The 288,358-nt window shown below is 42.3% G+C and overlaps 3 protein-coding genes, 1 non-coding gene and 1 pseudogene across 5 annotated transcripts; 3 read left to right on the top strand and 2 right to left on the bottom strand.

The window, feature by feature from the left end:
• The first annotated feature begins 86,121 nt into the window (after window positions 1–86,121).
• On the top strand, window positions 86,122–190,549 carry SLC7A14 (solute carrier family 7 member 14). Its single transcript, XM_059687017.1, has 8 exons — window positions 86,122–86,285; window positions 132,593–133,049; window positions 154,233–154,469; window positions 156,561–156,778; window positions 165,799–165,945; window positions 169,262–169,470; window positions 171,358–172,235; window positions 183,343–190,549. Exons 2-8 carry the CDS (start codon window positions 132,746–132,748, stop codon window positions 183,663–183,665), a joined length of 2,316 nt encoding a protein of 771 aa, XP_059543000.1. The 5' UTR covers window positions 86,122–86,285; window positions 132,593–132,745; the 3' UTR covers window positions 183,666–190,549.
• On the top strand, window positions 126,872–126,978 carry LOC132232025 (U6 spliceosomal RNA). Its single transcript, XR_009452189.1, has one exon. It is a non-coding gene; the product is annotated as a U6 spliceosomal RNA (small nuclear RNA).
• Window positions 190,550–208,799: 18,250 nt separating the features above from the next.
• CLDN11 (claudin 11) lies at window positions 208,800–223,601 on the bottom strand. Its single transcript, XM_059687016.1, has 3 exons — window positions 223,145–223,601; window positions 219,631–219,795; window positions 208,800–210,078 (listed from the first exon to the last, which is right to left on the bottom strand). The coding sequence occupies exons 1-3, from the start codon at window positions 223,368–223,370 to the stop codon at window positions 209,846–209,848; spliced, it is 624 nt and encodes a 207-aa protein (XP_059542999.1). The 5' UTR covers window positions 223,371–223,601; the 3' UTR covers window positions 208,800–209,845.
• Window positions 223,602–225,641: 2,040 nt separating this feature from the next.
• LOC132229227 (small ribosomal subunit protein eS4, X isoform-like) lies at window positions 225,642–226,478 on the top strand (annotated as a pseudogene).
• An 11,481-nt stretch (window positions 226,479–237,959) lies between these two features.
• Window positions 237,960–265,618, bottom strand: SKIL (SKI like proto-oncogene). 2 transcript variants are annotated; one of them, XM_059687014.1, is made up of 8 exons: window positions 265,451–265,618; window positions 263,421–263,828; window positions 262,037–263,102; window positions 248,397–248,490; window positions 245,876–246,108; window positions 243,485–243,726; window positions 242,991–243,215; window positions 237,960–242,344 (listed from the first exon to the last, which is right to left on the bottom strand). In XM_059687014.1, exons 3-8 carry the CDS (start codon window positions 263,085–263,087, stop codon window positions 242,189–242,191), a joined length of 2,001 nt encoding a protein of 666 aa, XP_059542997.1. In that variant the 5' UTR covers window positions 263,088–263,102; window positions 263,421–263,828; window positions 265,451–265,618; the 3' UTR covers window positions 237,960–242,188. The 2 variants fall into 2 exon arrangements, with proteins under 2 accessions (XP_059542997.1, XP_059542996.1); XM_059687013.1 differs by having other exon boundaries at window positions 262,037–263,828; window positions 265,451–265,617.
• Window positions 265,619–288,358: the final 22,740 nt, after the last annotated feature.

Genomic DNA, 288,358 nt, shown 5'->3' with positions numbered 1-288,358 from the left:
GAACTCAGGAGGATGGGGAGGAACAAGGAAAGGAGATTGAGAAGGAAAAACCAGTGAGGAGAACTGAGAGTGATGACCTAGAAGCCAAGGGATGAAAATATTTTTAAAAAGGAGGCAGTAATCAACAGTGTAAAATGCTGCCAATAAGTCGAATAAGGTGAAGATTGAAAATTGGCCATTGGATTTGATAATGTGGAGATCACTAAAGATCTTGATAAAAGCAGTTTGGAGGAAACAATTTTAAGAATGAAAGACTGAGGAACTGAAAGTACTGAATTGAGAGGGTTCATTCAAGGAGATTTGCTAACTCAAGGGCAGTTGCTACAGGGGAAAGTGGGAACCAGGGAAGTTACATTTTATAAGACGGGTGGTAATTCAACATATTTGCATGTTGCTGGGAATGACCCAATAGAAAAAGAAAAATTGTTGATCAGAGAAGAGAAGAGATCATTGCTGGAAGTATGTTTGTGATAAATAAGAAGGGAAGGGATCAGTGTGCAGTGGAAGAGTTTGGCTTTAGGTAGGAACCCAACTAGATCACCCAGAGCAACAAGAGGGAAAGCAGGACACTTACGTACAGATGCAGTTAGTTAGGAGAAGTAGGAGTTGGCAGTATAGGGAAGTTCTCTTATGAGAGCTTCTATTTTTTTCTATTTAGTGAAATAGAAAGAGGTAAAAGGATGGAGGAGGTGCTGGAGGTTTGAAGAGAGAAGAGGGCATGTAAAACAATGACCGTTGGAACTGGAGGATTGAATGGGATGGTGACAATGTAGAAAGATTGCCAGCAGCTCTAGGGCCACTGCAGTTGGGAGTCATGAGTTTAAAATGAGACTTGTCAATGTGGTTGTGGACATTCTCTCAAGCTACAGTCAGCTGCTAGGGTGCAGGTGAAGAGCAGGAGGGGAGGGTTTCAGCAGGGCTTTACCAGGGAGATGCGATGAAGGAAAAGGGACTTAAGGGAATGTGAATGGGGCTTAATAATGCAAGTGATTGATTGTCAATGATGGGCCATGGAGTATAAGGTGAGTAGGGGAAGTAAAGACTTTAGAGGGGCCAGGGACAGTGAAAGGGATGGATTGTAGGTCCTGATGAGGTTGAAAAATTGTTGGAGTTGGGGAGTATTGGAGGAAATGACCTGGAAAGATAGGGTCAGGAGGTCTGAGAGTAGGATGCATAAATTGGCCAGGTCTAGGTTATGACTATGAAGTTTGTGACTAAGGTGAGACAAAGGAAAATCAGCATTACCTGGGTCTTCTGCCCACAATAAGAATGTAGAGGAGAGGAGCCATATCTTATAGATCTTTGCCTTTTTTCCCAACCATCTAGCACCGTGCTATAGATTTAGCAAAAGCTTCTTTAATGTTTATGAATGTGTTGAATAAAAAGTTCAACCATTGAGGAATACAGAAAAACCAGGGCAATGAGAGTCAGATTTTCTACCATAAACTATTACTTTCTGCATTCTCCCTCCTCCCCTCCAATTATTGTCAAGCCATTGAGTTCAACTAAAGGGCATCCCTGGCCTTAGAGGGATGAAAGTAATGGTTTCAATTATTAAAAGCCAACCATAGAATTCCATGGCAGGAGGTCATTTGTAATTTCCAAAAGCATAAATTTGGACTTAATAGTTTTGAACCTTAGCTACTAAGTGAGACCAAACGGCTACATAACTCTATATCTCAGTGTGATCATGTTATTTTATAGCTATGCCGACATTCTGTGAGGAAAGAAAACAGATTATGCGTAAAAAATGTCTCAAAATGAAAGCAGTACCACAGAGGTGCCTGCATACAAACCTCAAAGATGAAAAAAACAACAACAAACCACCCACATTTTACACCCACTTTTTAAAAAATGGGCTCACTATTTTAATCTGTATTTCAGCATATTGCTAAATACTCAGGCCAAAAAGCATCAAGCATTGGGGAAAATTATCTTCAGCCAAAATTAGCATTAGTGATAAGCTTAGGGAAACAACAGAATAAACACACAAAACCTGTTGGGATCATAGGCTGGGAGAATAAAAATAAACCAAGATTTTAAAAAGCAGAATAATCTTGTCAGATAAAATACGCTGCCTTACCCAGCAGTGGAGGGATAATTGAGAGGCTGAGGATTATAGTAATCAATCAATCTGATCACATAGCAGATTGGAGACTTAAGTTAATGTTGTTTTGGCAAGAGCCTACTTCCTCTCCACTTGCCCTGCCCAGAGTGACAGGGTATTCCTAGGATCAAGTAGAACAGTACTCCTCACTCTCATGCTCCACCCGCTGTCCGGTCCTCACCCCCTTGTGGTTTTCTGCAATCTACAAATCTCACTGACTGAATTCCCACAACTCCTATGCAGTAAGTATTAGTATCTCACTTTGAGGGTGTGAGTTTGAGACTCAGAGGGTCCAGGTGATCTGCTCAAGGCCATCAGCTATTATATAGCAGAGCCGTGATTTAAGTCAACCTTCTAGGTCCAGGTCAAGCCTTTCCTACATTTCAACCAGTCCTATGTTTATGACAGTCCAACATGAAGGAGTCTTGTCAGTTCACTGGGTATTTGTCCTCGCTTACTGGTGGAACATTTCAATCAGGATTACCATTGGGGAGGAAAGAATATCCTGGAAGTAGGTTTTCAGTCTTGTCTTTAAGAAGATTGTGTCTTTCCTCATTATGTCCCATGTCCGTTTCTTCTTTCAGTTCCAGTTGACCTCCTTGACCTCACACTGATTGTGCATTTGGAAACAAACTGAAAAAAATAACCAAAAAACAAAAAATGCTTTTAATTACTGTAAATATGCCATACATTAAAGGAAATTACCACTTCCCAAAATCCATAAGCAAGGGAATTGGTGCCTATGACAATTTGATGAAAATTAAATGTGATCTGCATAGTGTTTGTGTGGTTATTGTGAATTACAGATATGGAAATGTTTTGATTGGTTTTCTTAGGCATTATTATGATGGGCTATAAGCTTAATCTCTATAGGAGTTTAAAGAATGCATTAAGAACAAAGACCACTGATCAGTTGACAAGAAAAGAGAGTTATAAAGAACCAGCTAAAAAGTATATTTATTTCCTTGCAAAAATCTCATAAGTGTGAGTAACTGAGGAATGCATTACACTAAATCCCAACTTTAGGCTGATTTTGGGTGAATTGGGCTCTTTCAGATGACCTCCATCTCTGCTTCTTTCTCTTCCTGATTTTTTTATTCCTCTGCTGCTTTGTTTTTTGGGCTCTGCTTTTTTTTTGTGTGTGTGTGGTCCTTTTTCGGTCCTGACTTCTACTTTCTAGTGGTTTCTGTTTTCTGTCTTTTACTGTGGATGCTCTGGCTTTCTCTCGCTCTACTGTTGGCTGAGTCTGCGAGTATCAAATGTCGAAACTCAGGGATCTTGTTGAAGACCCACTGTTACCTGTAGAGCATGTCTGTTGGGCTGAGCTCTAGTGCCAAGTTGGCACCAGCATAGAGACATCTATTCTGGACTCTACTCCAAACAAATGTAGCCAGGGGATGGTGATGTCTACATTGAGAAGCTCCTAAAGTGGTCTGTAAATACAATTGTCACCAGTGTAACTGGCAGAAGAATAGAACCATTCCAGGAGAATGATCTTTGAGGTCACTTCTAAGAGTCCTGTCAATTCTGAATGAGATTCAATTAGCATGTGTTGGACAGTGGATATAAGAATGCTTTTTCATACACACTCTCTCATTTATTTCTTGTAACAAACTAGGGAGTTTTGTGGTGTGTGTTTTTTTAACCCTAGTTCATGAATCTAAGATGCCATTAGTTATACGCTGAACAATTATTTGACATACCATTAAGATTGAAAGGAAATTTTGATACAATATTCTCTTATGACTTGGCTTTATATTGTGTACATATCAAAATAACTCTCCTAGACTTATTTGGGAATAGCTTTTTACTACATATCATTTTTATATGTAATTGAAAGAAAAATATATCAAAATAAATTAATTAACGTATTCGGAAAGCCTCTTCACTTTAGAATCTGAATCTTCTGAATTACTTTTCCATTGGGTTGTCTGAAAATTGTCCTTTAGGCATCAAGCACACTTTTGATTGTGCTTTTCTTTAAAAAGTGCTCCACTATTGTCTCTGATATTTTCTTACATGTGGCTGATACCCATTTTGCTGGTTTTGATGTGAAGACATTGTTTTTACCTTATCAGAATTTGTGTAAAATTTTCCATCCGAAACCAGAACTCACAACACTTCTCAAATTGTTCTCAAATGGAGAGGAGAGCTATAGCTGTCTAGTCAAGCCATCAGAAATAACAATAAATTTACATATTCACAAGCAATAACAGCCACATCACAATTGCCCTCTGGTTATCCAGACTGTAGGATGTTGCCAAGTGGAAGATATTACAATGACAAAAGGTATCTTAGAATCAACAAAATAGGTATTATCATTAATTTATAGGTGAGGCTCAGGGCTATTTTCACCTGGTTCTCTGTGGAAGAGGTGGGAAGAAAATTAAAAGTTACTGAGCATTACTTGTGTGGGTGCTGTAGATACTTCACTTGAATTATGTCATTTAATGCCCAGAAAAAACTTTTTGAAGTGTGCATTGCTTTAAAGATGAGAAAACAAAGATTAGAAGGTTAAATAACTTTCCTATTATCATAGATCATTAGAAGGCAGAGCCAGAATGCAAACCCAGATCTTTCTTGTTCTCAGTTAGGCCAGTCCATAAAGGTTAGAGTGGGATTAGAAGTTTGAGCAAGAAAGGCAACTAAGATTCAGAGAAATCATTCTTTATCAGACTAGCAAAGTAACAGGCCTGGTGGTCAAGGCTGTCTGCTTGGAGTAAGAAAACAGTCCTGCCTTGCTGCCTCTTATACCCTAGGCTTTGAGTGGGGTCTCATCGTCTCTCAGGGGCTATACCTATCACACAGGAAAGTTACAGTATGCCAGTCACATTCTGCACTTATTTCTAAAAAAATGGTGTTTTTTAAAAATATATTTTAGTGAGCTTTTACAGAGAGGAAGGGAGAAGGATAGAGAGTCAGAAACATCGATGAGAGAGATACATTTATCAGCTGCTTCCTGAACACCTCCTACTGGAGATATGCCCGCAACCAAGGTACATGCCCTTGACCGGTATCGAACCTGGGACCCTTCAGTCCACAGGCTGACACTCTATCCACTGAGCCAAACCGGTTAGGACTGCACTTATTTCTTCCATTTAATCCAGCCTGCTGCAGATCTGACCAGGGCCTACCACTGAGTCTAGAGCCCTTACTTTCTTTTTCTGTTTTGATGGTGGTGGTGGAGGTGGTGGTGATGGTTTGTTTATTTGGTCCTAAAGTACTGAAAGGATTTCATTTCATAAGGAGATCCCAAAGACATAAGAGCTTCCTCCCCTCCCCCCCTTTTCATTTCATTCAACAGATAGACAATAATGACAGAATGTTATCCAATATAAAAATAACTTGAAATGGGACCACAGCTGTTTCAGAGTGTTGTACCTGAGATTGATGTTTCCACTATGGGCAGAAGAAAATGGAGGGACATAGATTTCATTGTTACGGATTACAGTGCTGCGCTGAGCTCTGGTGGGCAGCTGGAGGGCAAAATGAAAAGGCAAAGGGCAAGAAGTCAGAACAAAATGGGACTAGAGCTCTCCATGAGATGGGAGTGTTTGAAGAGATTCACTTTGCAATTCCTGTTGTCCAGATGTTCCCCGTGTAGCTGCGGGAAGCAGGGCCATCTGCCACTCCTACTAAGCCATGGCAGACAATCTATTCTCAGCTCCATGAAATGCCCTTGGACAGAAGTACCTGGTGTGGACTCAAGGTGGCTCACAGTCCTGGACTCCCTTTCATACCCAGGAGAAGCAACTTGTGGAGAGGTCTCTGGGGAGCACTGCGAGCTGGGGTAGATTTCAACAACCACAGTAAGTAGCTCTAGCATATAGAGCACATCCCATGTTTCAGATGTTTTACACATTTCTCCTCATTCAAGCCTTACAATCTTCCCATGAATACCTATTATTACTGCCATTTTAAAATGAGGAAATTGAGATTTGGAGTGGGTTAAATGACCTGCCAGAGTTCACACAGCCAGCAAATGACTGAATTAAGGTTTGAATGACGACCCAGACTGTCCTCCTTCTGCTAGGCTGCACTGCCTCACAGTCTCAACATGTGGGCCCTGAACTGGTTGCAACTATAGTGACCAAACAAAGATTCCTACTTAAGAAAAAAGAAAAGAAATGCCCACAGGTTGAGGTAAGCTCTGCTTCGGTTCAAAGAATCATAGATATAAAATAAACAAGTGAATAAACAAAAACAAGAGTTTCGTGTTTTCTCCTGCCTTCAAGGTTGTTTGCTCAAGTTTTATATTGTTTGGGCTTGGTGTCAACCCTTTCCTTTTTCTTCAGCTCTCCCTCTGACCACCAGGTCCTACTCCCATCCAGCTCCAGGCTCTCTGGTGCCCTGAGTCTACCCCTTCTGACCTCCTGGCCTATCCTATCTCTATCCTGGCTCATACCAATTTGAAAACCCACTCCTTTGGCACTTTTCACACAGGCCAAGTTGGCAAAACACCTCTATATAGAGTCTATCTGGGAAGTGGGTAAGAGTTGGGAAGATAATTTCCCAATATAGCCTTGATCTTCACATAAAACCAGTTGGAAAGAACCACTCAGGACAGAAAAAGATCTGCATGGCAAACCAAAATTGGGTAGTCAAGTTCTGATGGAATTCTGGGGTTGGTTGTTGGGTCTCTAATGTTGAGAATTGGCACCAGAGATGTCTATAGACATTCAGGTCTACTCAGTCTTGGTTCAAGGTTTGGTGGTGGGGCTTCTGAGCATAGATGAACAGGAAGAGAGAGAGAGAGAGAGAGAGAGAGAGAGAGAGAGAGAGATTCTGACTGAGAAGATGCAGTGCAGGATGACTGTGTTGCAAGGAACACTAGAAGCTGTGATTCAAGGAGGAAAAAGTAAGTAGATGTTGGGTATTTAAAGTAATTTGAGGTATTTCAAGTATTTTGGAATTTCAAGTAATCTTTCCCTCTCAGTTACCATATCTTACTTTCGTAAACCCTTCTTTTTTTCTTGTTAATCAGTTTATTCACTCAACAGATATTTTACTCTATCTGAGGACTCTGAACTCACTTTATCAGGGAAAAAACTCATTCTCATTCAACTTCCTTATGCAGAAGAACATTATTCAAAATATGCCTCCAGATATCCTCTCTGGAGTGCATTATTGACTCTTTCACAGCATCATCTCATTCAGTAAGACATTTCTCCTTATTAAACCTAGGGAGGCTCAATAGAGGCTCAGCTGCCTCCCATAAAAAAAGTCTGAGGAAAGATTCAGTACCTATACACACATCGCCCTATTTGATCTTCACCCAAGCCTTATGAGCTATTATCTTTATTTTTATAGTCTAGATAATTTATAATTGTATTGGATCAGAAAGATTGGGAAGCCTGTCCCAGGACACATGGCCAGAAGTAGAATAGCCAGAACCAATCACAAGATTTTTGTAGTTTCCACCATGGGATTCAACATTGCAAAGATAGCAAGGGATTCTAAAAGCCTGGACAGAAAAGCAGTCAGCAGACCAGCTTTAGTCTAACACTATGGGAACAGAATTGAAAGTCAAATATGTGCTAAAATATAATGCTTAAACCATGTACCTTAAAAGAACATATATAGCAACCACATCTCAGTAGTGATTGGGCATGGTTTCCATAGCAGTATGATTTAATTTCAGTAAAATTTGTCAGCTTGAAATAGTAGGCTTCCCCTCATTGAAAGGAACAAATAAAACATTCATCAATATTTATTTTTCCATTATACAAAGATTGTAAGGTTTGGTTATGGCAGAGAGACAATAATCCTCACCACAGAGAAAACAGGAAATAAGGTCACCATTGTTTGTCTGGAACAAAATAGATTCCTTTTGGTCTTGAGATGCTACACCGCGTGCCAGATGTGACATGCCAAGGCTGGATGTCTGGATTTGCAGATCTGCACGTCAATGCAATGCGAGCAAGTGGATTATAATGCACAGAAGTTTAAACTGGCCTTCCTTAAGTAGAAAAGAAATTTAAAGAAAAAGAACGATTTTCTCCAAGAAGGAACACTTAGCCTTGAATGGGGCAGGGGAACCAAGAGCAAAAGAAAACAACAGTGATGAAAGCTAATACTTAATGTGTCCTTTCTCTGTCAAACACCATTCTAAAGTCCTCCTATGAGTGATCTCTGTTACTCTTCCCAACAGCCTTGTGAAGCAGGCACTATTACTCTCCCTGATATATGTAAAAACCGATGCACATGCAGTTCTGTGTCTTGCCCAAGGGCACACACAGTTGGGGAATGGCAAAACTTGGATTTGAGTTCTAGAAGCCTGGCCCCAGAACCTGCACTTTTTACTACTCTTCTACACAGGCAATGACATTTTTTTTAAAAGGGAAAGTTTCTTGCCCAAGCTTCCACAGTGTCTAAAGTGACTGAACTTAAGATCTTAGACTGTAGGTTCACTGGGATTCCCATCATGCCAGACTGGCTCTTCATGCACAGGGTAGAGTAGTAGAAGAACTAAGAGACTTGTGAGAAGAATGGTGAAAGCACCAAAGACACCTGATTTTCTCATGCTTTAAATCAGTGGTTTTCAACCTTCTGGCCCTTTAAATACAGTTCCTCATGTTGTGACCCAACCATAAAATTATTTTCATTGCTACTTCATAACTGTAATGTTGCTACTGTTATGAATCGTATGTAAATATCTGATATGCAGGATGGTCTTAGGCAACCCCTGTGAAAGGGTCATTCGACCGCCAAAGGGGTCGCAACCCACAGGTTGAGAACCGCTGCTTTAAATAGACATACTTGTTCCTCTAGTTTCAGACAGCTCTCTCCAAAACTCCCTCGACAACTCAAACCCTGATAAAGCTACTACTTTAAGGGTGTGCCCAAGTTTGATGGAGCTACAATTTGATGAGCTGATAATTATTGAGCCTCAGATTTGAACTTGAAATTCCTCTGCCATACTGTGGGGCTGGATCTGCGTTTCTTTTAGCCAAGGAATGATGATGATGTAGAATGGCTGCATTCCACACACCAGCTATCTTTGCTGATCTTGTGGACAAAAATATCTTAGTTACAAACAGGGACTTTGGCAGCTACTTGATGAGACAGAAAACCAAAAAGTTTGTCTAAGAACTGGAGTATGAAGATAAGCATGAAGGAGGCAGTTGTGTATAGTAATTAGTAATATTACTTCTGGGGGAGAGGTCAAACTTCAGTTCGAACATCTACTAGGTCAGTAACTTTGAGCAAGTTCTATAACCTCTCTGAGTCTCCATTTTCTCACTTGTAAGACGGAGCTGATAGTACCACACTCAGAGTGTTGTAGAGTTTGATGAGATAACCAGAATAAAGCAGTTAGAACACTGTAAGCAGCTGGCACGCTGTAAGCCTTACTCCCTGTTCCTTTGTCCTTTGTACTCCAACTGAACTTCGTAAGTTCCCCAGAATGCCATATGCTTAGGCACTGGTGCCTTCCACTCTGCCTGGAAGGCTCTTCCCCTAACTGTCCTCTTGAAAAACTCCTTTTCATTCTTCAAGTTTAGCTCAAGTGCTCCATGACTCACCCAGACAGTCTGTGTATCTCTTCCATCCTTCCACTGTTTCTAGTAATCCAGCATTATACTACTCATTAAATTGTAATGACTTGTCAGCATGTCATTCTCTTCATCCCATTCTTTGATTTTACAATAATCCTGGTGCCCAGTGCGGACCCTGGTACATGATGGGTATTCAATAAGCACTTGCTGAACAGATTAACAGGCTTCAGTATAAAGTTCAGACTGGTGCTCAATAAAATAAGAGAATCTCAAGAGTTATTAACAATATAATACAATCAATCAGGAAGACTAACCATAAAAACTAAAGTGCGTTCTCATTTTGGTTTTAATAGAACTCCAAGCTTTAGAAATTATAGTTCAAACATAATTAGACCCAGAAGATATTCTAGACCATATTGTGACAGAAGGAGGCTCATGAGGCCAGTGGAAGGAGGCAGAGATCATGACCAAACTAGTACCAGAGACATTCCACAGGATTCACATTCTTATTTTATGTCCCAATCAGCAAAGTAACATTGACTTTTTGCCACCTAGTAAATTATCTGAATAATGAGTCACTAAGAGACATAAAAGCACATCAAGAATACTGATTGTCTTTAACACTAAATGAAGAGTCTATAGAACTAGTTATGTCCCTTTTATTCTTTTAAAGGGACAACCAGTTCTTGGACAGTTTCACTGTAATGGAAACAGAGCTAAGTCTGGAAACCAGCCCATCTTCACAGTTCAAAGCTTCTCTGGCCTAGATTGCTCAAGCAGACAGGATATTCACAGTTAGATAAGGGCAGAATATTTCCACATTTTCTAAGTGAGAACTGAGGGAATATGCACTAAAGAAAAATTTTTTGAACACACACTGCAGAATGCCGCTCCTTATGTAGCCTGCTGACTGCCAGTGTAAAGCTGCATCAGCTACCAACCAATGGAGACTGTGAAAATCAGTGGTATCAGGATCAACATTGGGTCCCAGAGGCTTCTGGGTAAAAACCCCACAGAGAAGAGGGAAAGCAAATCTTGAGGAATATATGGTGGTTGGTGGAATTCTTATACACACACACACACACACACACACACACACACACACACACACCCCTGACCATGACATTACAGATGGTGTCTATCAAAGCAATTGTAGTCTATAAAAGCTATTATGGGGCCTCAGAGTCCTTTTCAAGCCTGAGACATCCTATGTAATCCAGCCATGGGTGAGACATTCTTGTGGGACCTGCCTGATTCTGGGGTCAGTACTAGGAAACTCATTCTTGCTGCCCCTAACCTACATTCATCAACATAGCCTTTACCAGCAAAAAAGCTGGTACCTTAGTTTTCACCTGCCTGATTGTTGTGAGTATCCCAACTGGTTCAAAATTCAATCAGGAAAAACAGGTATACTTACAGCCTCCCTAAATCCCCAATAGGTTTGCAGACATAGTTTATATCACCCACTGTGTCACCACCTTGTCTTTGCCACAACAGGACAGATGGCAGTGTCTGATGAGCGGCCTCTGGTCCTTCAGGGAGACACTCAATAATCAAATGGATCTCCCAGATAAAAGCCCTCATCTTCAGTGTTTGCAATTTCTGGGGTGCAAATACCCACAACCTGGCTGATTCCAAGCACCGTTGGGCCAGAACTGAACAGAGTTGGGAGGAGATGTACACAATCCGCTCTCTCCGGCCATTAAGGAACCAACTCAGACAACTTGCATCATCTCGTCAGAGCCAGAGAAAACATCCTTCCAGAGAGGCTGAGCTTCTTAGCATGTGGCTGGGTGCACACTTCTCAGCTGGAATGCCTGTTTGGTGATTGTTTGCTGCCCTGAGAACTGGCTCAACTATAGGGAAAGGCCAAGCTTTTGTGCCATGTTCTGTGGCATGCCTACTGCCAGTTCAATACATAATTAAAAAAAAACCAAGATGAGAACAAGGTCACCTTGCAGGTGGCCACACCAGGAGCCAGCCCAGGGTGGGTTACAAGGACTTTCTTCCTAAGTTCTTGCCATTACACATTTCCTTAGTCTTATTTTGGAGTTCATTAATCACATCCCCATCACATAAGAAAGGTCATTTTTCTTCTCACCCTCAAAAAGACATGGTAAGTATGTGACCAGATGGAGGTGGTAGCTAGTGCTATAGTGGTAATCATTTTGCAATTTATAAAAATATCAAATCAACACCTTGTACATTTTTAAACTTACATAATACTATATGTCAATTATAACTCAATAAAACTGGGGGAGGGGTGATGGAGGAAGAAAGGTCATTTTTCTGTTCCTAGCTTTGATTTTTTAAGCAACATAAATACTAGAGTTTGAATTCTGCATATCAGTTGAATGGTCATAGGCTGGTTGCTGATACCATCCTGATCCTTATTTTCCATATTTGAAAAAAATGGAGACTGATATATTCCCAGAAGTTTGTTAAAAATATTGTATATAAGGTTCCTAAAACACCTAGGATGGTGTGTGGCATGTATTAAGCATATAATAAATGGTAGACACTGTAATCACTCCTTTGTTGGGGCAGGGGGTGCAGACACAGCCCAAGGAGGTGAAATGGGGAGCAGAGCCCAGCAAATGCAGTTCCTTTCAACTCCTTTTTTGTTTCTTCAATTTGTGATGTTTACATTAGCGTTGACTTTCCCATGTCTAGTTTGCCTCAAAACATAAAATGTCTTCAGTTGTTTTTGCTTAAATTTCACTGGGTGCTGGGAATGCAGAGAAGACTCAGTGCCTATCCTAAGATGATGACGGTCTAGGGAGAAGGGCATGCCAACCTTGGACAGACTGTCTGTCTGACACTCACCTGTTAGATTTAATTCCATGGCTTCCTGTGATGTTATACAACCATCTTCTCACCTGCCTCGCTCCCACTGGCTTTCTTCTCATATAAGTCCTTCACACTCTCAACTGTGGAAGACTAATAACTACGTGGTTAGGCTTTATCGGTTCCTTAAACGGGTTTTCTAAATAAAGGAGAATCTGCTCTTGAAGAGAGAAATATGCTTTAAAATGGAAAATAAAAATAAAAAAGCAGTGGCTCTATATGTAAAGCAAAGAGATCTGCCTACTCGAAATTTAGATTTTAGGAAAGAGGCTCTATTATTCCCTTTCATTTCCACCCACCGAGCCTTTCATTTGGTGAACATGTATAGATGCCTGCCTTGGGCCAGGCACTGTATAGGCATTAGGTTAAGATGAGCTAAACACGGTGCCTGCCCTCCAAGAGTTTATGGCCAAGTGGAGAAGACAACAGTGAATTAGAGGGCAGTGCGGTGAAGGCTGTGGCAAAGTCACGTTCAGGGCTTCAAGAATACAGAGGATGTTGGCATCAATCAATTTGGTAAAATGTGCTCTCTCGTGTGTTCCCCTGGCCAAGTCAATCTCCATTACTGTAAGAGCAGTGTTCCTGGCACAGAGAATCAGAAGGTATTTGTCCTGGCTTCCCAATAAGATACAAGTGGTGTGTCTTAATATTTGCCTCCTTCCTGCTAAAGCCATAAAGCCTGTTGAGAAACTGGTCTCAATCTGACAGTCTCCTAGAATCTGTACTCTGTGTCTTTGAGGACATTTCAGGAAATGACAATAGGGGACTGTCAATGGCTGGAAACATCACCTCGGGTCCTACGGAGGGGTTGTTTATAAATTTAGGGGGGAGTGAGAGCTTCTCAAGATGCTTTTTTTTCTTTTAATTGAAAAAAGGTGTGTGGCTATCCGGTGACCACAGTGCTACTTTTTCTGGTTTTGCTCTGTGGAAGAATGAGAGAAAGTGGCAGTCCTCCAAGGAGGGAGATGTGATGCTTTATTTTTCTCACTCTACTAACAGTTTTTCCTCAGTTTAATGAATGGCAACTAAAATAACAGAGAGCAACTCTGGATGGCTATAAGTACAGCCATGTTACTCCATTGCAGAGGTAAGCTTCATGTAAGCTGAGAGATTTCAATGGCAAATTAAAATGGGAAGAGAAAAAAGCCAGGGTTTTGTCTACATAGATGTATAGGAAATTTAACCAAACATAATTAATAAGACTTAGTTAATACGATGATAAAAATAAGGTGTTTATTTCTTTAAATGTTGCTCATGTTTAAATATTGAGCTTTTTAATGTTCTTATATATCTCTCTCAATGTTATATTTTGTAAAACAATGACTGGGTAGAAAAGCAGGGTTTCTTTCAATTCACCTGTCTGCTGTGCAGACTCTCTGACCAAAACTAAGATACCTCAAGTGATCTTAAATCAGGATATTGGAATTGCAAGAACACTCTATAAGGGAGTTGGGATTATCAGACTCTTATGGGCAAAAGTAGGTTTACATTTGTGAGTACGCAGAACACAATTTATTCTTGCATCATTATTTATTATTTATTGTATTGCTTTCCATATGAAGAACTGTAAACCTATGTTTGCCCCACCCTGAGCCAGCTGAGGCCCTAATCGACAGCATTAATGGCCAGGCATGTTGCGTGCAGACACCTCCAGATGATTCCAGGGCCTAACCATGAGTCTTCAGAAGCCCCAGACATGTGGAGCAGAAATGAGCTGTTCTTGCCAGGCACTGGCTGAATTAATGGACTCACAGAATCTATGAGCTTAATAAAATTGTTCTTTCCGTTAAGATTTTTTGGTTTTTTATTGCCGTTGGGGAGGAGGGGCGGTAATTATGCAGCAATAATAACTGCAATAGTCAGTATCTTTAAGTCCCCCAAGCCAGATAGCCTCTGTTACAGTATCCAGAGAATAAATCTACCATCTTTATCCAGAATGGAAGAGAAGCAAATGCCAGTCATTTGGATTTAGGGAGAGGATCTCAGCATCTAACGGTTTTGTTAATGCAGTTTCGGTCTATCTTGTTATCTTTGATCACACACATATTCCCACTTCTTGTATCACACTATTATGAGCATTATGGTCAAATGACAAATATAAATAATTAGGATTTAATAATATTTTATTAATATGTTTACAAATTTTTAAGTTCAGGCTTGTTACTCCAAAGTAAATGTGATAATTGGCAGGTAAAACATGACAGTTTTCCTTTATTTCTGTCCCAATTTCCATTCCCTTCTTCAGGCAAACACTGTTATTTCATTTGCTAGTTATACATACACACTAGTGGCCTGGTGCATGAAATTCGTGCATGGGGGCAGCAGAAAAGTGGGGGTACCTCAACCCCGCCTGCACCTTCTCCAATCCTGGACCGCTGTCTCCTAACTGCTCACCTTCCTGCCTGCCTGATTGCCTCCAAACCACTTCCCTGCCAGCCTGATTGATGCCTAACTGCTCCCCTGTCAGCCCAATCGCTCCCAACTGCCCTCCCCTGCTGGCCTGATCACCCACAAATGCCTTCTCCTGCTGGCCCAATCCCTCACAATTGCCCTCCTCTCCCATGACCCACTTCCTCCACTGGGCCCTTCCTCCACTGTGCGTGCAGCCATCTTGTGGTGGCCATCTTGTGATGACGTCACATGAGGGCACAAGCACCACCTAGGCTTTTATTAGTATAGATGTCCTTCCAGGCTTTTTCTATACATTTACAGACATCTGAATGTACATACAGTTGTGATAGGCAGAATAAAGATCTCCCAAAGATATCTACTTCCTAATGACTGCAACCTATGGTATATTAGATCATATAGCAAAGAAAAATTAAGGCTGTTAGTCAACTGACTTTAAAATGGGAAGATTATTTTAGATTATTTGGGTGGACTCAATGGTAAGGATTCTGGTCCTTAAATGGGAAGGACAACAGAAGAAGTCAGAGTAATGAGATGTGAGCAAGACTCAACTGGCCAGTGCTGGCTTTGAAGATGGAAGGGGGCCAGGAGCAAGAACCACAGGCAGCCTCAAGAAGCTGGAAACGATAGGAAAACAAATTTTCCCCTAGAGCCTTCAGAAAGGAACACAGCCCTGTCAACGTCTTCATTTTAGTACACTGAGACCTAATTAGGCCTCTAGAAACTTAAGATAATAAATTTGTGTTAACTTAAGCCACTAAATGTGTACTAATTGTTGCAGCATCAATAGAAGACTAATAGACAGACACTGGGAATTCATCAATAAATGGCCCATCCAGTTCACCCAACAGACAGACAAGGACCCCCAGACATCCGATGAAAGCCTCATGATGAAAGATAAGAGAATGAAAGAACCTTTTAAAAAAGTCTTGGTATTGTTAAATCAGTTCATCTTCTCCTGTAGGATTTCTGGATTTTTGTGAATTGAAAAGCAAAACTTACCCTCCTTTCCCATCAAGATGCTAAAATTAGTTTCCTATATTTTCTTGCAATTTGTATGATGTTTTGATTTTTAAGTTTTAACTCTTATATTCTCTCCCTTCTACCTATAATGAGCCTGGGCAATGGTCTCAACCTAGGGCACATACAAATTATCAATGCCATTATACCATGGTCTCCTCGACACATCCCCCACCCCCACCCCACCCCGGAAGATCTAGTAAGATCAAGTGGTTTAATGATTACAAAAGAAATTTTAAAAAATAAATTTATAAAAATATATAAAAAACACTACTCAGATATAAAGTTTTAGGCAAAAACCAATGATGATTATCAATTTCAACAGCCCTTCTCTTTACCAATTATTTCTAGGTGCTTCCTCCCATCCAGAGATGGTGTTCTTGAATTCCCTTTTGTTCCCTCCTCATCTCTCCAGTTCAGCATCCCAGTGAGGAATTCTGCATTGCCTGGGAGACCAATTTTGCATAATCAGAAACAGCCCTGGGCAGCGCAGGAATCTTTGATCTCTATTCTAGCTGAGACTACAGATTTGGAACAACTTTGATAATGGCGGGTGCTTCACACAGACACACGCAGATTCTCCTCTGGCTCCACCCTGCTGGAGTTTATTACTAGGCCAGGATTCCAAACAGAAGCTCCATTCACTTCATCTCTCCTTCAGCTGCAGAGGGTGGCAGAAACACACCCTGGGCAATCCTTGAACCTGGGTAGGCTTGTTAATCAAAGTTTCTCCAGCTTCATCTAACAACAGGGGTGTGTTGAATAAAACTCCCAGAGTCAAGTGTTGGCTCTGCCTCCTTGAAAGGAAAGAAGTGAAACAGGAAAGGCATCCAACTGAGATAAAAGCTAAGCTAACAAATGATAGCATTTCCAAAACAAATCATTGGGCTTGAATGTCCTGGAATGAAATAGAAGAGAAGGGAGTGTCAGAGAAGAGTACAGGCTGAACTCAACCCTCTGGTCAACAGAAGGCAGGGGGCTGACAGAAGACCTTGATATGAAATGTATGTCTTTCTGACAGATTTCCCAAGAGCCCACCCTGCCTGTATCATTCTGTTCTTTCTTTTTTCCTGTCTTCTTCACAAGATGCATGCTGAGAGGACATGTTAGTTAGGCTGTCATTCTGTGTTTGAAATTGTTTCCACTGGTTCAACTAAGTAAACAATGTATTAGAGCAGCGGTTCTCAACCTGTGGGTCGCGACCCCTTTGGAGGTCAAACGACACTTTCACAGGGGTCGCCTAAGACCATCGGAAAACACATATATAATTACATATTGTTTTTGTGATTAATCACTATGCTTTAATTATGTTCAATTTGTAACAATGAAATTGGGGGTCACCATAACATGAGGAACTGTATTAAAGGGTCGCAGCATTAGGAAGGTTAAGAACCACTGTATTTTTAAAGAGAAATACAGAGTGATTGAGAAGAAATAACCTCATCTTTTTAGCACAGACAAGGAGGGGTGAGCAATGTGGACCAAATGAGACAATGGAAAGCTGTTTGATAGTAGAGCCAAAATCAAACCCAGGCCCTGAGGGTCCAACACTGGTTCCTATATCCTGGTCAAGCCTCCACTATAAATCCCTGGTGATAAGACACATGAAGGTGATCTCTGAGTCAGAGTGCTGAAGAAACACAGATTGGCCACTGGGGTGTGCTGCAGGAAATCATCACAATGCATGTTTTTTTGGTACCTTCTCTGTTCCAGGCATTGTGCTAAGTTGGAAAGGGCATGACGATAAGCAAGACACTATGTGTCCCCCAGAGACACATAATCCAGCAGAGAAAATAGAAAAACAAGAACATGTAATCCAGTCATTGAAGAGTTTCAATAGGATGTGGTGACTCTGTTCATTACATTTCTTTGGTTTCAAGGATGACCTTGAACTTCTTCAAAAGAAGATGGATTTTATTAGAGCTATATTATGGAAAAAAAACAAAAATGAGTATTGAAAAAGGCAGTGATATAGTGGAGTGTCAGAGTCAACTGAAACCTGGGATTTAAATGCTGTTAAGAACTATTTTCCATCTCGAGCAATTGCATCCTTCTTTTCCTCTTTCTATGTTGACCATCCTCTGCTTCTCTAGCAGAGTCTTCAGTAGCATTCAGCTGTTGGAGAGAGACTATTTGTATTTTTTCTTGATTTCCAAGCCTGAAAGTGCTGGGAAGGTTGTTATTGATTCATCTTGATTGTGTTCCCACCTCTGACTAATGTACTGAGGTGAGAAAGCAGATACATATAAGAGCACAGAAGCTTCAGTGAAAACCTCATACCTACCCTCTTCACCTTGGTAAATGCCTCCAAGATTCACCTCACACTTTTGGTTGTCTAGCTTTTCTGTGTTCTGTTTTTCCTGCAGTATCCATACTCTCCTTCTCTGCCCAGATTACTCAAAATGATGAGTGATTTGAACGATCTGTATAGTTTGAATTGCCTCATGGATCTCCCACCTCAACTCCGTGAACATTGGCCGTAGGCTCATGAAGTATATCCACTCCAGACTCCCAGATGCCAGGCACCCTTGCCTACATAGCGAAATTCACATGTCCATTGAATGACCACATGGAGCTATTCTATCAAGAAAGCTGGAAGAAATGTGTGTCTAGAGCCCAAAGAAGCATTGGGATTGAAGGTACTGATTATGGAGAATCCTGGCAATGACAGTTGAAGTTCTGGAAGTATATAAGATTACCAAAGAAGAAAATGGTATATGAGAAGTGAAAAGGACCAAAGAGAACCTGGTTTATATATGGGATAAGCAAAGTGTAAGAAGTCTTTAAAGTAACAGAAAGAGAAAAGATGAAGAGAAGGGCGGGAATTTGATTGACTTAGAAGTTGTCAAACTTGTGTTATGCTGTAGGCAACTCTCAACTATCCACTGATCAGCAAGTGGTACACTTTCCAGATCCATGATTTCTCCCTCTTTTTCTATTTATAGCCCTCTATTTTACTTCTTGATAATATTATCTCTTTGGGACTGCAAAAGCAGCATTTTGCTTTCAAGCACGAGGCCTAATAAAAAGGATTGACTGGGTAGGAGAATGGCTAAGGTGCAAAGTAAGGAATTTTATTTTATTATTTATGGATTTTTATTCATCCCTCCAATAATGCATTAAAATTTTTACATCACTCCAAAGTTGCTAGGATTCTAAGCAGCAAAGTGACAGACTTCCAAATTTAGGAACCAAGGCACGTAAAATTTCTTATTATTCTCTAGAAAAATCTTTCAGTCATTCTGTTGTCCTTTTATTTACACTCTTGGCATTTAAATCATATCAGGAAATGGATAACTCTACTGAGAAAAATATGTATGCATTCATAATGGCCTTCATTGCCTAACTGCTTTGGCCAATTTCCAAGTTTCTGAGTATATGTCTAAGATGGTCGTGCCCAGCAGCTGTGGAAGGTTGTAACCATAAATTAACATAGTTGTTGGAGGCCATAAATGATTTAATAAGTAGTTCTTCTCTCATCAATGATGTAAAATCTTCCCTAAGGTTTTAAAAATCAAATCCTGTGGGTCAGATTATGGTTCTTTGCTAGGCAAGGTGCATGTCCATGATGTGTGTTTTTTTTTTAAATAAACAGCTTATACAAATTTTCTGCAAAAGCCATTTGTCATCAACTCCTGAAACTAGAAATAATGGAGATTTCCCAGTGCCCTTCAAAAATTCCTTTCTTTTTATGCTTTGAACTATGAGCCAACTGAATCAATCAGAATTCTTCCAAAGAAACAATAACAGTTACAATAAGTAGAAGTAGCAATCACAGTAGTGGTAGTACCACCTTGGAGTATCAATACCAGAACCACATTCAGAGTAGCAATACCAGAACCATATTCAGAGTAGCAATATCAGAACCATACTCAGATTAGCGATATCAGAACCACACTCAGATTAGTAATACCAGAACCACTCTCATAGTAGCAATACTAGTGTCACACTCAGTTGGGCACTTCAAATATTTAGTGACAGGGATCATGGTAACTCCTATCATGTCTGCACTGTACTAACCTTCACTTATCCTACTTATCTTAGACATTCCTCTTGTGATCCATTTGAGGACCACCTTTTAAACTTGGGATTTAACTAGAACAGAAGGCAGCAGTAGGATTTCTACTTCCTAGCATCTGAATACTGATTTTTTTTCTGCACAAACTTAGCAATCTACTTCTTGTTTATTAGAACACATTTGATAGAATGGTTTATGTAAATCATCACACTGCATTGAGGAAAATCTGAAAGTTGAATGCCAGGAATTTGGGCGGGGGGGGGGGGGGTACAGAGAAATTTAAAGAAACATTTCTTCCTGAGGAGCCATGGACAAAGAGTGGGTAAAATAGCTTACTACTTTTAAGAATTATGGGAAGGCAAAAATGAGTTAAGAAATATTAAGAATGATAGTAGAAGAATTTGAATGCAAGGTAGGATCACAAGTGAGATGTGAGGGAGAATAGCGGAACCAAACGTGAGCCAGAAATAGATGGTGTATCCCAGAGCATCCTCTTTTCACAGTATCCTGTGAATGTTTTGGGAGTAGGAAGCATGGTTTATTAGATTAGACTATACTAGATTTACGTGATTAAATATTTACTACAAAATCAGATAAAGCACTTATAAACTTCATCTTCATTGGTGGTTTCCAAATGCTAAATAAAACATTTGATCCTAAGTGGGCTTCATCATTAGTGCTATTCACAGATTATTTCTAGCTTTCATTTCCTAGACATTGCACTTCCTCTTTGAAGTCTGATGTGGTCATGTGACCACCTTCAGATATGTGATTTGTGAGTGGGAACTTTAGAAGTCAATGTACAGTTTGCCACATTTCCTTCCCACTGCTGAAATGATTAAAGCCTGTGTTGAGATGTGCATCTACTAGTTTGAGTCTCTGAGGGTCTCTAGTGAGCTAAACCTTTCTTCTGACCTACTTGAGACATGTAGCAGAGTTGAGAATTAGGATTACAAACTGGACAATTTTGAGAGTGAAAGAGACAAAAGGACAATTCATAAATGTATGGTCATCCTTGGGAGATCTAAACTTGTGTTAAGCCACTGAGATTTATGGTTGGTTTTTACTGCAGGATAATTTAGCCTATCTTGATTAGTAAATCAAGGCATGATTAAACAGTTTATAATACCCTATTTCAAGAAGGCTAACAGGTGAACCATGCAGTTCTCACTATAACTGTGAAGGGTTAGTAAGAATTTAAGTTCCAATATCTATGTCTAAGGTGAGGTCATCTATTATTGGTTCTGAGAAGTAAGTAAACTTCTGGGATCCAGAGCCCTTGGTTTCCATGTGAAGGCTCTCCTCATTTGGATCTTGCAAGGACATACCTGTAGAGGCAATGCATTAGGCAGAAGGCAGCTGACATCAGAAAAGGGTTAATATTGCCCAGAAAGACAAGTCTCCATTTTGCCTGTATGTTCCTATGTGTCTCTGCTTAAAAGTATAGCACCAAATTTACCCCCAAAGAGAGCCAAGTCAACTAGGGGATGTTTTATTTGGCCAATAGAATATTGTAGAGAAAATAAATAAATAAATGTGCATGCCTTTAGGTTAAGCAAGCACTTTCAGGTTTGCCACTGCATTCTGTTCCTTTTTGTTGTTATACCTTATTTTTTCCACTTCTTCACTTCAATTACATTACATGCATGGCTCCTGAAGGCATTTGAGTTTGAACCTCTACAGAGGGACTTTGTGCCTAAGATGGAAAGAGTACATAGGGCCAATGCTCAGGTGTTCAGTGTGACATAGGGAAAGCAGACATAAATGTTAACAACTTCACTGAGATGATCTCTCAGCACTCCTCAGTACCATCAGCTTGACCTGTCTCTTTGCCATTCCTGGGGCCAACTTGATATCCAACGCCAGAAGCAAGGTAAGCCCAACTAGATGTATATGAATAACTTCTCTCACATGATGTAGGGTAGGAAAAAGAGGGTAATTACACATCTTGGAATAGCCAGTAACATCTGCTCTTGCTAGCACATGCAGGGTAACTTTATTCCTTCTTTTGTGGTTAAATTGGAAAATGAGAAAGGAGATATAGGCTTTAAGTATTACCAGAATCAAAGCAATAGGTTCAAAATATCCTACTTCGCAATTATGCTCCAGTAGCAATGAGCACACCCAGTGTCAAGATCTTGGTTTTCAATACCATTTGTCAATAAAAGGAACCAGGATCCCTTAGAGAAATATCTGATTCTAGGTCTGGGATAGAGAAAATATAAGATAATTCTGGAGCACCTTGCAGTACAAAAAACATCTCCCTCACATCTCACACAAAAAAGGAGCAAGTCAAAGGTGCTTTGGAGCCAACTGAAAGAGCCCTCAATGGCCAAAGCTGGAAAAAAATGAGAAACAAAATAAATAATATAGTATTGGATTATAACCAAAATATAAAATATACATGAGTCATACTGATAGAAATAAATTATTGAACAAAATAAATGAGAAAGAAGAAACCTTCCTTTCAACAAATTTCATGAAAGAAAGAAAGATATAGATAGACAGATAGATAGATAGATAGATAGATAGATAGATAGATAGATAGATAGATTTAGAGAGATGCTCCTCACTTAGGAGCTTAGTATGACATTCTCCTGAGAGTGGGCTGGATTTAGTGACATTTTTCCAAAGGTTAAAGTATGGGAAGAGGAAAATGGTAACTTCACAGTGGGATCTGGTAAATGCTGCCTTAAACAAGTGATGAAAGTAAGCATCAACAGTGGTGCCACGTGGATCTCAAATACTCTCTGAAGTGAGAACACCACACACTTCTCTGTGGTGTTCTTTCCAGAACCCATAACCTCAATCTAATCATGAGAAGACATCATACAAATCCAGATTGGAAGATATTTTACAGTACTCCTCAAGACTGTCAAGGTCATGAAAAGTAAGAAAAAACTGAGAAACTGTCAGAGGACAGAAGAAAGTGGGGAGACACAACAACTAAATGCAATGTAGTACCCTGTGTTAGATTGTGAAACAAAGAGGTCATAAATAAAATAACTGACGAAATCTGGATAACGTCTGAAGTTTAGTTAATAGTTATGTACTGATGATGATGATGATTATGATGATGATGATGATGATGTGCATGTGTGTGTATGTGCACATGTGTGTGCCTGGATTGTTTGTTTGCTTATTTATTTGTGTGTGAGTGCTAACATCTTCTTTTTTCAATGGTGGTTTCTTGGTTGTGACAAATGCACCATGATGATGTAGGATGTTAACAGTGGGAGAAACTGGGTGAGGAATATACAGGAATTCCCTGTTGGTTTTATTTTCAACCATTTCTTACATTTTCAACATTTCTGTAAATGTAATTTTTATTCTAAAATAAAAATTCTACTTAAAAAAAACACCTCTTGGCTGTACTCTGGAATCAGATGTAGACAACCCAGCTGCAGACCTCTTCTAGGCACATCTCTTCTCAGAAGGACAAGAATGAGCTTACACAGAACCCACGTCTTCCCTTCTTTACCATGTCCCAGATACTCCAGACCCTGTAATTCCTTATCTACATGTCCCAAACTTGTGCAGGCCTCTTCTGGGGCTCCAAATTCCAAAGGGTGGACTCTGTGATCTTTTAAACCCACCCAGGCCTTGGTGCTGGCCGTTGGGAGGCTGTTGGCAAGGTAGTGTGGACAGAGCTTTGGCAGGTAAGCTAGTGTGCCTTCATGCAGCAGGCTTCCTGTGTGGTGAGACAGAGTGAAGGGATGGGAAAGGAAGGTGAGTGGGCTGTCAGTGTGGATCACGAACCAGAGACTAGTTGTCTCATGCCATCATATTCTGGAGGAACTCTGAAGAGTCCAAGAATTCTAAGGTTGAGCCTGGCCTCCCAGATCTTTCTAAAGACATATTTGTGAAAGTATACTAATTTACTGGTCTCTTATCTTGATGTAAAACAACTAAGTATTTAGACATATGGCATGGGGTCTCCATTGGTATCTTGCTTGGGCCCTGTGTGTACAGGGTGAGAAAGCACGTGGGATGGTCTCTGTGATGCTTTCCCTGCACCCACTCAAAGTGGTACTAATGGTTTGTTGAACTCTCACCCCTGCTCTACGTAAGTATATCATAGTAAAGGGTGCAGACACCCAATTTAAAGGGCACACACCCTTCTCTTCACTTCTCCCATTTTCCTCCTGCCTACTGAGCCCAGAGCAATGGAAAAATGGAGAGATTTGGAAATGTCATGTTTTCCCTCTAACACCCTGGTGCTCACCCAGGTTCCACCTCCACCTTCCTATCCCTCCACCCAACCTGATTTTAGTCTCTGCCTCTACATGGAGAACAAAGAAAGTTCATCTGAAAGGATTTAAAAAAGGGGTGGAGTGGAGTGGAGTGGTAGACTAGGACAGTGATGGCGAACCTTTTGAGCTCGCTGCGTCAGCATTTTGAAAAACCCTAACTTAACTCTGGTGCCGTGTCACATATAGAAATTTTTTGATATTTGCAACCATAGTAAAACAAAGATTTATATTTTTGATATTTATTCTATATATTTAAATGCCATTAACAAAGAAAAATCAACCAAAAAAATGAGTTCGCGTGTCACCTCTGACACGCGTGTTGCAGGTTTGCCATCACTGGACTAGGAGGAAGAGAAGGAGTCACTGAAACCAGAAGATAAAAACATCCAAAGAACTATTTTTCAGTTTACAGTGGCATTTGCTCTGTGATTAACCTGAGGCTGAGAAACAAGCCATTTTCCACTTCACTGATGATTAAGTCACTATTTTTACTCCTAAGAATGACCATTTTCATCTTTTTCCTTTTACATAAATGAAAGTAATAATCTAGTAGCATTTAACGATGTGAAACATTCAAATAGAGGTCTTAGAAGAACATCTCTCTTTTAGCCCAAATAATATCTTCTCAAGAATGTGTTGATTCACTATGGAAGTCACTGTATGGCAGCTCATCATAATCTCTAATATTCCAATCCCAGGCTTCGTCTCAGACCAGCTCACTCAGAAACTCTAGGGAGAGAATCTAGGCATATGTATTTGGGATTCCCCAAGAAATCCCAATGTGTAGCCAAATTTGAGAACCACTAAAATAATGTGTTAATTCACATACCTAACCCGTTAACCAAGCAATCAACCAACAGCTTCACTTTCCGTTTATTGCTCTGTCTCCTGGCTGCTTTACACCAGCCCATGATTCATGTCAGACTGGACATTCAGTCCAGGCCCCCAGTGGTCCATAGGACATGATTGTGTAAATTAAAGCAGGTATCCCCTCCTCCCAGACACATTGCTTCATTCTGTTAGAAAATTCTCTTAATATTGTAAACTGACTACACAGGAATAAAATCTGTTCATCTCTCATGAAATTGTTGTAACAAATATACAGATCAATGATATCTGCAATGCAAATAAAGAATCTTCGTATGCAGCAGCCTTGTACAGCACACAACCTGTACAACCATATATGATAACCCCCATTTAATCAGGGGAGGTGTGGGATTCCAACTCCCTAAATCCCTAATCTGAGCACAGCCAACTTGCTCTTTGACTCCTTTCCAGTCAGGATAATCCATCAAGCAGGGGCACAAATTTCCAAAGCTTAAATACACACTCTTAGCACTAAGAAAGGCTTTTGTTCTTTTTTTAGTAGATTACCTAAGTGAGAAGTCCTATAAAAGGCATAGAAATTAAATCACATTAAGTTATTTATTTAATGAGCCATCTTTATTAAAAATTATGATGTTGCATGAAATTGGAGCTGTCCTGGAAAGTCTGAGAAGGATGGCTGCCAACCTCTAACTTCCACATTGAAACCCTGCAGCTCTGCTCTCCAGTCCCCCATGAGGGAATGTTGTGCCTCATTTTGCTCTCTACACCCAGCAGGTTCCTTGCAGTGTAGAGGGCACTGGTGACTATGGTGGCTCTGACCGTCCTTGCTGTGCTCTCCCTCCATGGCCTCTCATGCACAGAGATGGCTGCTTGAGAAGAAACAGCTAATCCTTGTATCTCTCTTCTTACTAAGCCTTAGTAAGCACAGCATGATGGCAATGCCATGGGGGAACCTGGGCTCACTGATGACTGAGGAAAGGAGAGACAGAAACTGACAAGGGTGGTGATGTTCCAAGAGACACACGGAGCATTTGTCCCACAAAAGATCAGGAAATGCACCTTCAGAAGAGGAATGCTGGGAAACACCATTTGTGGACTTGAGCAGAGCATCTTCTCCGCCCACCCATGGATGACTCTAACCTTGGCCCCAACTTTGCTGGCCCTCATCAGATAACAAGAAAACCTTTACTCTTCAACAGGGACCCTGTTTTCTCTCTTTGCTTCCAGTGACTGTTAGGCACCTCCAAAATCCTTTCCCAGCAGCTCTTTCCTGAGAACTTGCGCATTCCTTCCTTTTCCCCAAATTTACCATCAATTTCCTCAAGTCTCAAGATGACAGTAACTCCAGTGTCTTTTTGTCATTAATGTTTGCCTGATCATGTAAGTACATCCACACTGATAAGCATAATAGAGAGTTGATTCTAGAAGGATAAGGTACATTTATCATGATGGAGGAGGAAGTAGTTATCACAATGGCAATTCAGGGTGGATATTTACACATTTTTAAAGAATAACTATGCTTCAGGTAATGCTTTATAATAAGGTGTTCAAGTTGCTGTTCACACAAATCTTCTTACTGATAAACTTAAGGCCTGGCTGCTCTTCCGGGACAGAGACATCAGAGAACAAGCTCATGTCAGACACAACAAGTCTTGGATGCCTGAAAAGGAGTGCTCTGAAGTCGAGAACAGAACATAAAAAACATAACTCCATAATTACCACAGGGAACAAGTCAGATGTCAGAAGCAGCTCATAGAGCCATGAAGAGGCCCTAGAATCTGGATATGGGAGCCAGAATTTATATTCCAACTCTATGACTTACTAACTATATTAACGTTTGCCTGATTATGTATGTACATCCACACTGATAAGCATAATAGAAAGTTGAGAGAATTGTACACTATAAAATGGTGAGTTTTGAACAAGTAAGATCTTGTGGGCCTAATTTTTTCATCTGTAAAATATGATATTAACTATATCTACTTTTTAAAGTATATAATAGAGAATTTTTATAAAAAGGTGTTCAAGCAAAAAATTGCACTCAAATCTTCATAGAGACACTATTTACAATAGCCAATTGGTGGGCTTAACCCAAACGTCAACAACTGATGAATGGATAAACAAAATGTAATAGATCCATACAATAAAAAGGGAGAAAGTATTGATACAAATTACCGCATGGATGAACCTTTAACATTATGTTAAGTGAAAGAAGCCGGACACAAAAGGCCACATATTGTATGATTCATTCATAATGAATAATCAAAATAGGTAAATCCATAGAGACAGAAAGCAGATCAGTGGTTGTCAAGACCCAGAAGTAGGGAGGATTGGGAAATTACTTCTTAATAAATACAAGGTTTCCTTTTGGGATGATGAAAATATTCTGGAACTAGATAGTGATAATGGTTGCATACATTGTGAATGTTCTAAATGCCACTAAATTGTACACTATAAAATGGTGAGTTTTGTTACATGTGTTCCAATACAGGTACCCCCCCCCAAAAAATATATGTAAAGCACTTAGTACAGTTTCCAGCACTTGATAGGCATTCAATAAATAGCATTTCTTATTCTTCTTTGATTGACAACATTTTGTTAAGTTTGCTTGCTCTCTCCCGAGGCCCACAGAATGGAGATGAACACAAGGTGCATCTCATTGGCAGAACCAGATTTGCACCTGGAACCAAACTTGCATCTGGCAAGAAAGTCTAGGAAATGTGCTACTAAAGGAAGTATCAGCAAAGGGCTAATAACGAATATGGAGCACAGCAGGGCACCGTGTGCCCCCACAAGAATGACGTTCTCAAGGTGTCTGCAGCCTTCAGTACAGGAGTTTTCCCTACACATCACTATGGCCCCATCTCAGGACACAGTGCTGGGCTGCATCATCAAAGTTCCTTCTCCAGGAGGTCTGGAGTGGTGCTTAGCACATGAACTTTTAAAATCTCTACAAGTAACTGCACGGCCAGGGCTGGGGACCGCGAGCCTAGAAAGTAGGCCAGGACAAGACTATGAGGAGAGAAATGAGAAGATAGAGAGGAAGTGTTATACAAGCTCAAGACAAGCCTGGGGAACTCCCAGCTTCCATCTGGGGGAAGCATGGGAAAGGAGCTCAGGAAGGTTTTGTGGAGGAGGTGGCATCTGTAGCAGGAGAATTGGAATATGAGTTGACGGGACAAAAGCCATTCCAGGTAGACAAAATGGATGGAGCCAAGCCCTGGTGGCAGGAGAACCTAAGCCCTGTTTGGGGATCAGCAGCTTGTGTTATGGACTGAATGTCTGTGTCCCTCTTCAAATCATATTTTGAAACCCTTACCCCAGTGTGGCTGTATTTAGAATAAGGAAGTAATTAGAGTTAAATGAGGTCATAGGGTGGGGCCCTGATCTGATAGGATTCTCTCTCTCTCTTTCCTCACTCCTCCCTCCCCCACCTTCCGTCACATGCACGAACCAAGGAGAGGCCATGTGAGGACACATGGGCACTGAGAGAAGGCAGCCATCTACAAACCAGGAGGGAAGCACACTCACCAGAATCTGACCATGCTGGCATCTTGATCTTGGACTTCTGGTCTCCAGGCTATGAGAAAATACGTTTCTGTTGTTTAAACCACTCAGTCTATGGTATATTGTTATGGCGACCTGAGCTGACTATCACGTTTGCTCACAGCATAGTATGATTCAGTAGATAATGACTGAGTCTGGAAGGTAGGTTAGATCCTGGAAGGCTTTGAAGAAAGTTCTTGGGTAGATGATAGTTCATAAGAATTCCAGTTTTTATAATGATGCCTGAGGTATTGTTTGGACTCCCACCGAAGAAAGACTCAGTATAAAGATAAGCTTGTTATTTCTGGGAAAACCCTTATTTGAAAATGAGCTTCTGCCCTCAAAACACTCTTGAGAAATCTGTCCAGTGAAATTCTAGCTCTGAGATATGTAAGCTTCTGGTGATTTATTCTGAAGTGTAGGCTGAGTCTGCAAGTGAGCAGAGAGTCTAGCTTATTAGGAGAAACTGAGTTAGCACCAGAGTCTCCCAATGCCCCTTTCTCAATATTCATTGTTCCAGAAGGACATAGGAGTCTCATTAAATAACTTTTCCTCATGGGGAACAATGATTGCTGAAGAACAAATATAAAATCAATAACTTTTTCAGAAAGAACTGAGAAGACCAGGTGATGAGGGCTTTTCTTCGTAAGCTCTGGCGAGAGGAACCAGAGTTTACCATCAGAGTGATCATCACCAGAAACCTCTAGGACACTAATGGTTTCTAGGACATATAATAATGACTTTCATGCAGTTCCCTCTACCTTCACATGTGCCAGATACTGTGTTCCATGTTTTATTTATGTTTCTTTTAATCTTGATAACAACTTTATGAGTTAAGTATGCTTATTCCATTTTGTAGATGAGTACACTGAAGTCCAGAGAAGGCCAGATGTGTCCTTTGGAAGGGAGCCAGGCAAGCAAACCCAGATAGAATCTTAAGGCCACCTCTACTCTGACAGGCCATAGGCTCCCTCTCCCTGCCTCCATATCATTAGACTGAAAGGAATCCAGAAGCAGCCTGGAACATGTTATCCCAACTATTCCATCACAAATGGAGAGCCCATTAAGGAGTCAATACCAAAGGAAGGATAGATGTCAGAGATCTTGCTTCATTTACTTTGGGTGTGACTGGGGCATGTGTATTTTGCAAAATCTCCCCTGGTGATTCTTATGTGTTTCCCTAGTTAGAAGCATCCTTAACTAGATCAGGCAGCCTCCCACCAATATTCATTTTGGCCAGGTGCTGGCCCAAAGTCTTCACATAGAGAGTCCTGTTTGTGACCTGAATTCACATACTAGTACAGTGAAGTTCTCTCCACCAAAGACACACAGCTCACAAGACATTCTATTCGGGGACCCTCTCATGAGGATGGATATACTGTTGGTGGTTCAATTAAATGGAGCTACCTATCTCGAGTAGGCTGAATTACAATAAAAAAAAAATCTATCCTTGGCTTTTATCACTGTAAGAAATAGCTGTTAAAAATACTTCTCATTATTTCACAGAATTGTTATTAAATGCTTTGTGTAGTGAGTTGAATAGTGTCCCCCCAAAATGGTATGTCCAAATCCTAACTCCTGAAATCTATGAATGTGATTTACTTGGAAATAGTATCTTTTGCAGATATGATTAAGTTAAAGATCTTGAGATCATCCTGGGTTTAAGCTGGGCCCTAATCCAATGGCTGGTGTCCTTACAAAAGAGAGGAGAAGGAGTTTTGCAATGCAGAGGGGAAGGCCAAGTGAAGGCAGAGGCAGAGATTGGAGGAAAGCCAGGGAACACAAGAATGCCGAGAAGCTAGGAGAGAGGCATAGGTTCTCCATCAAGCCCTCCAGAAGCAACCAACCCTGCCAACATCTTGATTCTGGCCTTCTGGCCTCCAGAACTGTGAGAAAATAAATTTCTGTTGTTTTAAGCCACAAATTTGCAATAATTTGGTATAGCAGCCCTAGGAAACCAATGCACTTGGTATATGATATTATACTAATACCAGGGATTAGACAACAAATTCCCTTTTAGAATTCAGTACAAGGAAGTATGTGTCTCTCCCAGTAAGCATGCATACTTCCCCTTACTGAACAAGGAATTAGGCAGTGGTTCTCAACCTTCTGGCCCTTTAAATACAGCTTCTCATGTTGTGACCCAACCATAAAATTATTTTCGTTGCTACTTCATAACTGTAATGTTGCTACTGCTGTGAATTGTCATGTAAATATCTGATATGCAGGATGGTCTTAGGCTACCCCTGTGAAAGGGTCGTTCGACAGCCAAAGGGGTCGCGACCCACAGGTTGAGAACCGCTGAATCAGAGGGTTGCAACCCAACACATCCTGCACTCTTCTTGTCAGAAAGCTCTGATGGAAGTTAGGGCTTACATTCTGTGATTGCCCATCCTGGATCTTGCTATAAACATCTCCTTGCTTTTCTGTGTTCTTGTGCCCTCTTCCATTGTGAATTTTATTTTTAATTTGCTTACTCTCTGTATATGTAGTTTTATTATAAATCACCTAAAATCTCTTTTGAAAAGAAAAGGTCACAAAATTATAAATAGCAGAGTGACTAAGAGAGGGGGCTCAGGAACCAAATTTCCTAGGTTCAAATCCCAGCCCCATAATTTAGGAGCTGTGGGGTCACTGTGGGGTCACTCCATGCCTCAGTTTTACTCAATTGTGAAGTGGGAATGATACTAGTAGATGCCCTCTAGGGCTGCTCTAAGGATTAAACAAGTTCATACATCCATACAAAGAAAGCACTTAGAACAATGCCTGACATATAAAAGCGTTCAATAAATGTTAGCCATTACTATTATTTATCCATATCACTGCCTTAGTTAAAACCCTCTGCTGGAGGTTCATTGCCTACAGGATGAAGTTCGAGCTCACTATCACAGCACACAAGATTTTCTTCCTGGGGCTGTAGCTTGTCTCTTGACACGGGTGTCCTGTCTGACCCTCCAGCAACGCTGACCACATCTGCGCCCTTGGCTGTCTGCTGTGCTGGGGATGCCCTGGCTGGCTCCTACTCACCTTCCAGACTCGGCTCTGGGTGGCCTTCTCCAGAACCTGGCCAACCCTGTGGCAGTCACCCTCACCTGTTTTCCTCGGCTCCCTGGGCCTGCCTCCATCTCCAGCCTGGCCACTTCCCCAACCTGTTAGAGCAGTGATGGCGAACCTATGACACGCGTGTCAGAGGTGACACGCGAACTCATTTTTTTGGTTGATTTTTCTTTGTTAAATGGCATTTAAATATATAAAATAAATATCAAAAATATAAATCTTTGTTTTACTGTGGTTGCAAATATCAAAAAATTTCTATATGTGACACGGCACCAAAGTTAAGTTAGGGTTTTTCAAAATGCTGACACGCCGAGCTCAAAAGGTTCGCCATCACTGTGTTACAGAGACCTGCGCTGTGTCTCTCTAGTCCAGGTTCATTTCAGGTGTCTCAGTGGGAAGAGAAAGGAAGCACTGAAGTCCTTTGAAGATTGACTGCTAGTCTGTGGTGAGGGCGGAGCCTGCCCCCGCCATCCCCCCAGGATAGCCCCTGAGGAGGTAAAGCTCCAGAGGTTCCACAAACCGCACCCAGCCAGTCAGCGGTGAGATAAAAGCCGGCTTTCCATCAGGGCCTTTGCCTCTCAGGACTGGTGTTGCTCAGTTGGCTAAGTGTCACCCTGCACTGAGCGAGCACCACTGGCCTCTGCTTTTGAGAAGGTTAAAGAGTAACAGCCTCTGAGAGAGAGCTTCCAGGTGGCTTTGTTTAATCAAGTTTGGAAGTGTGACATTAAATCCCCTGAGAAGTTTCCCCTTCTGCCCTCCCCCCTCTCCCCCCCCAGTGTTATTGGGGTATAATTAAGAAATAAAATTGTTATTTATTTATTTATTTATTTATTTATTTATTCATTTATTTATTTATTATAATTTGTTAATCCTCCCCCGAGGATAGTTTCCCATTGATTTTTAGAGAGGGTGGAAGGAATGAAGGGAGGGAGGGGGAGAGAGAAACACCAATGTGAGAGAGACACATTGTCCCTCATGCACCCTGACTGAGCTCGGGATCAAACCTGCAACCCAGGGATCAAACCTGCAACCCAGGTATGGGCCCTTGACCAGGAATCGAACCTGTGACCCTTCGGTGCGAGGGCCAATGCTATAACCACTGCACACACTGGCCAGGGCAATATTGTCAGCTGTTTAAAATATACATTGTGGTGATTTGCTATACATATGTATTGTGAAAGGACTCCCACATCTAGCTAATTAACACATCCATCACCTCATAATTGATCTTCTTTTGTGAGAACATTTAAGTTCTACTCTCTGAATAAATTTGAATGATATAATAGTGTTATCAACTATTGTCACCATTATACTTTATAGACTCAGACCCTATTTGTCTTATAGCTGAAAGATTGTACCCTTTTACCAACATCTCCCTATTTCCCCTCCACCCCCAGCCCCTGGCAACCACTTTTCTACTCTGTTTCTAGGAGTCTGACTTTTTTTTTAGACTCCACATATCAATGATGCCATGCAGTATTTGTCTTTCTCTGTCTGGCTTATTTCACTTAACATAATGCCCTCCAGGTTCACCCATGTTATTGCAAATGGCAGGATTTCCTTCTTTTTCGTAGCTGAATGATATTCCTCATGTTCTTATTGAGGATTTCAGATCTAGAAGGAGAGAGAGAGAAACAGGGACAGAAACACAGAGAGAAAGAATTGGTCAGGCATTGCCCTGTGGTTCTCATCAGAGAATCAAAGAATATCAAACTCAAGGAAAAGACCCGCATGTGGACCTGGGTTTAGCCGGCCTTGGTTCCCACCCCCACCCATAGCCCAGCTCTTCAGGGTCTCCCCACATTTCTACTGAGACCCGTTATTTCTACCAAGAGCAGGAAACATGAGTGTGAAGGCTGCAGACCTAGTGTGTGAGGCCCTGCTCACCTTCTGGGACTGGGGTGTGAGCCCACAGTGTGTGTGTGTGTGTGTGTGTGTGTGTGTGTGTGTGTGTGCACGCGCACGGGGGCGGGGGGGGGCGGGGAGGGGGAAGGGGGGAGCAACCAGGCTGCAGGTTCCCTGACAAGGGACCCCTTCCTTCCCCAGGACCCTCCCAGGGCTGCACCTTTGACACTCTCCACCACTCAGGAAGCCCTTGGGGGGTCTCTGTGCCTGGTATGCAGATGCAGCAAAGTGAGGAGTTATTCCAGCAAGAAGAGGCAGTGTTGGTGGGGAAGTGGGAAGGAAGCACAGGGACTTCTCAGGGCAGCCTGCTGCCATCAGCCAGGGTGGAAACAAATGAGCCTGGAGTCAGGCAGCCCTGGATTAGAGCCCAGTGTGTGAGGAAGAGGGACATGGGAACCTGCTGCATCCAGGTTAGATTGAAAGGCCCGTGGATGGGTCGCCAGCACCAGGCCCTCCTCTCTGCACCCATCCATGAAGGCTGTCACAGCACACACTGTCTGGCAGCCAGAAATCCTGGTACATCATTCTCTACCCACCCCCACCTCCCAGCTGCTCTATCATGCAGCCCAGACTGCCAGGAGCAAAGGTTGATCCTCCTTCAAGGTCACTGGGTCTAGTTTCCTCATTCAGCAGGTGGGGAAATGGAACTCAGTGGTGCTCATAGCAAGATCAGACCTGTTTCAAACTTGAGTTGCAAGTGAATGCATCTCTGACTTTGGAGCAGGGCTCAGATGGTTCACAGAGAGGCCACAAGCCAAAGTCAAGTGCAACCCAGGAGGCAAGGCACGAATCAAAGTCATGGCAAGTGCAGGACGAAAGGCAGTGGAGCAACCCTCAGCCTGAGTTGTGGTCTAGAGCTAAGGTTGGACATCATCAGAGCAAACAGGTCAATAGAGGGTTATTGAGCACCTAGTAAGTGTCAGGCACCCCTGTAAGTGCTGAGGACAGAGCAGGACTCTACATTCCTTACTGAGAAAGAGTGGCTGGTGGGCCAACCCAAGTCTGAAAGGTGCACTGTGGTGTGGTGAGGGGCTCGGGCTCTGTTGGAATTTGACTCCTCTTTATCTCTTATCTGCGTGAACTTAGGCAAACTGCAGAACACTCCGTGCCTCAGTTGCCTGATCCATAAAGCGGGGATATTAAGAGCAACAGCCTCAAAGAGCTGCTGTGAAGATTATATTGGTTAAGCAAAGCACTAAGCCTGGTGAGAATTTAGTGATTATCATCCTGGACACCATTCTTATAATGCTGGGATGCGCACTGCTTGCCCTGCAGAGCATTTTAAAAAGGCCACCTGGGGCTGAACAGCTTGTGTTTCATCAGTGTTGACAAATTGCTGCCTGGCCTCAGACAGGTCACTAATTGTTCTCAGCTTCCATTCCATTCCCCTGCCTTGCAATGGCAGAGGAGGGGAACGCCAGCTTGCTCAAGAGGAGGGATGATGCAGGCTTGCTCAAGAGGCACCAGGAGGCAATATGAGGCCACCTCCAGCAGAGACAGGGTGAGCAGCTCCGTGTTTGCCATGGAAAGAGGTGGCAAGGCAGCCTGATTGCAGGGAGAGTGCCAAGCTGCCGGGGTCCAACCCCAGCAGGTCCAGGGGTCCCCAAAGGCGTGGACGGAGTCGGCGAATAAGAAATGACACGGAGACAGTGTTCAGTTGATCAGCAGCCTAGCCAGGACCTCCAGCCAGGATCTCCAGCCAAGTTCTGGTCTGGATCTCCAGAGAGGTTCTGCTTCAGATCTCCAGCGAGGTTCTGTAGCCATGTTCCCTCGCTAGGTTCTCCAGCCAGGTTCTGTCCAGGCTCTCCAGTCAGGTTCAGTGTCCAGGTTCCAGTCAGGTTCTCCTGCCAATCTCTGTAGTCAGGTTCAGTCCAGGATCCCTTGCCATGTTCTCCCGCTAGGCTCTGTCTCTAGGCTCCGAGGCCAGTCCCTCTCCAGGATCCTCCGGCATGCTCTCTCCAGCGAAGTTCTTCTGTCTCTAGGCTCCGTGTAGGTTCTGTCTTCTTGATTCTGTTCTAAGTTCTGAGTGTTTCTGTCTTGTTACAACTGTATTTATACCAGTTGATTCAATCCTATCATTCTCTATTACAAAGGTTAGGGCGTTTCTTATCTCCATTCCAGGGAGAAAAGATTATGTAGTTTAAGCATGATTGTTCGTAGTTAAAGGGATTAATTACCCGCCTGGCACTTAGTTGAGGGGTTTTATTCCCTCCCTAACTTCAGGGGAAAATCCCTACCTGGGGAAAACAACCTTTCTCAGAGACCTTGGTTAAAACACATAGTGCCAAGAAGGTGAACAAACATATTAAGAACAGTATGCCATATATGCCAGGTCCCTTGAAACAGCAAGGATGGACCGGCTCCCGGCAAATTCCCCCTTTTTTATTTTTTAAAAGCAGGCATTAAAAAGAAAAACCTCAAATGCTCTCTTATATCCATTTTAAGAGTAGGATTGGCGCTTTCCGCTATTACCTGAGTCCTGATCTATCATCCCAGGGAGAGCTTACCAATCCTGCACTTTCCCGGGGTGGAAAGGCTGCAGTGGGGTTAAGGATAAGGCTCCTTGGGCCTACCTTCTCCCATGCCTCTACATTTACCTTTCCGGCACCTTTCCTTCCTCAGAAAAGCATGGACGTATTTCTTGTATAAAATGTTCCGTCTGACTGGGAGTAACCTTAATTCCTCTGCTAACAAGCATATATGTTAAAAGATCAATACGGAGTCTTTTTTCTTTAGACTCAGTATGGCACATCTTCTTAATCTAAAGATCAATACAGAGTCTTCTTTCTTTGGACTCAGTATGGCACATCTTCTCAAACTAAGAATCAATACAGAGTCTTCTTTCTTTGGACTCAGTATGGCACATCTTCTCAATCTAAGTTCTGTACTATCCACCTTCTTACCCTATTTATCCTCTATAGGGGGGGTCTGTAGCACCCTGGTGGAGTCCTATCCGTCCCGAGTGTGGGGGTATTCAAGGGGGGGGCGCTTACCTAAGGGAATCCTGTTCCAGGGATTCCCAAAGGTGTGGACGGAGTTGGCGAAGACTATCCACCCTCTTCCTATGGTGGAGTCTGATCCGTCCCGATTGTGGGGCAAAGACTATCCACCCTCTTCCTATGGTGGAGTCTGATCCGTCCCGATTGTGGGGCAAAGACTATCCACCCTCTTCCTACGGTGGAGTCCTATCCGTCCCGAGTGCGGGGCGCTTACCTAGGGGTCCCTGTTCAGGCGCCAGATGCCGGGGTCCAACCCCAGCAGGTCCAGGGGTCCCCAAAGGTGTGGACGGAGTCGGCGAAGAAGGAATGACACGAAGACTGAGTTCAGTTGATCATCATAGCCAGGTTCTCTGGTCAAGGTCTGGTCAGGATCTCTAGCGAAGTTCTGGTTAGGATCCCAGAGAGGTTCTGCTTCAGATCTCCAGCCAGGTTCAGTCACCAGGTTCTAGTCAGGTTCTCTTGCCATGTTCTATCCAGCCAAGTTCTGGTCTGGATCTCCAGAGAGGTTCTGGTTCGGATCTCCAGCCAGGTTCTGTGGCCAGGTTCTAGTCAGGCTCTCCTGCCAATCTCTGCAGTCAGGTTCAGTCCAGGATCCCCTGCCATGCTCTCTCACCAGGCTCCGCCTCCAGGCTCCGAAGCCAGTCCCTGTCCAGGATCCTCCGGCATGCTCTCTCTAGCGAAGTTCTTCTGTCTCTAGGCTCCGTGTAGGTTCTGTCTTCTTGATTCTGTTCTAAGTTCTGAGTGTTTCTGTCTTGTTACAACTGTATTTATACCAGTTGATTCAATCCTATCAATCTCTATTACAAAGGTTAGGGCGTTTCTTATCTCCATTCCAGGGAGAAAAGATTATGTAGTTTAAGCATGATTGTTCGTAGTTAAAGGGATTAATTACCCGCCTGGCACTTAGTTGAGGGGTTTTATTCCCTCCCTAACTTCAGGGGAAAATCCCTACCTGGGGAAAACAACCTTTCTCAGAGACCTTGGTTAAAACACATAGTGCCAAGAAGGTGAACAAACATATTAAGAACAGTATGCCATATATGCCAGGTCCCTTGAAACAGCAAGGATGGACCGGCTCCCGGCACTGGGTGGGAGCTCAGGGCTTCAAGAGCGTGTGTTCTCGTGAACTGCTGGAAGGGTAGCGTCTGGCGCTGTCAGGCCATGATTTATTGAAAGCTGTGCTCAAGTTAAATCGAGAGTGAAAAAGTTAATTACTGGGCTCTCATAGTAGTTTTAAATACATAATGGCCTCATTTTGATGAAGTTTGGAATAAGAACAAGGAAGGAGAGGATTCAGTGTTTTGCAAATATAACTCAGAAAGACTTGCGCTGTTTATCTGATTTGCTGTCTCCAGGATGCAGTCTAACATAATGTGAGTGTCCAGCCATTAAGAAAAACAAAAACGCCCTTTGTTGTATATCTGTACTGTCCACTATGGTAGCCACAAGCCACAAGCCATGTGTGGCTATGGAGCACTTGAAATATGGCTCATCCAGGTTAGATGTGCTGTAGGTATGTACCCTGGATTTAAACATCCACTGCATGCCCGGCACATGTTAGGCCTGGGAGACAGGGGGATGCAAAGGTCTAAAAGACAGAGGCTCCAGCACTCAAGGATCTGGCCGTCTCCCAGTGAAGCCAGAGTCACAACAAAGAGGCCATCAAATAGCACGGTGAATGATGAATGCTGTGGTGCTCACCTGCTCTGTGCAGAAGTTCCACTTTGTAAAAAGATAGATGGCCAGGCCAGGCCAGACAGACTAATCATTTTCTTGCAATTTTTATTTTAAAAAATTAAAATTTTCAAACAGGAAAGGTAGAATAACAGTGCAATAAAGACTTATTTATACACATATTAAGATAGATAGATAGATGAGAGATGATAGATTGATAGTGAGAGAGAGAGAGAGAGAGAGAGAGAGAGAGAGAGAGAGAGATAATAGATAAAAATACGCACACACTCTTTTTCCTGAATGATTGGGAAATAATATTGAGACAGTATGACCTCAGCTAAAAGCATCAACATGCACAGCACAGACCTACTGATTTAATAGGTCTGCAGCAGGGCCCTGACATCAGTAGTTTTAAAAATTCTCCATTTGGACACACAGCCAAAGTCAAGGGATTATGGGGATCAGGCCCCTCTTGAGAAAGCGAGAGGCTTTTTGGAGGCGACAAAGCCAAAGTTGCGTTTTTAAAATAAATATCCCCAGCTAAATAATAGAGAGAGGGAAGTTCTAAGCAAAGATAATAACGCAGATTCAGAGGCTGGAAATGCCATGCAGTTTAGAACTCTCGGAGCACAAAAGTGCAGGAGGTAAGGCTGGAAAGAGGAGAGAATCATGGGAGCCTGAAATGGCAGTTGGGGGAGTCATGGGGAGCCACTGAGTGTTTCAGGCCGAGGAGGGACATGTCAGTCTGGCTGCCAGCTGGAGAACAGGGTGAGAGAGAAATGATGGAGAAGGGAACACCAGGTAAACTATTGCATTAGTCCTAGGGAGGGCCATGGGAGTCTGAACCGGGGCAGTGGTGGGTCTTCAGAGAGAAGAGGGAAGGATTGGAGGGGAATTTGACTAAGAGATCATCAGAACCCCCTGGCTTCTGGTTCATTTCCCCCCACTCTGGGCTGGAGGGTTCCTATCTGCAAACTTACTTCTCCAAGACAGGGTGATGCAAAGAACTGCTGCCCCAAATCAAATCACTCTCGCCAGGGACCCAGTTCTGAGAGCTGCACTTCTGCCCTGTCCATGGGGTGCCTTGTCCTGGAATCTTGTCCTTGCCTTGTTCCTGCCCTTGTGCCTGCATCCTTCTCACTCTGTCAGAGGTTCCTGAGCCTTTTGCCTGGGTCTCTGAATTCCACCTGCCCCCGTCTTCCCCCCCCAAAAAACAAAAAAAAACTAACAACTCTGTTTTCTATGTACTGCTGGGCCCCTCATGGATGCCAGCTATGCTGCTGGGAAGTGAAGGCCTGTGGTAGAGCCTTTGGGATACCTTTCTCTACCTGCCATAATGGACGTCCCGCTCACTGCCCCACCCACCCATCACCTGCCCTTTCCCTCTCAGTTACCGCGGCCGTGGCGAACTTCCCCATTTCTGGTTTCCATTTCCTCATTTGCACACCAGCTGGAGGCTTGCTCGAGTGATGCCAAGGTGCCTTGCAAGTCACACATTGTCTCATGCTCAGCTCTGATCAAGGATAGCCGTGAGTGTCAGAGCACGCGCAGGACGCTCATCCCTGGGCTGTGGCTATCCTAAGATTTAGCCTCGTGGCCACAAAATTCAATATTCAGTAAAAGCAAAACCACCAGACAGGCTTGTTTTTAGTCACTATCCCAACAAACATGCGTTGGTCAGTTGATTATATTGTTGAATAATATGCTAAATATCTCATTGCTGTCCTCATTCGCCTAGTATCCTGGCTAATGCTTCCCTCCATTTAGCTTAAGTATGTTTAGCTCTTTGCATTTCCCTCAATTTTGTAAATTGAAACAGTGCCTACCACAGCAGCTACCTGTAAGAAGGTCAGGACAGAAGAGAGACATCATTTGAGGACAAACGACGTCAGGCCTGACCCTTGGACTTGTGTTTTCAAGTTCTGCCCTGTTGGCTGTGCCCAGAATGAAATTTGGCTGCCATCTGGCTGTGGTGGCCCGGACCCAGGGACACTGTGTTTGTGGGCAGATCACAAGGGCCAGAGGCATCTCTGTTGCCAAACTCCTCCCAGGAGGGAGGTTCTGAATCCCAGGAACCCCCAAGGTGAAAAGGACGCGCAGGCCACCTACATCAACCCCCCTTTTTATAAATAAGAAAACAAGGACCAGAAATACCAAGTGCCTTCTCCAAGGTCGTCCATCCAATTAGGATGTGCTTGTCTGTGCTGCCTCTGTCTTTCTGTCTGACCCAGAAATCCCACTTCCTGGACCTGAGAGCCCAGACCTGCTCCCACGCAGACACAGTGGTGTGTAAGCCAGGTTATCCATCGCAGCTGAGGCCCAGGAAGCCGGGAAACAGCCTTGGTGTCCACCGGTACCGGCCTGACTGCTCAGCAGAACACTAAGCACCTCTAAGGAAGAGTAGACAGGTCTACGCGCCAACGTGGGAACGTCCTGAAATATATTAAAGGAAGAATGCAAGGTGCTGAGCTGTGTGTGTGGTGTGTCATTATTTGAATGGAATTGGAGGGAAAGAGCCTAAATCTGTGTGTGTATATGAGTGTGTGTGTGTGTGTGTGTGTGTGTGTGTGTGTGTGTGTGTTTATCCTCCTGGAAGGTAATACTTTGACCTTGCTGGGGACGAGAGACAAACATTTTCAATGTAAGCAGTTTAAAGGTTTAGAATTATATTATTATGTAATCAAAACTTGAAATAAACACCTAGGCCACATGGCAGATTGGAGTCCAGTTAACTTGTCCAACCCATACAGCTGGCAAAATGCCAGAGTTGCTCCTGAGACCCCGGCCTCTTTCCTCTTGACCCACACACACCAAAACCTTTTCCAAAACACTTCTGAACGTCTAGAACAAGAAAAGTGGTCAAATAGGGAAAAGGGAAAGCTTGGACACTGGAGGGAAAGGGTATAATGGGACTAGGTGAAGGGAGAAGACAAGAGGAGAGAGAGAAGGAGGCCAGTGTGGATGGAGGATGGGAGTGGAGGATGGGTGAGCAGGAGTCCCCCAGAGCTAGGAGGGGACATGGAGCCTGGGCCCTCATGGACCGGAGGGGCTGGAGTTCAGCTGTCCCTGTCCTTTACTAAGTGGCAACAGCGAGTGTGTCAGGAAAGGACAAGAGGTTTCTGGGGCTCTGCCCTTCTGTGGAAGTGTCATCAAACCCACCAGACCACACCCAGGCCAAGAATCCATCGCCACATACTCCCCTCTATTCCTCAGGTGTGGCTGGGCCTCAACTCAAACCCCCCAGCACAAACCCCCTCAGGGTCACTGCACCCCACCATGTTGTGCACGTTCCAACCACACCCCAGCCTCACCCCAGATGGCTGGGCCTTAACCTTGGAGCCTCCTGAGAGTGACGCCCTCCAGGTGGCACTTGTCTCTCCCTCAGAAGTCTGACAACCTTGTGAAGGCACTGACCGGGGCAGGGGTAATTGCTGATTTGGCCATGCTCTCTTCTCCATTTTCTAAATGTGCCCCTCCGGGTGAGAGAATATCTGTCAGAAGGCTATTTTAAGTGCTCTCCCTCCTCAGCTTTGGCCTCAGAGCAGAAAAGAAAAGGTGTGGGGGTCAAGTCCTGTGCCCCATCCTCACTCTCTCATGATGCAGAATGAAGCTATGGTTCCCTAAAAGCTTAAGTGCAGGCCCCAATGCCTTCCCTCTGCCCCATACCCTTTGGGGTCAGGGCCCCTTCTCTCTTTCTCTCTCTCCCTTCCTTATTCTAAAATCAATTTTTAAAAAATGAGTTGGGAAGTGTTCCCATCTCTTTTTAAAAAAAGTTTGTGCACATCCTACCTTATTTTATGTGTTCCTTCCCCACCCACCCCCACACATCCTACATATAGAGAAGTCATCCTAAAGAACAGCTCTCATCATGTCACTTACCTACCAAAAACCTGCGATGGCTTCCTGTTTGGACTATAAAATGATGACTAAACCTTTAGTGATGGATTTACTTGAAAATATACGTGGTGAGAGCCATTTCCCATTTTCTTATGTCTGTGAAGCTGTGGTCTGCCCTGGGACTGTGGCTGGGAGGTTTCTCCATTCCCGGTGGACCACCGTTCCAGCATGTGTCACTACCAGCTGCTCTTTAAGGCAAGGCCTGGCACCTGTAAGCCAGGGCTTCATCTTGTCTGGCAACTCCCATTGGCTGCTGGGACAGTCATTATCATCAGTTATGAACACCTGATCTGATGTGGGTATGAGAACGGGAATTTATTGATGGCACTGGTTCCTGGTATTTGCCATTCATACTTATAAAGACCACAAAACCGAGTGAGTGTGTGTGTGTGTGTGTGTGTGTGTGTGTGTGCACACATTACCACAATCTGAACAGAGCCCTCTTCACCACTAGGCCCCAAAGAAGATATTAGTTGCCCCCTAATTGCAAACAGGGCCTCTGGACTCAGGGCTAGAAGCTGGAACCAGAAGATATCAGCACACGTGGGGAATACCTGCTGGGAATCCAGGCCCCACAGTTCAAAGGACCAGAGCTCAAGCAGGAGCAGCGAATCAAAGCCAGCCCCTGGTCAGAGGGTGAAGACAGGAAAAGCCAGCAACCAGTGAGGAGGTAAGTGCAAGCTGGGCAATGAAGGGAACGAGGCAGACAGATGGACCTTTGAAACTGAAGAAAGCCCAGACATAAACCTCTCCCAGCCTCCTGCTAGGAGGCTCGGCTTCCCAGGGAGAGCCCTGCCCCAGGCTCTGCAGTGCTGCTGTGCCATCCGCGGCCCCCACACCTGGCCCGCAAGGTCAGCCAGCCTGTTCCCCCAGCAACAGGAACCTGCCTCCCTCCACCATGCCCAGTTCTCTGGTCCAGTCCTTCCCATCCAGCTCAGATGCCTCTGCTTTCTCCCTGCGGAAGAAGCTGCTATGTTCCCCCAATCTCATTTCCACAAGGCTTTTAGTCTTTGCCGCTGAGTTCACCTAAGCCAGAGGCTCTCAACTCTGGCAACACATCAGTGTACCTGGTGAGCTTTTATAGAGTAGTGATGAGTTCACCCACAAAGATCCTGATTTTCATCGGTTCTGGGTGGAACCTGCTTTGCAGAAGTGGCCCCATTCACTTCAATGTGAAGCCAAGAAGACTGAGAATGATTAACCAACTGCTCCTCAGCCAGCAGGATTGCAGCCATAGGAGACACTCCCCTAACCCATGCCTTTTACTAAAAATTTCCCAAAGGTTCCCCTCTCACACTTAGAACAAAATACAGAGCCCTTGCCACCCCCTCTCCCAGCTGTTCTAAGGACATCAAACTCCCCCCTGCCTTAGGGCTTTTGCCTTCTCTGTTCCCTCTGCCTGGAATGCCCTTCCACCACAATTCCATGCCTTATTCCCTCGCTTCAGGGACTGCTGAGATGTCACCTGCTCAGAGCAGCCCGTCCTGATGCTCTTGGCTAAAAAAACCCAGCTCTTATGACTCTCTGTCCCTTACCTTGCTTATTGTTATTCATAGCACTTCTCTCTGCCTGATAATACATTACATTTCTATTTAATTATGTTTTGATTGTTTATCCTTTGGCAGCTTATAAGCTAAATATGGACAGGGATAGTTTGTTCACTGCGGTATCCCAAAAGCCTGCAACAGCTTCTTGAACAAAGTAGAGTTTCACTAGATGTATGTTGAGTGAATGATGAACTGATTTAACAGATGAAGAAACTGAGTCTCAAAAGGAAGGAGTGACCAGCATAGGTGGGGGAAGCTGCTAAACAGCCTGCAACACACAGGCTGGCCCTCCACGGCCAAGCCAGCATGTCGCCGGTGCTGAATGGAGAAGCCCGGGCCTGAGATCGGGTGGGGAGGTTAAAGTGAAGAGGGAGAATTAATGCTGAACCTAGATGATGGCACCATTTGCATGTAGGGAAATAGGCAGGAGCTGGTGTGTGTGTGTGGGGGGGGGGGGGGGGGACATTAAATGCCTGGTTCCATCACTTCTGAGTGTGTGAACTCTGTAAGTCACATGCTCATTTTGAGCCTAGCTCTCCCTACCCCATCTCACCTCCCCCCACCCCACCCCCCACCAGTTGTATTGACCAAAAATTCCAGACATTTCCCTGGTTGAGAACCAATGAAAGCCAACTCTCTGTCTCCTCAGAACTTCAGCCCCGCTTGGCAAGAGCCCTTTTTAAAGGTTCCATCTCAGGGTCAAGAACATGTTTTTCACTGTGGATCTTCTCTCCTGCTGGACATAGGCTCTTCACTCACCACCTTCCTGACTCCCCCGTGCACACCTCTTCCTCTACCCCACCCCGCTTTCTTCACACACAGGAGCAAGGGGTGGCCCAGAGAATCCCTTCCTAAAGTATGCAGCAACCTCTAAAGAACAAATAACCTGAATTAGGGCCAAACAGAAATAAGTCTAAGTCCAGAGAGTCTGATACCACTGGCTGCCCTGGAGTGTAACAATATGAAATCGTTATGCTAGGCTGATTGGTAAATCACTAACAACGCTCTGATATTATAGGGGAGGTTTTTGAAATACAGGTTAACCCTCTATTAATCACCCCAGAACATTTGAAGCTGAGAAAGAAAAGGAGCATGGAGGGCAGAAAAACAAGTGACTTGATTGGCAGTTCAGACAACAGTCCCCGAGGGGCACCCGAGAGGGCTCAGGGCTGCGTGATTTAGCATTGAAAGCGGTGGCTCTATGTTCATTCAAAGGGAAAAACAACCTATGTTTGTTTGCTTTGGTTTTCTTTCTTTCTTTTCTGGTTTAAAATTCAGCACGTCACCAAGGTTGGTGGATTTCACTCCAGTATTTCCTCCTAATGACCTACAGTTTCATTTTCTAAAATGCTGCCACCCACCCACAGCATAGAAGTCAGTGATTAGTATTCTATAATTTTCAGCAACTAGCTGGAGATTTTTTGTGCTCTTCATGAAGTAATACTGCTGCTCGTTACAGGTGGGAATATAGAAAGCGATAATTACGCTGGTGGAACACTCAGTTGCAGCTCAAAGCCAATGCAGAAGAGAATCAGGGATCCGTGGCTGGATTGAGCAAATACAGCTCAGCAATTTCACGTTAAAATTGCTCATTGCAGGGTGAGGCAGGAAGATACTGCAAAGCAAATTCAATTTACCTTGAAAATAATTAGTGAGATGCAAAGGCCTGGAGTTGGAAAATTTTCTTTAAAATTAATTATTGCTGCTCGAATTGAACCGGCCTCTTTCGGCAGCAAGGACAGTCTGCAGCTGGAGATTTCATCTCCTTGAGTGCTGTTGAAAGGATCTGCTGGCTTCTCATCTCAAGTCAGCTTGAGGCTAGCATTACCAGGGAAAGCCCGGCCTGTGCAAGGAGCTGAATAGTCAGAGGATCAGATAAGCTTCAAAACACACAGGGAAGAGAAAAATAGAAAACGGTATCTGAACTGAATGACGCAGTTGGGTTTAGAGGCCCTTAGCCTGGTCTAGTAGCCCAGGTAACTGTCATTCCTTTGTGTGGATGAGGGGAGATGAATGTCTCCTGCCCTCACTATTCCCAGCGCACCCTAGGTCGATAACGAATAAAAATCAATGGGAGGGTGGGCACATCCCATTTCTAACCTGCAAAGCACGGCACCCTTACTTGGGAGCACCCCAGGCGCCGAGGCTGAAGTTGTGAAGTCAATTAAAATCATCAGCAAAGATTGGCAAGGAGACTTGAGCAACAAAGGAGCTGAACGGCTAACCCAGCCCACAGGACTGGGCCTCACATCCCACAGGGGCAGGCGGGAGATAAGGCAGATCATTTGTAGCCTTTGTCTTTTAGAGCTGTTTCCACCATTCACACAAAGATGGGCGTGATAAGAACAGGTTCTGCCAACTGTGCAGTCTGGAATGGATGCCTGACTCACACAGCCTCCCCTGAGTTGGGGGAGGGTGAGTCCGCATGAAAACACCACTGAAGCCCTAGCTGGTCTGGCTCAGTGGATAGAGCATGGGCCTGTGGACTGAAAGGTCCCAGGTTCGATTCCAGTCAAGGCCACATGCCTGGGTTGCAGGCTCAATCCCCAGTGCGGGGCATGCAGAAGGCAGCCAATCAATGATTCTCTCTCATCATTGATGTTTCTATCTCTCCCTCCCTCTCCCTTCCTCTCTGAAGTCAATAAAAATATATTAAAAAACAAAAGCACCACTGAAGGAACAGGTAGTCTTTCTGCTTCTGTGTGAATAGCCAAAGTAGTGAACACTTGGAGAGCCTTGTTACTGCTTTTGCGGCTGCAGCTGTGGCTGGAGGTGACTCACTGGGGCTGCAGGCAAAGCTACAACTCAGAGGATAAGGGGGGAGGGAGGGACCACAGAGAAAATGGATCAATCAGCAGATTGCCTTTTTATAATGAGCAGAAGCTCATATAAAGACATTCAGCCCAAGGTGGCACCCCACTGGCCCACACAGTATGCACATTGGGGAAAGGCACCCCTTCCTCTGGAGCACACAGCATGGCGAGCAGATTGCGGGCTGAACTTGAGGGCGCAGCCCCTGAGCCAACATTCACACACCTCATGACCATCTATATCAGTAGTGTTCCAGCAGGAAATCGAAGGCACATTCAAATTAGGATGCTTACAGGGGAGCTTAATAAAGGGACATTTACTAAGGTGTGGGCAGGGTGAAGGGGAGGGACCACAGGGATAGCACAGAACTCCTAGGCCAGTGGTCGGCAAACTGTGGCTCGGCAAACCGCAGCTTTAGAGCCACATGCGGCTCTTTGGCCCCTTCAGTGCGGCTCTTCCACAAAATACCAGCTCTTTCACAAAATACTGACTTCTGCGCATGGGCCATGAAGTTTCAATCGCACTGTACCTGCGCGCCTGCATGTGGTATTTTGTGGAAGAGCCACACTGAAGGGGCCAAAGAGCCGCATGTGGCTCACGAGCCGCAGTTTGCTGACCACGGTCCTAGGAATGAATGAAGGAATGAGGGTCAAGGTGCCCTTGGAACCTAGAAAGGAAGGGTGGGGTAGAGAGGTTCACTGGACAGGTGCTATGACCTCTGGAAAGCAGCCAACTGCAGGCAACCTCACATGGAGGAAGACGAGGGAATAGGTACTCCAACCTCACTCTCCTCCATCCTCCAAACCGCTTCTGAGACTCCTCTCTGGCTGAACTCCCCTGAGAAGCCCAAGATGCCTGCTGATGTGGCCTCAGTGGGACAGCGTCCCGAGCAGAGAAGCAGGTAGAGGGTGGAGAGTGGTTCTGGGGTACACACAGGAGGTGCCCCCCATCCAAAGCAGGGCTGCCCCAGTCATTTTTCTAAATCTTTCAAATGTGTATTTGGAGCCATCTTCTAGGGGCTGCATTAGATTCTAGGGACACACTGATGGGTCTGGAATGGATCCCTGACATCAAGAAGCTTCCTTTCAGTCGGGAGATGGGTGTTGTTGTTTGGTTGGCTTGCTTATGAATCCAAAATCTTCTCTTCCAAAGAATAGATCGAACGTCCTTGGGAAGTGGGAATTCTTCTCTCTTGATCTCCAGCCATGTGGCTTAAGCTTCCACTTTGACTAGAGGAGGCTGCTGTTATCTGGAAGGCTTCTGACAGCTTGTGTTTTATGAGTTTGTCTGCTTTATAAAATATTAACCAGAAAAACATTACAGTTTGCAAATGCAGCAACAGGCCTAGAGGGACAATGGGATGATACACTTTTTTAATGTTTTTTTTAAAATGTGAAAAGCATATCTGAGAAAGTAAGGGGAGAAAAATCGAGGTGAGTATTTTTTTTCCTTTCGATGCAGTCAGGGTGGTGTATGTTTGTTTTTTATGGACAGCACTGATTCACCAACAGTTTAAGGATTACTAATGAGTGTTTTCACTTCGCATTTACAAATGGAATATATTAAGAAATTACTCAGCCTCTCTGTGTGTCTTTTAATTGAAACCAACCTCTCTGTACAGATGAGAATTTATTTTCACCACATTCAGGGGCTGGTTGACCCTTTCAGCTTCACAGGACCTGAAATGTGATTGACATTTTTCCTCTTTTCACATGAACAACCCATTTAATCTGTTTAAATAGAGTAAGCAAATTGTCTGACTTTTCTCAGAATTCAGAACTCATTGCCTCAGAATTTTCTCTTCTCTCTCTCTCTCTCTCTCTCTCTCTCTCTCTCTCTCTCTCACACACACACACACACACACATACACAGCAGAAAATGACACATTTATTAGCCCAGCTTCTACTCTCTATAAAATATGGAGTGAGCCACAGACTGGAAGGAATTATTAGCCCAAATGTGACAGGAAAAGAGTTAATATCTCATATTCAAACACCAGTAAAAATCAATAAAAATATGACACTGGTAAGTAAGTGAACAAAGGACAATGAATTCAGAACAAACGTGAGGGAAATATTCAACCTCACTTATGCTTCATCCATTCATTTGTTAAATAAATATTTATTGAGTACCCGCTGTGTGCCAAGTATTACACAAGATCGTAGGAACCTATAGATGAATAAAATACAGATCTCATCCTCAAGGGGTTCCTTTTTGTCAAGAGATTCCTACAAACAAGATCCATGGGACAGGCTGCTGTGCTCAGGGAACTATAAGCAATTAAGAATTTTAACGTGCTCAGGGTAGGAAGAGTGAAGATGTCTGGGGAAAGACTCAGCAGCCATAAAGTAAAAGAGAAAAACAAGTGCCATTTTCAATGAGGAAATTAGCAAATATTTTAAAAACACTTAATGCTGTAAAGCAATGGTGAAATGGACTGACCCTGGGACTATGCAAATAGTAAAAAACATGGCTACCTGATTCTATATCTGGATTGCCACATGAAAGAGATAAGCTGAAAGAAAAGCCATATGCCATAAGATGTTTAAACATCATATAATATTGTTATGTATAGTAGCAAAAAATGGAATTATCCTAAATGCCCAACAACCACAGAAACCTTCAGGGAATTGTAGTATATCAATTCGCCTGAATATTCTGCATCAATTGGTAATTCTTATAATATATTAACTGAAAAAGCTAAAAATTATGTATGTACTAAATAACAATTATTTTGATCCATGCACAGAAGAAAACCTCTGGGAAACAATTTGTTAAAGTGCTAACAGTGATCTCATGCATGGTGTTTTTAATCTTTCTTCCCAATCAATTTAAATAGAATAAAGAGCCAAATTTATATACGGTGAATAGTTAACAAAGAAAACAAAATCTTACCCATGTCAAGCAGCTCTCCACTAGCTCGAGTTCCAACAGCAGGAAAAGCAGTGTTGTCTGTCCTGAGGCCTGGACGGTAAGCATCTCTGATCACTGTGTGATTTTGGGAAAGCCCCTTACTTCTCTAGTTTCATTTCCAGAAAGTAAGAGAGAGGCACTGGATTTATCTCTAACCCTCTTGCCGGTCCCCTCCCCTCACCCCCACCTCCCACCCCCCAAAAAATCCATGAATCTTGACATTTCTGAAGGAAGAGTATATGCCTCAATTCGCTGAAATCACAGGCAGGCATTGACACTTACTTCCTCGCGTAAATCACGTGCAAAATGTCAGGCACAGAATCAGAAAATAACGTGTGTTCGTCTCATCAGACATTTCTCAGAGAAGATTAAACAGTGTCTTTTCCCACTGAATTCATTACATCCTTTCATTCGTGCTTTTAAAACCGGTCTTTGTGGAAGAGCAAGCTTCATAGTTTATTTAACACATCAGTCTATTGCTACTCGGCCACGTGGGGAAGATGCCTTTTATGCAGGATTTGGGTTTCCTTAAGCCAGCACAAAACCCATCTCTCTAGTTTATAGGTCCCCCTGCCCCCTTTTTTATAGTCAGGCATAATATAGCGTGCTCAGAGACTCCACAGACTCCGAGTCTCAGTCTGAGGTGATCCTGGGTAACAGAATCTCCCTCATTTCTCCAGGCTGGGGGCAAGTGCAGCATTAGGAGGGTATTTCTTAGTATATCCTTGATTCAGGCCTGGAAATACTATCAATTTCTTTTCTTAATTAGAGAGCTTTGAAACAATACATTGGTCTTCTCTTAGGGGCCACAGTAAATAAGCCTTCTCTCGGATTGAGTGAAGACTGATGGGCTTCCCTCGATCAAAGAAGTTGATCAGTGATTGGTGAAATAAAACTTGACACACCTTTCATTTCATTGGTGGCTGTGGGTGAGCCAATTTCCTCGTTTGTAAAATAAAAGGCTTGGACTTTATACTTTCCAAGGTCCCTTCTGGTTCCTCACTTTATGGTCTTGCTATAGAGCATTATCTATAGCTGTTAAGTACTGACTCTCGGGGTCCTGGAAGATGCAGGGTGAGAGCTTGTGGGATTCTGGCTCCCATGGAAGGCCCACAGTAATTACTTACACCCATTCAAACAGAGAGACAAATGGTAAAATTCTTTGGCAACTGTACAGAGCTTCCAACATATAACTGCTTAAGGTGACAGCCCACAGCACCACTGAGCATGAAAATCCTCCCCTACACTTGCCTTCTCTTCTCCTTATAGGAGGGTTCCTGGAGTTCAGGGGATACCAGAGTTAAGAGAGTCAGGCAAAAAAGAAAATGAAAGATCTAAAGAAAAAAATGTCCCTGGAAATTTCCTTGACTCTTGATGGATCCATTAATGATGAATAGATGATGAGTCCTTAGAGATCTTGAGGTTCCACCAAGTGGGGATTTACTTCTGGCCATGACTGGGCACCCCTAGGAAGGTTACAGTTTCAGACCAGGACCCCTTTTCTTCCCCAATGACACACTCTCCTTCAGAGTCTCTTCCAGTCTTTGAGCTTCAAATACCATCGGGCTGCTGACAACTCCCAGATGGATCTCAGACTCACGAATCTAACTGCCTAGCAGACATCACCACTTGGATGCCTCATAAGACCTCTGCAACTTAAATACCAAAGAGAACACCTGATGTCCTGGCTTCCACTTGTAAATTTGATGTCCCCACAAATCCCAGAGTCGTTATTGACACCTTTCTTTTCCCTCATTCTTCGTAGCCATCTTAGCCGTCAGCTCTCTCTGATTGCAATCCATCTTGTCCATTCGTTTTCATCTCCACTGCCACCAGTGAGGTTCAGTCATTGTCACCACTCATTGGGGAGAAACTAAAAACATCCTAGTTACCCTCTTTACTTCCACTCTTGCCCCATCCAATCTATTTTACACACAGCAGCCAAATTTTTATTTAAACATGATTTGAATTACATCATTCACCTGCTTAAAACTTTTATCTGGCTTCCTATTGTACTTAGAATGAACTCTTTGCTCCCACTACGGAGACCTGGGCCATGCATGACGGGACCCCTGCCCTCCTTTCATCTAACCGAGGTCCATAGTTCCTTTAGCCCAGTATCCTGCAGTCCCACTGGCCATAGTCAACATGCCATGTTTGATCGTGCCTTTGAGCCTTTGCCCCCACTGTTCCCTCTTTCCCTACACTCTGTGTGGCTGTCTCTTTCTTCTCCTTCAAGTTTCAATGCCAATCTGACTTAGAGAGACCTTCTCTGATCACCCACCTAAAGGATGCCCCACTTGCATTTCTATTGGTGATAGTGCCCTATTTATTTCTTCCTTAGCACTTACTAAAACTTGTAATTATCTTATTACTAGAGGCCCAGTGCAGGATTCGTGCACTGGTGGGGTCCCTTGGCCTGGCCTGCAGGGATCGGGCCGAAACTGGCTCTCTGACATCCCCTGGGGTTCCCGGATTGCGAGAGGGCACAGGCCAAGCTGAGGGACCCCACCAGTGCACAATAGGGGCCGGGGAGGGACTGCAGATGGGCTCCAGGGTGTGTCCAGCCCATCTCACCTAGTCCTGATCAGCTGGACCCTAGCAGCAAGCTAACCTACTGGTCAGAGCGTCTGCCCCCTGGTGATCAGTGCGCATCATAGCAACTGGTCAAATGGTGAAACAGTCGGACACTTAGCATATTAGGCTTTTATTATATAGGATAGTCAGGGAAATCAATCTGATTAATCTAATCTGGGTGAGACATAGTATTTTACTCCCTCCACCTCTGTGCAAGTAGAAGTCCAGCTGCAGAAAAAGGAAAAAGGAATTCGCAGCCTCATTTCCTGAAGCCAACCCTTAAAGGAATAGAAAGGACTAGTTCTTTTCCAGGAGGGTATCCGAGCAGTTTCCTTATCTACAGCCTCTCCCCTAGGAAGTTTTGATTTCATAGGATATAGAGAATACTAATTGTAATGTATGTGAGCTGCTCTCCATTTTATAGTCAATTACCTTGCAGCTCAATAACATTTATGTATATCATTAATATGTACCAGAGTGATGTTCTTGTAAGTTTTATTTAGTTTTAGCTTGGGTAATAATTGTCCCTTTTTAAAATTATAGGAAACAATACATCAACTGATAGACTATTATGAAACCATATAAAATTATTATTATGCAAATGTAGTAGCAAACAATGTTTATAATTCAGTTGAAGAGGCAAAAGCAAAATACATAATTGCTCCAAGTTGTAATTAAAACTATCAAAGTATGTATACAAATGAACAAGCACTAATAGGGAACAGGAAAATACACCTTGGTTTTCTAGTGTGGTGGATTTATGTCTGATTCTTTTAAAATGTATTATTATTTCGTGGTACAATATTAGTTGCACAATAAAGTCAGAGGGAATATAGGCTGTAAACATGATTGCTGGTGTGAACCTGCAGTTACTGTACTAGAAACACATGGGTTAGTCGGAGAAACCCTCACTGTTACTATCCCCGCTCCTTTGGACTGCCAGAAAGCTGTGCCCTTCTCTTTGATGGCCTGCGGCTTTAGTGCCTAATTAAATCCTTCACTCAAATATCCCAATCAGGAAACGGCAGCAAGAATGAGCTTCTTTAAAAGTTCTATGTCCTATTAGTGCTCCATGTGGGTGTCTTGTGGAGTGTGCATTGGGGTAGAGGAAGTGGGGAGAAGAATGCATTTGAAATAAATGCAACCACCCTAGCTGGTTTGGATCAGTGGTTAGAATGTTGGCCTGCAGACTGAAGGGTTTTGGGTTGGATTCTGGTCAAGAGCACATACCCCTCGATTGCATCTCAGTCCCCCGTTGGGTGCCTGCAGGAGGCAACCAATCGATGTGTCTCTCTCACATTGATGTTCCCCCTGCCTGTCTCTTCCCCTCCCTTCCACTCTCTCTAAAAATCAATGGGAAAAATATCCTCAGGTAAGGATTAACAAAGCAAAAAAATTAAAATAAATGCAACCAAATAAGTTACAAAGAATAAAATGGATTAGAATGTCATATATGGAGTAATCCCCAAGCTATATTGTTAATTCTCTTTAAAAAGTAGAAACGTGTGCATTATGCTACCATTTGCTAGAAACAAAATAAAACAGAAAAAGAAAATCAGACAGAAGGATGCATAGTTATATATATTTATAGAGAGATTTTCATAAAGCATATATTTGCATAAATATGTTATATATAATATAAATGTGTATGTTATACACATATACACACACATGTTGTTAAGCAAAGATGTATCTGGAAAGATAGACAACACACTTGGTAACATTGGCTGCCTCTAGGGAAGAGAACTGAAGGATTGAGGTGTGAGTGAGGTTTACCTTTCACCATACAATCTTTCATACTGGTAAACATCTTTACCATGGGCATTTATCTTCTAGTCCAATATGTCTTTACATGAAGCTAGAGAGCGGTTCGCCAACAATTCAAAATAACTGCATATGAAGTGAATTATGTTAAATACATTTTATTATTATGTTTTTAAATACATAAAAGATAAAAATAAAATAAATGCGACTGGTGTTATTAAGTGCTGTCTCAATTGTGTGCTAAGCATTTTGTCAAGCACAATGGGGCAGAGATATGCCAGAGAAGTATTCGCTGTCAATATCTGTATTTGTTTCTTAATGCTGCCATAACAAAATACCAGGGACTGGGTAGCTTAAAGACCAGAAATGTGTTTTCTCACAGTTTTGGAATCTGGAAGACCAAGGTGCTGCCAGGTTTGGTTTCTTCCAAGGCCTGGTCTCTTTGGCTTGCAGATGGCACCTTCTTGCTCTGTCCTCACATGGCCTTTTCTTCGTGTGTTCATCCGGGCATCTCTTTGTGTGCCCTAGTCTCCTCTTTTTATAAAGACACAGTCAGATTAGATTACATACCTTAACAGCCTCATTTTAACTTTATTACCTCTTTTAAAGGCCCCCTCTCTAAACAGTCATATTTTGAAGGCTTCAACATATGAATTTTGGGGGACACAATACTATCTGTGAAGAGTTTTCAATTTAGTCAGTGAACTAAGCCAAATAAGCTTGAAAAAAGGGGAAAGAAACAATGTTAAAGGCAACAAACAATTAAATGTCAAAGTGGATAATAACATAGAAGCTAATGAGATAAGGTTTTCTAAGGACTCCCAGGCACAATTTTTAAAAAAAGAAGCCCAGCCAGTGCGGCTCAGTGATTGAGTGTTGACCTATGAACCAGGAGGTCTCGATTCAATTCCTGGTCAAGCACATGTCGGGATTATGGGCTCGATCACCAGTGTGGGGCTTGTAGGAGGCAGCCGATCAATGATTCTGCCTCATCATTGATGTTTCTATCTCCCTCTCCCTCTCCCTTCCTCTCTGAAATCAATAAAAAAAATATATATTTTAAAATATAAATATACATCTACACTAATAAAAGAGAAACATGGTAATTGGCGTATGACCGCTACCCTTTTCATTGGCTAATCAGCGAAATATGCAAATTAACTGACAGCCAAGATGGCGGCCGGCAGCCAGGCAGCTTGAAACTAACATGAGGCTTGCTTGCGGCTGCAGGCCTCTGAGCCTGCAGTTTAAGAAACATTGTAACGAATACTGCCGGACTTCAGCCAGCAGAATCGCAACATTGTATGCAAAGGCCAGAAACCTACTTTCAGCAGCGGAGGCCTAAGAGCTGGAGCCAAGCCTCAAGGTAAAGCTGGCCCAGAATAAAAAAAAAAAAAAAAAAGGAAAAAAGGAGCGGTTGGGAGCTTCAGTCACCCCCAGCCTGAAAACAGCCCTCAGCCCCTCACCCAGACTGGCCAGGCACCCCAGTGGGGACCCCCACCCTGAAGGGTGTGTGACCAGCTGCAAACAGCCATCATCCCCTCACCCAGGCTGGCCAGGCACCCCAGTGGGGACCCCCACCCTGATCCAGGACACCCTTCAGGGCAAACCAGCCGGCACCCATCCGTGCACCAGGCCTCTACCCTATATAGTAAAAGGGTAATATGCCTCCCAGCACCAGGATCAGCAGAGCTGTGAGGCCTCCCAGCACTGGGATCAGCCTGACAGGGGGCAGCACCCAAACCCCCTGATTGGCCCTGCTCTGTGTGTGATAGGGTGCGGCACCCCAACCACCCCCCACCCCCCTGCCATGGGCCCTGCTCTGTGTGTGACGGGCTAGAGCCATAACCTCCCCATCTGCCCTGCCCTGAGTGTGACAGGGGGCGGCGCCCCAACTCCCCTATCGGCCCTACTCTGTGAGTGAAAGGGGGGAGCTCCTCAACCCCCTGATGGGCCCTGCTCTGTGTGTGACAGGGGGGAGCTCCCCAACCCCCTGATGGGCCCTGCTCTGTGTGTGACAGGGGGGAGCTCGCCAACCCCCTGATGGGCCCTGCTGTGTGCGTGACAGGGGGTGGTGCCACAACCTCCCCATCGACCCTGCCTTGAGTGTGACAGGGGGCGGTGCCCCAACCCCCCAATCAGCCCTACCCTGAGCGTGACTGAGGGTGGCATCGCAACCTCCCCATCTGCCCTGCTCTGTGCATGACAGGGGGCGGTGCCCCAACTCCCCAATCGGCCCTGCTCTGAGCCTGACCAGGGGTTGCACCTAGGGATTGGGCCTGCCCTCTGCCACCCGGGTGCAGGCCTTAGCCAGCAGGTCGTTATCTCCTGAGGGGTCCCAGACTGCGAGAGGGCACAGGCCGGGCTGAGGGACCCCCCCCTTCCCCCTGAGTGCACAAATTTTTGTGCACCGGGCCTCTAGTAAATAAATAAAAGAAGATCAGAAACACACGAGGAGGAAAATGGCAGTCATTCCTTGCCAGAGTCGCTGTGCACAGAACAAGGGCTTGTCTGCACTGAGTCTGGGAAAACAATCAGCTCACTAAATTATGGTAGGCACGTAACTAAAGCAACTCACTAATAAAATCAACTTAGTGGAAAAATCTTATCCTTAATGTTATTAGAAATTGTCTAGGCAAGAAGAAATTAGATTGTTGGAATTTTTTATTTATTACCAGTTATTTTATGACAAAAACAGGAGAGTGGAACCCATACACATAAAAATACAAGAATTCCTCCATCCAGGAGGAGGAGTTTCAAACCACCCCCATTAATGCAGGTAGCAAAGGCTGCAGGGAGCACTCGAGGCACCCAGGCCATCTCAGGGCTTTTGGTCAGAGAAGGGAAGCACCATGTCAACCGTGAGCACTCAGTCCAGCCAAGTGGAACTTCCTGTTGGTTACATGCTTTAGCCATTATTGTAATACCCTGCCCATCTTCCCGCCGTGCTTTCTCTCGCCCAGTTCCTCCTCCTCTTCTTTATTTGCTCATGTTTGTTCCATCCTGTGCACTTTTTTTTTTTTTATCAGTAAAAGAGCACATGATCCAGAACCACCCAAAGCAGCTTGGTCCCTGACCTCCCAGATCCACACGCTATGATAGTGAAACTGTTATCTGACCTGCTATAGACAGGGGCTCCAAATAATATTCTGCTCCATCTACTCTGCAGGAATTGTGAAGGCTTGATTAGGCAATGCGGGACAAGCCTTGTAGGAGCAGCAAAGCTCTCTTCGCATGTTGGCTATTACTGCAACGGGGAACTAAACACAGTGGAGATCTAAAACAAAAGCCGGGTCCGCTAGAAAGGGTCAAAGGGCCACGTGTACAATGCCATCAGGTATCTTGAGAGCACTAGAGCTAAGAAGGTGCTTTTGTTCCCTCCTCTGGTGAAGTGAGAGGTCGTGTCTTGAGGGACAGCCTCACTCGTAAACATAGGAGCAAAGCTACAGAACAAAGGGGTTTTCTGTATCTTCTTGCTTTTTGTAAACTATTTATAAATCAGTGTTGACCCTAACGTTTTCTACAGAATGCCTGTTTTGTAGGCATCTCAAAAGGATTCATTGTGAAACAGAACAAAATGGTATTTTGGGCGCTCCGAATGCCAGGAAAACAAAGAGAACCAAGAAACTCAAGTGTCAATCAGCCCCTGACTGTGATCAATCACTTGGGGCAGATTCATAGTGGCTCAAAGATAGTTTAAGAGCAAAAGGAGTGATGGAGCTGGTGCCCTGCAGGCTGACCACACATGGAAGCCGTGCTCACAGTATTAACAGTAACTCGTCTGCACTGCTGTCTGCACCGTGCTCTCTGCTCCCTCCTTGCCTGGTCCCTGTGACAGATGCCAGGGGAGGTGACTCTTTCAGACAATTCTCCAGGCCATTGTCGTCGTCCTGCCTCCCCCCCCCGCCCCCCCCCCCCCCTCGCCGATTTTCCCTGCAACACAGAACCTTAGGCGGGGAGCCAAACAAAGAAAGGGTGTATCAAGTGATTTTCTCAGCTTAAATCCCTGGAGGAAAAATGCTATAGGTGTTTGGGCGGGGAGAGAAGCAGTAAAGTCAGACATCTTTTGGATTAGCTGAACTCCTTGTTTGTTTTGTTTGTTTGTTTCCTCCTTCTGACCTGACTTTACCAGTCAATCTAAGTAGCAAAATTCTCTTTTACCTGAAGACCTAACCTGGTTTCATTAGAAAGCCTATTTGTTTTGAAGGCGGGGCCCTTGGCCCATTCCCCTACAGCAAGGTCGGGAATGTCTGGCCATGGGCCCTGCCAAAACATTGGGGGTGAGTTAATGGACTGTTTGACCAAATACAGCAGGCTGATTTTTAAGTTGATAATTTTGTATGACACGTGAATGATGTTATAAATACCCAAATGGCTGTTGGCAGAAAAAAGGTTCCCCACCCCTGCCTGGCCGGGAAGTGTCCATGTCCAATCTGGGATGAAGGACTTTGCAGTGACCAGGGGTAGGGAACAACTGAGAGTGGAATGCTGGTCCATTGCTCCAGTCTGGGTGCAGATGGTACCAGTTCCCACTAAGCTGAGCCAGAGAGAGCATCTGGGAAGCACTCAGCACCACAGGACTCCTCACTGTCATCACTACTCCCTCCCCTCCTTACCACTTCCAAGAAGGGGGAGGAAACTGGGGAATCAGATCTGCTGTGTGGGTGCATTACATTCACCTCGAGGAGGAGCTGCACTGGGGATGGCCACACTCATGAAACTTTCTCAAGCTTCTAGTCGTCATGTGTAGAAGGAGGTGGATGGAGGGAGGAGGCGATGCCTTATGCTACACTATGGTGGCAGTTAAGCCTCTGAGTGCTGGGAGGAAAGAGCATGGGCTTTGGAGTCAGACAGGCCTGGGCTTCAATTCTGTGTCAGTCACTGAATTAATCAGCTTAGGCTAAATTATGCTGTAGTAACAAACCAACCCAGCACTTTGGTGGCTTGTAATAACAAAGGTTTATTTCTCACTCAGTGTACATATCAACTGTAGGTCAGCTGTGGCTCTGTTTCATGTTGTCTTGGTCTCCAGACCCGGCTAAAGGAGCAGCCTCTACCTGGGAAACTGACCCTGAGGAGAAAGAGGAGACAGTGGACCCATATGCTGGCTGGTCAAGGTCTACTCACATCACTTCCACTTGTATTTTACTGACCAAACTAGTTAGGGCCAAGTCTGTGACCCACAAGGCAGGGATGTTTAACCCGTCCACAAGGAGTGACAGCAAATATACTGAACAACCGTAGAATTTACCACAGCCTCTTACTAACTGTGTGTCCTTCTGCAAATTAGTGTGAGGAGAAAATAATGATGTGAACTTGGGTTTGATGATCGGAAGATTAAATAAAATATGGATTTAAAATAAAGTACAATACACACAAAAACTAGATAAATTAGTTCCCTCCCACATTTCACAAAGAAATTCATATCCCTTCAGAATTAGTTATTCTAATACTCTAATATGCAGATGTGCCCATGTTAATTACTTCTCCTGGGAAATACTTACATTTTAATAATGGCTTTGTACATTATTTTAACCTAAAGTCTTAACTCAAATGATGGGGATTTCAGAACCCACAAGGTGTTGATCTGCTTGACCAATTGCCTCCCTGTACCCATAGCCCTCTGATCTTTCCAGTTTGGATCACTTAGCCTTTACCTATGGTTTCAGCCCTGGGATGGGCTCTGGGACCATGTCTCTCTCACCAGAGGGGATTACATAACCCCAGAACAGACAATCAGTGACTCAAAACCAACACAGCCTTGCAAATAGTTCCATGCAGCCTTTTTCTGCGGTTCCTGCAGGTTCTAATGCCTGAGCCCCCATCAGTTTTCCTACCCTGCACATTTCTTCTAAAGCCTGACTTACCACTGCCCTGGTCTCCACCTTCTGGAAACTAGAGTCTCCCTGCCGACTCCCAGCCTGGGATTTCTTATCTTTCATGAATTCTTCTAAGAAGTTAAACAATGCCTCAGTGCTCCCACCTTCCAGAGCATTCACTTTTGGCCTCCCACAGGCCCTCCTTGCTACCCACTATTTACCCGTCGGACTGCTCCCTGTCGCTAGCCGATCATACCTCTCTTACCCTGACTGGTGACTGGGCCCCAGTTAACCACATTCCAATGGTGCTGGCACCAACCACACTCCAGCTCCGAAGCAGGTGGGGAGGGAGGCATTTCGTGGAGTCCAGTAGTCACTGACACCAAAGCCAGGCCTGGCTGATATTCCATAAATAGCTCCTCCAGCCATCAAACTGTCAGACATTTTCTTCAACCGTCCCCACAGCTGTCCCTCCAGAAACTCAACACTAGCGTGCCAGTGACATGGAGCAGAGGTAACACAAACAAAATCAAGTACTCCATGTCTGTGGTTACCAATCTGGGACTTCTAGCTCCTCAAGGCTTTGTGGGGACAATTATGACTGGTCCATGAACACACTTTCATATTTTCAAAACTTCCTGTCACAAGACGTTGAGTGGAACAGTTTCCATTTCCCTAGAATCAGTGAATAGGCATCTTTATTTTCTGACAGAGCCCTCAATGCTTGGCCCCCCAGCAAACTGAGAGCCAACAAAACATCCCTTCCTGCTCCCAGCCGTCACTCCCCCTTCAGTTTATATAAGACTGGCAGTTGGGGAGGAGAGTGACTTGTTCCACATGAAGAGTTCAGTTTCATGGTGAGAGGCTTCTTTCTCCCATTACCTGGGGAAAAGATCAGTGCTTCCTTGTCCCATATAATAGTTGATGTAACATTAGCTTCCATAACCAATGACCCAAACTCTACAATAGCTCAAACACAGTAGCTTATTTCTCTCATAACAGTTCAAAGCAGATGTTCCTGTTCAACAGAGAGCTTTCATCTGTAAGTCATTCAGGGATCCTGGCTTCTCCCATCCTGTGATTTTGCCCATTTCCTGGGTTCCATCATTGAAAATCAGCTATTGGAATTGAAATAGTGCCCAGATCAGGCACTATTACAGAGACTTCTGCTCACTTTCCATTGATGAGAACCAGTCGTGAGGGCCGACCTAGACACAAAGGGGACTGGGAATTGTAGAACCTGGTTGGGAAGCTCTTTCCCAAAGACATCTTTCCACTGTGGGAGGGGAACACAGATTGTAGAGGACATCTACCCGCAACTACCACATAAGCTAGTGCATATGATATGGACAGATAGCTCCAAAGGAATCCTTTGTAGAGTTTGAAGGTGCTCACAAGAAGTAGAACCTATCATCTCACCCGCTAGATGGTTGCTTGCTGAGCTACAGAATCCAACTCCTGCTTTGATATTGCCTTTCAGACAGGGTCAGAGTGTGAGGACAGAATTCTTAGGGCATCTCGACATACATCCACACATAAGGAGAGGAGATGCTTCTAAATCTAGAGACTGGTGCTTGCTCCTTGCCTGGATATTTCTAAAGGAAGGTTATAGAATGAGAAGGAACTATTATGTGTTATACCATGTCAAAAAATGATAGTTGAAACACCCTCAGCCCAATGCCCCAGGACTCTCAGAGGGTATGGAATATAACTCACTGGTTTTGATGGCAAAGAATCACAGAAACTATAGCAGGAGTGAGAAGTTATAGGGTTGCCAGGGCATCCACCAGGCCAGGTGAAGTGATAACCCATCAGGAGAGGGGGGTGCAGACATGGACCACTGGCCACGCCAAAAGGAGACCCAATTGTCTCTCTCCAAACAATCCTCAGTAGCAAGTGTGCAAATCAGACAAAATTTGACGCCACCCTCGAAGAAATCTTGAATAGTTTCTGTGCAAAACCATCCCACCAGCATCAAGCAGAACCAGATCAAAACATAGGTTGGCCAGGGACATCTCCCTGCCACACACATGTGGCCAGTGGTGGAAGATGACCTCTCCCCTGCCTGCATCATCTCTCCTTCCAGCCCCCTACTACTCCAGAGGATGGAGACCTAGAAGAGGAGAGGGCAGGCTGTGTGCATCTCCGCCCATACCCCTCTGATTCCAACATCCAGAGGTCACTGCTTAGGCCTGTGCTGTGGGGAGGGGGCAGGACGAGCTTTAATAGACTTTGAAATTGAACTGGGCTCTTAATTAGCAAAAGAGACAGGAAGTGATGGAATCAACTGAAGATGCTATTAAGAAACAGGAAATGGAGAACTTATCAGAGTATAGTTTAAAGTGTTAATTGGGAAAAATAAAACTGTTACACTCTACTGAGCTGAATCTCCTCAATAAATTGTTAAACCTGTTTCTGAATCATTATCTGTTTGTATTTGCCTGATTAAGGACTAACTTTCTAAGTGTAGGCATGGAGTTCAAAGCAGGCTCTTTTTTGCCTTTAAATCGTGAGTGTTAATTCAGGGAGCATAGCCCTGTAAGCACAGGTAAAACCCGACCAAGCTTTAATTTAATTCTGCCTTCGCACCTTCCTTGTCCCAAAGGGGTCCCTAAAGGGAGTGGGCTCCCAGCCAAAGAAGCGTAAAGTTTCTTCTCATTCCAAGCGGGATTTCACACCGACAGATGGTAAAGAGTGGATGAAATGGTTTCTATTCTGTGTGGTTTCCTAAGAAAACTAGGTCTGCTTCCCCCAGAAAGGGGAAAGGACAGCACAAGAGACGCACAGTGGAAGCTGGACTGATACATCCCAGGACCCGAGATTACCCTGGAGAGACTGGGTATAGCCCTGAAACTTAACAAGAGTGGCAAGGCCATTTCTTCACTAATTAAGCAGCTAATTCATTCAGCAGATATGTACTGAGTATGTCAGGTCCTCTACTTCTCTGTTGGGATACCTCAGGGAACAAACAGAAAACTCCTTACCCTTGTAGGGCCCAGATTTCAGTGGAGGAGATAATAAACAGTATGTTTTTTTGAATCAAGTGAAGAAAAGGCTGTGTCATTATCTAAGGGAAGAACATTCCAGACAGAAGCTGTGAGGCAGATGCTTGCCTGAGTTTTTTTTACTTTGTTTTGTTTTTGTGCTTTTAAAGAACAGTGAACAGATCAACATGACTAGAGCAGATCTTGAGGGGAGCGGAGTTTAGTAGAAGGTGTGGTCAGAGAGGTAAAGGTGAGGCCCAAAATAAAGACTGGCTTATATTGAGTGAAACTGGGAGCCATTAAAGGGGTTTGAGCAGAGGAGTAGCATGATCTGATCCTTAGAAAGGGATCATTCTGGCTGCCTGAAGGACATGATGATAGACTGATGGGGGAGAGTGGGTGTGAGAAAACCCATTAAGAGTCTATGGCCATAATTCAGTTAGGACCTAATGAGGACTCAGGCTACAATAGTGAGAAATTGCCAGATGTGTGTATTTTTAATGTACAGCTAACATGATTTTCTCAGGGATTGGATATAGGATATGAGAGAAAAACAGAAATCATGGATGACTATAGACTTTTAGCCTGAGCAACTGGAATTTGGAGCTGCCATCAATTGCAATGGAGAAGACCGCCTGCCAGTGGAGCAGGCTTGAGGGAGTATATCAGGAGATCAGTTTTAATAATTTGACATGTCTCTTAGACAGCAAGTAAGAGATGTTGAGTTGACAATTGGATATATGAGTCCAGTATTTAAGAAAAAGGTCCAGACTAGAGATCATAAATTTGAGATTTGTGGGAATATACGTAGTTTTTGAAACCCTGAGACCAGATGAGATCACCAAGGGCAGTCAGTGTAGACAAAGAAGAGAAGAAGACCAAGGACTCTGCAGGGGGACATTGAAATGTTAAGAGTCAAGGTAAAGAGGAGAAATCATTAAAGGAGATAGAAATGGAAAGACCAGTGAAGTATGAGAATAACCAGTGGTGTGCTGGTATATTGGTTTATAGTTGTTCATAATAGTCATTAAGTAGCATGGTGGAGCTGGCTCATACTGGTTCATTTAATACATAATTTTCAAGAACTTCATGAGTGGTTAATGTCACATTGGTAACTGCTCACAACTGGTAACTGGTCATGGTAGAAGTATTTACATTATGAAAATTGGCAAACACTACATACTAAATTCTCTTTTCCTGGTGAACTATAAACAAATATACTTGAAATCCTAGTTAAAATGAGTAACCTTTTCGCAATATATAAAATATGGCAAAACTGACACAAGAAGAAATAGAAACCTTGTATAAACCAATTGCCAGTAAAGAAATTATAATTATGATCAAAGCCTCTTCTTTCCTCCCCAAAAAAGCATCACACAGGGATGATTTTGTGTATGAGTTCTATTTAACTTTGAAGAATAATCACGCTCTAGTATACGTTGTTCAAGAAGAGAAAAAGAAAAGCTATCAAACTATCTTTATTAGTATTGTATACTCTTGATAATAAAATTAGAAAAGGATAATATAAGATTTTAAGTTACAGGGTGATTTTACTTTTGAACATAGACACAAAATGAAAATGGAAATGTTAGCTTTCTTATTTTGGGATATCACAAAAGCACACCATAAAATAAGGACTTATGAGCCATGATTTATTTGGAAGGTGATTCTAGGAAATACCAGCAAGTGAGTGAAATCTATATATATAAAAGCCTAAGCAACCAAACGAATGAACAACCAAACGACTGAATGACCAGTTGCTATGACGTGCACTGACCATGAGGGGGCAGACACTCAATGCAGGAGCTGCCCCCTGGTGGTCAGTGCACTCCCACAGCCAACCTCCCATGCCCCCCTACCCCCGCCCCGGCGAGGGACCCCAATCGGCCCCAATTGCCGGCCAGGCCGAGGAACTCTACCGTGTACAACTTCAAGCACCAGGCCTCTAGTCCTATATAATAAAGAGGTGATATGCAAATTGACTGTCACGCCCTCTCATTAGATGGCCACCCCCATGTGGTCAAAAGGTGGCTGCCACAAGATGGCCAGTAGGGGAGGGAAGTTGGGGGGGAACCAGGCCTGCAGGGGAGGGCAGTTAGGGGTGACCGGGCCTGCCAGGAGGGTAGTTGGGGGGGGAACCAGGCCTGCAAGGGAAGGCAGTTGCGGGCGATCGGGCCAGCAGGCGAGGGCAGTTGGGGGCAATCGGGCCAGCAGGGGAGCAGTTAGGCGCCAATCATGCTGGCAGGGGAGTGGTTAGGGGGTGATCAGGCTGGCAGGCAGAAGTGTCTAGGGCAGCCATGGGCAAACTATGGCCCGCGGGCCGGATCCGGCCCGTTTGAAATGAATAAAACTAAAAAAAAAAGACCATACCCTTTGATGTAATGATGTTTACTTTGAATTTATATTAGTTCACACAAACACTCCATCCATGCTTTTGTTCCGGCCCTCCAGTCCAGTTTAAGAACCCATTGTGGCCCTCGAGTCAAAAAGTTTGCCCACCCCTGGTCTAGGGGCAATCAGGCAGGCAGGCAGGTGAGTGGTTGGGAGCCAGCAGTCCCAGATTGTGAGAGGGATGCCCAACTGCTGGTTTAGGCCCGATCCCACTAAACCAGCAGTTGGACATCCCCCGAGGGGTCCCAGATTGGAGAGGGTGCAGACTGGGCTGAAGGACACCCCCCCCTCCCTCAGTGCACAAATTTCATGCACTGGGCCTCTAGTAAGAGAATAAAAGAAGGAAGCAAGTGCATTTTCAAGAAAATTATCATTTTGAGCAACTTGCATTTCATCTATTATATTAGACTGGGAGCCAGTGTAGAACATATGCCTCAGTTTTATCCCTCACCAAGGACATGGATACTGGATCCTTTATCCTCCCAGTTCTGTCAGTCACTGGTTGAGGGCTGCTTCAGGGATGAAACAAGTGTTAATTCTCTGGTACTTGCAGCCTGACCTGCACACAGAAGGGCCTCCAGTGAAGAGAGAAAACTCTCAGGTCAAGAATCATAGATACTGATAGCCTGCTCAGCATGGGCAGAAATGGTTCATTCACAGTGAATATGAGCAGGGCACAGATAGCATCACCTACAGGAGCTAACTGCATTGCTTCCCGAAGCAGCCAGAGAGGAACTGAAGACTTTACAGCCACATCAGTTGGCCTTTTTGGAAGCACATCTTAGTAAAGCCCTCGGATGACTACTGACCTGCCAACATCTTTGACTGCAATCTTGTGAGCTCCTACATCCAAAACACCCCACTCAGCTGCTCTTGGGTTCCTGACACTCAGAAACGATGTGAGGTAATAGATGTTTATTGCTTTAAATCACTAAGTTTGGGATAATTCATGGTGCAGAAATAACTAAGACAGTTGTTAACTTTGGGGAAGAAAGGGGGTAATAAAGAAAAGGGAGCAAAAGGGAGACCTTCATGATTTATTTCTTGCCTTGTAAGGTGAACATAGGAGTGTTCACTTTGTGATAGCTACTAACCTATACTCTTGTAATCTGTGCAAAAATTTATATCTGTCACATTTCAATTATAACACAATCTGAAAATTTTGCTAAATTCAACCATGCCATGCAAATATTTTTAGTCATTAAAAAAACACTGCAGACAATTAATAGACTATCCAGGAGAAGATGTTTATAATGTCCATGACTGACAACAGATTAATATCTAAATTACACATTGAATTCTGCATTACAGAGAAAGATAAGCAAATAGAAAGATGGTCAAATAAGAATAGCAATTCACCCGAGAGAAGGAAGTGGGAGGAAACTAAAGGCTAAAGGGAACCAAATACATGTTGTGATGGAAGATGTAACTTTGGGTGGTGAGAACACAATGTAATATACAGATCCTGTATCATACAAATGTACACTTAAAACCTATATGATCTTATTATCCAAAGTCACTCCAATAAATTTAATTTTAAAAAAGAATAGCAAATCACAAAAAAAGGAAGTACAATTAGTAACTACATAAAGAAATGATCAGACCTGGCTGAGTAGCTCAGTTGGTTAGAGTGTCATCCTGGTACACCAAAGTTGTGGGTTCAATCCCCGGTCAGGGCACATATAAGAATCAACCAATTAATGCATAAATAAGTGGAATAACAAATCAATCTCTCTTCTCTCTCTCTCTCCCTCCCTCTCTTTCAAATCAATTTTTAAAAATATTTTAAAAAAGAAATTATCAACCTCAGCAGTAATCAGAGAAATTCAAATGAAACAATAGAAAGATACTACTTTACACATATCAGACTGGCAAAATTAGAAAAGCAGGTAATATCAAGTGCTGAGGAGGGTGTGTGAAAATGGAGACCCTCTTGCACTGCTGGTGAAAATGCAAACTTGAGCAGCCATTTTGTGAAGTAATCGAGCCTACAGAGCTTGTACTTGACAACTTTGTAATTCTACTTCTGGGTATATACCCACAGAGACTCTCGTATAGGTGCGCAAGAAAACATGAAAATGAATATTAATTGGAGTGTGCTCTAAAACAATAAGGGATAAAAATCAAGCACCAGAGGATTCTATAAGTAAAATGCAGCAGATACATAAGAAAGACAACCAAGCAGGAATCTGATAGAATGAAATAGAGCTGCATATCACAATGAAAATACAGCTCAAAACATAATTCTGGACTTTAAACTAAGAAACAAAATGAGACTTCTGACAAAAAGCAGTTTCTGTACATTTAAGATACACACAAAACACTATGTATTTTTATTTATATACATGCATAGATATATGATTAGTGAAATAGACATTTATGAAATTAGTCATAATGGGTGTCCTTGAGTGAAAGAGGAGAGAGGGATTGAGTTAGGGTAAGAGGAGAGAAAATATCGAAATAAAATACAAAAAAGGAAGGGTTTTCTATGAATTAATGATGATGGCGATGATGATGATAGCGATGTATGAACTTGGGAGATAGTGAGGCAGGAACTTAGGAGTAGGTATGATGGACTTAGTTCTGTATTTCAGAGGAGAAAACGAAATTTAAGAATAGTGGATGGCCCATTTTGAGATTACCCTGGATAGGAAATTTAGCTTCAAAGCCATTGAGGGCTCATTCCTGATCTCCCTTGCCTCTGCCACATACCTACAGGCAGTTCCTTTCCCAAAATGAATAAAAGAAATAAATGCGCATAGTAGTGTCAACAATAAATAAATAAAATAAGAAAGGTGCTCTGCACCTAATGTGATGAGACTGTACTGGCTGCTATCAAAAGAATATATCTTCCGCTTCTCTGCCCATCGAACCCCCCGCCCCCCCTGCCCAAGAAAATAGTAATATTTAAGTTTAAGTTTAACCTTACTGAAAATAGTAATATTTAAGTTTAATAACTACTGTTTATGGGGTACCTACCCTTGTCAGTAACTGTGCTGGCACTTGACATGTATTTTGTCTGTAAAGCCTCACTATAATTCTGCAAGTTAAGTTTATTAACCTGTTTTATATATTAGCAAACAAATGCATAAAGAATTCATTTCACCCTGGCTGGTTTGGCTCAGTGGATAGAGCATCGGCCTGCAGACCCAAGGGTCCCAGGTTTGAATCCAGTCAAGGGCACAAGCCTGGGTTTCGGGCTCAGTCCAATGTGCCGGAGGCAGCCAATCAATGATTCCCTCTCATCATTGATGTTTCTGTCTCTCTCTTCCCCTCTGAAATAAATAAAAATATATATATTTTTAAAAGAATTAGTTTCCCCAAAGTCATATAGTTGGAAAATAAATAAACTGACTGGCTTTCTACTACTCCATGCTGCCTCCACACTGGTCTTAAGAACATAGATACAAGCCCTTTGAGACAGAAAAATCTAGACATTATATGACTAAGGGATGGAAAGCAGCCCCGTCTTTAATAATTTGTATAAAAAGTATATCCTCAGAATTGGTGCATTTATAAAGACAGTCTCAGCCACAACCCTGACAAGAGCTGCTGCTGGGAAAGGGGGACCAGGAGCAGCTGCCATGTTGTGTGTTTCCAGACAGGAATCACCCCTCCCGCCCCCCACCCCACCCCCGCCATGACTACACATAACCATGGCATCAGCTACATCGGGGCAGAGCACCTCCACTTGCTGTGCGTCCCCCACATGAGTATGGTGAGCCTTCCTTGAAGCCAATGAATCATAAAAGGAATTGGATGATGAAGGACCTGTGCTCTGTCTCACAGTAATGACTGCTCATGAGCACTTCCTTATCTATTAGTCAAAATGAAATCCACCCACCCTCTGGTCAGCCTGCCTTTTAGATAAATATCTTCATCCTTCCGCCTCCCGCCTCTAATTTTAGAAACCAGTACTGTTAATACTATCTGCTTTACCTACACAGAAAAGCCTGTTCTGAGCACCAAGGACAGCAAACATTGGTTTCCCAGGTGCCTGGGTGGGGGACCCCATCATTCTAAGAACTCCACCCTGTTTAAGGAAAATGTCTTCAGCCGGTGAAAGGGGCTTATAAATATTGTCTGAAATATTGTATGATAATTCCTGCCTAACTGACCAACCTTACAATATTTCCAGGCCAGCCTATGAAATGAAAGCCGTAAACGCTAATGATGGTTTGATGCTATCTCTGAGTCTCTTAGAGCTTTTCAGTAGCACCCACCACAGAGAACTGTAATTTTCATGTACTTCTCAGCCTCCTGCATTAGATAGGAAGCTCCTGGAAAGCAGAGATTGTATCTTCTGCCTGCTTATTCTCAATAACTAGCATAGTACATAGAGACTCTACAAATGGTTGCTTAAATAAATGAGATCTAGCCCCTGCTGATGAGTTACTAGTAAATAAAAACTTAGAAGATGCACAAGGTTTTAGAACTAAAATCAAGGGTTAAATTTACCATCACTTCCTCAGTCCTCTGTTGGCTTCCTCTCCTGCCCCACATCTTCCCCACCCCATTCACTCAGGCCACCATCTTAAACTAAAAGAAGAATCATAAGACACGTTTTAGTCATTCAAAAATATGGTCTAGGAACTGAGTATGGCTAGAAAGATGGTGAAAGAGGAACTCAATGGGCCAGGAGCTAAAGGGGAATGATTTCACTCAAGGTAATGTCAACTCCCAAAATCAAAAGAGAAATCAGAGAAGGAAAAAAAAGAAGCATGTGAGAGTGCTCTGTGAAAAATGCCGGGAGAATGCCCAAACCAAAGGAGCCACAGGCAGGTATTGACATAAGAGTACAGACTCAGTTAGTAAGATGGAAGCAAGAGCAAGCATAACAGAATGTCATTATCTTTGATCATGGATGCAGGAAGGAGTAAACAAGTCATTTTCCATTTGTGGGTGATATCGATCTAGATAGTTTAAGAGAAACTGAATACAAATATCTCAATGTAATTTTTTCCAGAAAAAAAAATTTTCACAAATAACTCCTGGCCTGAACACAGACAATTTCTAATCAAAGCACTTGGTCATTTCTGAGTGTCTGCAGAAATACTTTAACAGCAGTTCAAATTTAACATGACAAGATATTTTAAGAACTGCTCACTTCGCTTTACAACAGCACATAAGTGCTCCCCTCCAAAATGATGCACTTTTCCATGAAAAATTGGTGCTGAAGCATTAAATGAATCATGAACTCTGATGCAGATTGTTGCAGAGTAAAGCAATATGGAGAATTCTACTCATTTTTCCCCTGTTAATTCAGTCTCTTATGCATGCTCTTATTATCAACTATTCATCTGTAAGTGAATAAAAAGCATGATAACTTAGTTGTTTTATAATTTTATTTCATTTAAAGTCTCCAATGGAAGAGGAAGATATTTTGCATGGGCATAGGTAAGCTGTGACAGGTCATCCATTCGAGTGGCCATGACTTGTCATAGTATTTCAACTTTACTAACAAATTACTATACCCTGATGATTGGAGATGACCATGTAAGCAATGTGTTCTACTACTAGCAACAAATAAGAGTGGGTTGAAATATTTATAAGTTAGTTTTTCTCTCACAGAAAAGAAGGGTCTAGGTGAGAAGTCCAGGGTTGGACGGGCAAGCCTATAGGGTCTCCATTCTCAAGGTCACCTCCTGGTCCAACATGGCTGCCTGGACTCTAATAATCACCTCTGATTCCAGGTGGGGAGCAAGATAAAGCAGAGAAAGTCACATATCCGCTGTTAGCTCACCTTTTAAGGCAATTTCCCAAAAGCCTGAGAGGCAGACTAGGCTAAGAAGTATAGACTTTAGCTGGCAATGTATTTTTTACTAAAACAAAAAGAAACCATTGTTACTAAGGAAAAAGAAAAATGAATATGAAGTATGTGAGTAGATCTGTTATTTGGATAAGGAAAATAGAGCTCAAAGTGGCTAGCTGGCTTGCCCAATCTCATACAGCTGGTAAGGACAGGGCGCAGACTAGTGTCTAGGCATCCATTCCTCCCATCCTTCTGTTCTCCTGACAGAGCCATGATTTTCTTCAGGTATCCGCTCCTCCCACACACAGTGCCCTTGTATTGCTAGAACCCATCCACACATCTAGCCCAAGAGGTGAGCTTGATTCGTTTAAAAATCGTGGTATATTTACACAATTAAATACTACTCTGCCATAAAAAGAAAGATATTTTACCCTTTGCAGCAGCATGGATGGACCTGGAGAGCAAGCACTACATTAAGTGAGATAAGCCAGTCAGAGAAAGGCAAGTACCACATGATTTCACTCATATGTGGAATCTAATGAGCAAAATAAACTAACAAAATTGAGACATATTCATAGATAGAGACCAGGCAGGCAGCTCTGGTAGGGGAATGGGGTTGGAGTGGAGGGATTGAGCAAGAAAAGGGAAAAAAAAAGGAGAACTCATGGACAACAGTGTGGTGATTGTGGGGGTGAGTAGAGGTGGAAGAGGGCATAGAGAAGATACATGGTGTTGGAGAAAATGAAATAAAATTAAATTAAAAAAATAAAAATCATCCATCTCGCTTGCTACAATTGACTCCTGAGTAGTCACATGATGTCAACTGGGTCAATTAGATGCAAAAATGAATTTTCTCATGGCTTTTGGAAAAGTTATTTCTCGATCCTCTGGAAGGGAGTCCCAGAAGCAATACTTTATCTCCCTTTGTAGTCTCCCAATAGTGGACATGACATCTAATCCTAGGACAACCCCTCAATTTTATTTGGGGGGAGGGGGCGAGAGAAAAGAACCAAGAAGACAAGGATAGAGTAAATGAATTGAATTAGCATACAAAAGGCCATCTATACTAATAAAAGCATAATATGCTAATTAGACTGAACGACCTTCCAGACAAAGCCATGGTGGTGGAGGCTGAGGCAGAGGTGGTTAGGGGAGATCAGGCCAGCAGGGGAGCAGTTAGGGGGCAATCAGGCTGGCAGGAGAGCAGTTAGGGGCGATCAGACTGGCAGGCAGAGGTGGTTAGGGGTAATCAGGCAGGGAGGCAAGCGAGTGGATTGTGAGAGGGATGTCCGACTGTCGGTTTAGGCCCGATCCCAAAGGGATCCCTGCAGGATCAGGCCTAAATCTGCAGTCAGACATTTCCCGAGGGGTCCCGGATTGGAGAGGGTGCAGGCCGGGTTGAGGGACTTCCCCAGCCCCCTGTGCACAAATTTCATACACCAGGCCTCTACTCTCTCTATATATAAAAAAGCCTAAGTGACCTTTAAGACCAGTCGCTATGATGTGCACTGACCACCAGGGGGCAGACGCTCAATGCAGGAGCTGCCCCCTGGTGGTCAGTGTGCTGCCCAGCCAACCTTTCATGGCCAGCCAACCTCCCATAATCCCTCCCCCTGGCCAGCTGGCTCGATCAGCCCCAATTGGGACTAGGTAAGATGGCCTCCTATTGGCCCCCATCACCAGCCAAGCTGAGGGACCCCACCTGTGCACGAATTCTCATGCACTGGGCCTCTAGTATAAATAAAAATAATAAGTGCTTTCTTGAATTTAGGTTAACCCTACTGGCACACCTCTTTTTTATCATGCTTAGCTTTAATGCACTTCATGGATGCTGTGTTTTCTACAAACTGAAGGCAAAATCCTCCACCAGCAAAAACATCACAACTCACTTTATTGAAATATTTGCCTATTGTCATGGTCTGAACCCAAACCTGCACTACCTCTGAGATATGCCTTTATTTCCATATTTAACTATTCACCACAGTAACTAAAACTAGAGTTTCCTGTTATTGTTTTCACAGACCTTTCGCCACTAAACGCTTGGTGTCATAGTAAGGGTCACAGCATGTCTTCTCTACCTCAACAATCATGTCAGCTTTGCTGCTTGACAGCGACGGGGACTCTCTTGACTTCCCATTGCTTGAGTCCGAAATACATTCCCCCCTGCGCCTGCTCTCCAGCTCCTCTAGCATGTCAGCTGTCTCCTTCAATTGTTACTTGCTGGCACATATTTAAGGCATCAACCTAATCAGCTGAAATCGATGCTGCCACATTTACTCCTGGAGGAGTTTCCATCGCAAACACTCTTGCCGTTTGAGTGAGCATGCCATGGCCAAAGTCCAGCAACAGGTTAACAGCTACCAATGACTGCCTTTTTAGAAGTGTACACACACCGCCTTTCCCGATGGCTGTTTACACACCCGACAATGTTTGTTGATCCCAAAGCTTATCCTAATTGGACACTGGAAAGCTTTTATCATTGTGCTAAGTATTTTTATGATTAATAGTTAAATAAGAAGCAGGCCATTAGAGGATGTAGGCAGATGTGTCAATAAATGCATAAACATTGATTAGAGGATTATTAACAGTTGGTGACATTTGCTACAACAGCAAATACATATATAGATAACAGTGTCTATAATTGAAGTTATACATTTATTCAATATTGAAGAAAGCATTTGATATATTTATTAATAAAGGAAGAATACTAGCAAATAGGCTCAAAACAGACTTGTTTGCATTTCAGTTTTCAATGTAGCTTGCGATAGTCATAATTGCCTATAAAAAATAATGTACTTCTATCTTAGAAATAATTATAAATTATACATTTAGAGTTTGCTACCTGAGGTCTGTCCTTACTGAATAGTTTATACAGTGATTGTTTTTGTAAAGGTACACTGACTTAGGATTCAAAATAGTAACATTTGGACAGTAACTGTTAATACATTTGCTACAAGCTATTCTCAGTTTTCCAACTGTAGCCTAATTTGGTTCTTCATTAAAAACACACCACATATTACAAATGAGAATAGAAGTATAAAAATGTTGAAATATTGAACCTCAGATGGAAGGCAGGGCGAGGGTGGGTGGGAAGAGATAAACCAATGAACTTGTACGCATATAGTAGTATGCATAACCTTGAACACAGACAATGGGGTGGTGAGGGCCTGAGGGGAGGAGGAGGATGGGAGCGGGCTGGAAGAGGTTCATGGGGGAGGGAGTGAGGGAGGAGGACCTATGTAATACTTTCAACAATAAAGATTAAAAAAAAAAATAAAGACATCTCAGCAATCATCTCATTCAACTTCCTTATTTTACAGAAAAAGAAGTTGAAGGCAAGGTTAAGTTATTTGCCCAAGGTTGTAAAGATACATAAGGTTTAGAACTAATACCTCCTAATTCTTATCCTCTGATCTTTCTGCTAACCCACAGTATTGGGCTTTTATCATTGCTTATCAATGTTTACAGTCATCCTTAAACATAAACTTTGATTCATTTGCATAATAACTTCAGCTCTTTAAAAAATAATTATAGCTTTTATTAGAGTACAAAATCTACTTGAAATCCCCAATTGGACTGAGATTTCTGTATTATTTCCAGGTGCAGAAACAAAGTACTCAAGTTCAACCTATAAAAATATCTAGTGAAAGATAAAATTTGTGGCACAGATTTCAAAGAATTCAAATAGAACAAAATGCACTTAATACTAAAACTAATTGAATGTTACTCAGCCTATGTTTGATAACTCAGAGGTACTAGCTATGTCTTCAGAATCATCATTACAAGTATTGACCAATACTGAACTATTAATTCATAGTTGTACTCACAGGCAGAAAGTTCCAGTATATAAAGGCAAAAATTGATTTTCCAAATTTCTAAGAAGCATTAAATTTTCTTGAATTTTGAAAATGAAAGATAGTTATATTGCTAAAAATAAAGCCCCCAAAACTTTTTAAAAGGTAAAAACTAGATCTATAAGTTGACATATTGATAACTAAATAAATGGCTATCGGTTAATTTTTATATACAATTCACTCTGGTAATAAAATCAACTTAGACACTGAGCCAAGCATGCTAAAACACTTTAGGAAGTTCAGAAATCACTGTCTGGCTTTAAATATCTTTGTGTCATTTCCAAATCATTTTTCCTGGGATTAAGAATATAAAAATTTTTATTTAAAATGTTTATGGACTTTTGAGGCTTATGGAGGGAAGCTTCTGAGATAAGATCCTCCCATTATTATCCACTTGTAAATTTACTGGCTGCTGGAGGCAGCCAGCGGAGTTACCATTAAGTTAGCAGCTATTATGTTCCAGGCACCATTTGGCACTGTATAGCCACCAACTTATAGCATAATCATTCCCCAAATATTATGAGGTCTGTGCTATTACTCTTTTGTCCTATGAGAAACCTGAGGGTCAAAAAGGTTAATGATTGATTCAAGGGCACATGACAATTTGGTGTCTGTGCTCGAAACCCATGTTTTTTACCTCTGGATAGTCCAAGGGGAATAACTAGGTACAGTACTTTATACTGCAGAGCACAATTTCTCCCCACATGACACTGTCCTAGGATGTGGAACATGTTTCTAAAAATAACTCCTTTCATCATAGAGGCATCCATCTGGTCTTTCTCCAGCTATTCCAAAGTCATTGTTTCCTGTGCTCAGCACCATATATCTAAAAGCCAGTTCTGCGGGGTTGGGGGGGGGTGGGGTGGGGGCGGGGAGGGCGCGCGAGGGAAAGGGTTACAACTGGAGATTTGGGATAGAATGTTTTTCAAAGCAAATCTGCCACTCTGAAATTGGTATTCCCCATTAAGTGATGCCAGCCATGCAAAAATAGTAATAACTTACATTTTCATTGTAAAGTAGAAAATGCTCCTAAAGTCATGATCTTTTCTTGTATCACAACAGGATACAAGAGGATGAAAGGGCACATATTATTCTCATGAACCAATGAGAGAGACTGAATTTCAGATACGAGATATAGGACTTGTCCAAGGTCACAGAGATGGGGTCTGGCATCATCGAATTCCAAATCCAGGGCTCTTTCTGTTATCTCAAACCCCTCCTATGGGTGGCCATTGCCTGCCTGGAATCCTCTGTAGAATGAGAATAAATAGATAAAATATTACTATTTATCTAATTTTATTTATCTAATAAAATATTCAAAGGAGAGACACAGAGAGAATACACTGATACAATTCCACACTAAAGAGCTTAGACGTTGCTGCCCCCATATCTAACTCCCATCCCTTAGTAACCATCCAGTTCCCTCAGCCCACATCTGATTGAGAGGAAACTAACCCCAAGTCTGGCTTCAGTGATAGAATATTAATCAACATAATCCAAACATCTGGTTAGAGGCCTTGATCAGGAAGGGGTATTTGACCTATCAGGCCAACAAGGTTGGAGAGGATGTTTGTTGCTGGGGTCTCATGGGTATGAAAGGCTACTCTTTCCCTCTGGATGGCATATGGTGCAGATGTGAACCCTGGAACCACTGCAGCCATTTTGACGCCATGAAAGCTCTTTTTGATGACTGTGTTAAGCCACTGAATCAAACAAATCTTGAACTCTACCCTACATGTGATTGACTCACTTATGCATCTATCTATCCATTCTTGCCCTAAAAAAGATCTAAGGCAGATATAGGGTAGGAGCCAATAAATTCCTTTTATTTTCAAGTCAGTTTGAGTTGGGCTTTCCTTTATTTCCAACCAAAAGCAGCCTCACTGGAACATGCATACATACATTTATACATTCTTGGGTAAAATAAATTTATTTTTTATTTACCAGTGCGTGGTGTCAGCTCCAACTAAGCCATCCCAATGCCACTGCTCTTGAGCATAAATAGCTTAAGGCCTGGACCATTGCCTTCTGTCACTTTCTGCTGGGGCTGTTAACCTGGTAAGCAGTGATCCTGGAGCCACTGGTGGCTGTTTGCCACCCTCGAAGAGAACTTGGCTGAGCATAACGCTAATTCAGAAACAGATAGAACTGATTGATGACAGCAGGTGCCTAGTGATATTTTTCTCAGCACCTGGACCCAGCTGTGCCTGAAGTCCCTGACTTTTCAGTCACATGAGCCTTTCATTTAGGCTCTCTTCTTTTATCACAAAGGCCCAGCTTGGTCACTGTGCCCATAGGAGGCTCTTAGGGAATACCTATTTAATGTTCATTGATTGTTTTCCTCAGGGTAGCTACTCTGAAATCCTCCTTGAAAACTCATATATTAGATTCTACCTCTAATTTGGTTATTAAGAGTTCATTTTGACTAACTTAGTCAACACATGACTAACATCCATGACCTTCTTGTCAGCACCCAATAAGTGTTAACCATTATAATTTTTATTTTTAAAAGTCTTCTAGCCCTAGCTGGTTTGGTTCAGTGGATAGAGCATTGGCCTGTGGACTGAAAGGTCCTGGGTTCAATTCCAGTCAAGGGCACACACATCTGGGTTGCAGGCTCGATCCCCAGTGAGGAACATGCAGGAGACAGCCAATTGATGATTCTCTCTCATCTTGGATGTTTCTACCTCTGTCTCCCTCTCCCTTCCTCTCTGAACTCAATAAAAAAATTTAAAAAATTAAATAAATAGAAACAATTCATCTTTATTCTCTTTAAAAAAGAAAAAAGTCTTCTAGTCTTCTTAACCAGGCTGAAATAATCCACCTCCCCCCCACACACACACACACCGCCCCTCAAATGATGCTTTTGTCACTTGCATCTTTCCCATTTTGTTCAAATAAACATCTCCTTCAACAACCATCCTACACCAGTCCAAGACTCAGCAGGGGAGGCCTTAGGGCATAGCAATTATTTCAACCTTGCACATCACTGAAGGTTATTCTACCACCCCCCCCCCCCCCCCACACACACACACACACCATAAATACATTATGTACTCTTTGGGATTACTTTATCTTGTAGTTCACTTACCCAATGTGGGAAAAGGACTTAAATCTCAAACCAGTTAATGCAGTTCTCTTGACTGGACACACATCTCTTGCAAAGCCAGAGGTCACTTCACCTTCCTGAACAGGGCAAACATTCTATTGTTGTTCTCTTTCATGCGGACCCTTTTTATCTTGTTTTATGAAGATTCCTAATCAGCAAAAAGCATTGGCTTGTGTGAGATAAACCAAGTTTTATGGAGAGTTCTTTTAATAAAGAATCAGGGATGTTAAAGCTACTTACAGAATTCAAAAGTGATGGGCACTTGCTTGTTAAACCACCCATTATCCACATCTGTATTGGATAAAACAATTACAGGCTTGAAGCAATTGTGAGATGGGGGTTAAGTTTGCCTCATTTCCCATTATAGATTAAAGTGTTTCTCCTGGTGATACATTAATTGGTGCAAATGCTCCCAAGACTAAATGTAGTGAAAAGAGCAGCAGCTAATTCAGTCAGAGTAGGAACTTGAGGCACAGGGAGAGACTGAAAAGGCATAGACATTGTTACTGCATTGTCATCATCATCTTCATCACCACATCATACGTCAGAAGGTAGAGATACCAGTGAATGAGCAGAGACTTTCAAGATTGGATCTCATGGATGAAGCAAAACTTTGCATTTACTTATGGGGCAGGGTAAGGATAAAGGGAGCCATCCTTATTTTTCATAGCAGTGTTGATATAGATTGGATAGGTATCTCCTGTTTGGTACCCATTTAAATAGAGGTCCAAGGCTCAATTGAACATAGATATATTAACATAGATCAGAACAAGAAAAAAATCAGTGCAATAACACAGGGCTTAGCTAGATCACCAAAAGTGAGGGCTGCAGAGTCAGTGCCTAAAGAGCATTGAGCTGGTATCTGGTTCAGGGCTTGATCCAAGAAGTTGAGTCATGTTTCGAGATCTGGAAGTTCACTAGTCGTTATCCCAAGCCACATGGAGAAAGTGTCCCAGACCAAGCTGAACACAGAGCCAAGGGCCAGTGCTACAATGATCCGCCAATCTGAAGACAGATGGCTTCAGGGTGACTGAATCCTCCAAGCAGGACACACGGAGTCTTGCCTTGAATCATCTTAAAGGCACTCCTGGTGCCTGACACAATGAGACCTGGAAACCTTAATTCAAGGATAATTAAACACTCTAACATTTTGTGAAAGAAGGCAGCAGGCTGTGAACTCTCTCTCCCTGGGAATTCTGAAAACATATATCTTCAGTCAGTGATTTAGGTCCTCCCCAGCTGGGACCTGCAGGAGATAAAGACTGGAACTTCATTACTTTTTCTGAATTGTCTCATCACTTTCATCTAATGTGCTGGAATACTTTACAGAGTATTTGGTGTTCTTAAGAGCTTTAAGAAAGGAATAAATGAAATAAACTATTCTCATTTTCTAAAAGTCATTGAATTAGCAGATAACATGATACTGAATATAGAGAACCCTAAAAATTCCATCAAGAAACTACTAGAACTGATAAATGAATTCAGGAAAGCAGCAGGATACAAAATAAATATTCAGCAATCAGTTGCATTTTTTTATATACCCACAATGAACTATCAGAATGGAAACTAAAAAAATAATTCCATTTACAATTGCATCAAAAAATAAAAATAGAAAAATACATAGGAATAAATTTAACCAAGGATGTAAAAACCTGGACTTGGGAAATTATAAAACACCAAAGAAAGAAATTGAAGAAGATACAATAAGTGGAAGCATATGCTGTGTTCATGGATAGTCATCCTTAACTGTGCCTATTGTAATGGGTCATTGGTTGGTGCAATGGCAACAAAATGAAGTTTGCTACTGTTTGGGGCTCAGGAACTTTGCTGGTGAGTCCCCGGACCTCTTCTTTTAGCATGAGCTGTTCCCCTTCCCATTGCTGCACTGGGTGTAGCTGCTCACCAGGACTATTCCCTAGCCTTCCCTGGGAGAACCACATGACTCCTAGCTCACTGACTTGAATCTATGGAAGAGCTCTTAGAAGGAATCTGTTCCTATTCCCTCATTTTTCTGAAGAACAAATGGAGGTTCAGAACAGAAAACTGCCATGGCTGAGCTCACTCAGGTAGGTGGAGGCTGAGCCTCTCCTGTCTCTTTCACACCCACCTTCTTATTACTGACAACACTAAAAATAGCCATTGACATTGAACAACTACATGTGCTAGGCACTTAATGTATATCATTTCCAATCTTCACCACCATTCTGCAGTTAGGCATCATTGTCCCCTTTCACAGGTTGGAATATTAAGTCTGAGAACTTCAGTGATTTGTCAGATACCACATCACTAATACATATTTGAGTTTGGATACAAACCCAGGTTTATCTGACTCAGGAGTCCCTCAGCAGCACATGGAACAATTCCCATCACTCTCTGTCTATAGAGAAAGACTCAACACCCACTCTGGCCTTAACTATTACATCCTCTCCCTCAATGGCTTCAGAAGAAGCTTGGCCTCCCACAAAAAAACTATACAATCTCATAGAGTAGCCACTACGAGATCAGGATGTTTCCACTATTTGTCTACAGCAAAGCCAAGTCTCAGGAATTCCAACATCAGTATGAACAAGCAGTCTATTTGTCAGGACCAATCCTTCTTTGCTTTGCAAGAGTGACTTTCTTAGACTTCCTGGGAGTAACTCTAAGTTTACAGTCTGGCACTGATCCTGACTTTCTCTCATGTTGAGCTTGGCAAGTTATAGAAGCTTTCTGAGTATCTGTTTCCTTGAGTGTAAACCAGGCTACCAACAACCTGATGGGAAAGTTACGCAAACAAAATCATGCAAATGTCCTAATATAGGACCTAACATTTAGTAGGCCCTCAAGAAATGATCGTTTCCTTTCTTTTCCCTTAATTCTCTTGTTCTCTGCCCCTCTCTCTCCTCTAGTCACCATGGCCACTTTCTCTGATTGGCCAATCAATTTTCATGCCCCTGCTATTATCAGAGTTTCCTGACATTCTGTGATCCTTCTGCCATTATACTGCCTTTTCTTTCTGTCTAACACAGAAGGGCCCAGGGCAAAAATGGACCAACTGTGGACTCATTGGCTTGGGACACTTGGATAAGAGAGATCATGAGAAGAGGAAAAATGACTGAGATGACAAAATCAAGTATGTTCATGATAGAAAGACTATAGATTTGGTAGAGACTTTTAATGTTCATGGTATCTGACTCAACTCTCATTCCAGGCACATGGAAGTATTATTCTTCTCCATCTCCCTTGTAATTACAGTTCCGCAGGTCATCCATGTTCTGGTCAGTAGCTTGTGGGCAATGGTGATGTGAATCACTTTGAAGCCAGAGTATTTAGTTGCAGGTGCAAGGTTTTCCAGGCTTGGTCCTTCCTGCCAATGTGAACTCTGAAGTATCATATTGAGATGAGGCATAATAAAATGATATAGAGGGACTACACAGAGCAGAGCCCATAGTAACCTACAGTGGAGACATGATGTGATCCACAGTTTGTTATCTTAAGCTCCTAAGAATTTGGGCATAACATAGAATACAGCAGTTCAAACCTTGGCTTTCATGTCACAGACTCTTGAAAATATTTTGTTACTCTTTTTTGGGCGGCGGGGGGGGGGGGGGGGGGGGGGCGGGAAGTCAGTTGTTTATTTGTTTGGCCCTAGAAGCAAGTCAGGGCCCTTCAGCTTTTTTGGAAAAGAGCACTGAACTGAGGGACAAGAAGCCCCTGAAATGAGTTTTAGCTCTGACTCATCTACCAACTAACGGTAGGACCTCAGGTTATTCACAACCTCCAAATCCTCACTTTTCTCCTCTATAAAATAAGAGTTAGTATATCCCAAAATGGGGGATCCATAGCATCATTGGTACTTCAGATACTTGCTACTCAAAGACTGGTCCAAGAACCAGCAGCACTGAGATTGTGTTAAAAATGTAAGTCTTTGAGTCCCACCCAGGCTTCCTGCAATTCTACATTTTTAACAAGATCCCAGGTGATTTCTACGCACATTAAAGTTAGGAGAAATACGGATTTTGATGGTTTAGGACTCCGCACTAAAAGGCCTATAATTACAGAGTTAGGAAGTTATTCTGTTTCCACTTATCTTTCAATCTGTCTGATTACTCCATGGAGAAGGTCTCAGTTTGATGCCAATGTGTCTTAATACCTCTCTCACAGTGGCTAATTTTCTTTTTTAATAAGGAGAATGCAAGCCTGCAAGTGTATTTAGCTTGACTATAATGGTATTGTTTTATTTTCACTGTGTTTATTTAAATAGTTATCTTATATTTAGGCAACAGATACCAGTTTTCTATTTAAAGTAGTGTTAGAAATCTCTTGAACACAAATTTACTTAAGTAGAAAAGTGAATAGATTTTTAAAAAAACACATAATAAATGTGAAGAAGTGTTTGCTTTAATGTTTCCTTCCATGTCCTGGAACTCCATTGGTCTGACACTACTGACTTCTCTCCACAACTTTATCATTAAGCAATTTTATTCACTTTGCATGGTGTGTGTGTGTGTGTGTGTGTGTGTGTGTGTGTGTGTGTGTGTGTGTGGTGGGGTGGTCGGGGGGGCAGGGGGTTGCTATATCTGTAAATTTGGGAGAAATAAAATAAGCATGCTCAGGTGAGCATCCCCTTTCTTCCTCTTGGAATTTAGATAGTCAAAGAATAATTACTCATAGATAATTTAGCCTATAAATTGGTAGAATCCTAGCAGCAGGTTATTTATTCAATATACCTTTGTTGTGTGCCTATGATATGCTAGGATATGGTTCTGTGTCTTCTCCTACTGCTCAGAATCACCTTTCCCTTTGGAGAGTTCTGGACTAGCCTCTGACCAGGCTGATGCATTGTCATTGGTTTCTTAGTTTTTGAATCTGCTCAGAGGCAAAAGGCGGGTGCATTGATGAGCTAAGAATTCTTGTAGAAGAAATCGGCAAGTACTCATTATCATGAATCATGAGACAAAAACAGGTAATTGTTTCTAAGGCATCTGGCCAATACCCTCATGACTTAACCATAATCCATCCTAGCAAGACATTCATGAAGGATTTTTAGTGATTACCCTGCTAATTACAGACTTTTGGCAAAAGGCCTTAGGAAAGAGGTCACTGCTCCTTCCTTGAAGAGAAACAACTTTTGTGTCTGGGCCCTGCACTTGCTTTTGTCAGTTCTCTGCCACTCAGGTAAAGTGGTGCCCTTTCACCTCTTATTACATCACTCTATTTTGTTTTGATTGTGGTACTTTTCCCTAGTTCTTTGTTTACTTGTCTAGGGTCTGACTCACTCCACTAATCTGTAAGCTCAAGGAGAGCAGGAGCTATTTCTATATTGTTTATGGCTGTTTCTCAAGTGTCTGGAACCTGGTGAATAAATGAATCAAAACTCTATATTCCAATTGCTGGAATAAGAAAACAGGGATGTGTACTTTCAAGATCTAATTAGCGGTTACTCTGTGGTACCATTGCTTAACCCTGAAGCTGAGATATGCATCAGTTGTTGCTCTTGTGTGTGTCCCTAAATGTTCAACTACATTTTATCTACAGCATTTCTATTCATTGGTTCATGAATGCTCTACCAACAGCTGGAAAGTGTCTACAGTGGCTTATAAAGGTAACAGTCAACAGGTAAAAGATAAGAGCTGATAAGTAGCTGTGTAGGATTCAAGGGAAACCTTATCAAGAAACCATTGTTAAGGTGTAACTTTCTATTGTAATCCAGGCAAGAACTGTTCCCCAAGCTTTCTTTCCTGCCCTTTGCTGAGTAAAGTTGACTTGGGCATTCAAAACTAATTTGAAAAAAATTATTCAGAGTCTCAGAGCAATTTCTGATGGGACTGTCCAAAATTTTCTGAAATTTATACTCATTCATTTATGCACCATTTCCTTGGGGCAAAATTAAATTATTTCATTCTTACTTTTCCATTTCTCATGGTTCCTCATGACAGCACGAAGGTGGGTAGGAGTCAGAGGCAGCATCTGGAAAATTTTTTAAATGATATGTATAGAAGCATGGGCTAGTACTTTCTGGTCTTTTGGTCTCCCTATAAATATAAAGTGATCTATGTTGACACATTCTGAAGACCATTAAAATGAAGTAAACAAGAAAACTGGACTGGCATCTGCTTTAGGGTGAGGAAGCAGATGGCACCTGGTTTGTATGCAATTTTTGCTGGGTGTCTTGGCAGTGGACTGGAGACACTTCACCACTCAAGGTACTGGTGGGTAGCCAGGAATTGTTCTTTGATGCTAAATACTTTTCTTAAAATCAAACCCATTTTGAATTTGCAACCCAAATCAATTTTACCTCGCAGAGGCAGAAAAGTCTCAACCCTGCTCTCCTAAAATACAGGCACAAACTTATCTCAGATAATTAAATACTCACAGCCACTGTGGCTGTGCCTGCTGCTGTTCTAAAAACTGAAAGGCCAGGAAAAAATGAGATTTAACCTAGGAATTCATCACAGAAGAGAATGAAAGTACAAAAATACAGCATTCACAACGCTGCACCCCTTGAATTACAGGCACACACATAGACTTACAGAAATACACCAGCATTTCAGTACCTGCCCAATCCACAACAAATCTCATCCCTTCATGTCCAAATGCATCTGGACTAGTCTAAGTTTATGGTTGTCTTTAGTCCGTAATATTAATATCTTACTTTTGTTTATGCTTTACCTCTTAATGTATGAGTGTGATTTCTCTCATATTATTTCACTTGAACATTACAACTGCCTCATGGAGAAGGCAGATAGACATTCTATTCCCATTTTAAAGATGGGACTCTGAGAGTTTGAGCGATTTGCTAAAGATTTTAGAATAAGTAACTGGCAGAGCCGGAATGATGACTCCAAATTTCTGATTCTTTAACTCTCCACCTTTCCTGCACTGTTTCATGGCTTCTTGGATCTGATATATCTTGCTCCTGCAAGACTCTCATGAGTTTAAATTATGGGGATGTGCCAAGACTTCAGGCCTGGATGCTGGTCCAAGGCAGTAATGAGCTTGAACTAAGTGGTCTTACCAAGACTGCCCTGCCCTAGCCAATTTGGCTCAGTAGATAGAGCATGGGCCACAGAAGGATCCCAGGTTTGATTTCGGTCATATACCAAGTGGAAGGCAACCAATCGATGTGTGAGATGTTTTTCTCTCTCTGTATCTCTCGCTTTCCTTTCCACTCTCTCTAAAAATCAAAGGAAAGATATCTTCGGGTGAGGATTAACAACAAAAGACTGTCCAGACACTGATCAGTCATTTTTTCTGGGAAGAACCCAGGGGCTCTGAGCTAGAACCCACAGCCTAAAGGTAGATTTGAACTGCTCCATTCTAGGGAGGGCGTATCAGTCAGCCAGTATTCTCCTCAAACACAAGTCCAGTGAATTTGTTTCTGAGGGCAGGGAGTTACATTTCGTTAACTCCCATATATTTTTAAGGGCTTAGACCAAAGATCCAAGAATTCATGCAGGTACTTTCCATACAAATCAGTCTACCCAATGCATGTTAAATAATTCATTCTCTTTGAGGAGACCAAACATGTCTGGGTTGTTACCATCTAGTCCTCATCTTTTAACGATATAACATAGCTCTGGGATATTCGTCTTAACAGAACCAATGGGAAATAAAGGCCTTGTGTCTTTCCTGTTCCCACTGCAACTGGTTATCTGCCTAACTGACCTCACAGACACCCCCCTTCCAAGTTTACAAAAGATATCTCTGTCCCACAGGCACAAATCACAACCTTCTTATTTTCTGGTGAGAGAAGAACTCTCATTTATTGAGTTCCCAATATGTACCCAGCATTGCATTGCGTTAGGCAATTCAAGATCATTATCATTTCTAATTCTCATAACAGTCCTGTGAGGAGATCATTTTCCAGATTTAAAAAAAAAAAAAAAAAAGAACGGCTAAGGGAAATGAAATAACCCAAGCTCACATAGACTGGAATTCCTGGTGGGTCTTCACATCTCAAATTCACAGTCCTTCCACTTATAAGATGTTGAGAACCCAAAGAAAAACTTGGCCTAGTGGAGCTTTGAAGGAGGAGGACTTGATTTTGTTTTAGGCGAAGAGAAAAATCCAATCTCTCCCACCCTTTCTTTCCAATAATGCTGAGGGGGGAGGGTAGTGGAAGAAATTTAAGAGCAGCAAGAGCTCAGGTGAGGAGGGGGTACGCTTTCAGAGGGCAGGAAGCGGGTCTGAGTGGCCAGCTTTCCTCAGGGCCAAGTCCAGCAGAGGAGGGGCTGCTGACAGGTGCCTTCTCAACACACCAACACTGCAGGCTTGCCTGGTCCTGCTTTCCCAGGGCAGAGAACGGCTCCCATCTCTGGCCCCCTCAGTCTCCGGACAGCCTGAGATACTGAAAGCCATATCGTGGAGGCTCAGTAGACCAGGGAGGTGTTGAGAATGGCAGATAGCTTGTGTGTGTGTGTGTGTGTGTGTGTGTGTGTGTGTGTGTGTGTGTGTGTAAGGGGGGGTAGCTTGGGCTCAGTAATGTGGGGGGGGGGGGGAGGTGGCCCGCTCACGTGACTTCAGGAAGGCGGAGACAGAAGAGCTGGAGAGATGACAGGCAGATCCAGGCAGGAGTGGGGGGGCTCTTTGAATAATTGAGGAGCTGTTCAGCAGCAGCGGCTGCCTCCAGCCTTCCTTTGCCACCAGCGCCCCGCATCACAGTGGGAGAGAGAGCCCGGCTGTAAGTGCGGACTGCCAGCAGCCAGTTCATCGCCGCTAACCCTCAGGTGAGTGAAAGTCCCCCTTCGCCGCAGTCTGTGCCCCTGCGCACCCGCTGCATCCCGGCTGGACTTCCGCAGATGGGATGATGTCTCTGGTTGAATGAATCAGGTAGCCCAAGCCCCCGGGAGGGAGGATGCAGGAACATGGCGAGGAGGTTGAGTGCTGCTCCCTCCACCCCCCGCCCGGGAAGGAGCAAGGAGCTGGGTCGGGGTGTCTCCCAGACTCTGGCCCGGAATGGGGCCCGGACAGCTTCCAGCGTCTGGGGACGCCGGGCTCCGACTCCCGGGAGCTGCCAGGCGGGGCTGGGGCAGATGCAGCCTCACGGCGGCCAGGGAGAGAGGCAAAGGAGGGAGCCACGAGCAGCGTCCGGGCCGCTCGAGGCTCCACAGACGCCGGGCCCCTCTTTTCCTTCCCGTTTTGGCTCACACCCAGCTCCCGCAGCTCGGTTCTCGCGCTCGGAATGAGCCCACGGAAAAAAAGAGACGCTTTTCCGCCGCAGCCCGAGGGGAGGGCGGGACAACATCTGCCCTTTTACCTGCGCGCAAACTCTTCAAAAGGACTCTGGCGGAGCCCGGTGCCCTGACCAGGCCGGTGCGCTCCGGGGACATCTGTCCCCTGGGAGCGGTGACGCGCCGGGAGGCGAGGAGAACGTGATGGGAGAAATGTGGGGCGAGGGGGGGAGAGGGCAGCTCCGGGAAAGGATTCTCACCGCACTTATTACCCCGTCAGAGCCTCCTCTCTTTCCACATCTCAAAGCACATCAGTTTCCTACGAATCCAGAGGGCCAGAGTAGGGCAGTGTGGCCTCACAGGACGCAGTCCCGAACTCCTCCTCCCCCCTGAACCCTCCCACCCCCACGGGTAGGTATTTTATATTGTGATTGAAGAATAAGATAGAAGTCCCAAAAGACTAGAAGCGAAAGGAAGGTCAAGGAAAAATGGGGGGAAACTGGAACAGCGAGCCTGCTCCTGACACTCCTGACCCCACTACCTGTGCAAAGCTTGGTTCGTGGAGATCTGGAACTGAGAGGTGCAAAGGAACTGGCTCTGGGGGAGGGTTTCTCACCGAACTCTGGAGCCAGTCACCGGCCAGATGGAGAAGAACCACAAAATGATAATCCGCCTCTCCCCCTCCTCCAGCCCCTCCTTTGGCAGGATAGCTCCGGGCAGGAGCCTGGGCCATAGAGCCCACTGCCGGTGTGGGCGCTGTCCGCGGTCCTGAAAGTTCTCCGAGGCGGGGAGCTAACGCCTGCAGAGAAGTGGCGGCTCATCGCTTGCCACTATTTCCCTCAAACAGAAACTACGTTAGAACCAAATACAAGGGGTCAGGTGGAGTAAGCGACTTAGAGAGACGGGTAAAGGTGCCTTTGCTTCCCTCGGGTAGAGGAGCAAGGAGCGGGTGTTTCTCCAGGGTCCAGCTTAGCTAACTTCCGATGGGTATAAGATATGTGGTGCCTCTTCTCTTTCCTCCACTGCGCAGTGAATCTTTCTGTTGGCGGCATTGGAGAAGCAGTTAGGAGTGCTTTTCTAATAATCATTTCTGTGGCTTGGAGGAACCAGAAAATTGTGAGGTTACCCAAAGGGAGAGGCTGCATTAACGGAGAGACTAGGCTTTGGGCTATGGCTTTTTCTCTGTTCAGTACCCTTCTCTCCCCAGGGCAGGCTCTTTACACCCTCCAGATAAGATCTCTAAGCATCCCTGCTTGTTTGTTTCTTTGACTAGTGCTTTATATTATGAGTAAGATGGAGAGAGAATTAAGCAAATTTAGAGAGGCAAAATTAAGAGAATATTTACTGAACACGTATTATCTGATGGGTAATTTATCTCATTTAATCTCCATAAACTGCTAACCATAAATATCCCAGAGATTTAAAACAAAACAAAAGCCCTGAAGTTAGGCATATCAAATCCACAGCTTGGATTAAAATTCAGGTCTGCTTAACTCCAAAGTCCAAATTATTTCCCATGCCTTCATTTTGGCATTTGGCTTTGGACGGCTATTGTTGGGAAATATAGCAAGAGAATGGCAAAGGAGAAAGGACTGCTTTCTTTTTCACACACACTACTCTCTTCCAACCTTTTCCTCTTTAATCTGCTCACCCACCCGCTGTCACTCACTCCCACCCTTCCAACTGCTTTTGTGCATGCTGCTCAATAACACTGTTCACACAACTTGAGCTTCAAGATTGCAAAAAACAAGTCAGAGGACTAACACAGCAGGCTTGCCTGAAAAGCAGCAGAGCTTCAGGAAGTCTGGAGGACTAGAGCCCACTGGGTTTTCACAGTCAGAGTTTTAGGGCAGGAATAATTTTAAGGTCATCCAGCACTGTAATTTTCCAAGAAGGGGTATTTGGGGACCAGAAGATGGCCATTAGTCTAAGTCATGTGAATATAAGGATTGGAACCTAGTTGACTTGATTCCAGGGCCAGCACCCTTTCCACTACTCTCCTTGTGCCTCAAATACTCTTCCACGATGACTTCCTTGATTATCTTTGACAAGACATCACCATCAATGAACTATATTCAGTAATATACCACAAATTCAAACATCTAAAATACAAGCAGCCCTCTTAGCTACTTTTTCTTCCTATTCTTTCCCCTCTGGTCTCACTATTCCAGTATTGTCTGACCCAATGTACCTGAGACATCTGACCCACTTTCCTTGTAACAGTTCTACCTATGGCAGCATTTAATAAATGGGGATGGCAATCTGGCATTTCTTGCCTTTATGTTGTCCATGTTTCATCTTTTATGATCTATTCCCAATAAAATAACTTTTCCAAAATTAATTACCTAAAGCATCTTCCTACGTTCTCAGAGGGACTTAAAAGACATCTTTAAAAGATATAGGCAGAAATAAATAATCATTATAAGTGCTAATATCTATCAAATGCTTACTGCATCATAGGCATTATGCTAAGTTCTTTCATAAATCATTTATTGAATCTTCACAATTCTGTCAAGTAGATAATTCCAATGGAGGTGATCCTAGAGTTTTAGTCCACTCTCATATACAGCAGAACCTGATGTCCTATTCATTTATTTTTGCTCCTATTTCAGCCCACAGTAATATCTCACCTTCTTTAATTGAATTTTTGTAGCCCTAGTAATTACATTGGCAAAGAGAAAAATTTTATATTGAATTGGACAGCTCTAGTCTGCTTCAAATATGTAGAGTTTAGAAATTAAAATTCAATTCAAATAACACTATTCTGCTTTTATTCCTTAATAGTTACCACAACATATCCCCCATTTGTTATCTTTTACTTACTAGTAAAGATTCCCATAAGCCTTTTTAATGCACATACCAGCATTCTGCTTCAAAACCCATCGAGAATCAATTAAGGCATAACTCATAATTAAATACATAACTTCTCTTGTACTAGGTTATTTTGCAAGAATGCTGTTGCTGGGATGCTCTGGGCCCTGTGAACCACAATCTTAAATTATCCAGAGCTACTCTGTTCCATATGGTAATCACTAGGCACATGTAACTAAGAATTCAGTTCCTTAATCACACTAGCCATAGTTTAAGTGCTCAATAACCATATATGGCCAATGGTTACTTTATTGGACAGTGCAGATATAGAACATTTCCAGCACTGCAGAAAGTTCTATTGAACAATGTTGCTTTAGAAAGTGTGAAAAACATCCTCACAGCAATTGAGAATTTGGAATTGGGAAACAGACTTGGGACTTTGCTTTGAAACTTCTGCCAAAAAAGTAAAAAAAGATACATGTGCCTAGAACATTCCCAGAAGCCCAAAGGTGCTCAAGACAATAAGGCTAGCAAAAAGAGCACATGTCTCACTGAAGGAGCTGGTGACCTCTGGGGTTTGCTTCATATGGATTTTATTTTTTATTTTTATTTTTAAAAATATATTTTATTGATTTTTTACAGAGAGGAAGGGAGAGGGACAGAGAGTTAGAAACATTGATGAGAGAAAAACATCAATCAGCTGCCTCCTGCATACCCCCTACTAGGGATGAGCCCGCAACCAAGGTACACGCCCTTGACCAGAATCGAACCTGGGACCCTTCAGTCCACAGGCTGACACTCTATCCACTGAGCCAAACCAGTTAGGGCTATATGGATTTTATTTTACCAACAGAGTAAAATGGTCCATCGATGGGTCTTGTTAGTTTCCTGAATTCCACCTTAGAAATAGCTTGAAAGTTATTATACAGAACGCAAGTTTATATATGTAATCACATACATATGTAACAACATATATATATATATATGCATCTTGTCTTAGTAAGTATAGTATGATAAATAGGGAAAGAATACAGAGCTTAAAGTTAATAGTATGTGTGCCATTTACTACTTGGTGACATTATAAGACCCTATAGAGCTCAATTTCTTTATTTGTAAAATGTTGATGAGAATTGCTATACCTATCTCAAAGGCCTACAATGAGACTCAAAGCATAGGTATGTAAAAGTACTTTGTAAGGAGCATGATTGAATCTGTAATGGTTGATAGTTTCATGTAGATGGTATAGTAGAGCATATAACTGTAATAAACAAATAGGGTAGTGTTAACTAAATGCATTTGTGAATGTTTAAATTTCTGGTAGAAGTGTACTTTGCTTTTGTTGTCATTTTTTCAGTGAAAAGTGGAATGCCAAAGAAAATACCATTTGCATTGTTGAGATTTCTGGTTGGTTAGGTTCTATGAATTGAAATATTGTTTATGGTTTAGTTCATTTTCCCCTGAACATTTCCTTTAGGATTAAAAACAAAAACAACAACAACAAAAAAAAAACACTAGGATGTCTCAGTAGGTCTGAAACAGCTTTTTCCTTGTAACAAATAGTTTTAAGTTGATTATCAATAATTATCCTTTTATAGTAATAGGAGTTTAGAGAAAATATAAAAAGTATTATAGATATTCCTCAGTATGAGTGGGTAAGGGAGATTATTTAAAGGAATATTTTTACTAACTACTAATCGAGATGAGCTTCTACCCATCTCATGAGTATGGCCAAGGGCTCTAGATTCTATCTCTAGTTCCATGAGCTCTGGCAGGTTATTTCCTTTCTTAGAGACCTAGTTGGCCTACCTTTAGCAGAGACATACTCTCAGCCCTGATGCTGCTCAAGCATATCATCTCAGGACTGTGTTGCATATGGAATTATATTACTAAAGGAAAAATTAGTGAGATTGTCAACTCTGTCCTCTAGTGGATCATGTTGGCGTTAGTAATAAACACTTTTGTTGGGAGTCATGGTTTATTTATTTTATGGAACTTGTTTAGCTCTTGGAAGGGCCTGGATTTTGGAAAGGGAAAAAATACATCTCAGAGATGAAAATAGTTTAATTTTTACTGTCTTTAGTTTGGGTGATTTCACCGATCTTATATCCAAGGAAATAAAGAGAACTTATAATGTGGCTTTGAAACGATGGCTGTAGCATGCATTCATTTAATCAATAAAATAATTGATTTTATTGGCACAGAAATGTTGTGGTCATGAGGTGTTTAAAACTTCTATAAACTTGGCACATGGGTGCTCAATAAAGATTGCTTGAATTCAGACCATTGTTCCAGGTCAGTTCATGCCATGCAATCATCTAACAAGAAATGAATATTCCCTGGGGCATTTTTCTTTAGCAAACAAAACAGGAGACAAACACAGAAAGTCAAATCTAACCCTGACAAATACTCTTAGCCCCTCTGGGAACATAGGCAGTGATGGTCAAGAACGACTGCATCTGAGAATTATATCTTGCTTCCCTGCTCCAGGAAACAAGGGCTGTGTCAGCCCAAGAGTCTTGCATTTGACTGTAATGAGACAACTTCATAAATACAATGAGTGAGTGGAGTTGTATGCTATTTTTCACTTTTACCTTAAAGAGGTACTTATTTCCTGGAGAAAGTATTTGATTGGCCTTCATGATTGTTGCAGGCAATTACTATTTCTAAATTCAGAAGGAACTTAGCTTAGAATGAAAGCACATGTGTTAATTAGAGAAGAGCTAGTGACATCACAGTCTGGCAGGTCACAGAATATTATCCTTTCCCAGGGATAATTGGGCTTCCCTTTAAGAGTTTTAACTGGTGATTATTGACAAAAATGAAAGAAAAATAGATCATTCTCTTCTAGCAAGTCAATAAGCAAATGCCTGGAATTAACTGATTCTTGTTTGCCAAAGGCAAAATATTCCAACCCAATAAACTGTCCTACAAATGAGCAAGCTGATTTCCATGGCCTGTTCATTTTTTAAATTGCTTTTCTCTTTGTTTTTAATAATCAGCAAGTTAAAACCATTACATCCAGGTGTTTGAACGTTCTAATGACAAAATGGTCTTCATGATTGTAAAGACTTAACTGTTCATTAGGGATTATATTTAAACAATATATTATTGTGCCAATATTTTAACAATCACATAACCCAACTCTCATTTTACAAACAGGAATTGAGACTAAGAGCAATCACTCAAGTTAATATCAGAGGCAGAAGTAAGACTTCAGCCTCCTCTCTTGCAATCCACTGCTCTTTGCATCTACCTTTTAACATCATGCATCTTTTTATTAGGCATAAAAACTTTAGTCAACGAATTTAACCGCTTCCACCAAACTTTTACCAGAGCTGCTAGGAGTAGAAAAGTGGATGTTTTTGGATTTCGGATTATTTCCCTTTGCACTCCCAGGTAAACCAACTACTGGTTAAGGATAGTAAACAGGTAAAAATTTCATGGATATAACTATGAAAAAGATTTAAAACCCCAGAATCCTTGCTGCAAGAATTGGGGCAAGGATTTCACTCCTGTTAGCTTCATCATCTTTACCTCTAAAATAAGAAATTTGGATTAAGTAGTGTTTCAGGTCCTGCAAGCTATAACATTCTATCATTCTATAAATGGGGCCAAGAACTTAAATAATTCATATTCTGCCTCATTCAGCCAAAATAATAAAAAAAATAAATCAAGGTTTTTAGTTTTTATGTTATTACTTATTTATTGGAAATTCTGACATTTCTTTCTAGTATTTCACCCAGTAACAACAATGATGATGATTATTAGCTAATTCTTATTTACATTTACTATGACCCTATATTGTCAGTAATGTTATTATCCCCATTTTACAGACAATAAACCTGGATACGAAAGTAGGTAAATAATCTGCCCAAATCTATAGAGCTAACAAGTTTGTGCTCTTAACCATCATGCTATACTGTCTCTTTGAAAATCATAAGTTTCTCAGATAACTAGTGTGTGCCATTTATAGACTTAACACATGAGCCCCTTCTCTGAGGAATTTCCATTTTACCTACATGTTCTGGCTAGAAGAGCACTCCTCCACTGAAAAATACTGCTTGGAGTAATGTGCTGTTAATTTCCCAATGGATGTGAACAGAGAGAATTTACTTCTGGTCTTCTCCCCTAGTGAAATCTAGCCATACTTATGTGAGGTCTACAGCAGCTCAGAATCGGTACTGGACTTCCAATAATTTTTTTGAGAAGTAAAATATGGGGTCAGAGATCAATGGTTTTCAAACTAGTCCCCAGAAGTTTCTATAAGAAGCCCCCTCCAACTCATTAATCTCTCTGTGCTTTTATTCAGGGTTTCTCAACCACAAACAGGGGCTGTATGACTACCCCTAGGGGAAATTTGTAAATTTGGGGAGCTACTTGTGACTGTCACAGAGACATGGGGTAGGCACTTCTGGCATTTAGTGTAGTGGGCTCAGGTGTCTGCACAAGGAATTGTCCTGCCCAAATCACCATTAGTGCTTCTGATAGATCATCATTATGGTAACTTCTAGATCTGAAGTGATGTAAAAGACTTTCAGATCTTCAGATATTCTATTGTCTTCCATGGGAAGACAGGTAGAGCCAGTTTGATTTTTCTGCTTTTAGGGGGGCTTCAGTGACCTAATAGGGCTACAAGGCAGGAGAAGGTCTGAGGCAGTTGGCTGTGTAAAGCTGGGAAGGTGATATCCAGTGACATCTACTGGATGTCTGTCTGTCAGGAGCATGTGTGACTCCAGGGGTGGTTGGGACTTGATAAGTCAAGGGGTCTGTGGAAATTTTCCCTTGAGGAGCAAGCTACTTTATTTCAAATTAGAGGCTTAGTGCAGAAAATTTGTGCACTCAGTGGGTGGAGGATCCCTCAGCCCAGCCTGCACCCTCTGGCAGTCCTGGAGCCCTCAGGGATGTCTGACTGATGGCTTAGGCTCGCTCCCCATGGGCCTAAGCTGTCAGTAGAACATCCTTAATGGTGCCACGGAGGTGGGAGAGACTCCCGCCACCACCACTGCACTCGCCAGCTGTGAGCCCAGCTTCTGGCTGAGCAGCACCCCCTGTGGGAGTGCACTGACCACCAGGGGGCAGCTCCTGCATTGAGCATCTGCTTCCTGGTGGTCAGTGCGCGTCATAGTGACCTATCATTCAGTAGTTCAGTCAATTTGCATATTAGCTTTTTACTATATAGGATTATTGTATTATTTATTTGTATTATAATTGCAAACCTACTTTTGCCCACCCCTGTATACACTCAATGCCGTCACTCAGCTGGAGACTATCACAGAAAGCGGTGTGCCCATGAAGAAAGACAGTAGTGTCCATGGCTCCCAACATTTGATAATGGAGCAAAGTTCATCCAAAGTTCACTGTAAGTGGCAGATTATTAGATTCATAATCCCAGAGACCCGATAATTGGATGAATTTAAGTAAGATTGGGTAATTTGATGAATCTAAGTAATTGGATGAATTTAAGTAGTAACTAAGAAAATGAAAAATGACAGCTCTCAAACCATTTCTGCTTCGGGGGCAAGGTGGTTTTCCTGAATTGATCAGCATGGTGCATTTAATTAGTATACACAAAATTTACAGTGATAGATATTTTTAGAAAATCAATGAACTCACATTGTCTTCTGAGGAATAATTTTAAGACAAAAACAGGTGGTGTTTCAGTAAAAATTATATTGAAAAGATAAATAAGGGAAAGGGGAGATAAATCCAAGAACTGGCGCCTCAGGCAGGACTTCAGAGGGTTGTGGTTGTCTCACAGTCTGACCAGGCTTATTAGGTACAGAAACTCTATCCTATCAGTTCTATCAAAAAGTCATGTAGAACCCAACCATGCTGCCCCAATCCTGAGAGGCTGCCAATATAGTCACGTGCAACGGGGGATGCTTGTGAGTGTTGCACAGGTGATTCCCTTCCTGGTATTAGGATAGTGAGAAAACCAAATGAGTGATCAAAGATGACCTGTGAGCACCATCAGGATTAATGCAGTTCGGCAGTTTCATGAACTGTGCCATCCAGTCTGCAATAGGGACTAGAGAATTCTCCCAAATTCTACCCAAGAACTCCTGTCAGGTTACTGGGATAGCTGAGCCCTTCAAATAGAGTGTTTTATTTATTTCCCCTTACTCTCGTGTTAGAGAAACTTTGGCAAATTCTTTTGTCAGATTCTGGAAACTTTATTTAATCTATGCAGTTTGTATCTACTGTTAGGATATTATTTTAGACATGTTATTATTTCTTAGCTCATGGCCTATCTCGTGTTTGTTACATGCTAGTCTCCTTTAGGGAGTTCTGGTAGATGCCCCAGTTTAACCACTTATCATGAATAAACCACTCTAGTGGTTGGATTCATTTCTGCAAGGGGCAAATCTCTTGGAATTTGTGCTGATTCTGTTTATTTCATCTTCGAGGGTACCATGATCTGACTTTGTTCTAAGAGACTGGGGTCTAGTTTACCCTTGTCAGAAGTCTCCGAGTGTGGACACTGACATTTGAAACTAACCATTAGTCACTCTCAATACAGAAAACATGCATGGAGTGACTATGACTCATCCACAAAATGTCAAAGGAACCAAAGTCTTCCCATCCACAATTTAAAAGGTTTTTCTAAAAACCGGACAACATCATTGCTCTGAAAGAGGCCAAATAACCATTTGACTATTTTTATTTTTCCCTTGAGCTGACGGTTTATCCTGATTCCAAGCAGGCACAAACTTCACAGACTGCTTGGGATTCATTTTAAGTTCTTTCCTAGTCACACAGACTTTGACACACTTTCTATTCCAGCATCAGAACACAGAGGAAGAAAATATCTGAATGAGTATAGGCTGTCTTGCCAGAAATAAATTCCTAATTCAGACAACTAAAATATGCCACTATAGAACTTAACTGTCAAAATAGAAACAAGACTTCCCTGTGTCAATACTATATCAGTGACTAGCCTGTGTTCTTCCTTCCTGCCCCAACTCCATTACAAACTACAGTTATAAATAAACACTATGGTGCCATCACAGTACATTAAGAATCTGAGAACTGTCAATTGAGCATTATGATGTTGTCTCTTTACATATGTGACTCCAATATGACAAGCTGGTGCGCTTCTTAAATTTTTTTATTAATTGATTTTAGAAAGAGAGAGAGAGGGAGAGGCAAAGAGAAAGAAACATGAATTTGTTGTTCCCCTTATTTAGGCCTTCATTGGTTGCTTCTTTTTTAAAAAAAAAATTTTTATTGATTTCAGAGAGGAAGGGAGAGGGAGAGAGAGATAGAAACATCAATGATGAGAGATAATCATTGATTGGCTGCCTCGTGCATGCCCCACACTGGGGTTTGAGCCCACATCATGCCCTGACAGGGAATCGAACCATGACCTCCTGGTTCATAGGTCGACGCTCAACCACTGAGGAATGCTGGCAGGGCTATTGGTTGCTTCTTGTATGTGCCCACAGCTTGTCATTTCAGGACAAATCTCTAACCAACTGAGCTATCCAGCCAGGGTGTGAGTGTTCTTCTTAAAGTCAAGGATAACTACATCATAATACTTGTGGTAATAGTAACAACAGCTCACATTTACTCATTTAATTCTATGAAGTAGGTATTATAATCTCAATACTACATATAAGGATTTTTTAATTTAAATGATCCAAGATCTCATAGCTAGAGACGGTATGGTCAAGATTCAAATGCTGTGCCAACATCAAAGTCTGCCCATGCACAATTTAAAATTTTTACTGAAAGAGACCAATCCTAATGTGTCTTATATGAGTGCATGAATAAGAATGACTTTGCAGCTTTACCTTCATGGCCTTATTGGAGGACTAGACCCAGAGGTCCAAAGACTGAATGTGGGACGCTGGGCAAGTCATACCTTTTCTAGGCCTCCATCACTCCATCTAAGAAAGAAAAAAAGAGTGGCTCTTTTTTAAAAAATATTTAGTTATTCATTCAACAAATATGCTAAAAACTAAAGTTACAATGGGGAAAAAACATACTAAACATTATTAATAAAAAGAGGAACCACAGTTCAGGATATTGTTGCTAAAATACAAACAATACTACAGTTTGTGGAGGGTTCCATTCAAGGTTGGTTGTTTTGGTTTTCTTTTTTTAAAATATGTTTATTGATTTCTGAGAGGAAGGGGGAGGACGAGAGAGATAGAAACATCAATGATGAGATAATCATTGATCGACTGCATCCTGCACGCCCCACACTGGGGACCAAGCCCTCAACCATGGCATGTACCCTGGCCAGGAATCAAATCGTAATTTGACTTCCTCACTTTATTTTTCCTCCCTTTATTTCTTGTTTGTGGTTTTTTTGCATTACTTTCCTGATGCTATATTTTTCCCCATTTCCGTTCGTAGGTCCACGCTCAACCACGGAGCCAAATCAGCTGGGCTGATTTGCTTTTCTTAATTAGAGAAATGATTTGAATTCTTCTCATATAACTGTCAAATAAACAAAATTACAGGCCCAAGGGGCCAATGTAATACAAATTACTACTTACAAAAACAATGGCCTATATCTTTAAGGTTCCAGTGAAAGGATTGTTAGGCAAATTTGCCCTAAACTGTCACTAATACACACTGTATCTCTAGACTTAAAATAAATTAATATTCTAGAACATTTAGTATTTTCATTTACCTACAGGAACTCATTTCTTTCTGCAAAGGCTGAGATTGTGTGATTAACCCAAAGCCAGAACATAGTTCAGGAAGACTAAAAAGCTATAATGGGAGAACTGATGGCCTGATGGCCGAAGGGATATTTATTAAGCAAAACAGAATGGGGATTTGAAAGTAATTTGAAAGGTCATTTTGTTCCGTTTAAGAGAATTCTAAAGTTTAATTTTGCTGATTAACTAGAGCATATTAAGAAAAATGTTGAATGAGAGTAAAAACAAAAAAATAAGTCAACAAACAAAGGAGGGGGAGGAAATTGCATTATTTTTAATGTACTTCCCCTTAAAGGGGAAAATTGAGGTGGGAGATGCCGCAGAAGCATTTGCTGGGCAGTGAGAAGAAGCGAGATAGACTTCTTTCCTACTAAACAAAGTTTTTACCAGTGACCCTGGGTTGAGAATAAGAGGCATCTCGCACATAAATAAACAATTGGCTCTTTCTCAGCTCTGAATCATTCAATTTGGCCCCAATTTTCAGACATTACTTACAAGAGGCATCATCACGAAGCCATTAATTAATGATCCCAACTTTACCAAGCCTAGAGGTCTAATTTATAGTCAGGAAACTATTTGGAATTTTAAGGTGATTTTGTCCTTTTAAGACAAGGGACATCAAGCCTTTCCTAGCATAAACCAAGACCAAAACAAACAAACAAAAATCCTACGGAAAATCACTGTCATTAGAAAATGAAGTAAATTCTCCAGCCTAATCTCAAAGTCAGCTTGTATGCAGGGCTAATTTCTAATCAAAAAGTAGAAAAATATCCGTTGCCAATGGAATGTTTAAGGTGTAACTTAAGGGTGTGACTGCGTCACATCACTCAGGGTGGTCCATTCTAACTTTGCTTTAATGTTAAAGCAAAGATCTCAGAGTTGGCTTTTTGGTCCCCTTAATGAACTCTATGTTGATCTTTACCTGAATTTGTTTGGGGCTCAGCTGCTTGGAGTTTTTTAGAGAAATGTTTCATTACTAGCTCAATGGCTATAAGATGAGTGAAACTCACCTCTTTTTGAACTTGGGTGCAGAGCTAAGGAAATTAGGCTTTAAGCCATAGGTAGTAGGAGCCACGGAAGGTTTCAGTGCCATGGAGTTGTGACCACAAGAGTTGAGGAAGGTTTGACAACAGTGAGAGGCATAGATGAGGGAGACAGAGGGTTGAAATAAAAAAAGTCAAGATAGGATATTAAACTGGGGAAAATGTACCCTGAAAAAGTGTTTCATTTCTGTAGAATCAGGGGCCCTTTTTACTATTTCTAGGCTGATTTTGAACCATGTCACCCACATTTTGTTTAAGATGAGACAAATCTAAAGACTGGGCTGGGGGGAGAGTAGGGGGAGAGATTGTCCCTCTCTCCTTGGCGGGAGCCACTCTCCACTTGTTGATGAGGACCAAAATGCAGACAGGGGTAAAACCAGGTGAGCTTTGAATGCCTGGAACCAGAACAATGCAAGGAAATGCCCTGGGGAAATGAAGCTGGGATGGTGAACTCAGGTCGGTTCCTCCCCAGCTGTGTCCCTCACCTTTGCTTTTCTGAACCTGAGATGCCTCATCTGTAAGATGATTGCCATGGTTCTTTCCAGCTTGAAAATGTATAACCTCAGCAGCATATTATTAATTTAAAGATGCATTTCATGGATCATGTTCAATTCAATTCAATTTCAGGGACCATTGTACAAAATGCCAGAGCTCCTAAAGGCTTGATTTCCTCACTTTATTTTTCCTCCCTCCTTTTCTTAGTGTGTTTTTTCCATTACTTTTCTGATGCTGTATTTCCCCCCACTTCTGTTTTTTTCTTCATTTCTAGTGGGAAGGGGCTGCTTCAATAGGACAAGAAGTCAAGGTTATCTACCTATCGACAGGACAGGGCCTACCCAGCCAGCTCTTTTCCACACCATTTTGCTGGTGACTCTTAGCCCTGAACCAGGAAGAAGAAGGTGAACTCAGCCTCCCTTCTGATTCCTTGTTTTATCACTGTGGGGTTTTCTTCTGCCAACTGCAGGCTCCCAAATATTCTAAGTAGCTCTTTCCCTTACTGCCTGTAGGCCAAGCAAGGTGACTGTTGTCACCCCCTTTCCTAGGAAAAGTAACAAAGAGGGAGGTGATTTGCATAAGTCTTGCTGTAGTTTAGCTTGACAATAACCACTGTGCACATGACACATACATGCATAGCCCCAGACTCCTATCTGCAACTGCTTCTATTTAACCTTGGCCTTCCCAAGTCCAACAGGTCAGCAGAGTCATGAAGCCTCACCGCCAAGGAAAAGACCAGATCTTGAATTAGTCACTTATCTTCTGGTCCCTTGAGCTATACTGTTGCATTTGAGAACCATCAGCTCCCTCCCTTGCTCATCGAAGCTGATGCTGGGTTTCAAGTAGGGTCTCCCCTACTTTGCTATCCTACCCCACCCCCACCCCAGGCCAAGACTTTCAACACATTTCTTGGCTATTTTAATTCCTATGCCAGTCTGGTTAATAGTTCAAGGTCAACTGTCTCAAAAGAGTGAGAACCAGGCTGGTATAGGAAGTAAGAATCCATTTCTTCTGGTCCCCAGGTCTTAAGGAGACTAGAGGTTTTCTCCTAACAATTCAGAATTCTACAACAAGAACCAGATTATTAGGTGACTAGAAATGCTTAAAAATAATAACACAATTACTAAGAGAGGCCTATGTGGAACATGAACTACATAGAGCCCAAAGCTGGAAACATGACAAAAGACTTAGTTACCAAATAAGGGCTATAGCAAGTGCAAGTTACTCTTAAAATCAGAGGTAGCAGTTGGTCCAACCCACCTCCTAGAGTAATAACAATAATATCTATATTTTAATTTGATATTAACATGAACTAGCACAATAATCCTACAAGGTGGGCATTATTATGCCCACTTTTTTGATAAGAAAACTGAGACTCAGGAAGACTGTAAACTTGTAACAGGTGGGGCAGTGGCTCTAACATGAATATGTCTGACTTCAGAGACTATGGCCTGTTTCTTCTGCAAAAGGATAAACTGTTAAAACTTAAACTTAATAAAATAAAATCAAAGCCAATGAACCCCAGCAGACCTCCTGGGTCCTGGGACTATGGCCTCTAACTAGCAGTGTGACCCTCGGTACATCTTTTGGCTTTCCTTTTCCTTTTGCATGAAATGAGAATGTCGGGTCCAATTATTTCTTCCAGTTTCAGCACCTGGGAGTGTACTTTCTAGTCCCTGCATGTCTCCTTCACAGGGTCCAGGAGCTAAAATCTTAGCACAATAGACCTCTAACAACAGGAAGTGCCACTTCAGAGGCTCTTGAAATGACTCAGAAAATAATTCTGTTCTCCAGAAGAACCTATAATTTATATGACTGCGATTACCCACTAGTCAGGCTGGCTTAGGTAACCTTCGCCACTGTTTATTCCACCAGCATTCCACTCCTTTACGACACTGGAGAGAAGAACTGAACTCAATATTTTGTCACCCACATGTTCAAATGGGTAGTGAAATGGGGAGAAAAGATGAATATTACACACCCACACATACCTCTTATGTGAAAATGTTACAAGGATGTTAATAGGAGACAGAGGTGGAAATACATACTGGCAAGGATTCTTTATTTAATCAAAAAATCACCAGGATTTCTAAATAGTGGGTGTTTACAGTCTATCAGAGATTGAAGTTGATAGAGATAGATACTAAATCCAGTGCTGACTGAATGCAGACCAAAACCAAAGGGGGGGCATGCGTTATTTAATGTGAAAATATGATATTCTTTTGGCGAAAGTTTGCTTTACACACAACCTTTAGGAACAAGTGTTTGTTGAAGTGATGTGAGTTTATCGTTTTGTGTGGCCGGAGGCGCATTGGTATGAATCAATGCAGAGGGCCTGGGTACAGGCGGGTGAGGGAGGAAAAAGGGAAGTGGAGCAAGATGTGAGTGAGCCCCATTGCTGTTTGGAAAGGCATCATGGTGGTAAATATTGTATTTACTTAAAAAAAAAACAACCTGGAAGGATTTTGCTAGAAGAGAGGATGACATTTGATGGACTTTTTTTTAGTTAAACATCTAAAAATGAAGCTTTGTCTAAGCCATCTGGGATATCAATCAGCATGTGAACCATTAAAGGGAATTTGACAAACTAAAACAATATTTCTTGTAGCAAGGTTGGCAACCAGACAATGCCAGAATAAGAAACATCTCCCAGAAGGAATCGGGGAATTTTATTACTGCTTCTGTGGCTTACTGTGTCCTTACTCACTAATAACAACACATTATCAGCAATACGCCACAGATAGCCTTTTAAAATCTATACCACTTTGCCACATGTCATCCATTATTTAATCCTCATCACAACACTGTAGGGTGAGCAGAGCAGATACACTATCCTTGTTTTGTAGACAAACTGAGTTTGAGGAAGGTAGAATGTTTTGTCTAAAGACACGCAATCTTTCTACAACAGATTTGTCTAAAACCCTGGACTTCTGATTCCTAGTCCAGTGATTTCACCACAGTATCACAATAGAATCTGAAGCTTGCAGTCTCCCCAACTATACCGGTTCAAGTGGAAAACAGTTTGTATATTTTGTAGGAAGATACACACATAGCAATTGCCCACACTGGGGAGTTTGTGGATGCAAGAAGCTTGCTAGGTTCTGTATTAACCTCCAAAAGACCAAAACATCGGTTATGTCCCGAAGGAGCTGACCACTGTGTGGCCTAAACTGTGAAAGGACTTAGGGTCACAAGCTGTATTTTCAGAAGTAGCATTAGCACCAATTAAGTCTTGGAGAATTAAGAGCTAAAAGCGACAGAAGGAGCATGTTCTTGCAGGAGAGAGTGAGGGGAAGAAGGGTTATAAGACCCAGGAAAGGGTACTAATTTTAAGGACTTGGATTTGAAGGTCCATGCAGGAGGGACAGTGGATATAGGCCCACGGAAAGAGGGGAGTTGGAACTGAGACCCTCTAGTTAGATCCAGGACCCTCAAAGGACCCCACTCTCAGTGAAATGAGGGACTATAAGAATCCTACCCATTGACCACTGATCATCATGGACAAGAAATCCTTGCATAAGAAAGCAAAACCTCAAGCCTTTCCATGAAAGGGTTTGGAGTCCAGAGTTATACTACTCACATGGTATAAAAATCCCAACCCTGAGGATTTAACATAAAAATTGAGCCATAGATACCTATGAGTCATCTGATTAAAAAAAATGCAAAACAACTCTAAAAGGATACTTCCACAATCCAGGCCAGATGGGATATTCAAAAGAAGACAAATTCCACTGATTAGCTCTCAATCAAAAAATTGTAAAACATATAAGGATATATTCCCCATGATTCAGAATGAGTAAACACAAAGAACTGGAGGTTAGCATCCAAAACCTGAGATAACCAAAAAATCTGAAGGAGACTAGAAATAGGTAAATTTAAAGTAATTAAAGAGCTAAAAGAAAGGGGGGGAGGAAATCACACAAAAACGATAAGATGTCATGAGGGAAAAAAATAAACTGGTTTGAAAAAGAACCAATTGAATATTTAGAAATGAAAAATTATGGTCATTGAAATTTAAAGCTTAAGCAGAAGATTACACATAGCTAGAGAGAGAATCAATGAACTAAAAGATAGATTTAAGGCACTTGTACAGGATGCAGTAGAGAAAGATACAAGAGATATAAATATGAAAACACCATTAAGAGAATAAATGAGAAGGCCACGCATTTTCAAATAGACATATCAGGAAGAGAGATCAGAGAAAATGTGTAGGCAACAAAGCTTGAAATTACAATTTCTGTGAAATTTCAAGAATTTCGTAAGTATATGAATTTTCGGGTGTATGTATAATCACCCGTTCTCAGCGGGATAAATAAAAATAAAATCATATATGGACAAATGTAATAAACTTCAGAATCCCAAAGACAGGAGGAAAAAGTCTTAAATGTACACAGTGAATATAAAAAAAAAAACCTAGAAAGGAATGACAGTTGAATCTCAGCACACTTCCAAAAGCAATAGCAGAGACCAGGAGACAACAGAATAGTATGTTCAAAATGATGAGGGAGCCCTGACTGGTTTGGCTCAGTGGATAGAGCGTCGGCCTGCGGACTAAAGGGTCCCAGGTTCGATTCCGGTCAAGGGCATGTACCTTGGTTCCAGGCAAATCCCCGGTTGGGGATGTGCAGAAGGCAGCTGGTCGATGTTTCTAACTCTCTATCCCTCTCCCTTCCTCTCTGTAAAAAATCAGTGAAATATATTTTAAAAAAATGATGAGGGAAATGAATGTCAATTACTGTACTATACACTCTAAGAGTAAGGCTGAGATAAAGACATTTTTTAACAAATACTGAGTTAATCACTAAGAGGCCTTTAATGAAAGAACAATTAAAGAATATTCTTACAGAAGAAGGATATTGAACCCAGAAGAATCGTGAACAAATAAAGAAATTTGGAAACGTGTGTGCAAACAAGTTTCTACTTGCCAGAAACAAACAAACAAATAATTAGGATAATGATCATGGCAGTCGGGACTTAAAAATGAGGTGGGAATAAAATTGTAGGCAACAATAATGTTGAAGAGTGAGGGAAATTGCTAAGAGCAAAAAAAGTTAAAGGTACTTGTTTCATGCAGAAAGTAGCCAAAGATATTGACTAGCTTTATATTTTAAGTCAAACATGTTAAGGGTAACTAACAAAAAGAATAGATTGTATGACAACCACATGAGTAGAAAGAAAAGTTTATTCAGTACTATAGAAAAATAAGAAGCAAAGAAAAAAACATGGGAAATACACAACACAAAATAATATAATGGAAAGTAGTCTAAATATTCTAGTAATGCAATTTTAATGTATAGGCTAAAATAAAAAATTAATTGAATACAATGTTTCATTGGATATTAAAAACATTGTCTAACTATGTTCAGGATTTTCTCCTGTTATTAAGAAGAAAATCACAGCCCCACAGCCCCACAGCCCCACAGCCCCGCAGCCCCACCTGGCACCCTGCCTTGGCCTGGCGCCACCTGCTCACCTGCTCCACCATCCCGCTGCGGTCCCGCTCTCATCAGGGCCCATTGGGGCCAGCAGCACTTCCACTGCCGCCCGCTATGTTCCACACTGCTCCCTGGTGGTCAGCGTATGTCATAGCGAGCGGTCGAACTCCTGGTCGAACTCCCTAATTTGCATATTAGGCTTTTATTATATAGGATGGGTGACTTAAAGCTTTATCCCATCTAAATTACCTCTTGAAACAAACTTTACATTAGCTGTCAGGGGTGGAGAAAAACAGCACTGGAGGTCTACAATTGCCATATAATTTTAGCATCTTCATTCAGGTTCTTTAAACCAACCTTCATCAGAAAGAAAAATCCCTTTTTAATTGTAGGATTCTGCCAGCAAAGTAAATGAAATAGTTTCAAGTCTCTTTGATGCCATAGCAAAATAAACTTAGAAATTTTTTTAAAAAAAGAAAAGAAAAGAAAACCCACAAACCTGGAGAAGATATATTCAATGCATACAACTAATGAAAGATTAGTATACATCATGTGTATTTTCAAATTTCTACAAATGTATAAGAAAAGAACAAACAACAGTAGAAAATGTGCAGTGATGAGGAACAAGGAATTCACAGAAAAGGAAACCCGTATGGTCAAATAACATATGAAAAGACCTACTCAGCTAAATGAATAATCAGACACAAATTAAACCCAGTGAGGCAAGTTCAAACCGATCATATAAGCAACAGTTTTGAAGTCTGATAACAGTTTTGAAGTCCGTTCGTGAGGATGTGCAGAAACAAGAAGTCTTACGCATGGCTAGTTGAAGTATACACTTCTCCAACCACTTTAGAGAGCAATTTTGGCAACATCAAGTAAAGTTTGGCAATATCTAGTAAAGTTTGGCAATATCTAGAAAAGTTGCTAAGACCCCAGCTGCTGGGAGCCGGTCCATCCTTGCTGTTTCAAGGGACCTGGCATATATGGCATACGGTTCTTAATATGTTTGCTCACCTTCTTGGCGCTGTGTTTTAACCAAAGTCACCTCTCCGAGAAAGGTTGAATCCCCAGGTAGGGATTTTCCCGTGAAGTTAGGGAGGGAATAAAACCCCTCAACTAAGTGCCAGGCGGGTAATTAATCCCTTTAACTACGAACAATCATGCTTAAACTACATAATCTTTTCTCCCTGGAATGGAGATAAGAAACGCCCTAACCTTTGTAATAGAGATTGATAGGATTGAATCAACTGGTATAAATACAGTTGTAACAAGACAGAAAGACTCAGAACTTAGAACAGAGAACCTACAGACAGAACCTACACAGAACCTACAGACAGAAGAACTTCGCTGGAGAGAACATGGCAAGGGATCCTGGACTGAACCTGACTACAGAGATTGGCAGGAGAACCTGACTGGAACCTGGACACTGAACCTGACTGGAGAGCCTGGACAGAACCTGGCTGGAGAACCTAGCGAGGGAACATGGCTACAGAACCTCGCTGGAAATCCGAAGCAGAACCTCTCTGGAGATCCAGACCAGAACTTGGCTGGAGATCCGGGCTAGAGATCCTGGCTAGGTTGCTGATCAACTGAACGCTGTCTCCGTGTCATTCCTTCTTCGCCGACTCCGTCCACACCTTTGGGAACCCCTGGAAAGGATTCCCCTAGGTAAGCCCCCCCCATTGAGAACCCCCACATTCAGGACGGATAGGACTCCACCAGGGTGCTACAGACCCCCCTATAGAGGATAAGTAGGGTAAGAAGGTGGATAGTACAGAACTTAGATTGAGAAGATGTGCCATACTGAGTCCAAAGAAAGAAGACTCTGTATTGATTCTTAGATTGAGAAGATGTGCCATACTGAGTCCAAAGAAAGAAGACTCTGTATTGATCTTTAGATTAAGAAGATGTGCCATACTGAGTCTAAAGAAAAAAGACTCCGTATTGATCTTTTAACATATATGTTTGTTAGCAGAGGAATTAAGGTTACTCCCAGTCAGACAGAACATTTTATACAAGAAATACGTCCATGCTTTTCTGAGGAAGGAAAGGTGCCAGAAAGGTAAATGTAGAGGCATGGGAGAAGGTAGGCCCAAGGAGCCTTATCCTTAACCCCACTGCAGCCTTTCCACCCCGGGAAAGTGCAGGATTGGCAAGCTCTCCCTGGGATGATAGATCAGGACTCAGGTAATAGCGGAAAGCGCCAATCCTACTCTTAAAATGGATATAAGAGAGCATTTCAGGTTTTTCTTTTTAATGCTTGCTTTTAAAAAATAAAAAAGGGGGAATTTGCTGGGAGCCGGTCCATCCTTGCTGTTTCAAGGGACCTGGCATATATGGCATACGGTTCTTAATATGTTTGCTCACCTTCTTGGCGCTGTGTTTTAACCAAAGTCACCTCTCCGAGAAAGGTTGAATCCCCAGGTAGGGATTTTCCCGTGAAGTTAGGGAGGGAATAAAACCCCTCAACTAAGTGCCAGGCGGGTAATTAATCCCTTTAACTACGAACAATCATGCTTAAACTACATAATCTTTTCTCCCTGGAATGGAGATAAGAAACGCCCTAACCTTTGTAATAGAGATTGATAGGATTGAATCAACTGGTATAAATACAGTTGTAACAAGACAGAAAGACTCAGAACTTAGAACAGAGAACCTACAGACAGAACCTACACAGAACCTACAGACAGAAGAACTTCGCTGGAGAGAACATGGCAAGGGATCCTGGACTGAACCTGACTACAGAGATTGGCAGGAGAACCTGACTGGAACCTGGACACTGAACCTGACTGGAGAGCCTGGACAGAACCTGGCTGGAGAACCTAGCGAGGGAACATGGCTACAGAACCTCGCTGGAAATCCGAAGCAGAACCTCTCTGGAGATCCAGACCAGAACTTGGCTGGAGATCCGGGCTAGAGATCCTGGCTAGGTTGCTGATCAACTGAACGCTGTCTCCGTGTCATTCCTTCTTCGCCGACTCCGTCCACACCTTTGGGGACCCCTGGACCCGCTGGGGCAGGACCCCAGCACCCAGCAACTCCAACCGCACACATGTACGGAAACATATAGTATACAGCAAGGATAGTCACTGTGGCATTGTTTGTATTCATTGTGAAAGAGAAACAACCAAACTGCCAGAAATAGGCCAATGGATGAATGAATTAGTATTTTCAGACACTAATATACCAGAGTTAAAATAGAATATCTAGATCTAGAAACAGATAAATCTCAAAAGAAAAATTTGAGTGAAAAGGTTGGTAATACGTTTAAACATTTTAAACACATATCAAACAATAATCTATGTGGCTTCAACATCTGTGATGAAAAAAAGAAATGTTTTAAACATCCATGGGAATGATGCATACCATCTCCAGGACAGTGATTACCTCTATAGCATGTCAAAAATTCCCAACGAGGTGCGGAAAGGAGAAATTTTAATCAGGTGAACAGTTTGCAAACCATGGAGACACAGCCTCTGGTAGAAGACCAAAAGTACCTTCCACTGAGACAAGGGAGAGGCCATCTTTCATAAAGTTTTTCCCAGTTTCCCAAATTTGGTGCATTTTATACAAATGAGGTTTTCAAAACATACATTTCTGATTGGTCTGAATTGTGCAATTCTGATTGTTTGGTATCATGTGCTCTGATTGGTTGGTAAAAAGGCAAATGAGGATGTAATGGTGCCGTTCTGATTGGATGGGCCAGGTCTCAGTCCATTGATCACAAAAGGAAACCAGGAACTTCCATACAATGGTTGACTCAAGCAGAAGGAGCAGTATAGGAGTTTGAAAGCTTAGTTTATGGCTTTTTCCAAAATGCAAAGTGCATGGGATACTTGTCAGCCATAGCTGCTAGACTCTGGTTATGAATTTGGGCCCTTTTAATCACAATGAATCCCTTTAGACACATGTCTCCTCGGGATTCACAAGAGAAAGAAGGAAGAGAGGAGAGTGGAGAGCCTTAGCTATTAACTGGTATCTTTTATTTCTTTTCAGAGAGAATGAAAGCAAACATGTTAAATAGAAGTGGCTATAATATCGCTTTCTATATTTTTGCCTATTCCAAAATCTTTCATAATTTAACTTTTTTAATATTTGCTTTTAGAGAAGTGGCACTGTGCCTGGCCCCATATCAAGGCAGCAAGATGGCCTTGGTAAGGTCAGGGGGATTAAAATGTTCCCAACAATTCTGAAAGAGAGTGGAGTTCTGTGGAGGTTACAGTTTCATGACCAGAGCTAAAGAATGATAACACCATCAGCCCACCCAGGCAGGACTCTCACACAACTTGACCAACCCAATCCTAATCTTGCTTGTTTCTTCAGGATGAGATCCTGGCAGCTCAGCCATCAGTGCTTTGTGATGGAATGAAGTTCTTCCCAGTTACGACTGATCCCAATGAATGACTCAGGACCGAGAGAGGTGGAAAAGCCCCAGCCAGTCCTTCTCACCTCTGAAATGCCAGTGGACTGAAGGGTTTTGGTTTAATCTAATTGTTAATTACATATTGTGTGAGACCAAAGGCCCACTTAATAAAACCAACCTCAGTGTGGTTTCCCAAATGAGAGAGAGAGAGAGAGAGAGAGAGAGAGAGAGAGAGAGAGAGAGAGAGAAACTCTGTATGTTGTTAGTTTAGTCTATTTGCTTGTTTTGTTAATCCAGGTATTAGAATTTGTAATTTTAAAAAAAAGATCTATGGCATTTAATTAGAACATGGATTAATCAATATCCCTTTTTTAAATAGAGCAAGCTAATGAGTGTTCAGGGATTTAAAAAAAGATTTGGCAGAGAAAAATAACTAAAAATTACTCTGGGAATGCTACATGTCCTACATAAAAACAATTTAAAAACTGGTATAACAGTAAGTAATAAATTATAGGTCTTCTTACTTTGTAAATTTTTATAATGATAATTATTTTATAGTAACAAAAATTTTAAGGAACCAATTTGTTCTACTGATTAAGAGGATTATATCTTTTCTGGTACCCAGGAGACAATCTTACAATTGGCTAAGAAATCAGTTTTAATTTAATACCAAGCCACCTCCCTAAAATATAAAATAATCATATTCTATATTTTCCCCCTGAACACAATTAGAAGTTGAAACAACGCTTTGAAACCACTGTTTAAATGGGGCCTCTCATCAGTATCAATACTGGCAATTGGCAAGGACATATTAATAATTTTGTGAGGTACAAGTTTAGAAAGCACTGTTTGTCTTCTATGGGGTTTATGGAGACAGTTTTCATACAGTTAGACTCCTATATAAACCTCCCAAGACAGTCACTGAGTCAGGCAGCTACGAAATCAACAGCTCAGATCCTTCATCAGAGCAGGGCCACACACAGGGAGAACTATTTATACCAGGACTAAGCACTGTTATAACAGGAAGGAATTGCCACTCCTTCTGTTTAAGGTGCAAGAAGAAGCTTAAACAAGCCATTCCCATACTAAAACCTTATATTTATAGCCAGCGAAAAAGCCCCGTCATTGAAATCCAACTTTGTAATTCTCCATTCAGAATGACACCGTAGGCAAAACATCATGTTTATCTCTGTCATTTGACATTTTTCATAGGAAGTGGATGTGAATTTTATTTGATTTCCAGCCACACCGTCTTATTACTGTGCTATTCACATCGACCAGAGGGATCTGAAAATAAAACTGGCTATTTGCCCAGATACCTTGGTGTACAAAACACAGCAAGCTAGAGTAGAATGGGGATTTAGAACTTGAGAATTATAAATCTGAGAGGAAATTTATGTAGCCAATCCCTCCCACACCACCCTATTATTTTTTAAATTTTATATTCTAAACACCAAGGCTTTGGCTTCCCTGCCTGAACTGGACTGCTGCACTTTCCCATGGCTTTAGCCACAGGACAGGGAAGTACTGACATGACCCAGGGAAGCTCCTGTACTCCAGTGAGTAGTACAGCCCAATTTCCCCTGGAGAGTTAGGACAGACCAGCCCAGACAATACAGTATCCTCTCCCTTCCCTTTAAAAAAAATAATTTTATTTAGTGTAGTTGGTATACAATCTTATATTGGTTATATTAGTTTCAGGGGTACAATATAGTGATTCAACATTTTTATGCCTTACAATGTGATCACTCCCACTAATTCTAGTAATCATTTGTCACCATGTAAACTTAAAATATGCTAATTAGACCAAACAGCAGAACTGTTTGTGCATCAGGCCTCTAGTTGACTATATTCCTCTAGTTGACTATATTCCCCTTCACTTTTTCACTCATCTCCCCTCCCTTTCTGGTAACCATCCCTTTGGTTTCTGTGTCTATGAGTCTGTTTTTGTTTTCTTTTGTTTGTTTGTTTTAGATTCTACATATAAATGAAACCATATGGTATTTTCTTTCTCTGCCTGATTTATTTCACTCAGCTTAATACCCCCTAGACTAAGCATGTCAAACTCATAGCCTGCAGGCTGCATGCCTCATTTATTTGGCCCGTGTTAGCCTTTGAGTTTGACATGCTTGCTCTAGCCCCACCCATGTTCTTGCAAATGGCAAGATTTCATTCTTTTTTTATTGCTGTATAATATTTCAGTGTGTGTGTTTGTAAATATGTGTGTGTGTGTATATTACATTTTCTTTATTTATTCATCTATTACTGGACACTTAGGTTGCTCCCATGTGTTGGCTATTGTAAATAATGCTGCAGTGAACATAGGGCTGCAAATATCTTCAAATTAGTGTTTTCATTTTCTTTGGGTAAATACCCAGAATTGGAATTGCTGGTCAAGTTACTAACTAACTATTTTTAGTTTTTTGAGGAATCTCCAGTTTGTTTTCTCCACATCGTTGCCAACACATGTTATTTGTTGACTTTTTAATAATAGACATTCTGACTAGTGTGAGGTGGTAACTCATTGTGGTTTTGATCTGCATTTTTTCTGATGATTAGTGATGTTGAGCATCTTTTCATATTCCTGTTGGTCATCCCTATATCTTCTTTGGAGAAATGTCTTTTCATGTCCTCTGCCCATTTTTCAATTGGATTGTTTATTTTTTTATTGAGATGTAGGAGTTTCTTATATGTTTTGGATATCAAAAGCTATACTTATTAAAACAGTATTGTACCGGCCCCAAAACAGACACATAGATAAATGGAACAGACTACAGAGCCTAGAAATAAACCTTTGCTTATATGGTCAACTAATCCATGACAAAGGAGGTAAAAATATACACTAGATAAACAGCAGTCTCTTTAACAGTGGTATTAGGAAAACTGGACAGATCCATACAAAAAAAAAAATGAAACTAGACCACTCTCTTACACCATACACAAAAATGAACTCAAAATGGGCTTAAAATTTAAATGTAAGGCCTGAAACCATAAAACTCCTAGAAGAAAACATAGGCAGTAAACTATTTAACATCAGGCTGAGTATCTTTTGGATATGTCCCCTCAAACCAGGGAAACAAAAGCAACAATAAACAAAAGGAACTTCATTCAGCTTCTGTATACTGAAGGAAAGCTTTAACAAAACAAAAGACAACCTACTGAATAGGAGGACATATTCACAAGTGATATATTCAATAAGAGTTTGATATCTTTCCTTCCATTTTGATTCAGAGGCATGAGTCTTGCACAAGATTAGAAAACTATTAGTAAGAAAGGGAGGACTAGAATTCAGGGCTCTTGCTTCTCAATAAATAGTAATAAACATTTACTGATACGATCAACTTGCATTTTCTAAACAAGCTCCATGGAGCATCTCATTTAATCCTCACAGTAATACTTTTAGGGAACATGCTAGTATTACCCCATTTTACGGAAGGAAAAAAAAATCAAACAGATGTAGGAGCTCAAGCTACAAGATCACATGGCTGGCCAGTGACAGAACTGGGATTTGAATGGAGGTACTTAGAGGCCGATCTCCACTCTTATCCAACAGGTCATACTTTCTTCTGTTCCACACCCCCATCTAATGACATTTGCACTACACAGACGAGAGCAACTAAACATGAGATGTCTGGGGCCTTATCCCCCTCATCTCCTGCCCCAGCACCCAGGAGAATGCCTGACACAGAATCAGCACTTGTTGGTAAGGTTTTTATAAATGAGATTGAACTTCTGTAGGTAACGAAATTAGGCAACTCCAGATGCACTATTCCTAAAATCAATATGGAATTACATAACTCAGAGACAGTTTCAAATGAAGGCTGATTGAAAACTTTCTGGCTTGAAGCCATAATATTTTTAAATAAGAGAAAGGTTGGTTTGTGGGTTTGTTTGGGTTTATTGCTTTAGCAATTCCAAGGTGCCTGGACTGTGATAAGCATTTACATATATTATTTTATATTATTGCTCGCAACAACCTTGTATGATAGGTGCTGTTATTAGTCCCAATTGACACATGAGAAAACTAAAGCTTGGAGAGCTGGAGTAAGTTTCCCCGAGATCACACAGCCAGTAAGTGGTAGAGTCAGGGATGTCTCTAAGTGTACACTTTATATTTATAACCATAGTCTGTGTTAATCCAGCCATTTGACCTTCCCCCCCCCAAAAAAAATCTCTTTAGTAGTTTGTTAACGTAAAGATTCATGTTGAAGACTCCAGACCCTCAAGCCAGCTGCACAGAATGAGCCTTGGGGCCCAACAGCTGGGAGGGGGATGGCACAAAGGCCGTGCCACCTCAGAAAGGAGGCCAGGCCAAGCTCCCTAGAGGGCAAGGTTCTGCCCTTTCCTCGGAGATACAGGCATAAGGATCTGAGCAATGCACAGGTAGCAAACATTTATGTTCATTATAACCCAGCCCTCCCCAGCCACACTTTCTCCTTTACTGGACCCAGCTCAGTCTCTCTGCCTCTGCTGGTGGGATACCTACATCTCCCCACCCTCTCCCTGTGGACTAAGCTCAGCTGAACAGCAGAACAGCCCATTATTATCTGGGAAAGTGGGCTCCACGTTCCAAAGGATGAACTTACCAGTGAACCCTCATTCCACGTCCCATTAGAAAGTCCTGGACAGCCTATACTCAGGAAAGAGACCAACCAGTTCATCCCCCAAAAAGCAGGGAGTTAGTACAGAAATACCGTGAACAGAGTTGTGCTCCATAAACCACCTGGAACCCACGGGCAAGAGCAGGCAGTGTGCCCAAGAAGCCTGGACCAACTCTGACTGACTAGTACTGAGAGATGGGTGAAAAGAAAATAACTTCTTAAGGGACCAGAAAGGCCCCAAGAGCACTCTGTCTTAAAAGAAGCTCCCATGTATTAATTTATTCCTCTGGACACTTCCAGGGTCCTCTTTTGTTTTTCCGCTTAGTACCTTAGTGTTTTCAATTTTACCTTTGTTACAAAGGTTGTGATGGGAGTGAGGGAGAGCCTGTAGGCTATATTTCAGTAAGTATAATGTCAATCTGGATATAATTTACCTGAAAATTCAAAGAATTGGCTTCCTTTGATGTGTCTGTGTCTGTCTGTGAAGGGGCAAATTCAATAGCTACTTCCTTTAGGTTTTCTGAGGAATGGCCTGTGTCTAGATTCTGCTATTAAAAGTACACATGCAGAAAACAGGCTTATATGGTAATTCACCATTCACTGTGCCAATGCTGAAAAAGAGGATCCATGCCTCCCTCAAAGAATAACCCTAGTATGTCAAACATCCAGAGCACAGGATGCCTAAGTGATTTATTGAAACATGCATTACAATAAGAGCTATGACAATTAAAGACCACTATTACACAGAGCCCTGCACAATTATCCAGTGTAGTCCTCCCATCAACCCTGCAAAGTAGGCATGATTTACAGAAGACCTGAAATCCAGAGAGGTTAATGACCTCTGTGCAAGGTCACACAGAGGAGAAATTGAAGCGAGGATTGAGGGAATGCAAATATCATGGACTTCCCAACTTTCCGTATTGCCCCCAACAGCTAGGCTGCAGGCCATCCTGAGCCCTGTAGGAAATCAGTGACCCAGACAGGAAATGGGCTGTGATAGCAACTATTCATGAATATCACATCCTAGACATGTTATTAGCTAAATTCTGAAGCCACAAAAACCATAGAATGACATGTCTAAGTGATAATATAATTCAATGCCTTATTTTACAAATGAAGGAAACTGCTGAAGGAAATTGAGACACAGGAAGATGAACTGTCTTTTAATTTAACCATCATTTGTAGTGCACCTACTTTCGGCAGAACTTTTTGCCAGTTGGCACAGGATAGGCACATATTTGGTAGGGGAGATAAAATACTCCAGTTATTAAAATAATAGACAGAAGAGTTATGTGGCACCATCTTCTAGGAACCTCTTCTAAGCAAACATCAATAATGTGGTTAAAGATTTATATGCAAGCAAGTTTACTTATGACAGTCAAAATTTGATAGAAACCTAAATGTCTAACAAAACCAACAATAGATGAATGATTACAACTATGTAATGGAAATTGAACAACCATTCAAATTGTATTTTATAAGAATATTTCAATGATCTGAGTAGTGTCCATAACATAATAAGTAAAAACAGCACAATACAATATTGTATGTACAGCTTGAACATAATTTTGGACCATTTTGCACCAACATGTTAGTAAAAGTGGCTAATTTTAGGCAGTGTGATATAGGTAATTATTATTTTCTTCTTTTCACTTGCTGGGCTTTCCAAATTGTCTACAATGAGGCTTATGAAAGTATAACTTTCCTAATTAGCTAAAGAAACAAAATATTTTTCAAAGCGCTTGGCAGCCCCTTCAAAGATTACTTTCACAGGAGCCATGTGAGAGTAACAGAGTATATGACTGGAAAGGTAGGCAAGAAAACTGCTAAGAGTGCGAACTTCATTTGTTTTGCATCAGGGAACTGTTGATGGTTCCTGAGCAAAAAGGTGATGCCCAGGGTTGGGCTTTCAGAGAAGCATCCACCAGGGGGTCAAGCAGAGGCTGATGGGGCTGTCAGCGTGGTCAGGGCAGCTGCGACCCATGAAGGTTGAAGTGGGTGAATGCTGTGGGAAAGAAGGAAGGGAGCCGTGCTGGAGAGGCTGCCCAAGCCTAGCGCAGGCCTTTGTGAAGTTGGAGTAAAAGCCTTCATTCGGGGGAAGGAAATGTTGACCATCAATTAAAGGAGAGGTTTCAACATAGCCCCTTGGACTTCATTCTGAATAAATGAAAAACAGACATAGAAGAAAAAATGTTGAATTAATAAACCTTGACAAAATCCATTTCTCCTTCCCTTAAAAAGCCAGGAGCTGCCATCTGACTCATGGTTAATTTCATTCTGGCCATGCTGAATTACATTACTGACGTCACAGGAGTGCAGGGCAAGATGTAATAGAATCAATACTCTAATCACTCCTAGCCGTGCCCAGCACAGTCCCTGCACAGAGGGGAGCTGGGAAACTCCTCAGCATTCTTCATTTACCCTCTTCTTGCGCTTGCCTTTTTCTAACTCAGTTCCGAAATGTGCAGTTTTCCCCAGTGACTATCAGAGCCACACTGAGGAGGGGTTAAATACTGGAGAGAAACGAAGTGACTGGAAGCGTGTGCCCGCAAACATTCACAGTGCCATCTGTAGGAAGTGGACTTCGTGGTGATGGATGTTGCTTCCTTTTTATTTAGCCAGATGTGAGGTGACATCTCATTGTGGATTTGATTTGCATTTCCCTGACAGTTGCTGATGTTGGGCACCTTTTCATGTACTTGTTGGCCATTTGTATGTCTTTTTTTGGAAAAATGTATTATTCAGATCCTCTGCCCATTTTCCGAATGGGTTATTTGCTGTTGAGTTGTATACTTCTAATACATTTTGGATATGAACTCCTTATTAGAAAAAAAGAAAATAAAATTAATGTATATTAATTTTAGAAAGAAAACAATAATTTTATAATATCAAATCATGCAAAAATACATTTTAACAATAGATTGGGCATCAAAGCTGTAACAGGAGGATTGGTGTCGGGGTTGACTCCAGTGACAATGTTTGCAAACAAGTCACTTAAAAGGCAGCAGTTGCCACTTCAGACAAATGTATTCTCCTGACTGTTCTCTTTTCAGGTGTCCCCGCACTGTGGCTCCTTTTAGGTCCCCAGGGCTGAGCCTCATCTCTCTATAGCCTCTGCTTATCTTCCATCGGACATTTCCCCTGATAATTTCACCTGGGGCACTTGGGTTTTAACTGCCTCTTTCCTTATGGAACAAAAAGGTTTTGCCCTATTAGAGGATTTTTTAGTATTTGGAAGACTTTCTGCTGATGATGATAATGATGATGGTGATGATGATGATGTTTTAAACTGGGAGCTTCCTTCCCTACCCCTGGAACTGCACGGACAGACCCCTATCTTTCTTCTCAAATAGAGGCATGTGTATTATACAAATAAATGGCAATACATCTTCATGAGCTGCAAGGCTAATCAGTGTCTCCAGAGAACTGGAGAATTTCCTCAGGAAGAACTTACACCAATGCATTCTCTCAACCAAAATTCACTGGCCCCCAACAGTGGCCAGGCAGTGCGCTTGGCAGGGAGGTGGAATCTGGGGGTGCCAAGATAAACAAGGCAGGGCACTTAGGGCCAGTGGCAAAAAAAGAGAATCCAGCTCTTGCATTTTGGGATGATAAGGCCAGGATGGAGGTCTCCTGAAGACACTTTGGGAGCTCAAGGCAGGGCCCCACCAGCTGGAGAAGAGACCCACAAGGCTGTCAGCGATGCTGACGGAGCTGGTTCTGAGGGATGGATGTGATTCCCAAAGGGCCGTCGGTATGCCTGATGGAGGGGCAGCACATAGTGGCAAGGCCAGATCCATAGGCCAGGTGGTGTGCAGGACAAGCTGGAGGGTATGGAGCTGATGGGCCATGTTGGAAAGTTTGAACTTCAGTTCACAGGGCATCAGGAGCCATTGAAAGTGTTCAAGGGAGGAACAGCCTGAGAGAGACACGTGTTTTAGTAATGTGGGAGATGGGCTGGCGGAGGCAGAGAAAGGAATAGGTTGAAGGGTACAGAAGGTAACTTTAGAGAAGAGGCTCTCGATGGGAGCATTGCCTCCTGAGGGGTGTTCTAGATATTTATGAGTTGTTTATATTGGGAAGCACACTGGCATTCAGTCGGCAGGGGCTAATAATGCTAGATTTGCTCCAATGAGCAGCAAACCATAGAGGAAGAGCCAGGAGTGCAGAAATAAACCCTTACATTTATGGGAAATAGATTTTGACAAAGGTGCCAAGATAATTACATGGGGGAAGAGTAGTCTTTTCAACAAGTGGTGCAGAGGCAACTGGATATCCACATGCAAAAGAAGGAAGTTGGGCTCATTTTATATATAAAAATTACCTCAGAATGGATCAAATACTTCAATGTAAGAGTTAAAACTATAAAAATCTTAGAAGAAAACATAAGCATAAATCTTTGTGACCTTGGATTAAGCAACAATTTCTTAGATATGACACCAAAAGCATAAGCAACAAAAGAAAAATGAATAGATTAGACTACATTGAATCCAAACACTTTTGCATTGCTATTATACCATCAAGAAAGTGAAAAGACAGCCCATAGAATGAGAGGAAATATGTGCAAATCTTATATCTGATGAGGGTCTAGTATCAGGATATATATTTTAAAAACCCTTACAACTCAACAATAAAAAAACAACTTAATTTTTAAAGTGGGCAAAGAATTTGAACAGACATTTCTCTAAAGGAAATATACAAGTGACCAGTAAGCTCATGAAAATATGCTTATTAATTATTAGGGAAATGCAAATCAAAACCACAATGAGATGCCACTTTACACTCACTAGGATGGTTATAGTAAAAGAGACAAATTGAGGCTGCTAGTTGCTCCAGCCAGGAGACCTCAGCTCTAACTACATTTTGGGATCACCTGGGGATCCCTTTGACATCACTGATGTCAGGCTCCCACCTCAGGCCAATTAAATATAAATTTCTTGATACTGAAACTGGACATTGTCATTTTTAGAAGCTCCCCAGTTGACTCAAATGGTTCTAAATGATTCTAAAGGACTGAGAACCCCTGGGAGTTTAACTTCAAAGACCATGGAAATCTATGCATTGTCCACCGGAATGTGATACTATTCATGGTCCTACAGCCCTTGCCACCAATACTAGTTCAAGTCCTAGTTTAGGACGACCAACTAGTTCAAATACTAGTTTAGGGAGAAAAAAATTGAACTAGAGCCGTGGTCGGCAAACTGCAGCTGTTTGGTCCCTTGAGTGTGGCTCTTCCTAAGCCTTAGGAGTACCCTAATTAAGTTAATAACAATGTACCTACCTATATAGTTTAAGTTTAAAAAATTTGGCTCTCAAAAGAAATTTCAATCGTTGTACTGTTGATATTTGGCTCTGTTGACTAATGAGTTTGCCGACCACTAGAGTGAATGTTGATCCATATCATCTTCTGGAGCCAGCTGTCCATCAGTGTGAGGGGCCTCCCCTACGGTTGCACGCCAGGGAACAGCATGGTTTGACAGTGGGATTGCTCTGGAAGGTGGCTTGGGAGTAGCAAGAACTTCTGTTTAAAAGTACAATGCTAGAAATCATATTTTGAGAAATTAGGAAATGCCTGCTCCTTACTCCTTTCTCCTTCTCTGTTCATACCACCATGTGAACTAATTCCCTCCAAATGAGTCAGTGGAAATAAGAACACTAATTTACATCAAGGTTCGGGATTTTTAAGTACTATCAGGTTGGCCATACCTCATTTAAGATCCAAGACGTCCAGAGTACGTCACAGGGGGATTAGGAGCATCGAGGAGACCTAATCACAAATGCCCTTTCTCCCCATTTTTTCAGCGTCTTAAAAGTGTCCTCTTCCCAAGCTGCTTGCCAGCAGACTCCTGCTTTCCAGGTCACTGGAAATACTGGCACGCTGCTCTCCACCAGGAAACATTAGATTCGGCCTCCTCTGTCTGGGAGCTGGTGAGTCTTCATCTCCAGATAAGACAGCGATAGTATTTGGTGATCAGATGGGCAGGCTGCTATCTGACAAAGTAACAGCATTTCTTCTCTTCTAATGCCAAAAAGGATTGCCTGGGTGCTTTAAGCCTGGTGCACCAGTTTTTAAATTTGGTTTTCCGTTGTTGTTGCACAGAGGTCTGTTTTCTCTGTTCATGCCCGATGATTAAAGTGAGATTTCCTACTCAGATCAGTTCGAAGTCACTAAAGGAAGATAGAAGAAAGGCGAATCAATTAAAATGTGAATAGTTGTTGAGAGGTTACTGGGCACAAGAAACTGTGTTTGGCTCACCAGGGTTTAATATAAGATTGGTTTATTCAAAACCATGCTTAAGAAAAAGTGACAGTCTCCCAAACCATAAATGATTTTGTATTTTTTCTTTAATAATAATATTAGTTAATGTGAACCTAATTGAAAGAAGTTTGGGGTGGGGGTGGAGGGGAAGCTGTGGAAATGTCAAATTAATAAAATGTGAAGTAGATAAAACTTTAGTGCTTTTAACCAAAGGCTGTTTTGATTATGCTGCATATATTTTGTTCCCAAGGATGGAAGGATTGTGGTAGATTGGAGGGAAGAATAACCGAGAGAGACAACAAAAGAACAGTTTGGGATAAGCCCTTAACAATGTTAAGAATGAGTACACCACCTACTACCAAGTTATGCTGTTCCACTTTGGTCAATTAAGCTCTGCTGGGCCATGCCACATCCCCCACACATGTAGCATGACGTTTTGCCACTAAGTGCTGTTCTACTGTTACTGCATTAATAATAGAGGAAGGGAAAAAGAGACTTCGATAGGGTGAAGGAAGAAAGATATGCTTTCTGATCCTGTTTGGAAAGAGATGAAGAGCCAGAAGGATGGATGGGTTGTAGGGAAGAAGGCTGGGATAGGTGCAGCTCTGACGACCAACGCATGTGGCTTTAGAACCTGACATCCCGGCATGTCCACATTCTAGTTTTAGAGCCTTGGCTACATCCCCCAAATTCTCTGACACCCAGTGTCCTGTCCTGTGAAGGATACCACCACCATTCTAAAGTTATTTTGGTAGTTACTATGCACAGACTTGACAGCTGTGTTGTCTGGTATAATAGCCACTAGCCATGCAAGGCTATCTAAATTCAAATTAATTAAAATTAAATAAAATTTAAAATTCAATTCTTCAGTTGCACTAGCCACATTTCAAGTTCTCGATAGCCACATGTGTCTATGGCTACCGTACTGGACAGCACAAGAACATTTCATCATCATAGATGACTCTGCAGTACCGGGCTGCTCTAGATGGTCCACCGCCCTGGAGCTACACTGCCTGGGTTCAAATCCCAGCTCTGCCACTTAGTAGCTGTGTCACTTCGAACAAATGCTTTGACTACTCTGTGCCCTCTATCCCTCATCTTTAATTTGGAAGTAGTTAAAAGTAATATTTCCCTCACAGGGTTGTTGTAAAAATAACATATATAAATCAGTTAAAATCATGCCTGGTACATAGTAAGCATCCTGTAAGTGATGTAACTTTTCAGTAAAGGTTACCCAAGATAAGATATGGGCAGCATCTGGCACATAGGAGAGCATGAGTCAATATTTCTACCTCAGATGTGCAGACATAGAAGACAGAGGAAAACACTCTTTTTTATGCAGTACTAGAGGCCTGGTGCACAAAATTCGTGCATGGGTAGAGTCCCTAGGCCTGGCTGGCGATCAGGGCCAATCAGGGCCTTCCTTCCTCTCCCTTGCCCTCCCCCTTGCTGCCAGCTGCTGGCTGGAGCCTTCCTTTATTCTGCGCCACTCCCTGGTGGTCAGCACATGTCATAGCAAGTGGTCAAACTCCCAGACAGTCAAACTCCTGAGGGGACAATTTTATTATATAGGATGATTTGCATTTTAGACATATAACCATTTAACATATCAGCTTTTAACCTCATAATAAAAGATCCCCTCTTAGTCTATTTTACCCTTTATCTACTTACAACAGAATGAAACCAAGAGTTCAAACTAATAGGGTACTGTTTCAGTCCTGCGATGTGCCTCAAGGAGAGTTCACTCCTTTTTATTTGGGGATTTCTCACTAACAAAACAGAAGGGGGTCCTGGCCAGACTCAGACCATAAGCAGGAGGATTTATACTGTCAGCACTTGCCTACGGCAGATGGACCCAATTAAGCATCCTCAAGCCCAGACTCTGAACACAGAGGGTTATTTGCTGGGATAGCCTTCAGTAGTCAAAATATAATACGCAATTTGGCCCATCCCCTTTACCATTGCACTTGGTTCTAGAGAGATTGTGTGCACTAAGAATAGAGGTCCATGAACTCATGGATCTCAGTGATACAGAACATAGTAAAGTAAGCTCTCCTTGGGCTGATTCTAAACATTGGGCATCATGGCCATCTCTTCCAGAGGAGGCATAAAAAAATAGGTGAGATCTGGGCTGATGTCTTCTGAGGAAAAGGAGGAGGTCAATGGCAGCAGCCTCAGACAGGCCACTCCCAGCATGGGTCAAAGTATAGAGATGACCAAAGAGTTTAGATGAACCTGAAAGTTTATAAACCATTTGACCCTTTGCCTTAAGGCATATTTATATTCTTGTTCATATTTGTCAAGCTGATTCTCCTTTTTTTCATGTTGAACTAAATAGCATTTAGTCTCTTTTTCCCCTTTAGACCACCTTTTCAGCAAAGACATCCTAGGATCAGCATAGTGGAGACTTATACTGTCTAACACATGGTCACATCTAAATACCATTGTGATTCCACTTAATAGTAGACACCATATTAAGAACTAAAACTGTACCAGCAGTGAGAATCTTACGGAGGATGTGTTATTCCTTTTAAAATTCCATTATACTGAAAAAGAAAAAAAAATCACAGTAGCTTATTCCTAAAAGAATGATACGAGAGTTCCATGTAACTTGTATATGACATAGACACACAAACCATGGTCCTCACTGCTATAAAAGGAAATGAGAGTGAGGAGGACTTGGACAACTGTGTTGAATGCCTCTGACAGGTGAAGTGAGAGAGATGAGGGTTTTAGCACTTTAGTGCATTCATTGAATTTAGCAACAAGGAAACCATTGACCTCAGCAAAAGAAGGCACATGCTCATTATTCTGGGATCTTTTGTTTTGTTTTGAAAAAAAAAAAATTTTCTGATTTTAAAGGAATACATGCTGACCACAAAAAAGATGAATATAGAAATCACTCCTAATTCCACCATACATAGATCCATACTTTTAATATTTTAGCACATGAATGAAATTGGATCATATTTCATGCACAATTCTATATTCTTTATTGTTGTAGTAGCTTTAATTTATTATATCTTGAGTAGTTTTCACGTCCACAAATATTATTTTAGAACAATATTTTAATGTTTGCTTACTATTCTATTCTTTGAATGCCTTATAATTTATTAAACTCTGTTCCTATTTTTGAACACAGGCTGTTTCCAATTTTTACCACTATACATAAAACTGTAGAGGATACCCTTGAGAGAAAACTTTTTTGTGCCTCATTATTTCCACATGATAGGTTTACTTTCCAAAAACATGTATGTCAGTTCACACTCCCTCCACCATCAGTGTATGGAAGGAAGCATCACTTCTTTGACCCCCTCCTCAGAAATGAGTATTTTTATTTTTTTGACCTTTGCTGTATTAATAAGAGAAAATGTCCCCTTTTATTTGGCATTTCTTTGACTACTTGTGATAATGGACATACTGTGACATTCTGTTAACAATTTATATTTGCATTGACAGAGGCACCTTAGTGTGCTCTGTGAGGAATACATTTGAACTTAAGAACTTGCAATCTGGGAAATTTTTAACTCAGCAGCTTGGAAGCAAGCACTTTTCCGTTGAATAGCTTATAGGTTGGAAATTCCTTTAGAAGTCCCCAAGTGAAATCTGGCATTCCTCTGTGACTTAGGGCTATTGGCATTGAAATATGCTCTCCCAGCTTTCAGATTTCCTGATGAAATGGCTTGATAGTCGAAGAAACCTGCCTCTGGAGAGGAATTCTCTGGGCTGTGAATTCAGAGTGTACCCCTGGGGCCTGCAGCTCACAGATCCTGTGTAGGTGCCTTCCTCAAAGTAGACTCTGAAGCTAGAAATGAAGAGGGCAAAGCAGAGCTCCATTTTTCAAAAACGTATTATATTCTTAGGCTGTCAAAGTCTGTGATTTAGGAGATTTTTATTACTCTAATTGGGTAAAAGACTATTTGAGGTCTCCAAGGAGCTACATGGAATATCTACATCAAAAAGTACTACATGGGATGTCTACACCAAAAAATACAACTCTAACCTTAACTAAATTTTAATAATTTCAGATTAAAGATTTTAATACTATAATATTGTGGATTTTTAATGGTCTTCCCTTGAGTTAATGAATATAAAAGGATCAAAAATATATAGAGATGATTTATTTATAGTTAGAGAAAATGTTTAATTTCCCAAAGGGAAATTAAATGCATAACAGCATTCAATGAAAATAAAGAGTTTTCTCATTTGTAAAATCTGAGACTTGAATCAAATGATTTCTAAGGTTCTGTCTTCTTTGATTTTATACACAAAGAGTAATTAACAAAGGAAGTCATTTACATTGCAATATATGTCTCAAGATAACAGGGATTATTACAAACTGTGATTGTAAATGGTATCTTTTATAAAGAAATATTTTATGCCTAGTACACTGTTTTAGTTCTATGGAGAAATTATTTTTTTCTACAAATATTTGTTGATTACCTACAGTGTACCAGTCCCTGCTGTGATCACTGGGGAGTCAGCAAAAACCGACACAGACAAAATCCCTACCTTCAAGGAGTTTACAGTCTAGAGGGAGGATACAGATAATGAAAATATAAATAAATGGCAAATGGTGGTCAATTACTCAAAATATAGAAGATGATAGATGATGATGATGATGATAGATAGATAGATAGATAGATAGATAGATAGATAGATAGATAGATAGATAGATGATAGGACATGAGGGAAGGAGAATGAAAGACAAGGACTACTTTTAGCTCAGCTGGTACAGGAAGGTCTCCCTCCACAGAAGTGACATTTCTTCTGAGAACAGAATCATGAGAAGGAGAGAGTCATGCGAAGACCTGGGACAAGAGATTCCAGGTAGAGGAAACAAGTGCAAAGTTCCTGAAATAAGGAAGAGCTCTCTGTGTTTCAAGAACCAAAAGGAGGTCACCATGCTGAACCAAGAGGAATGGTGCTGGGAGATGAACTTGGAGATGAAGTAGACACCATAACGTGTATTGCCCTGTAGGCTAGAGTAAGGAATCGGGATTTCATTTTCTTTGTGGTATAAAACCATTTGGAGGGTTTGAATGAGATCCTAGCCTGTGAGAGTGAAACAGTCTGTGCAAGGCAATTTAATATATACTGAGTTGGGGGTTCCATAGGAAATCAGAGGAGAGGAGGCCCAAGTAGTTAACATGCATGATACCATGCAGAGCCCTGCAATCTTGGACCTGGGGTCAGTGGGAGAAAAGAGTGGGGGGGGGGGTCAGGCCTTGAGTTCCTCCCTGACTTGGGTGCTAGAGGAGAAACGTGGTACTTCAGTGCTGAATAACCAGATCTCTGGACAAGCTTCTCTCACTTCTCTCGCTGAGTAGACATTCTCTCTGGTACACGTTCTCTTGAAAGTGTTTTCACAACAGTTTCTGCCAAATAAATAAACAGATTATATTCTCAACCCCTGGAGTGTTGACAAACAGGGAAGCAGAATGGGAAATGTTTTTTAAGCAGAAATATTGTCCCAGACTAGGTAAAAATCAATCCTCCTAAGGTGTGTTTTTTTAATTATTTATTTCAAGCAAATAAATTTAAGATGACTTCTTACTGTACTGTTTTGTTCTGCTTGATGTCAGAATCAGGTGAATTTTGGATTTATTCTGGTTGTTAAAGAAAATCAATATTTATATCTTTACAGAATTAGGTGTGGAAATACAGGAACGAACACAACAGAGTCTCTAAGTTTATACCTCAGATGCATAGACTTCTACTTGTCCCAGGAAAAAAAAAAGGCCTCAAAAACAAAATACAATTGCTTTGCCTAGTATATAGCATGGAGTCAATGAGATGAGTTATATAATGGTCACAGCTCTTCACATCCTCCTTTATGAGAAAAGAATATAACCTGGCCCTTTGCCATGTGACTAAAATGCCTTCTATGGGAGGGGTATTCAACCCAGCCCATTAACTATGGGCTTGGTCATTTGACTTACTTTAGCCAATAGAAAGTCTGTGAAAATGCCACTTCCACCAGAAGCAGAAGAGGCGTTGCTCATTCCCACCAGTCCTTGTTCTTGGCCTGAGCCAGGAGAGAACCGCACGTGTCAGGTAGGGCCTGCCCTCCAGAATCCAGAATGAGCAGACATGTGGAGTCTCGCAGTCCAGACTGACAAAAAGACCTGAAGCCACTCTACAGCCTGGAGCAGAGTCACAGCAAGAGATAAATGTCATTGTTGTGACTTAGGAAATTTGAGATTGTTTGTTACTACAAAAGCTGATTAAGGCACTCAATAACTTATTAGAAACAAAGAAACAACAAGCTTTGAAAAGGGAAGATGAATTGGTGTGATCTCTTTTGCATAGCTACTCAGTTGTCATAGATTCAAACTCACCTTTAAAGACATTCCAAGCAAACCAAAGCCAGCTGTATCTGAGATTCCACACGCAATATAAATGGACTAGCAGTTATTACATTGTTAAGTAATATGGTGGGTGATCAAAAAATACCTGAGTGTTCGCTCCGGCAGCACATATATTAAAATTGGAATGATACAGAGAAGATTAGCATGGCCCCTGTGCAAGGATGATACACAAATTCGTGAAGTGTTACATATTTAAAAAAAGAATAATAACACTTGAGATGGGTTTGATCTATCAAACACTTAGCAAAGATATAACTGGGGAGATCAGTAATCTGGAAAATCAGAAACCCTGGCTTTTAAGCCAATTATATATCGGAATGAATTTGTCAGGCACCAACATTGTATGACTTAGGAGAATGCACGTGCACACACACACGCGCGCGCACACACACACACACACACACAGCAAGGCATCTTCCCAACCACTCTGTCATGGTCCAGAAATGCCAAGCATAATAAACTGCGAGCTGCCCATGTACAAATCAGAATGTGATTGGACTAGAATCTGAAACATGTAAAATACTGCTGGTCATTAAAGAACTGAAGATGTTTAGTCTGGGAAAGATAAGACTCCAAGAGATATGTCAGTTGTCTGCAAAAACTTAAAGGCTTTTCCTGTAAGCAGATTAGCCCTCATTTGTACAGATACAAAGAGCAAAACAGGGCACAACAATAGAGAGTTCCCAGGCCACAGATCTCAATTCAATTTACTAGGGTGCTTTGTTAGGGCTGGGCAGACGCTGAGATTCAGACACATCTGACCTGTATCTGACCACCAGTGTAAGGGCAGTGTGACTGACAGGCCAGTACACCCACAGTGAGGGGCACAGGCAAACACAGAGCCTTATCTGGCAAGCTCAGAAGAACTAGAAGAGCAAAGGAAGCAAGGACCTCAGCAGAGCCTCTGCCATCAAAGACTCTGGCTGAGTGAGCCACAGGCATGAAGGTCAGAAGGGGGTCATGCTTTAAGGGATACAGTCATGACTATAGGTGAACCCACCATGTCCCAGCCACCCGATGGTGTGTGTGCATCTTGGGCAGAAAAGCCAAGAGTATAGAAGAATGAGAGGAGGTATAACCCCCAAGGGCCCAAGAAAATCTGCTGAGATGCCTCTTTGGATAAAACACAGGGAGGGAGAAAGCCACTCTCTGCAAACATGGGGAGGGTGAGCATGAGTCCCAGGCAGTGAAAATACCAGGGCGCTCAGAAGAAACTCAGGAGAGTTTCAGCAAAGAAAAGCCCTGGATAAGGACTGGGCAGCAGGCCAGGGGTCCTCTGAGAGCTGCCTTTGGAGGCAGAGGTGGTGGGAGAGGGTGTCAGCAGCAGCGGACCAAGAGACCTGGCCAGGTGCCAGAGCAGAGCAGTTTGAGCTAACGCTCCCATAGCACTCACACACGCTGTGCCAGGCCCTGGGCTGACGGCTTCACACGGATTTCCTCCTTCGCTCCTTACACCATCTGTGAGCTAGGTGCCCTTACTATCCCATCTCATAGATGGCAAAACTGGAACATATAGAGGCTTTGCCCAGGGTCACTTAGCTAGTAAGGGCAGAGCTAGAATTTGAACCCAGAGAACCTGGGTGCTGAATTCTGTCCTTAAGGAACCAGGAGCTCAGCCCAGAGGAGGAAAAGCAGTGAGGCTGGAGGAGAGAAAGGTTAGTGCAGGAGCCCCAGAAGGCTCCTTCTGACCCTGCAGTCACTAGGTGGGCCTCATCAAACCAGGCACCTTGCACTCTAACTGTAGCCAGGCCTCTCCAGAGGACATTGATTAGAAGAATTCTGTAGCCATCCTAACTGTCCATCCAAGGTTCCCTACTGCTCCAGATGTTTCAGCAAAGGCTGGACAATTACTCATGGGAGTGGCATAAAGGGATTTCTGTAATCCCTCAGTGTATTTGCAAAATTAGGCAGGAATGATTCAGGACTGTTTACCGTTTTGTTATCCTCCGTTTCCTTCCTCTCTCCTCTCCTCTCCTCTCCTCTCCTCTCCTCTCCTCTCCTCTCCTCTCCTCTCCTCTCCTCTCCTCTCCTCTCCTCTCCTCCCCTCTCCTCTCCTTTCCTTTCCTCTTCAGCCAACTCCAACCTAATTCGATAATCCTACCTCAGTGAACTTCTAAGCTGTAATTATTTTCATCCTGACCCAAACCTGCTCTTACTGTCATTATCCTTGGAGCCCGCTGAACCCTCAAGCACCCAGCAAACACCACAATGATGACTCTCTTCTCCCAGAGGCCTTGTAAGCCTTCCTTAGGTAAAGCTGTGAAGTATTTTGAGAAACTGGAATTAAAGTGCTGGAGAAAGCACAATGCACATTCATTGCTCATCCTGGAAACACTACAGCAATGAGCTTCCAAAACTGTCTTTGATGAACATAATCTGGGGGTAATGAATATGGATATTGCCAATAGTCACTGAGAAGCATGTTTTCTCTTGTACATTTTGTTCTCTCCGGTTAAATTTCCAACCAAGACAGGAAATGTCCCGAGCCCCTGCTTGCATCAGTAAAGCAAGCGCTCAGAAGAAAAGACAGAGTTGGGGAGGAATCCTCGCCATCTCTACTGTTGCTCTACTTGAGCTTTTTTCACCATGGTTTTTAATTGTCTACTCAATAGAAACCATCGCCTCTCCACCAAGCCTGGTTCATTTCTCAGTGTCCTTCTGAAAGTGTGTGATGAAGGCTGGTCAGGACAAGTATCTCAGAGGATGTCTCTAGGCAGCACAGCCTCTGTCATCACTGTCAGCAGACATCAGCTGCCTAGAAGCTCAGCTGCCTGCCCAGGGAGAGAAACAGGAAGGACCTATCCGATTTGTGGCCCCATGAGGAAAATGGCAATGTATTAGGGTTCTCCAGAGAAACAGAATCAATAGGATGTGTACAGATACAGATGAGGTGATTCGCTAGAGGCATTGGCTCTTATGTTACAGAGGCCAAGAAGTCCCACCATTAGCTGTCTGCAAGCCGGAGAACCAGGAAAGTCGGCGTTGTGATTCAGGCTGAGTCTGAAGGCCTGAGAATCAGGAGGGACCAGTGTTGTAAGTTCCAGCCTGACTCCAAAAGAAACCAGGAGCACCAATGTCCAAGGAGAGGAGACGATAGATGTCTACACTCAAACAGAACCAGGAATTCACCCTTCCTCTGCCTTTTTGTTCTCAATGGATTAAATGATAACCACCCATACTGATGAGGGCAATCTTCTTAGTCTACCAACTCAAACATTAATCTCTTCCAGAGACACCCTCACACACACCCCAAAATAATACTTTACTCACTGGTATTCCTAATCCCAGTCAGGCGGAAACATAAAATCAACCATCACAGGCAATATCTGGTTTTCCAAACCCAGTATTTCAGTCACAACTGGTGGTGGAGGGCAGTAGACCGCAACTCTGCCTTGCTAGAATCACCTGGGGGGCTTCAACAAGTCCCTATATCTAGATCAGTTAAGTTGGGGTTTCAGAGGTTGGGGTGGGCACCAGTGTTTGTGAAAGATCCCTGGGTAATTCCACTGTGCGGCCAGGATGGAGAACCACGGCCTCCCTCAGCAGCAGGTGCACACCTCACTCACCTTTGTACATCGTCCTGGGCCTAACTTCCCATCACGCATGACTCCTCAGTTAACTTCGCACAGCAGCTACAATGAGCAGCTACAATGAGCTTTTAAGAATATAAATCATATTGTCTTGGACAGTTTGCTCAGTAGTTAGAGCGTCGACCTGCGAACCAAAGGGTTTTGGGTTCGATTCCCAACTTCTGTGGGAGGCGACCAACCAACTCTCTTCCCACCCCCTATCCTTTCCTTCCACTCTCTAAATCAATGGAAAAAAATATCCTTGGATGAGGAATGACAAACAAAGAATAAAGAATATACATCACATCATGTCACTTGCCTGAATAAAACCCCCCAATGGCTTTGCACTGAATCTAGAGTAAATTCAAGCCCCTCATCTTGGTTTGTGAGACACTCAACAGTCTGACCCTGCACACCTCAGGCAGGAGAGCCAAGAGTGAGGACAGGAGCTCTGCAAGTGGACACTCCAGAGCCAAGTGCTTGCTCTGCTTTTATGGGCTGGGTGACTTCCGAGAAGTTACTAGACCTCTCGCTGCCTCCACTGCCTCATCTATAAGGCAGATTTGTTGTGAGGATTGAATTAGTCAACACACATAAAGCTCTACATAGCACTTAGATCCTCCCCGTCACCCTGTCCAAGTCTCAGTTCCAGAACAGCCACTCTGGCTCTTCCCTGTGGACCCCCCTGCAAAAAGAGTGACATCTGGTATGACTGGCTCCTTTTCATCACTCAGGAGCCAATGTGATGACCGCAGAGACTCCTTCACCCCTTCATCACCCTGTTTGATTTCCTTTGTAGCCTGTATGCATTTGCTAAGGCCACTGTAAAAAAGTACGACAAGCTTCAACAACAGAATTTGTTGTCTCGCATTCTGGAGGCTGGAAGTCTGAGATCCAGGTGTCGGCAGGGTTGGTTTCTTCCCTGGGCTGTGAGGAGGGATCTGTTCCATGGCTCTCTCCTAACTTCTGGTGGTTTCCCAGAAACCCTTGGTGTTCCTTGGCTTATAGATGTGTCACCCTGACCTTTGCTTTCATCTTCACATCTTGTTCTCTGTGTGTGTGTGTGTGTGTGTGTGTGTGTGTGTGTGTGTGTGGCGTTATGTCCAAATCTCTTTTTATAAGGACACCAGTCAAATTGGATTAGGTGCCCATCTTATTCCAGTATGACCTCATCTTAACTAATTACATCTGCAATGACTCTATTTCCAAATAAGGTCACATTCTGAGGTACTGGGGATTAGAGTCTCAACATATTCATTTGAGGGTATCACAATTCAACCCATACCCTTATTCTTCTCTTGAACCATCTGGTTCTATTTGTCTACCTGAGTATTGTATTGCCTTGTCTCTCCTCACTCAATGTCATTGTTTATATTGTGTGATTTTTCTTCAGAAAAAAAAAAAAGTAGCCATGCTATGCTATGTAATGGGGGGGAAAAAGACCTTCCAGAAAAACAAATAACCGCCTTTGCATTGTGATTTGGCTCTCCATCACCTCCCATTCTAGATGGGAAGCTCCATGACAACCGGTACCACATCTTCACGCCCCTAAACCTAACACCATGCCTGACACATAATAGATGTTCAATATATGCTGGCTGAGTTGAAATTAGAACAGATAATATTGAATTTCCCCACAAGAGTGCAAGCAAAGCATTTGTTCTTGCAGCTTCCCTGATATACATGTGACACATTTTCTCACAAATCTAGAAATGTGAAAAAATAAATAAATAAAGGAATACTGATATTCTAGGGCAGGGGTCCTCAAACTACCGCCCGTGGGCCACATGCGGCCCGCCAAAAACATTTATCCAGCCCGCCGGTGTTTTTGCCGCCGCTGCCTGTTGCTTAGCAGCTGGCTAGTTTTTTTTTAAACTATAGTCCGGCCCTCCAACGGTCTGAGGGACAGTGAACTGGCCCCCTGTTTAAAAAGTTTGAGGACCCCTGCTCTAGGGCGTAGAGTCCAGGGGTGGGCAAACTTTTTGACTCAAGGGCCACAATGGGTTCTTAAACTGGACCGGAGGGCCGAAACGAAAGCATGGATGGAGTGTTTGTGTGAACTAATATAAATTCAAAGTAAACATCATTACATAAAAGGGTATGGTCTTTTTTTTTTTTTAGTTTTATTCATTTCAAACAGCCGGATCCGGCCCGTGGGCCGTAGTTTGCCCACGGCTGTTCTAAGCCATGGTTTGTTTCCCACTGAGTCTCATCTTCTCTTTTCTTGTGTTCTTCCTGCAGACATTCATGCCCAGGAAAAGGCTGCTTTGGGTCCCTCTGGACCTTTCCTAAAAAGAAGATCCCTGTGCACTAAATGAGTTCCAGAAGCAGCCACTGAGGCTTCCATAGCCCTCTTCCATCAGTTGACTTTCACCAGAACCCCTACTACTCAGGATGAGTGGCTTCCTCGCCTCCCTGGACCCCCGGCGGGTACAGTGGGGGGCTTCCTGGTATGCCATGCACTCCAGGATCCTGCGCACCAAACCGGTGGAGTCCATGCTGGAGGGAACAGGGGGCACCACAGCACATGGTACCAAGCTAGCCCAGGTGCTCACCACCGTGGACCTCATCTCACTTGGCGTTGGCAGTTGCGTGGGCACAGGGATGTACGTGGTTTCTGGCCTGGTGGCCAAGGAGATGGCAGGACCTGGTGTCATTGTGTCCTTCATCATTGCAGCTGTTGCATCCATATTATCAGGTAAGGGTCTTCGTGCAGCAGAAGGCCTGTGGAAAGCATGCTTGCAGACCTATTACTGTTCATTCCACAGTTCTAGAGTATTTAGTGGTAAGATGTATGAAGTGACAGAGAAGTGGTCTTCATGCTTCCTTTGTGCCTGGACTGCCAGGAGTTCAGGGATAAGTTTTGGTTCAAATGTAATAACTACCTTTTCCACTGCTTTTTGATACAAATAATTGTTCTGGTGCCAAACCATCTCCCAACTTCTTATTCCCTGTCATGTCCATTGGAAGACATGTCGGTCCTTTTATAGGGGAAGGGAGTGAATACAGCTAGGATATCATTATAAATAAAGGATAGGAAGAGTAGCAAAATAAGTCAGTAAATCTGATATGATTAGGATTTGATGAACCTCAAACTGGTACTATGACTCCCAAGCAGGAGAAAACCAGGCTAGAAATACAAAGCCATTGTGAGACTCACAAAGTACATCTTCCACCACAGACTGATATTCTGCAGAGTCGCTTTTCTAGAGCTTTCTCTCTCCTAGAGGAAGAATCATAAAACTCATTATTTGTTGGGTTTTTTAAATGAGATATCAGGCTTAGCATTTATCATCTGTGAAATGGTTTTCCTATTTCCTTTCCCTCCTCTTCTTTTGAGTTGTGATCCACACAGTACCTTCCCAGAACGCCAGAGACAGGTCAATGGACAACTTGAACAAGAAGGAAAAGGAAAGCATTCTGCTTCTTGATAGTTATAATGCAAAAGCATGAGGTAGATCATGTGGTTCAATCCACGAAGGGGTGGATGTCATGTTCTTTTCAAATGTGTCATGAGAAGTAGGAATGCTAACTTATATTGGGAGGTCTGTGAGCTAATACATACCATCACAAGTTATGCATTAATTTTGCATATCCCGACTACATGGTCTTCATCCACGTGGAATGCACAGACTAGAAACATGCAACCAGAAAGTTCACTGGTTTATATTTGACACCTTTTTTATTTGATGAGGGAAATATTTCCAGACTGATTTTATCTGTCTCCTGTCATGGCTTATTTTCCTGTTGGTTTTATCGCTATCTCCTTTTCTAAAGTCATCCTCTAATGTGTATGAATATCCCAATAATTGAGGTTCTTACAGAACAAAGGATTTTTCCTTATAGATGAAAATAAGTTATTCACCTCGATAAATTTCATGAATATTTGAAATTCTGTTAACCTGATTGCAATCATTTTCAAACTTATTTGGCAAAAAAAAAAATTATTTGGGAGACAGTGCCAGATTTTTACCATTAATTTATAGATTTAAAAGTGTTAGCATATAGAGCAGACTAGCAACAGTAGGAATAAAGGCAGACATATAACCAGAGGGCCCTACAGAGATGATAGGGCAGACAGCTAAGAGTCCTCCCCAGTTAATGCAGGCTGCACATTCTCCTCTAGATTCATCCTATTATGGCCCATGCCCCCAAATCATGATGGTTCTCATGAATGAATCACCCACATCTTTTCATTCATGATGCTCCATTACATTTAGAAGCCAAACAGGCCCAGTCCCATAGTGGGAGCCTACCCCCGTCACAGTGCTCATGGGCGCTATATAACCTAGACATTTCTACTGCTCAGGTGGACCTAAGATTGGACCAGTCATGTTGTACTGTAGTCTGTGCCAAGAGCCCTGATTGTGCACACTTCTTCCAACTTTGCATTCAGTGAGATCATGTGGTTAACTTGATCCTCACCTCCACTGGTGCCACATCAGCCACTACTCTTGTGGATACACTCTGGTATTGTCATCACCTAGAATAGTTTTGCCTCAAGAACCTTAAACTAAAACCCCTGTCTCTGACCATAGCTCATTCCCTTATTGCACTTGCTCCTAAATCTTACCAGTAATTCCCCCAAACTCCTTGACTCCTGCCCATCATTAACCTCTGAAAGACCCAGTAAAATGTAACTGAGAATCTCCGCCTTCCCAAGTCTGCACCTGGGTGAACAAGAGCTCTTGGGAAAGGTTACTCAACACCACAGAGGAGCACACCACAAAGTTAAGGTCTCCATCCGCCTTCTGCTGAGCCCATAAGTTCTTACACTTGTCCTTTGTCAAATCTTCTCATTGATTTTTCTGCACTTTCACCGCTCTCTTCAAGCCCTGCTCAGTTCATATCTCTTCCCTTAGAGTAGACAAACCTTAATACCTCAAATATATCTGCAATGAGCTCCTTAAATATTCTACCACCAAATATGTCCCTAGCAATCACCCACACTTGCCACTTTTCCTCCAGTTTCAGAGGGTAAAATGTCCTCACTTTCAGGACAACTCAATTCTTTGAGCCCTTAACCCCATCCTTTTCTGTTCTCAATAATCCCCTTCTCTAATTGTGTCCTCAACATCTCCTTGTCAACAGCTTCCTAATCAAGTCTCTCTCGTCCTAAAATATAATTCTTTCTAGGCTCACATTCTCCTCTAGCGACTTCCAATGTTTCTCCTCCCCTTCTCATTCAAACTCCTCACTGATGGCTCTTAACCTCTGATTCATCCCTCAACCCACTGCTCTCTGGCATCTTCCCTCACCATCTAATGAAATTAACCTTAATGAGGTCACCAATGGCATCCTCCTTGCCAAGTCTTATAGGTATTTTTCAGCACTTATCTTATTGGAACTCTCTGCCATATTTGACAAAATCATGCCATCTATCTTAAGATATTTTACATTCTCTTGACTGTGTGAGAATATAAAGTTCTTATACTTTATATTCTTATAAAGTCTTCATGACTTCCCTTTCTCTACTTGCTCCTTAAATGTTGGTGTTTCCCACTCTACACTCTCTGCAAGGTGGTTATGTCCTCTCTCATGGTTTCAACTTCCCTCAGTATTTCCGTGCTTATATCCATTCATATCTCAATCATATACATATCCTCCAAGCCTCAAACTCTACCAAACGTTTCTATCTGGATGTTCCAGACATACCTCAATTCAACATGTTCCAAACATATCCTCTTCCTCCAAACCAGATTCATTCTCTCTCTCTCTCTCTCTCTCTCTCTCTCTCTCTCTCTCTCTCTCTCTCTCTCCTTCGCATTCCAGACAAAAACCTTGGTACAACCTTTTCTGCCTCAGCCCTTTGCATTCAATTACAAGTCCCACCAGTTTTGCCTACTACATAGTTCTTAAACCAATCCTCCATCTCTATTTTCTCTGCTCCTGCTCTGAAGTCTCTATTAATCAGAACTCTTTTCATTTAAAGACACAGTAGCCAAACACAACCAATCAGAAATGTATTGGCTCAATGGCTGGATCTAGGGCTTCATCTTTATAAATCACAACCTGAAGGAAAAGACATCCTCACCCAGTGTTCACATATAAAATATCAGTGAAAGATTCTAATTGGCTTTTCTTAGGTCATGTGTTCGCCTTTATATTGCTAGGATAGGATAAACAGAGCTAACACCTTTGCTGATAGATGCCATGCCAAAGTGGGGAAAATCAATGGCCAAGATTTGTGGTCATAAATTTGAAAGTGAGTTAGTCTCTACTGTCTGCACTTATCTCCAGGATAAATAGCTGCTTGATTACAAGAGTGGATGGAGTAAATGAAAAGTTGGAATTAACTAGGTTTAGCTTTTTCCAGGCAGAGAGAAAAAAGCAATTAGGTTAGGAGTGCTTTCTAAGGCTGGAACTAGTGCAGGACCACACAATATAGGTTGGAAATGAGAACATGAGGGTAGTGGTGATTCATAAGAAGTGTTAAGATCGCTGGAGATTGGTGCTCTCAATGAGTTCAGAAAATCATTAAAATAAAAATATTGAGAAAGTGTGCTAGAGGATAGAAATGAACTTGAAGAAATGAACTAGGGATGTTTGAAATTAAGATGTCATACGTGGTACAGTAATCACTAATGTTAATTTGAGACTAGAACTGGCTCAGCCACAGAAGACCTGTGAAAACTTGAGCAAGTTTCATAACTTCTCTGAGCCTGTTCTTTACTTTGAAAATGGTCATAATAATACTTAACTTCAGAGAGTTGTGAAGACTAAATGAGATACCTTTACAGTGTCAGGTCAATGCCTGACAGGTAGCACCAAATAAATGCTCATTACTATTTTGTGCCAAACTCTGTATTAGGAGCTTGCCATATATTATCACATTTAAAACTCATAATATCTCTTCAAGGTAGGTTTTTATCATCTCCAGCTTTACATGTGAAGAAATTGAAATTTAAATAATAGAATCTAGATTCAAATTTGTTGTGCAAATAGTGTCTTTCAACCATGACTACGAATTTAAATCATTTGATAATTTTTTTTTCTGAAACATGGACTGGAGAAGGGGGTGGTCAGCTTTATTTCCAGCTCTTTTTTCATATCATTAAAATTAAACCTTGAGCAGAATACAAATCTAATTGACTCCTAGGTTCATGCACTTTCTATAATAACTCTTCAAGCTCATATCTAAAATGTTTTTGGTAGAGATTAAATGAACAGTATGCATACGCAGCATTGGTCCCCATCCCAGTGCACAATACCACTAATTTTTATCATCTACGCATAAGAAACAGTTGGCAAAAATATAATAAAGTAGAGTTCAATAAAGATGTTTTGGGTACCCATCATATACCAGTCCTGGAGCACTACCAAAAATTAATAAGAAATTGTGTCTACCCTAGAGAACCCATAGCTTATTGATGGAATGAACACCAAACCTGACAAGTAACCATGGCATAATGGTACTAATAATAGTAATAGTAGTAGCAATAACTACCATTTGTTGAGCACTTACTGTGTACCAAAAGAGTTCTAGGTACTTAGCACATTATTTTACTTAATTCTCACAAAACCCCCATGTGATAAGTGGTGTTATTATCCTCCATTAAAGATGAAAAAATGGAGGCTTCTGAAAGGTTTGGTAACTTGTTTAAGACTACTGCTTAGGAGGTGGCAAAGCAAGGAGCAGTGAAAGTAGCCTGAGCCCACTCCTTAATCACTTTGCTATTCTGCTACTGTATTAGCAGATTCAGATTAGGTTTAATTGCATACAGTGGAGAACTAAAAATGAGAGATAATTTCCCTTATCTTTTATGTAAAAGAAATCTGAAGGGAAGCTGCTATTGGGGACCACAGTCCCAGGGGCTCAGGCTGTTTGATCCTTCTGCTCTACCATCCAGATGCTCGGCTTCTATTCTCCGGGTGACCTCAGAACCCAAAACAGACTGGAGCTCCAGTCAGTATGCCTGAGTTCCAGGAAAGAGAGCAGAAACTTGGGCAGGTCACTTCTCACATTTCTGTCCCCTTTATAAGAATCTTTCTGATAAGTTTTGTTCTGTATCTACTACTTACCTTGGCTAAAACCTGGACACTTCGCCATAGAAAGTGAGGCTAAGAAATGTAGTCTTCTCAGTAGGTATATTGCCAACCCCAGTATTTCAGAGGTTCTGTTGATGGGGAAAGAAAGGAGAAGTGGCTGTCATGCCAGATTTATAATGGATGCATAACCCCAAGCCTTCCAGCTTGCTGAGGTCAATTTGTCCTGAAATATTTAAGTAAAATTGGTTCTGATACCTAATAATGCACAATTAGAAAATCTAGAGCCCTTTAATAAAACTATGGAGTTGTGAGTCTTACTTTTCTCCTAGTTTTATAAACCCCAAATCTCTGTTTCCATGGAGTGTCTGTCTCTACTCTGCATTTCACTTCCTGATAGCCCTTTCCACCTCTTCATCCAACCAGATGACACCCCAATTCTTCCTCCCCCATGTATCATTGAGGCAAGGTTGTATGTTCAGTGGACTTTATTGAAAGTTTGGGCCAGAGATGGGAGATGTAATGCAGGCCATTCCAGCAGACAGCAAGCTTACAATTGAATATAGGACACTCCAGTTCTTCCTGCCTTTAGAGAATGTCCACCAACCCTCTCTTCTTGGCTCCTGCCTCCAGCCCCATTGATGGGCAGCCTTTCTCCCTCAAACTCCTTAGCCTGCTTCTTGTCAAGCCCTAAGACTCTTGTCCATATCTTATCCAGAGAGGTTTGCTTGTCTCTATCTCCCTCCAAGTTAATCCTGGCCATTTTTCAAAGACTATCATCTCCCAAACAGAATAGTCCACCCAGATAATTTACTAAACAAAACAGGTGCTTAGAGGAGGGATTTGGGTGCCAAGCCAAGAAGATTAGATATCATTCTCTAGGCACTGAGAAGCTCAGTGGCAAGACCAGATCTGTACTTTAGTAACAGTGGGAAGAGAAGAGAGGTGGAGAAACTGGTGATATGCATATTGTATGGAACAGGCAAGAGATTATGAGGCACTCGGCCCTAACAGTGGAGGAAAGGAGGCTTGGGATAGAGAGGATTTGAGCATGGGTGGGTGAGGTAGGCTGAGGGGGAAAGGATAAATGCTCTTTCTAGCTGAGAAAAGACACACAATAAATAAGAATGCTTTTGAAATAATGTCATTAGAGTAACAGATTTACAACACCATTCTGGTGATAGAAAATGAGCATAGAAACAGAAAACTCTAGTATAGAGGACCCTCACGGAACACCTCGAAAGAGAGTAAACTAACTTGTGTGTGCAGGACACTGCATAAAGTGCTATCATGTTGCACCTATTTCAATGTCACCAACCCAGTGAAGGGAGGGGTAATTTTAGTTCTGCTCTCAGATGAGGAGTCAAAGGGTCAGAGGTTAAAGTAACTTCCTGAGAGGCAGGCAGATATTTCGTTGCGGAGCCAAAACCGAAATCTCAGTCTGTAGGACTCCAAAACCCATGGCCTTGCATTTCAGCAAGCTGCCTCTGAGATCTTTAAGCCAATATTTCTCATTAGAGGTGGATTAATAAGTTGCAATCAATGAGAAGGGTCTAAAAGGCAATAATAATCACACCAAGTAGTATTTTTTTGGCACTCTTAGTTTGTGGTTCAGCACTAGGGTTTATAATTCATACTTCCTGCCATCCTCATTTGCTCTCTAGCATCTCTGATTCATCATCAGGTAAGCCCATGGTAACTGAATCCCTAGGGAGGTGATAAGGGGAGCAGAGCCCTCTCAAGCAGGTGCCTTTCCCAACCTCCTCCTTGGGCTGGCTCTGGGGACCTTCACAGAGCTTAAGCAGAGTCTCCCCATTTCAGTATCCATCTCAGGTTGGATTTTTCATGACTGAGGAAGATATCTATGTAAGCTGGTCTGTGAGTTTCCTTGTTTTGTTTTTAAGAACAAACCATTTTCCCCTCATTAAATTGAAATCAGATAGAGAGATGAACATCAGGAAGGTTGGTCTTTTAGCAACATTTTACTATTCATTCCACAAATTTACATTGATTGGTTCCCCCAGAACATATCTAAGAATTGCTCTTAACCATACTGGGAGGTGGAAGAGACAGAAACATTGAGAGGGCGTGGGAGGAAGTGCAACGGTAAACGGATGCATGCCAGTCTTCAAGCCTCTGGAAGACAGGAACTCCAAAATCATGTCCAAATAAAACAGCTTCTTGTTGAATTCTTACTAATCATATCAGCTACTCCTGATGTTTGTAAAGTCTTTAGGTCATAACTTATTAGCGCTCAATAAATGTTGACATTGTTATTATTACTATTGTTTTTACTATTATTAGGCAAATACTACTGTGCATACATCACCTTATTTAATCCTCCCACCCTCTCTGCTAGCTGGATATTAGTGCTTTCATTCTATGGCGAATCATAATGGCTAAATCATTGAGGATTTACAGTGTGCCTGGCACTAGCTGAACACCAGGTGCAAAATCCTCCCAACAAATCCTACAAAATATGTCCCATTATTATACTCACTTTGCAAATGTAAAAACTAAGGCTCATAGAGATTAGGTGGCTCGTTCAGGGCCATGTCAGTGTCAAAGGCCAAGTCTAAATTGAATTCTGCCTAGCTCCAGAGATTGTTACCCCCACGCTGCTTCATGCAGACAGCCCTCAAAATTCAAAAACTCACCAAAGGGAATCAAATGAGTCAAGGAAACCTTCACTCTTATTGGGATTTCAAAAGATCCTGTTGCTCACTGTATTCTATTGGTTAGAAGAACACTTTTTTAGCTCAAAACTTCTGTAACCGAGGTCATGGAAATGACTTCTAAGTTCAGTGCCTTTCTGGTACCTGTCAGCAGTGAGAAGGGTGTTGTGAAGTGCTTATAGCTCTTCTATCCAGGGCTGATTGACAGCCTTGTAGGAAGGATGTCAGTTACCAGTTCAGAGAAGGTGAGCACATTGTAATATAAACTTGCCAGTTTCTAAAATCACTTATTGTGAAAATGAGTTTCCTCCAGCAAACCCGGGAGAACCTGGGTTTCTTTTACATCTTCTGCAGCCCTCAGCAGGGTGGACAGTGAATACCAAGAGCACCTGGCGTGCCTGCGGGAGGGACTGGCCACCTGCTCTGGGCTCAGTGTGGCAAAGGTGCTGCAGAACACAGGAAAAGACTCTGAGACAAAGAGCTTGGCATCGATGCACAGAAACAAGACAGGCACACCTGCCATAATTGTGATCGCAGCAAGAGATAACAGGGCCTGGGTCACAAGTCGGAACACCTGAGATCTAGTCCCAGCTCCGTCCTGCAGCAGCTCGGGGCAAGTCATTCACATCTCTTGGCCTCAATTTCTCCCTCTGCAAAATGAAGAATTTGGATTATATTGCCTGTATGTGTTAGGCCGTGGTCAGCAAACTGCGGCTCGCAAGCCACATGCGGCTCTTTGGCCCCTTGAGTGTGGCTCTTCCTAAGCCTTAGGACTACCCTAATTAAGTTAATAACAATGTACCTACCTATATAGTTTAAGTTTAAAAAACTTTCTTTTGTGGCTCTCAAAAGAAATTTCAGTCGTTGTACTGTTGATATTTGGCTCTGTTGACTAATGAGTTTGCCGACCACTGAGTTAGGGTAATAAAAAAGAACCCAGGTAGAGGATAGAATTGTAAAGAAAGATCCAATGTCTCAACTCACCCCCGACCACACACACACACACACACACATCAACCCTATGTCGCAATTAGTCCCTGTACCTGATCTTCAAGCCCTGCTCTGCCATTTACAACTTGTGTGAATTGGGAAATTCACTTAACCTAGAGCTTCCAAAATTACAGATGTGCCGCGGTGTTGATTCCTCCATCCCCTGGGCAGCTGGAAGATGGCAGAGGCCCCAGGCTAGTCCACTTTACCTGTGAGCAGCCTCCCCCCTTACACATGACCACCTTCCCATATCCACACAAATGGTATCATTATATTGGTGTATTCTGTCAGGTGGAAAAGTTTGGAAAGTCCTGATAACCTGTCTAGATCTTGGATTCATCATCTGTAAATGGAAATATTATTAGCCCCTGCATCATAACCATCTTGTAAGATTAAAATTCTGTATAGGAAGTGCTTAGTATAACCAGTGTGCATAGCAAATGCTCAGTAATGTTTCCTCTTGTAGTCACTCTGACCACTACGATTGGCCAGGCCTCCAACCTAACAAGGCTAGATGTGTCTTTAGCACAGATGAGCATTCCTGGTTTATATTCTGAGGCTTCTCAGTGTAGACCCAGCAAAAGACCCAGCAGGCCTGCGTCCTATTCTCGCTTTCTCCAGAAGAGCCTTGTGCGAAGAGTATGCTTTTACTTCTGAAAGTATTTTCCCAAAAGGAATTGTCATCTCTATTGGACAATCCCCTTCCAAAAGGCTGTGCTTCAAAACATACAGATAGGCCTGCCACAGAAAATAAGCAAAGAAATCTGATAATAATGACAAATTGTGATTAGTGCTATGAGGAAATTCAACAGGGCTCCATGACAAAGTACTGTCTCTGAACAAGTGATATTTAAGCAGCCTCAACTCTGTGCAGTGAAATGGGCGCTAGAAATGAGTAAGGCACAATGCCCATGGAACAACCACGTGAGACAGGAGTACTGATGCAAACACATAAAGAGAAGTTATGCCAAGCACCAGCCCTTGCCTCAGACACCTGATGCAAGGCAGACTTGGTGCATAGAGTCTAACTGGCCGGCCATGGCAGCTCAGGAGCTTTGCATGTGCCAGGCCATCTGCTCTGAACACTCATGCCCCTCCTCTCCTCACATTGCTAAGCCCAAGGGCTGGTACTAAGGAAATCAGGGAACTCCTGGCAAATTCCACTGGCCCTGGTGAGGGTGTAAGATCACCAAAGCAAAAGGTATACACAGAGAAAAAAGCTAAGGTGAGAGCTTTCTAAAATGGCTATAGACAAAGAGGAAAAATAAGAAGCAATAATGGAGAAATAAAAAATGGGGGCAGAGCCCAGCCAGTGTGACTAAGTGATTGAGTATCAACCATGAACCAAGAGGTTGCCAGTTTAATTCCCGGGCACATGCCTGGGTTACAGGCTCGATCCCCAATAAGGAGCGTGCAGGAGACAGCCAACCGATGATGTTTCTCTCTCATGGATGTTTCTGTCTCTCTATTCCTCTCCCTCCCTCTCTCTCTAAAAACCAATAAAAATATATTTTTTAAAACTGTAGGCAAAGAAGTAAGAATAGAACAGAAAGAACAACTTCTTACACAAGGAAATGAAGGGGTAAGCCCTGGTGTCACAAGCTGAAGAAACACTCATAAAAAGCCACCCCAGTGATGACAGCCTATGGATTAGAAGTAGCAGTTTCTGGGAGGTAGTGTAGATATCCATCATAGTGCAAAGGATAGGGTTGTATGAAGAAGAGGGGATAGCAAGCAATGGAGGAATCTGATTTAACAACTCAAGGAATGCATTCATCTTGGAGATAACCTGTGCCTGTGCTTTACTAAGTGGCTGTATATGTGTGAAAAGCAATTATTTGTTAACTAGAGGCCCAGTGCATGGATTCGTGCACCAGTGGAGTCCCTCGGCCTGGCCTGCAGGGATCAGGCTGAAACCAATCTCTGGATCCGGGGTGTGGATGAAGCAGATTCAAGGCCAACAGTGTCCCAGCAGCAACCTAATCCTCAGCCAATTCCCCAAGGAATTGGGCTCCCTCCTCTACTAGTTGGAGCGTCTGCCCTCTGGTGGTCATTGCACGTCATAGCTACCAGGTGAACAAACAGTAGGACGGTCGCTTAGGCTTTTATATATATAAATATGCACTACGAACATCTCATACTATACTTCACCACTGGCCATTTTCATGGATCTGGCCTCCAAAAGAATCCCTTGCAGAGCAGTTGAACACATGTATACATGTATGTATAACTTTGCATGTATATGCACATATACATAATGCACACAACACATCATTAGATCTTATTAACTCTTCAGGAACTTTCTATTTTGGAATAAATTTAATAGCTCTTGGTTATATTTATTTATCTTGAAACTTTATAAATACACCAGCTTTAACAATTTCTTAAACTTTTAAATAACCAATCTAATGAACTTCTTTTATATGTGAACCATAGATATGAATGCCTGCTCCTTTGCAAATGTTTCTAACAATGTTTTCACTGTGAAAGCACTCGACATTATAAATCGGTCAAGAGCACTTAATATTTTCATTAGAGGAATTCCTCTTTCAAGAAGCCACCAACATATCCAAGGGAGTCACCGTTCTCTTTCCTAGAGTTACCTTGCAGAAAACTCAGCTAAAATGCTACCATCGCCATTGCATCCAGTAGGGGCTGCCCACTTGGAGACAATCCACCAGGATCATCTAGGTGAGACTCTTAAGAAGAACAGTAACCTGCAGGTCCTTGTCACCTCTGTGCAGGTGCATGCACAGTCATTTACCAAGCACAGCATCCTTCCATCTCATAGAATAGTAGGTGGCAACACTCCTTAACATACAAATTTCATATTTATTCCCTATAGAAGGCCAAATTCTCCTAGAGTTTTGAAGGCCAGGGAGTATAAAGAGGTAGGGAAAAAAAGAGGGAGGTGAAAGTGGAGACAGTTGTATCAGAGAAGCAAGAAGAACTAGAAGTGGAAGTGATAGCCATATCCTCATACCCAAAAAGACTGCCTCCATTAGTCTCGTAAGTCCTGGGTCCTGGCCCTGCTCCACCCTCCTTGCATGTTGCCCTAATGTAGAAAGAAGTCAAGATGGCACCCTCTTAGGAGGGGTTTCTAAATGTCTCTGGGAAGGTCCTCCTTGGGGAGCAAATCCAGGCCCACAGAAGATTTGCTGTCTCACCCTCCTGGACAGTTGCTAGCTGCACCTGTCCCCGTGAAACCTCAGTCCCACCTGCTCTTCAAATGGGCAGAAGAGACCACAGGAGGACTCAGGTGTGTTCTCTAGGGGCTCCCCTTTAACTCTGTCCATTACATTCTCAGGGCAAGAGGGTAATGGCCTGGCCACCTCACAGAAGGTTTGTAGGTTTGTCATTTCCATCTGTCCTAGGATTGGGGGCATTGCCCACTCCTGCAGCGTGAAGAGCTGCAAAATATTTGGGTGACAGAATTTCTGGTTGTCACTTCAACTCCCACTCCCCTTTGCTTTCTGCACAAAGCCTGTTTAGCTTGGTTATCAGAGTCATCTGGGTGAGGGGCTGTGGGTCTCATAAAGAAAGTTTGAGCAAGAACATTGCAAATTTACTTCGAAATTTCTGCGTTTTTGAAATAGGACAGACGTTTCCAGATTAAAGGTTTAACACCTACGAGGAAATCTTTCTGTGTTCTGTTTTAGAAGTGAATTGGGCACACAAGGATTCGGTCTAGACTCCAGGTGATTTCTGTTTCCCTGAAATGCTGTCTCTAAAACCATCAGCCAACAATGCTTGCTTCCCACCTCGTTTATTTCACCTCAAGGCAAAGTCTCCTGCATAAACACTGCAGAGGCTACTGCTAGGTAAATCTCTCTGAGAGTCCTTTTCCCCTTGTGTAATAATAGCCAGAGCTCCCACTGGAGGCAGGCCTATGACATGTCAGCAGCCTGCACAGTAGGAATCTCCATCACCATTTTGACGTGAAACTAGGGCTCAGTGAATTGGATGACTTGCTCAAGGCCACAGTAATAATTTTTGTTGCCATTTATTAAGTACATACTGTGTGCCAGGCACTGGGCAACATGATCTGCATGTATTCTCTTTAATTGTCATAACCTCTCTCTGGGTCTCTCTTCAGAGGCTGTGAGGCTCCCGTGATACCTCATTGCCTCTCCTACAGCAAAGAGGGGCTGCGGATAGAGGCCTCAGCATTCCCTCACTGCTTACCTGAGCATCTGATGAGGGCCTCGCACAGGTAGATGCCCAAAAACATGACTTTGCCTTTCCCTTCTGTAATGTCTTTTCCCCTCCAAGACTGCCTTTGATGCTAACCTAAGGTCACCTACATTAAAATGTTAAGAACAGAGTAAAGGGCAGTCCCAGCTCCTCTGCCACCTCAGCAATGAAGAGGGAACAAGATGAGAAGGTGGCCTCAGGGAACAGCTAACCCTGTGAATTCTTTACGTGGAAGCAACCATATGAGCATTATTATTATTATTATTACCATTTTCATCATCATTTCATACACGATGCAGTTCTTTAAAAAGTAAAATAATGAACACTAATGATGATAATTAGCAATAACATGACAGATAATATAATACTTGAATTCATCATGTTATAGAAACTATTATAGCAACAGACATCAGGCCTCCAATAACCTCTAAACTATTTTCATAGAGGGAGATCTAGAGAAGAGAGTACACAGATAGTCTAGTCATATTTAATCAGCAAATAATTAAACTTCCTTGACCTGTGTCAGGGATTACTTCTCTGTTATGCGGACAGCTTCTTTCCTTCCTTTTTCTAAGCTGATATATTGGTGCTGTGGTTTGGAACTTTCGAGTTCTCTGCTCACTACCCATCTTTAATTGGAGCCCTGTCAGGTTCAGCAACTAATTGTGTCATACGATCCCTGATTAACGATGCTGTCCATCCCCTAAACCCAGGCTCTCACTGTCCACCTGGGTCCTGCTTTGGCAGAAAAAAAATGTCTCTTCTTAGACACAAAGAAACATAGGCAGTTCCAAATGCATTTGTAAAAATTGCCCGGGCTTCGCTGACAGGTGAGTGGCCCAGGTTGCGTAGGGAGAAGAGACAGTAGCAGGGAGATGGGAGGGAGAGCACGCCTGATGGATTACTCCCTGAAAAAGAAACACACAATTTTCTTGGCTTATCAAGAACACTGGGAAGAGGACATCGGTGTAGATCATAAGGTCCCACAGCGCATGAAAGGGGGCTGAATAGATGATTCTCAGAATCTAGCAACCTGCTTCTCAAGGGGGTCAGCAATGATGGGGACACTCATCATACACCATCTGGAATTCAGTGTCACAGAGAAAACAAACATTTCCAAGAGAATTCACTCTCGATTTCTCTCTGAGGTCCTAGGATTTCTCCTTCTACCCTACTCCCAATCTACATTTAAGCAGTACTAGCAACCATAGCAATGTATATGACGTGTCTTAGCCCTGTTGTGAATTTATAAATGGAACTAAGATGTTTTAAGAAAATGAGAAGGAAATGGGTAATCACCATCTCAGTAAAATGCTATGTTTGGTGAGGACTTGTTTAAAGACATGTTTGGGCCTAAGTGGTAAGTTGCATGGGTGTAGTCCATCAGCTGATTCCATCCTGTGTCTGGGAGATGACGCATGATTGACATTCAGGAGAAACTGCCTTCAGGAATGAGGAATCATCCATTTGCCAGATCAGCCCACCCCTACCTTCCTACCTATCTACCCTGTATGAAGTATTGCAGTTATAATATGTTCGACACAACTTAACAGGCCTGGTACCTGCAACTTTGCCCATCACACAAAGCAAGACCCTCTGATATTGAACTCTGAGCAGCACTCAAGACGTTGCTGATCCTAGAGGCCTTAATGAAATTGCAGGGATGGCAAATTGTTTTCTTGGACAGCTCCCTCCACTCCCCCTTGTATCTCCTGATAACCTCTTTCCCTTTGAGCAGCCCTTCTGGTGATCCAAAGACCTTACTTCAAAACTCAGTTTTTCTTAAAGTAGTTCATGCATTTCCCTCCCACTCCCTACAACCAACATCTCCTTTCTTGTTTTATTATAAGTGTTGGTTTTCTGGTCTGTCTTCTCCCCTAGACTATAAGACACACGTACAAAAAAGGGATAAAAGACTTTCTGTTCAACTTTGAACCCTGTAAAACTAACACAGATCATGGAGATGGTGCCTTATAAATTTCTTGGATAAATGAATGAATTTAAAGCTCCTAGACCTGGATATCAGGAGACCTCTGATCCAGCCCCCGCTCTGTATTTCATTGAATATGCAACTTGAGTCTGTGGCATCATCTATGAAGTAAGAGAACAAACCCAATGAGCAGTTGACACGGGTACCCATGCCATGCTCAGTACAGGCCTGTGCATCCACAGAGGACTGTCGGGGCTTGAGGGAGGTGTGGGATGAGAGAAATCCTGGGCAAGCCGGCCTCAGGTCTCCTGTCCCTCTTCAAACATACCACCCTGCCTTTAACTTATTTATGTATCCGGCTCTCAAATAAGACTTTGTGTGAAAAGAGGGTTTAATAATCAAGACAAAGCTTTAAAACTATGGAAGAAGATACACTGTCCAGTCTTTTTCAGCTAGATTCCCCCAATCTATTAAAAAGGTCCCGCCCTCTCAATCACTTGCTCCCAGTCCACCTCTGGAGACTCATCTTCCTCAGTTCCTAAAATATCCTTGGTGTGCCATGTCAGCTATGCTTTTCATGTGCTTGTAACCACCCTTTCCCATGTTTTTCTGCCTGGCAAAGCCCAGCTCACCCTTAAGATACAGATCAATAGCCTTCCTCCTCCTTCTCCGCTCCCCCATAAACCAAAGACGCGTGCCCCCAAGAACTGAGCTGACCCATAGAACTCCAAGAGCACCTCATAAATACTCTATAGTATTAAAACTGGCCATGTGGAATCATCTGTTTATTAAACTCTTTCCTGATTGAAAGGTAGGTACTTCACAGTTAGGAGATCTGCTTACTTATTGTTGTGTCTCTGGTATTCACTTCAGTGGTCAATTTAGTAGGCACTTAACAATGTGTGTCACATAAAGGAAGGAAATTAGGAAGTCAGAAGTTCCTTAGGAAATTAGTAAGTTAAACGATAAATAGGTTAGGGAATTGGTCCATAAATTAAACTACAAGTTAATGGGAAAACCTCTTTATTGGAGTAGAGAAATTAGCATTTGAGTGTGACTAACGACTAGATATAATCTTTCTAGGTGAAAGAATACTTTTTTAAAGTACTTATTTATCTATTGGCTTTCTTCAGTGGAATGTGGAAGGAAATACATTTCTTGAGTCAAGAAACACTTCTCAACCGTTTGCCTACTCTCAGCTGGGTCTTTCTCCTTTCCACCCTCTTAAATTGGAGAATATTGGCCTTCTGGTTCTAAGAGAGTATTAGAGAGCCAGGGTAAGCTGTGAGTGAAGACATGAAATTAGAAGAGGGGGAGCATATAGTAATATTTTACGATAGTGTGGCATGGTCTCAGGCACAGTTGGAAAGTTCAACAGTGTTAGTAGGCTCTCTGGGGGGATCTAACCTCAGGCTGACCTAGTATGCCTGCATATGATAGAACCATGGACTCTCTAAGTTGGAAAGAATTCATGTTAAAAGGTACTAAAGTTTTCTGAACCCCAAGTCATACATCATTTGGGGTACACAAGAGAGGATTGACAGAGAATATTTCAAATATGGAATCTCCTGGTATCTTGTCCCAATCTTCTTTTCAATGTGTAAATTTAAGTGCTTTTTAGCTGGGAATGTGTCAATTTAATTTTTAAAAAGTAGTCCCAGGTATAGAAATAAAACAAAACATAAGGGATATGACAAGATGAAAACAGGGATACAGTTGCAATATACTTAAAGAATGGGTAATGGAAAAGAATATCAGTTGCAGGCTATGAGAAATCACTCATTTCCTCTAGTCCTGCTGAAATGGAGCCTTCATATTTCTCAAGAACCTAGACTTGCTATCTCTGAACAGCTCTAATGGGAACCATCCATCATGTGGTCTGCAGCATGCAGTCTCTCATTGATGGCTATCTGGACCTCAACATAGTACTCTATATTGATTTTCTCCAGCTACATGATTATACTTTTGGAATCAATATGCCTCTCCCTCTCCAATCACTTGATGGGCAGCCAAGGAATGCACTTTGACAATAGCACTGGCAAATATGATTAGAAAGGTAACTCTGGGGGAAGAATTATTTTTAAACACATTACTAAATTGAATAAATATTATTTATAAATCTATCTTCCCTTTAAAATAGTGATTCTCCACCCAGTACACCAAATCAACTTTAGGCAATAAATACTTTGCAATGCTTCCTTTATGCTTGTGAAATACAAACTCGGGATAATGTTACCTTCCTATACACTTAATTTAAAAAATAATGTGCCCTGAGTATGAAATATAAATGTAAGAAAAGTAATTTCTAATAAAAAATATTTATTTTAATGGGTGAATCTGGGAGAGATAATGTTAGGAGACATAATGAAGTGATCAGATGTTTGCCATCGTCTATAGAACCACTACAAATGCAACTGCTACAGATGTATACTCACATAGATGTGCTATGTGGTGTTCAAAGACCATGAGTCATGTTGCTGTGGATGATGTAATTTTTCCAGAATGATGGCCAACTCTTGGTAAATTCCAAACAAAACAAATTACAACTGTCCCTCTATTTACCCCATTGTTGTAGTCCTGGAAAACTCACTGTTGATAAAGCCGTGGAAAAATGCTTTGTGTTAATATGCAAAATGGAGGCAGATTTAGAAATAATAAACAGGTTTTTACTTGCATGATTGCCCATTGGCTTCTTCAGAAGTCATGTGAGACACGGGACCATGCTTCATTCTGGGGACAGTCCCACATGTGGCACAATCTCTAACAGCCCAGTCCTCTGACCATCTAATGCAGCTTGTGCCCACAATTATCATGAGAACCACAGACACTCCTACAGATTTCCAGAATTCAAACCCGAGGAGGCAGTAAACTTTGCTGAGGACCATTGGTTTGAAGAATTTTCTACAGAGTTTCCCCAATGACCCAGATTCCAGCTGTGAAACCAAAGAATGATAGAACTAAAAGCTACCTTAAATCTTCTCTAACTACCCCCTCATTTTTACCCATGTGAGATAAGTGACTTGCTCTTGGACACTCAGTTATTAGGATAGAAAACCAAGATTACCCTTCAGCACTTTTTAAAATTTTCTTATTGAGTAGAAAGATACTCTTGAGTTTGTCTCTTTTCACACCAGGTACTTGAAAATAGATAAATGACACAAAATTTTCCAGTTTTAACAGGATATTTGGGGTGAAATCACTCACTTCTCACCCCTGAGTTTCAGTACCAGCTGTGATACTCTCTACTGCCCGCTATAAGCCTGGATTCCTGCATGCACATAAATGAGAAAGGTTAAAAATATTATCAATTCCCTTACAATGTGTTCAAAGGTACGATTTCTGAGAGCAGAAATTGTCTTACACGGTTAGTGGCTAATTGATTTTCTCGCCATTCTCCCCAACCTCCAGTCACCAGAATCCAAGCAGTAGCTTGGGAAATGAATGGCTAAGATTCCATATGCTCCTGCACTGTGCACAGCCTGACGTAGGACAGCAAGGGACTTAGGTCCCTTCCTAAGACCTAGTGAAGTCTTGGCTATTCGGTTCTGATGATGAACTGAGTGTTTTAAAATTTGACTTGGCAGATCAGATATTAAGTAGAAACTGTTAGATTGCACAATACTGGATCCCCAAATTACATTTTCAAACTGAGCCTGTTTCAAAAGTATTGCTTGGAGAAAAAAAACAACAACAACAGTTTATAAGCCTTATATATTATAAGGAGGTAAAAATAGGTGGAGAGAAGACATTCATAGCATATAAATGTGGATCCTACACCAAAGAGGAGCAGTTACTTGCTTCCTAGTACTTCCTCAAGCTGCACTAAAGGACAGCCTACTTGGTAATGTGTCAACTCAGCTCTCTTCAGGAGAAAACACAAAAGTCCTTCGAGCGAGAAAGTCTCATCAGGTCCTCATACTTGGTGCTTATACACCCTACAATTTCCTCATGGAAGAGTTCCTCAGGTCTTCTTTCCAAGACCACATCCTCTTAATTTTAGACTCCCTCCAACAATTCAAACATTGGGTGTTAGAAGCAGCAATTTAGAAAGGAGGAGGTTTGACTGCTCAGGGTGAGCCCTGTGACAGCCACAGAGAGAAATAACTGACCGTCCAGGAAAGAGATGGAAAACTGCTTTTACAAAGTGAGGGAGGGGGCTGACTCAGGAACTCAAAGTAAATAGCAGCCTCAGCCATTTAATGTAGGCACAGATGGCTTTGCTAGCCCTGAGAGCATCTCCATAATACAGAACAACATAGTAACTGACATAAAAGAAAAGTTAGGTTATGCTCAATATATTTTGCAGCAAAAATTCAATCCTAGAGTAACGGAGAAGGGAGACCCTTCAGAGAGCATCCCAGTCCCATTCCTTTGTTTTACAAAGAAGGAAACTGAAAGCAAAAGGTGGAACAGGTTCGAGGTAGACAACAGCGCAGCCCTTCTGATCCAGGGCTCCTTCCATATGGACACGCCGACAACTGACATCACTGAGAGGAAGGAAAAGCGACATTACATCACATGTCATCATTCAGTGTGTCATTGCTTCTGACATTTGTTTTTGCTTCTCTGCATTGATTTATCTGCCCTTCCAAAGGAAAAGAAAACTGCTCTCTTTGTTCACAAAAGAGTGAACTCGTGTTCCCTGATTTGTGATGAGAGAGCTTCAGGGTTGGCCCTTAACAAATTGGGACTGGAGGTGAAGTTTACTTGGCGTTCCCTCTGACATCCTCCTCATCCCATTCCTGCTGTGTCTCCTCCAAGCTGTCCTACATCTGTCCTCCAACTTGGCACCTCAGCCACTGGCCCCACATCCTGCACAGTGTAGGAAACTCTCCCACCTCCCAAAAGTCTGGTGTATCCCCAGCCTCCTTCTGATTTGATCTCTAATTCCATTAAACAAAGAATGGGGCAATGTACCAACGTTTTTCAAAAATAGGTGGGGAGTGCCCAGCCAACATGGCTCAGTGGTTGAGCGTCGATCTATGATCCAGGAAGTCACACTTCAATTCCTGGTCATGGCACATGCCCGGGTTGCAGGCTCTATGCCCTGTGGGGGGCATGCAGGAGGCAGCCAATCAATGATTCTGTCTCATCATTGATATTTCTATCTCTCTCTCCCTCCCTCTTCCTCTCTGAAATAAATTTTAAAAAATTTCTTAAAAAAAATAAGTGGGGAGCTGGTTAAAATACAGGTTCCTGGTCCCCATCTCCTGAAATTATGATTCCATAGATGATTCTGGTGGAGTGGGCCCTGACCCTCCCAGCCGCCTGCCTGCACGTTCCCCTCTACCCAAATACTTCAAACTATCTCTCTCTGCCATGTTTTTACCTCATATAACACCTTTGTCCAATTAACTCCTCCATATTTCTCAAAACCAGCTAATGTAGATGTCTCTGATCTTTGCTCTCATTCCTGTGTGTTTCCATATCACTGAGCTTATCCAACCTACCAGGATTTTCTGGTACATCTCCCCTTGAGGGTAATACCTTGTCTCACCTGTGTGTAATTTTTTATTGCCAGCAGCCCAACAGGCACATAGTAGGCACTCTAAAACTGTTCATTAAATTATCTTTTGCATGTGGTCAATTTCCTTGTTAATAACTAGTCACTTATTTGCATTTGAATTTTTTATCAATCCCCTAGATATAGTACAAGATGTTCACAAATCACTCAAAGTATCACTCTCCAATGAGATGCATCTTCTGCAAGACATAAAAATGAAACAAGAATTTTACACAAAATCTAACCCTGGTGCCAACAGCTGTAGGGTCATAATGAGTTAGGTCCATATTCACTCCGGATATCTGACACCTAAGGACAGTGACAGAGGCCCTTAAAACAAGCGGGGAATATTCCAGATGAAGATCAGTTTCTAATAGTTCCTTAGAATTAGTTCTGATTGCCTTCCAGGCGTTCAGGTTAAAATGGTTTTCAGAAGCGAGGTTGGGAAACATTACTGGCTTTGAATTGGTTCACATACATAAAGTTCTGTGTATGTGTTCTTCAATCCCAGAGATTCCCGGTATTTTCTACCCAACATCCTTAGCCATCAAGAGGTTTGCTCACCTCCTATAGTCCACCACCGGTGTGTTTTGTCCCATGCAGGTGTTTGCTATGCAGAGTTCGGAGTCCGTGTCCCGAAGACCACGGGGTCGGCCTACACCTACAGCTATGTCACTGTGGGGGAGTTTGTGGCATTTTTCATCGGCTGGAACCTGATCCTGGAATACCTGATTGGCACTGCAGCCGGTGCCAGCGCCCTGAGCAGCATGTTTGACTCGCTGGCAAACCACACGTTCAGCCGCTGGATGGTGAACAGCGTGGGGACCCTCAATGGCCTGGGTAAGACCACCACACCCTCTCACCCCAACATGCAAACTTTCTGAGCCAAATAAATGGGTTCTCCTTTCAGGACGCAACCTGGTAAAATGTATCAATAGCCTTAAATATGAGTTTGTTTGCTTTAGTGTGTGTGTGTGTGTGTGTGTGTGTGTTGGTGTGTTGTTGTTGTTGTTGTTGTTGTTGTTGTTGTTGTTGTTTTTGCAAAATAATTCTTTTCCTGCGAATCTATCCTAAGGAAATCAGTCTAATTTCCATAAAGCTTTCTACAGAAAGATGTTCATCACAGCCTTATTTATTTATTTATTTATTTTAAGATATTTTATTGATTTTTTACAGAGAGGAAGGGAGAGAGATAGAGAGTCAGAAACATCGATGAGAGAGAAACATCGATCAGCTGCCTCCTGCACATCTCCCCCTGGGGATATGCCCGCAACCCAGGTACATGCCCTTGACCGGAATCAAACCTGGGTGGGACCTTTCAGTCCGCAGGCCGACACTCTATCCACTGAGCCAAACCGGTTTCGGCCACAGCCTTATTTATAATAACAAAATTAATTAGAAACAGCCTAAATATTCTACAGTGGAGCAAATGGCTAAGTAAATCATGGAAACATACTATGTAGCTAGAAAATAAAAGAATGACTAGGAAAAATGTTGTAATAACATGGAATGTTTTTAATGTAATGGCATGTGACAAAGGATGCAAATCATACATGTATCATGTTAATAAATACATAACAATAATACAAATCATATAAGAAGAACTGTAAGAAACTTCTCCATTGGCTTCCTCAGAAGATTTTTAAATTTTTCATAAATAAGCATGTATTAATATTTAAATGAGTAAAAAATTAATATATTTCTAAAATGAAACAAAATGGCTTCAGTCTAGCAGAGGTCAAGGATGGCAATGGAACGGAGTGAATACTAAATGATGAGAAGCTCACGGAGCAAATACCTTGAGACTTCAGGCTCTGTCTATCACTTGCCTCCCACTTTCCATCCTGATGTCTGACTTTATGCTTTCACATTCATGGGAGGCTAAACATTAGTGGTGGAAACTTTGGGGTTCTACCCCAAAACTTTGAGGGACTGATTATGAGGCTGTGTACAAGTCCTTTAACTTTGGTGTCTCTATCTGAGAAAAAGTGACAAAAATGCTAAGTATCCAGATACCATGAGAAGATAAAAATGTATGAAGACCACATCTCCTCAGCACACTAATTCCATAGAATTTTAAGTCTACAAGGGTCCTCCAACATCAGGGAGTCCAACCCTTTAACTTCACAGGTGAGGTCCAGAGAAGTGAGGCACTTGCCCAGAGTCAGTCAGTCCTGGCTTTGGGTCCTGGGTGCTTACTTACACTGTGTACTTAATAGCAATTTAATTTAACTTGACCTCTCCAGTTACAGGCAAAAGTGCAGCTGAAATTCAGGAGCCTGATTGCTAAGGCAGTGCCTTTTCCACTCCATAGAGGGCAGGAGTCCACTTGCCAATGGACAAGACCTTGAAGGCTGTCCACCGGTCATTTTCTCTGCAGCCACTTACACATAAATGGAAAGAACACCTTTCTTCCAATAGTTTTCAAAGACACACATTTTAAATTTTTCTAATGATAAAAAAAATTGCTGGAATGGAAAGCAAAATTCATGGACTATAAAGTGAACAAAAATGAAGATAAAATAATTTTCAAGTAACATGTTAGGCCTATGTATACATCCCAAATATCCCAGGATAGTCCTAACTTCAAATGTTCTGGGCCATGATTCCATAGGACTCTTGTAACTGTCATATCATGTATCCCAATTTTGGATCGAGGATATCATGTTATTTTGTCTATATACCAAAACCTTCCCATTTGCAAATAAACACTTGTAGACTGCAGTGTAGTCACACACATGTGCGTGTGTACACACACACACGTACACACACACACACACACACACACACACACACACGGCATTTCTTCTCCCTCTGTGACAATCTGACCAGCCCTCTCAGAGCTGAGTGCAGATGCCCTGGGGAGGGGCTGGGAGTTTGCATGGCCTTTTTCCCCACTGGACAATATTAACTCATGTCTTTCCCCTCTAGGGAAAGGTGAAGAGTCCTACCCAGACCTTCTGGCTCTGGTGATCGCGGTCATCGTCACCATCATCGTCTCGCTGGGGGTGAAGAACTCTGTGGGCTTCAACAACGTGCTCAACGTGCTGAACCTGGCCGTGTGGGTGTTCATCATGATCGCAGGCCTCTTCTTCGTCAATGGGAAGTACTGGGCTGAGGGCCAGTTCTTGCCCCACGGCTGGTCAGGGGTGAGTTCATTCCTAAATCCCTAGGTACTTCTCCCATGCTCTGCCTTCCACCCCGTGATGAGTCTAAGACATATTTTCGGGAAAATGCCGCTGTGTCTCATAATCTTCACACCACCCTCTTCATCACCTTTCACTGGAATGTTCTGAAGAAGTAGCTCTCATTTTATTTTGTTTCATAAACATTTATTAAAATCCAATTTTATAGATAATTAATAGATTTGTTGTGTTGGTCCCTTGCAATATACCTAATACTAAGTGCTTTGCATGTAATATTTTATTTAATCTTCCTAATAACTATGCAAGGAAATATTTACATTCTGGTCTTTCAGGTGAAAAAACTCACACTCAGAGAGGCCAAATGACTTGCTATTAAGCATACAGTGTAGGTAACCACAAAGGACCCAAAGCCAGGACTGCCTGACTCCAAAACCTGTAGAATCTCTCTATAGTTTATTCAGATGACAGACAGTCCATCAATAAACAAGGCAGTAACAAAGGCCAGGAGAGGGATGGGTGGGGAAGAGATTAGTGTTTCTTGAGTATGGAGCTAGGGAACAAACAGTTTTTTGTTGTTGTTCTTTTTTTTTTTTCTTTTCTTATCTTTTTCCTTTTTTAATCCTCACCCAAGGACATTTATTTTATTGATTTTAGAAAGAGAGGAAGGAGAGGGAGAGGGAGGGAGAGAGAAAGAGAGAAACATAGTTGTGAGACAGAAATATCGATCGGTCGCCTCCCGCACATGCCCCAACCAGGGATTGAACCCACAACCTGCGTATGTGCCCTGATCAGGAATCAAACCCTCAACCCCTCAGACGATGATTCAACCAACTGAGCCACACTAGTCAGGACAGGAACAAACCGTTTTTAAATCTAATCCCCACATTTGACCCAGAGTGGTTAGTCCTCTGGGGTCTGAGGGCGGTTGAGTGGGCCTATGGTACAGTTTATAAATTCCATTCCACTGCACGGTTCACACAGAGACATTCACCTGGTGTGGTCTGGGGGCTGGCAAGACAGTAGGCTGGACCAAAAGGATGTGTTCAGATCTCACCCCTGTGACAAGGAGTTCTAAGTCGCACCTGGACTTTTTCTCTAGGATAACTAAAAAATGTTTACTTTATGGATTAATTGGTAAAATTCACCAGCCCGTTCTCTCTTTTTTTAATAGTTGAGCATAAATCAGAGAATTTTGAGCTGAAAGGAGTCTTTCAGCCATCAGGTCCTTTTCCCCCATTTAACAGGTAGCGAAACTGAGGCCGAGAGAGGCAAACCTGCCTAAGATGGTGGCAGAAGCAAGTCCAGGATTTCACCAACTTTGCTTTTGTAGCTTTTTCTTAGACTGTTTTCTTCCAAGATGTTCAGGGACCAGAAATCTCTCTTGTAGAACACTCAAAATAACTTCTGTTATTTTGAACCATGCCATGCTGTTCAATGCAGAGAAATAAGCAAGGAAGCAATTTCAGCCAAGATTTCTAGTCTTCTGCTTATCTGTAAGAATTCCACAGAACCACAAAGTTTATTCCACCTCTTTAAAATGAATAAATCCTGAAACTGGTTAAAACCAGAAGAGACAAAGAAACACTGTTGACCCTATTCTGGATCCCTAAACCTATATTCGCTTATGATACAAATTGTTTCTTTCCTATCAAACAGGGGAGAGAGAAAAAATATAAGAGTGACAAAGAAAAGTGTTTTTCAGAAACTCAACTGCATTTTCATCATAGCACAAAAAATGTTCTCACCATTTTCTTAACAATGTGAGAAATTGTTGGGTCCTGGGCTTACTGTAAGACTTTGGCCAACAGCTAACTTCTGTGCTTTCAGATTTTCTCAACTATCAAGTGGGAAGACTAATTGTACCAAATGTTTGCAAAAGAGAATAAAACCTTGGGTGTTTTTATGTGCAGTTAGCAATAGTGACAATAACAGGAGGGAGGAGCTGGAATGTATCCACTACCTGCTAAGTGCTCTTTGAATTGTGCATTGTTCTCCATGAATATTATCTCATTCTGACAACAAAACTTCAATGCAGGTGCTGCTGTCCCCAAGTCACAGATGGAGGATCCAAGGCTCAGAGAGGCTGGGTTTACTTACCTGAGGTCACTGAGCTAGTCAGTACCAGGACTGAAATTCCTGCCCAGGTCTGGGTGGCTCCAAAACCCTTTACTACACCAATGCCCTGTGCATGATGACCCTCCCTTCTGAGTCTTCTTAAGTAAGATAATTAATCTGACGGGTTATATTTTTATTTCCTTTAAGCTTTCCCCAAATCGTAAGAGTCTTGGACCTGGGAAGAGCCTTCAGAGATGGCCTAGTCTCGCCCTTATCTTCAAAGGGGAGTATAATTAAACCAGCCCAGGCCAAATGTGCATTGTTTACCAAGCTATCATGTCAGAGAAATTCAAAAGCTTTTTAAAATTACTTGGATTATGTTAAGTTTTCAAAATCTTCCTAGTAGCGCTCTAGCCGATTTTGCTCAGTGGTTAGAACCTCGGCCTATGAACTGAAGGGTCCCAGGTTAGATTCCCGCCAAGGGCACATGCCTGGGTTGCAGGCTCGATCCCTAATGTGGGGCATGCAGGAGGTAGCCGATCAATGATTCTTTCTCATCATTGATGTTTCTCTCTCTCTCTCTTTCTCCCTTCCTCTCTGATGTCAATAAAAATATATATTTTTAAAAATCTTCCTAGTAGCTTTCTTGAATGGCACACACTGTAGTCTAGGCCCCATGTGAAAACTGGAAAGAGTAAATACCCTTTGCCCATGCTGAAGAAGATGAGTCTGTTAGTGTTTCTTCTTGTGCTTCATCCTGGGGTCTTTATTCTCTTTGGGGGTGTCCTCTTCCCTTCTTTGGGGCTCTACATCCTTCCTCAGTCAGGAGCCTGACTCATCAAGGAAGGAGCTCAGTAAGCCAGCTTCAAAGGTTCCCCATTTGCATATCCCCGGTTCTCACCAACTTTTATAGCAAGAAATGAAGATCAGAAATCAGCCATAAAAATCAAGGAAAGATTCCATTCCCAACACAACATTTTCTTTATGACAAACTCTTCCATATACAGTTTTCCTTTAATCTTCACAACAGCCTTGCAAAATAAATACAATGATCTCCACTTTTATACCAAAATAACTAAAGCTTAGACCACAGATCTTAATCATAAAAGAGTTGAAATGTGGTCCCAGTCCTGGAGGAGCCAAAGCACTTACTTATATACTGTGTTACACCCTGGTAGTGAACACATGGGACCAATTGTCTTTGTCTTTTCTTTTCTTTTTTTCACCTTTGGCCACTGACCTCCAACCCAAACCTACCACCTTGAGTAGGCTTGCCGTTGGCCAGCAAAAAAGTTCAGCTGGGATTTTGGATTTTTCACTGCAAATCCCTTTTCCCTGCAGGAAATCCAAATATGTGCCCTAATGGCTGTGATTTAAAGCACCATCTGAGCACAAAGGACATACCAGTGTGAAGATGTTGCTGACTCATCTTCTCTGCTATCTGCCTGGCCTTGGATTTCTGCAGAGTGAATTTCCTCCCTGGCGAACTGGCCTGGGCCTGTTCTTTCTCAAGTTTGGTTTCAGGTCACTTTTCCAGTCCAGCAAGGCCACTTTGAATATAGGTCCTATTTTTTAAGGTCCCAGCCTTCTCATGAGCATTTCATCCACCACATTAATAAACACACTCCCTACTCTGTTATCTAGCAATTGTCAACAAAATGAGTTGCCTACTTGGCCGCTCCATGAATTTCTTTACTCCCTAGGGAAAACCTGACCTACAAGGGGATTAGTTCAGAGTTCCAATCTATTCTATTCTTCCTCTATTTAGGTAGGATGGGATGGAGGAAACCACTACGTAGAGGATGGTTCATAAGGATACCAATCTATGACTTGTAACACAATTCTCAAGTACTTTGAAAGGGTTAATGAGCAATCTGTCCTCTGGCCAGGGACCCCTCATAGGCCTGCTCTTTCCCTGCTACAACTACTTCCTTCCAAAGAAAATAGCTTAAGGAATGGGTTACTCACTTACAGGTTCTGGGTCAAATGCTTCTTTGGTCTTGAAGAGCTTAAGAACAACAAACATTTTCCCCCCAATATCAAGTAACTGCTGGCCCTCAGCTGAACCCCTGCTTCCATCTGCAAATCCTCAGCCCCTGAACATTGTTGGATGTGTTATTTGTTCTTGATGCTATCTTATGGTTTTTCTTTAACCAAATAAGACGCCCTACAAGCACAAATAGCTCCCAGGAAAATGGCTCATAGCGAATATTTGTGGGGAATGCTGACAGCCTCCAAAGGAACAGTTCTTTTCCATGTCCTCCACATTTGAATCCATTTGCTGGAAACTAGTAGTACATTCCACTGTCACTGCAAACAGGCTGCTGGAGCATGAGCGTGGTAGAAAATGTTATTAAAGTTGTAGTTTCGTCTTGTTACCTTGGGAGTGAATTCTATAAAGGTGCCTAATTACCTCCTAGGCATCTGGCAGAATGGCCAAGGCATGATATGGAGGGCAGCCTCATCCTACTGCCTCTCAAATATCAGTAAGGCACAGGGGGGTCAGTTTTTAGGGACCCTACACACTGAGTTGCAGGCCACTAATGGCATTGCCTTGGACAGCTAATTAAGCAGCAGCCCTCCAGCAACTGAGACAGGAGCTGCTTCCACACAAAGGTCTATAGAGGCACACACCCATCTGGATCTCCTGACGGGGCAGCTATATCAGCTTTACTTTGGAAAACATTTTCTGCTGTGTCATCAAACTAAAAAGTCAATACTATTTTTTATTTACGTAAAACAGTAAAGGAAAGTGAGGGTAAAGTACCAATGAAACCAGTAACACACACATACACTTCACCCACCAGTTTTATTCACAGATGCTCACCCTTAGGTACCACACACATTTTCATGCATGGAAAGGTATTCTAATCATAAATACTGGTGGCCAGAGTAAAACGGAAAGCAGTTTTAGTGGTTACTTGAGTAGAGATACACCCATACACGATTTTACTTCATGGCTCCTTTGTATTTACCAATCAGGGATCATTTGCTTGCAAGGAGATAACCTCATTCAAACTAACTGAAGTAAAAAGGAGACCTTATTTGTTAATCCCATTATCTTCCCCTTGATAATCTGTTTATTTCATCTACAACTTGTGAGGCCAGGGTCTGTTTGATCTTGGCAGGTGGGCTGGCTTTTCTCCCTTTGCCTCCACTCCCCAGGTTCATTTTCTACCCATCATGCTCTGTTCTGTGCTCCAGGAGACCCCTTTGCTATTTCTGGTTGGGTTCAGCCAATGAGAGATATTATCATGAGATGGGAAGGTGAGAGGAGAGCAAGGCCAGAGTATGTCCTCCTCACTCCCTCCCCAGCCTTAGCTCCTATAAGCTCTTCATTGAAATAATTTCATTTGAACCATCTAAGTTAAATTATGTTTCCTGCCTTATGCAGTAGAACCTCCCAATGTCCTACCTTTGATCTCTCCAGTCTTTCTTCAACCATCATTTTTTTTCTAGTTATACATAGGCAAATTCAGGCTAACAGACATTCTCTTTGCAAACTTATTCTCTCTCTTCCTAACTTGGTTATGTTAACTTTCTGGTATCTAATTATTATCAGCAATTGCCACCTATCCTTCATTCACTTGAAAAATAGCATTTCTGTTTTTAAAAATAATATAGATATTTACTCATCTTATTCAGTTTGTTTACCTCAGTCAAGGCTGCATTTGGGATTGTGTGGTGTCCTCAAGACTCCAAGCACCACAAGGTCACACTCAGAGTACTTTTTGCTCAGTACTGTCTCCACACCAAGCACAGTGCATGGCACATGGGAACAGCTAATAAATATGTGTTGAGAACAAGGAGAAAAATGAGGAGGAGGGCAAGGAATTTGTGTGTGCCCCTCGGTTTCATCTGTCCTAGAAAAATTTACAAGGTATAAAAATACTACTGGTAAGAGATAATATTTATTGAGCAACTACTATATTCTAGGGCTGCAATTTATTGTATTACCTCATTCAATCCTTGTAACAACCCTATGAGCTAAGTACTATCACTCTCTCCATTTAAGGGATAAAGAAACTGGGCTCCAAGAGGTTAGGAACTTGTTCTAGGTCACCAACCCAGTATGTGGCAAAACCAGGTTTGACCGTCTACAAAGTCTGGACTCGTCACTAAAGCTGATTCCGCCCACGTGCATGGCCCTGGGATTCCCCCTGGAGCCTATAATATACCTCTCCTCCTAGTGCATGGTCCAAACTTTAGAATTGGAAAGTGTCCTCTCTGACTTCCACTGAGTCTTCTCTTCTTCAAGTTAGATGTCCCCAGACCCCCAGGTGTCCCTCACATGGTGTGGTTTACAGACCTCTCACTTTTTTCTAGGGTAGATTAGCCCCAAAATTCTTGTTTAGGACTCTCCCACACTCCTTTCCTCCGCAGCGAGCTCTTCTAGTATCTGCGACCTTTCAATTAGACTTAGAACTGATCACACTAAAGAGGCACAGAACTGTAGCCCTGAAACATCCTAAGTGGGACAGATGCACCTTCAAGACTGACTGTCACATCAGGTCACTGTACGACTTACAAGAGGGGTGTGAGTGTGTGTGTGTGTGTGTGTGTGTGTGTGTGTGTGTGTGTGTGTGTGCGGGTGCTAAAGGAAGAGTAAGCAGGACCTGTCTTTGGGAAGCTGTTTAAAGCAAAGCTTTTCTTGATTGGGGCAGCTTAGCGAGCCTGCGATCCCAGCGTGTGTTCATCCTTAACAAACAGGAACGTTTTCTAGATAAGTGAAAACAAGCACGTTTCCAAGCCGTGACCCTCTGTGTACGTCTGTTTTCTCTCCTTGTGTGAAGGCTAAAGACACTTCCCATGCCCTGAAATGAAGGACTTTGCTGGAGTGAAATTAGAAGTTATCTTCTCGCCCAGAGAGTAGCTCTCCGGCTACAGAACTGCTTGTTTGAGAAGTTCTTTCTACTTGAGTTATTGGACTAGACCAGGAATTCCTAGATTTGGGGGAGGGGAGGGGGGATGGATTCCTTGGCTGTCTGGTGAAGCCTGTAAGTTCACCTGAGAACTGTGTTTATAAATGAATAACCTAATTATATAAGAAATCAGAAGGAAACAATTATATTGAAATGCAGTTATAAAAATATTTTTCAATTGTGATAGAATAACTATGTGCTTCTTTATGAATACATTAAATATTAAAACATATATCTATCATAATTTGAAAGTAGCAATGAGCACAACTGATATTCTAAGATCTCTATGATGACCCTAATATGATAGAAAAATGATTGCTATCAGTGACAAAGTTATCACCTACATTCCTGAACAAACAGAAATGTTTGCTAAGCATTTCGTGAAAGAAATGCTTACATTCCATCAGAGGTTGGTGAAAATAACGATGTCATACTTTATCAACAAACTCACAGACCCCCTGATTGCACAGACCCCAGGATAATCCCAGTTAGGGAACTGAAACATTGGAACTCTAGTGAGAGAGACTGTAGAAGAGACCAACTCATTTTGCAGATGAGCAATGGTGGCTCTTGCAAGTTCTAGAATTTAATACTAGATGGATCTTCAATACTGAGATGGATCTTGCAAGTTCTAGAATTTAATTTGTTGTGTTGTTGTTTTTTTACTTATGAGAAGTCAGTGGGAAAGGTAAGAGTAAAAATTTAGGGACAGGTGTCTGCTTGGCCTGTGTTTTATTTTTATTTTTTTAAATATATTTTATTGATTTTTTACAGAGAGGAAGGGAGAGGAATAGAGAGTTAGAAACATCGAAGAGAGAGAAACATCGATCAGCTGCCTCCTGCACACTCCCTACTGGGTATGTGCCTGCAACCAAGGTACATGCCCTTGACCGGAATCAAACCTGGGACCCTTGAGTCCGCAGGCCGATGCTCTATTCATTGAGCCAAACCGGTCAGGGCTTGGCCTGTGTTTTAAAATATCATCATTTAGAAACTGAATGAGCAGAAAAGAAAAAGAAGGTCAAGTCTGCAAAGACCCTCACTCCTGGATCCCCTGTCTAGAGCTTAAATGCTGCCAAGTCTCCTCAACCCATACACACAAGTCAGAAAAATCTCTCTCACCTTCCCCTAAAGGGACATCCCCAAGCATTCAAAAAGGCACAGCCCTGACTGGTTTGGCACCAGGCCACTAGTTTTAAATAAAGTAGCTTGCTCCTCAAGGGAAAATTTTCTACAGACCCCTTGACTTATCAAGTCCCAACCACCCCTGGAGTCATGCATGCTCCTGACAGACAGACATCCAGTAGATGTCACTGGATACCACCTTCCCAGCTTTACACAGCCAACTACCTCAGACCTTCTCCTGCCTTGTAGCCCTATTAGGTCACTGAAGCGCCCCCCCCCCCCCAAAAGCAGAAAAATCAAACTGTCTCTACCTGTCTTCAGAAAACAATAGAATATCTGAAGATCTGAAAGTCTTTTACATCACTTCAGATCTAGAAGTTACCATAGAGATGATCTATCAGAAGCACTAATGGTGAGTTGGGCAAGGCAATTTCTTGTGCAGATACCTGAGCCCACTACACTAAATGCCAGAAGTGCCTACCCCATGTCTCTGTGACAGTTACAAGTAGCTCCCAAAATTTACAAATTCCCCCTAGGGGTAGTCATACAGCCCCTATTTGTGGTTGAGAAACCCTGGATAAAAGCACAGAGAGAGTAATGAGTTCTCCTAAGACATGGGGATAGCCAACTTAGTGATTTTTGGTTGTAGCCCCACTTAGTTCTAAAAATTATTGGAATGTGTTGAATGACTTGTGTTTACTTGGGCATAATTCTTCTTATTTCCATTTTACACATGAGGGAATGGACCAGTGTCACACAGCTAGAAAGTAGAGGAGATCAGAACTTAGGTGTTTAGCACAAGTCCTACCATGTTACCCCCTCTGCCACTCAGCAACGTCTTCTGGGCATTGGGCAATTGTGGGTACCACATGTAAGGCCCTGGTACTGCTCTGGTACTGACAGATGTCATCATCCCTACAGGTGCTGCAAGGAGCAGCCACATGTTTCTATGCTTTCATTGGTTTTGACATCATCGCCACCACTGGAGAGGAAGCCAAAAATCCCAACACGTCCATCCCTTATGCTATCACTGCCTCCCTGGTCATCTGCCTGACAGCATATGTATCTGTAAGTACCAAGACTTGTGGGACCCTCCTCATGGTCTTTTCATATTTGACCCTAAAATGTGGCTCTGGGGCTGGGTCCCCTTCTGTCAGGAAGCGATCCTTTCCTTGTGCCCTTGGTGTTTGTACACGTGTCCATGCTCCCTATATCTTCACCCACCAATGACAAGATGAAAATCAGGACTTCAAACGAGATGGGAGAAGCCCAGGCCCTCCTTTAAGTCACTGCCACTGAGTCACCATCCCCAACTGCCCTACACACAGGCTCCTGGTGTCCACTGCTGCCCGGGGATGGTGTGCTGGGAGTGGGCCGCCGTCCAAGGATCTCAGATCATAGGCTGGCAGTAACGGGTGGGTGTGCGAGCAGAGACTTTGTGGGCCTCTGTGCACCCTCCTCAATGCTCTTCTGTCTTCTGGGAGCTTCCCAACAGTGAAGAGGCGAGGCGAGGAGAGGCAAGGCGAGGCGAGGCTACCCCAGAGTCAAGGAGTCAAGAGAGAGAGTACAACGTCTTCTGAAGATGCTCTTCCCTTAAATGCCAGGGCGGGGGATGGAGCGGGGGGGGGGGGGGCGGGGGAGTGAAATTTCTTTCTGCTGTTGTTTATTTTTAGAAGAGCTTAAGCTTGCCTCTTAGGGTTTCCCCGTCAAGGGTTGTCCTCATAATAAAGCTTTCAGACTTGTGTCCTCAGGATCACACCCTAGGATCAGGGGTGGGCAAACTTTTTGACTCGAGGGCCACAATGGGTTCTTAAACGGGACCGGAGGGCCAGAACAAAAGCATGGATGGAGTGTTTGTGTGAACTAATATAAATTCAAAGTAAACATCATTACATAAAAGGATACGGTCTTTTTTTTTTTTTTAGCTTTATTCATTTCAAACGGGCCAGATCCGTAGTTTGCCCATGGCTGCCCTAGGATGCTCCTCACACTTTTGATGTGTCATCTCCCAGCTCCCACCCTAGAATTTCTACCACAGAGATAGTTCAGCCACATCCAAGATCCCCCTCACCCCCTGGCAATGGAGAGAACCAGCTGACAAGCCAACAGGTGTGTGTTTACACAAATACTCCAGGCCCTGAGGTCCCCACTCCAGTCACCACAATTAGGAAAGAGTCAGCAGCTGGGGTGCACACTGTGAGCCCTGTGGCTCCTGCTGCCATAGCATGGGAAAAGCACCTCCTTCCCCTCCCCCCAGAAAAAAAATATTTTTAAAAAATATGTTTTTATTGATCTTTTAGAGTGAGAGGAAGGGAGAGAAAGAGAAACATCAATGAAAGAGCAACACTGATAGACTATCCTCCTATTCCCAGTGTGCCTGCAACCCGGGCACACAGGGATTCAAACCGGTGAACTCTTGGTGCATGAGACAACTCTCAATCCACTGAACCACACTGGCCAGGCACAAAATAAAACCATCTTTAGCAACCACCTAAAGAAGCCAGGCCAATGGATCATTAAGGCAAGCTGAAAAACAGGATTGTCCTGGAAACCAAAGGAAAGCACAAGCGCAGCTTTGGATGTGGTTTGTAGAAATTCAGTTGCCCAGCCAAACATTTATGGGTAGGTCATTTATCACCTCCCACCATGCACACATATTACAAGTAGTTTGCTCTTATCTATATCCTGATTATCCCCGCAGACAGAGTGTTCAGGGAGGTGTGGTGTGGGGGGAGCAGCAGAGACACTCTGCTATGCATTTCCTCTCCTATTCCTCCCTTGTACCTCACCCTCCTCCAGGGGTCGACCCTTGCAGCACACGCACAATAAGGTTCATAATAACTGCTCCTTCTTTAGAATGGCACTTCATAGACTACAGAGCACTTTCAGGCATCTACCAACTCTTTGCCTAGCCTGATCTAATGAGGATAGGAGATATAACAGGAATTGCTGTAAGATCAATCCCACTCTGCTCCAGTCCACCCCACCTCACCCCAAAAAGGGACATTGCAAGTGGTGAGTGGCTGCTGGGAAATATTTGTTCAGAATGCATGGGCCTCAGCCATGCCTCAGGAGTTGTTTGTTCCTGTGCTGGCCAACAGTCTGCCATTCCACCACCAGAAGAGCTGAATTGTTGGGCTGTGGTAACCCATTCTACTGCCCCCTCTCAGCCCATGGCTTCACTGGAGGTTCTCGGCTCCTGAGGAATAGGGAAAGAAGTGATCTAGAAATGCATCCTCTCTCCCTTTCAGGCTCTGAACTCCTTTCCTGATGCCAGCATTGGCCTTTGCAGGCCAAAGGGGAGCCTGGCCAAATGACTGGTGGCTCCATTGCCTGAGGCCAATTCTGAAGGGAAGGATATTATGGCAGATCTATAATGTATATAATAAAAGTCTAATATGCAAATTGTCCCCTCGACTGGGAGTTCAACCGAGAGTTCGACCAGGAGTGGGGCCGGCAGGACAACTGCCTGCAATCCCTCCCCCTGGCCAGCAACACCCCTAATTGCTGCCCCCCCCATCAGGGGCACCACCCCTGATCGTCCCCCAGCCCCCATCAGGGTCAGGGCTGGCCCACCAACCGCCTGCTGCCCCTCCCCCCAGCCACCCGACCCAATTGGCCCAATCAGGGTGGGCTGGCCTGCCCCCACCCATGCACGAATTCGTGCACTGGGCCTCTAGTAATGTATGAAGGGAGATAGGTCCTAGTGTAGTGATTCCTGACTAAGCAAAGCCATGGTGGTCTTATGGCCCAGAGTAGGACTGGATTCCATCCTGAAGCCGTAATTTGTTTGTTGGCCTGCCTGGCTCCTGGGACTGAGCCACAGAGAAGAAATGGAAATATGAGTCCTCATCTGAGTCTCATCAGTTTATTGGCTATGGCTCTCCTACACAACTATCTTTGGAGTTCTGATCTCTGGTCTTTGGGGTGACAAGGAGTACTGTTAAGACCTTGTAGGACCCTGAAAGTTGAAAAGAAATGAGAGTCATGTCCATATGGGCAGGGTTCTCATGGTCACTGCCAGGCCCTGGCTCCAATGCCTGTGGCTGCAGCTCCTCCCACCTGGGAATTGCCCTTCATTGAACTGTCAGTACTTTCATGGGGCTGAAATACCTGCAGACTTATTTCTCAGATATGAACGGCCCATTGAAAGATATTAGAGGTTATCTGGTCTAGTCCACTAAGTCCATGTGTGGGGAGAAAATAGAGACTGAGAATTCCAGAGGCCAAATGCTTATAAGGGAAGTTATGTGCCAAGAAGTGGCAGGTCCAAACTTCCATGCAGCCCTCTGACTCTGAGTCCTCTGACTTTCTCTCATGTGGGTCATTCATCCATGCTGTCAGTCCCCTCTACCTCCAGCCACGTTTTCTCTTGTTTCAACAGGTGAGCATGATCTTAACCCTGATGGTGCCATATTATGCCATTGACACGGAATCCCCACTCATGGAGATGTTTGTGGTTCATGGGTTCTATGCTGCAAAATTCATTGTGGCCATTGGGTCAGTTGCAGGACTGACAGTCAGTTTGCTGGGCTCCCTCTTCCCAATGCCGAGGGTCATTTATGCCATGGCTGGTGATGGGCTCCTTTTCAGGTAAGCTTTGTGCTCTGTGGAATGAATTCTTTTATGTTATGCCTGTACAGGGAGAATGTCACCCGCTGTCAGCCTGACTGCAACTTTGATCTGAGTGCCTGTCACATAGACTGTGGAACTTGTCACATCCTGGCAAAGAATTTGAGTTGAAAGAGCTTATGCCCTGAAACAGCTCCTCTATTTGACTCTGGGTCCCTCAATCCAGCACAAACTGATCTGTTCCTCTATCTGCCCCCTCTCCTGTTTGACATTGTATGTTCCTTTGTAAAAATGGTGAGTGCCAAACTGTGACACTGGGTGGCCGCCAGAAAGGAGAACCTATCCTGCTACATCTTAGGCCTGCCCTCATCTTGAGGCCTGGTACCTGGCCCTGTCTACACAAGTCCCTCTGAAGTTGAAAAAGTTTTAAGTTTTCATCAAAGAGAGAATAATACCCTATGCACTGAACCTAATAATAGTAATAACAATAGCTACCATTCATTAAATATTGGTGCATCCCAGGTGCTGTGTATACAGTATGCCTTTAAGTCATCACAATAACTCTGTTTTGCAGATGAGTAAACTAGATAAGTATTCTCAGAGAGGCAAAAACCCTTGCCTCAAATCCCCCAGCTTTTGAGTGGGGGGCCAGGATTTGAACCCAAGATGGTCTAACTCCAAAGACCAGACTTTTAACCACACCAGTATAGTGACATTTCCAGCTCCCTATCTTGAGCATGAAGTAATCTATCTGCCCCCAGCACAGAGGGGATGTGGCCCCATCTCTTGGTTCCCAGTGTCCACCATGGAAGGGGCTTGCAGGGAAGGCATTCTTCCAGTGAACAAAGCAAGGTGTAAACCCTGGAGACCAGGAGCCCTTGGGTGCAGAGGGAACCAGCTCAGGGACTTTATCTCTGCCATTGGCTGTCACCTTCTGCTCCAGTTCCTCAGCCTATCCCCTGAAGTCATCACCGTGTCTGAGTTGCTATATTAGGGAAGCTGGACAGATCAGGGAGAATCTGACCAAGGTGTGGGGGTGTGACAGCTACACACATCCACAAGGTTTTTCTTCTGTCAAAGAAAATTAAAAGGAAAGACACTGGGTTCCAAGAACAGTTGTCTTGTCTTGTGTGAATCCTGAAAATAAGGGAGGAGTAGAAGAGGCAGTAGGGGGGAGGATCATGAAGAGAGCAGGAACCTAATTAAGGTCCACAGGAACTGCTAAGGAAGCAGCAGCCATTCAATCACTCTTGTTGGCCTCCAGTTGGTAACTGGCTGAATATTTCCTGCACCAATGAGTACTAGCTCCTAATTATTGTGCTATTTTACTAGCTTACTTCTTGTACTTTTATTGTAAAGCTGTGCGTCCCAAGGTTTGGCATAAGTCAGACTCCGGAGGTTTTTTTAATGCATAGTTTGTTGAGCCCCACTCCCAGAGATTCTGATGTGGTAGGTCTCAGGTGAAACCGGAAACTATGTATTTCTCACAAGCTCCAAGGCAATGCTGGTGCTACTGATACATGGACCATACTTTGGTTTACTCAGGTCCAGAGGACCCCCAAACATTTATCTCATCTAGTAGGTGTGTGACTATCACTTCTTCCCAGCAAAGCCTGGATTTCAATTTAGGTTTCTGAAATACCTCCTAGATTCAAGATTCAATCAACCCTTCACATCACATAATAGACTGGGGACTTTAATAAAAAGTTTGTCTCAAAACTGAGGAATTAAAGTAAACTGTTTTTAAATTATATTCCAGGAACAAAATCCTAGGGTCAGAAGCACAGCTGTATTTAAAACAGTGAATCCATAAGCCAATTGGAGGGGCCGGACCAGGAGGAATTAAGCCATGTCAGAATCAGTCACCATCTGTAGCCATGTTAACGCTGTGCTTCATTAACCCACCAGGTTTCTAGCTCATGTGAGCTCCTACACAGAGACGCCAGTGGTGGCCTGCATCGTGTCGGGGTTCCTGGCGGCTCTCCTCTCGCTGCTAGTCAGCCTGAGAGATCTGATTGAGATGATGTCCATCGGCACACTCCTTGCCTACACCTTGGTCTCTGTCTGTGTCTTGCTCCTTCGATACCAACCAGAGAGTGACATTGATGGTTTTGTCAAGTTCTTGTCTGAGGAGCACACAAAGAAGAAGGAGGGCATTCTGGCTGACAGTGAGAAGGAAGTTTGTTCTCCTGTGAGTGAAGGAGAAGAGTTTTCTGGCCCTGCCACCAACCCATGTGGGGCCAAGAACTTACCATCCTTGGGAGACAATGAGATGCTCATAGGGAAATCAGACAAGTCAACCTACAATGTCAACCACCCCAACTACGGCACTGTGGACATGACCACAGGCATAGAAGCCGACGAATCTGAAAACATTTATCTCATCAAGCTAAAAAAGCTGATCGGGCCCCGTTACTACACCATGAGGATCCGGTTGGGCCTTCCAGGCAAAATGGACCGGCCCACAGCCGCTACGGGGCACACGGTGACCATCTGCGTGCTCCTGCTCTTCATCCTCATGTTCATCTTCTGCTCCTTCATCATCTTTGGTTCTGACTACATCTCAGAGAAGAGCTGGTGGGCCATCCTTCTGGTTGTTCTGATGGTGCTGCTGATTAGTGCCCTGGTGTTTGTGATCCTGCAGCAGCCAGAGAACCCCAAAAAGCTGCCCTATATGGCCCCTTGCCTCCCCTTTGTGCCCGCCTTTGCCATGCTGGTGAACATCTATCTCATGCTAAAGCTCTCCACCATCACATGGATCCGGTTTGCCGTCTGGTGCTTTGTGGGTAAGCAACTTCCTTGGGAGCCTTGAGAGTTCCCTTTTAAGGCATTGAACAGCTTATCCCAAAATAACCTTCTTGCTGGGCTAGGTATTACCATTCCAAGAGAAATCTGGCTGGTTCTATGGACACTTGCTTTCTGCATTAGAGTCAAGAAAGTCAGTTATACCCTTTCTGCCTACTGTGGTCTTGGTCGTTGGTTCTGAAGAATGATGCTGATCAATCCATCACTTCCATGAATACTATTACCGGACAGTCTTCTTATGGATAATTAATATCATAAAAAGTCCACTTTAAATGAAGCCACATAAAAAAAGAGGAGAAAACAGCATTATAAACGTGAGGGTCAGAAAAGTTGATTGGCATTCTATCTTAGAAACTAAAAATTATGAAAAAAACGTATTTGACAAAATTAAATTAAAATAGGAACCATGCCATACTTTTTTAAGTGAGCAAAGTGTAAATTAAGTATGGATTTTTTGGCATCATTTTCATCTGATAAAATTGCATTATGGCACCATTTAACATCCCTCAATTCATATTGACTTTCATAAACTATTCAAGATTTTTTCATGCCCCCCCCAACCCACCCCCAAGGTCCTTTCTTATCCTTTGATATTCCAAGCATTCTCTTGGGAAGTACCCATCACGTCATCATCCTTCTTCTGTTGATAACTGAGATGAGTCTGTCAGATCCTCAATTGTTCACAGTTTTGGGTATAAATAGAGTTGCTCTCTCTAAGCTCACTTTCATTGCCTTCAAGAAGTTCTGTACCTTCCCCAAGATTTCTAATTTTCCTTTGTGATCTACTTATACTATATTCACAATAGATGTTTATCATATCTAACAATCACTGATTTTATGAGATGGCTGGGGATTGGTGCTAATAGTAACCTGCGAGGGATGTTTAACTGGAGACTAATTTTAAAGTTGTTTAGTCACTATTTTTATGTTCCCTATACAACTTGGTAACCCTAGGGTCTCTGTTAACAAATACTTAGTTAAGGAGGATCCTTAGGTGCTTTGAGGAATAGGAAAGCAATAGAATAAGTAACTCCTGCCTTAAGGAGAGGATAGACAAATATGCATGAATCAACTAGCTTGGTCAAGACAGTACAGAGACTCATGGATTAGTAAACAATCCACTCCTTGAGGCCAGGGATATAGGTGTTCAACATTATGGCCTCTGTGCCTGGAACATAGTAGGTGCTTAATAAATACTTCTCTGTTATTATAAAGCACTCATTAAATGAGAAACAAAGAAACTTCCTATCACAATAACCAGAAAGGACTTTGAGGAGGTAGAATTGGAACTGAGCCTATAAGGTTAGGTTTAGATAGAGGGAAGTGGGGAGTAGCGGGGGGGGGGGGGGGCATGGTACTCAAAGGAAAAGCATATGTCTTCCAGCAGATTCCTCTCTTCTGAAGGACATTCTGTACCTTCCTATAAGTATTTTGTTTCAATTTTCCAGTCTTCTAAGTCTCATCCCTTGTTAAACATTACGGGTATTTCTCCAGGGGACAACATCACTAACTTGTCAAAGTTTTAACCATTTATATGATTCATTCACAATCTCTCTTCTCTGTTTAAACATTTTTCCACTGGAACATGTAGCTAAGCAATGGAAAGATCCTACCATGGGTAGAGTGACTGAAGTGGGTAGAAATATTTTAGTTATATATTTGTGAAATGAATGAAGGTATAGACACAAAGATACATGGACTTGCTGAATCATTGCTAGGCTATTAAAGCTGGAAGGGGCCTTCACTTTCTAGGTCAGTGTTACCCACAGTGGGGTGACCATTCCATTGGTAATATTTGGGCTGATTTTAGAGGGTATATGAATAAACTTTTTATAATTACTATACATCTTCACATTACTAGAAAAAAATAGACATACTCATATAAATCTGGTGATTATTTTTTAATTTAAAAAGGGAGTCAAATTAAGAAAACCATTAGTACTAAATAGTACCAGTACTATATGATTCATAGTAATAATTAACATATATAACACTTATCACATAGTCATTATTCTGAGGTCTTTCTTTATATTAACTTATTTAATCTTCACAGCAATCTCCATTTTTCAGATGAGGAAACTGAGGTATCTGACGGAGGTTACATCGCTAGAATATAGCAGAGCCAAAATTAGAACTCAGGTAGTGTGGGTCCAGAGTCCATGGTCATAGCCACTACACTAAAAATAAAGTTTTAAAAACACTAATATAGTCCACCACCTCCACACTTGTCCCTCTCACAATTTCACAGATGAGCAAACTGAACCTCCACGAGGTTAAATTACATGATCAAGGTCAACAGGAAGTTACTCGTGGAGCTATTACTACAATCCAATATCTCCATGCTCAGATCTGGGGCTCCTACCTCCCTACCACGTTCCTCTGAGAAGACCTTTTTATTGGATCAGAAAGTTTGATATGTAGTTTGTGTGGATCAACACATAACATCAGGCAGGGCTGGCTTCCTGGGCGTACGAACTGTGCAGTCACACAGGACCCCACACTTGGCTGAATGCTCTGTTGCTGCCTTCTTGAATTCTTAACAATTTTTTAACAAGGGGCGCCATGGTTTCATTTTGCACTGGGGCCCACAAATTAAGTAGCTGGTTCTACATGATCTCTATGGTCTCTGGAACCCCAAAGGCATTTTGCAAAGGTGGTGAGGTGGCAGGGAGCCTTGCCTTTTGAGTCAAACATCGCTGGGTTCAAATCACAACTCTGTCACCTTTGTCTTGTGACCTTGGGAAGTTTACTTAACTCCTTTGGGCCTCAGTTTATAGGTTACTCATCTGCAAAAATGCAGATAATTTACTAGCTTTGATGTGGTGGCTCTTTGGGGCTTAAATAAGAAAATATTGGGGAAAGCCACGAGAGCTATTTCTTTCCTGCCTTTCTCTTCAGAACCTGAAGTGATTCATTGTCCCCCAGACTAGCTATCACATGCCAAAGTACAGCGTGAACCTGTTCTGACTCAGGCTGCCCTCCCAGTTATCAGAAGAAAACTCCCAGAGAGCCTTTTGTAATAAAGTTTTGCTGATAGCACAAACTTCAAGCTCGCTCCAGAAACCGATACTCCCTGGCAGGGGAGGACGCCACCCTGCAGCCTGGGGCCGGCCAGACGGGCACAGGAGCCCACAGGTCAGCAAGCACCCAGCTGTGAGCTACTAACTGCTTTGGCATGGTGATTTTCGAAGGCTGGTGTACTAGTCAGCTCCGCCTAGATCAGTGGTTCTCAGCCTTGGCTGCACATTAGAATCACCTGGGAGTCTTTTTAAAATCCTGATTTCTGGGCCTCATCCTCCGGAAATTCTGTTTCTTTGTTATGGGGTGCGGCCACAACATGAGTAACAAAGAAACAGAATTTCCGGAGGATGAGGCCCAGAAATCAGGATTTTAAAAAGACTCCCAGGTGATTCTAATGTGCAGCCAAGGACTCTAGAACAAAGATACGCACATCAGAATCACCTGAGTTGTTTTTAAAACATTCTACCCCCAGGGTGTCCGCCATAGGGATTTTCTGATTCAGTTGATCTGATATGGTCAATACTGGGGGTATTTTTTGTGTGCAAGTCACTTTAACATGCAGCCATGTTTAAAATGATCTAGAACAATAGTTCTTAAAGTGTGTCCCCTGACCAGCAGCGTCAGCGTCACCTGGGAACTAGTTAGAAATGCATTTGGACTCTAACACCACCAAAACAGAATCTCCAAAAGCAATGTAGGTTTTAACAAGCCCCCCAACCCACCCCCCAACACGTGATTTTGATGTATGCTTAAATTTGAGAGCAACTCATCTAGAGAGAAGAATAAGAAGATATTAGCAAGCAAGGCAGATTACTTAATTACAAAACTCCCTGATTTTCAAAATAAATGTTTGCTTATATAAAATACATCCATCCCACAACACCAAATTGGCTTATAAAGTCTTCAATGATATTATAGAATAAATATCCCACCTCTAAACCTCTGAGTCTCAAAAAATGTCAGATTTTTCCTCTTAATCTCTATTCATAGTATAGCTTTCCTGGAGAGAACAGTAGAGGTATTTTTAAATGGAGCTTCTTATGAAACATCAGGTAATTTTTTAAAGATTTAGGCTGAGTCATAACTTGATAATCTTCCTGATACATTTTTTACCCAACCCTCTATAAATGAATCTTAATACAGCATTTTGTCACAATGTTTTCCTAAGCTTTGACCTTCAGAAGACACGACTCATAGAGTTAAATGAGGCACAAGTCCCAACAAGATTACCCAGCACTTGTTTCTTTTCTTCAGGAAAGAGAAGTAATCCAACAGCAAATGGTTAATAATCTCAACAAAATGAGCACAAAGAGCCTTCATTCTCCTTTTCTCTCGATTGATGCAGTTTTGTGAAGACCACCTCAAAGAGTTGGGCAGAGTCTCGGGGTTATGAAAGTAGGAGGGACCAGAGAGAACACTGTGCAATGGGTTTTCAAGGGCGTCTTTCAGGTCAACTCTTCCCTATGGGCCATTATTATGAATCAATTATCTGTTAGACCAGTTTGTGGGCTCCCTTCCCTTGAAGGCTGCCAAGTTTTCATCTGAAATGTTTTCAGTCCCTCTGAGGAAAACAAATTCTTGCCTATAGATGTAGAGAACAGATAGAACTTGTGATTTGAACAATGGAGCCCATATATCCTGTACTAAAACATAAATATTCCAAGGAGAAGACACCACCTATGGTCTTTGAGCTATCATCTGAAATCTTACTGGGAATTGACCAAAGCAGCCATTGTGATGAGGGGAACAGGAGGAAAAGAAGGGGGCCATGAATTGGGAATTGAGAGGGCACTGAAATAAACAAATTCCCAATGAGCTGTTCCATACAAAAGTTTGAAATTCTCCTTGTAGGCAGAGGAGAAAACCACTGGCACCTTCAACATCAGAAGAGTAAGAAAAATCATGAAGGCCAGGCTGAGGATGGCAACAGGGCCAGTGGGATTCCAAGAAGGAGGGAGTGTGGTGGCGGATCCTGGTATAGTCAAGTATGCCTGCTGGCAGAGGGGCTGTGCAGGACAGGGAGACACGCAGGGAGGAAGGGGCGGGGTGATGAACCCAGGGGCACCTGAGAATGAAGGGAGAGAGGGCCGTCGCAGAGATGGAAGGCCCTGTCGTGGGCATGTGCAGTGCACCTGGAACAGACTTAGAGCCATGAAAGAGCGGAGGCTGGGCTTCCTTCCCTCCGCATTATGTGTGTGTGTGTGAGAGATTCATTCACGTCGTTGCCTATAGTTTTAGTTTGTTCATTCTCCTTGCCATCTAGCCTTGCTCTGTGGTAATACACCCCAAGGGATTTATCCATTGTGTCCATGGACATTTAGCGTGTTTCCGGTTTGGGGCTATTAGGAATAGAACCTCTAAGAACATTCCTGGACATGCATGTGGTGGTCACATGGATACATTTCCCTTGGGTTTCTGTTGAGTTAGAAGAAGAACTGCTGGCTTGGATCATTACATTTTTTAAAATATTCTTTAACAAAAGGCATTCTTTCTCATGGCCATTAGACCCTTCAAATAAAGTAAGCATTCCCAGCTCCATTTTGCAGATGAGAACCTGAGACCTAAAGTAATGTGGCTTTGTGCCCGTTTAGATTAGTTTCAGGGCCAGGGAGAGAATCTTTCCATCCTAAGCCTGCTCTTCCTGGCCACTCCATAGTAAACCTTATTGCTATTACAGTCAACAGGACCTGTGGTGTAAAAAATAACCAGCAACGTGGGAGTTGGAGACTGCGCTGGACGGGAGGACACCTCCGTACCATCCAGGCTTCATTTCTACATTGGCAAATGTGTTTGGAAAGTTGATCCCAGAGTCATAAAAATAAAAAAGCCTCCGGGCAAAACAAAGTGCCCCAGTTATCTGCAGCGGGCAGGGCTTCCTGATGGAAAGTGCTCCCCAGGAAGAGGCAGCTCCACCCAGCCGAGGTCAGGTGGCCCACCTCGTCCCGCCCTGACACGGAGCTCTGAGCAGAGGACAGGCAGCTCCTGGGGGACTCCAGAGGTTGGGGACCTGCTCCCCAGCCTGAGTTTGTGCCTGCAGAATTGGAAACCTACTGTTATCCATCTGCAGGTGCCCCAGTCTCTTCTCAGAGTTAAGTTTTTGTTCTAGGTTTTCTCCCAGATGATCCAGAGGACCCTTCCTCTCACCCCTCTCCCTTGTAGATTTGGGGTCATTTGCTTATCACAGAGCAGATCTACACAAGTAGACATGGAGGCATATTGCCTGCTCATACTGAGGTGCCCCAGCATCTGAGGGCAGGCTTGGCATTTCTAAACCTTCCCAAGGCATTTAGGTGGGATGGGAACAGCACCCCCTCTGGATTCAAGAGATGTGAGTTCCGGTGCCATTTTGATCCCTGAAGGACTATGCAGTTCCTAGCTTCTCAGGGATGATGAACAAGAAAATGCTTTTTTATAAAGGGCTTGACGATCACAGAGTGTCCTACTACATAAAGCCCATTCAATTGCTGAAGGCAAGGTCCTTCCTCCATCTAGCCCCAACTTCTCCTGGGCACACTTTCCACCAGGGACCTCTGTCTAGAAAAGAAGCCAAAGCCTCCCTTTGAATAGTTCCCTTCACTGCAAACAGCCTTTCACAGACTGACAGCCATTACCTTTGACCAGAGCTAGCATGCAGCCGCGTGCCCCAGCACAGCCATGCCTGTTCTTAAAATACTGAACCTCTTCTGCTGCTAACTAGTCTCTGCCTTGAGTGCCACTCCCACCAGGACCCAGCAACTAAAAATTAACTCCTGTCCCACAGGGGAGCCTCCAGGGTCCATTTCTGATTTGTTTTTGTTTGTTTGTTGTGTTGTGTTGTGTTGTACTGCAGCATAAATATTGATTCCCTTCTGATTTTCAGTATCACACCTGCCTTTCACTTATTACAGATATAAGATATGTAACTACGAAGCAGTGGATCAAAGTTTTCAAGGAATGGCAGAATTAAAGATGCAAATAGAATAAATAATAGTATTTATCAATTAGCCATCGTATTCTCAAGGCTTGATTCCAAATGACTTCAGGCTTATGCCAAAATCAAATCCACTCTCAAAAATAAAACCTTGCCATCTTTAAGTGTTTACAAAAGAATATAATACCAGTCCCGGTGACAACCTAAATAGCAGTGCCCAAAACTATTTCATGCAATGACAGCATCACTGAAAAAACTATATAGCCTCATGAGGTGAAGAGTTTCCCCCACGTATGTAATAATTCAGGGAAATTATTACTAGTAGATATCATATGATATTAAAAAATTATTCATTTTTATTTATTTTATTTTTTCCATCACCATTTATCTGCTCTATGCCCTCCTCCACCTCCACCCACCCCTGTCCCCTCTTACTATTGTCCATGTCCATGAGTTATCTCTTTTTTTATTAGTTTTTAAATGTGTAATGATACTAAGTTAAATTTTAAAGGAGTCTGTTTTAGAAGTATATACATAGGATGACAGGGATTTGTCTCAAAATAATCTAAAGAGAAGGAATCAGGAGAGTGGGTGTCAGGGGAAATCTAGTGATGTGTCCATGGGGTTCTTTATGCTTTTCTCTCCACTTTTACATATGTTCAAAAAAATCTTCAAAATAAAAAATTAAGCAGAAACTTTTTCAACCAGTCTATACTTCATAGCCACCCCTGGTGGATGGACGCACCCTGGACTAGGGCATGGAGAGACCCAGAGGATTCGCAGTCTGACCACTAACTGTGTGGCTGTAGACAATCCTTTCTCTGTCCTGTGCCCAATTTCTTGTCAGTGAAATGCACATAGCCATAACCATACACACACACACACACACACACACACACACACACACACACACACACATTCTCAAACAGGCTAGGAGGAGTCTAAACAAGGTAACATTTGTATAATCTTTTGAGCTCCTTGAGATAAAGGTGCCACATCCTTTAAGATCTCAGCACCCAGAGCTGTTGTGTGAAGTTTAGTTAAGATGATTCAGGTTTCCCAGAATCCCCGGAGATTTTTCAGAAACTACCTCATGCTGAGTTCTCTAAGCCAAGTGAAAGAAGGAGCAGAAACAAAACCCCCTGCTTCCACACAGGAGGCTTTTAGCAGCTCTGTTTACTCCTCCGACACAAAGCCTTTGTTTATGTGTGACAGATGGTGCTACATGTTCCTCTCCTCTCCTCTTCTCTCTCTCTCCTCCCTCCCTCACTTCATTGGTTCCCTTCTGTTTCTTTGTCCCCCTCCACTTTTTCTTTTCTCTGATCCTTCTCTGCTTCCCACCACTCTCCCTGAATTGGCTCGAGGGTCGGCAAGAGGGATAAAGGCAAACAGAGAGCCAGGACTTGGAGAATACCTAGTATTTATTCTGTCGGGCTGCACGCACAGTTGCTTCTTGGTTTACGGCACTCATATTTGAAATGTGTTTTTGAAGGCAGAGTGATACACCTTTGAAACTGTAGGGGGCTCAGAGCCCATAAATATTTATGTGGCAGCTTTCCTTGGTTTGCATTCCCAAAGTAATCATAGTCAACCTATTCTCTCTCTCTCTCTCTCTCTCTCTCTCTCACACACACACACACACACACACACACACACACACACACACGCACGCGCGTTCCTTCCGGTTTCAGCCACTTCCAAAGAACAAATGTAGACCTAACCTCTTACTGAATAGTCACTGCAATAAGCATAGTCTGTAAACCAGCCAGGGGAGAGGAGGTGTGAAGGACTAGACATGAAAGAGCCTTTTCTAGATCCATATGGAATGCGGGTTCTGCTACTCTGAAACCTAAGGAAGTGATTTAGCCTTTCCCAGCCTCTGTGTCTTCTATAAAATGAAGGTATTCAAATAAATGAATGATCTATAGACTCTGAATATCGATGAGCACTTCACACCCACAAATATCAATCTACCTGGTACCCCAATACCTGCTGAAGGTAGGGGATGACCTGTCAAAGTAGATGTCAAACCAGTGCTTGAATGAGGTGATGGGTGGCAGAGAAGTTAGGGGCAATGGGAAAAGAAAAAATGGCACTGAGTTCAGGAGGGACATAAATAAGGTCAGAGAAGGGGATCAGAGAGTATGATATAATAGATACCAAATGGGAGTAGGAGGCAAGATTTGGCACCTGCCTAGATATCTAGGAAAAAAAGATAGCAAAAAAGCAAAAATAAGTGAGAGGATGAGGGTATCTGCTAATTCCACTTAGTCTCCTGAAATTTATTCTCAGGTCTTAGGCATGCTTCCATCAGAGGCGTTCTCCAAGAAGCGGCATACTGGCCCTTTTAGAAGAGGTCTTAATTTAGTGCCTCATGCTACATAAGGATAATGACTACCCCCCATGGCCACTACCACCCCCAGACAAGAAAGGAAAAATCCCTGCTCAGAAAAATAAAGTCACTATTTGAGAAGTAATAGCTACATCTGCAAATGATTAACTCAAGGATTTATTACCAATTAGGACTATAAATCTCTGCTTACTTTGGCTGCTGAAAAGTTGATTTCATGGGGAGTTCCAGGGGGGGGGGGCATGGTGATTTGAGACAAGGAAGAAGAAATCCAAGCTTAAATAGACACACTTCAAATTCAAAAGGAAGCAGGGTTTTCTCAAGCACCAGAGCGGAAAGCAGGCTTGACCTCACTATTCAAGGCAAAGAGCCCAGCAGATGCCTGCAGGGTTAGCAAAGCCAAAGGGACTAGTGCCACTTAGAAGAGGGTGTGGGGGGCCTGGAAGGGGGTTGCATAACCGAGAGGCCCCCCCAATGGGCAGGCCATAATATGGCCAGAGTCAGCGGTGGAATACACGCATCAGGGGTTCTATGTTCCTCATCTCAGGGGTTCTCAGACTTGGCTGACCATTGGAATCACCTGTGGAGCTTTAAAAACCATACCTATGCTTGGGTCACTGCAGCTCAATTAAATCAGCTATCAGTGGGGCTTAGATATCAGAGCGGTTCAAAAACTTCCCAGGTGACCCTCGGGTGCAGCCTCGGTGAAAACTACTGCTAACTGGTATCATTCCCACAGCAGCCCCATATGATAGGCACAATGCTCTCATGGTTTACAGAAGATAAAACTGAGACACCAAGAGGCTACGTAATTACACAGTGAATAGTGGTGGAGGCAGAATTTGAACCCACAGCTCACACTCTTAATCATCATGCCCTATGGCCTTCCATGGCTATAGTTCTCCGTTTTCAAGATAGAAAATGGGGCTCTCAAATTATTTTTAGATATTGTATCAAATAATTCTAATAGAAATGAAACATGGGCCCATATTAATGCTACAAATTGATTAGAGAGACAAGTTTCTTTCTGTTGCTTGGAGTAACATCAAAACATGGAATTGCACTGGATATGTCATGCTTATTAGGAATCCTCCTTCATTCATTCCACAGATATTAAGTGCCAGTTTTCTGCAGAGTCTATAAAATAGAACCTCTCTGTGCAGATAATCAATCGCACAATAGCTGTTCTAAGGGCCATCACAGTGGCAGGCACTAGGCGCTCTGGAAGGCCACAGAAGGGAGTGGGCAGCTCTGTGTGGTAGCAACGTATCATGCCTCGGTGAGTGAAATATGCCAAGGGAAAGAGTGGGGTGACATACGCATGTTGCTAAGTGGCGAAATAAAAGATGGAGGCCTGGGATAATAAAATGTGAGAATGTTGAGAATGCACTGTTTCTAATCCATAAATATTTAACCCAAGGTTAAAAAAATGCAGATTCCTGGCTGGCACTGGCATGAATGTTGTGAGCTGATTGTCAACAGGGGAGGTGGGGACTGGGGTGACCTAGAGAACCCACATCTTGTGTAAGGAGTTAGCTAGTTCTTACCTCCAGCCCTAAGCTGCCATACAGGAATATGGGTGCAGTGTTGTCCGACTTTTTTAGGGGCAGCTGTAAATATGGGTTGCCTGATGCCCAGTCTCCCAATGGCCTTTCATTCCAGCCTCTCCCAAAGTCAGTGTAGACCAAAGAAAACACATTGACCACCAGCCCTGCTTGCACCACGGAGAGGGTCCTTCCCTCTCCTCCCATGGATCCCAAAGCAGCTGCCTGTGCCTTTCATTCACCTGTGCCTTTCCCCCCTGCAGGAATGCTCATTTATTTTGGGTACGGCATCTGGAACAGCACCCTGGAAATCAGCGCCCGCGAGGAGGCCCTGCACCAAAGCACGTACCAGAGCTACGACGTGGACGACCCTTTCTCCGTGGAGGAGGGTTTCTCCTATGCCACCGAGGGCGAGAGCCAGGAGAACTGGGGCGGGCCGTCCGAAGACAAAGGCTTCTATTACCAACAGATGTCAGATGCCACGGCCAACACCCGGACAAGTAGCAAAGCGAAGAGCAAAAGCAAACACAAAAAGAACTCGGAGGCCCTGATTGCGAATGATGAGTTAGATTACGCGCCCGAGTAGGAGTAAACAACACAAGGAATACACAGAAATGGTGGTGATGTCTTTTCAGTAACTTAACCTGTGGGCTAGAAGGTGAAAACGTCTTTGCCTCTCATTTCACAAGTCCAGCCTTCCTCAAAGTCAGTCCCCAGTCATAGCCTGTCATTTATTACTTTTGCTCTTCAGGGTAGTTCTGTTGAAGAGACTGGTCCCCTTATAGAAAAAAAAAATATTTTTGAAAAAACTAAACAAAAAGCTACAAGAAATTCTAACTGAGATGCAACCATCAGAGCTGATGGCAGAAAATGTTTCCCCGGCCTTTGCTCTGCTGGTTGAATCGTTTTGCTTCTTATGGAGACCCCAAGAAGCAAGGAAAAACTTCTTGGACCACACTGAGGCGGCAGCTCCTTGTGGAGATGTGCCAAAGCCGGTGGGAGTGGGCATAAGGCAGCATTTCTACCACCTGAGACCACAAGGGCAAAGCTCTGTGCTCAGCATACGGGCTGAGGGCGGCTCCCCCAGGCCTGGGTGGGCAGGTGGCATTGGCACTTCCTCAGCAAGCAGCATTTTGTCCTGAAATCTCACAAAAACAAATTCATGGAAAAGACACATGCTTCTTGTTATCCACCAACGTTCTCACGGTCTCCAAAATATAACTTTAGGATCCCCTAAAGGTCAGGGACTCTGAAACCATTTCCCCAAAGTTTCAGATTCGCCACAAAGCAGACCCAGTAATGGGGTGAGGAGCACCATCAAAGCTCTACGTAAATGCCCACAACACATTAAATAACGTCTCTTGCAGCGAAGGCCAGGGGGTGTGGGCAGAAATTAACTCCCTGTCAAGCCTTCTCTTATAGCCGATTCTAAGCTCCTGCTGATAGAATGGAAGGGGGCAAAGGTGGAGCATGATTTCATGGCACTAATATGCCTTGAAGAAGGAGGCTGTTTGTTTTATAATCAGATAAAAATCTTTACAAGGAGAAGTGACCCAGCCACTGAGATCACATTGCAAATTCTATTTCAGATTTCTAAAATTATAAATTCTGTCGTGTGTTGGTTGTTTTTTTTTAAAGATATGCCACCATTTGATTGGTGGGTGCTACTCTGAACACAAAAATGTTGAAGCACGGCTTCTTAGGTAATTGCATTCCATGAGATCACATTTCACTTCTGAACCCTGTTCTTCTGGGGTAGCTCACTTTTAGACGTGTGTTTTTCTCCCTGTTATTCCCCAGAGCGATTTCACTGAAGCCCAGAGAAATGGCTACCTGGTGAGGTCTAAATCTGGGCCTCAGGAGGTGCTCTTGAAGGAATTCCTCTGAAACAAGCTGGAGGTGACAACCTGCAACAGGAAAAGGCTCATGGCCTATTTACTGCTCTTGGGTTGCAGGGATTCCAACACTGCATGGAGATATGTGCACATGTATGTGAAGGCACGGGGCTTGGGTTAAGCTAAAATCTCTGTGAGAATTTCTGAAAATGGGGCAAAATAGCAAATTCGTTATTCTCTCTCTCCTGGATCTAGTGTTAAGCCAAAAGTTTTCCAGAACACATCCACAAATGTTTAAATCTATTCTTTCCTACAGGTTGAGGTTCGTGCCATCTTGGCACACTGTAGGACTATGGGCAGGAAGCAGAAGTCCGTTTTTCACTCAGCGAATCCTGATTGAGTCTGTACCACGTGATAAGCGATAGGAATGCAGAAAAGAGTGGCGTGTGCCCTTGGAGGCTCTGGGCCCAGGGAAAGAGCAGCACTGCAGCCTGATAGTTGTCAATAAAATAGCTGAGCGTCACAAGCCCCCATGGCTGATGCACTGGGCTTTAACGTAGCATTTTTAAAAGGTCAATTGAAACTATAGTTTTTTGTGTGGATTTTTTTTTTGTTTCTTTTTTTTTATTGTCTAAAGTTTCACATATGTCTCCTTTTTCCCCAGTTGACCCCCCAACCTTAGCCATTCCCACCCCAGGGAAGCCCCCACCGCCCCACTCTGTATCCATTGGTTATGCTAATACGCATGCATACAAGTCCTTTGGTTGCTCTCTAACCCCCCTTCCCCTACCATTTGTCTCTAGATAGATCTATTCTTGTTTGAAACTATAGTTTTAATATGCTTTTAAATAGATTGCATATCATACCCATAGCCAACATGTCATTTAAATTCAAATAACTACTATTTTCTAGACCTTTTTCATTCTTTTATATTAATTGTTTATAGCTCTAGTTTTCTGAGGCCATTTGTCATTTAACTGTAATGCTTAGCAATGTTTGTTTGTTTGTTAGTTTGTTTTTCTCCCCTAACCTCAACCATAAAGATATAGTACCTGGTCTGTGAAATAGATCCTTGGGCATTAATTGTAATCTAATCCTCAGCAATTTTTGTGAAAATGAAGTTTTGAACTAGCTTTAGAATTCAACAAATCTGCCTAGTTTAAATAAAATCTGGTTAAGCTTGGGATATATCCAGGTAGGTAGGGTGGGGCTGTATTCATTATAAATGTTCAAAGAGAAATATGAATGCAAAATAACAACATCTTAATGTGGGTGAAAGAGGTCCCTTTTACTAGAGAGGTTTTAGGTATTAAAGTCATAATAGTCTGGTGGCCGCAGTATGCAATTTCTGGAGCATGAGGAGAGAGGACACAAACTTTGGAAATACCATTGGCATTGATTTCGTGAAGATCCTATGAACTACTTCATTTCAGAAGTCACTTCTCGCAAATAGTACCTCTGTAATTTTTTTTAAGCTTTGATTTCTTTATTTCTCTAAAACTGATTAGTCATCTTCCTAGCAAACTTGGTTTTTTTAAAAATTAGTCAATATGGTAGAAAAAGGTTTTTATAAGGTAAATAGACCTATTTTTCCTCATGTTCCCCACCTCTCCTGAAACAGTCCCAGATTTCACAATGCAGTTTTCGAATACCATCAATCACTAGGATGATTTTACTAGTGTTTCCTGACAATTTTCTTAAGACCACATTTGTGAAACCACATTAAAAGTAAGATCACCTTATAAATAATTACCATAGAAATTTAGCCCCCTTGAAAGGAGTCCAAGGAGGACCTACATTTTATTAAATTCTTCTCTGCAGCAAGAGCTCTTCCAGTGAGGTTACATCATGTGGATTTGTGGTTTGGAGCCAATTATTTGATTTTTTAAGTTGTTGTTGATTTATTGGTACTCTGCTTCATTTCAAAAGCAGAGGTGGCTATTAAGTTACATATAATACCCCAAATAATTAAGTAGGGAGCTGTGGGCAAACAAAAAGGATAAAACAAAGCTAGGAGTGTGGTAAGTACTCAAATGCAGAAACTTGATATGCAATGCTAATTGCCAATGAGGGGCAACTTGAAAAATTATGCGATTGTTGGTAATGACAGGAAGTACAAATAAGAACAAATCTTCCTCTATAAGGGCAGATTGTAATAATCTAAGCATAGGTTAGTAAAACCCACAGATAAGTTTCAGGCCTGGATTTTACCAGGTACCTGTGCCTGGCACATAGTGGATGTTCCATGAATATCTGAATGAGTGGATGGATGGATGGATGGATGGATGGATGGATGGATGGATGTGTGATGAATGAAAGGAAAATAAATTATAATTTATTCAACAGGTTTTTATGGAGTGCTTATTATGTGCTATGGCATACGAAATAGGGGAAATAAGATATATAAATAAAGAACAATCATAAAAATGACAGGTAAGATGAGGAAGTTGTAATGTTCAGTGAGGGTTCAAATATGGAAAAGACCTCCTTCCACTGAAATGATCATAGAGAATGAAGCCCTTGGATTGAGCCCTGTGGAATGGACAGCATTTTACAGGTAGAAATGGGGAGAGGCTTGCTGAGTGGAAGATCAGCATGAGTAAGGTGTAGAATGTGGCTGATAGCTGTCTCCTGACTAATAATTTGTATTGTGCCTCCTTCAAGGAAAAGCAAGAAGCTAGTTTGGCAGGAGCTTATGAATTATGCATGATTTATGTATGTAACAGTAAGAAATTTGAGAAGGCAGGTTAGGGCTCACCCACAGATAGACGTGCAAGTGGAACTGAGCTGGCTAGCTCTCCATGGGTGGGGAGGCACTGGGGAAATGATGAAAGTATGAATCAGGGAAAGTTGGACTTTAAGAAGCTGGGGCAGTGACTTCCTCTGCCTATGCAAGGAGCTAGCAAGTCACATAGACACTCCAAGTTGATTTACCATATTAAACAGAACAAATATCCATACTGAAGGCAATATATGGTTCTTCCTTTGGTCATTAACCTAACGTTTAACTTATGGACAGATAAGACAAAGTAATGTGCAGCCACTTAAAAATTCTCAACAATAGAATTTAAACAACCAAAACTGGTAAGTTTTTATTTCTATCTGAGCAACACAGTAAAACCTCAGCTCAAGACTTTACTTAGCTTGAGCACAAGGAGTTTGAGAATCAGCCTAAAAGAGTAGATGAAATTGCTGTTGCCTTTCCCAGAAGGTTTTACCAGGTCCAGAGATGTCAGTGGAAGCCCACTGAGGGTCAACCACATGTTCCTCAGATTAGAATATCTTGGTGGGTGGGGATGTCAGAAATCAGGAAATGTGTTTGAAGCCGGAGCTGGGGTCAGCTTACCAAGTCCGGGCAGCAGTTAATGGTCCACTCTTGGATTTAAGCCTTCAGGTTAGTGGGCAATCCACAGATTGCCTTCATTTCTCACGCTGGAGCGGAGGGAGGTGCTAACGAAACACATTATCCGAAACTGGCCAACTGGGCTGCATGACAGCACTCGATTGTCATGCCATTTGGAACAAGACTAGTCAAGGAAGGTGTTTCTATGCAAAACTTTTACTAAGCCTAGGTTACTCTTGTGTGCAAGTACCTCCCTGAAGCTGAAGACCTGTTTGTCTACGGGGGGGGGGGGGGGGGGGGGCGGCTTCTGAAGGTCCCAAGAGAGAAAGGTGCCTCCTGGTCAGCAGTGACGTCCGGCCCTGAGACAGCCAATATTTGTAATTAAACAGTGCGCAAGCGCAGAAACAGCATCCCAGACACCGGCCCCGCCACAAGCAGGAACCAGGATGCTGTTTCACCTCGAGTTTACTTCATGTTTTTCCGTTGGAATGGGGATGGGTAGCACAAAGCCTCTTTCATGTACATAACTGTTATTCCTGTGTCCACTTGTATTTTCTCTAAGACTTTACAGGAGAGGCTGTTGTGATCGCTTTTCCTCCTTAAGAGCAACTTCCTGTCTGAAATGCTTTCCTCTTCTTGTTGAGCTTAAGTCGTACATGCATCACTCTGAAACACCTAAGCTGTTGCCTTTTGCCAAAATTACTTCTCCAAGAAAAAGACATTCTTTTTTTAGGATTTAAAACCCAAAAGGGATTAGTGGATGTTTTGAGGTCTTTCAAAAATGAACCTATGTCCTGCACTATCAACTAAAATAGTGTTAGAAATCATTACACAGTATTCTACATGCATGGGATTGCAACATTCATATAGAGCTTTCACAAAGACAGCTTTGGGCTAGAAGTCTTCTGAAAGCAGGTAGCTCTAATTTCTTACTCTTTAAGAACATTCAAGTGCATTTAGGTACAAAAAGAAAAGAAAATGGCTTTGTATTCAAACTAGGAAATGGAGGCAGTGTGGATTTTTTCATGAGGGACTTCCTCTGTGCTTTTTTTTTTTTCTATTATATATTTCTGACATTGACTTGGTGACATTGGCTCAAGGGAATTGTGGGTGATGTAAATTTCTCAGGAAGTGCAGAGTAAGAAGGATTGGGTTCAGTCTAATATTGGAATGAGGGACGGCTCCTTACCCATCTCCTCCTGACTGGTCTTGGCAGTTGTGGTGCACTTGTCTCACTCACACTCCCAAAGGCAAAAGTCTATACAGGAAATCATAAACCCCCACTTTCCGAAACAAACACACTGTTAATGCTATGGTGGCACATAAATACCTCAACTGCCTGGGCTAACAGAAGGGGCTGCAGGTTTTGAAGAGAGCACGTGCTGTTCTCATCCCACAAAGGTACACCATCTGACAACAGGACTCGACCTTCTAGCTTTTTCTCACTGTGGAAAAGAAAGGTTACCGTTTAATTCATACCCAAAGTTATAAGTACAGCCTGTAAATTTTACTAACTTGTTTCATTTTTGTTTGGTCCTTGAGAAGTACAACTTGCTTTTTGCAGCTGGTAATTTCTGGTGTTGTTCTTTGATATATCTTTGGTATATATATACATGTATATATATATGTATATATATGTATATATATACATATATATACATATATATGTATATATATAATTGCTGTAATATATATAATTTTTGTTAAAGTTTGTTCGTTTTGTGGTTTTTAATTCCCATTGGTGCACTGTACAATGGGGTGTTGTAGTGTATCATGAAGTGTATCATGAAGAAAGAAATAATATGCAGATATGTTATGGAGTATATTTTATTTTGAAATTGACTGTGGTGTTGACAATATATTGATATGTCAAGATACTAAGGGAAAATTCTAAATTTACCAAAATGTGTATATTTTAATAAATGCATAAAGCTTTATTGTGTGCCTTTAAGTTTAAAAATGGGTTTATAAAAACGAAGTGAGAAACAAAGTGTCTTACTATAAAATATCCACAGTAATGTAAAGCTTTTACCCAGGAAACTACCAAAAGAAAAAAAGAAAAGAAAAAGAAGCTTTCCCATATTTTGTTAACCTTAACCAGTTCCAGAAGTCTGGTATATTCTTTCCATTCTAAAATGGAGATGAGTAAGTGAATCTTGCCTTAAATGTTTCAATCAATTGTCCATTGTAGAAAAGCCAGATAAATGAGCTCTATTTTATTTTATTGGTTTGAAACTAATTGCATTATTGTGGAAAATTTGTTTTCAGAATAAAAATATTTTAAAAACTACAGCTAACCGACTATTAAAATTTAAATTTGAAGAAAGTCAGTGCCAACCTACATTTTTAAATTCCCTTTACTTCCACGAGGAGAACATGAAATGATTCAGTCTCCCTCTTACCAGTTTCTTCAAACATGGTGCAGGGCTCTATCTGGACCCGGCTCACTGCACTGCCTCCTGAGTTACCCCATTCTCAGTGCTCACTCCTATCACAGTCACACACACCCTCCAGCCTCAGCCCCACAGAGCATTCAGTTCCATTGCCCCCATTCAATTTAAGGACAAATTGGAAAAACCGTACCTGCCTACAATCCCAAACCCAATTGTAATAGCTTAGTGATGGGTTAATCTATTCTATTTTTGATAATACAGGTAGTGACACCTGGAGAAAAGGAGAGTGGTGTAGCAGGGTCGCATATTTTCTACACTGCATGAGATGCAAGCAACTCACGTGTCTTTATTTTCTGCAAACTCAGGATGTCCCTTGCAGAAGTTCACCTGCCTGGGTGGCAGTGGAAACAAACTTAAAATGTATTCATTTACGGAATCTCATGTCTTCCTGTTTAATCTCTTAGATGATTGAGTCTCTATGAGATAAAGGCTCAGTATTTGTATTTCCTCCCCTTCCCCTTGCTTTTCCTCCAAAATGACATCTGGGAACAGAGCCTGTATGATCTCCTAAGTTGGGGGTGCAGATGAGTTGAGGGTGCTTTGAACACTTAATGGATGCTGCCACAGAATGGCTCCCTGCACTGCTCCCTGGACAGGTGACCACTGAAGAAAGACTAGCCCTTCTAGCCAAGTGGGTTTCATAATGACATTCATTTCCAAAATCCACAGGTCTGGCATTCAGTCCACAGTGGTCCAGCACACCAGTGCTTCTATCCTTTCCAGCTAAGTGGCCCACTAACCCATCCAATATTTTTAGGCTTTCTCATGCCAAACGTGAAGTTGCTTCCTGTTTGTATGCACTCCAGGCCTTTGCTGGTCCACTGAGCCCTCAGCTCTTCCACTTTAGAACCCACTGCATTCTCCTGAGACCTGGGGAACCACAAACACTACCTCAGCCTCAGGTACCCAGTCACTTCCTTCACCAATGATACACTATTGTTTCTGGGCTCTGGTTATTGAAGCTTATAACCAGTGGGATGCTGCAGCTTGCTCACAGGGACGACTGTTAACTTCTTAGAAGTTTCGTGAGTCCGTTGCTAAACACAACCATCATTAAATAAACTTTCAATTAGTTATATTGAAAGCAAAGGTAGTAATTAACTATTTTGCTACATTTGACTGCTCTCAAGGTTATTTACAACTATTATATCTGTATGGGGAAAATTCTATAAAATGACACACGATTGCACATGTTTTCCCAACTCCATGTTCAGTGAGTTTGCTTTGGTAGCTTGAAATCAACCATGTTGGGAGCATTTACACCATGCAAATTGGCAAATGCTACAAAGTCAGGGTTGTTGGGTTTTTTTGTTTTTCCAGAGAGCTGTGTTACACATTTAGCAGCACACTGCTTATATCCTTTCCAGCTAAGTAGACCACTAACCCACCCAGTGTTTTCAAGCTTTCCGACCCCCACCCATAGACAGGGAGAACCAGGACAAGTATTTTCCCCTCTCCGTCTTACCTGTTTCTCTTCCTCTCTCCCTATCCAGAGGTCCAGCAGGGGCTGGCTTTCCACTCCTCTGTCACTCTGACAAGGATTCTCCTACATATTATTCTCCTTCCCAGGAACAATAAGCCTCAAAACTCAGTCTTACCAGTGGAAGGGTTGCCCATTGGCCTATTACATATAATATCCAAGAAGAACCACAGGACAACCTGGAAGTAGGGATTACCAATATTTAAAAAAATTGAATTAATATTTCAAAATACAACCTCATTACATGGGCCTTAAAATTAAAAGGTTGTTTAATAACAAGGGTTGACAAGGGTGCAGAGTCTAATCCTTGTGCACTATTAGTGGGAATATAAAATGATACAGCTGCTGTGGAAAACAGTATAGCAATTCTTCAAAAAAAAAAATAGAATTACCATACGATCCAGCAATTCCTCCTTTGGGTATATATCCAAAAGAATTGAAAGCAGGGTCTTGAAGCTATATGTTCATAACAGCATTATGCACAATGGCTAAAATATGGATGTAACCCAGGTCTCCATCACTGGGTGAATAGATAAAGAAAATGTGGTATACACATACAGTGGAATATTATTCAGCCTTAAAAAGGAAGGAAATTCTGACACATGTCACATCATGGATGAATTTTGAGGGCACTATGCTAAGTGAAATAAGCCAGTCACAGAAAAACAAAACTATATAACTCCAGTTTTGGAATACCTAGAGTAGTCAAAATCATAGAAACAGTTAGAAGAATGGTGGCTTCCAGGGACTGGAAGAGGAGAGAGTGAGGAGTCACTGTTTAATGAGTATAGAGTTTCAGATGTGCAAGATGAAAAGAGTTTAGAAGAGGATGGTGGTGATCATTGCACAGCAAGATGAATGCACTTAATATCACTGAACTGAACACCTAAAAATAGTTAAGATAGCACGTTTTATGTTATGTATATCTTACCGAAGTTTTTTAAATTGAAAAATCAATTAAGAGGTTGTTCAGAGTATCACAGCTGCTTTGGAACCCTCTTCTCCTTAGGTTGTAACTCAAAACCATTTTAAAAATTAAATACCTCATTAGAAATGTAAAGGATCTTCATATCGCAAACATTACATTGACAGCTCTGTCACATTTTATGTTCAGCAATCAGCAGTTCACTGACTGGCAATGGGAGTCCTTTCTGTGTCAAGTTCCTTCCTCTCCTGTACCCCTATCTGAGGAGAGGTTTCTTCCATTCTCACACTGGCCTCGATCAAATAAAAAAAAAAAATTCCAAGCTACTGGGGCTCAGAGAGAAAATCACACTCTCCATTTCTATGAACTAGAAATCTGAATTCTCCAAACTTTTATTATTTATATGTGTAAGCCTAATACTTACCCATCAGAGCCATTTAGAGTGTTTTCAGGAAGGGATGAGCCCTCCATAAGTCAATTAACTGGATGAGATAAGTATTGTGGCAGGCTTCCCTTCAGAAAAGGGAAATACAAATGACTTATGACGCTAATTAACTTCAAACATAGGAACAGGAATACAATTTGGAACAGAATCCAAAGGGGAAATAGTCCATCCAAATTCAATTCTGGTGGCTGGAAGACTGATTGGATTTCCTTCCTAACAGAGACACTCCTCACAAGGTACAGTGTAGAGGTGGAGGGGGGTTCCTAGCAACGGGGTTTCCCTGTTCTATGAAGCTCTTTGTCCAAAGTAGCCCCTTTAATGTACTGGAAATAAGTTCTAGGTGTGGATACAATATCCTCAATTTTCTCACCAGCCTTGTCAATCTTGTACAAGAATGTGGATAGTGGCCTATAACCATGGGGGGAAGGACACGTGAAGATGTGCTGTGGGCCTGGGGGTCAGTGGAGGGAGGCACCCCTACCCTATCTGCTCCTTGATGGCCCAAATGCCTCCATTGGAAACAAAGTCTGGCATTCCTCAGTAGGAGAGATCTTTAAATGCTCTCAGAGTTAACTCCCCCTGAAGAAGGAACACAGTGTCATAACTCATCCACATTGAGATCTGAATGGCTGATAGCAGTTTCTTCTCAGAACACACATTTTTCACAAGTCCTGAGAAAAGATTGTGGTAAAAGGTTTATACCAAAGAATATATCTGTAATTGCAGAAAGAAAATACCCTAAAAATTGAAATCAACCTAATATTCCAAACTAGAGGTTTAAATCAAGTATAGAGTAACATCCATTCAAAACTGTCTTTAAAAAATGTTTTGTGACATGAGGTCATCATTATGTTAAACTTTTAAAGTAGGATGCAAATATTTTATATAGTATGTCTTTAGTTTTGAAAATATCCTATATAATAAAGAGGTAATATGCAAATTGACCATCATTCCAACACACAAGATGGCCACCCCCATGTGGTCAAAGATGGATGCCACAAGATGGCCAGCAGGAGAGGGCAGTTGTGGGTGATCAGGCCAGCAGGGGAGGACAGTTGGGGGGGACCCAGGCCTGCAGGGGAGGGCAGTTGGGAGGGACAAGGCCTGCAGAGGAGGACAGTTAGAGGCAACCAGGCCTGCAAGGGAGGGCATTGGGGGAGACCAGGCCTGCAAGGGGGGCAGTTGGGGGGGACCAGGCCTGCAAGGGGGGCAGTTGGGGGGGACCAGGCCTGCAAGGGAGGGCAGTTGGGGGGGACCAGGCCTGCAAGGGAGGGCATTGGGGGAGACCAGGCCTGCAAGGAGGGCATTGGGGGGGACCAGGCCTGCAAGGGGGGCAGTTGGGGGGGACCAGGCCTGCAAGGGAGGGCATTGGGGGAGACCAGGCCTGCAAGGGGGCAGTTGGGGGGGACCAGGCCTGCAAGGGGGGCAGTTGGGGGGGACCAGGCCTGCAAGGGAGGGCAGTTGGGGGAGACCAGGCCTGCAAGGGGGGCAGTTGGGGGGGACCAGGCCTGCAAGGGAGGGCATTGGGGGAGACCAGGCCTGCAAGGGGGGCAGTTGGGGGGACCAGGCCTGCAAGAGGGGCAGTTGGGATGGACCAGGCCTTCAGGGGAGGACAGTTAGGGGTGACCAGGCTGGCAGGGGAGGGCAGTTGGGGGGTACCAGGCCTGCAGGGGAGGACAGTTAGTGGCAACCAGGCTGGCAGGGGAAGGCAGTTAGGGGCAATCGGGCCAGCAGGGGAGGGCAGTTAGGGGTTATTGGACCGGCAGGGGAGCAGTCAGGCATCAATCAGGCTGGCAGGGGAGTGGTTAGGGGTGATCAGGCTGTCAGGCAGAAGTGGTTAGAGGCAATCAGGCAGGCAGACAGGCAAGCGGTTGGGAACCAGCAGTCCTGGATTGTGAGAGGGATGTCCAACTGCCCATTGAGGCCTGAACCCACCACAGAGATCGGGCCTAAACAAGTAGTTGGACATCTCTCGAGGGGTCCCAGATTGGAGAGGGTGCAGGCTGGGCTGAGGGACACACACACACACACACACACACACACACACCCATGCAAAAATTTCATGCACCGGGCCTCTAGTATATTTTATAAATGTGCAGAAAAAGATTTAGAAGATTATATAAAATGTTAACCATTATTTACCTCTGAGAAGTCTTATTTGGAATGTTTTTCATTTCTTTATACTTTTGTTTTTCCAAGTGTTCTTCAAAACATATTTTACTTTTATTTTCAAAAATAAAATTTTGTCAATCTTTATGTCCTATAACATAAGAGCCTTTTCAAAAATTAGCCATGTCCTAAGTGGCAAACCAGGAAGACACCCTGTCGCCTCTCCTCAAACAATGACACAAATAACAGAAGCTGAAAATAATACATATCAACTATAAAAGCAGTCCTACTGTACATATAGAAAATTTAAATTTTTAAAATCTGATTAAGAAATCTTACAAATGAAGAGTCTGCAAACAGTTTTTTAGAAGTATAAAAATGCAAACCATCTGGTTGAAAAAAACCTGAATGGCATCAAGGAAAATGGAGAACTGCCAAGTTTTAATACAAATGTTTGCAAAATTCATGGAGGAGAGTGACAGAAGAGCATAATGACTGAGAAAGATAGTCAGTGATGGACTTCTCCTATTTGGTTCTGTGTATTCAGATGGCATAGTCTTTTTTAGCCAAAGCAGCTATTTAAAAAAGTAGTAAAATTAATTAAACTAATAATCAGACTTTTGAATGTTTATCCTAATATTAAATAATCTATACTAATAGTAGAGAAATATGCAACTTGTCCGGGACACCATCACAGTAACAGTAACGACCAAACAGCAGGCTGCTTGGGGAGACAAGGCTGGCGGGGGGGGGGGGGGGGGGGGGGGTGGGGGGGGGCGCGGGTAGTGAGGGATGACCTAACGACTGAACAGCAGGCTGCGTGGGGCAACCAGGACAGCAGGGGGAACAGTTGGGGGTGGCCAGGAGGCAAAGGGGGCCAGTTGAGGATGACCAGGCCAACAGGAGGAGCAATTAGAGGTGACCAGGCTGGCGGGGGGGGGGGGGCAGTTGGGGATGACCAGGCTGGCAAGGGGGCAGTTGGGGGCGACCAGGCAGGCAGGGGGGGAAGTTAGGGGCGACCAGGCCGGCAGAGGGGGGCAGTTGGGGGTAACCAGGCCAGGGGGGGGCAGTAAGAGGCAATCAGGCTGGCAGGCAGAGGCAGTTAAGGGTGATCAGGCTGGCAGGGGGGCAGTTAGGGGAGATCAGGCAGGCAGGCAGGTGAGCAGTTAGGAGCCTATGGTCCTGGATTGTGAGAGTGATGTCTGACTGCTGGTAGTCAGACATCCCCCAAGGGGTCCCTGATTGGAGAGGGTGCAGGCTGGGCTGAGGGAATATCCGCCCCCCCCCCCCCCCGCCACAAATTTCATGCACTGGACCTCTAGTATGACATAAATTTAAATGTTATTTCATTTTTCCATTCTCTTAATATTTAGGGATATTTAGGGTACATTTTATATTATACACAATACATGAATACAGTTGTTCATCTATAGAGATAACTAAACATACATATGTACATCTAGCCCTAGCTGGTTTGGCTCAGTGGATAGAGTGTCGGCCTGCAGACTGAAGGGTCCCAGGTTTTATTACAGTCAAGAGCTTGATCCTCAGTAGGGGGCGTGCAGGAGGCAGCGGATCAATGATTCTCTCTCATCATTGATGTTTCTATCTCCCTCTCTCTTCCTCTCTGAAATCTATATATATATTTATGTGTGTGTGCATGTGCGTGTGTAATAAATAAACATACATATGTACATCAGAGATAGAGGAGATAGTTATAAAAGTTCACAGAATGAAATTTTCTAATAAGATTTAATAGCAGAGATATGAAAAGTGCCCATAAATCTTGTGCATAGAATTGTGAAGGAAAACACAAAAGGGGGGGGGGGGACTCTGAGGTAGAACATGATCTGTTTATTTTGTAATAATTAAAGGAAAAGAAATCATCTGTAAAAAAATTTGGTGTCCTAGAATTTAAACTATACCACTGAGTGAAAGATAATAATGTGGAACTATATGTACAGCTAAGAAAATGTATTAGAGGAACTATACGGAAGTTTAGTGGCATTTTCTGGCAAAGGCATATTCCAGTATCTTTCCTAATTTTAATCCATGAATATGATGAAATACTATGTTGCCAGAAAGTGCCCAGCCAGTTAGTGGGCGGGGGCGGGGGCGGGGGGGGGGGAGGGGAGGCATAGAGGGAAATTAGAGGCATATTTATCACTTATTGTTATATTGCAATTGAAACGTTTTATTTTCTTCTCTCAAAGTCTGAAGCTAATTTACTTGTGCCAAGATCTTCAATCACTGCAGAATGTTTACTCAATCTTCTTCACGAAATTGCATCTCAAAAGCTGCTCCTTTTCAAGTTCTGAGATCCATTAATTGACCCTGGAGATGAGGTGAGAAAATGCGGTGGCAACCAAATGAACTTTGATGGGACAAAGTAACCGGCTTATAAGAGACAATTGGAGGACGGCTTACAAGAGACAATTGGAGGACGAGTAAATGGAATAACTACTCTCGCCATGGGTGGTAAACATATGGAACTTGTTAACTCCAAGTGACAGTGCTTGCTGAAGCAGACATGGGTTCAGGGAGGGTTCAAATGCATTTGTGGAGAATAACTCTGTGAAGGGTTATTAAATAAAATTAGGTTTGTCCAGGGAAAACTTCAGGCTTTGGAGAAGGACCTCAAGGACACGAATTCCACTCCTCCCTCCATCAGGGTCACTGCAGCTACCAGGCCGGACACAGAGTGAGGTTCTTTTGTTTTGTTTTTTATGAAATAAATTCACAATCCTCAGCAGAGGAGTCTTTGCTAACCTTCCAGGTCTTGGCTTCGCCCACCCTCCTTGGGCCCAGAGGGAAAGTACATGACTAGGAAAATCAGAACCCTGGCTCTCTCTTTTCCATACTGAAGCCAAAAATATTTTTTAAATAAAATCAAGGCCCTACCTACTTCTCTTCTAGGGGTTTTGTGGGATTAAAGTAGCTCAGAAAGGCCTCCTGACCTAGAATGCTCTCTTATTTTCAAATTTTAAGCCAAAGCTGCCTAACTTCAAAAGGGCTCTATACAAAAATCCTAACTTTGTTTTCCTAAGGAGGCCTAATTGAATGATTGATATTTTGAGGGTTTTCGAGCCCGATGATTTTTTTTTCTGAAACAGAGTTACTCACTAATTTTGGCATTTGTTTGAAAACCAAACTCATGATCTGAACGCTGTCCATATCCCAGCTTAACAACATTGGAAATTGTTGTTAAGCCAGTGACTACCGTGGCCCAGACCTAGAAAAAGGTGTTCCCCAGGACTTACTTTTTATATACAGATTATGATCTCTGTCACTCATTAGAACTTCAAAGCCTACCACAGTGTTTACTCCCTCTGGTAGCTAATTCCCCTTATTTCCTGAAAAGCCGTTTGTGTAGTGATGGAGAAAATGAGTTGACATTTCCTCTTTACGGAGACAGAAATGTTCAATAGCCCTCACTCTCTAGAGACTTTGAGCTCCCTTTACTTGCAATTGACTATAGATAAGAATTTAACCCTACCACTGAACTAACATTTTTAACTGGGGGAGTATTTATGTTAAAAAATATTATGCTAATTTTGGATCTGTCCTTTCATTAAATGGCTTTCCATATTAAATCATTCCACTTGCTTAGGGAATAAATTTCACTCACAGGCTAGAGTAGTGGTGAATACTTCAGGCTTTACAGTCAGACTGCAAAGGTTATAATTCTGGCTATGGAACCTTAGGCAATTTCCTCAACTCTCTGTGCCTCTGTTTTTTCATCTGTAAAATGGATATATGATTGCTCCTAACTCATGGAATTGTTTTAAAAATTAAATAAACAGCCTGGCTGGCGTGGCTCAGCAGTTCAGCATCAACCTATGAACCAGGAGGTCACGGTTTGAATCCTGGTCAGGGCACATGCCCAGGTTTTAGGCTCAATCTCTGGGGGGGGGCGGGGGGGCATGCAGGAGGCAGCCAATCAATGATTCCCTTTCATTGTTGATGTTTCTCTCTCTCTCTCCCTCTCCCTTCCTCTCTAAAATCAATCAAAATCTATTTTTTAATTTAATTAAACAAATTCTTGTATGCTAGTCTCTATATTTCTATTTTAAGTAAAATGTATGCTTCTCTTTAATATCCTCTGAGAAAGATGCATGTTTTTGACATTTTCATTCTACTGTATTTTGTTAAACATAACTTAGTGTCATTTCATAAACTCCAAATGTGCTGTAGCAGTATGAGAACTGGTCTTGTCATTGGAAGACATGGGTTCAAATCTTGACCTTGACTCTCACTGGTTGTGTGGCCTTGTCTCATTACTTCATCTCCCTGGGCCCCAGTTTCTTCGTGTGGGAAAAAAAAAAAGGATGATACTGATAGCTGAACAGACTGAATGTTTGTGTGCTTCTCAAAATTCATATGTTGAAACTCTAATCCTCAAGGTGGTGGTATTTGGAGGTGGGGCCTTTAGGAGGTAATAAGGTTTAGATAAGGTCATGAGAGTGAAGCCCCCTGATAACATTTGTGCCCTATAAGAAGGACTAGATCTCTCTCTCTCTTTCTCTCTGTCTCCCCTGCTCCCGCATTGTGAGGACACAGCAAGAAGGCAGCCATCTGCAAACCAGGAAGAGACTTCTCACCAGACACCAGATCTGCCGGCATCTTGATCTTGGACTTTCCGGCCTCCAGAACCGTGAGAGATAAATGTTTATTGTTTAAGCCACCCAGTGCATGGTATTTTGTTATAGCAGCCCCAACTGACTGAGACAGCAACACTCCTCATAGAATTGTTAGAAGTTATGACATAGGCTACAAGTTTCTCTGAAAACCCCTTCTCTTCCTCTTGCAGACTTAATAAAAAATTTACCTGGCACATAGCCAGTTGGAGGAAAGGCCATGGCTGGCTTCATGAACATGCAACCTGTATAGTTTCACAGGCCCTACAAGCAGAAGGACCCCACATTTGGTTTATCTACTGTCACCTTGAAATTTTTAAGAATTTTATCATCTAACTTGTGTGTTGCAAGTGAAGTATAATGGAACAATGGAGCATGCGTGTGAGCAGAGAAAATTCTCGTGCAATACACGTGCTCACCATTTCTTGCCACTCTATTTGCATAGAGTATTCAGAGTGTCTCGTGAGCATAGAATTCTGGTGCACCCATGATGTGTGGGAGTTCGGCAAGACTCTAAGCAAGTTCCAAGGTAAGTATGTGCTATGTCTATGATTGAGTGCTATGGACTGAATGTTTTTTACCCCTGCCTCCGCCCCAAATTTATATGTGGAAACCCTAAGCCCCACACGTGACAGTATTAGGACATGGGCCTTTGGAAGCCCAGCCCTCATAAATGGAATTAATGCTTTTATAAAGGAGGCCCCACAGAGCTCCCCTGCCCATTCCACCGTGTGAGGACACTGGGAGAGCCTGCCGGCTGTGGACCAGGAAGAGGCCCTCACCAAGCAATCCATGCTGTTGCCTTAATCTTAGACTTCCAGCCTTTAGAACTGCAAAAAACAAGGGTTCACTGTTTATAAGCTGCCTAATCTGTGGCATTTTGTTAGAGCAGCCCAAACAGACTAAGACACTGAGTAAGCAGGTGCACCGACAGTCCCGAGACCACACTGAACCGTTCAAACCACAATTTGCTTCAAATACAAAAAGAAGGCAATGGAGTTCTAAGAAACATAAATGACCAAGGACCCTATCATATCCTTGTGTAAATTTCCTGTTTAATAAACCACTTTACACTGAAAGTGATGACTTAGAAAGAAAGGGAAAGATAATGCCATTCATAGTTCCTTTTCGTTTCCTTACTCATCAGTAGCTGAAGATAATGTTGGCATAATGTGTACACATCGAGAAATAAAATAAAGAGCAATTGAGTTAGTCTTATTCAGTGTTTCCCCTGTTCTAATAAGAAATAAATGCTAATACATGTAGGAGCTATCAAGTTCAAATTGTGGAATTTTGGTTGTTTTCACATAAAAGTGAAGCACTCTTACATTTACATTTAAAGCAGACATTGCATAGTATAAAGAAAAATAGTAAAATTATGCTAGTAATTTAAAACTTCAGTTCTCTTCTCTTAGTACATTTAATAGAAAAAAAAACCACCATAACAAATCAAAAGAGAGCTCCACATTTTCATATTACACTGGCACCGCCAATTATGTGGCAAGCTCTGATAAAGACAATTTCCCAGCATCTCTTGCAGCTAGGTGTGGCCATGTGACTTACTGCAAGCAGATTCCTGTGGCAGCTTCAGAGAGCCATCCCAGGAGATAGTGGACTTGGGCCTTGGATTCTTTTTCCACCTGTAATGTAGATTCTACCATTTTAGACCTTGAGTTCAAGAGGCACCTTGTAGGGTTGGTGAAACAGTGAGTTGGAAGGAGCCAGGGTTCCTGAGGGCTTTTTGAAGCAGAACCACCATACTAGGCGAAGACTGTGGAAGGCCAAACTTTTACAGGCTGTGAAATGGAGTTCATAAAATAGCTCTTGTGATACCTATATTAGTAACTCCATAAAGCCTAGCTTGTTGTTTTTATTGTTCGTTTTTTAATCGATTATGAAAAAAATATTCTTCATATTTTTCTTTGGAATAGTTCAACACACTCAGACCATCTAAAGTCCCCAGCATGGGGGTCACTGCTTCAAGTCTCCACTTTACTCTGCTCACTGTACCCAGCCATGCTTTTTATGTGCATGTCAGTGCTAGCTGATTCAGCTGTTTCTATTGCACCTATCACAATAAAAGATTCTCTGTCAACTGGAGAGGGAGTTTTTAAATCATTTAGACAAGCAAAAGATTGATGCCTCCAAGTAAATTTCAGCCCTAAGAAAAAACAACATATTCCTCTGCAGAAAGTCTTAGTAGGACGTTGTACAGAAGCCTGGAGATGGCACTTCTCTGTCGATTCCTCACTGTCTTGTTCATGATTAAATCGATAGACTTTAGGGAGCATAAGGATTGGCTGACTTTCAACACCTATTAAAAAGGTTCAAGCTTGTGAGAAAACCTAGTCAATTTGCCCTTTATACATTAGATATTCTGTAAACGCTTATCTTTAATCTGTGCAGTAACGGGCTTCTATTGGTATTTTATTTTCCTCTCTCAGTCAGGGTGTTACTTTCCGAAGTAGATTAAAGATGACAATGATAAGAAGCTGACAGCACCATTGTTCATGATACACCCGACTACACTGCTAGACTGTGTGAATTATTTGAGAGCTTTGTGCTTCTTTTTTCTCCCTGGTGGCTGGTGCATGGCTGGCACAAAGCAAATGCTCATTAAATGTTCACTTCACTAATTAACAAATGAATCAATTGATGAACATATAAATGATACAATTTTAGCAGATGCTTATAAAGCCCATTTTAAGATGCCCAAAGTTTTAAGGGTTTGTTGGGGGTGGGGAGGAGTGGAGAACTGTGGTGCTGGGGAGGAGGGTGTCAATGGATTTCAGTTAGGATAAACATTAGTGATAAAAAACCATAGCCTTCTACCCTGCATAAATTTACCACAAATATAAGACTGCCTCAGGCTTGAGGTCTAAACCAAATGGTTCAAGTGACCCTCTCTTAGGAGGATTTTTTTTTTATTAAAAGTGACAGTACCCCAGCTCAAACCAGCTTTGACCAAAAACGATGGTGCTGACTGCAGGACCGCATAGAACTAGAGACCTGAATGTTGTTGGGCCCTTGCCATCTTTCTCTCTTTTCTTCCCTTTCTCTCCCTTCCTACAGATAGGCTTCTTCTCAAGGGTGAATGACACCACAGATACTAGAAGCTCTCCTACCTGGAGAGAAAGGTCTCCTTCCTTCATTTCAGTTTGAAAAATGCCAGGAGAGAACTTTATTGAATCACTTAATTGGAACTGACTTGGATCACACATCCATTTTTCTGGACCTTTCATTGTGGCAAAGGAGGAAGGTCAAGACCCCAAAGGAAGAGGAGAAAACCGACATGGGCACGGTGGGACCTATGTGTAGGCCACTGCCTAGTCAGACCTGTTTTGGTTGTAATTGACAGAACTGGATTAGGAAAAGTAAAGGAATGTGTGTATAACCAAAGCGCATTTGTGAAGCTGGCCTCAGAAACAATGGAACCAGGCCCCCTTTCTCTTTCTTTTCTTTTTTTCTGTTTTTGCCTCTACTTCCCTATGTATATGGTCTCACTTTCCCAGGCTCACCTTTTTCCGTGGGGCTGGAACCACGGAATGGCTTGAGGTCCTTGCTTAGACGCTCTGCAATGGAGGCAAATCTGAGTTGTGCTCTAGTTTGGAAAAGGCCGAGGCAAGAGAGGAAGGCTTTGGTATAGCCCAGTGGTCGGCAAACTGCGGCTCGCGAGCCACATGCGGCTCTTTGGCCCCTAGAGTGTGGCTCCTCCACAAAATACCGACTTCTGCGCATGGGCCACGAAGTTTCAATCGCACTGTACGTGCGCGCCTGCAAGTGGTATTTTGTAGAAGAGCCACACTCAAGGGGCCAAAGAGCCTCATGTGGCTCGCGAGCCGCAGTTTGCCAACCATTAGTCCATGATAAAGGGAACAGAAGCACTCGCAGGTCTTCTGATTGTGTGCTGGGAAGGTTCTGCTCTCTGGAAGCCAAAGCTGACATCCAACAGGGCCTAGCTACCCTGTCCAAATGCTCTCTCGTCTCCAGCAGTCCTGGGCCTCCGCATGCCTCTGAAGGGTCTCCTTTATGTGCATTTTTTCTGACCCTTACTTGAAACATGCATAAGCAAAACCAGGCAGCGAGAGAGCACAGGTGACTTTTCCTTCTAGCTTACCAGTAAGCACAGGATTATTGTCTAGGAGGCTTGGGGAAATGAGCAAGTGATTTATTTCTACCCAGCTTTGTCTTTGTCTCTATATATTATGTTTAGTAAATTAGGGAAGAGTGGGGGACAAATAAAATAAAGAACAAGGATTTAGCTATCAATACTCCCAGAGTTTCACACTCCTAACCAAGGGCTGTTGGCATCAGAGCGACCCCCAACAAGGTCTCCTGGAGATAAATGCTCCTGTTTGGATGGAAGCAGAATTGTAATGAGGAGCAGGCTGAACTTCAAACCCCAGCCTTCCCACTTCATACCTTTTCTCCTATCATAAATACTTTTGACAATTTTTTCGTAAACCATTTATTATAGCTATTTTCTTTTTTAATCCCCACCTGAGGATATGTTTTTATTGATTTTAGAGATAGAGGAAGGGAGAAAGAGACAGAGGGAAACATGGACATGAGAGAGAAACTTCAATTAGTTGCTTCCCGTATGCACCCCAACCCAGGATTGAACCCGAAACCTAGGTATGTACCCAGACCAGGAATCAAACCTGCAACCTTTTTGGTGTACTGAACAATGCTCCAACCAACTGACCCACTCAGCCAGGCCCATTGTATGTATTTTCTTATATAATCCCATACCAACATTACTGAAATTTTAAATATTTCAAATAACTTTTTAAAAACAACATATTAAATTGATATATTGCATTCTATTATAGGAGCTGGGGGAAGGCAGGCACCCCCTCCCAGCAAGACAATAAACTGTTCTTAAAACACTTCTGGAATATGCAGTCCAGCAATTCCTTTCTAGGAACTTATGTTAAAGAGGTCACCATGTGTATGTGCAAAGATTTACCTAGAAGGATGTTCATGGCAAAATTACTTAGAAAAAATTTAAAAGGGTATCAGGATAACCATGATATTCTTGGGAACTCCTTGACTAAACCATGGCACATCCAAACAATGGAAGATTATGCAGTTATTAAAAATGTTGTTTTAGAAAAATACTTCAAGAGATGGAAAATGTTCTCTACATATAAAAAGATTTTTTAAAGCAGGTTAAAAACTCTATGTAGAATGAGTTAATGGTTTTGTTTTAAAATAAAATGATGGCCAAGAATATATAAAAAAGAAATCACTCTAATGATGAAATGATGGGTACATTTTATTTTCATATTTGTATTTTTTTACAGTGTTCAAAAATCCTCTATTACTCCAGTTGTGAGGCTAGATCAACATCAGCATCCCCTGAGAGCTGTCAGAAATGCAGAATCCCAGACCTGCTGGGTCAAAATCTGCATGTTAGCAAGGTCCCCGGATGATCTGTATGCACTTTACAGTTTGAAAAGCAAAGCTGTATCTCACTCAACAGAAGAGAAATAACCGTTTTTACTTTTAAAAAAGCCCCAGGCTGTCATAACTGATGTTCCTTGCTCTTTGGGAGGTAATTTGGATATGAAGCATAAGCGATGCTTACCTCCCACAACCCTCTAGAAGTGGCTTAACACATCCACATTTTTCATGTCAACAATGAGGCACGGAGCAGTGACAGGTCCCTCCGTCTCCATTCCCTCCCCCAGCCACAGGGCCACAAAGCCTGAGCTCTCAGAGTCTGCGTTGAGGTAGAGAAATATAGATTCCTCAAGAGCTGCTATTCAAGCCACAAGCAGCATGTGCCAATGTTCCCCCCACAATCCTGGTTCAGTCTCCCTTCGGCTGCACATCTGGCCGTCACACACTCTTTTGTGGGGACATCTCAATGGCAGCACTGAGGCTGCTTCTCCCCGGGGCCAGCCCCACAGTGGCCTCCCTGTCCTCCCAGCATGTGATGTCATGAGCACGAATGTCCTGCCAAACATTTAAGACGTTGCAGTTCACATTGTGTACAGTGTATAGAGAAACACTGACACGCACGTTTGAAGTTTAAAAACACACACACACAGGGCAAGATACAACCAAACCTTGTTCTATTGTTATCCCACACCACCAATCCAGCACAAATCTGTAACTTGTATTCTTCAGTACACAATCTTCTCCTTTTTTTGTTGTTGCCGTCTTGTAACTAGCACCCCTAGACTCAGAGATTCCCTTGAAACATTCTTCCTCTAATTTGGTTTACATTAAATTCTTGGAAAGCATGAGCTAATCTGGTCCATTTCAACCCAAAGATCCCCTGCATGTGGTCTCTTCAGAATAAGGCAGAGCGGAGGGAAGCTGGATGTGACTCTCAAAGTCATCTCCGTGCTGAGGACCAGCCAGGACAAAGAGGGGAATGGCTGCACTACAGAAAGGCATGAGAAGAAGCCTGTCCCTCACTGCTTCTCAAAGTGTGGCATGGCGACCACCTCATCAGAATCAGAGGGCATGCAATAAAAAGGCAGATTTGGGGGTTCCCACCTGGAGTCCATCTCTGGAGGTGAAGAGGGTGAATCTGCATTTTACCTGTCTTTATACTAGTGATTCTTGAGTTGGAGAACGAGGGCTTTAGAGTTAGAATTACATCGAATTTTAAGTCTATAGAGTAGCTATTTGACCTTGACAACCTAAACTCTCTAAATCTCATTTTCCTCACCTATACAACAGAGACTGTGGAATCCTTAAAGGTGTGAAGTTCCTGGAACTAACAGGTCTCAAGACATGAATTCCCTTTTCCCTATTATTCAGGTAGAGCACTTTGGGTCTGCCATTTTACCTGCGATCAGAGTCATTGTCTTTCACCGGGTGACTATTATTGACACAGTTATTGCCAGATTCTAATGGAGCTCTAATAAGAGCAGATAAAATCATCAAGGCTGAATCCCTCTGCATGGTTACTGAGGCAGACCTGTTGTTCTATACTGTGCTGTCCGATCCAATAGCCACAAGCCCCATGTAGCCACTGAGCACTTAAGGAGTGGCCAGCCAATTGAGATGTGCTGTAAGGGTCAGATATGCACAAGAATCTAAAGACTTCAAACAAAAAGAAAGGTGTAAAATATCCCACTAATATTGTTTACATATTAATATAATATTTTGGCTGTATTGGATTACATGCAATACATTAAAATGAATGCCACTTGTTTATTTTTAGTTTTCTTAAGACTGACCCTAGAAAATTTTAAATTACATATATGGCTCTAGTATATTTCTCCTGAACAGATAGATATTTCTCTTTCCCACACTGGAGTTATGGCCTACAAAAGGGAATTCCCTAATTTTGGTCAGCTAGGAGAGATCTGGGGTGTCTCTTCTGCTACAGGGAAAAGTGGGGCTCATGTAGCACACCCCCTCCCATGAGAAAGCAAGCAGCAGCCTCAGGGAAGGAGGGGGTTGAATGGGCACCCCCTCTCCATCTGCAAGAGGAGAGGAAAGAGACTCGACACTCTGATTCAAGCCGGTGGTTATAAGGAGAGGGGGTATGGGGCCAAAGTTTTACTGGTACATGCTCACCCCCTTCCCCAACACCTTTGCTCCATTCATGGTCACAATCATTATCACCTGATGAGTTTTTGAGTTAGGGAGGGTCCTCCATATAATCGCATGACTTGTGTCCTTACAAAAACAATATCATAACAAGCAAATACTTTGATCGACACGATGATTATCTTTTCTGCATAAGTAATTGGGAAATAGTTTCCACCAGGTTATAATCTCATAATGTACACAAATATCTACAATAATGATGAGCCCAAGCAGATATTTCCAAAGTGGAAATGTTTGCCAATAATCAGACTATCAGCTAATGAAATTAGTATTGTTGGAAAAATACTGCTAGAATAGGTTATAATCTGTGTTTTTGGAGCAGAATCACAGCTTGACAGAGTTTCTGCAATAGAAAACAAACAAAAATCAACTCAATGTGTCTATCTTTGTCCAAAATTTCCAAACATCTATGAACAAAATGCACTTAAATATTATTACTTAAAGGTCCAATAAAGTTGTTTTTATACTTGTTCATACCTTCCCAATTCCTTTACTAAGGGCTCAAAGTAGATGTAAAAAGTGTATGCTTGACACCTGGTTTCTGATTGCTGCCCATTCATATATAACTTAAAGATGCCACTAATTTCACTCCATTTAAGAAATGAGCGCATCTAGGTTACACCTTTATGACCACACATTACCACCATGATATAGTGAGGAAAATATAACTTATTATTCAAGGCGGTGCAGAATGACTTGTTCTTGCATCACTGATCCGGTTCCCTATAAACTACCAGAGACTAATTAAGTCAATTTTTTAAGGCAACAAAATGGGAGGGGGCTGTCAAGACCACAAAATGCCGGACAGGATGCTTTCCTAGACCTTTGGCTTTGGAGCCTGACAGAGGAATGGGCTTCCCCCACTAGTTTACAATCACTATGCGATACCTCTGGATACAACAGAATACCAAAGGCCAGTTTTGCAGACAGTCTGTTATTTTATTGCACAGATTTCACTTGAAGAACAAAATGCACCATGAGTGTGTGGAGAGTCTGGGGTCTCAGATACTGATTCGCCGTCAGTGTTTACACCCGTAAAGCCAAATTCGACAGTACAATTTATGTTAAACAATAATCACTTCCAGATGGCTAACAATGAAAACAGAGACAGGGCAAAATAGCTTTTAAAATGGGTTAAGTTGAAGTATATGCATGTGTAGAATTAAAAAGTACATCAGACAAACTGGAAATCAAAAACATTTTGTGGAATGCCAGTTAGAGTTATACTTACGTGTGCTGTTATGTATCATATAATGAAAGTCTATTTGGTTCATTTCCTTCATACTGAGCTGAGAATTTCAGGAAAACCGTGGTTATAAAAATGATCAATCTTGAAAAAATATGTACAGATAAATGTAAAATCACAAACTAAAAAAAAAAAAAAAAAAATCCCCACCCTTTGCCCTCAACTTACAAAAGGGAAACTTTCCCCTGGAGGGAAAGTTCCACGACTCCCTCCCCTCCCCCACCCCATGTCCCCAATTCTATCTTTTTCTAGCTTATGACTAAGTGACCTCGGAGCTGAAGAGGGGGCGGGGAACAGAGAGGCATCTTTATGAGGCTCCCAGTGTCATCTGTAACAACAGTTTGAAAAGTGTCTTTTATTTCTCTCCCCCATACCCAACAACTCAGCAATGTTTGCAAGATGTTTGAAATTTAAAGAGAGAGAGAGAAAATACATAGAGGTGTAGTTTTTATGGGCCACAAAAGAATGCCCAAGAGCTAACAGTGGGCAAAACCATGAGAAAACCGTGTGGGCATTATCTGAGCTAAAGATTTATTTTTTAAGGCAACAAAATGGGGGAGGGGGGGTGTTAAGACTACAAAATGCCAGACAGGATGCTTTTCTAGACCTTTGGCTTCGGAGCCTGACAGAGGAATGGGCTTCTCCCATCTGTGGTGAGCAAACCTAGGGCCCTGGGCCCAGCATCTACAGCACCTCCGTGGGCAGGCCGGCAGCTCTCTTATACGTGGGCACTCTTGGCGTGAGTGGGGGAGCTGGAGCCCGAAGAGTAGTAGAAACGGTTTTCACCAAAGGCCTGCGCATCTCCAGAGCAGCAGAGGATGACAGAGCCGCCCACAAGGCAGAGAATGGCACCAATCCAGCCGGCGTACAGGGAGTAGCCAAAGCTCACGATGGTGGTCTCGCGGTGGGCGCACACAGGGAACCAGATGGTGGCAACAATGGCGCAGAGAGCTGGGGAGACATGGAGAAGGCTGTGAGCGGGCATACCCATCACACACCAAGCGCAGTGGGCAGAATACACTTCATTCCACACACACACGCGCCTCTGGCTTCCAACCAGCTCCAGAAAACTCCATACTCACAGCTCTGCCACCCCCAACCCCCGCAGTGCCGCAATCTGAACCTAAAGGTTTGCATCTGTAGAGGAAGTTGACCAAAAGCAAATGTCGAACTACGAGGTCCTTACTTTTTCAACAGGCGAGGGACAAGGAACTCCAATGTAAAAACCTAGTAATGAATCACTTAAGTCCAAAAATACGTATTATATTTTTTTACATATCTTGACTTTATATATCTATAGTTATAATTCTGTTATTGCACTTAACTAATTGGGTTATAATTATCTCTCTACATGTCTATTTTCCATTCCAAGTACTGAGTTCCTTGACAGCAGGGAACATGTCTTATCTTTGGAAAGTCAGTATTTAGCTCAGTCCGTATGAAGCACCCCGTATGTGCTCAGTGTATACCACTGGAATGACTGGACACCCTGAGCTATCCAGAAATGAGAATCAAGACAGTGCCCACTTCAATTTCCTACTCTATTTTTTTTTCAATTTAGTCAGTCCACATTACAAAGACCTAAAAAAGCTATGAATTATTGCTAGACATCCGTGGAGTCTCAGCTAAGAGTTTGCATTTGTGTTATGCTGTTCACAATCACAAAAATCTCGGCACACCAATCAACAGTTCTTAGAGCAAAGGAGTTTACCCATCCAAGGATTTTATGGTCATAATATTTGCTGTGATAGATCACAATGGTAGAAATGTATGGTCTTGCACCAACCAATCTAACTTTCAGATTTGGTTTAGATTTTAAAGAATAAGTTAAGAAATCACCACTATCTCATTTAGTTTTGCCCCTCCTCCTAAACAACGTAGCAAAAGAAGGGCAGGCAGGAGCCTATAAAGACTTGAAACTCTTTTAAACCTCTAGGCCAGCACTGTCAAATAGGTTAGCCCCGAGCTACCAGAGCTTTTGACCATTTCTCATAAAGCTTGTGAGACTGAAAAAGCTAATTCTGAATTTTAATTCTTTTACATTTAAATGATCACATGTGGCTAGTGGCTACTATACTGAACAACACAGCTCTAGACAAAGTAACTCCATAACTTCCTTTGTTAGTATCTAATTTTTCACAACTATAAGCAGGACAGAAATTTCAGTTAAAACTTTAAGTTAGAATGGCATATTAAAGTTGACAGATTAAAATAATAATAATAAATAATAATAACAATAATGAGGTTTCCAATAGTGAGCCATAAAGCCTTCAATAAATTCTAGAAAGGCATTTCAATGTTTGCTGCCTTGTCACTTTCAACTCAGCAAGCTGCTTCTGATTTCTACTCATACTGAGTGATTTTCTAACTTCCCTCTATACCCACAGAGAAAAAATATAATTTTTCTTTAACACAGCACTCAAATCTAACAGCACCATATATTAGTTCTAAGCTAAAGAAAAGCTTTACCCATTCTCAAAGACCTTTTAAACTATCACATTTCCTTTTGTGTAGCTTATGACATAGGTTTTTGTTGAAAACAGATTAAGTCTACAACCACATAAGCTGGGTTTAGATACACCTAAATAGATGTGATTCCTATCCTAAAAAAGTATAGACCCCAAGAAGAAGTCAGAGGGAAAAGTAAATTTGGGTGTGAATGGCTCAAATTGGATAACAGCCTAAATTCACTCCATTAATTGTGAACTATTCACATATTTAAGTTTATACAGACTACCTAAAAGGCTAAAATCTCTCTCAAGAAGACCAGTACTAATAAAATCTTCCCTTTCCAGCCCAGGGCTTTCAACACCTGAGATACAGGGGAAAGTCTATTTCTTTCTCTTTTTCTGGCCACAGATTCCAAATCCGGCACTCTTGAGAACTGCTTGGCTATTGTCATGGTCATACTCTCGGCAAGGCACAGATAAAAGCCTTTTTTCTTTATCAGAGCAAGGGACAGAATCCTCTTCTAGAGTGTTTTGGCCAGAGAGAACTGCCCTAGTCTTTGTATCAATACACAATCCAGCTACAAACCCCTAGACCCCCAAGTGAGAACTCATCTGCTATGGGCAAGGACAGCAAAATAGGGGCTTCCAAACACCCAAGCGTGATTAGGGGGGAAAGGAGGGGAGAGTGAATATGAATTCCATAGGACAAAATGATTTGATTCCCAAACAACTGATTTGGTTCAATCAAACCAATATTGCCTATAACAGTTAACTGGCTTCCAAACAGCAGCATATGCTTATGGTTAAATTAAGTTTTATTTTTTTTATTCTTTATATTTAAACATAACACACACACAAGCATTCCTCACATTTCATGTAAACCTAACCTAACTTTCAGATTTGGTTTAGATTTTGTAGAATAAGATTAGAAATTACCTCTCATTTTATTTAATTTTTCCCCTTTTCCTAAGCAAACTAAATGAACAAGGTTATCTTCATAGAGGGAAAGAATCAGGCTCAATAAATATTCCAAAAGTAATCAATCTTGATTTTGAGTGTTTTGAGGGTTTTGTTAGATTTTATTCCAATATAATTCATTAGAAAAAGGAAAAATCAGGAAAATGTCTAAACATTTAAATAATGAACCTATAGGACAGGATGGGTGAATAAATGGACAGACAGACAGATGAATGAGAGGTGGTCTCATTTCAAGTCTACTTTCCACTTTGTTCACACCAAAACTGACTTCCAAAATCATTATACGTTACTCATGACTTACCTCATTAAAGATTGCCTTCTTTTACAACCCAGGCAAAACAAGGCAAATGTGCACCAGCAGGTTCTTTATTTCCTAGCAGATAAGTGAACTCCGGGTGGAATTCCTGTGGCTCTCAAAGATGAACCACATCAAAACCACTGAAAGATGACAGGCCGCCACACAACATGAAAGGAAATGAGAGGTTCACTGGAAACAGTGACCTTCAATTGAACTCACAGTGAAAAATGTTTACAAACTAAAAAAGAATTTAGTCAATTTCAGCAGTGGTTTGAAGGGAAAAGGAGATCTATTTTAATAAATAAAGTTAAAAATCCAAGTCAAGTCATTACTCAACTAAAAGATGTGAACCAATAGAACTGGCAATAATTTTTAACTTTCTTAAAGACATATAAGACCTGCTAGATAGAGAGAGAGAGAGAGAGAGAGAGAGAGAGAAATTGTAATGGTCCTCTTGTTACTTAATAAAAACTCTGTAAATGTTTTTCTTTAAAAGTCACAGTTACTTATAAGGTAAAGAAAATTGAAGAAACATAAAAGGAATTTTCATTGCTTTTCTCTTATGTCGACAGAATGTGTTTTTAAATTAAGTCTCTAAAAACAGGAGAAGGGAGTTTTAATACTGATTTTTTCAATTTGTTTTCTTTTCTACCTTCAGCAAATGCAATAGTTAACTGTACCGGGGGCAAAAATCTGCCTTTTGTGGGGAGAGTACAAGGTGAAAATTGGGGATATTCTTAGCTTCAAAAACAAAAGGAGAAAAAAGCTTCACTGTGTAGATATAGATTCACCTGGACTGGGTCCTCTACAAGTAAAATTCCTTGCTCTTCACTGAATAAAATTGTTTGCCTCTCTTGATAAGTTTCAAATAATGTGATACAAAGGCGTTCTTTAATTAATAGAATACACCTTTATTAAAAGTTAGCAATGATCTTGATGTAGCCAAATACAGAAAATATTTGGGATAATAAAATAATTTTAGAGCAATGAAATGTTAAGTGTAGTTTTTAGTCCCTTTAAGAATTAGATGATAAATAAGTGTGATGAAATTAAATAAAATTGGTACAAGTATGTTTGAAGTAACAACAAAGAGAAAGCCACAACACAGACAGACAGACAGACAGACAGACAAACAGGCGCAGAAAGACAGAAGAACACCAGGCGGATATTTCTTCCTCCAGCCCTGTGCACCTCTGTTCTCAGGCTTTGTCACTTTCCATATGAAACACTGGAAGGACTGAAAGCATCATTTCTAACAGAAAGCAATATTTTCATTAAAATCACTTAAATTAATCTGACATATTAGTAATACTGGAAAAAATCTTCCTTGATATTCTAGCTGAGATTTGCTTCCAAAAAATATCTGAGGAATGGAAAAAAAAAGGGGGGGGGAATACATAGCTGAAGCTGGTCAGCTGTGACTTGATCAATTTTTAGAATAAGTTTTGGTGCATGGAGGGTTATTAGACTATTCTCTCTACTCTATGTATGTTTGGAATTTTCCATTATAAAAATTTATTAGAATCCCCCTCCATTTACCATTTTACAATGTATTGAACATCGTCTTCTACAATCGATGGTATTATTACATACAATCTAAATAGCAATCAGCTTGTCACAAAGAGGCCAGTTAACTCAAGGCAACAAGAGATCTAATGAGCTTTGGTTAGATTCATATTTGTTAGTTGTTTCCTTATAATTTGAATCTAGAAAAAAAGGTTTCTCTATTTTCCATTTATCATTCTCTAAATTTTGACTTACTAGTAAGAAAACATAGCTGCCAAAGGCATATTCCTCTTATGTAGACTTTTATGACTATCTAATTTTTACAACAATCATCAAGTCAATGGAATATATGAGTACATTATTTTCATGGCCTGCTTTCAGCACTTTTCCCCCTTTATTTCCATTCCACACATCATTATCTTTTTTTTCCTACAACCTTTTTTAAAAGTCCATCTCATGGTTACTTGTTCATTTTAATCACAGAATTTAGAGACACCAGAGACCTCAAAAAGCAGTTAATTCCTCCAATTTTACTGATGAGATCATTTTAAGCCACAACCATACTAAGATGCCACATCCTGTCCATTATCCATATGAAATTTGATTTAAATTAGGGATTTTCTGTATAAAACTAATGAGTTTGGAGGAAGACTTTTTCTAACAATTCTCTTAAGACCCCACAATTAAGGGCAACACCCAAGAATTCCCATTCCCATAAGACTTCTGATTCTGCATGCATAACAGCTCAATCTGTCCCACATTTGCACACGCCATTTATTTTACTACAATTTCATTATTAACCTGTAATTTCCAAGTTAAAACAACTTTTTTCCAATACAAATAGGACTCCTGGGACCATATTTTTAAAAAGAAGGAGAGAAGATGAAAGGATTCCATTAAGAAGGAAAATACATTTCCTTTCTTTCCATTCCTACCCTATCTCCCCAAGAAAGACCCAAATCAAGTACTTTCTAACTTATAGCGAGATGAGCATTAGACTGAATCAGAACTGAGGCTGAGTGTCTTCAGCTGGGTAGCTTAATATGGCTTTTTATAATGGGACTAGAGGCCCGATGCACGAAATTCGTGCAAGAGTAGGCCTTCCTTCCCCAGGCTGCTGGCACCGGCTTCCCTCTGGTACCCGGGACCGGGGCATCCCTCCAGCCACTGGCAGGCACCGGGAACCCGGGCATCCCTCGCAGCCCCGGCTTCGTCCAGAAGGACGCCGGTCTAATTAGCATATTATGCTTTTATTATTATAAATAAGCAAAAAAACTCCAGCTATTGATCTCTACACTCTGGACCTGGAATTTATTATGCTAAGTGAAATAAGCCAGTCAGAGAAAGACAAATTCCATATGATCTCACTTATATGTGGAATGTAATGAACAAAATAAAGTGACGAACAACATAGAAACAGAGGCCTGGATACATGGAACGGACTGACAGCTGTCCGAGGGGAGAGGTTTTATGGGGCTGGATGAAAAAAGGTGAAGAGATTAAGCAAAAAACCTTATAAACCATAGGCACAGACACCAGTGTGGTGATAGCCAGAGGGCAAGGAGGTGGGGGATAGGTGGAGGTGGGCAAAGGCGAGATAAATGAGGACGAAAAGAGGCTTTGCTTTGGGCGATGGGTGCACGATGCAGTGTGCAGATGACGTTTTATTGACTTGTTCACTTGAAACCCGTATGGTTTTGTGGCCCTATGTCACCCCAATAAATTCACTTAAAAAAAAACTTACATATGTCAATTCACTATTCTTACCAACTTCAGAAGAAGGCATTGCTGTGCCCATTTTATATAAAGGTGTAGAAACACTAAGTAACTGCCCCAGCTCGCATAGCTGGAGAGTGGTAAATCCGAGATTCAGTAGAGTTGGTCTGACTCCAAATGATAAGGAAAAGCGCAGGAAGGTACCTCCTGCTTCAGCAGGGGCTTGTGGGAAACCACGCGTTCGATGCATTCTGATCTGAGGAGCCTGCCGCTGCTTGAGCTGCTCTTCGGGCTTAGGAGGCCAGCAGCACCAGGCTCCCATTCCTTCCCCCACAGCAGGAACCAAATCCTCACATCATTAAACTTACTCTGCTCAGAAGATAAAGCTGTGGGACAACAGACAAGATGTTTTAAGCTTTTGGAAAAATAATTAAAGATCCTCAGGGTCACCAAAAAACGGATTCTAGTTAACAGTGTTGACAATTTCCATACCAAGGTTAACTTTGACACTGTTTCCAGTTCCACCTGGCCCCCTTTGGTCAGCGACCACGTCTCAGCGGGAGTGCCATGGACGACCCTCAGAGCCCAGCGTGAGCCCAGCACTGGCTTCTCCCGGACAGGGAGAGCGGGAGAGCGACAGAAGCCAATCCAGAGCAGCACAAAGGGAGCCTCCACTCTCTCGCACTCCTCCCACCCTCTGCCAACAGGGAAAACAAGACACTCGGGCTCCATGGAGAGAAAACCTAGAGGAGACCAGCAGGTGCCACACTTGAGACAATGAGCTTTACATTTCCAGAGCTAGCTCGCTCCAGTCCAAACAACAGCCAACCCAAAGGCTGGTGGACACCCTCTGAGAAATAAATCCGGGCGAGGCAATCAAAGAGGAAGCAGGTAACCCTGGAAATGCAAGGCTGCAAGAGGGCAAGGAGCGGTGGCACCCTCCCTCCAGTCCTAGCAGCCAGGGGCCAGAGAGGTGCAGCTTCCCGGGGGTTCCGATCTCTCAACACCTCCTCCATCCGCAGCAAACAGACTGAGGAACTCACATCACTGCTCAGCCTCACCTCTCTTTCCTTTCTACGATTCTGGATACATCCCCCACCCCATTTGAAAAAGAAAGTTTCAAACAACTGGTTGCTATTTTTTCAAATAACCCTTCTTATACAACTGGATGATCCAGTTGTTTTTAGGGATTTTATGTGTACTTTGCTGTTCTGTCTTTATTTTGCACAGGGTTTGAGTTTGGTTTTTATGGGGTTTTTTAATGTGTTCCCTTACTTGTGGGTATTCTGGGACACTTACATGAAGGCCAGGATTGCTAAAATGAACCCCTAACACAACGGACCCAGCTTTGGCTCTGTATCCTCAGGGCCCAAGAGACAGCCTCCTGGACCTCTGTGAGAATGAGGAAAGTCACAGACACAGGCAAATGTCTAGGATGAGAAGGGTTTCCTCTGGGTTCTACAAACGAGTTTACTTGTACAGCTTTCTGTGGTCTACCTGTTGGAAAGGGAATTCAAATACAAAGATCTGGCTATCAAAAAGTATCCCTGTGGCCCTGGCCAGTGTGGCAGTCAGTTGAGCGAGGTCCTATGCACTGAGACGTCACCGGTTGGATTCCTGATCAAAGCACATGCCCAGGGTTTCAGGCTGCATCTCCTGGGGAGGCGGGGGAGGGGGGGGGTGCAGGAGGCAGCTAATTGATGTGTTTCTCTCTCTCTCTCTCTCTCTCTCTCTCTCTCTCTCTCTCTCTCTCTCTCCCCACCTTCCTCTCTCTCTAAATCAATAAAAACATATTTTTTAAAAAGTTCCCCTGTGAGTTAGACGAAGCACTTGGTGCTGACTGTACGTTTGATGTGTCACTCCCACACATTCTTTGTGGCTGCAACCAAAATGTCCGTGCCCAGATTCTCCTCTGGAAATCACAGTGGTATTCTGGTCTTTTCACTCCTGTTAACACACACACACACACACACACACACACACACACACACACACACAGCCCCCTCCTCGGAATTCTCCATGGCTTCACAAGCCCCTGAAAACCTCCATCCCTTTGCCATCTTGTGAAGAGGTGCCCTACCTCTCATGTTCCCTCATCTCACCGGTGTCACTGTGGGTGGCCATCACTAAGTGGCAATGACCCGGACAGAACCTTGTTCTCTCACCCTTACCCCTCAAGCACATAGTCTGATACCAGTCTGGGGACCGGAATTCCTTATCCAAGGAGACCTTGACTGTCTATCTAACCCAGAAGCACATCAGTTTCTCCTCAATGATGTATCAGTCCACTTTACAACAAGAGTTTTTAAAATTCATGTCTTCTATTAGGATTTAGAATGTGTTCATGAAATTAGCATTCCAAGAAAAAATAGAGAGAAATGAAATCACTGGAGAGAATGGAGCTAGAAAGACCCTCCCTAGGTGCTTAAGTCAAGCCGTCTGTGTGTGGGAGTAATCAGCAAAGCTGAACAAGCACAGGCCATTTCCTGGGCGAGGACTGTCCCTCCCCCCAACCCACAAGCACCTTCTCTCCAACTCTCAAAACCTAACTTCCTCTACTCCAGGATACCCCTCTGGTCTGGCTTAGGTGTCTTCCAATGTGTGTGCACAACGTGTGCAGCTCTTTAAGATGAGCACATGCCACACTCTATCAAGATGTCTGGGTACTCTCAAAGCAGAGACTGATATTGTATCCAATGAGCCCCAGTGCCTACAGTGGTGCCTGGCACTCAGCAGGTGCTCCATGAATAAAAGATTGAATTATCACCTAGTGATCTACTACTCTCGACATCTTACTTTTCTTTTTCTTTTAAATATATTTTTATTGATTTCAGAGAGGAAGGAAAAGGGAGAGAAAGATAGAAACATCAATGATGAGAGAGAATCATTGATTGGCCACCGCCTGCATACCCCCACTGGGGATCGAAACCTGCAACCTGGGCATGTGCCCTTGACCGGAATCGAACCCAGGACCCTTCAGTCCACAGGTCAACACTCTATTCACTGAGCCAAACCAGCGAGGGCAACATCTTACTTTTCCATCACCCTCCTCTTTCTCTATTCTTTCTTTGTACATTAACTGAAGTTCTTAATCTTAACTATAAGTAAGAGTCACCCTACAGGTAGTTAGGATTTCATAAAATATCTTTGTCTGGCTTTATACCCAGAAATTCTGACTCAACGAACCTGACATGGGACCTGGGCACAGGTATTTTCAAAACGGAATTCCCTTGTGATGTCTGACTGAAGAGCCACTGTGTAACTCTTTTCTGTCCTCCGGTCTTTTCCTTAGGTATTTCCTACCCTTAAAATCCTTTTTTGCCTTTTGTTTGTTAACTTACGTTCATGTTCAGTGGCCTCTGCCTCTCCCCCCTCCCACCCCCACCGTAGATAGGACTTATCCCCATGAAACATAAAGAAATACACATTGAGGGGGTTCTATTCCACAGAGGAGTCATTGGCTTTCCTTCCTGCACCTCAACTGGATGAAGCAGCAGGAAGATCTGACATTCGTCGTGTTTCCTCGGAGCTGGGTGCCATAGGGAAAGCTCTTACCCAGCAGAATGAGCAGAACCCCAGCCAGCTGGGCCCGCCTGTACTTGGCCACGCCAGGCTCGTGGCCCATGCGGATGCAGGGGAGAACTGTCAGCAGCAGGAGAATGGCCGGCAGGCCCAGGACTGAGGCTGCAATCATCAGGGCTCGGCAGGCCTGCACGTAACCTACAAGCAAGAGAGCAGACAGGATGGGTTAGACCAAGGGAACCCTTGGATCCTGAATCCTGCCTCTCGGGAATTCAGTACCACTTGCCTTCCTCCCTCTTGCCCATTCCAGGACTTAGACGGTGTTCCATGTTGTCCATGACCACGTCACATGTTCAACTTTTAAAGTGATTCGATGACAAAAATAAAGGGGGGGTGGAGGTTGAGGGCTGGAGAGACTGAATGGGGATCCCAGGTTTAGGCCACTTGTCCAAGCTTCCAGGATGAAGGGGCCCAGAGTCCAATGGTTATATCACCTTGTGAACGACTCAGAATAAAACTCAAATCTTCCAAAAAGCCTTCTGTGAGGGATGGGCCATTGGTTCCAGTGTCTTGTTGATACACTCAACCTGTATGACCTTGGGCAAGATACTGAACTGCTGTGTCCTCATTTATAGAGTGAAAATAGTAATAGTACCTACATTTCTCTAAAAGAATTCAACTCAGATTAAGTTAGTTAATTCATGCAGTGCTTAGAACAGTGCCTAGCACATGCTAAGTGAGCTAAACAAGGTTAGCTATGATTAATTGGTGTTATTACTCCATTATCATTGCTTTAAAGGCATCCCTCCAGACCCAAGGATTCCTAGAGGGCAGACACCTGGAGTTAACACAGTGCCCACAATAAATGATGTAAACATACAGTTATAAATGAAAGAATACCTGAGTTGAATAATAAGAGAGGAGCAAAACTACCAGGGCTTTATACTGTCATATAAAATGCCAGGTAACAACTTTATTAAGAAACAGATTACAATCTGTGCAATATTCATGTAAAATAGGTCTGACAAGATACTGGAAGAAGCTGACACACTTAAATATATTGTTTCTCATTAAGACACTCTCCCTCCTTAAAAAAAAAAAAAAAGGTATTCATTACTCTCTTTTTGGCTCAAAGCAAACTGGAGCTAGTGGCATGGCCTCAGAGAGGCAGAGTTAACGACAAAGTCGAATAGTGAGCCCCAACTTCCGCCTCACTTGCCCGGACCCTCGGACCAAATCTGGCCACCTGCCCTGTGCCCCAAGACGCAACTGCAACACTGTCCCTCAGCAGGATATGTCCTGCCAGAATTCAGACTCCACAAGGGTACGCTTCGGACTATTGTCCATCCCAGCTTCTTATGAATTAAAGGTAACCAATCAACCAAATGTCTATTGTCTTGAACATCCCCAGAGAGGACCCACAGGAAGTTTGAGGCAGGACCTCTGACCGCAGCCCTATGCCCCTCTCCCCGCCCAGCTTGTAGGAGAGCCGGGGCTGACACGATGGAGACATTCAACTAGAAACTGAGGTTCTGAAATTCATGACGCAGGCTGTCCGCGTGCTAGGTGTCAAGGCCATGTCTGGAAATCAAAGATGGAGACTGAGCTCTGTCCCTGTCCCCACCCAAAGTACAAGGGACAGGGAAAGCAGGAAGGATGAAGCCCTCCCTAAAATGCACTCCCCTCTGTCAGAGGGTCTATGTTCTTTGAAAATAAACCGCTCGGCACTGACTGTTAGTAAGCTGAACTTCAGGGAAAGGACGCAGGGAATAATTTTATGTTTCAAAGGTTCCTACATCTTGCCCAGCTTTTAACAAAAAACTATAGCTACCTTTTATGGAGCATCTATTCTATCAAAAGACTTTTACATTTCTCATCTCATTTAATCTCCAAAGCAACCCTGAAAGATAGGGGGTTGGTTTGATTTTAACTTTTAAAAGAAGACAACTGGGATTCTCAGAGGTTAGTCCCTTGTTCGAATCACCCAGACTGTGAGCACGGGGTCCAGCACAGGATCGGAATATGACCAAGGTCGACCTACACCAGCAGTAAGTGGAGCTGGGTCCACCTGGGTTCCCGGGAACTCTGTCATTCTAAAAGCCCAAAATGGAGAAAAGGACAGTGAATGGAGGGCTGGCGTGCATTGTGCACACCTGCTGCGTGCCAGAGCAATGCTGGTTCCAGGAGGGGATGCAAAGAAAGTAGGAGGTCGCTTATATCTTCAGGAATTCCAAATGCAGTAGGAGACAGGGACTTAGGAACATGAGCAAAAATCAAGTCAAAATGTGCCCGGATGGGGTAAGAACCAAAAACCAGAGCAGCAAGGAGGAAGGGGGGGCGGGGGGAGCGGCAGTTGATTCCGACAACAAGGACTAATATAGGAGGCACTTAAGAGAGGCTCATCAGAAAGGCTCATCCTAGAGGAGACACACACACACACACACACACACACACACACACACACACGCGCCGGCTCCCACACTGGTGGCCGTGGGCCGAGTTACTTCGCTTGCTAAGGACATTGGGATGTGCCTTTTGCCTTTGAATGAGCACGAGGCCTGCGGGACATAAGACAATCCTGTTCTATTGGCCACGGCCCATACGCCCGCCGGGCAGGACAGAGATTCAGAGCAAAACCCAGAAGGGGCGCCCGCGACCTTGCCAATCACCCAGCTGGCTCAGGGTTTAAATCTGAATTGGAACTGTTGTCCGGACTTTGCCAACCAGGCTGCAAGTGGCGATGGGACCCCAGGCCGGCGTCACTCCCTCCTCTCCCGGTTCCGAGATACCCCTGGCCGGGAGGGGGCGACCCAGGGCGGCGGGCTTTGCCGGGAGGGAGCACGGTGGCTCTCCAGGGGCGCCGGCTCTTACCTATGCGCCCCGGCTCTTACCTATGCGCCCCGGCTCTTACCTATGCGCCCCGAACGCGCGGGAGCGGTGCGCAGGCGGGAGGCTGAGCAGGGCAGACGGACGCCCCCACGGCGGGGGCACGGGCGGGGGAGGTGAGACGGGCTCCGGGGCCTGCGGGAACCGACCAAGCGAAGCCAGTGGCCCCTAACTTGCCAGAGCGCGTCGCCGGTCCAGGAGGACAGGGAAACTCGCTGGAATGGTTGCGTCTCTCTCTGTCTCCAACTCGCCTCTGCGGATAGAATCTAACGGGAAAGCAGGGCCCCTGGGGAGGAGGTCTGGCCGGGAACTGAAGCACTGCTGCTCAGTCGACAGTGGGAGCGTGGGGCGGGCGAGGAGGCGCTAATGAACCTGGGCTCAGTTTCTACTATGTGTCTCCGTCTCAGGCCATTAACTTCCCAGGGGGACTCGGCCAGTGGCCACCCCTATCTTCCCCAATTCCAGAGAAGAGAGCTGAGGCTGAGAGGTTAAGTTCGCCGCTGCCTGATTCCACACTACGGCAAGGTGGGACTCAAGGTGTCAAAATAGGCCGAATAGGCTTGAAGCCCTCAAAATGTTTTGTCTAGCGCCCCCCCCCCGCCCCCGCCAGCCCAGGGGATGAGGGTTTGGGGCCAGCCACTCGCAAGGCGGGGGTCCTTACCCGGCAGGATGAGGATGTCCACCAGGGGCTTGCAGTGGTACAGCCCCGTGGCCATGACGCAGTCCGCCCACAGCCCCTTGGAGCCCAGCTCGTCCAGCTTGCGGCACGTCGGGATGGTGTAGCCGCAAGTCACCACCCAGTCATTGGTGGACGTGGTGACGATGATCCCGATCCAACCCACGAAGCTCGTGACGAAGCCCACAACCTGCAGGCACGTGGCCACCATCGCAGCCACCCCGGCGTCCCCGCGCCTCGCCCCTCGCTAGCTGTGCCCGCGCCCCGGGCTGGACGGCGCCCACCCTGGTCCTCCCTGATCCCGCGCTCGCGAGCCGCTGGCCCTCGACGGCCAGTTGCGGGACGCTGGAGGCGGTGTCAGGCCGCGAGAGGCTGCGAGCCCAGCTCCGACGGCGCGACCAGGGAGCGCACGGCTGGGACAGCGACGCGCGCGCCACGCGGACTGGAGTGCGGCTGGGCAGCGCGCCCCCGCCCCCCTCTTTAAACCCCGTGGCCCGGGCCCGGAGCGCCAATCGGTGACGGCCCTGGGTCGAGCCGGCCAATCGCCGGCCAGGGTCCGGTGTGGGGTGTGGAGGGGAGCAGGATGGGGAGTGGGGCAATCGCACAGCCCGGCCCCGCGGGCGGGCGTCTTGCGGTCAGTGTTGGAAAGTAAAATAATTCTATCCAAGTCCGAGACTTGCAGAGTGCCCAGAGGGCTCGCGCGTCAGGCTCGGGTTCTTTTTTGCCGGGAATTATTTCTTCTCTTGTGGCCGCTCTCATCTCTGTCCTCGGGTCTCCGCTAAGCTCCATCCCTCCTTGACTTCTTCCCACCAGACAGCAGGGAAGGCAGTGCCCCCGCGGGCTCCCTGTGCAGTAGTCCCTCCGCTGAATTCTAACTGATGAGCTGGGAATGGCCCTAAGGAGCAGACCCAAAGCGTTCAGTAAACCATAGTTAGTAGTAGAAAGAAAGTGATACTTTCTCTAGCCCCAAATCATCAGAGCGGCCATGGCCATAATGATAGTGATAACACAAGAGACTCACATTTATCCAGCTGTGCCGTGCACTTTGTGCATGCATGTATATGTATGTATTATCCCGTAAACTATCTCACTAAATAATTCTCCCAAAACCCCTTTATGGTAGGCATAACTGTTGACACCCAATACGCTTGAAGAATCAGCATGGGAGAGGTTAGGTTGCACACTTCACACAGCTGGGAAGCAGTATGCTCCAAGGGCCCATTCCCCACCCACCCTCCCACCGACCATTCCTGGGTACCACTTCCTGAAAATTCCTGAAGGGCTCACGTCTCCCATTTTTGACACCTTAAAAGCTGGGCTGACTGCCCTGGGCTCACTGTATATACGTTAATGCCTGCATTCTGCAGAGAATACTGCCTGGGTGCTCTACAAATGTAAGCTATCAGCAGCAGCATTAAACCTCCAGGAATTCAAAGAGGACCCATTATACGCATCTTTTGATCATGTAGAGAAGTCCTCCTTAGGCTACATTTATATTAAACAGCTTTAACTCCCTTTGAAACAACGTGCTTATCTTATTATATCTCTCTATCACCGATCATGAGATTTAAAGATGTGAAAGATTTCATCAAGCACAAAAACTTCCTGCTAGCACTCTAAGATACGTGTCATAAATCATAGGGACTGAGCTTTCCTATAGCTATTCCCAATGCTGGGGTCAGGGCCAATCACCGTGTTTTCTGCTTCTAGGGAAGACTGGCCTGAAGGAGACCCCAAAGAAGTCAAGTGCACAAAAAGAAAAGGCTCTGTAATAGATGACCGAGTGTCAAGTACAAGGGCCACCATAATCACTAAGGAGAGCCCCAGGGTCAAGAAGGAAAGCCTGGGTGTCTGGGTTCAAATCCTGGCTCCACTGAACTAGCTGTGAGACCAAGTTACTTCACCTTTCTGGGCCACAATTTCTTCATTTGTAAAATGAAGATAAAAAGAGTGCCTGCCTCATAGGTTTCTCGATGATTATGTGAGTTAATATACATATAGCGCTTAATACAATGTCTGATACAAAGTAAGTGCTCAATAAACTTGGGCTGGCGTTATTGTAATATGACGATTCCAAACTCTTGTTGTGTTCTTCCTGTATTCCTACCAGTTTGATTGTGGAAACTATTTTATAAGTGAGCCATTCATTGTGTTTAAGAGCATTTCCTCACCAGGGTCTATTGACCTGAACGTGTTCAGATATTTCCTTACAACTTAAAAAAAAATTGCTATTGTATTAAGTACAACATAAAATATAAAACCCAAGCAACATCATTTCAGTGAAAGGGCAGTTCTAAAATCTGCACTCCTGTGACTCCATTAGCATTTGATATTCTAATGACAAAAACTCAACCTGTGAGGGCGTCAGACACCACTGTGTGAGACACCATCCGAGGCACGGAGGGTGGCTACTTTCTTTTCATAAACTTCATTTCATTTTCACCAGCAAGAAGAGAGTCCTCTTTCCATGCCCAGTGCAGCCATGGCTCGTGGTCCCAAGAAGCATCTGAAGCGTGTAGCAGCTCCAGGCATTGGCTGCTGGATAAACTGACCGGTGTATTTGCTCCTCGTCCATCTACCAGTCCCCACAAGCTGAGAGAATGTCTCCCTCTCATCATTTTCCTAAGAGACAGACTTCAGTATGCTCTATCAGGAGATGAAGTATAGAAGATCTCCATGCAGCGGTTCATTGAGATCAATGGCAAGGTCCGAACCAATGTAACCTACCCTGCTGGTTTTATGGATGTCATCAGCATTGATAAGACAGGAGAGAATTTCCGTCTGGTCTACGACACCAAGAGTCGCTTTGCTGTTCATCGTATCACACCTGAGGAGGCCAAGTACAAGCTGTGCAAAGTTGAGAAAGATCTTTGTGGGCACAAAGGGAATCCCTCATCTGGTGACCGAGGATGCTCGTACCATGTGCTACCCTGAGCCCCTCACAAGGTGAGCAACACCATTCAGATTGATTTGGAATCTGGCAAAATTACTGATTTCATCAAGCTTGACACCGGTAAGCTGTGTATGATCACCGGAGGTGCCAATCTGGGAAAAATTGGTGTGATCACCAACAGAGAGAAACACCCCGGTTCTTTTGATATCATAGTTCCTGTCAAATATGCCACTGGCGATAGCTTTGCCACCCCGCTCTCCAACATTTTTTATTGGCAAAGGCAACAAACCATGGATTTCCCTTCCCCATGGAAAGGGTGTTCACCTCACCATTGCTGAAGAGAGAGATAAGAGACTGGCGGCCAAATGGTTGGTGAAATGAGCTGATGTGACATGATTAGGAGAGTCTTGTACTTAATTAAAGAGGGGGAGGAAGATGGAGGAAATGGACATACCCACTAAGATGCTAATAATTCATAACCTAAATTTCATTCCCTTTTCCTATGGGACTTAACAGCTAAATAAGTATGATAGTCCCTTACCCTAAAGTCGATCTCACTTCAACCTCTTCCTTTTTTTGTATACCTGCGTTAGCTCATTGTACTTTTCAGTTTGTAACCAGCTATCAGCCCCTGAAAAGCTCGTATTTCATTTATTTGTTATTCCCTTTTATTCACATTTCTTATTTCCTATCTCATAGCTGCGTAGGCAATTACTCTGATGTATTTTCAACATATATTTGAGTTTGTAGGTTTCTAGCAAAATAAATAAGTTTTGTTTTGACTGTTTATGTAATTGCAATTGAAATGCAAATATAGATTTTAGTTAATGGTAATGTATTAATATTGGTTTATTAAATGTAACAAATACACCACACCACTGTAGGATGTTAGTAATTGGTGAAACTGATGCCAAGTACATGACAGCTCTGTACTATCTTAATTTTTCTGTAAATGTAAAATTACTTTAAAAAATAAAGCCTGCCCTAACCGGTTTGGCTCAGTGGATAGAGCATCGGCCTGCGGACTCAAGGGTCCCAGGGTCAATTCCGGCCAAGGGCATGTACCTTAGTTGTGGGCACATACCTAGTAGGGAGTGTGCAGGAGGCAGCTGATCGATGTTTCTCTCTCATCGATGTTTCTAACTCTCTATCCCTCTCCCTTCCTCTCTGTAAAAAATATCAATAAAATATATTTTAAAAAACATAAAGCCTATTAAAAAAAATTCAACCAGTAAGAATTCAACAATGCCCAGATCACCCACAAGTCACACACACAGAGGTATTTGTAAAGCCAGACTTCAGCACAGCCAGTGTGGCTCAGTGGTTGAGCATCGACCCAGGAACCAAGAGGTCTCAGATTCAATTCCCCATCAGGTCACATGTCCGTGTTGCCCCCCCCCCCCAAACCCCAGTAGGGGGGCGTGCAGGAGGCAGCCAATCGGTAATATTCCTCTCTCTCATCAATGTTTCTATCTCTCTATCCTTCTCCCTTCCTCTCTCTAAAACATAAAAATAATAATAATAAAGCCAGACTTCAGAACTCAGGCATTGAATGGCAGAAAGAGTTGTCTATCAAGTGGTTAAGATCTTGAAATGGAACCTCCTACGTTCATATTCTGACTTCATCACTTGGGCTGTCCCTTAACCTTTGCAACTCTCAGCTTCTTCATCTATACAGTGGGGATAGCAGATGCCCCTACAGTGTTATTTTGAGAATTAAGTGAGATAATTTATACAAAGTGCATAGCACAGTACCCAGCATTGATGGACACTAATAAATATTAGCCATGACCTAGCCAGTTTGGCTCAATGGATAGAGCGTCGGCCTGTGGACTAAAAGATCCCGGGTTTGATTCCAGTCAAGGGCACATGTTAGGGTTGCAGGCTCCATCCCAAGTGGGGGACATACAAGAGGCAGCCGATCAATGATTCTCTCTCATCATTGACGTTTCTATCTCTCTCTCCCTCTCCCTTCCTCTCTGAAATCAATAAATATATATTAATTAGTTAATTAATTAATTACTAGCCATGGTTAGTATTATTCATAAGCAATATAGAGCAATTGAAAATGTGTGTTGCCTTTGATAGAGTCTAAAGCAAAAATAATTACCTATTAATGGGAGAGGAACCATAAAATGAATGTCTAAAATGATCCCAGCACAGATATACAAATGGCCACTCAAAAGAGACCAGCAAAGCATAACCTTTTCAATGAATTAGCCATAAGTGGAGAGAGAGTATAGTATGTCCATTGAAAAGTACGTGGGGCAGTCAGGGAAGCATAAGGAACTGGGAACCAATAGCAGACAGAGGCCGTGAGAATCCTCTGCTACCCACAGGAGACCGTGCAGTCCCTTTGGCAAGGCTCTGCGTATAGTGGGGAAGTCCTTCAAGCTATCTCAGCTGAGCTGAGAGACTTTCCCTAAAATCACGCACATTCCTTGGCTGCGACTCCACTTCCCAAGCCCTCCTTGTGATTAGAGTCTGGCTTCCCACATAGCCTAGTTTAACCAACTGACATTCCAGGTCTACCACCGTCCCAAACACTCTGCTAGAGAGACTGTGCCCAGAACTTTCAGAAAAAGGTCTTTCCAGTCATTTGCTCTCTTGTGTTCACATTCCTACAGCATATAACATAACTAGTAAGATATACCTGAGACATGACACTATGTCTTCCGACCTTAGGTCCAATCGTCTTTCCATTATGAAAAAAATGTAAGCATCTTTCCTATGGCTTGAGCATAAATTCCTTAATTTTATTCTTATTTGAAGATATTTAAAGGGGAGGCTTAGAGAGCCAGTCAGTGTGTACTAAACGAAGGAAAACACCTGGGTAAATGTTCTCCCATTTGCCTAAAAATTATCTAAAAATGGTCAATCAAACTAATGTGTGACTCATGTCCCATTGGCAAATGTGTTAGCTGCAAGCCTGGCGAGCCCACGTTGAAAGCAAAGCTTGGGGCAGAGGCGTGGGCTCACAGTGACTACTAGTGGTTGTCTTTGATCATTGCATGGCTGGTAAAGCATTTTCTGTGTAAAAGAAACAAGATTAGTGGCAGCTTCCTACAGTCCACGTGTGCAATTATTAGACCCAAATGAAGTGTACATTTCTTTGTGGAAACTTTCTTCATATATTAAAAAAGATGCATCTCTTTAGGGAAGCAAACATATGAAAACAGGGACATATATGAAATTATTTAGGTCAGCTTATTCATTTAAAAAAAGTGCTTTGAAAAAGACACCCATTTGAAGGATAAATTCCTCTAGTGAATTTAATATTTGGTAATATGAAAATCCCACATACACACACATTTTTAGAAGCACTGTAGTACAAGTTCATAGTGTGTGCAAAGGTATCAAACACAGGTCTGAAAAATGAAATGCCCTGTGAGTCTTGGGGTTTTGTCTGTTTTCCTGATCACTGAAACCCGAGTGTGGCACAGTACCTAGAAAACATAAAAGCAAGCGCTTTGGTACACATCTGTTCAATGGAGCTGAATGGAAGGGTTCAAAAAAAGAAAGGTTGAATTTGCAAGCCTCCAGGTTTCACTAGGCTACTCCCTCCGTTGGTTTCGGCTGCAATAACAGAATACCGCAGATTGGGTGGTTTAGAGACAACGGAAATTTATTTCTCACAGTTTGGGAGGCTGGAAGTCCAAAATCAAGGCACCAACTGGCAGATTCAGTGTCTGGTGAGAGTCCTCCCCCTGATTCATTGACAACAACCTTCTTTCTGGTCCTTACATGGTGGAAGGGACAAGGGAGTCCTCTGGAGTCTTTTTATAAAGGCACTAATCCATTCTTGAGGGCTCCATCCTCGTGACCGAATCACCTCCCAAAGGCCCTACCTCCAGACACCATCACATTGGGAGGAGACACAAATATTCAGTTCACAGCAAATGGGAATCTGAAGACAAGGGGTAGAATAAATCAGGAGGTGAGGACTAGAACTGGTCTAGGGGTGGACAAGAGACAAACTAACGGTTCTTTGGGGTCTCGGGTACCCACCTGCTGCCCTGGGTATGGTGGCACCATCTCCCACAGAAGGGATGTGTGGTGCTCGGGTCTCAAGCAGAAAAGTCTGATCACCTGGAGATGCTGGCCTCAATCGTAGTATCTCCATCAAGAGAAGAGCAGCAGCACCTCCACAAATTACTTCCATCTGGAATTTCAAATTCAGCTACTAAAGGGGAAAATGCCTTTTGGGGGTCCCATTTCTTGGCCCTCATGGTGCAATTATAATACCATTCCTTTAGAGAGCATTTTATTACAAATTTCCCCTCCTTCAGCTTGGAGATAAAGCAAAATAACATAAAACTTGTACCTGGAGTGTTAGGTTTGGTTCCTTTCCAGAATGTTTTCTCTCTTCTGCCTTCAAACAACCAATTATTTATATGTTTCTCTACCAGAACTTTCAGAACACACTGGATGAAATCATGTCTAATTCAACCTATGAGGTCATATTTTTTGAAGAACAGTAAAAGTCCTTATTTTTAGCCCTGATCGGTTTTGCTCAGTGGATAGAGCGTCGGCCTGCAGACTGAAGGGTCCCAGGTTCGATTCCGGTCAAGGGCATGTACCTTGGTTGCGGGCACATCCCCAGTGGGGGGGGGTGCGGGAGGCAGCTGATCGATGTTTCTCTCTCATTGATGTTTCTAACTCTCTATCCCTCTTCCTTCCTCTCTGTAAAAAAATCAATAAAATATATTTTTTAAAAAGTCCTTATTTTTAGCTTAAACTGGAGATCACATTTTCTAAAAATATAATAGTAATAAAGTATGTAAGTACCAAAAGGAAAAATAAGAAAATTAATTAGAAAACCACACCATTAAATTATCTTAGAAATTAAGAGCAGCTGTTTCCATTCAGCTACCTAGAACATCAAAATACAGAGCATTTTGTCCAACTTTGTCCTTTACTGAAAATGTATGAATTTTAAAGTGATCAAAACTATCGTGTCCTCTCATATTTATTCAATACAAACTATAAAATCATCAATTATGTTATCAATACTATACTGCTCCATTAAAAATGGCTAGAAGCCTATGTCTCCAACTGTTTTCTTTTATTTGCTTGTTTCTTAGATAAATAAAAATTTTTCTTTATGAAATTATCCTCAATGAGAACATTCTTGGACACCAAGATCCAAGGGAGACATTAGAGCAGGGTGTTAGGGCACTGGGTTGGAATCCTGGCTCCACTACTTACTACTTCAGTTAACCTTGGGAAAGTTATTTAACCTTTTTGTCAAGTACCTCTGTTTAGTAACTAATATTCTATTTCCTGCCAGTAAAATGATATTAAAAATAATATTCATTTCATAATAGCCATGTGAATTGAATGCATTGTTATATGCAAAATACTTGGAAAAGGGCCTAACACATAGTAAGTCTCAATAAATATTAGCTTTTATACCAAAAAATAATTAATCCATTGTTTGTAAACCTGTTTGAAACCAACACAATCTTATCCTTCCTGTTACACAGCAATGGAATTCAAGACATTTTATAATCTGGTAGCAGATGAACAAGAATTTGAAAGGAAAGCCAACGGTATCTCTTCTCTAACTACAGGATAAGGTATTTCTAGTCACTGCTCTCTTTTTGCCATTAAGATTTAACTAGATGCAATTCCTTTTTAATTTCACTGATAATATTTTTGCAGAAATTAGCTTGGCCACTGGAGGGCTCTCACAGCCTCTCATTAATGCTATGTAAAAATGATTTGCTAAGGTTGTAAGAATGAACCTTACAAAATACCGATAGCACAATTGATACACTCCTTTTCAAAAGTAATCAGCAACACATAGCAAAATAATTTAAAATATGTATATTCTTTGATCCAGCTTCTAAAAGTCTAAGAAAATTTATTATTAAAGTGTTCATTTTTCAATTTACATTTCAATTAAGTGTTCAAATAAAAAGTAGCTGTTATAAAATATTAATTTCAAAATATAAATTGCTAAATTTTATTTCAAAACACCTGTACAATTGGAGACTGGTTTTAAAATATATATAAATATATTTGGAAAATATACACAGAAATGTTAATAAGCAGTTCCTTTGGGTAGTGAGATTGAGGATTTTTTTTTTCTTTTGTTCTTTAGGCATTTTCCAGTTTTCCATAATGAACACGAGTTCATTTTATAATTTAAAATTTTTTAATGTTTTTTAATTTAAAATATTTTCCATATTTTAAAATATTTATTATTATAAGGGTCTATAAAGAGTACTCATGCCCTAGTTCAATGGTCGGCGAACTGCAGCTGGCGAGCCACATGCGGCTCTTTGGCCCCTTGAGTGTGGCTCTTCCACAAAATACCACGTGTGGGCGCGCATGTACAGTGCGATTGAAACTTCGTGGCCCATGCGCAGAAGTCAGTATTTTGTGGAAGAGCCACACTCAAGGGGCCAAAGAGCTGCATGTGTCTCGCGAGCCGCCGTTTGCCAACCACTGCGGTTTGGCTCAGTGGATAAAAGCATCAGCCTGCAGACTGAAAGGTCCTGGATTCAATTCTCATCAAGGGCACATGCCCGGATTGCGGGCTCAATCCCCAGTAAAAGGCATGCAGGAAGCGGCCGATCAATAATTCTCTCTCATCATTGATGTTTCTCTCTCTCCCTCTCCTCTCTGAAATCAATAAAAAAAAAAAAAAGAATTTAAAGCTGAAAATAACAGAACAATTGTTTTTTTTTAAAAGAGTACTCATGTCCCGATACACAGTAGGGCCATTCTGATTGTTATGTCACCATCTCATTGGCAGTCCTCTTCACCTTCAACATAGTTCAACCCCTTTAGGGTCCCAGATCATACAGGCCTTTTATGACACAACTCCCACAGCAACCCCTCCCCTCCATTGTGCAGCCCACTACCCTAAAGCAATGTCTACAGCCGTCATGATGAACTTCTCAGTAGTTCCTCATAGAAAAACGCCACTCTTTCTCATTCCCTATGCTTTCCACCTGCCCTATATCCTCAGGAAATGACTGTCTCCACCCAGCTACTTTCCAATCACCCAAAATTAATTAGCCCAAGAACTTCCTATGACAGGATTTTCCTGTGTCTTCCTATGAAGTTCTGAAGGGTTCCCACGGTGCCTTAGGCATGCTTTCCTCAAAACATGAATTACCCAAATTGTACTGTTTAGTTTCTCATTTAACCGGGTGAATTATTTTCTCGGAAAGTATTATCTTGCATTCATTACTTAGCCTCCAACCTATCCTCGTGCAGTTCCTTCTGCCTATAATGCTTCCCAATAATTTCCCCTCCCCACAGCGCACATCTCTCAGAGTTCTGTTTTGGTGTCATTTAGAACAGGAGCACAGCTCACCCTTCAAGTTGAGCTAGATGGACTCTTCATATTCCCCTAGCCCTCTGTAAAAAAAAAAAAAAAAACTTAGCCACGCTGCTTGAAATAATCTGTTCAGGTGTCTGGGAGTTTTTCAAAGACAGAAGCTTGTGCTTGACATTCTGGTAAGTCCAGTTTCTAGCTGAGTGTCGGTGTCAGGCCAGGGCAAATAGTAATCATTGTCATTGGAGCTAAACACCTTCCCGTAAAGCTTGCCAAACTGAAGTTCTAGCTTTAAGGTCGAAAACTCTGGATCTGGTCTGGTGCAGAGCCGCTGGTCCCGGGAATCAGGGTGCAGCTGGAAAGGGAGCCGCCCCTCCCGGTCATGCCACACTTGTTCGTGCCACAGGGAGCCTGGCGCGAAGCCATTCCTAGACGGCCTGCTTCTGGGTGGGGTAGCGGCAGAGCAGCTTCCTCACTGCCAACTATTGACACTGCCAACTACTGAAAGTCAGTCCTCGACACAAATGTCAAAAGAATTTTTTTAATTAAAAAAAAAGAGTAAGATAATAATAATAGTAAAGGATAAAAGAAAACAGTACGAGAAAAGGAGAAAGAACAAAATTGACAAAACTTTAGTTAGAATGACTAACACACAAGACTCAAATAAAAAAATAAAAATGGGTAATTTCTACCAATTGTACAGAAACAAAAAGAACTTTAAGAGAATACTATAAACAAGGATATGCCATCAAACTAGATAACTTGGATGAACAAATTCTTAGAAACACAGAATCTATCAGAAGCAACTTAGGAAGACAATCTGGATAACTGCCGGGAGCCAGTCCATCCTTGCTGTTTCAAGGGACCTGGCATATATAGCATACGGTTCTTAATATGTTTGCTCACCTTCTTGGCACTGTGTTTTAACCAAGGTCACCTCTCCGAGAAAGGTTGAATCCCCAAGTAGGGATTTTCCCCTGAAGTTAGGAAGGGGATGAAACTCCTTAACTAAGTGCCAGGCAGGTAGTTAATCAATTTAACTACAAACAATCATGCTTAAGCTACATAATCTTTACTCCCTGGAATGGAGATAAGAAACGCCCTAACCTTTGTAATAGAAATTGACAGGATTAGAATCAACTGGTATAAATACAGATGCAACAAGACAAAAACAGACAGAATTCAGAAGACAGAAAGACACAGAACTTAGAACACAGGGCTTGGAAGACAGGACCAAGAGAGACAGAGCCTAGGCACAGAACCTACACAGAACGTTCTCTAGAGACAGAAGAACTTCGCTGGAGAGAGCATGCCGGAGGATCCTGGACAGGGACTGGCCTCGGAGCCTGGAGGCGGAGCCTGGCGAGAGAGCATGGCAGGGGATCCTGGACTGAACCTGACTGCGGAGATTGGCAGGAGAGCCTGACTAGAACCTGGTGACTGAACCTGACTGGAGAACCTGGACAGAACCTCTCTGGAGATCCTAAGCAGAACCTCTCTGGAGATCGAGACCAGAACTTGGCTGGAGATCCTGGCTAGGCTGCTGATCAACTGAACGCTGTCTCCGTGTCATTCCTTCTTCGCCGACTCCGTCCACACCTTTGGGGACCCCTGGACCCGCTGGGCTTGGACCCCGGCAGATAACCCTATCACTAGTAAGGAGAGTACATCAATAAGCAAAAACCTCCCAACAAAGAAAAGCCTAGGACCAGATGGCCTCACTAATTAGTTCTACCAAACAAAGAATAATTAACACCACTTTTTCTCAAACTCTTCCAATAATCAAAGCAAAGAGAATACTTTCTAACTAATTCTACGAGGCCAGGAGTATTCCAATATCAAGACCAAAGACACTACAAACAGAAAAACTTGACAAAACTATAGACTAATATCCCTATGACTATTGATGAAAAAAAAAAAACTCAACAAAAACCTAGCAAACCGAATTCAACAGCATATTATACGATATATAAATATTATATATCAAATGTATTTCAATTAAATAAATAATAGCATTTGACAAAATTCAATACTCTTTAATGATAAAAATACTTCTTCAATGTGATAAATAGGCCATATGAAAAACCAAGCTATGAATATGAGAGGTCTATTTATTTATGTCTTCTTTAATTTCTCTCAGCAGTGTTTTGTAGTTTTTAGTGTACAAATCTTTCTCCACCTTGGTCAATTTTATTTAAAACATATAGCTGATATCAGACTCAGTGGTGAAAAGCCGAAAGCTTTCCTTCTAAGAGCAGAAAAAAAAAGAGACATTCTATTACCACTTATATTCAACATAGTATTAGAGGTTCTAGCTAGAGCACTTAGGCAAAAAAAGAAATTAAAAGCATCCAAATTGAAAAGGAAGAAAATTATCTGTTTGCAGATGATGTGATCTTGTATGTAGAAAACCTTAAAGATTTCACACACACCAAAAAGAAACTGTCAGAGCTAATGAATGAATTCAGCAAAGTTCCAGGACACAAAATCAACACGTAAAAATCAATTGCATTTTCTACTTACTAGCAATGAACAATCTAAAATGGAAATTAACAAAAACAATTCCAGCCCAGCCTGTGTGGCTCAGTGGTTGAGCATTGACCTATGAACCAGGAAGTCACAGTTCGATTCCTGGTCAGGGCACATGCCCAGGTTTTGGGGCTTGATCCCCAGAAGAGAGCATGCAGAAGCAGCTTAACAATGATTCTCTCTCATCATTTTTTTTTAATATATTTTATTGATTTTCCACAGAGAGGAAGGGAGAGAGATAGAGAGTTAGAAACATCGATGAGAGAGAAACATCGACCAGCCGCCTCCTGCACATCCCCCACTGGGGACGTGCCCGCAACCCAGGTACATGCCCTTGACCGGAATCGAACCTGGGACCTTTCAGTCCACAGGCCGACGCTCTATCCACTGAGCCAAACCGGTTTCGGCCTCTCTCATCATTTTTTTTTCTATCTCGCTTCCTCTCCCTTCCTTTCACTAAAATAAACAAACACATATTGGTTTAAAAAACAACTCCATTCACAATACATCAAACAAAAAAATACTTAAGAATAAATTCAACCAAGGTGGAGAAAGATGTGCAGACTAAAAACTACAAAATACTGCTGAAAGAAATTAAAGAAGACATAAAGAAATAGACCTCTCGTGCTCATCGGTTGGAACGCAATATTAAGATGACAATTCTAGCCCTGGCTGGTGTGGTTCATTGGTCGAAGCATTATGCTGTGCACCCTAAGAGGTCATGGATTTGATTCCACGTCGGGGGCACACATCCAGGTTGTGGGTTGAATCCCCGGTCAGGTGAGTGGGGGAGGCAGCCAATCGATGTTTCTCTCTCCCCGTCTCTCTCTTCCTGTCTAAAATCAATAAAAGCATATCTTTGGGTGAGGATTAAAAAAACAAAAGACAATTCTATATAGAGTGATCCACAGATTCAAGGCAATCCCTATCAGAATCCCAATGGTGTTTTTTGTAAAAGTAGAAAAACCCACAGTAAAATTTATATGGACTCTCAAGGGACCCCCAAATAGCCAAAACAATCATTAAAAAGAACAAATTTGGAAGACTCACATTTCATTTCCAAACTTATTACAAAGCTACTATAATCAAAATAGTGTGGTACTGGCATAAGGACAGCAGACAGCCCAGAAAAAAGTCAGACACAAAATGAAAAATATTTTATGATTCCACTTGTATAAGGCATCTAGAATAGGCAAATTCAGGGGCAGAAAATAGAATTGGGCTATTAAAAGCTGGGGCATAAAGATGAATACGGAGTTATTTCAGATAATGAAAAAGTTCTGGAAATTGTGGTGATAGTTACATAGCATTGTGGATGTACTTACTGCCACTGAATTATACACTTTATGTTTATTTTGTCACAGAAAAAAAAGGGGGGAAGGTCTGGTAATCAGACTTTAAGATGGCCAGCAATGATCCCTAACTCCTGGACTTCATGCCCTTGTGGAAGTCCCTCCAATTGAGTATAGGCTGGACTTAAATGACTCATTTCTAACAAATGGGATACGGCAAAAGGAACAGTCTGTGACTTAAGGGTCTATGTCATCAAAGGTTGTGACATCACTTTCTCTCCTTGGTAACACTCATTTGGGGGAAGCCATCACCATGTTATGAAGAGCTCCATGGACAGGTCCACACAGCGAGGAACTAAGCGCCTGTCAATAGCCCTGGGAGTGTGAGCTTAGAAGCAGATCTCCAGCTGTCCAGCACACAGGTGACTTCAGCCCAGGTAACATCGTAACTGCACTCTTCTAAGAGCTCCTGAGCCATCACACTAACCTGCCCCTCGGATAACATGTGAGAGATACTTGTTTCAAGCTGCTAAATTCTGTTATACAGGAATAGGTAACTAATACCAGAAGTAGGGGTAAAGGATATGGGGAAATCATTAAAGCAGGAGTCCAAGCATCATGAAAGAGGATAATCACCAAAAGCTAGTATGTTCATGTGCTTTATATTTATATATTTTTTAAAAGGTTTCTTAACTCAGTCACTTAGTGTGTAATGAATAATAGACTTTAAAGTAAAAAAAAAAAAGGAAAGAAAATGTCAATTTTTAAGGGATAGGCTTGCATAGGATACTAAAATGGCTTGAAACAATTTTATTGGCATTAAAAATTTTTATTTGGAATTTAATCCACAATCTATACAAGTTATTTACAAGGCATGAAAATGGAAAACAGCACAAAATACAATTGAGGTATGTATAAGCTAAGAGCACAGTATGTCATGTTTCAATAAATATAATTCAAAATTTGTAAACTAAGTGACCAAATAGATGAGTCTTGTTTTATAGTAAAACCATATAAAATATCTATTTCACGTGAGGTAGAGGACAGTTTTGTGTCATGTAATACAACCAACCACAGCAATTTTAACCATAAAACTGTACATCATTGGCAAAATTTTATATTGAATTATGGTTAATGTAGTCATCAATTTGTTACAACAGTTGCAGAACAGGTATTTCATTTACTGCCTTCACAGATTTAAAATTCAGAAATAATTTAAGACTACAGTGTTGGCTTAATATTATCAGGATAAAGAAATACTTCTAACAGGATGGTTAAAAACAAGTATATTTTATTTCTCCCAAACTATAATCCCCCAAAAGGTGTCCTAGATTTAGTAATTTAGGTAGGACATTTCTACTAGAACTACTTTAAGTATGCTGTGCTTTATTTTCAAGTTGAGGTATCTATATTGAAGAAAATCTTGTAAATTTTACATTCAACTAATTTAATACACTTTTGTTTTCTGGGCTTAACTTTTAAATTTGTTATTATATTTGATCACTTTCTAATTCAAAAACAGTAGCACTATGTAAGACATTTAATTATATTATTTTAAAAACAGGCCCCAATTGCATTATGTAGTTTAAAGCCATTTAAAATGGAAAGATTTTACAAACAAAACAAAAAGACTGTCCTTTTAAACAAGATGCAATATAGAATACCTATATAAATTTTCCCAACAGAAATGCACAAGTATTCTATACTAGAAAAAAATTAAGCTGCTTATTCAATCCCACAATATATAATACATCAGTAATGTGTCCCTTATTGCTGACAGCTTCAATTAAAAACTATTAACTAGTTCCAAGCACAGAAATAGATGTATAGTCTGAGCACAGCTTTTCATTATATTATTTTTTAATGTCCTGTTGTGCAGATTAAATGCATAAAACCAAATAAAAATAAAGATTGTTCCCTAAACAATCACAACAAAGTCTTTTCATTGAGAAGAAAATTTTAGAGCTGATCAAAAACCTTCAACACCAGCTTTACAATTAATTTTAGGGAACTACCTTAAGCATGTTACTCATTTATCATTTTACTTTCCCTCAGAGGCCACAGATGTGCAAATAAATTGGTTGTTCTGTCATGACTTCAAATAAATGAATAATCTGCAAATATTGTACTCAGTCTATTTCACCTACTTTAGTAATTGGTTTTTAATTCAATATGTACAAATGATTTATATTCCAACTGGTAATATATTAAATATGCTATAAAATTAGTTCAAGAAGCATGAAACATCCTAATTCTCATGAACACAGAAATTCAAGCAAAAGAATATGCTTTACAAAAATAAAGCACAAGCCAAACTTACGTTGTCAGTCAAATCCTTTCATAGTGTTTACAAGTGAATTTGTGAAATTAGGGTGGTTTTGAGCTTCCTCAGTGACAGCAGATTTTACATTTACTACCGTTATAAATTTGGTACCTTTTCCTCATAGAGTACAGAAACTATCATCACCCAAATTAAACATCACCTACCACCCAGTAAGCTAATATTGTTCCCTTCCTTCTAAAGATGCTTTAGCACTTTTGATAGGCTGTTCCTTTAATGCAGCTTTTTAAAGTAATAATTTTTGTATTTTTCCTAAATAGAGTATTATAAAATCTGAGGGAAAATCTGCTTGCCTAATGAATTAGCACGCAAAAACAACACCAAAACAAACTTGAAGATAGCAATCAACACACAAAATGAGCATGCAAAGAACAGAGTAAGTTTATATGGGTAAGGTAATTTAGCAGAGGCCACTTTTAAAGTATTACAAAATCTCTGTATTTTCAAGCTATGGGGTACAGTTTAACTTAAAATTACTTTTCACCAGAATAGGTACATTTACAATTGACTAAAAAACTATATTCAAGAAAGTTAGACAGAAACCTATGGCAACATCAATGTATCTTGGGGAAAATGAAGACTATACATGTGACAAGTTTTTATTATCTGAGGGACCAGAAAAAAATATTTCACTCAATTCTAAATTAAGAGTTTATGATAATTTAAAGGTATTTAAGCACTATTTAGGATTTTAAAGTAACATATTTCAAAGATTAAGCAATTTAGAAGTTTTGGGTTGAAACTTAAGCAAGCTTATCATTTACTAAGTAGCATGAGTAGAAAGATTTTGAGTGATTAGAATAAAAGAAAATTATAAGAGCTTAAGTTAAGTCACCCAAAAAGCTTAGCTGTGACACTAACTCACAACTAAAATGAAACTGTATCGTAGAATGTCTCTGTGATTTTTCTTTCTCCAATTTAAACAAAAAGTATTAGGAGGGCATGTCATTTTTAACATTGTTCTCGTATATCATTTTTTAACATCTGTTCCTCCTGGAGGAGATTCCAAAAATCAACAAATTAAATTGCAGGATTAATACAGCAAAATTTAAATGGTAAATTGAAAATACACATTTAGTTCACACTAGTGAAAAAACTATACTTTGAGAATTGTAAAATCCTTTTAGGATACATTAGTACCATTAAGTAAAATATGAAAATAACTGGTTAAATGATAACCTACTGATTTTTGAAGTTCTATACCATTAGAGTACCTATCATCTATGCTGGGAATAGTACATAACCCTAGCTAATTTATTTTAAAAATAGATTTAGCTCAAGTAATTTCATTCAGTACCTTAGGCAAGAACATGAGAAACATAAAATTCATGGGCTAATAATGTCAATTAATAGTAGCTTCAGGAAACTTCCTTAAAAAAATGCATACTAAAAATTTCACCTAATATCTCTTAAGCCAAGAATTAATTAATATGAACTTTGCCATTAAAAAAATGACACTTTTCTGTGCAAAAAGGGAAAAAAAAAGTGCAGGTGTTGCTCCTCTCCTAAACTATAAGATTCCTATTTCCTAAAAATTATCTAAAAATCCTTTAGCAGGTAACTAAACTTTCCTATATTAATCTATCACACACTCTATCAGTTGACTGTAAATTCCTGACTTTGATATTAAGTAGTAATTGAAATGGTCCATTTGTGCAAATTTTGATAAGACTTAACATTTAAACATACAAAAGTCCAAAATAACCTTTAAGACATTTAATATTTTACAACTTAAAGGAAAACAAAGGCAGTAAGGAAAACAAATCCATTATATAAATTTCAGTAAGCCCCATAACTACATATAAAAACTGTACAGGAAGATTATGGACTGTATAGAAATCAATGGTATCAGTTTTTCTCAAGAACAGTAACATTTCAACACCACTATTTAACAACATAAACATTTAACAAAGTTCAGAAATTTTTACATTTTATTCCCTCTCCTGAAGTTGCTGCATTAAAAAAAAAAAAATCTAAATATAACCATATTTAAAGCAAAAAAAAAAAATTACAACTGTTTCTTGCGTTTAGCAGCAGGATTATAACAGAGCATATTATCCATCCCCATTATGCCCATGGGGTGTGCTATAACCTCATAAATGAAATTTTTCTTTTGACAAAATGTCTCTCAGGAGACATTAAGAAGAGAAATGAAGAAAATTCATTCCATAATAAGAACAAAATAAAAGCAAATTTTGTATATAATAATGAGTACAGCATATCAACTTCGAAAGGAGATTGTAATAATGAAAAAAGGAGATTCAACCCCTTGAATATCTCCATATATTTGAAATATGACAACCACCATTGTATCTAAAATTGAGTCTGAAATATGGATCACAAAAATTCACAACTATTTTTCATCACACAATGCAGCTTTTAAAAAGTATACAACTGTTAAATTTGCATTAGAAATATAGGCAGATTATCTAATAGTTGAAACCACAGAGTATTGTTACCGAGCTGTTTGGGAAAAAAAGTACAAAGAAACATACATTTTCATTCATTTGGAAATGTAAAAATTTATGTACTAATATATAATCTCTCCACTTTCTCTGATCTACAAATGGATAGAATGCCTAGTTATCTTCATGCAAATAAGCAGTTCAGAATTCAATTACCAAAGCAAACAAACAAAAATAAACTCTGTCAGGAACACACAGATGAATCTCTTTAAAGGTTTCTATACTTTAGCAGTCTTTGATTTCAAAATTTGCAGCTTTAGCTCTTTTATCATCATCTCTAACTTCTGTCTTGCCTCCCGTTCCTGTCTGAGTTCATCTTGGAGCTCTTGCCTATCAGCCTCGGCATGGTCCAATCTCTGTCTTAGTTCTGCCAGCTGTGTGATTTAAAAGACTGTGTCAGTTTTCACTGTTCTGTGTTTCCACTTAATCCTCACATCATGGCAAAGATTGCCCTTCAAATTACTCTCTACAAAATAAACAATTTCATGCATATACAAACCTTGATTAGCTAATACTATTGCTCTGACATTACTTGAGGGAAAAACCAAGGGTAAGGAGGACTGAACACCTAGCGTACTTTCATTATGCCCTACACTTTAGCATACCTTTCATCATCGCAGCCTGCCCATGTCAAGTATTATTTGTTCATCTTCCCTAAGAAGTGAGCTACTATTCAGTTTTGCTCCCGTGCTTTTGAACATAGTGGTCAACAGTTCATGTCTGTTAATTTTTTTATTTGAAAGCCAATATTTTAAAACAATGTAACACTTGATATTCAGATAGCTAGAAATTATCAATTTTGGCAACTATACTACAGAAACCCAATAAAAATTTCAAGAAATAAATCAAGGTAAAAAAAAATCATTTTGAATGATATCGCATAAAGTTGTGTTTTTGAACAGAATTTTAAGTTTTGAAATCCCAATGAGCTTGCCAAAAAATAATTTATTTAACAGAGAAGGTAACAGCTTCAATTTCCACATTAAAAGGGCAACATTATACAAACTGAGTAATTCTTACCTGTGCTGCATATTCAGCCTCGTTGTCTTTTTCTAAATTTGAGTCACAGGTACATTTTTGCTTCATTACCTGCTCTAATTTTTTCTCTAAGTCTTTCTGTTCAACATAAAATTCTTCCATTCTTTGAGCATGCTCATTCTGCAAAGATTCAAGCTCTTTCTGTAAATTCTGCTGTTCTTCAGTGAGTTCCTTCATTGCTTTTGAACTACTCAACATTTCAACTTCCTGTAATATACAAAATCACATTACAATTTGTACTTATTACCATCATGCTAAAAATTTCAACTCAAGGAAAAATACTACATAAAACATCTAAAATTCAGCTGTCATATCAATTCTATGTAGAGGTAATTATCTTGAAAAGCTTTTCTCTAAAAATTTAAAAGTATATTAAAATACAAAATAATCTTAAATTTGCAGCATCTCATCTTGACTATTTTTAAGAATATGCAAACGTATCTTCATTAGGGCTATTAGTTAGGTAACAATTTTACCATCTCAAGTTGTTGCTTCTTCTGCAAAATTGAGTTCAATTTTTCCTGTTGTTTTACATAAGTTCTCATTACTTCTTCCATAATCTTTCCTTTATCATCTTCACAAATGACATCTTTGACAAGAAGTGGAGATGAAGCTGCTGCATCATGGTCAATTCCCGCCTTGCTTGTGTCTCTGATTATGTTACAAGTGGTAGACTCAGGTTTCTTTTTACTTACAGAGTTATTTGAGATTGATGGATCTTTAAGGGGCAAAAATAAAGTAACAAAGTATGAATATCACTCTGCTAAGTCAGTAGGACAATCCATAAATGAAATTAAGAAAAAAAAAACCCATTTACAAATGAAATAAAAAATAAAATACCTAGGAATAGCTTCAACAAAAGTAGTAGTACAAGAATTGAAAAACGGAAATGACAAAACATTGAAATTAAAGACCTAAACAAATAGGAAAGCATCCCATGGTCATGGATTGGAAGAATTAATTTGTTAAGATGGTGTCATGAACTGAATGTTAGTGACCTCCACCCCGCTATCCCAGCATTCATATTGAAATCCTAACCCCGGATGTAATGTATTAGGAGATGGGGCCTTTGGAGGTAATTATAAGGTCATAAGGGGAGAGCCACATGACAGGATTTACGCCATCATGAGTCTCCAGAGAGCTCTCCCATCCTTTCCACCATGTGAGAACCCAATGAGAAGATGGCTATCTGTGAACCAGAAAGTAGGGCCTTGCCAGGCACCAAATCTGCTGACTGTAAACCTTCCAGCCTCTAGAGCAGGGGTGGGCAAACGTTTTGACTCGAGGGCCACAATGGGTTCTTAAACTGGACCGGAGGGCCGGAACAAAAGCATGGATGGAGTGTTTGTGTAAACTAATATAAATTCAAAGTAAACATCATTACATAAAAGGATACGGTCTTTTTTTTTTTTAGTTTTATTCATTTCAAACGGGCTGGATCCGGCCCGCGGGCTGTAGTTTGCCCACGGCTGTTCTAGAGCCATGAAAAATAAATGTTTGTGGAATAAGCTACCCAGCCTATGGTATTTTTATTATAGCAGCCCAAACAGACTAAGATAGCTGGTAATAACAAATTAATCTACTTTTTCAATGCAATACTTATCAAAATCCCAGTGGAAATGAACAAGCTGATTCTAAAATTCATGTGGAAATGCAAGGAATCCAAAATAACCAAAATATCTTAAAAAAGAGTAACAAAGTAAGAATTCACAATTACCAATTTCAAAGCTTATTTCAGAGCTATGGAAATCAAGATGGTAAAAGAAGCCAGACAACAAAAGGCCTCATGTTGTATCATCCTTTTTATATGAAATGTCCAGGATAGGCAAATCCATAAAGATAGGAAACAGATTAGTGGTTGACAGGGGAGAATGGAGAGTTAACTGCCAATGGATTATAGTTTCTTTTGGGGTGATGAAAATGTTCAAATTTAAATAGTTGTGATCATTGCACAACTTTGTGAATTTACTAAAAAGCCACTGAACTGTACATGTTAAAAGTGTATATTTAAGGTAAATGAATTATATCTCAATAACTTTTTAACAATCACTAGAATTCACTAATTTGGGAAATAAAATATAATGCAAATAGAGCATAATGGTACACTAGTAATTATGTACCATATTTAAATCCAAAAGAGCCTAAGTTTTAAAATTCTCAAAATTAAAGTACAGACCGCCCCCCCCCCCCAAAAAAAAGAATCTCAATTATGTATGAAAAGTTAAATGACTACAGATTCTTGAACGGCTCCCACAAAGCTGAAATAACTGTCACATTTCCCTAAGCTATAAGCAAAGCTCTGCTGTTACATGGAGGGTAACGAGGCAGCATTTGAGTGAACATATCTTGTTTGGTCCAGTGTTATAAAAGGCACTGTAACTAGGCAGCTTTTTTTTAGATGTCCAGCCAACATTCTGCATTTGTGCCATCTGCCTGGCTCCCACAGCTACAAGTTTTCAATCCTTCCTTATTCCATGACTAAGTTTCCCTGAGTCCTATACCTAAATACACTTACATATACTTCTTGGCATTATAAGTTAAATGGTTTCTCAGTTCACAGAAAATTAAAAAGAAAAATAAGGACCTTTTGAAGAAATTTGACAGCAAAAAGGCAGGAAGGGGGAAAAATAATCAGACAAAAGTCACTTGCAAGCATGAAGCTGTGTAACCTATATATCTATCTCATTAGCCGCTATAGCTATCACCATTCTAGAAAAGTACAGCAATTGATGTTCTAAGAAGTCACTCAACATTTTTTACAATAAAAACCTCAAATATCTGAAAAAGTCCCTTAAACAGAAATCCTCTTTGAAAAATCAAATACCTAACACTTTTTTAATACTGAATTTAAATATAGAAATACTTACCTAAATGTCTACGTAATTCTCTACTTGTTTTTAAATCCATTTTCTCCTGTTCCTCCAGTGAGACTTCTGGATAAGACACTGTTTTTTGATGTCTTCCACTACTGTAAGGCTTCTCTGGCTGTCTTGGTATGGATTTTCCTGCCTCTGTCTTTGTGACCTCTTTAGACTGGGATACAGCAGAAGTGAGTGACACATTTGGGGCAACCACTTTATCACACATGTATAAGTAGTAGCTGAAAACAAAGAAAGGCGTAATAAGACACATTACATTTAGGTAAAAAGCAAAATGTGTTACATCTATTTCTATGGTTAAACAATTTTTTCCCACCAAAACAGACAACATAACAACTAAGAAAATAAGGGTCACAGAAAAGAATTCTTGAAAAAGTCAGTATTTTAGGCAGTAAAAGCAAAATCATGGAGAGATTTTTGTTATTTTGCAAAAAATAATTTCTAAGCACTAAAAGGATACTCACTAGGAAAGAAAATCAGTTTCTTCTCCTTCCCTCAAAACCACCTGAGAACTAAAAGCATGAAGCACTTTAACAGAGCTATTTACAACCCCAAGCAGATAAGGTTTATTCAGAAAGAAAGCACCAGATGCTACTTTGGAGGACTGTTTTCTTGCCCATCACTCCTCTAAAGCAACAAATCCTTGTTCTTTGCTATGGTGAGGCTGATTCAGCCCTACACTTCAGACCAATGGGGAGCTCCCAGGGCCCTTCCATCTTAAACAGCGCAGAGAGAGAACAGGCATTCTGAATGTATCAAACCCAACAGACCAATCTTCTAAAATACTTTTGTACTTCCTATGTATTTGATAAAACAGTAACAGTAAATTATGCAAAACTAAGATCAAAGGGATATCTACCAATTTTGCTCAAAGTTCATATAAAATTGTTCAGTACATTATCTGAGAGATTCATGGAATAGAGATGAGCTAGATATTTAAGTATCATATTATTAACTACAATCTTTATGACCTTTAGCCAAAAGATGCAACCATTTAACTGACATAATACTTTATTCTCTAAACCAAGCATGTCAAACTCAAAGGCATCACGGGCCAAATAAACAAGGTTTACGTTTATGTAGGCCACAAAGAAACAAAAGCTTCAATTTTCATAGAAACGTAGGTTTATTTAGATAGAGACATGCTTAATACAAAGGGCCGAAATGAGTAATTGTTAACATAAATAGGACATTTTAATAAAAATTAGTATTTTTGCTTGAACATTAACTTACCAGACACTGAATAACTGCACAAATTAATAAGAGTAACTCAAATAAACCTATTTTTCTTGTTCTCCAAAAGCGAAATATTTTCTGTTGCACACACCAAACAAGTCAGTCAGTACAAGACTAATGACACGGCAATCAGCTGCTAAAATATTCACTGCTAGTCTTCGTGGAGAGAAATGGTGCGCCTGCGCGTGAAGCGCGTAAGGGAAATGAATGCAACGCAATTATAATAATCAGTCATAGTGAACGTTGTAGTTCGTTAATAAGTATGTATATTGTAAAAATTTAGTTATGGGATTTTTATTAAAACACTTCTTACATGTTGTTATTTTGGCGGGGCTGCAGAAATATTCGTTGTGGACCGCATGCAGCCCGCTGGCCGCAAGTCTGACATGCTTGCTCTAAATTCTAAATAATTTCTTACATCTCATTGTATAGGACACATCTATTTTGTTCTTTTTTTACCAATTACATTAATTCTGAGGATGGAAATTTAACATTCTGCTAAGAAGACTGACAGGTTTAATACTACCCACAGATTTCAAACGCAGTAAGAATTGTGCAAATGAAAGTAAGACTAAGATCCTTCATCACCATGCTTGTGGAGAATACTAGTATATATTTATAGTAGCAGATAAAACTTTAGGACTGAATAAATAAGGAGCATTCTTATTGAAAATATGAAAACTTTACTTTGAGGGGTGCAGTTACTATGAAACCATCTAAGTTTCAAAAAGATGTCTTTTTAAAAATCTAAGTTACACACCAAACTTTTGAAGAGTGATTTACCTCTTGAAGAAAGAGGTAAGGAAATTAAAAGAAAATTTTTGTTTTTACTTAAAGACAAAAATGAAAAGACCTATTTCTAGAAAAAACACAGAAACCCAAGAAAGGTTATTTTGGACCTAGCTGGGTAACTCGGTTAGAATATCATCCTGATACGTCAAGGTTGCAGGTTCGATCTCCAGTCAGGGCACATGCAAGAAGCAACCAATGAATGCATAAAAAGTGGAATAACACATCAATGTTTCTCTCTTTCTCTTTCTCTTCCGCTCTCTCACTAAAATAAATAAGTAAAAAATTTTTAAAGGTTAATATAAATGTTCAACACAATTTACAATTCATTTCATTGATTAACAAGAAAGCCTAAAGCTATATCATGAATTCCCAGAGTCTAGAGTAGTATCTGACATATAGAGGGAGGGAGTAATGAAGGGAGGGAGTAAGGGAGGAGGACAGAAGGGAGGAAGGAAGGATTAATGAAACAATACTCACTCACCTAGGGTGTAAAAATGAATGTGTCTGAGAAACATGATCACTTTCCTGCTTTATAATAGGATACCACGACGGTAATTCCATTCCTGATGGTGTATCTATCTGTAGAAAAATGTAGAAGAGAAGATTATTGAAAGAAGGTGTGATGGTTAAAATTTTAAAGTGTCAACTTGACAGGGTCATAGCGTGTCTCTGGAGAACCTTGCGAAAGAAGAGTTACATTAACAGTCATCTTCTAATAAAGCAATCTTTCCTTAAAGTACCATGCCTGGTCACCTGAAACTCAGAGGCTGCTACATGATCTATCCCACTGCAAACAGTTTCAGTGTGCATGTTAACAGGGATTACCAGAAGTGGTTTCATCCAATTTCATACTTACAACATCTATTTTAAAAATCCATTTTAGCCCTGGCTGGGTGGCTCAGTTAGAGCACCATTCCATATACCAAAAGGTTATGGTAAGGGCTCCATCCCCAATACGGTGAGTACAGAAGGCAACCAATGTTTCTGTCTCTCCCTCTTCCTCTTTCTACCTCTCTCCCTCCCTCCCTAAAATCAATAAACATATCCTTTGATGAGGATTTTTAAAACTTTAAAACCCATTTTAAATAACAGACCCTTCAAATGTACAGAATTGGTAAGTTCTGATTCTTCTTCACGGCTACAACCAGCTAGAATATAACCCATCCATATCCATACAGTATTTGTTAGTGTACAGGTAACATTCTACAGTAATAAATACCTTGCCAACCTAAACGTGAAATTACTTTGTCTGCCAACACCTATCAGTAAACCGTATTTCCTCATAAACTGTATCTGTCAATAAAGGAAAAGGAGAATATAACTGATGACTTATTGTGTATCTACCTGATAAGAAATACACACACACACACACACACACACATTTCTTAGATAGAGATAGAGATATAGAGATAGAGAGATAGAGATAGAGATAGAGATAGAGATAGAGATAGAGATAGAGATAGATACATAGATACACACACATATACATATGCATCCTGCTTAATTCCAACAAATACCTCATTAAGTAGATATTATTATCTCTATTTCACAGATTAGAAAACTGAGGTCCAGAAACTGAGACAGAAAAGAATAACCTGTGTTACTCATTTCTCTCTTATTCCGGTTTGCTTTGTAGTCTTCCCTCCCTATTTAATATTACAGTAATTACCCTGCTCTTTTGGGAAAAGGGTTCCTTGAAAGGGGGCAAGACTCACTAACGGAGAAGAAGAAAAGGAGCTGAAAGAAGCCCTGGTTCAAGTGAGCAACAAAGATAGGAGGTTAACAGACACACCTAGTGGAATGAGGGAGAAGGAAGCTGGGGATGAAATACAGAAGGAAGGATGAGACAAAAAGGAGAGCTGGATATTCTGACCCTGCCTAGTTAATTCTGCAACTAGGTAAGGTATGTGGAGAATGACACCTCATTTGAGAATGCATAAACACAACACTCAGGAAACAGCCACTATATACCAAGAATTAGGGAAACTGTTTTGCCTGACATCCTAATATTCCAGTTCAGAACCCAGAAAGTAAGTAAGGAATGAAAACATCTCCAGATGCTAAGCAGTTGTGATTAAAGCATAACCAAATTCATAAATTGTCCATGGTTTGGTTAGGGAGATCCTGCTAATAGAGGAAACCAAAGCAGATTGAAGAGACTCAGGAAAGGAAAGGCCTGACAATTAACCCACTACCCCAATACAACTAGCTCAGAACAAAAAGGAAACAGCTTTTGGAGCACACATTATACAACCTGACCAATTAGAAGATGACTTAAGGCCAATTAAAAGCCAAAAACAAAAATACAGTGATTTGTATTGGTAGATCAACATTTTTGTTAAGAATTACTGGGCGAGCCCTGGCCGGTATGGTTCAGTTGGTTGGGCATCATCCCATGCATCAAAAGGTTGCCGGTTTGATTCCAAGTCAGGGCACATGCCCAGGTTTCAGAATCGATCCCTGGTAGGGAGGTGGGAGGATGGGGGGGCGGGCGGGGGGGGCACGGAGGAGGCACCTGATCCATGTTTCTCTCTCACCATCAACATGTATTTCTCTCTCTCCATCTCCCTTCCTCTCTCTCTAAAAATCAATTTAAAAATCTTTTTAAAAAATAATAATTACTGGGCAAGGAATTTGAAAGACTAAGACCATAAGATCATAGGGAAAAGAATGATTATTCTGAAAGGATTTAAGAGTTACATATTCACTGAGGGCCAGGGGTGGGCAAACTTTTTGACTCAAGGGCCACAATGGGTTCTTAAACTGGACCGGAGGGCCGGAACAAAAGCATGGATGGAGTGTTTGTGTGAACTAATATAAATTCAAAGTAAACATTACATAAAAGGGTACGGTCTTTTTTTCAATAGTTTTATTCATTTCAAACGGGCCGGATCCTGCCCGTGGGCCGTAGTTTGCCCACGGCTGCTCTAGACTCTATATAAGAGTAGAATTTTTTTAAAACCCACAATCCTGATCAAATATTCTAAAAAAGTTCAGAATCTGAGGCAAAATATACTGCTTATTAATAAAGTAAGCCAATCACCTCTTTACAGTTTCTTGGCCTACAGCTTAGTTCTACTAGTAAGTCAGAAAGGGAATCAACTGCTGGCAACAGAAATACTAAATGATAGATGCCTGGTGACAGCTGACAGCCCAAAGAGATGAATTACAACATAATGCAAACATAAAAACTATCCAAAAAGCAATGCAATTTGAGGGCTTCATCATAGGCCAGGGCAAATAATTTAATGTATCTCAATTGTCCCTTACCCTCATCACAACAGAATATAATAACTGATGTTTACGAAGTCTTGAGTCAACATGACATAGTTAAATTATATTTTATATCTTATACATACATATATATGTATTTTATAGATATAAAATATATATCTTATACATACATATATATGTATGTATAAGTTATAAACTGTATATGTATATGTATATATGTAAATGTGTGTGTGTATATATATATATACACACACACACATACTAGAAGCCCATTGCAGGAGGATTCCTGCAAGAATAAGGCTTCCTCGGGCCAATCACACAGCCAAGCCCCACCCGCCCAGGGCCGCACACAGGGGTCCCGCGGGCTTAGGCAGCTCGTTTGCTCCGCCAAGCCCCGCTGCCCAGGGACGCTCACTGGGGTCCCAGTTGGGGGCGGGGCTTAGGCGTCTCATTTTCTCCACCAAGCCCTGCTGCCCAGGGATGCTCACGGGGGTCCCAGCTGGCGGCGGGGCTTAGGCGGTACACGGGGGCCCAGATGGCGGCTCGCACTGGCCCGCCCTGCCTGCAGTATGCAAATTAGCCGCCATCTTTGTTGACGGCTAATTTGCATATTGTGCTGATTAGCCCATTGAAGGCGTAGCGAAGGCACGGTCAATTACCATGTTTGTCTATTATTAGATAGGATATGCCTAAGCAACCGTTACGACCAAACAACAGGTCGACCAGTCACTATGATGTACACTGACCACCACAGAGGGAGCGCCGCTCAGCTAGAAGCCAGGCTCACGGCTGGCGAGCGCAGCTGCAGCAGGAGCCTCTCCCAACTTCGTGTCAGCGCTACTAAGCAGTGGCCACAGGCGCAAGCAGGCTGGGATGAGCGCAAGCAGCGCGCCAGCTTGGGCTCCTCCCTGGCCACCTACCACTAATATGCAAACTGTCCCCTCAACCAGGAGTTTCACTGGGAGTGGGCCAGCCGGCCAACTGCCCGCAGCTCTCCACCCCCTCCACCCAACCCTGCCCCAGCCGGTGGCGGCAGCAGGCAGCCGGGGGAAGGGAGGCCCCAGCCAGCAGCTGCTAGGGACCCTACCCGTGCACGATTTTCATGTACTGGGCCTCTAGTGAAAAAATATCCTCAGGTGAGTACTAACAAAAAAAAACAAAAAAAAAAAGATTTTTTTCTCTAGAAGTCACTTGTTAAACTCATTATTTAGAAAATAAAGGAAGCTTTGTTCCACTTTTATATTTGAAACAATCTTGGATGTACTGCTCAAGAAATCAATTGTTACCAGACTTTTTAAATTAAGATTACTGAAATTGATTTACATATTCAAAAATTTTCCTATTATGGATATCTGGAATCTCCAATCTTCAGAAAAGCAAATTCTAAACTTTTTCAGCCAAAGATCTTGACTTGAAACCTAACTCAATTTTGATCATTTCAAAACTCTACAGCTTGATTTGTATACATTTTACTTTTATTCATGACCCAAACTCAGTTTATCTTTATTTCTATGATGTCTCTACACTTCAGATGCCACCTTAAGTAATTGTTTGTGCATTCATATACAAGGTGGGGCAAATCTAGGTTTACAGTTGTTCATATGGGAAATAATACAAGAATAAACTTTTGTATACTCACAACTATAAACCTACTTTTGCCCTACCCTGTATTTTTAAACATCCATCCCTCTCTAGTTTCTGTTCTTAGCCTCGAAGACTGTCTTATTTGATTTCCCATTCTCACACAATCTCACAAACTAGGGGTTCTAAAAAAAATCTTCCTTAAAGATCACCTAGTGCAGTCCCCCAGCCAATGTCTGAACTCCCTATTCAAAATCCCTCATATCCAGTCTCTGCTTGGTCCAGTCCTTGAGGCCAAGGACTGTCTTATTTACTCTTCTATTTCAGTACGTAGCACCATGCCTGGCATGCAGTAGGGATTCAATAAATATTTGTTGAATGAATTCTGAATGACAATGTAGCTCATTAACTTCCAGGGTGGCCCTATAGTAAGGTTACTCTGCTACCAAGAAATTCACAAATAGTCCCTTTCACATTCTATATCCTACTCGATGAAGTACCAAAGAAGCCAAAGGTCTCTGGGATGTATTTTTAGAGATCAGATCTACAAACTAAATAATATAAATGATGGGAAAATGGACATTAACCATAATAAAATGTTGGGAATTAATTTTCCCTAATATGCTGTGATAAGCCATAAACGCATTTATAACAAATTATCCTAACTGCGTGTTAAAAATAATTAAGAAAAGCACATATTATACAACAGAACATTCACAGTCATGCCAGATTTTTTCATCTATTCTGTATTTGTTTCAACATACAAATTAGATCTTCAAAAAAAGAACAATATAATTAAATGTCACAGCAGTAATGCTACTACTGATTAGCAATAAAAATTAAGATACCAAGAGAGGAGCATCTACTGCCGTTTATCTTACCTTTCAATATAGGAATAATTCATTCCTTTGTGTATTTAAACATTAAAATAGAATACATTACACTACTTAGCAAAGGAGAGATGTAGATCATTTAGTAGCTTAACTTGAAGCCCTAACAGTTTTAAATGTTTTTATCACCCAACTTCCCCACCATTATCTACCATAAAATGAACAGATGGCATCCTTACCTGAAACGCATAAGAAAAATTTCAGACAATTTATTTTATTCTAAAGGTTCTTTTTCTCTAAGTCATAAAACAACCAATAATATCTATGAAAGCAAAAGTAAACAATCCCAAAATGTATGGAAGAGGTCATTTTAAATAAAAATTAGGGAATGTTTAATGAAAGTTTCTCTAAGTTTCAACTTACTGTGTTATATATACATGACCCTTTGACAATCAGATTTTCTAATAAAGAACCACTGTATTTTGGTAGTACAAGGCTTACTAACTCACAATGAAGTAATTTAAAGAACTTGATTTCATTTACAAAAAAAACCAATAGGCATTTTTGCCACCACTTTCTAGATACAAAAGTAATTCCACCCAGTCAAGACTATTCATATACAAGCATTTAAATGTGTACTAAAAAAAAACTTTTAAAATTCCTAGACTTATCTTCAATAATAAACTTTTAGGTAGCACTCCAGTTTTTAATTATAGGAACAGGCTAATATTTATGACTTTTTGTTGTGTCTAATGACAAACATTGATGAACTAAAGAAATCAAGACAATGCTTCAAAATATTGGTGGGATTTCCAAAATCCCCCCAAAATTTAATCAGAATTACATTTTTAAAATATGTGGAAAAATATTTTTTTAAATATAAAAGATAAAGACTATACATTGTGTGTATTTATAAGACAGTAAGCATAGGAAGGACTAATCCCTCTAATGGTGTGATTACACAAGAAATAAAATATAATGTATATTAAATGCACATCATAACATACTGGTAAATCATTAGCAACCTTACTAAACACATGACTGAATACAGTTAAGCAACAACTCTCTAGGTATAAAGTGAATACAACCTGTCAGGGTCTTTTTACTGTGTACGACAGTAAGACATTCAAGTGGTCAATAAATGATTTCAGAAAGACACAAAAGACACTCTGCCAGACAGCTGCCCACAACTCTTACTCTTAGGGAAAGAAATGGAATCTTTCAGCACAGGATCAAGTTTCCTCAATACTCCAGCATGCTGTGAATGAGTGTTTCAACAACCGAAATAGGGATAGGATTACAAGGTAGCAAATAGCTATTTAAGAGATTGTAAGGCTTAGTCTTGTGCCTCATTTCATTGTAATTATTACAATGTATCAACCTAATGCAAAACTGGAACAGTATGTCTAAGTATCTCCACTAACTTATCAGACAGATCTTCAGGAATTACAGCAATGTCTGCTGTTCCGCACACTGGAAGATCAATCATACCAACTACCTCACAAAGCCAGTGTGGGGTTCACAGTGCTTAAAATTCTTACAATGTGCAACTCTTATCTTAAAACCTTCGTGGGAAAAAGCCATGTGAAGTCAGTAGTACAATGTCACTCCCTTTACAATTTGAAAAAAAAAACAACTGATTTTTAAAATCCTGTTAACTCCTGGGACTTTTAAAAATGAATTCTTAACTTTATTTTTATTGTTAACACTATTACAAATGTCCCCATTTTCCCCCCTTCACCCCCATCCAGCTCCCACTGCCCCTTCCCTATGGCCATCACCACTCTGTATCTATGGGTAATGCATATATGTTCTTTGGCTAATCTCTTTACCTTCTTTCATCCATTCCCCCACCCACTTCCATCCTCCCTGACAGCTGTCAGTCTGTTCCATGTATCCATGCCTCTTTCTATTTTGTTCATCAGGCTATTAAAAATAAATTTTTGTACTGGAATTATGTGGTGCCCTATTCATTTAACATTGCAAATACCGGAAATCTCCATGTCATATATATATTTCACTGAAGTATCTATTGTCAAGTTTCAATCTGTACAAATCTAAGGTTTTGCTATCCCACTTCAGCATATGTGCTTTAAAAAAATTATGATCTCAGATTATTTGGCCTTCAAATCATGTAAATTGATTATAGCAAAATGTAGATTAACTAATTTTACTATATTCAATGTGCTCATTTTTTATTCTGTCATGTGGTGTTTTTTTAATAAATACTGATGAGCCACTAAATTGATTTTATGACCCTTCTGGCCCTTTCTCAACAGGGGTTCTCAAGAGAATTAAGCCCAAATGCCCCAATGAATCCATTGTACACAATGAATTAACTACTCTCCAAAGCATTTAGAATGGTACGATATACCATCCCTGAAAGAAATGACAAACCATCACTCTGGTCAAGTCATTTTCTGCAGGACTTAATTCTCCCCTTAGGGAACCCCCAATGAGAAAGGCTGCATGGGTGACAACTACAATTTGAAAAACACTGTTTTAAGAAAACTATCTTAAAATTGGTCCAAAAATATTACTGTTTCAACAACTAGTCCTGTATAAACAACATTTGTGTTCTATAGATGCTTTGCACTAACTTACAAAGCATTACATATGAAAAAGGAATAAATTCCAATACTGTCACTTCATTTTTAACATTAAATAAAACCCCTAGTATTACTTACCAAATGATCTTTACTTTCTTAAACATTTTTTTTTATTCCTTGGCCCCATAAAATAAAAAAATATATGTACTTTCAACACTCTTTGAAATCTCAAAATTCATTATCACAAATAAAAACAAAAGGTTAGCTTTGCTTTAAAACTAATCCTATTTTCCTCCTTGAAAATCACTGGTAAATTTATAGGACTACCAAGATTTTCTTCATTCAGTTACCCAATCTTTTATTAAGCATTTACCACATTCTACATTCGGAAACTAGATGAATTTCTGCCTTAGGGCACCCTCCACGTAGTCTTTACGTACATATTTCTGTGACCCACTTCTAAGTCTAGAAATCAAAATGACTTAAATTAATTGTATACCTTTCCTAATCATTCCTCTTTCTGCCTACCATGGGACTATAATACTTTATTTAGTGACTAAAGCAAACTACACCTCAAAAAAAACTTATAGTTTAATTATATATTCTTTTTGTTTTTTGTAGTCTAATAATATCCTTAAATTATTTTAGGTATTTGAACCCTCAATAGACCAAAATTCTGTATGTGGACAAAATACAGGTTTCAAGCCATTACTAAAGCTATTCCCAAACTAGTTTTACCTCTTTACTTGAACAAATTGAGTTCTGGCTCCACAATCACTTTCCATTCCCAGAATTCTATGGAGATTGAAATTAACCCAATTCTTGATTACTTCCTTATTCTCCCAGTGGCATATTATAATGTATGCACAGCTATGAGAACACAATTGGCTGACTACACACTAATTCAGGTCTATCCCTCTTTTTTTCTTCCTTGAAGTTAATTTTTTTCAAACCAAAAGAATAAATTTCTAAGTTCTTTTAATCATAGACCTTTTTTAAAACATCAACATTTTTTAATGTTTTACCATTTTTTAATGGTAAATGAATATAAACCTAGACTCTGTATTTCCCAGACCATAAGGGGGCACTATTCCCAAAGCCATTCTAGAGATTTCATTGAAACATTCTTCCTATAACATAATCCTCTCATAAACTGTTTTACACTTTCTTCTTGCACATTTTATTCTAATAAGTAAACAAATATCCAACTAGTGTAATTACTGTGTACAAATAACTAAGAGGAAATACACTTGAACCCAATACTCAGTTATCATATGTCCTAAAAATAATCTTCATATAGCTCTAAATTAAGTCAAGATGTTTTGGGAAAGGAAAAACCCCCAAATACATAGTAGTAAATAATTCAATAATAGTTTGAAGAACCATCCTGCATTTCTGGACTCTTAACATCCAAAATACTTCTCATGAGTTCTCTCATTTGATCAGTTTATTCAACAGTTTATTCTCAAATTATATATGTGTTCATTGAAGATTAAAACATCATTTTTCCAGAAAATTCCAAACATTCTAAAATAAACTGTGGTGGTGGTGTTTTTCAAAAATGTATTCAGTTTAAAAAAAAAATTTTTTTTTTCACTGAGTGCCTCTGATGTGCTATGTGCTAAACTATATTCTGGGAAAACAGGAAAAAGATAGCCACTAAAGTCAAGAAGATAATTATTAATTTTAGAAAGTTAGACAAAAATATTCACATTGGTCTCTCATATGAGCACAAATACTTCATAAGATTCTGACTTACCCCCAACTTTATCAAAATTTATCCTAATAACAAAATGCAAAGAATACCACTAATAAAACAAAATATCATCAAATCTACCACAACACATTTGGTCCCAACACTACCCTTTATCATTGCTCATTCTCTGTAGTGTATTTCCTTACTTCTTAAATAAGGAAGTGTATTTTCTTCCTAAACAAAAGTATAGTAGCTTACCAGAGGGGAGAAATTTTCTGTACAATTATTATTATTCCAATCACCTCTGCAGAATGAACTGAAAAATGTAAAATTAAAAATAGTGAAATATTTAATAAGCTTTAAGAGAAAAAAATTTTTTAAGTTTTTTAAGTTGGTATCTTTAGGTCATCTATTTGCATCACAGATAACATAGTTTTTTTCCCCTAAGCAAAGTAAAAACTGTATTATTTCACTTGCCTAATACGTGTTTAGACACCAGAAATCTAAATTTAATTTAAAAATATATTTACTGCCCGGCCGGTGTAGTTCAGTGGTTAAGCACTGACCTATGAACCAGCAGGTCAGAATTCGATTCCCAGTCATGATACAAGCCTGGGTTGCAGGCTTGATCCCCAGTAGGGGACATGCAGGAGGCAGCGGATCAATGATTCTCTCTCACCATTGATGTTCCTATCTCTCTCCCTCTTCCATCCTCTCTGAAATCAATAAAACATATTTTAAAAAAAATAAATACAAATATATATACTTACAGAACATACACCATCTATAACTTAGTGAAGATTGTCATCTATGTGCTATAACAGTCAAGAATCACCTATAATTATCTACCAATTGTCAGCTACATGCTGTAGCAGTAAAGAATCACCTATAATTATCTATCAACTGACTACAAATGGGCTTTTCTAATACGCTTGAAAATAATCTGAAGTAAATATCACCCTTCAAATATTATTTACAAATTATCAATTTGCTTAACAACCTTTTCCCATACAGAAAAATGTGAGATTCAACAAAATTAGAATTAGATCAAATAAATAATACCTACTGTGGATTTAAAGAAAAATCAGGAATATAATATTCTGGCATATATTTGTTCACTTTTAAATACTTTTCTAACAAAAAAGTACAAAAAAGTCAAATGATAAAAAGAGATAGTTTTATAATGCCATTTTGCAAAGCAACCTAGGCAGATCTAAAATCAAGTATATTTCTTGTGGTGACTTGAGTAAGTAAGTTTAAAATATAGTTTTAGTTTCCACATAGAATATAGTCAGTTCTTCACTTAGAACACTGACCTTATACCACTTACTTCTCCCATCTAAATATAGCTATTAGCTATGCAAATTAACCATAGCTATTAGCTATGCAAATAGCTTGGTGATCATTACTAATATAATTTCCATCCTTAGAAATAATTTAACAGTCGCTACATTTCAAAAACTTGCCTACTGAGTTTCAGGGGTATTTTTAATCCAAAAATAGTACTTTGACTACAAAAACTACATAAATTACATAAACATATAAAATTACACTGGTATTCACATTAAACAGAGAGTCCTTTATATAAGGTTAATATATTCGGTATATTCTTTTATTTAAAAAAGAAAAAAAGAAAAGCCTGCCAACTTTTTTAAATGAGCTTCTTCTAGATCTAATTTGGTTTGTTTGGCAACCAGCTCACTGTCACAGAAGACAGTGAAAAATGTTCCCCACTCTCTCCTTGCCTCCTTCCCAGTTAAACAGCTGAGTATATACAAGTTAATACAGAGTTTAAGAACCATTATACAAAACTAAATTATTTTTTTAAGTTAATGTTTCTCAAAATTCAGTTTCTGCTACTAAATTAGGGGGGAAAGTTAAAATTACTAGACTTCAAGTCAGAAGACCTGCATTCAACTCTTTTTTTCTACCATCTACCAGTTATACAACCAAGAGCATGTGATCCATCTGGGACTGGTTCATCTGAGAAAACTTGTTCAACAGACCTTCAAAAAGAACCACCTCACGAAGTTTTAAGGAATAAATATTTAAAATACAAAGTGGCAAGCACAACGAAACAACCACTCAAGTATGTATTACACATGAACCCCCATAACGCTCCTTTTTTTAAAAGCTTTATAATAATGCTGGAATTTTAAATTCCCTTAAGTAGCTTAAAATTCATATAAGCTTGGAAACAATGCCAAAATACACTAGTAGGAAATACTGCAAAAATAATAACAGCAAAAAAATGGGGGGAAAAAATCTCACATCTTCCAAAAATAAAAAATGAATTCAAATTATTAACTTCTGAGACAATAAAAGGCTACATCCAAATGAGGGATGATTTCAGTTTTAACCAAACCCTAGCACTAGCACATTCAGTTTCAGTTAAGTAAATTCATCGTGTGACGTGTTTTTTTTAACATTCATCATGGTTCTCAGGTATTTTTCTCACAAACACAGAGCAGGAATATTAGACAAAGTAGTTTATCCCAAAAATGCTGTCAGAGCAACAAAAATTGGAGCAAGAATATCTAGCAAATAATGTCACTACCTTATGACTGTAACAGTAGAGCCCCTAAATAGCAAGACATCATAAATACCAAAAGGAGCAATCCACATTTTGAGAATATAGAGACTATCTAAGCAGCAGCCTTAGCATGGAGCAGTGCAGCTGTAAGCAAGTCCAACAATTGGAGAACTGGCTTGAATTCAATCCTGCTTCAAAGTAAGTTATAACTGCACCTGAACAATATGAATGTATCTACCCTGGCCGGGTAGCTCAGTTGGTTAGAGCGTTGTCCCATATGCCAAGAATCTGGGTTCAATCCTCCTGTCAGGTTAGATACCAGAATCAACCAATGAATGCATAAATAACTGGAACAACAAATCAATGTCTCAACCAACCTCTCTTCCTCTCCCTCTTCCTTGCTCTCTAAAATCAATAAATACATTTTTAAATGAACTTGTCTTGTAGCGTCAGGCAAAGAATTTTGAAGGCGTGCTGACCCTTTGAAAGCAGCAAGTAGCAAACTTGAATTAAGAGTTTAAAATTCTCTTCATGGGGCTTCAGGAGCAAATCACTGTCTTCAAAGTACACTGCAATTAAATTTCCCTCAAAACCTTAATTGCACCATAATAAAGCACCAGACACCAAATCTTATATTCTAGCCCAAGTTCTCATGTTGCTGTGAATAACCTTGATATTTAATATGCTTCATTCATTTCTTCTGTAAAGTAGAAAGGGCAGAGATTGTTTCAAGGAATAAAAACAGTGGAAAAACTAGATTCTTAAAGTGAAACATGGCCAACCTTAAAATTACACATGTAAAACTGCTCAGGAACAATGCCTGCCATCTTAAACACTAGCTATTACATTGATTTTAATCAAGCAGAAAAATATATTTAAAACCAGACCAACAGAGTATTAATAACCCAAATCTTGTCTATTACCCAGGCATTCAAACTCTTAGAATATATTAGTTTAGCCTACCAGATAACGTAGTGGGAAAAATAAGTTTAAGCTCTCTTTGCTGATAGGTTTTCACATTAACATTTTACTCTTAAGTCTTTTATGTATTCTAGTTGTCACAATTTTTTTAAATTATTCCTTTCTTCATAAAAGAATATTGGTTACTAGAGTCACAAATTCTTGAGACAAATCTTTCACTTCCATTTGTTTCCATTTATGATCAAGCTTAAATATCCAAGTACATTAACAATGTCAGAAATCCTAGATGTACCTTAGAAAAACACTGTTTCAAGCCCATCACCAGAACTGTTTTGACTAGCTATTACACCATTTGCAAATGGAGATAACACCAAAGTGTAAATTATCTTGAATCCTAGGAAAACAACAGATTTAGTCATCAAAAAGCAGGATGTGTGAAAGAGAGAAGTCAGGACTGGAGGGAAAAAGCCCCAAATCCTCCACTCCCTGGCTATCTAATCTTGGGAAAGCCACTTCATCTCTGAGCCTCAGTCTCTACCTGTTCAATGGGAATCATCTTACTCCTCTCACTAGGTTGTTTGGAAATGCAAGTGAACACACACACAGAAAAGCATTTCATAGCCTCAAATACGTGATACAAACATATTACATACATCAGGATTTTTTTGTTGTTGCATGAGCATAAACAGTTCCTTAACACACATATTTAAATATAAACTTTTGATCTCAAAGTGAACCATTATTGCTATTCAAAACTACTATTTTTAAAAAGAAAACTTGCCTTAGATTGTGTTCTCTTCCCATTTCTCATGCTAAACTTCTCCTTCATTTCTTCTAAAACTATCTTCAGTTTCTTTTCTTCAGGTGTCCCTAAGTATTTTGGGTTCACATGAAGATAGCAATGCCATTTGGCCGACTCAAAGCCCCAGTGGCAAGTCCTTTTGTCAGGTGACCTGTGAGAATGCATCACAAATGTCTGGGGTGCAAACATTCCACAGCACTCCAGGCACTGAATACAGGGAGCATCAGGCTGGACATAAAACTGGGGTGCAAATAGACCCTGACATTTGCCCAAGCATTCATGCTCCACTTCAAAGGCACTGCCCGTTTCCTTTAACTGAGCCCATGAGTTTTTAGCAGGAAGTATGCTACCATTTTGAGGAAAAGTGCGTGGTCGCAATAAAGCGTTACATAGTCTCTGTGCGTCCGTTAATGTGATCAGCCCACAGGACGGGGCATTGAATGGAAGTATTCCCAGGACCTTTAAGATATGAAGTTGGTCTGAGGTACATCTTGAACAATAGATGTACAATTCGTCACAGACTGTATTTATTTGCTGAAGTGAAAATTCTCGGAGAACAGAATTTAAGACTTGGGGCAAACAGAGTCTCTTTTCTCCTCCAACCTGAAAACAAGAAATAGACTCCCCTTCCAACATAGTCTGGGTGAGTTCTGTGGAGCTATCGGAAGGGATGAGCAGTGGACCAGGAAGAACCTGAGGAGACGGAAGAGGCAGAAAGACAGTAGGTGACATGCTTTCTTGGGAATACCGAGCGGAAAATGCTGCTGGTCCACCCAGAGAGCTCTGACTACTTAAATGGAATTGTGCCAAAGTGTGTTTCAAGCTGGGATTTAAATGTAAAGGGTCAGGCACCGAGGTACAGGTTCGTTTGACATGATCTCCATCAGTTTCCATTGGCGCTTCATAGTCACCCAAGTGTTCCTTCTTAACGGTTGGCATCTTGTTTATCATCATTTCTCCATTTGCATGAATGTCTGTCATCATTTTTTTCACTGGAGGGCTGCCATCATCATCCATCCCGTTCATTTTTTTATTTGAGCCCTGAACCAAGGAGAAATTTGTCTGTAGGTTTTCCATTGCTAAAAACTATTGTATTAAATGAGTAAGTCTGACACTTGCATTGTTATTTAGCTGCTTATTTGGAGAAAATGTATACCAATACGTATGGTAACTCACATATGGTACGTTACAAAAAATTTCTATTGGTAACTCATAGAAAAACGAAGTTTCCAAAGAGAGGTCTCCCCAAGTTACTCAATAGATTTTGCAACTGTTTTGATTCTGCTTATACTCTAGTATAATTTCACTGCAAGTGCTATAAAATTTGTCTCCAATAATAAAGAATTTTAAGAGGCACACCTCTGAAAAAGCCTTTGCTTTTTTTTAAGTCTTCAGATATATGTATTAAAATAAAGATGCCAATTCTCTCAACTCAAGATTTCCAGGTTCAATGCAATGGTTTGGTTGGTTTTAAGCAAAAAAAGTCAAAATTTTATTAAATTACTTGTGTTATAAAATCTAGACACAAACACAAGTCAAAATGATGCCCCCAAATTTAATTTTTGGCACCAAGACACCAAAAAGGGGGGGGGGGGATGTCTTCTCTAAAAATGATGTTAGTCTATGTTGACAAACTGAAGACTTGTATAAATCCTCACACCAGTAAGAAGAGCCTCCGACTCCACTTGAACGTCTACAATAAAAGATTAAAAAAAAAAATTGCCCAGTTATCTTCAAGGACTGCTATTCATTCTTCTTTTAATTAATCTGGAAGAGAAGGGGGATGGGAGAGAGTTACATTTGAATTTGCTCCAGAGGCCAAAGGGTCAGTTTGAAACCAGTTTCTTAATCTTAAGCTGAGTTCACTTTACCAAAGGTGACACCCGAGTGACTTCTATAACTGTAATACCATTTAACTAGAAGAACCTTCATTTAAATAGGACAGCAATCTGGAGAACAGGTAAAGGGAAATACCACCCCTCAAAGGGGAGAGGGCTACTCCAACTCCGAATAGGAAGAACCTTAAACAGATCATCTCACCCAAAACTCAGTACCAGAGGCTTCACAATTATGCCATTTTAACTAAAATAATCCATTACTTCATCTCATTGTTTAAAAATAAAACAAACACCCAGTTTCATCAAAAAAAAAAAATCGGATACAAGTTAACATATCTGCCACACGTAACCAAGTTACAACCTTAAATACATTAATTCACTTTGTCAGTGTACGCTATTTTCCTGGAATGATGGTAGGCAAAAATTAACTTTCCTTTAACAGGTTAGCGAAAGTGCTGAATGGAAGCCAAAAAGCTACGGCCTCCATGCCTGGGAGCCTCCATCCCTGAACAAGTCTAATCCAGGACAAAAAGCACAAGGCAGACAGACCTCACAAAGAATGCAAATGGAGGAGAAGGGGGAAAGAAAAGATTCTTCTTGCCTGAGAGAAAACCCAAAAGCTATCCAGGACGTAGGAAATTCTGACTCCCAAACTCCCAGCCATTTACCGTAAAACAGAAGCAAAGGGGGAAGAGACCAAGGCCACTAGCCAACGTCCTGACTTTCGCCCACCGCGGGAGCACCTCCGCCAACGCACACCAAGGACCGAGGAAGAGGGCGGGAGGCGAGACCGCGGCTGGGGGAGTCCCCGGCGCCCCGAAACCCTCCGCCCACGCAGAGCCACCCACCCATCTCAAACCCGAGGAGGAGTGGCGGCCCAGGGACCCGGCACGCCTCGGGGTGCGCAGGGCGTGAGGGGAAGTGGAGGGAAGCAGCCCCTCGGAACCCCGACCCGCGGTCTCGGGACAACCCCAAGTGCCCTTCCAACACGGCCCCGGCGCGGCGGCCGCGCGGAGGGCGGCGGAAATCCCCCGCGCACCCCCTCCTCGGGAAGTTCTCGAGTGTCACCCCGGCACCCCGAGGCTGTACCGACGCCCGCCCCGGGCCAGGGGGAGGAGAAGGGTCGGCGAGCGGGTGGGGCGCCGAGCCGGGATCCTCGCGGGGCTCCGCACGCCGCCGGGGCCCGGCCGGCCGGGGTGAGCCCGGGGCATCCCCGCGGAGCGCAGACGGGCGGCGTGCGGAGGGGGGGCGGTGACGGGCGCCCGAGTCTCCGGGATCCCGACGGCTCGAGTCAAGTGCAGCGCCCTGGCCCGGCCCACGCCCCCCGCCGGGGGCAGCGAGGCACGATCCGCCGGAGGTCACCGGCCCCGCGCCCCCTCCGGCCCCGACCCCACCCGGCACCCGCGCATCCGGACCCCCGACTCCGGCCTCCATGCCCCCGGGAAGCTCGACGAGCTGGGTGGACTCCCCGCTCCCCCCGCCGCCGCCGGCTCCCCGGGGGTCGCGTGCCCCTGCCTCCCGCCGCGTCCTCCCCGGCGCGCCCGGCCGCACCTGTGCCCGCCGCCGCCGCCGCTCGCCCGCTCCCTTCAGCTGTGCCGGCGCCGCTCCGAACCCCACACACATCGCTACACACAGCCCTCTGACGTCACCGAGCCCTCGGCCCGCCCACGTCACTGCGGAGACACACGGCTTCCCGCAGACGCCGCCGCCGCCGTCTCCGGCCGCCCGGGGGGGAGCGAGGGCGGCGGGGGGGAGGGGAGGCCGGGAGCCGAGCCAGCGGCGGCGGCGCCGCGCGCGCGGGCCCGCCACACCTCCGCCGCCTCGCGGCTCCCAGGCCCTCGGGGGCGCGCACGCCGCCCGGCCTATGGTGGCTCCTCAGGGCTGCCCGCCCCGTCCCGCGCGCGCGCGCGCGCATCCCCCTTCCCCCGCCCCCGGGCGCGCCCCCGCGCTCCTGGCCCCGCGCGCCGTCTGGGCGGCTGGCGCGCGACGCCGTCTGCGGTGCGCCCGGCGCAGACAGGATGTTCCCTCCCCGCCCCACCCCCACCGCCGCCCGCCCTCCTTCCTTCCTCGAGTCGCCCAGCCGGCTGTCTGGGCCGCCCGCGCCCCGCCCCCGCCCCACCCGCTGCTCTCGGGTGACGGGCCAGACCCGGGGGCGCCGGGGCCGTTCGGCCGCCGCGCGCGGGGAGCGAGGGGGCAGGGCGGCCCGCGGGGCCCTGGGCGCGACCCCAGCAGCCGGCTGGGCGGGGGCCGGCCCCTCGGGGAAGCCGAGCGCCGCGGCCCGAGGTCAGGCGCGGGCGACCCTCCCCCCGCCGCCGGCCGCAGCTGGGCCGCCCCGCCCCGGAGGCAGCCGGGTGGCGGCGCCCCCTGTGTGGGCCCAGCTCCCCGGGGCGCGCCGGGCTGCTCCCCGCCCCCGCGGGGCCTCCCGCCGCCCCGCCAGCTGCCTGGGCTTCGCCCCTCCCCGCGGCCCCCGCCTGGCCCGGGCGGCCTCCGCCCAGACGCCTTCCCCGGGCTGACCTCCCTGCGCCACGGGGCCGGGCCGGAGTGCTGGCTCCGGTCCCGACGAAACCGGGGGGAAACAGTTCTGCCCCTACTTCTCAGCCGCCCTCCCCACCAGCCTGCTCTCCCGGTCCCAAAACAGCGGTGGAAATGACATGTTTCCACCGTGCACGCGGGAGGGGTTTTGTGTTTTGTTTTGGAGGGAAACTCGAGAGGAGACGTGGAAAGAGACGACCTCAGAGCCTCCGCGGTGGCCCTCGGGGTGGTCGGGCCGCGTTCCCAGGGTTAGCGATGCGCGCCCACAACTCTGCGGCGCTGCCCCGGCGGGTTTCGAAACCCCGAGAAATCCCCTGCCCTCCACCCGCCGCGAGATCGGGGACAGAAATAGTCCGCCGTGCGCCGTGCGCAGCTCGGAGGACTCGCGTTTGAACCCTTGTTCCTTCCTGCCCATTTTTGAACAATTTCTCCGGGTGTTCCTGCTTCTACGTGGCTCGTCTGGGGTCCGCATTTGGAGGCAGCCGTAGATTCCACCTGCCCCCTGTTCTTCCCAAAGGCTCACGAGCCTGTCGTTCCCCACCCCACACCCACACCCCCTCCCAAGTTCCCGTCCTTGCGCCCCCGTCGAGGTGCTCCCAGGTCGCGCCCCCTCTCCACCAGCCGCCTTCCCCGCCTTCTCCACTGCCTCCTTTCCTGAACATGAATAATTCCGCAGCACTTCCCATCTGTTATTGCCATAGAGACAGAAGCTCGGCAAAGATAATGATGTTCTGTGCCGAGCCAGTGCGGGGAGAACAGCATCTGTGAGTCTGGGGGATAGATTTTCCAACCTCGAGAAGATTCAGAAGGCTCCGCTGCACATCTGATATGGGAGACTGGACAGTCCTGAGACTTGGCATCCGGTCAGCTCCCGGCATCTGGCTTGTGTCTAGCGAGAAGAAACAATTTTTAGAAACCAAAATGACATTTGAAAGAAAGAAGAAAAAAAAAAGATACCTGTTTCATACTCACTTTATCCGCCATTAAAATACTTACTTGCTAACATGTCCAAAGGCCTAAGGACCAAAATAAATTGGACGTAAATAGACTTTTAAGAAGTCAGACACATTGTCCCCTCCCTGCTCATTTTCTTTGCTTTCCCCAGGAATCTGGTTTTTGAGGGAAGGATCCTTTGTGCCAGTGATTTTATGTACAGTGGTCTGAGAAATAATGACAGGCAAATGTGGCAAGAACTAATCAAGCTTTGAGGGCTTTTTTTTTTTCATTATTCATCAACGTGCAAGATGTAGCAAGTTAAAATTCATTTTGCCCTTGAATTCCCAAAGTGTTGGCCTCAACGGTACAGGTTTGAATTCAAGTAAAGCACGTTTCACTTTATACAGATCTGATGCAGATAGGGAGTCTCACACTAACCCACATTTGCAGATCTACTTAAGCATTTTGAGAAATTATCAGTAAAATTGATTATATAGTATGACTTTTGAAAACACCGAAACAAATGATAGTGGTTCTTTATCTCAGAAACAGAATCGAACGGACACAGAATATAGGCCTTAGAAAAAAAATAAGCACTGTGATGTAATGAATATTGTGCTTCCTACACACTGATGGTCTTCATTGGTGGTTGAAAAGTCAACCTACGTATTGGTTAGTTAAGTACATAGCTCTCAGATGGGTTTCCCATGGACTCTTACCTTCTTGACTGCCTGCAGATACTGAGCAAGGCCACTGAGAGTGTGTGCCTGTGTGCATGTAAGAATTCCAAATGAGTGAGGGAGTGGGGCGACCCTACCCATTGTCTCATCTTCCATCAAGCAGTACAGTAAAAAGATCCACATTAACTGGTACTAGGTAGTCTAAAATGTCTTCTTCGGTAGTTATAGCCATCTGGTAACCACAGAAACCAAGAATTTGGAGGTTATAAATTCCAAGACCAATTCTGCCCTGTGACCTGAGAAATGGTTTGGGGCAAATGCTTTCCTCTTGTCCCTATTCACTGATCTATTGAAAATGACATACTAATGTTTTTTAATTTATTGGGGTGACATTGGTTAATAAAACTATATAGATTTCAGATGTACAGTTCTATAACCCATCATCTGTATATCGTATTATGTGTTCACCACCCCAAGTCAAGTCTCCTTACATCACCATTTATCCCGCCCCACCCCCCATACCCTCTCCTACCTCCCCCACCCCCTTTCCCTCTGGTAATCACCGTATTGTCCCCTGTGTCTATGAGGTTTTGTGTGTGTGTGTGTGTGTGTGTGTGTGTGTGTGTGTGTGGTATTTAGGGGTTTTTTTTGCTTAATCCCTTCACCTTTTTCATCCAGTCCCACAATACCCCTCCCCTCTGACAGCTATCAGTCTGTTTTCTATCTATGAATATGTTTCTATATCGTTTGTTAGTTTATTGTGTTCATTAGAGTCCACATATGAGTGAAATCATATGGTATTTGTCTTTCTCTGACTGGCTTATTTCACGTATGACCTACTAATATTAACTATGAAGACTATGACAACAAAAAGGATAGGATAAAGTGCAAACATTCAATGTAAAGTAATTTTATGTGTATGAAGGAAGGAGAAGAAAAGTCAAATAAATGTTAATGGAGCATACAAACACTGGCTTGTGTTTTGTTTACACCTTCTGCTCTTTTCCAAGGAAGAGAAATCATTGTAGCTTGATGTACTTCCTTTCTTCCCTTCCTTGATCCTCAACAACAACAACAAAAATTTACTTTTTTAGCAGCGAGTCAAATACAAAGTCCTTCAATTTCACAGAAGAATCTCGACTATTCCCTTTTTCATCTCATTTTTTTCTGTTTTCATTTATTTCTACTTGTCAGAATGATGATGATGCTCCTTAACTTTCTCACCACACCTGAATCTTTTTCCTACCTGTGCTCTTCCCTGTGCACTTTACTCCCTATGTTAGCTTAATACTACTGTCCTTGCCAGTGCAAAGTTCCTCCCCTTCATTGACCAGGCTTCCTCCTCAGAGCTGCTTTCTCCTCTGCCAAGTCAATACTGGTTTACAAGATCCCAATTCCATTTTCATGCTTTCAATAAGATGAGGACGAGTTGCTTAAAAACTATTAACTTCCTCTTCCTGAATAGTGTCACACAGCTCTTGTTCAGGTTTTAACTTGGTCTCTGTGAAATTGGAAGGGAAGTAAGAGGAAGAAAGCAAAATGGAATAGCCAGAAAGGGTAAAATAGAGGAAGAGCATGTTAGAAATCTTTGAATTTTCAATGTTTAAATTGCAATAAAGTGTAAAATCAGTGTAACCGACGTATTAAGTGTATTTCATTGTCAATTCTAGGAATTTCATTAGTGTTTAGAAAGTTTGGCAAAGTTTGATTTATTGCAAATCAAAGACCTTTCCTCCATGGGTCCACCCCCCCCACCACCACCACCACCAAAAAAAATTTGGAGGAATCATAATTAGTTCTGATGTTACCAAGTTATAATTCAAAACCTGCAAGTTGAGAGGTGTTGCTTAATATGTAGTGCTAGACTATAAGTAGCTCAAAGTTGTTCACACTTTCCTATGAGATATTAACAAGAAATTCCCTTTTAACAAAGAGAAGTCCAGGCAGAGTTTAGGTCACGTGTCAAACCACTGTGCTGTTCAGCGGCAGAACCAAATGCATTTGACCCACATCAGCGGAGTTTCTGTTCTTTATTTCCTCATTCCTCTTGGTGTTCATTCAAATAAGATATAAAGACTGATTCAGATTTGCCAAAACAGAGCAAATATTGAAACTTATAGGGTTGGTAGCACAATACTTAACACTCACTATGTGCAATGCCCTCTGATATTCTATTCTGCTGTATTCTGTCTCTTTGTATTTCAATTCACTAGTAGGGCAGTGCAACCTATACTTAAGAAACAATGCAAAAAAGAATAAGAATGTTAACATTTATATAATGTTTACTATTGCTAGGCTCTATTCTGATCACTTCACATATAATAACTCATTTAGTCTTCACAACAATCCTATGAGGTAGTGGGTATTATGACCCCATTTTATAGAAGAAGAAACTGGCATGGAATTGTGCTAAAGATCAGATAGCTAGATAAATCCATCCACTTGGATTTTGAAAAAGGTTATACATGGTTTTCAAATCTTAGTTCTATGTAGGCTCAATCTGGGTGTAAAAAAATAGGATTAAAGTTCATGTTTTAATAGACTCCAATAGCCAAGAAAATTATAAGAAAGAAGAACAAAGCAGAAGGTATCACACTTCCCGATTACAAGCTATATTATAAAACTACTAGAGGCCCGGTGCATGAAATTCATACACGGGAGGGGAGGGTCCCCTTAGCCCAGCCTGCACCCTCTCACAATCTGGGACCGCTGGCTCCTAACTGCTCACCTGCCTGCCTGCCTGATCATCCCTAACTGCCTACCCCTCCACCCCCGCCCCCCAGCCTGATCACCCCTAACTGCCTCTGCCTACTGGCCTGATTGCCCCTAACTGCCCCCCCTAACGGCCTGGTTGCCCCCAACTACCCCCCTCCTGCCAGCAGCCTGGTTGCTCCTAACTACCCCCCTCTGCTGGCCTGGTCACCTCCAACTGCCCCCCTCTGCCGGCCTGGTCGCCCCTAACTGCCCCCTCCCCACCAGACTGGTCGCTCCTTACTGCCACCCCTGCCAACCTGGTATCCCCAACTGCACCCCTCTGCTGGCCTGGTCGCCCCTAACTACCCCCCTGCCAGCCTGGTTGCCCCCAAATTGCCCCCCCCATCAGCCTGGTTTCCCCTCCCCATGCAGCCTGCTGTTCAGTAGTTTGGTCATCCCTCACTAACCCCCCTGCCAGCCTGGTCAACCCACACAGCCAGCTGCTCGGTTGTTTGGTCATCCCTCACTAACCCCCCTGACAGCCTGGTTGCCCACTGCAGCCTGCTATGCGGTCGTCCATCCGGTTGTTTTGGTTGTGACAGCCCTTGGCTTTTTATATGTTAGGATAGTAATCAGAACAGTGTGGTACTGGCATAAAAACAGACACATAGTCTAATGGAACAGAATGAAGAGCCCAAAAATAAATATAAAGCATACAGTCAAATAATATTGACAAGGGAGCCAAGAATAATGAAGAAAAGACAGTCTCCTCAATAAATGGTGTTGGAATAATTGTATATTCACATGTAAAAGAATGGAACTGGGCCCATAGCTTATACCACTCACAAAAATGGCTCAGAATGCATTAAATGCTTAAATGTAAGATCTGAAACCATGAAACTCCTAGAAGAAAACAGAGGAACAAAGCTCTTTGACATTAGTTTCGGTAATAATTTTTTGGGTATGATGCCTCAAACATGAGCCTCAAAATAAAAAATAAATACAAGTGGAGCTACATCAAAATAAAAGGTTCTGCACAGCAAAAGAAAGCATCAACCAAGTAAAATAAACAACCGACTGAATCAATAAAATATTTGTAAATCATATATCTGATAAGGGGTTAATCTCCAAAACATATGAAGAACTTATACAATTCAACAGCTATAAATAATGTTTTTTTTAACATCTTTATAAAATTAAGGGAAAAAGAGCACCTGGAATTTTATCTCTCTCTCTCCTGGACTCTAGCCTCCCTAACAGCAGTCAAAGCCTAACCTTTTCTTGAAGTAAAAAAACATTCTAGAGATATAAATATTTCCCAAAATGACATTTTAATTCTTTCATAAGAAGTTTCACTGCAAAACAAAGAAAAGAACAAGTTGTAAGGCACAACTATTTTTGTGAACTGATTACAGAAAGGAAACTTTTTATTACTAGAGGCCTGGTGCATAGATTCATGCACATTGAAAGGAAATTAATTAGAAGAAATATTTTAATATCATTATTTGCCCTTTCTCTGTGATAGAAGTGTCAACCAAATTCACAATCGACAATGAGAGATCAAAACACACACATGTGATTGGCACCAGCAAGAGCTTTATATGTATTGTGCATGCACAAGTCAACTTAGCCTTTTATAGATCCTATCTAATAAAAGAGAAACATGGTAATTGGCATACAACCGCTACCCTTCCCATTGGCTAATGAGCGAGATATGCAAATTAACTTCCAGCCAAGATGGCAGCCAGCAGCCAGGCAGCTTGAAACTAACATGAGGCTTGCTTGCTTCAGTGATGGAGGAAACCAACGTTCCCCACCTGCCTTGCTGGCCTCTGAGCCTGCAGTTTAAGAACATTGTAACAAATATAGAAGCTAAACAAAACCCCACAAATCAGCTTTCAGCGAGCTGGGATCTCAGAGCTGGAGTTATACACTGTTTCGATTATAGAACCTAAACAAACCAGATACCTTCTTTCAGCAGAAGAGGCCTCAGAGCTGGAGCCAGAGCTAAAGCTGGCCCAGAATAAAAAAGAAAAAAAGGAGCAGTTGGGAGCTTCAGCCCCTCACCCAGACTGGCCAGGCACCCCAGTGGGGACCCCCACCCTGAAGGGTGTGTGACCAGCTGCAAACAGCCATCATCCCCTCACCCAGGCTGGCCAGGCACCCCAGTGGGGACCCCCACCCTGAAGGGTGTGTGACCAGCTGCAAACAGCCATCATCCCCTCACCCAGGCTGGCCAGGCACCCCAGTGGGGACCCCGACCCTGATCCAAGACACCCTTCAGAGCAAACCAGCCAGCCCCCACCCATGCACCAGGCCTCTATTCTATATAGTAAAAGGGTAATATGGCTCCCAGCACCGGGATCAGCGGAGCCACGAGGCCTCCATGCACCGGGATCAGCATGACAGGGGGCAGCGCCCAAACCCCCTGATTACCCTGCGGCTCTGTGTGTGACAGGGGGTGGGGCCACAACCTCCCTATTGGCCCTGCTCTGTTCCTGACAGGGGAAGGTGCCCCAACCCCCTGATCGGCCCTGCTCTGTGACTGATGGGGGGAGCTCCCCAACCCCCTGATCGCCCTGCGGCTCTGTGTGTGACGGGGTGCGGTGCCCCAACCTCCCCCCCACGGGCTCTGCTCTGTGTGTGACAGGGTAGAGCCATAACCTCCCCATCGGCCCTGCCCTGAGTGTGAGAGTGGCGGCGTCCCAACCCCCTGATCAGCCCTGCTCTATGGGTGATAGAGGGTGGCGCCCCAACCCCCCCCCCCCGACAGGCCCTGCTCTGTCTGTGATGGGGTAGAGCCATAACCTCCCCATCGGCCCTGCCCTGAGTGTGACAGTGGTGGCGCCCCAACCCCCTGATCAGCCCTGCTCTGTGTGTGACAGGGGGCGGTGCCCCAACTCCCCTATCGGTCCTACTCTGTGAGTGACAGGGGGGAGCTCCCCAACCCCCTGATGGGCCCTGCTCTGTGTGTGACAGGGGGGAGCTCCCCAACCCCCTAATCGACCCTGCTCTGTGCGTGACAGGGGGTGGTGCCGCAACCTCCCCATCGACCCTGCCTTGAGTGTGACAGGGGGCGGTGCCCCAACCCCTAAATCGGCCTTACCCTGAGCGTGACTGAGGGTGGCATCGCAACCTCCCTATCGGCCCTTTTCTGAGCCCGACCAGGGGCTGCACCTAGGGATTAGGCCTGCCCTCTGCCACCCGGGAGCAGGCCTAAGCCAGCAGGTCGTTATCTCGCGAGGGGTCCCAGACTGCGAGAGGGCACAGGCCGGGCGGAGGGACCCCCCCCTCCCCCGCGAGTGCACAAATTTTTGTGCACCGGGCCTCTAGTATAGAATAAACTTGTTTAATTAGACCTGCTTTCTGATTTAGCTAAACTTTTCCAGCCCAGTGAAGCACCCCAACTTCTCTTTCAGGTAATTGTCAGCAACACGGCAGTAAATATCAACATGAAGCACATTATTATTGTAGATCATGCCGGGAGAACAAAGGGTAAAATATTTCACTGCAGCAGTGTTTGACTACATTCTCTGCATTGAGAAAACCTGAAGTCATTTCAAGGTCCATCATTTCATACTTCTTTTGAGTCAGGTCAAGTTTTTAAACTTTCTAAATCTCCATTTTCCAGTTAATGAAAAGAAAATAAGATTCTACCAAGTCCCTATCTACCTATTCCAAGACTTCTGTGAGGATCAAATGAGATGAAGCATGTGAAAATGCTTCACAAACATTTGGTTAAAGTGTAAAATGTTTGCACCTGGCTATAAAGCAAGTCGTGTTCCTGGGCTGAAGAAACTCCAAGGAGGCTAGTTGCTAGGGAGAGGAAGCTGGGCATTGCTACGTGATGTCATTACCCAGCACCCATAGTGACCATTTCCAGGCTGGGCTGGGCTGTGGGCCGCATTTTGCACCATGGGGTCTTGGCAGCCTTGGCTGCGATTTGGTGGGGTGTCACTCGGGGTGGTGGCGGGGCCTGTGTCCCACTTAGGAGAAGCCAAGTGTTGGTTTGTCAGCCCCAGGTCTGCGGTGCTGTTTCTTTTTAAATTGCCAGTGCTCATCATGGCAGCTCCTGCATTGAGCATCTGCTCCCTGGTAGTCATTGCATGTCATAGCTACCGGTCAGACGCTCGGATGGATATTTAGGCTTTTATATATAGACTAGAGGCCTGGCGCACAAAAATTTGTGCACTCGGGGGAAGGGGGTCCCTCAGCCCGGCCTGTGCCCTCTCGCAGTCTGGGACCCCTCGGGGGTGACCACTTGCTGGTTTAGGTCTGCTCCCCAGGGGATTGGGCCTAAGCTGGCAATCAGACATCCCTCTGGCAGTCCGGCAGCCCTCGGGGGATGTCCACTTGCCAGCAGGCAGCAAACCTAAGCTGCAGTCAGACATCCTTAGCACTGCTGAGGAGGCAGGAGAGGCTCCCACCACCACCGCTGTACTGGCAACCATCAGCCTGGCTTGTGGCTGAGCAGAGCTCCCCCCTGTGAGAGCACACTGACCACCAGGCGGCAGCTCCTGCATTGAGCATCTGCCCCCTGGTGGTCAGTGTGTGTCATAGTGACCAGTCATTCCCAGTCCTTCTGCTGTTAGGGTCAGTTTGCATATTACCCTGTTACTATATAGGATAGAGGCCTGGTGCATGGATGGGGGCCAGCTGGTTTGCCCTGAAGGGTGATCTGGATCAGGGTGGGGGTCCTGCTTGGGTGCCTGGCCAGCCTGGATGATGGGCTGATGGCTTTTTGCAGCTGGTCACCCCCTTCAGGGTGGGGGTCCCCACTGCGGTTCCTGGCCAGTCTGGGTGAGGGGCTGAGGGCCGTTTTCAGGCTGGCGGGCGACTGAAGCTCCCAGCCAATTTTTTTTTCTTTTTTTTTTTTTTATTCTGGGATTTATTTACCTTCTATAGCTGTCACTGGAGCTGAGAGCCGGCTCCAGCTCTGAGGCCCGGCTCCAGCTCTGAGGCCGTTGCCAGCTGAAAGCAGGTATCTGAGTTTGTTTAGCTTCTATAATTGAAATTCTGTTGCCATCACTGACGCTCTAAGCTCTGATCCCGCTGGTGGCTGAAAGCAGGTTTCTGGGGTTTGTTTAGCTTCTATAATTGCAACATTGTTGCATCTGGAGCTCAGAGCTGGGCCACAGCAGGCGGGGAACCTTGGCTTCCTCCATCACTGGAGCAAGCAAGCCTCATGTTCACTTCAGCTCCCTGGCTGCTGGCCGCCATCTTTGTTGGCAGTTAATTTGCATATCCTGCTGAATAGCCAATGGGAAGCGTAGCGGAGGTATGGTTAATTACCATGTTTGTCTATTATTAGATAGGATGCTTTGCCATAGGAAGAGTAATATATTCTTGGTGTTCAGTAAGTGAACTATTACAAGGATTCAACAGTAGAGTAGAGGATTCTGAGAATCAAATAAACTATTCAGAATATGAGGAAGCAAAAAGGACCCAATCAAAAGAACAAAAAGAATCCAAAAATATGAAGATAGTGTAAGAAGCCTCTGGTACAACTTCAAGTGTACCAACATTTGCATTATGGAAGTCCCAGAAGGAGAAGAAAGAGAACAAGATATGGAAAACCTATTTGAAGAAATAATGACAGAAAACTTCCCTTATCTGGTGAAAGAAATAGACTTACAAGTCCAGGAATCACAGAAAGTCCCAAACAAGAGGAACCCAAAGAGGACCACACCAAGACACATCATAATTAAAATGCCAAAGGTTAAAGACAAACAGAGAATCTTAAAAGGAGCAAGAAAAAAACTCAGTTACCTCCAAGGAAGCACCCATCCAGCTGTCAGCTGATTTCTCAACAGAAACTTTGCAGGCCAGAAGGTAGTGGCAAGAAATATTCAAAGTAATAAATAGCAAGGACCTACAACCAAGATTACTCTACCCAGCAAAGCTATTATTTAGAATTGAAGGTCAGATAAAGAGCTTCACAGACAAAAAAAAAAAAAAAAAAAAAAAGGTTAAAGGAGTTCATCACCACCAAACCAATATAACAGGCAGTCCTTGGGTTATGTCAGACTCAACATATGTTGTCGTTTCGTGGTTATGTCACCATCTCCCATTTATTTATTAAAAAAAAAAAAAAAGTTCCGTCATTTCGACATATGTACATATGTGCTTTATGTTTTTTATTATTTACTTACCACAAGTAAAGTTCAGGAATTGTTATCTTTCTTTTAATTTTTTTTTTACTGTTTCACTTCATTACATACTGCTGTGTATGTGCTCCATGTGAGTGATGTAGGTGCTTATGTAGGTGCGTTCCAACTTACGGTGAAAATCACTTTACATTGCGCCATAGGAACGGATCTCCAACGTAAACCAAGTACCTACTGTTTATGAAATGTTGAAGGATGTTCTATAAAGAGAGGAGAAAGAAGGAGGAGGAGGAGGAGGAGAGACAAAGAAGAAGAGATAAAAAATATGAACAATAAAATGGCAATAAACACATATCTATCAACTATTGAATCTAAAAATCAAAATAAACGAACAAGTAATCTAACAAACAAAATAAACTGATGAATAGAATAGAAGCATGGAAACATGGAACAAACTGACAAATCTCAGAGGGAAGAGGGGTAAGGGGTGTGGGGGGCAAGAAGAGATTAGCCAAAGATCTTATATGAATATATGCATTATTTATTGACATAGACAATAGGGTGGTGAAGGCCTGGGTGGAGTGGGAACTAAGTGGAGGGAGGAATGGGAAGAAAAAGGGGGACATCTGTAATACTCTCAACAATAAAGATTGTTTTTAAGAAAGAGACTAAGAAATGTAATGGTAAAATGTCAGCATAAGTAGCAAGATTAAATTTTTTCATACCCTTTGACTCAACAGTTACTCTTCTTGAAATTCATCCTAACAAAGTTAGCAGACAAATGCAAACATATATATAACAAGGTTATATATCAGTGTTGTTTACAATACAGAAAGGTTAGAACCTTCTAATATGAAACACATCAATCATGATGCATAAAACTCGTTCATCCTCTTCTAACAGAATCCACCCTGCTCACAGTCCCTTACTGTGGCCTTACACTATTCTTTGAGCAAAGGGTAGTCACAGAATGGATTGGGAGTGGGGAACTGAGCCATATGCTAGCCAACAAACCACACTGAGTCTGACCCAAAAAGCCTGGTCTAAGGGGATTGATACTAATTAATTAGACCAATGAGATTTTTCTTGTTTTTAACAGAAAAATACAGAATTAGCCAATTGGAATTGACATGTACATTTTTAAATAAATAAATTATAAAGTTATACTAAAACCTCAGGAAGTAAAAATGATTATTTGCAAATATGCCCAATATATGTTTAAAAGTTATTTTCCTAAGAAAAATATTAACTACACTGTTGTTTTATCCGTTCCTGTCTCAACCATTTACCAGTTACATTAGTTACGGTAGGTGGTCAACATATTCTTTCAAACGACCGCATGGGAAATAAGTGTTGATAATAAAGCCTTATATTCACAAAGTTAAATATCTTGCAATTCAAAGCTCACTAGAATTGCCTTCTGTGGGATATGAATATTGGCTCTGTTACCAAAATCAGAGACTGTATTTCCAATGAATGGATTTTCTTTACACAGGTAATATAGATTTTAAAGAAACCACATGGGCTCATTAAAGGTTAATATAAATGTGAAATTACTGCCCTAAGGTTCCATTAGCCACTTTTTGTTGAGTTTAAATAAATCAGCTTGTCAAATAAAGCTCTATATAATACTTTCCTCATGTGCTTTAGTCACTTACTCCAGGATGGACAAGTGCCAAGCATTCAGTATGTTTTACACATTTAAAAATAAATAAAATAGCCCTGACTGGTTTGGCTCACTGGATAGAGCATCAGCTATGGATGCAAAGGTCCCAGGTTCGATTCCGGTCGAGGGCATGTACCTTGGTTGCGGGCACATTCCCAGTGGGGCGTCTGCAGGAGGCAACTGATCAGTGTTTCTCTCTCATCGATGTTTCTAACTCTCTATCCCTCTCCTTTCCTCTCTGTAAAAAATCAATAAAATATATTTTAAAAATAAATAAATAAATACAATACAATACTGCATCACCATAATTTTAGGAAAAATGAAGAACAACTAGCCAATAAATGTTACAAAATCACTTAATTGTTAACAATCATCCATGTTGAAGTAGACTCCTAAGATCTTCCATGAAACATGCATTGCAGAGATGATCATGGTGGGCCAAAATAAATAGGAAATAGAAATCCAGTGTCCCACAGCCTCTATAACTCCACCAGCAGCTCCATACCTGTTTGGAAGTTCAGTTGAGATCTCTACCTAAACTGGAAGATTTGGTGATACCTCTCCTGGCTTTGGTCTTTGCTTCCAAAAAATTATGTCAATTGTTAACACCATTAACACCTGCTCCATTGATTATCCACATATCAACGTGTCAGAAATATGCATTTGCTGTTAATCAGCTGTATCCAATTTCTGCCCTGCAGAATATAACCTCTTGGCTCTTTAATTCTTATCAGAGCACAGTTATGAGGAATGCTATTCATCAAAGATTGCCTAGAGGACTGGAAGGCAATTATTCTTCCCCCTTTTTCCTTGGATCAAATCAAATTGTTATCAGTGGTGTGCCCTCTGCATCCCCACCTGTTACTGGTGGAAGTGGAATTCTTGGGGTGCCTGTGGAAAAGAATTTACTGAGGCCCCCACAGGAAGATGTGAGAAGATGAGGTATTGTGGAAAGCTTTATTGATGATGTAAAATTAAGGGGGTTTCCTTCCAAGTTTCTATCTCTCTCCATCTCACCTCAGAAAAGTCCAATGTTGTCTTCAGCCGGGCTAGGCTTAAAGCCACTGCCCAGAGTCTCTGCTCCATATTAAAGCACAGTCCAGTCCTGCATCTGGCTATCGTAGCCAGCTTTGTTCCCAGTTGCAGTCGATTGTGTGTGGAGTCTGCATGGCCTATGCTTAAAGCCACAGGGTGGGAGAGTGTGGGTCATGAAGCAAGAGAGTGCAAGGGAGCAGGAACCAAGCAAGAGAGAGAGAATTCCTTGTCTGGGGATTATAACCAGGAGCTTAACCAATTAAACCTTCAGGATTTCACTTATTTGCAGTGGCTCCACCCCCTTAGCCAATGATCTTTTTCCCAAGGTAGACTGACAGACAAGTACCTTCCCTATGTCACCCTGACGTCACTTCCCAGGTGTCCACTTCCCCCTTTGCTTAATTCATTCCCCCTCTGCATGGAATGGATGGTGGTTCCCTGGGGAGCGTGAAGTGTAGCTTCCTGGTGAAGCTGCCCAGATGACTATGCTTATAATGTCTGGCCTCCCCTTTGCTTCCTTCCTGTATTAATACTAGCTAGGTAATTATGATGATAACAAAACCAACAGAAATGTTTATGCTTAAATCAAGGAGAGTTCCCTTCCTTAGAAGGATTCTGGCATTAGGCAGAATCTGCATAAGAGATTTTCTAAGGAAGGGCCACCTGTCATTTGTTGGTTAAGGATGACATGGTGTTCACTTTATGAGAACCCAAGTGAGAAATTTCTGTTGGGCCACAACTGCATTATTTCTGCCTTACAAATACTGAGAAGGTTGTCATGAACTATGTTTTCCACCAGGTCCTTAGGAGCTCAGAATCTAATTTGCAGACTACCTCTAGCTACAGTTGTGTGTTGACTCTACGCCTAGTTTGATTTTATTGCCCACCTTTATCACTCATTGCTCTCATTTCATCCGTGACACAAGGAAGGAGGGAGGGAGGTAGAGAAGGAGGGAGAGAAGTTGGAGGTAAGAAAGAGAAACCAAAAGTTCTGGTTAACCTATGGCATTTGTTGATTACTCTCGCATATTAACATAAGGGCAATGACCACCTTATAAACACTAAGATGACTTTCAAGGTATTTGTACAAAGAGTCTCAGAGCTAAGAGAGAGAGAAAAAAAAAAACAAAACAAAAACCTGGCAGTATAAAAAAAGCTCCCCCCTCTGTGTTGGCGTGAAAAAAAACAAAAACAAAAAACCTGTTAACTATTCCCATTCATTGTGTCCATATAATTTAAGCAGCTCATTGGTTAAGGAACAGATATCCATTTAATTTACTTCCAGTCCCTTAAAGGTGGAGGATTACAAGGAGACCTGTTAATGAAATCAGGAAGTCCTCAAGCTCCTAGGTAGCCTGGTACCACCTTCTTTTCTTCTTGCTTTGACTTACACTTGGCATCCTTTCCCAGTAGCTCTTTCCATGCCTCTGCATTTAAATTGTCAAGAAGTATACTCTCATAATCTCAGAATATCTTTCTAAGCCTGGCTGTGCTGGTCAAGCCACACCTGGGAGCGATAGTCCTGAGTCAGGTAACCACCTCTTGTCCAACCTGCTGGAACAGAGGGTCATAGACGTTAAAGCATGACTTCCTAGAAGAGCCTTTGGGCAAGGCAGCTTTTTTGGAAGGAATACAGACAAGCAGACACTGGAAACATCTAGTACACCATGAGAGGATTAGATAGGAAGGAGGCTCTCTCTCCCCTCAACACCTACTGATATTTGGGCCACTCTTCAAACCTGGTCAATTCCCAGATCTTCTGTGAAGCTGTGTCTGTCCATCTCAGCCTTTCCTAACCTCACAATCATTTCCATGTATGTCTTAGAATGTACTTTTAGGGTCTTAAGATCTTCATCTATATTGTAAGATCTGGCAGGGCAAGATCTTCTTTGTGTCTGTATCCCCCACAGGGCTTGGTATAGCTCCTAACATGGGACTATCAGTAAGTATTTGTTCTTGACAATGCAGACATGGATACAGTCAGCCTTCCTGATAACCCACCAAATAAATTAATTATCCTGTCTGGTGAATGAGATAGTGAAATACACCAAAATCCCTGTTTTGTTGTTTTGTAATAGTTTCCTGGCACATTCTGATATTTTCTCTAGGATTTAGGAATTCTTTTTAAACTGAATGAAAATCAACCAATCACAAGGAAGACGGGAGAAGTAGGTTCCTAGCCTCTTTCTTAGGCCCTAAATACCCCACTCCCTTTTAGTGCCCAGGAAAGTCTCTGGTGACTGGGAAGTCTAGATCTGCCCTTTGTCTGAATGTATAAAGGATGCCCTTTGGAGCCAATCGATGTGGCCACAGTCCTGACTGGGGCACTTCTGAGTCTCCAGCAGGATGGACTTCCTGTGCCGCTGACACCCTTGGTGTACAGATTCTTATCATTAAATCAACACAGTCAGGCTCCCCAAGGGACTGCTTTTTTCCTGGTAGTGCATTTCCTACACATTCTTGCTTTGTCAGTTTGATAAGCATAATATTTTTAAATCCACTCTGACTAGGTGCTAACGTTTTCTGTTGGCAAAGACATGGATATGGCCAAAAGTTGTACTTCCAAGAAAAGTCAAGATTCAGCTTAAGTATAGGTTCAGGTCTACTGCAGGGATCATGAATTTGGTTAAAGGAGATAGCCTGAAGCTGAGCTCTTTGTGTTCTCCAGGGTTCACCAGTTCCCCCCACACACACACTCCCCCCCACCCCCCCCCCCAACCACAGACATTGGATTTGAATGCCTTCAGATAGAGCACGTGTGCTTTAATTTACCCTGGCCCCACCACGCCCTGTAGCTGGCCCTGGCACACATGTTCACACTCAGTGATTACAAGCATTCACAGTGGCCAGCTACCTTGAATCTTCTTTGGCTCTGAAGACCTAGACCAGTGATGGCGAACCTATGACACGCATGTCAGAGATGACACACGAACTCGTTTTTTTGGTTGATTTTTCTTTGTTAAATGGCGTTTAAATATATAAAATAAATATCAAAAATATAAGTCTTTGTTTTACTATGGTTGCAAATATCAAAAGTTTCTGTATGTGACACGGCACCAGAGTTAAGTTAGGGTATTTCAAAATGCTGACACACCGAGCTCAAAAGGTTCATCATCACTGACCTAGACTGACTCCAAGGTCCCACATAGAGCAGGCTCTGTGGCAAGCCAGAGGGGTCCTGGGCACCTACTCTAGCTTTCCGACTGTTGTCAAGAGAGCCAACCCCGTGGCGTAACAGTCTGTGGGACAAAGAAGGCAGGTGAACTAAGCTTCTCTTTCCTTTGGAATGTATCTCTAAACAACAAGAAGTCCTTTTAAGACACAATCACAGCACCAGTGTCATACCTTAAACAACTAACAATAATTCCTTGACAGTACCAAATGTTTAGTCAGTGTTCCCATTGCCCTGGTTGTCTCATAAAGCGTTGTTTGTTCGTATAGTTGATGTGTTAGAATCAAGATCCACATTCTACATCTGCGTGTGGATCCCAGAGTCTACTCATCTGTAGCTACTCCTTTTTCCTTTCAATTTATTTGTGACAGAAACTGTGTCATTTGTCCCATAGAGTTTCCTATATTCTGATTTTGGGTGATTGTATTTACTGCGTCCCTATAATGTCAATGCATCATGTGCCTGTTCCCTCTATTTGTTTTGAGTAATAGTAAAATCTAGAGACTTGCATGGGTCACATTCAAGTGATGTGTTCGCAAGAATATTTTATTGGCAATGTTGTATACTTCCTCTTTACATCACATAACGTGTTTGTCTCTCTTTTTTCTAATATTAAGATTGATCAGTGTTTTCAGCCTGATCCATTTACTAGTATTATAAAGTTTTCAGCCAATGATTTCAGTAGATCCATTATTTCAGTAGGGGTTGTAATATAATTTATTCCATCCTCTTTTGTTAGCTGGAAATTTTTTCTTATGAAGAACTTTCTCTCTCTCTTACCACCTATTGGTTACCTTTAGGGATAGTTTGTTTGTTTTTCAAAAAAGGCAAGATGTTGATTCCCCCCACCCCCAACTTTTTTTTATTATTATTTTTTTACCAGTTTTCAGAATAATGAGTATCCTCCAAAGATAACCAAGGAGTTTTTTTGGATTTTTTTTTTTATGTCCCGATGAGCCCCTGAATTTAAGCATATTTCACATATCTCAATCCATTATAGTTTTGTTTTGCTCAGAATGTTCCACTTTGGGCCACAGGAGTTGCTTTTGGTCTTGGAATGAATGACCCGCAATCACATGTGTTTACTTTCTCATATGACTAAGAGCCACTTTCCAGAACTTACAAAACGATTTGTTCTGAATTATTTAAATCTGGTATTTATAGGACAAAATCAGTGTGTTACTAGCATTTAAGAGGACTACATTCTACCATGAAGTCCAAGTGCCACACAGATGGTCAGAGTCGGCTCGGTTGGCAGAGGCATTTCCCTTCAGTGTGTCACCGGTGTGGCCCTGGTCATGGTTTTCCGATGCTGTGGTTTCTATGAGCTGCTATGACTTTGACCCCATAAGACTGAGGTTGGAAAATGTCCTGTTCCCACCACCCAATAAGCAGCCCTCCTGAAAAAAAATAACGTCTGTATCTTCCTTAACCCTCATATAAAAAGGAAGTACATGAATAAAGTAATCATGAAACCACAAGAGCAAAAAAAATGCAAAAGATAAGGCCAAAGGGAAATGTGAGACTGCTGGTAAAGGGAAGCCCCAGGATGACGAGTTTATTCCAGTCCAGATGAGTGCGGGAGGACGAGAGTCGCCAGAAAAGGGACACATTTCCGGATGCGTGAACATGTGAGAGAGCCCTACTGTGGAGTGAGGAAGTTGGAAGATGAATGAGTGATGCATCAGCAAAATAGAAAACTAAGCAAGGGTTTTTAAGGTGCTTATTAATTCTAGAAAAAAAAGTCATTCAAAAAAGGGAAATCATAATACATGATCTGGCTCTGCTATGAATAACATTGGCATAGTTGTGGTAATGTACTCTGTCAATAACCAAATTTATGAAATTGGGATATAACTAGGAGTGGGGTAAAGTGTGTGTGTGTAAGAGAATTGAATTTTCATCTCCCATAGTAAGAAGTCCTTAGATAATATATAAAACTAAAAATCTTCAGAAGCAGTAAGAGTACCTTACTTAAAATTATGGAGGTAAATGTGAGAAAAAGCAGCTTAAAAAGTTGCAGGTTCCTGGGAGGTGGGAATCTGGAGTGTGGAGGCGGGACAAGGGACTTTTATTTTCATTTCTATTTGATGTTTAAAATGATATAACTATGGACACTGATTAATGAAGAAATTTTTGATTAAAGCTTGTCACATTTCTATGGTTCTCTAATTCAGATAATTCTACTGCCAGGAAATTAATATCAGTCATGATATTCTCCCCCTCCCTAAGGTCATGCAAGAGATGGTCTCATGTATTCTAAAATATATGGGGCAGCGTGGTTTCCAATGCATGTAGATCCCCATGCTCAAGCCGTAATCTCTTAAATTCTTGGACCAAACTTGGGCAGAGGAGTCTTTCACTGCTGTCCTCAAATCCTAGCATCTTTCAACACCTCTCATCAAAAAGGCGTTATGACCTCTTGGGGCCCCACATCAAGTGGACTCCATGCCCCTGCTCATAGAGTCTGAAAATGGGCAAGGGCTCCTTCTCCACTTCCTTATTTCTTGGCACTTTCCTTTCCCGCTTCTCGTATAAAAGCTTAGAAACCCGGAGCCTGTCCCTCTTCACTGTCACGGGGGTTGGTGGTGAGTGAAAAAGGTACCAAACAGCACCTAGGGCATGCCTTAGTCCCACCCCTGTCATCTTTGCTTCAAACAATTGACATCTTCCTATCCTTCTGTAAAGCTCTATGAAGAGTTAGCTTCCGGACCAGATCTCACTGTCTCCCACCTGGTCCCTCCTCCACTTGCCCACCCTCCAGTGCAGTTCTGCAGCTGAAATTCAGGGGAGCCTATTGTTAGCCTTTTATATATATATTTTTTAACTTCTGTTGTTATATTTGTAGTATTTTCCTTTGGTTGTACTTGTGTAATCTGATTATTGTTACAACTTTTCTGGTAATTTTGTTTCTCTCGAATTATAATCATCCAGTTCCCTTACTCCCCAGAAGAGTGTAGGAGTGTGATGAGTGAGTCCTTTGCCTCAAGAGCCACTTTTTGTTTTTAATTGATTCAGAGAGGAAGGGAGAGGGAGAAAGAGATAGAAACACCAATGATGAGAGAGAATCATTGACTGGCTGCCTCCTGCACGCCCCACACTGGGGATTGAGCCCAAAACCCACGCATGTGCCCTTGACCGGAATCAAACCTGGGACCTTCAGTCCACAGGACGGCACTCTATCCACTGAGCCAAACTGGCTAGGGCCAACAGCCACTTCTAAGGTAGCAATTTCCAAAGGGGCATGTACACACCCTTGGAGTACATGTGGTGATCATTGGGGTATGGGAAGAAGATGCTAGAACCTCTATTCATATGTTTGTTTTCTATTTTTGTATAATGTATATAATGTGTACTTATAAACAAGAAAAATATGTATTTTGGGGGTGCATTCTCAAACTTTTTAAAAACTGATCAAGTGTGTGAGCCAAGATATTTGAGAGCCTTGTTACATACTGAGAATTATGGAGGTAAATGAAACATAAATGTGAACCACACATGAAGCTCAGTATGTAACTTTAAGTCTCTCATAATCACATTTTAGAAAGTTAAAAAGAAGTAGAATTAATTTGAATACACTTCATTTAACCCAATATGTTTAAAGTATTCTCATCGCAATATGTAATAAACATTAAAATTATTAATAAAATATTTTAGGCTCCTTTTTTATTGATTTCAGAGAGGAAGGGAGAGGGAGAGAGAGATAGAAACATCAACAATGAGAGAGAATCATTGACTGGCTGCCTCTCACATGCCCCCCACTGGGGATCCAGCCCACAACCTGGGCATGTACCCTGAACCATGACCTCCTGGTTCATAGGTCAACATTCAATCACTGAGCCATGCAGGCCAAGCAAGACTCTTTTTAAAAATGAGATCTTCAAAATCTGGTGAGCAGCTTACAGGGACAGCTCAGCTCAGAAGAGCCGCACTGCCAGTGCTCAATAGTTCATGCAGCTCATGGCCATCGTGTTGGACAGAGCGACCTGGGGCTATTAGAAGGCCTCTGACATGCGTCCTGACCCCAGAACTGCTTCTAATGGTGGCAGACCTCCTGGGGGTGAGACAGAACTGTCCCTGCCCCATATCTGCAGCATGCCTGGGGTGGTCAGGAGACAACTACAATCCACTGAGCATTTACTCTGCACTGAAGCACTTTTGTGTCCAGTTTGTTTTCTAGCACCGGCTTTGAGAACCGCAGTCTTCTTCACCCAGAGCCCTAAACCGAAGACTCTTCTGAATGGCATTCCATTCCCTCCTCTCAAAGCTACTGACCAGATCCCACTCATCGAGGTGGAATGCTGAGACCTGTTGAGACCTCTTTCCTAGAGCAGGTGAGCAAAGCCTGTGCAGTCGGATCACAGGGCAGACACCATGCCCTCGCCCACCCCTAAAAGAACAAAAAATGGTGATGGTATCACTGGCCATTCGCTGCCTTCCTAGGCTCTCCAGCGGTGCACTGTACGACTTCCCAGCGTGGCACGTTCCTGGCTGGGGCTCCTCCATGGGAAGTCAGTCTGCAGTAGATTAATTAAACACTGCATTGATTTCCTATTCTCTGAGGTGCGTCTAAAAGGGTTATATTCTTGAAGCCTGTTCTGTGCGTTAGTAGAACATTTCCCCTTTGCAAATGTGATACTTAGAACTTCATCTGTGTTCTCCCACCCAGACATCTCCCCACCCCCACCCCCACCATCACTCGGCATAACATCTAACTTCCTGCCTTTCGGAAAAGACAGCCCTGGCAAGAAAAGGGGGAGGGAGCCCCGCTGGTTTTCAGGTCATGTTGATTTAACACTCCATGATTTATGCATCCTGGCTGCGTGGCTTGTAGGTTTTCATCTCTGCATCCTGCTAAAATACCTTGCAGGGCTGTGGTTCCTCCTAATTAGCTAATGTTTGTAAGGCACAGCTACAGAGGAAAGTGCTGTGTCCATGCTAAATAGGGACACCCGGGTATCCTCGAGCTGTCCTTTGTCCGTCTACACAGGAGTTCTCAGTCTAGCACAAGTCCTGACAGGCCTGCCTTGGGAAAAAGGCTTGCATATTCCCCCCGGAATTGTAGATTGTTAAAATAGACATACTTGGGAATTAAGAGCGGTGATAAACGCGGGGTATTTTATATTCACACAGGTTTCTGACCCTGATATAACAGTGCTTTCCCCCCATTTACTCCAAGTGCTATGATATTGGGGAGTGAAAAAAAGAACCTTCCCTGTGAATTGTGCTGCCTTAGTGGTACACCCTTCACCTTTCTGATATGTAGCAAGAAATGTCTTTTGTTGTTGTTGTTCAGTGAGTGGGCGATTGAACAACTTAGCTGCATTCCCAATGTGTCTGAGTAGGGAACGAAAGATTCATTTAAAATTACAGCATGTTAAATTATGTGTTGAGAAATGTTTCACGAAGAAAAATGTTAAATACCAGTTTCATTTTGCTTTCGTTAACAATTTCAGTAAACCCGAGTTTATCAAATTGCTAAATGTGTAGAGTCAGGCTAAGCATCCTTACTCAGGTGTTTATTTCGATGGCCCGTCTTTGAACATAAGCAGAAAAGGTTTTCTTTTAGAAAGCGAGTGGCTTTCCGGTCTTTGTTGTTTTCTAATCCTCTGCCTTTAAGCCAGGTTTATATTTTAA

The sequence above is a fragment of the Myotis daubentonii genome, chromosome 3, assembly GCF_963259705.1.
Source record: "Myotis daubentonii chromosome 3, mMyoDau2.1, whole genome shotgun sequence".
In the NCBI taxonomy this organism is placed as follows: domain Eukaryota; kingdom Metazoa; phylum Chordata; class Mammalia; order Chiroptera; family Vespertilionidae; genus Myotis; species Myotis daubentonii.
This window is presented reverse-complemented; position numbering and strand designations above follow the sequence as displayed.

Excerpts from the sequence above, each read along its gene's own strand:
- SLC7A14 (XM_059687017.1), top strand. The coding sequence starts at position 132,746 with ATGAGTGGCTTCCTCGCCTCCCTGGACCCCCGGCGGGTACAGTGGGGG. Across the intron at positions 133,050-154,232 it reads TGTTGCATCCATATTATCAG|GTGTTTGCTATGCAGAGTTC; the intron begins GTAAGGGTCTTC and ends TGTCCCATGCAG. Across the intron at positions 156,779-165,798 it reads TGCCCCACGGCTGGTCAGGG|GTGCTGCAAGGAGCAGCCAC; the intron begins GTGAGTTCATTC and ends TCATCCCTACAG.
- CLDN11 (XM_059687016.1), bottom strand. The coding sequence starts at position 223,370 with ATGGTGGCCACGTGCCTGCAGGTTGTGGGCTTCGTCACGAGCTTCGTG. Across the intron at positions 219,796-223,144 it reads GGACATCCTCATCCTGCCGG|GTTACGTGCAGGCCTGCCGA; the intron begins GTAAGGACCCCC and ends TCTTGCTTGTAG. Across the intron at positions 210,079-219,630 it reads GGTTCTGCTCATTCTGCTGG|CTCTCTGCGCCATTGTTGCC; the intron begins GTAAGAGCTTTC and ends ATGTCTCCCCAG.
- SKIL (XM_059687013.1), bottom strand. The coding sequence starts at position 263,138 with ATGGAAAACCTACAGACAAATTTCTCCTTGGTTCAGGGCTCAAATAAA. Across the intron at positions 243,727-245,875 it reads AGAATTACGTAGACATTTAG|ATCCATCAATCTCAAATAAC; the intron begins GTAAGTATTTCT and ends TGCCCCTTAAAG. Across the intron at positions 242,345-242,990 it reads AGGCTGAATATGCAGCACAG|CTGGCAGAACTAAGACAGAG; the intron begins GTAAGAATTACT and ends TAAATCACACAG.